Genomic DNA, 243793 nt, shown 5'->3' with positions numbered 1-243793 from the left:
GGCATTCAATTTGCCAACAAATAGCCATGAATGAATAATCAATTTTGTCATGGAAATTATTGGCCAGGTCACCAGGAGAAACACCCTTATCTTTTGAATAGTGCCATGGAATCTTTAACATCAATCTGAACAGGCAGATAGCGTCTCGGTTCAATGTTTCATCCGAAGGCCAGCACCTCTGACAATGCAGTGCTCCCCCAACTTTAGAATCATAGAATTATACAGCACAGAAGGAGGCCATTCGGTCCATTGTGTCTGTGCCGGCTCTTTGAAAAGAGGTATCCAATTCAATCCCACACCCCTGTTCTCTCTCGATAGCCCTGCAAACTTTTCCTCTCCAAATAATTATCTACTTTTTTCTTGTTGTACAAGTTATTATCAAATTGGCTTCCACCACCCTTTCAGCCAATGCATTCCAGATCCGAACAACTCGCGTGTGAAAAATTTCTCCTCACCTCCCCTCTGTTTCTTTTAATAAATATTTTTAATCAGTGTCCTCGGGTTACCGACCCACCCGTAAATGGAATTGGAGTGCAGTGGCAGAGCCAGGATTTGCAACTGGGAGAGAAGGGGGAGGGGCGGGGGCGGGCAATAGGCTATTAGTGACACCACATTCCTGTTGCCCTCTGCACTGCCTCATACCTCACACGCCGCCTCTCTTGCCATTGCTCTCCGAGCTGCCTATTGCCTCGTATAACCTTGTGAGAGGCAATGCGGAGAGTGACAGGAAGCGAGGTGGAGCGGGAGGTATGAGGTGCATAAAGGCCGCCAGGGTGGGGAAGTCAAGCCCCTGCCCCGTTACCTCCACCACTGTTGGAGTGTCAGCCTAGACTATGAGCTCAAAATCCCAATGTAGGGCTTGAAAAAAATACTGACTAAAACAAGACGTCAGTGTGTCACATAAGAACTTTGCTTTTTATTACCACATGACAGATTATTTGCAGTAACTAGGAATAAACGTATCCCTTCAAGCCAATTTGAACCAATTTTATGTTTTTTCTGTTGTATGCAAATGCAGTTCTAAATAGTCCTGGTGAATGTGCAGAGAATTTTGATAAATCTTTCAGAAGTTTGAAGGTAAAATCTGTGGAATTATTCACTGAAATCTTCACAACAATCTTCCCAAACCTAAGTGTGCTTTCTCTTAAATAAAACCCTGCATCTTGCTAGGAGTTAAAAGCACAATATGCAACATTAAACAATCCACAACTAATGAACCATCAGTTTCACTTATTTATCCAGTGAAGCAATCCAACGTAAACATAATGTTTTCTTTATCATATTGCTTATTTGTAGCACAATTAAGTGATACATTTGTACCATTTTCCTTGCAGCACATCAAAGAGAAAGGAGTTTCTCCCTATGTCCTAGCCAACAATTTCCCCAAATAATATAATCGGTCACCCAATTCTTGGTTGTTGTGAGATATCGTTATATGCAAATTGGCTACCGCATTTTTGCTGACATTTTCAGTCACTACACTCAACAATCCTATGAAATGCTTTGAGATGTTTAGACAGTATGATAAGGTGCTATAATAATATGCAAGGACTATTATTTATAATTATTAAGGTCTCTGTATAAAAATCAGCATTCTGACTGTGTTTGTCTACAAAGTGCAAAGTCATTACACATTACAGTAAGTCCTGAGATGTGCTGTGAGACATTATTATTATCAATCACATTAAGGAATCCACTAATTAGAAGCCATATTTCTAAAACAAGAGCTCACTTTATCTTCCAGGATACCATTAGGGGCAAAGTCTGCTTCACATCCATTTACACCCACCGCGAGTTGACTATGCAGAATTTAATGTTGCACTGAGAGCACATTGAACAGATTGAAGTCGACAGTCCAGTTGGAGTGATGGTGGATCATTTGCCCACCTGATCACCAGAGAGCCTCAAATACAGCTTTGACTTCATTCCAAGCTGCCTGATCTCACTGGCGAGATCTTATTTGTTCTCATGTAGGCTTCTGGTCATGTTGAAATGGCCCCATTTAAAGAATATGAAACTAGCAGGAATAGTCACAGCTTATAACTCTATTTTAGTCTTCCATTGCGGTTATAAATCTCACTACAGTATAAAGAGCTAAAAATGCAAAAAAAACCTTTTTTTTATTAGTGAGCAAATGCTGTTCTACTTATTGCTGTATTAGAACATTACACAAGATCACCAACTACCCCTCCACACCCACAAAGATTCACAGATTCCATTTAATATAGATTTGGACATTAGGCGGCCCACCATAACACTTTGTAGACAATACATAAAAAGACAGCATGTCATCCTAAATAATTAAACTTCACCTTTCCATTGCAAGACTAGCCACTGTGATATTAGTTATAGGATAAGCACAGTGTTTTGTAATGGGGGCAAGCTATCAAGATAAGAGATACCAATGCTGAACGTTCTTTTCATTTTTTCAATCAAGTCTTGGCATTGACCATTCCCAGTTGTAGCAGCCCATCTGAACATTTGCATGAGTCAAGGTACGTCCAATACAGCAATATGCAGCACAGCATTCACTCACTATTTAAAAAAAATTTATGGCATAAATCAAAGAAATATTCAATCAAGAAACTTTATTTTGTTGGCCGACCACTGATTTAACATGTTGCCCATTCATCTGCCAGTGCTAGGTTTGAATCCAGTCAGGATTGATTGGATGAAAGTGTGTGAATTATAAATGTGAATTGTAAAGTGAGCATAAAACAAAACTGACTATATCATATTTCCCATAGGTTAACACAAAATGTAAATCTCTTTCAGAAAGTCCAAATGGCTGGTATAGGAAATGAAAACAAATCAAACAGGGGTTGCTTTTCTCAGTCTGGAAGGTATATTGTGGGCACAAGAGGGAGCTTTGCCTGGAGGGCTCAACGTTGACTTTGGGTGCCAAAAAAAAGTGTTCCATTCCCAGCAAGAAGTACTGACTGCCTAACCTTGACAAACAACAAAAAAAATAAATGCTGGATATCTGCAGGTGCTCTGGCATGCAGAGCAGAATGCAAGAATGATATGAAATTAAGAGAAATGTGAAAGCACTATTTACATTTAAAGGAATTTGTTGGTAATCTAAATTCACTGCAAATCATTTTCTGATACACAAAGAATTTCATAGAATACTATGGCATGGAAACAAGCCCAATTAGTCCTTGATGATGTTTATACTTCACACAAGCCTCCACCCCTTCTATTTCTCTCTCTTATACCCCTTTATTCCCTTCACCTTCAAATATTCTTCAAGTTTTCTTTTAAATACAATGATGTACCAGCAGCACTGACAGAAGCACCTTGTATTTTAATTCAGGCTGTTCATTTATAACTAACTGGCAAACCGAGGAAGAAAACCTGGTGAACACTTAAAACAATTTTTGTATCATAAAAGTTACGGTATGTGTTCAAACTTCTGATAAAACTAACTATAGAATTGCTTTTATTGCACTCATTTTTATCGATGTCTCCAGAATCCTGGAGTCCTGTAGCTCAGTGGTTAGAGCACTCGCTTTGCAAGTGAGAGACCTGAGTTCAATTCCAGGCAGGGCGAAACCTTGGGCAAGTTTCCTTACTCCACACAGAGCCTAATAATAATCCCTCCAAAACAAAAACAATAATAAATTGGTCATTTTCAATCTACGACTGTTTGTGGGACATTGCTGTGCGCAATTGGCTGCCGCGTTCGCCCACAAATATACAGTCAATTCACTTTACAGTCTATTCTGTGAAGCGCTTTGGGACGTCCTCCCGACGTGAAAAGCGCTATATCAAATGCAAGGATTATTATTATTATTATTATTATAATCCAACGAAACACATTGAAGGTTGGGAATGACTGAAGACTTGGGCTTTGAAATTGGCAGGTTGATGAAATGTGTAAAAAAAAATGCCAGTCTTATTTCTTCCCTCAGGGAGCGATATCCATTTTTCTTGTTATAGTCTTCCTATTATTTCATTTCAATTACTGTGTGTCTGAGATTTCCACATTTGTTGATGAGTGGAATGCACCATTTAACCAGCAGTTCAGGTGTCAGACTGTTTCAGTTGGTACACAATTATCCTCTGCGTCAAAAGGTTGTGGGTTCAAGCCCCACATTGGGAGACGGTGAGTTCAGTCCAGAGACTGACGCAGTGTTGGGGGTTCTTTGCATTGCCCTCAAGATGTTAAACCGAGGGACCTTCTCCCTGTTCAGGTGAACTTAAAAGATCCTATAGCAGTATTTAAAAAGAGAAAGGAGTTTCTCCCAATGTCCTGAAAGTTAAAAAAAAATGGGTCATTCACTCCACGGACTGTTTGCAGAACATTGCTGTGCACAAATCGGTTGCGGTGTTCCACTGCGGGACGGGTGCACAGTTACTACACTTTACGCCGTAAATACGGGGAAGCGCTTGGTGACAATGAGAGGGAGTCATTTCAAATGCAAGGATTATTTCCCATGACAGTGCTTTCTATTACTCCTGGAGGGCTTTTTTGTTTGGAGCAAATAAAATACGTGCGCCCCGTGTGGGAAAAAAAAAGGGGTGAATTACTATCATTGAAATAAGCAGCGCGTGGAACTCGCTCTGGAGAGAGAGAGTGTGTGTGTGTGTGTGTGAGAGAGAGAGAGAGCAGATGGTCAGTCAGTAGTCAGTCAGAGTCAGGCAGTCAGACTTGGCACATGTTGGCTGTCACTTTAGTCTCTCCCCGTCTCCCCGCCTCCCCTCTGCTCACGCAGCTCTGGGCCAAGTCACTTTCCACCCAGAACCCCCCCCCACCCCTCCTCCTCCTCCTCCTCCAGCCGCCGGGGCTGGTGGAAGGCAGGACAAGCCCTCCCCCCCCCCTCCCCTCCCCTCCTCACTCCGCTCGGGACAGGCAAACAACACGCCGACAGCACAGCCACAGCAGAGCAGAGAGGAGCCAAACCCGGCGGAGCCCTCCCCTCCCCTCCCCTCCCCGGGGGGTAACTACACCCACAGCTCCACACACTCACTCACACACACACACACACACACAGACGGACGGACATGGGCTGAGACAGCTCACAGCAGCTGCACAGAGAGGGGGAGAGAGAGGGAGAGGGGAGAGGGGAGAGGGGAGCAGAGAGAAAGAGGGAGAGGAGAGAAAGAAAGAGGGAGAGAGGAGAGAAGGAGTGGAGAGAGAGAAAGAGGAGGGAGAGGGGGAGAGAGGAGGAGAGAGCAGAGGAGGAGGGAGAGAGAGAGGAGAGGGAGAGAGAGAGGAGAGGAGGAGGGAGAGAGAGGAGGTGGAGAGGAGAGGGAGAGGACGAGGGAGAGGGGAGGAGAGGAGCAGAGGGAGAGGAGGAGGAGAGGAGCAGAGGGAGAGGAGGAGGGAGAGAGAGGAGGAGGGAGAGAGGAGGAGGAGAGGAGAGGAGGAGAGGGGAGAGAGAGGAGGAGGAGTGGAGAGGAGCAGAGGGAGAGGAGGAGGGAGAGAGGAGAGGAGAGGAGGAGAGGGAGGAGGAGAGGAGAGGAGAGGGAGGAGGAGAGGAGAGGAGCAGAGGGAGAGGAGAGGAGAGAGGAGAGGAGCAGAGGGAGAGGAGAGAGGAGAGGAGCAGAGGGAGAGGAGGAGGGAGAGAGAGGAGGAGGGAGAGAGGAGAGGGGAGAGAGAGAGGAGGAGGAGTGGAGAGGAGCAGAGGGAGAGGAGCAGAGGGAGAGGAGAGGAGAGGAGGAGAGGGAGGAGGAGAGGAGGTGGAGAGGAGAGGAGGAGGGAGAGAGGAGGAGGTGGAGAGGAGAGGAGAGGAGGGAGAGAGAGGAGGTGGAGAGGAGAGGAGGAGGGAGAGAGAGGAGGAGGAGGGAGAGAGAGGAGGAGGAGGGAGAGGAGGAGGAGGAGGAGGGAGAGGAGGAGGAGGAGGAGAGAAGGAGGAGGGAGAGGAGGAGGGAGGAGAGGAGAGGAGGAGGGAGAGAGGAGGAGGGAGAGAGAGGAGGAGGAGAGGAGAGGAGGAGAGGGGAGAGAGAGGAGGAGGAGAGGAGAGGGAGGAGGAGAGGAGAGGAGGAGAGAGGAGGAGGAGTGGAGAGGAGGAGAGAGGAGGAGGAGGGAGAGAGAGGAGGAGGAGTGGAGAGGAGGAGAGAGGAGGAGGAGGGAGAGAGAGGCGGTGCGATAGGGTTTTGTGCGGCAGTTTCAGCGAAAGCCGAGGCCACGTTTGAGCCGCTGTGCCCGGGATCCCCTCTCACTGGGGGCTGTGCCCCCCCCCCCCCCCCCCCCCGGGGGAAGGGAAGAGGTTATTTTTCTCGCTATTGTTTTTTTGAGGGGGGGGGTTCTTAAAAAAAAGATAATATATCAATCGGTTCTCCCCCGAAAAAAAAAGAAGTGAACGCGAAACGGAAGCGGCGGCTGAACTGGAGCTGAGAGAGAGAGAGAGGGAGAGAGAGAGAGAGAGGAGAGGAGGAGAGAGAGAGAGAGAGAGGAGAGAGAAGGAGAGGAGAGAGAGAGAAGGAGAGGAAAGAGAGGAGAGAGAGAAGGAGAGAGAGGAGAGAGAGAGGAGAGAAGGAGAGAGGAGAGAGAGAAGGAGAGAGAGAGAGAGAGAGAGAGGAGAGAGAGGGGAGAGAGAGGAGAGAGAGAGAGAGAGGAAGAGAGAGAGAGAGGAGAGAGAGAGAGGAGAGAGAGAGAGAGGAGAGAGAGAGGAGGAGAGAGGGAGAGAGAGAGAGGAGGAGAGAGAGAGAGAGAGGAGAGAGAGAAGGAAAGAGAGAGAGAGGAGGAAAAGGCTGTGTTACAGTCAGTGGCTCCAGCGCTGTGTTGAAGGACACGAGGAGGACGAGCAGAGAGAGAGAGAGAGAGTGAGTGGGTGGGTGAGTGGGTGGGTGGGTGGGGCTGGTCAGGGGGGAGGTCAGGTCAGGTCAGGGGGTGGGGTGGGGGGGGGGGCGGCTCTCCCACCATCACTGGGTCGGGGGCGCGATCCCCCCCCCGAAGCCATGTGTTGATCCGTGCGGTTTGCGCGATGTCGGATCCCGGCGGCTGGAGGTGAAGGTGAAGCTGCGCGGACACCGACACACAGACCCCACACCCCCCCACACCAGGTGCCCCTGAGCTCAGCTCAGCTCTGTGCAAACCCCTGGACCAGGGCGGAGACGGGGTATTAGTGACAAGATCCCCCCCCCGCTCAACCACGTGTCAGGCTTTAGCTGCTGAAGCTCAGCCCGACCCAGAGCAGAGATAATAATAATAATAATAATAATACTGATAGTCTGCACGTTATTATCACCAGTCTGATCCTGACTAACAGCGGGGATGGAGGACGGCGGCGGCGGCGGCGGCAGCCAGCAACAACAGGATGAAAAGGGCAAACCCGAGAAAAGGTTCACGTTGTGGTACATGGGCTGGTCCACCTTGGACAGGAGGACCACCCTGCCCATGCTGCCCTGGTTGATGGCCGAGATCCGGAGACGCAATGAGAAGCAGGAGCCAGGATCCTCTTTGTCAGCCCGGGAGGTGGTGCTGATCCTCACGCCATCCCTCATCAGGTGTGTCCCCCACTCCACCAGCAGCAACATGAGCGTCTTCATTTTCGAACACAAGGCTCACTACATCACCAGGTTCATCCACAACAGTCAAGACCTTACCTACTTTGCCTATTTGATCAGGACCCAGCCTGACAACCCAGAGTCTGAGATGGCGTGCCATGTTTTCAGGGCCACTGATCCTAACCAGGTATGTGATCTGAATGGCAGAGCAAGAGAGGAAAGAGTTCAGGTTAAAGCCACATTGGGTCTGATTCCACATGTGTGTGGATTGGAGTGAGTTGACCAGGTCCCTGAGTTGGAACTCAAACTTAATACTAACCATAACCTTAACTTTATCCACACAGATCTACAAGATGCCCTCATTCATTGTGTTTTCCGTGTTGGTGATATAACTTTGAAGAAAGCATTTGATTGTAGTGACAAAACAAATATTTTAATTATATTGTGTAAGATAATGCAAAAAAAACGTGAACTGGAAGTACTGGTTGGTGTTCTGTCTAATAAAGCAGTATCAGAGGATGATCACTTCATCAAGCTGGGTCTGTTAATCATGTCAGAACTTCAGTTTCTTTTGTTAAGGCGCCCTGGGTGTCTTGTCAAAACTACCGAGCCAAACAGAAATGAGACGTCATATGTATGTCTGTTGAAGAAGTGCCTTCTTTATATGTGGAGCATTTTCTTTTTCATCAATGATGACAAGAAATGGTGTTTCTATGGCACAAGTTTTATTGTTTGGCAACTAAACATTCAGGTTTGCCAAGAACTTTAATAATAAAACAGCATTCTTTTAAAATTAGTAGATCACATATTGTTGACCAATAAAAGTGCCTGATAAAATCCACACTGTATATTTCTCTTGAAGAAGCCATACATAAAAATCACAGTAAGATTTCTTTGCTACTGTAACATCACTTTGTGAAAAATAACTGAATATATAAACATCTTGTGATATGTTTTTATGAGTTAACAGTGGGGAAAGCAGAAAGCATTCTGCAAAATAGTCAGACAGATGGTACTTTATAATCAACTGATTGTGGTAAAAGTTATTAGCATTTACTGAGGGAAAACTGTATAATAATATAATTTTCATATTGGAATTGTTTAATAATAATCCTTGCATTTGATATAGTGCTTTTCACGTCTTCTAGATGCCTCAAATCACTTCACAGAATATACTGAAAAGTGAATTGACTGTATATTTGTGGGCGAAAAGTGACAGCCAATTGCACAGCAGTGTCCCACAATCAGTTGTGGATTGGGTGATCAAATTATTATTTTTTTCTTGAAGGATTATGATCCCTGCAAAAGCGATCCGTCAATCGACTAACAACTGGGTTCCTACTTACTGCTAGGTAAACAGAGGCGTGTTGAGTGAGGAAACTTACCGGGAATCAAACCCAGGTCTCTTGGTTGCGAGGCGAGTGCTTTAACCACTGAGCTACGGGACTCCACAAACAAGGTCAAATGCAATTTGAGGGGTCCAGGTCATTATAAATCTCTGCAAAATTCTAGTGCTTATAAAGTTTATATTAGTCTTTCTATTAGTTTTGGTATTTTACATAGAAAGTACTTCTACTTGCAGCCCTGCAGTAAAAAATATCCAGGACTTTTTGATTATTTTACTGCAAATACAAATTGTGATTTAGGTATTTAGGTCTGAGGTATTTTTTTGCAAAAGGTGTGGTTGGTTCTGACTTCCCTTGTAGTTAACAGGTACAGTAGGTTATTGTGAAAACTCAAGAGTACATCCACATATGAATAGTAAATAGGCAGGTTTCTTTGTTGAACAAACAGTTGATTGATTATAAATAAGGGAGCGAATGTGTCCACACATTGGCAGGCAGTGCAGATGGGTGTAGTGCACAGAACTAGGAATGTGACATTGAGATGTTTATATGCAGTGTATACCTGGGCTTATTTTATTGCCTCTCCCCTTGTTTTGTCTGCACATATAAAATGGAGCAAGGGTTGCATTTGGATAAACACATTTTTATGAAATCTTAAATCTTTTATAAAAGAACATAATTTCTAGTTTGCAAGTGGCTAGCATTTGCTGCTCACATTCCCTTTACTTCCTTGTACAGGACTGTGGAAAGTTTGTAACATTTTAATGTAAAAGTACAACAGGAGGGGTCCTTGGCTTCGGATCTCCCAACATAGATGCCTCAATTTGTGTCTAAAATTAGGAGCAAGAGCTGTGATTGGAATTTCACGATGTTTTCAGTCTATATTTGGAATTGAATGCCATTTCTTCTGCATGGAGAACAATTGAAAAGCTTCCTGCACTTTTCTCTTGAAACCTATGTGTTATTTAACTCTATGTATGTGTGTTTGTGCTTAGTTTGTTCATGTGCCTCCATGTTACTAGAAATCCATTGTAACCCCGCTCCCCGGCCTTGTCTGGGCAATTTTAAGTGCAGTATTATTAGATAGAGACTTTATGGTGGTTCTTTGCTTATGTGATAGAGGTGCAGTGTTGAATACCACATCAGAAATTCACTGTTACTGGGAAGGTATTGTGGAAAGGTTGAAACTAACCCAATTAAATTAATTACATTAATTTCATCCACAGAATATACAGTAAATTCACATTACAGTATATTCTGTGAAGCGCTTTGAGTCATTTCAATGACGTGATAAAGCACTATGTCAAATGCAAGGATTATTATTATTATAAACCTGCTCACTAGGCCAAGGGTGCTAAGTGCTTTTGACAACTGATCAGTGATGATGTGGAGAATACCTAGTTTGATGGAATTTATTTTAATCCAACTGTATCTCAATGGACTGTGCCTGACACTCAGCTTCTTATTGCAAGCCTTTTTAACAAAGCATTTCTGAGAAACAGCTGGATTTATGAGACATTGAATGATTTTTTTTTGAAAAATGCTGGATTGCAGATAGGACCAAAGCTGCAGTCATATAGTACAATGAAGGTCAAACTATATTTTAATGTATGACAGTGATTTATAACATCATAGGATATATTTATATGATTCAGCAATTTCAGTAACAGTGTGCATGGCAAGACAGATAACACAGGTAACTATCTATATGCTATTGAGTGGACCCCTGCCCTTACATGTACAGACTTGAAACCATAATATTCATTACTTGTTAACTGAGCCATCCAAACATAGTGGAATAATCCATATGGTATGTGTTTGCATCCATACCTTTGGCCTGCCACAAGCAGAGAAAGAAGGTTAAGAAGAAGCATCAGCCAGGTATGAATAGGTGAGAGAACTCTGACTTGACATTTATGGAGAGCAATGATTTTCTCAAAATCTCCTTTACATTTTGAACAGTACATCAAGTCATTTCTGTCCTCCTGGATTCGTATCTTTGTTTGCCCTGGGAAATTATGCTGCAGATTGCAATAATTTCTTCAAATCACCTGGGAAATTCTGGATGAATTACTTGAGTAAAAAGGGGAAAGAAAACCAAGTCAGGGTACTTTCTGTTCTGTTCTTAGCGATAGATTGAAAATATTTGTTCTGAAATTATAATTGACCCATAGCAAAGATTCCTTGTTTTTCTACATTTGCTGGAAACATTTCTGTTAATGTTAGAAGCTGTTTGTAAAAACAATAATAATACTTCCTTTTGATATAGTGCCCATAATCTTGAAATGTCTCTCAGTGCTTCACAGGTAATTGAAGTGACTATGTTTTTTTGGCAAATACAGTGGTATGTACATTGTACGATCTCACAAACAGTTATGAAGTGATTATAATAATAATAATCCTTGCATTTGATATAGCGCTTTTCACGTCTTCTAGATGTCCCAAAGCGCTTCACAGAATATACTGTAAAGTGAATTGACTGTATATTTGGTTGTTGGCCAGGATAATGGGAGAAACTCCTTGCCCCCACCCTCTGAAACTCCATCCTGCAGTCACTCCCCCTCCCCCCTCCTTTGCCTCCTTCGAGACCCTCCTCCGTGCTTTAGATTCCCCCCCTTCACCCATTGCCCTCCACCCTCCCCGATCCTGACCCCAGCTCAGGTCCGAAACACTGATTGTCCAGCGCCCAGGTACGGCCCCCACGACGGGAAAGGCGCTATACAAATGTAATTTTGTTGTTGTTCAGTGACTGTTTTTATAGGCAAATTTGACAGCTATGTCAGCCAACAAGATCCCACAAACAGCTATGAAGTGAATGTCAAGTTTATCTATGGATTCTTGGCCAAGAAACTGGGAGAAACTCACTCTTTTCAAATAATCTTATAGGATCTTAAAAGTTCATGTGAAAACAGGCAGACTGGACCTTCACACAACATCTCAGCCATTAGTGCACTGGAGCGTCAGTTTAGATTACCAGTGGTGGCTAACCTTATGCCATGAATCTAGAAATCTACAGTCAAGAAAAACTGAAAGCACACTACCGCTCCAACAGAAACTTAACCAGACATATGCGAAGAAGGGTTCCTTTCTTGATGGCCCTGTGGGCCACAAGTGGCCACCATTGCATTGTACATTCCCAGTTATAGCAAAGGATGATTTAACATTGTTGTGGCCAAAATGTGGAACTCGCACCTTCACACTCCCCACCACCACCAGCTTAGGTACCAGCAGGAGTGCTTTGAGATGTCCTCCTGACTTGAAAGGCGCTATATAAATGTAAATTCTATTGTAAGATAGGGTTTGAACTATACTGTTCTTGACCTGGCCACTGGGAGATGTGTGTGAGTTGGTGACACTTCTTCTGATGTTCCTTTCTTCTCTGGTGAAGCTCCTGACCTCTACTTGGCACAGTGACGTGATTGGGATTGTGAAGTTAGTGTGGTCTGGAATCAGACATGGGGCACTACAGTTTATTATACAATACACTGAACCAGAACCACCATGGTGCCATTCTGCACGCTGTGGGGTAACAATGTTCACTATTACGTGCATTCTTTTGCTGCTGTCGACTTTTAATGGGATTTCCCATTTTAGTTGAGCAGCAACAAAGGCACTGCCTAAATGCCAAATGGATTTTTTACCCATTCACTTCTTAGTTGGAACCACAATTTCTGGAACATGAATAGTATAAATGTATAGATACCCCAGCGTTATTATTCAGTTTTAATGGTTTAAAAAACAAGTATAATTGAACGTTGTGATAGAGTGGTGAGGTTGCCTAAAACCCTGAGAAGGAAAGCCTCACATGTTGGCGCCACACAATTTTGTGCTGCAGCTGCTTGTTATGCATTCCCACAGTTGGGGTGAGAATCTGCTTCTCTGCAGTTACTCGCTCCCTGTGGCTTTCCACATTTATATTTTCACACCAATTTTCTATGATTTCCGCCCCCCCATCCGCACCCCCCATTTTACTTGTTCAAGTCTAATTCCCTGTCACCTTCTGTCACAGTTCATATATCACCTGCTCAACCTCCTCTTCCCCCAGGAGTACATCAGGACTTGTTCAGGAAGCTTTGAGTATCAGATAGTAATGATAATAATAATAATAATCCTTGCATTTGATATAGCGCTTTTCACGTCGGGAGAACGTCCCAAAGCGCTTCACAGAATGTACCGTAAAGTGAATTGACTGTATATTTGTGGGCGAATGTGGCAGCCAATTGCACATAGCAATGTCCCACAAACAGTTGTCGATTGAAAATGACCAATTTGTTATTGTTTTTGGTTTTGGAGGGATTATTATTAGGCATCTGGAGTAAGGAAACTTGCCCAAGGTTTCGCGCTGCCTGGAATTGAACTCAGGTCTCTCAGTTGCAAAGCGAGTGCTCTAACCACTGAGCTACAGGACTCCATGATGCGTGTGAGAAAGTGACAGAGAGCAAACCGGTTCCAATTAATTGATACATCTGTAGGTTCGTTCATCACTTGAAACTGTGCCTCCTTACCACTTCTTTAGAATAACTGCCAATAAAAGAAATCATGGTGTCAGGCTGGCTCAGTTGGTGCCATTCTTTCCTATGAGTCAGAAGGTGATAGTTTCATGACCCATGTTGGGACTTTGATCTCACAGTCTAGGCTGGGACTTCAATACTTTGAAACATCTCAAAGACGTGATAAGGCGCTATATCAAATGCAATGATTATTAATATTATTATAATACATTGCTGCGAGTGCACTGCATTTTTGGAAGAGAATTGTTGCAGATATTTTGTGTTTAGTATTGTCTAACAAAGAAATATGAAGTGAATGACTAATTTATCTGTTAGATTGATAGGCAGGACAAACTCCTCTTTTCATATAGTGCCATGGGATATTTAAGATCTACCTGAAAATGAACAGGGGTTTGTTGATTTATCAGAAACACAGCAGCCCCAACAATCCTGAGTATCTTGAGCACTACACTGAAGTCTCAGCCTAGATTAGAACCTCAAGGCCAACTGCTTGCACCAACAACTTTCTGAGGTGGAGGTGAGTGTGTCACTAACTGAGTATAGCTAATATATGATCTTGCATCTAAAGGTTTTATGAGAGTATGGCTTTCTGAGAAGGAAATGGTGGGTAACACATTACAGTAAAATAATCTTTGCATTTGATATAGAGCCTTAACACATCAGTGAGCATTGTCTCAGAGCTCTTCACAGGATGTAAAGCAGTGGCTCACTGAACATTCGCACTAGTCTCAGTAAATCTGTGAAATCAATAGTTTGTTTTCAGTAGCTACTGAGTAGTAATATTTATGACGTGGCCATAAATCAAGAAATATGCAATCAAGAAAAAGTGTATTTGGTTGGTCATTAAAGGTTGGCCAGCACTGATGTAAAGTATAATGTCTGTGTATTTATAGGTGAATAAATCTTCGAGTTGTGGGGCGCACATCAGTCCCTATGTCCTGCAGTAGCGTCTCAATAGTAAATTACCTTATATCAATTACAATTCTTACACCAGTAGCCCACATACAGACAGTTTGGTATGGTTTACATTTTGATTTGATTTTACATTTCAAATGTTGATCTGCTCCAAAATGATAGTTAAAATCCTTGCATTTGATATGGCATCTCATCACATCATTGAAACATCTCCAAACCCTTCACAGAATTTACTATAAACTTTATTGACTGTGTATCTGTAGGCAAAGGATGGATGGCATTGAAAGACTAGGAAGAAGTAGGAGAGAAAAGGAGTTTTTTTGTTGATATGGAAGTACAGGAATTTTGAAGGAGGGAATGCAGAAACAGAAGGCAAGCAAATCCAGATTGTAAGTGCTTGGTGCGTACTGTACTTTGAAGAAGGAACATTATAGTTTGAATTCCAATTCAATCGATGGCCAGCGTAGCCATCCTTCAGCCATCCTTCAGCCGTTTGAGTGAACAAACAGACATGAAACTGCGAGCATTGATAAAGTGACTGGGCTTCAATACCAGCAATCTGCAGGCTGATGATTGAAACAGAACTTATGTAATATTTATAGACGTGACAGTCGATAAACTGAGATACAAGTCTGAAGTTTATTAGTGCAGTAAATTTCAAATTCATTGAACCATTAGGTAGAAATTCCACCTGGATTTAGATTTACTCAATTTTCTTAGCATTTTAGGGCAGGCAGAATTCTAAAATACAGTATTAATTTAGAAGTTGGTTCAAAGCTCACAAATTTGGTTAACACCCTTAACAACCTTAAATCGTTATGTAAATACCTGTGGTATAAAAAGTATTGCGCAAACTGTGGAAATTAACAAGCCTAGTCTAGCCGTGTGTAGAGTGCTATTGCAGAACATGTACACAACAACTAGACTGTGCTTGTTAATTCCCACTGTTTGCAAAACAGCGGCTGAAACAAGTTAATTGAGTAATCTAAAACAAATTCACTGCTGAGTGCCCATTGTGCCAATGTGTTCAATTTAAAAGGTATTCTTATATAGAGATGCATTTTCCTCACAATTTATATAATAGAAATCACTACTCAGGGTTACTGAGGTCATGAAGAAAGCAATTCAAAATTTGGACCCATTCTCCTTTGAAGTTACAGAATATCTCGTACCTGTGTAACAACAACTACTTGGATTTATATAAGTCCCTCACTTAGGACAACGTCCCAGAGTGCTTATCGTGAAGGGTGCTCTATAAATGCAAGTTGTTGTATCTAGAAACAGTTGGATGGTCAGGTGAATTACGGACCTGGGCTAACATAATAAATAATAATCTTTGCAATTGGTAAAGTACTTTATCACCTTGTTGAGACATCTCAAAGCGCTTCATAGAATATATTATCAAGTGAATTGACTGTATATTTTGTGGGCGAAACTTGGTTTCAGGAACAAAATTAGCCCCTAACTGATGAGATTATCCATGTTGTGTGAGCCTGACTGTTGTCAGCAATAAAGAACCATAGCTTCATGACTGAACAAGTACAAAATGACAAGATCTCAAAGATATAAAATGGTAATTGAGTGACATATGTTAACTTTCCTGCCTTCTATTTTCCCAAAACCCCAAGTTGTACAATTACACTCCCCCAAAGACATCTCAAAGATGTAGAGCTTCAATGTTACAAATATCAATCCTGCTCCTTTGATTTGAAGCTAAATGCAATGTTCATTGTTCTCATGTGAACGCTGCGAGGTGTCAGGCAGGTCACCAGTTTGCATGTGATGTCATGCTGTTGGACGCATGTGGATTGAGATTAAAGATGAACTGGATTACCAACAGTAACATATTTAAATTGGATCAGCTATTAAATCATTATTTCTCTGGTGTGTTTCTGATACATTACTATTATACTATATTCAAATAGCAGCAAATTACTAGAATGCACACATAACTAATATACTCTGTATTACAAGAACACTATTGCTAGAATCTACACATTACTAAACACTGTATATTACGAGTGACAACAATAACGACAACGTCTTGCACCTAGGTGTCGGGCTGGTTCATTTGTAGCACTCTCGTCTCTAATTGAGAGGTTGATGGGTTCAAACATCACGTCAGGACTTTGAACTCATTCTAGGCTGACACTCTGATACAGTGCTAACAGAATGCTGTCATGCTGAAAGTGCAATCTTTTTGATGAAACATTAAACCAAGCTTCCTTTTGCTTGTTTACCCCAAATGCATCTGAAACACTCGTGCATGGGTTTGTCACCTCCCGCTTGGATTACTCAAGCGCACTCCTCGCCGGTCCAAACTCCGTACCCACATCTCACCAGTCCTGGCCAGGCTCTATTGGCTCCCCATCCCGAACGGATTGACTTCATGATCCTCACACTCGAGTTCAAATCCCTTCACTCTCTGGCAGCTCACAACCTCTCCAACCTCCTCACTCCACAATCCACCATCTGGTGCCTCCACTCGACTGGCACTGGCCTCCTGCTCGTCCCTCGCATCCTCCGCCCCACCATCGGAGGTCGCGCTTTCAGCCACTATGTTCTGAAACACTCTCCCTCAATCCCTCCGCCTTGCCCCCTCTCTCCCCTTTTTCAAGTCCTGCCTGAAAACCTTCCTCTTTGATCGTGCTTACGGCCATCTCTACCCCCAGGCTCGGAGTCAGGCTCCGCCACTGTTAAGAGCTCTGAGATGCTACGTGGCGGGCGCTATATAAGTGCAAGTTGTTGTTGTTGTTCAGAGAGATATTAAATATCCCATGATACTTCGTAAAGAGAAGGGAGTTACTCCCATTATTATGGACAACAATCATCCAGAACTAAAACTGGCTGTGCACTTTATGAGCTGTTTGTGGGACCTTGCTGTAGGAAAATTGTCTGCTGGATTTGCCCACAAATGGACAGACGCTACACTTTACAGAAAAATCAATGCTTTGAGATATATTGACGCAATGAGGTGCTGTATGAAATGCAAAGATTATTTATGTAGTGCCTTTCAGATTATATAAACATCTCAATATGCTTTACAAAATAAGAGATTAAGGATGTGAATGTTAGGTAGACAAATACTGGAGAATATACATTACAAGCCTACTTTATAAATTTTACCTGTATCTGCAGTTTACTACTGTAACATATACATTAGTATTCTCTGTAGAAATTACTAGCATATAGTATTGAATGTACTGTGTACAGTCTGGGTATATGTACATAGTACTAGTGAACCTTGAGGTTGTTATTACCAGAGTAATGTAGAGACATGCCAAGTGTATTGCATACACTGTCACTGTCAGTCGTACATATTGCCAGCAGTTTCTGTAGTGTCAATGCAATTAACATTGTAGACAAGGCCTTATAATTCTGCTGGATAATATCCACAAACAAAATTCTGCACTGAAGATTAGTTTCAGGGTACTGACCCTTCTCGATTGATTTAGATTGTCAGGGGAGCCTTGTGTGGGTAGCCAAAAAAGCTGTATATACACAGAATTGTTTAGAACTACTTTATCTGGCAGAACTACAAGCCCATTGTACATGACCTTTAACCAGGTATAACACCACCTCCCCCTCACCTCACACAACTCGAGATGGGCTTAGGAATTGAGAACACGACACCCCCCCCAGTGACTTGAATTACAGGCCTACTCTTTTTTTCAGTGATATTGCAATAAAAAAAAATCCTTGCATTTGATATAGCGCTTTATCACATCATTGAGACATCTCAAAGCGCTTCACAGAATATACTGTAAAGTGAATTGGCTGTGTATTATGTGGGCAAAATGGAACAGCCAATTGTGCACCGCAGTTGTATCCTGTATGCATTTGTTAAAAAAAATCCTAGATGCATTGTGGCTTTTTTTTAAAAGCAAAAACTCTTTAAGGTGCTGAAATATCTATTTTAAATAATTTCCCCATTTTATAGGATGTGGATCCTTACCTACCCTTTCTCTTTGTTGGAATGAGCTATTTTTCAGGAGTGTTTGGAAAGAAAGTATCAAAAATTGAGACTGGTGATGTTTTAATTGACTGATGATAATTAGCACATTGACTGGTCCATATGTGTGACAACCCACCCAACCCAAGCCGCCTCCTGTCAAAAGTAGTCACAGTAGTCCGTGGTATTGGATTAATTCAATAAAACAAATCAGAGCTGGTAACCCCATTGGGCAGTATAGGTCAGTTTCAGGCCCTATTATTTTGCTGTGTTTTTTTGGAGGGGGGGATAGAGTATCCCTACAGTGTCTCCCTACAGGTGGGAGAGAGAAGCTGCGGGTAATTGTAGTTTGCAATTTTAGTAACTGACTGTTGGCCACATTTTTTATTGATGGGATTATTAACATAAATAGCACATCACAGGTTGCAATTTTCACCTAGTTTCTTGATTCAATTGATGGGTTTGATTTCTATTAAAGTAAAGTCAAAATGAATTAATTCTATTAAAGTGGAGAATTAAGATTTATTTTGTGGGGTGGGGGACGACGATGGTAAAAGCAGACAGTATTCTGTGTCTCAATAAGGAACCTATTCAACACCACCCTTCCCAGCATGGGTCACTGGATAGCGATCAGGATCAAACCAAACCAAATGTGTTTGTTCTGAAGTGTGATGCACTGAGGCCTTTTATGGGTTCACTGTTACTTGATTGAGATCAGCTGTCTCAGCACAGGTGGGAGTGAGAAGCTGCGGGTGATCGCAGTTCGCATGATTCAGTTCCTTCTCAGCAGTGACTTTATCAACTGATCTTCCGGGGGGAAGCTCACGCTTCATTTATCAACCTTGTCATCCATCACCACTAAGCTAAGCGCTTCAATTATGTTTCTTAAAAAAATGGAGTCCTTCCCCCAAGTAATCGTAAAGATTTTTCCTCTCATGCAGCAGTCAGAGAGAACTCTGTCACAATGTTATTGCTTCATCAGAGGTGATGTGGTTGTGGCAATCTGTTGTGGGTTTATCTCATAAGTGAACTGATTTCCATTGGAGCTTACCATTTCTGTGGTGGGCAGATTGACTGAATAGCGAGTCATGACTCTTGTTTTTGCAGCAAGGCATTGAAGGGACAGCAGAAAACAGCATTTTAAGTATCCTGTGAAGCATCCTGCTTCAGCACTCTGTTATAATCAAGTGATCAAAAAACAACACAGAAATGAACCATTCTGTAATGTGTCCTCTACCATACTTTGAGGTGCAGTAATGAGGCATGGAAGAAATAAAATACCATTTTTAATGCTGTCCAGGTGTAGTTTGTTGTTAATGAAAGTTGGTGCTCAATTAATCATTTGGAAAGAGAATGAAACTGATGATGAAACAAAATTAAAAAGGTTAATGTGCAATCGATTGTAAGCATAATATCATTTGATTCTTAAATTCCAAGATCAGCTTCTTTATAAATTTTTTTCATGTATCTGGTCTCTTTGTCTCTCTGTTTATTTTCCCTCTTTTTTCTCTCTCTTTCTATTGTTCAGTCATTTCCTATTCCTCAGTCTGTTTTTCTCTCTCCCTGTTTCTCTCTCTGCTTTCCACACTCTCTGTATTTCTCTCTGATTCTGCTATTCTTTGAACAATTGAAAGGTATCTGGAAAATGAGTAATTTCAGTGATCAAAACACTACCTATTTAAAAAATAATTATTTTGTTCTGTGTTGCTGTTCAGCAAACTGATATTTCCAAGATCAATAAATAGAACGTGAATTCAGCCAATACAGCATGTAACATGTATTGTACGCAAGACTTTTACTTAAAGTCCTGTAACTCAGTGGAGTCCTGTAGCTCAGTCGTTAGAGCACTCGCTTTGCAAGCGAGAGACCTGAGTTCAATTCCAGGCAGGTCAGGGCGAAACCTTGTGCAAATTTCCTTACTCCACACTCCTAATAATAATCCCTCCAAAAACCCAAAACAATAATAAATTGGTCATTTTCAATCTGCGACTGTTTGTGGGACATTGCTGTGCGCAATTGGCTGCCCCGTTCGCCCACAAATATACAGTCAATTCACTTTACAGTGTGTTCTGTGAAGCGCTTTGGGACGTCCTCCTGATGTGAAAAGTGCTATATCAAATGCAAGGATTATTATTATTATTATTATTAAGGTTTGTTTCTTGGGGCAGCTCTGCTGGTATAGCAAATAGATCTGCAGCTTACTGCTCAAGAGCTCACTGATTCAAATACTGGCTTGAATCCTGGTCTGTCTTAACTGGGGCTGCATGGAGAGGTTCAATTGCCTTTGGCCTTCCTAGGAGTATTAGGGGGAAAACCAGCTACGATTCCTGCTCCTGATCCCTATAAAGCCTGTTTATTGGTAGTGCACGTGTGTGATAGCCGGGTAAGGCGATGGGTCCCTCAGTAGTGAACAGGAGTAAGAATATTGTTAGATTTTTCTTCTCTCTACTACAGGGATAAATTGTAGAATACTTCCATTTCTCTCCCCTCCTTGAGGCCAATTACAGTACCTGCTGTACAGAGGAGTTTGGTTCCTAGTGCATATTTAAGGCTGAACCTAGCCTGTATGGCATAGTTTTGCACTGAGCGGTGCCTTTACAAAGTGAGCTATTAGTGAAGCTAGAATTTAAATCTATTTTCCTATATAGTGGACCATGTACGTGACTGGGATCATGGTGCATCAGGCCTGTCCACCTCATCATCCTGGGATATGGTGCATGGTCTGAGGAGAAAGTAAGTGTGGAAAGTCATATAAAGATATTTATCTGATAACTAGGATAACAGTTTTTATCAGGCTTTATTCTGCTCTGTTCAGCAGACCATATATTGCACAGATGTATCATTTTGCAAGATACAGATTCATAGATTTTGCTTGTGCGTCATAGTTAATTTTGTGAATAGTTAATTTTTCTATGCACCAGTGAATTGACTTGGACCTCAATTCCCAAATAAACTACAAGCTGTCAGGCAGCTGCCTCAGAGGTGCACCTGGAAGCTCCGATCAAAATTAAATTTTAACTCCATCTGGTACAGCTATCAAGCTACTGGCCCATCTCCAACCTCCCCTTCCTGTCCAAGGTCCTTGAAAGAGTTGTCGCCTCCCAGCTGCGCTCCCACCTGCATTTCCGATAAGTCTACACTACTTACATCTCTCTGCCTCTGCTCTGATCGCCTCATCATCCTGGGCGACTTCAACTTGCACTTCACCCCCTCCTGCTCCATCTCCTCGGACTTCTCTTCTCTGCTCTCCTCGCTCAACCTCTCCCTCCACATCAACTCTGCCACTCACAGTCACGGCCACCCACTCGATTTGGTGATCACCCAGGGCCTCAGTGTCTCGGATGTCACCATTACCGACAAGGCCGTCTCCGATCACCACTTCATCTCCTTCACCACCTCCACCCCCCTCCCCATCTCCACCAGACCCACCACCATCTTCTACCGCCCCTGGAAGAAGTTACCCCCACAATCCCTAACCGCTGCCTTGGAGTCCTCTGAACTCCTCTTCCTCTGGCCTTCAACCCTCACTGACCCCTCTTCTCCTCTCACCCTCCTCCACAACACCCTCTCCTCTACACTCGACACTCTTGCCCCCATCACCTCACGTACTGTCTCCTACTCTCGCTCCTCCCCCTGGTTCACCACCCACCTCCGCTCACTGAAGAGCCAGGTGCGGGCCACTGAAAGCACCTGCCTCAAATCTGGCCTAACGGTCCACAGACAAATCTGGCTGGACCTCCTCAAAATCTACCGCTCCACTCTAGCCTCGGCCAAGTCGTCCTTCTACTCCAGGATAATCCTGGAGGCGAAGAACAACCTCAGGCTTCTGTTTTCTACCACATCCCGACTCCTCCGTCCCCCCCGCCACCCTGCGCAGGTCATCTCCTCCAACCTTCATTGCGAGGAGATGCTGGATTTCCTTGACTCCAAAATCAAGGGAATCGGCTCCGCGGTCACTCCCCCTCCAACTTCCACCCACCCCCCACCCCTTCCCTCCCCCACTCCGACTCCTACCCATCCTCCCCTACACACCTTCGTACCCGTTTCCCCACCCCCTGTCACCAAACTCATCCTGTCCCTGAAACCCACCACCTGCTCTCTTGACCCCATCCCCACTCCACTCCTTATCTCTCAGCTCCACCTCCTTGCCCCACATATCACAGACATCATCAACCTGTCCCTCTCCTCTGGCTCTATTCCCATTCCCCTAAAAACTGCCATCATCACTCCCACTTTGAAAAAACCCTCCCTTGACGTGTCGCCGCTATCAATAATAATAATAATCCTTGCATTTGATATAGCGCTTTTCACGTCGGGAGGACGTCCCAAACGCTTCACAGAACATACTGCAAAGTGAATTGACTGTATATTTGTGGGCGAACGCGGCAGCCAATTGCGCACAGCAATGTCCCACAAACAGTCGTAGATTGAAAATGACCAATTAATTATTGTTTTTGGTTTTTGAAGGGATTATTATTAGGCGTGTGGAGTAAGGAAACTTGCCCAAGGTTTCGCCCTGCCTGGAATTGAACTCAGGTCTCTCACTTGCAAAGCGAGTGCTCTAACCACTGAGCTACAGGACTCCACAAGCTACCAAGCTACCAAGCTGGTCAAGCTACCAGCCCATCTCCAACCTCCCCTTCCTGTCCAAGGTCCTTGAAAGAGTTGTCGCCTCCCAGCTGTGCTCTTTCCTCTCCACCCGTGCATTTTTTGAACCCCTTCATTCGGGTTTCCGTGCTGCCCATAGCACAGAAACTGCCCTGGTCAAGGTCACCAATGACAACTTGACCATCTGCAACCAGGACTCCCTCTGCCTCCTCGTCCTCCTCGACCTATCGGCAGCATTCGATACGGTCGACCACGCTATCCTCCTCCGCTTGTCCTCCCACCTCAACCTTCAAGGCCCTGTCCTTGAGTGGTTTAGGTCGTACCTCTCCCACCGTCTTCATTTTGTTTCCACAAACGTTTTTTCCTCCAGCCCCCGCACTGTCTCGTGCGGTGTCCCTCAGGGCTCTGTCCTCGGTCCCCTCCTCTTCACCCTCTATATGTTCCCCCTTGGTGACATCATCCGCAGACATGGGGTGACACCCAACTCTACCTTTCCTCCTCTACCCTCAACTCCACGACCACCGATGTCCTGACAGCTGCCTGTCCGACATCGAGTCCTGGACGAGAGACAACTTTCTTCAGCTCAACGTACGCAAAACTGAGGTCCTCCTGATTGGCTCACGTCAGCGCCTCCACACCTCAGGCGCTGACAGCATCAGCATCCAAGGCTGCACTCTCCACCTCTCAAAGTCAGTCAGGAACCTCGGTGTTCTGTTCGACCCTGAGCTGTCCTTTCTCCCTCATATCCGCACCACAACTGGCACCGCCTTCCATCACCTCCGGAATATCGCCAGACTACGGCACTACCTCTCCCCTCACGCTGCTGAAACTCTGGTCCACGCCTTTATCACCTCAAGGCTGGACTATGGGAACTCTCTCCTCGCCGGCCTTCCCGGCACCTCCCTCCACACGCTGCAGGTCATTCAGAACTCTGCAGCTCGTGTACTGTCCCGCACCAGGCTTCGCGACCACATCACTCCCACCCTCGCTCGCCTCCACTGGCTCCCCATCCCCCAGAGGATCGAATTCAAGATCCTCATCCTCACCTACAAGGCCATTCACGGCCTTGCTCCCTCCTACCTCTCCGACCTACTATCCCCCTACTTACCTGCCCGTACCCTCCGTTCCTCTGGCTCCGGTCTGCTCCACGTCCCCCGCCCCAACCGCCCTACCATCGGTGGCCGGGCCTTCAGCCTCTCAGCCCCTAGGCTCTGGAACTCTATCCCCCAGTGCCTTCGCCTTGCTTCCTCCCTTTCCTCCTTCAAGGCCGGTCTCAAGACCTTTCTCTTTGACCGTGCCTTCAGCTCCCCTCTCGACTCTCTACCCCCTCCTCGCTCCCTCCCTTCCCTCCCCTCACCCTCACTATTCCCTCCCTGCTCGGGTCCTGACCCAACTGTCCAGCGCCTTGGGACGTCCTCCCGACGTGAAAGGCGCTCTATAAATGGAATCTTGTTGTTGTTGTTGTACAGATGCTTTTATTAGTGCTGCCCTCTAATTGATTTAATTAAGAGTAAGGCTATTTGGAAAAATTGTTTGCAGCTCACAATTCATTCTGGAGCTGTGGTTGCAGTGATTGGCCTTACTGCATGGCTGGCTGTGGTCTGATTTTTCTCTAACCTTACAATGCAGTACATTATACAAGTTAAACAGCTGACCGCTCTCACAGCACTGTCACGTACTGCATAAGATTGTGTAGGTCCCTGTGTCTATTTCTGTACTTGCACTGCTTAAATTTAATGCCAACTGTGCCAAGTATTTTCATCGTTCTTCATATAGTGTTCGGAGAGCTACATGGATTGAGCCATAATTGGGACTTCCCTAACAATCATTGTTATGTTACATTGTTGTGTAACACTTGCTATTTTAGACCTACTGATAATTGCTGAGAGCTTTATTTGAAGATCTCTGTCTGCTTCAAATAAATGTCTCCAGCATTGACCCTCCACAGCTTGATGTCATTCAGAAGATAGCGTTGGATTAAGGTTGATGTACGGTCCTGTCAGTCACTTCCCACCTTCTTTGTGATTCCATGGCAATCACTTTGTCAAATTAACATCGCTCAATGTGTTTTGGTTTGATTTATAAAAATGTAAATTATGTCCCATCTGTCTTCTCAGGAGTGTTACAGTTACTGTTCATTGTCCTTCATTGGGGTTCTAGTTTGCAGTACAGTCAAACCTGTTAAAGCAACCACCTCTACTCAGCAATCACCTGTTGTCAACAACCACGCTGGAACACTCTCGACTGATGTTCGATAATAAACCAACTGTATTCATCAACCACCTGTCTTAACGCAACCAGTCTAACGCAACTATGTGAATTTAGTTGTACTTACCGGTAACGCATTACCAATTTCCAAGGGTCTGTGTGCAGACCACATGAGGAAAATTTAAAATAAATAACAACAACAAGATTACATTTGTAAATAAATAAACAAAAAATTCAGTCCTGGTCAACAATCCAATGAACCCTTGTACATAGGTCACCCTTACATAAAGACCACTTTGGTCCAGGTCCCTTCATGGTTGCTGAAATCAGGTTTGACTGTATTTCTGAACTGGATATCTTTATCAAGTACAAAATTAAATCATGTGAAGTGCTTTGAGACTTCCGAATGATAAGGCGTTATACCAAATGTACTGTATTATTATTTTAAGTTTTATTTTATCATTTCTAACTTTTACGTATAATGATTACATTTTAAACTGCCATTGTTTGTTCCATTTTCTAAAATCTATTTTGAAATTTTTCGAGCTTTTTTTAAATATAGGCCATTAGCCAGTTAAACATCAGAATGCAAAATCTGATTAATGTAGTTGTATTTATTATTAATATGATCCATTGAATTATTGACGTATAATAATAATAATCCTTGCATTTGATATAGCGCTTTTTACGTCGGAAGGACGTCCCAAAGCGCTTCACAGAACACACTGTAAAGTGAATTGACTGTAAATTTGTGGGCGAACGCGGCAGCCAATTGCGCACAGCAATGTCCCACAAACAGTCGTAGATTGAAAATGATGAATTTATTATTGTTTTTGTTTTTTTGGAAGGATTATTATTAGGCATGTGGAGTAAGGAAACTTGCCCAAGGTTTCGCCCTGCCTGGAATTGAACTCGGGTCTCTCACTTGCAAAGCGAGTGCTCTAACCACTGAGCTACAGGTCTCCGAATGGCTCTATATTAATACAAGTTGCTGTTGTAGTCTAATATATAATAACCCTTGTAATTGATACAACCTAAAACCAAAAAGTCTTAAAGCCATTCACTGGTAATTGCTGCTCAGTGACATGACTGCATTTGTAGGGAATATGCGCGCAATAATTTCCTACAAATAGCAATACAATGAATATATGTTCTAGGATCCTTGATTCAACAAGCAAAGGTTATATTTGCATCCATTTAATTTGTTTAAACAAAGGGGTTACTGAGTAATCAGTGAGGTTATTTACTTGATCAATCAACATTTTAGAATTGATTTGTACTCTTGTGAAAGGCATCAGAAATGTTTTTTCTCTTTTGAAATATATTGCCGCTTCACCAAGAGTGTAGAACTGTGCAATACCATAGTCATATAATGCCAGGAACAATTAAAGAGGCATTGATTTAACATAACCAAAGGATGCAGATGTTTGAAACCTTCTCATCATGACTGAAAATCTCAGGGGACGAGAAACCTTCAGTCGAAACCTGAGATTCTTGCAGCTCAGAAGTTATAGTTTAGAAACACGTTCAATTATTGCTTCCAGTTAGCACCAGTGTTGCATTGAGCAATGTGGCTTGTGCCCTGCATTGTGCAATTTTAAATTTGTACAATTTCTAACTAGCCTCCAAGCACTCACTACTCCTTTCAGTCTGGATTGCCACAAAGAAATGATTGCACCAGCTAATTAGGTGGCATTTCTTTCAAAATAATCATGAGCACGTAGCAAGATTTCACAACTTGCAGACCCTCCACCTACTCAGAAACATGATTAAAACGATAATGATGGAAAAGGGTGCCCAATTACCTACTGCATGACATATTAAGGTGATTCTATTGATGCTATTAGACTGAATCCCACACTTATTATACCATGTGCACCAGCAACTAGCCTCTACTCCACCTCCCCGGACCTCTCATACTCGGCTTACACCAGAATTGCCTCTTGCTCTTTAGCCTGCCCACCCTCTGGGATGCTTGTGGTAACAGTGTCTGAACCTCAGTTTAACAGGAAGATGTCTCGAGTGAAGATATCAATGGTTTATATATGCACCTTGGAATGCTGCTGTTCTTTTTGCAGAACTTTTTTTAAAATGTTTTATATAAGCCTGATATTGTGCTGTTTGAGCACTGTCAGGTTCCTTGGGTATTGGCAAGTCAGCACAACAATTCCCATTTGTGGTGTATTAGAAAATTTACTTTGCTGCATGTGGGGTCCTGTAGCTCAGTGGTTAGAGCACTCGCTTTGCAAGTGAGAGACCTGAGTTCAATTCCAGGCAGAGGGCGAAACCTTGGGCAAGTTTCCTTACTCCACACGCCTAATAATAATCCTTCCAAAAAAACAAAAACAATAATAAATTGGTCATTTTCAATCTACGACTGTTTGTGGGACATTGCTGTGCGCAATTGGCTGCCGCATTTGCCCACAAATGTACAGTCAATTCACTTTACAGTGTGTTCTGTGAAGCGCTTTGGGACGTCCTCCCGACGTAAAAAGCGCTATATCAAATGCAAGGATTATTATTATTATTATTATTCACTTCTAATAATGTCTTGGAGAGCTATATAGAGGCTGTGATAGACAGAGTAGGGTTGAGGGAGGGAAGCAGAGGTGGGGTGGGGAGGGGTGGTGAGGAGGAAGGTGGAGGATGCTGAAGGCACAGTCGAAGAGGTAGGTCCTGCCAATGCTAATTGTAGTATTTGTTGGTGCAAACTCTACGGAGTTGTGTTTATTCAGCGAGGACAAGATCAAGGGCGGGTGATACTAATCCCTTTTTCATTACAAGAGGAGAATTTTTTCTCTACATCAGAAAAAAATCCAGTTGCTTGAAAGGAAGCTCTTTCGGCTGGATGGGGACTAATGATAACAATAATCCTTGTATTTATAAAAGCTTCTTATGTTGTTGAAATGTCTCAGAGTGTTTCACATGATATATGTGTAGTGACTGTTTATTTGTAGGTGAATTTGTCATCCAGTTTATGCACAGCAATGACCCACAAATAACCATGCAGCGAAGGACTAATTTACCTGAGGATTACTGGCTAGAAAAAGTGTCATGGGATCTTCAAAGTCCAAATGAACAGGCAGGACAGACCTCAAATTATCATTTCATCCAAGTATTCATCTTATAACTTTTTTGATCTCAGAAGATTTGACTTCTGGCTAGTATCTTCTGGCAGGGTAATTAACTCAAATATTTCTCCTGAACACTTTGTAAATCAATTTTTTTTATCCTGCCTGTGCCATTCCAAGTATATTTGCGATCACTCTGTGCCTGACCCAGAACGTGTATTGGGCATGCTTGGTGGCACAACTAATTGTCCTGCATTTCAGTAGTGTTTGCAGTAATGCACAGTGATTGGGACACCAGCGGTGATTAATTAGATAAGCTTATTATGGTATTTTACCATTAGACGCTCAGACCATCAAGGTTGCTAAAATGTATCGACTAGCAGTTAATTAGAAAGGTTGCTTGCTCATCCACCAAGATCAGTGAATTAAATATCCAGCAGAGAATCACCCCTCCTGATTTACAAATACAGAGACAAGTTTACTTTGCGATAAGATGGTCAGATAATACCTTTCAGTAAAGAAATCAGAGTTTATAGAGAAGTATACAAGGGATAAATGATCAGAATAAAGGGATATTAGTTTTGAAGCCAAGCCCGACATTTCTACCCATGTATAAAGTAATCTTGAAGCTAGACTATCATAATACCATCTATGTGAGTCTAGTAATGTAGAACAATCTTGCAGGCAGGTTAAATGATGGGGTCCTGTACAAGATTCTCACTTTCCATGGCAAACATACAGTTCCATATTTGAATAGAATACCTGCTGTTTCAAGACACTTGCAGTCTCCAGGAAATATTCATTTATTATATATCCAGTGTGAAGGCAATGTAATGTGAGATGAGTATTGCAATCTATCTCATTTTGTTGGTGTTATCGATCTGGTTGTGGAACATGACAAGATGAATTAGAGCCGTCTTTTATGTTCTTCCCAGGCATCATGGAAGCAACCTCTCAGTCATCGCTCAGGCCTTTTGAAAATAATTGTAAATATATAAAGTGATGGATCACATTGGCGGCCAGTGGCACCATCATGGCCAACCTCTGCTGCATGCCAAATGATAGTAATAAGATATGGGTTCTTTTCATAGTTCTGCAAATGTTGATTTCCTGATCTTTGCCACAAATGTTTCACCTCAGATCATGTGGGAGTGTCTAACGGCAGATCAAGTCATGGTGACAATAGTAAGGTTATTACTGTGGCATGTAGTACTGTAGTTCTAAGGAGGTGAAGGAACACCTTACACATAAAGATAAAGATTTTCATTGCTGTTTTAACAATTACATTCAACAATACTTTACATATTAATGTACAGATGAATCTCGGCTACCTTTTATGGTGGAATGGTCCTCCGGATTTTGAGCTTTCACTCTGTGTGCTTGCTGATTCTGCACCAAAATGCTACCCACAGCCTGGTAATGTGGGAATGACAAATGCTAACTTTAAAAACTTCATTGTACAATATTGGACTTCTACTTGTGAGAGCACAAAAGCCCAGGAGGACCTGCGTGCTGAGCAGGGAGCAGAGCTGAAGAGGCAAATGGAACAGGAGCTGAGTATGGCCAGGCAGTGAGAGACTGAAATATTGTATAGTTGAAGTTGCAATATGATATACAACATAAATTTACATTTTATAGTGCTTTCACGTCGGGAGGATGTCCCAAAGAGCTTAAAGTTCAATCTAAGCTTCTTGAGAGCTACAAAGGATGGGAAATACAAGCGTTGTTCACATTCTAAGAATGCGTTTAAAAACAAAGTTCAAGTTCACCTCAGATAAGAATGGAATTATCACACCCTCTAACCGACTGTGAGAAGAAAACTGCATTTTTTTCCTAAGATGTGAGACTTGGGCGACATTGTCTTCTTGGCAACGCCCAGTTTGTGTCAAACATGTACTGTATGTGGGACAGACTGTATTCGATATCTCCTTGCTGGTGAGCTCATACTTATTTTGACAGGTGGTTTTCTAGATTGCATAGGAGTTATCAGAGATTGGGTTTCACCACCAATAGTCTGAAGCTCTGCAATAGCTTTCAATTGATTGCAGATTCCCGAGAGCCACAAAGATTCGAATGACATCATGTTTAAAAGCTACAAATCAATTCAAGGTATTTGCAGCTCACTGACCTCAATCCAGTGAGTCTCTTCAGCTTTATCTATGGGAATATTCCAAACCTGCTCATATTAATATAGTACGGCACATGCTAGACTGACTTAGTTCTGAGTGCTTTTTTTAATTACATCTACAATTTACAATAATTATCAACTGTCTGGTAACCAGAGACCATGGATTGGTGTAGCACTGGATTGAAAGGTTTGAAATTAAGGCCACAGAATTGCTACGCATTAGCTGTCAGAACTGACTGGCCTTTTAGTATAAAAGGGTCCAATTATAAACTTGTAGAAATTCCCCCTGGATCTATACATTTACTCTTTTAACATAACGCTTTAGAGCGCCCAGAACTTGGCAAATTGTTGAATTCAATTTGTATTAACTGTGAAGTTGGGTTTTTGTAAAATAAACCTACGAAAACTGGCTTCAAGATTTAAACTACATTTGCAAATTTGCCAAAATGCTGGACACTCTAAAGTACTATAGAAATAGAGTAAATCTAGATCCAGGTAAAATTTCTCCTTAGAGCTACCTTACAAACATGAGTTTATTGGAGCAAGATTATAAAATGCCTACACTTGAAGACTTGCTTCCTCTACAACCATTCTGTTTAGCTGGACAAATTCTTCTCCCAGCCATCCTAGGCCTGTTGTGAAACCTACCGTTCTCAGTCCCATAGAGTTGTGTGAGAAGGGCATTGTCACCCTGCAAAGTTATTTGGAAAGCATTTTAATACATTCATTGGAAGAAATCACAGGATGAAATTTGTGTCACAGACAACACTTCAAAATGTTAGAAAGTTATCTTGTCAAAATAACTTGTGTTGCTTGCGCAAGATGTGCATACAACTCTCCTAAAACATTGACCAATGTGATTTTAATATGGATTCTTTACAGAGGATAATAGTTATTACAGGCACGTTTTTTTAAAAAGTATCTTTTCCTTCCACAAGGGTATGCTATTTAGATCCTCATCCTGCATTCACTCCTTCCTCTATATCAAAATGTCAACCTGACTTAGTTGGTAGCATTCTCGCCACTGGGGCAGAAAGTTATGTTATTCAACCTTTCAATTATATTAGGATCTGAGCTTGCAATCTTGGCTGGCATGTGAATGCAGTACTTAGGAAGTCCTCCATTGTTCGAGGTACCATCCTTCGGATGAGATGTTACACCAGACTTATGTTGGATGTTAAAGATCCTATGACATTATATGATAGAGATGCAAGATTCTCTTGGTATAGTCATTAGTCAATCAATTTAAGGCTGCTTGTGGGACCTGCTGCTAATTGGCTGCTCCATTTATGTACAAATAGACAGTCACTGCACTTGCCATTAGTTACGTATGAAGTGCTTTTAGATATTTTAATATGCTATATCAAAGGTAAGGATTATAAGCTATTTGTTGAGTCATTGATCACTGAGTTCAGTAAGGTTGAAGAAGGTGGTGCAGCTTCCTAACAGATTATTTGAATTTACTCACAGTAGAGGCACTGCTACATTCGAGGTGAAAATTAGAATGATGTGGAGGAGGAATGCTGGATGTCTGTTCATATGTGTGATGATTATGCTCAACGTTAGGTTAGGATCCTTTCTCTGAGCGAGCAATGAGTGTGAGCAGAATGCTAATGGCTAAAGAGGAGGTTGATCATTCATTTACCATTGACGTGTGATGATGCCATTCTCACTAAAGGGTGTCAGAGGCAAATTCACTGAGATTTGTTTGCTTCTGGGAAATTCAAGGTTACAAGAGAGTTGTGCTTTAGAAGAGTAAGCATATTCTGCTATTTGTCCAAAGAGGTAGTATACATTATAATAACAATAATAATCCTTGCATTTGATACAGCACCTTTCACGTCACTGAAACATGTCGCAGAACTTCACAGGACATACTGTAAAGTGGATTAACTGTATTTTGTGAATGAAATGCGGCAGCCAGTTGAACACGGCAATGTCCCAAAAATAGCCATGAAGTAAGTGACAAATTTTATTTGGGGGATTGTTGGGCACCAGGAGAAATTCCCTTCTCTTTTTGAATAGTGTCATGGGATCTTTAACGTCCACCTGAACAGGCAGAATGGACCTCGGTTTTTAATGTCTCACCTGAATGTCAGCATCTTTGACAATGCAACACACCCCCAGCACTGCATTGGAGTGTCAGCTCTTAGACTATGTGATCCCAAGTCTTGACATGGGCCTTGAACCCGCAACCTTCCAAGAAATGTGGGTTTCAGAAGCGGGAGTGCCACCACTGAGCCAGGCTGTGTACAAATATTTTAAAGATGTCTAGAAATTGCAAGAAAGTATACCAATAATGCAGTAATAATGCTCTAATTTCTCCAGTTTTAAAATAATGTATTGTGTCAATCCACATCAGGGACTGAAATCTCTTGTCTTAAAACCATTATCTTTAAATTTAAGGCTAATTATAATAATTGCATTTGATATAGTACCTTATCTATTATCAAGGCGTCTCAAAGTGATATACTGTAAAGCGATGTGACTGTGTATTTTGTGGGTGAACACGGCAGCCAATTTATGCACAGTAATGTCCCACAAACAGCCATAAAGTTAATGACCAATTTTATTTGGGGGATTGTTGACCAGGGCACAGGAAGAAACTCCCTTTCGCTTTTCTAATAATGCTATTGGATCTTTAATGTCCATCTGGACAGGCAGCAGGAGCTTGGTTTAATGTCTTGTCTGAAGGATAACAAATGGCCACTACCCTTCAAAGTAACTCATTGTGTGAAGCACTTAGTGATAAGGCGCTGTGTCAAATAAAAGTAGCAGGAGTATGCTTGCCACAGGATATGTGGCAATGACTTACCATTGTGCTGTTTGCAAACAAAGCTTCTGATTATAATGTCGTGCTTTGAAAATTCTCTAGCTTCTTGATAATCTCTTCTCATCAGGACTCACTCAGCTGTTGCAGACCAGAAAAATAAAACTGCTGTGGGAACGCCCTTCACTTGCACTGAGTCAAAGTGAAACAGCAGAATAAGAGCCCCTTCACTATGCGGAAATTATACAAACCCTGCTGAAAGAACATTTTAACTATATAAAGGAAAAAACCAACACAAGCGATAGTTCGGAAAAACAGAAGCTGCCAGGCCCCCAACTGGCTATTATTCATCTGAGTTGTGAATGTTGTCAGAGTACTCCAGCATGGGAGTGTTCTAGTGGAGCTGGATCCTGTTCTTGTCTGATCTATGCTTTCTCTATCAGAAAATCACTGAATAGTGATCAGGAGCAGAAGGAATTCTGGATAACTTTTTTTCTTGCCTAACTCAGAGGCATTGAGGCCAGTTGTTCATTTCTTCCTTGGCTTAGATCGGCTAACTGGGCACAGCCATGGGTTGAATATGGAATCTTTCAAGTCTATAAGCAACCAATTTGAAGCCACATGCTGAGATGGCTTGTATAGGTAGCTGTGCAGCAGAATCTGCAGCTGGAACTGCAAGAAATGTTGTGTTGTGAGGGTGGTCACTGGTCATTGCGAGCTCACACTGGTGTCTTGTGATTCTCCAAGTGGTCAGAATCACGAGTGCAGGTTGCATCTCAGAATGAAAAGTGATTTTAATGTATAAGCCGGAAGTCTACTTATTTCAAACAATTGACAGTTCGTCAGTAGTGCCAAGAATCTCAAACATATTAGGAATTTCACAGCACATGCATACGGTTGAGAAGGTAAAGGTTTGTGACAGTGATTTTTATTCCACGCATGATCATAAATAGAATCTGTAGTGTTGACCGCAAATGCCAAGGTTACTAAATGTGCCATGTGTTTCCTGTCTTGTACTCAAGGAGCACACCACTTGTCTCTTTACTGTAGGAACTAAATTGGACAGTAGTATACTAATAACCTTTTCTCCACAAAGCCATTATTCATATGAAACTTGTTCAAATTTTTCAGTTTGTCAGAAAAATAGATTTGTAAAATCCGTGACAAATTTGTCAGCTGCCTGCATAATATGAAGAAGATCAATTCTCACAATTTGCCTCTCGGAACTCTTCATGGATGTGCATGTTTTTCCCAGCTGGAATGGTGTGGGATATAAGTTGTTTAATAATAATAATTCTAAGGAGCACTCACACTTTTGAAATCTGATGGATCGCATCTGACATCTGGTTGATTCCTTATAAGGCTTGCAGACCTAGCATCTTCTGCCCTACAATGAACTCGTGCAAGTGTAGACTCCTCCCTCGATTACAGTATTGACTGTCCTGCATTATAGATCTATCAGTAGACAGTTTTTCTCAGCACTACAATAGACAGGGTGGTTCAGAAGGAGGTTTCTTTCGCATCTAGAAGTGCATCATATATCACGTCCGGTTATTTTTTCCACCCTTGTAGCAAACTGAATGAATTACATCATTTGTCATTATATATAAATACAGAACTTCAAACAACTCGTCGAGGCAGAGAAGAGGGAGAGTTATTCTGCACCTGGCAGTGCTCCTCACATGACTTGGGAATGCCTGATGTGCTAAAAAGAGAGGGCAATAGGAAGCATCCTCCACGCCAAGCTTTAATGCGCTCAAAAATCATAAATAATAAAAGAAAGTGGTAGCGTTTGGCTATCAGTGAAGAAGTAAGTATTGAAAGTTGATTTGATTAGCTATTGGATGCTTCTACTGTAAACTAACAAATAGGATAAAATTTGCAGTATATTTGTAACAGTTCATGTGTGATTTAATGAACATTCAATCATTACCAATAGCACATCTCTCTAGGTCAATGGAATTAACTTCTTCCAGTTTGCCCGATGCCATTTTTTTTGCTCCACATTATATTTTAATTGTCATTTCTAGTCTCTGATTCGACTTCTAACAGTTTTGTTCAATATACATTTTTTCTGGACATTATCAGCCAAAGAGGGGAGAAATCCATGACAGAAAAAAACTGCAGAATGTAAAATGCACCCGAGAACATTATGTCATGAGTCTGTATATAACTCAATCTAGGCAAGGAGGAATTATAGTGTCAAAGCACTATTTAGGCTACTCTTTTCCCAACAGGAGCTGTTTCAGCTCCAAAACTCATTGACTGATGAACACAAGAATTATAAGCAAAAAATAATTAAAAGAAACCTACACGCTATTATTGAGATAAGGCAAATTGGGTAAAATCCTAATATACTGGAAACAAATACATTTATTAAACATACTGGTCACTTTAAATAACTGTAGTTATCTCTTCACTGTGATTATAGTGGAATTTCCTCTTCTTTTTAGTTTAATGTAATAATACCAGATAAATAAGCTGTATGTGGAAAATTACTGTTTAACAGGAGGCTTCACTTAACATGTTGGCCCTTAGATGTTGGAGATTCAGTTGGGCTGAGTGCTATGCACTGTGTAAAAGTGAGATTATTTCTTTGTTTACTCGCTTACTTGACTAAGAGTGCTGACTCATGCCTTAGATACCAGCAGTACTTTATCAAGTGATAATATTTCATTGTGAGACTAATTGTATCAGCAGGTTATTTGACTGGGCAGGAATCACAGCCAAGTTTGATTCTGCTCTTGTCAGGTGTCCACATACATATGCTTTCCAGTAGGAAAGGGAACTGACTTTCCTCTCTCCAGCCAAGGAACAGAGATGCCAATTGTACAGCCTTCACAAAGATCAGCACAGACTGGAGATTGAATCTGGCACCTTCCAGAATTTGCATTGAACGGTATCACATCAGCTATTGATCATTGAATGAGAATATCTAGTCTTATTTCAGCACTCTATTTCCATAGTGGTGTACTGCATAACTCAACGGTGCTGATTCTCAAGCTACTACTTTACTGTATCACAGGATTAAGTTGTTCTCTGTAGTGAGCTAACTGATGCCATCTGGGGTAGCTGTTGGGAGGCTATGATTGGACTCATTGTGTGATGGGGCTATAGATGGGAATATAAGACAAGGTTCCTATTCCTGATAACTAGCTAAAGACCCCTATGGTGGGGAGCTGGTGGCTGCTGTATTTGGAGGTTTCATTAATTTCGACAGGAGTATTTATTTTCCTGCCAACTTTCCTGCTAATCCATTTATGACATTTTTTTTATGGTGCATTTTCACACGTGCCAGGCGTTTGTTGGGACCTTGTCCAAATGATTATTATTCATGTGTGAGTCTTGACAGTAAGTGTTGCAGCTATTTCACTATGTGCATTGAAGAGCGGGTGGGGCGGGGGGAAGGAAGGTAGCGACTCTGACCTCATTGACATACTTGCAGCTTTCAGGAGGGCTTTGTGGACAGTGATCAGGAGCAGGATACCTGGCTGATTTTTTCCCATCCTTAACCCACTGGTGTTGAGCGTACTTGTACCATCCCAACTGCTACACCAGCAGAGACCAGGATTCCAATTGACGACCTTCTGGTTTGTGAGTCTTTACCCACCTAGCCATCAGAAGAGTTTGGTCACAGATTATAAAGAACACATTAGATTTTAAAATGTTTGGTAAAGCTTTGCTGATGAAATATTTGTACATTCGGACAATTCCGCAGGAAAGTTCCATCAGGAAACACGTTCATCGGCAGGGACTGATCATGGTGAGTGTGATGTGTGACTGGCAGAGCTTTGTCCGTCCTCATTGTGAGAAAGCCAGTGCCAGTTTTGAAGACAGTTGGATTGTGGCACTGTTTGTATGAGCAGTGAAATCCACAATCTTTCTTGATACACCAGTGCCTTGGACAGTTATGGTTATGTGCTGTGATGTTAAGGGTGAAAGTGATAATTGATGACTTTGGAACCTCGGTGGGATTCATAACCACTTAGCAGCACATTAAGCAAAAAGGATTAATCTGATGGTGTGGCTCTTTTGCTTAATGTGTTGCCAAGTGGTGCCGTGGTGTTTTGAACCTACTTAACAATTGGAACCTCGCTTGCAGTGCTGGGTGGGTTATCGGGCGAATGAAGCTTGTTACTAGAATTTTGTGCCTTCCAGGTGGTGTCTTGGGAAAGAGAGAAGCTGTTAACAAGACTGACACTGATGGTGACTAAAGGCATTGTGAAAACAGAGAGTGTGTCCTTGCTTCAAATTGCTTTGCTGTCACAAGTAATACTAACTGATGATTTCCAAGTACAGAATCCTGATATTACTTGAAAGGCCTTGCAATTAGGTTAAGAATCAGACAGCTGGTGGGCAGGGGAAGCATTTCCAAATATTGGGGTCTGAGGACTGTTCTTAAAGAATGCAAGCGGATGATTCATTGGGGCTGAGGTGGATCGTGGAGCCAAACCGTAGGGTTGGTCAGTTTGAAGGGAAATAATTTAGATTTCTGGGTTCCCATCTGTAACCCAGTCACACAATGACTCCAATCATAGCATTCCAACATTATTTATTATTATTAATAATAATAAATAATAATAATAGGTGTCAGCCTGGTTCAGTTGGGTAGCTCTCGTGTCTGAGTCCAGAGGTTGTGCATTCAAGCCCCACTTTGGGATTTTGAACTTGGAGCTGAGGCTGTACATACAATACTCAGGGAGCGCAATATACAATCTTACTTCACCTGGGGGTTATAATTACCTGTAGCGCTACATATTTTCCATTTTTTTGATGGTCTAAAAATAATTAACAATCCTTGCATTTGATATAGCGCCTCATCATGTCTTCAAGGCGTGTCGAAACGCTTCGCAGAATATACTGTAACGTGAATTGACCGTATATTTTGCAGGTCTGAATGTTTGTCTCACTAGCTTTAAGACAACAACAAAGAATATTTTATTATCCTGTGTGTAATGATGAGTTTTGTTGAGAATATTTTGCCCTAGAGAACGGATATTGTTCATGAGTCCAGTGAAAGAATTCACTGCTGTTAGCTCTGTGTACTGGTAGTGCTGAACAGTGTGCTATGCACCAGAAAACCGTGCTTTCCTTTGAAGGTAACTTTAATTTGGTTTTAATCTTTAATCTCCAAAAAATGGGTGTCTATTTTACAAGGATGTGTATTATACACAGAGTAATATGGGGTAATACAAATTATACCACTTAAAACCATCTTGAGCCTCAATGGAGTAAACTTTGTGATCTGATTAACTGATATGAGCTCCAAGCCATGCCTAGGACTTGCACATATGGCTGGCTGCTGTTCTGCAGAAAGGTTGCTTCATGACATCTCTCAGATTCCAGTAGAACCCTGACAGTCATAGGTAATTGATTTTTACCTAAACAGTGGGTCGCTAATTTGGCAAATACTGTACTGCCTATGTCCTGCTCTCTACATATATCTATCAAAGTAGGAGTGCAGCTGGCAGCCTGTGCACAAAATCTTGTCACTGGATGAGATATTATACAGTGAATGACTGGAGGGGTGGGTGGGGGGGGGAGGAGGGGTGGCAGACGTCTTAATAATTTGCCAAGTTAGATCTATTTTCTGAATTTGTGTGTCTAGTTTTCCCTATTCACCTGAGAGCAATAATAATGCTAATTATTAAATAATAATAATTCTTATCCACATTTGGTATAGCACCTTTCATTTCAGGTGGCATTCCCAAAGCTCTTCACATGATGTTCTGTAAAGCACAATGACTGTATGTTTTTGTAGGCGAACGAGGCAGCAGCCAATTTTCACACAGCAATGTCCCACAAACAGCCAAGAGGTAAATGACCAATTTTATCCAGAGGATTGTTGGCCTGGACACCGGGAGAATCTCTTGAATAGTGCCATGTGATTTTTACATCTACCTGAACAGGCAGATGGGATCTTGGTTTAATGTTTCATCTGAAGGACACCAACTCTTGACAATGCAGCACATCCCCAGAATTGCGTTAGAGTATCAGTTAGACTATATGAGTTCAAAGTTCTGGCTTGAACCCACAACCTTCTGACTTGGAGGTGAGAGTGCTACCAACTGAGCTAGGCTTATAACAGGACAGTATATAACACATCCCTTCTGCATCGAGAAAATGGGACAATTGTAGCTTGCCCGGGGCTTCCTGACCGGCAAAGACACACTCGTATAGCAACTGTTTTCAGTGCAAAAAGAAATCACTGGGAGCACCCATCATTTACCTCATGACTGAGTTCATAGAAAGCATTCTTGCTTTAGAAATACGAAGAACCAATAGATATTCACAATTGAGTAAATCAATTACTCTGTAAAAAGGCAAGGAGCAGGAGGCAGAACTCTGTTTGCACTGTGTTCCCTAGAGTCTTTAGTGTATGCCATTCCTGAATGAATATTCATTTGATGGTTTGCTTTTCTTTCTAACACACTTTTTTGTCTGTACGACAACATTGTGGGAAGCCATTGGCTTTGTTCAGCATGATACAACGTATTGAGTATTGTAGATTTGAAACTGGACCACCTGTGTTTAAAATATATATTAAATGAGGTTATTATTTATCATATTTCTTCACTAAATATCATTAAAATGACAGACAGCTCAAGAGAAGCCATTTAGCCTGGAGCTTTCGAGTCTTAACTCTAATTCGTTGCTCTTTCCACATACCCTTTTTATGTTCTGCCTCTTCAAATGCTTAACCAATTTCATTTGGGACATCTTCCCGACGTGAAAGGCGCAAAACAAATGTAATTTTGTTGTTGTTTTATGTTTCTGGTCACAGCCACAATAGACAATTTGGCAAATTATTCCATGTACTAATAACTGCATGTCATTGTTTTGGCTGATCTCCCCCTATAATCTTCTGGTCACTGATTTATCACCACTTGTGTCTGATGTACCAACTAACAGGAATAAATGGAATAATCTGTCACAAAATATGTGCCAGCAACAGATACTAATACAATTCTGTTCTTAAAACCTTCATGCGATGTACAGTAAATATAGTGTTAATATCCTGCACCAGTCTTTGATGGACCTTGCTTGCCCTACCATTGGCAGTCAGGCCTCTAGCCTCTCTGGAATTCCATCCCACATTCCCTCTGCCTCGCCCCCTCCCTGCCGCCTTCAAGACCTGTCTCAAGACCCTCTTCTTTGACAGTGCCTTTGGTCACCCTCCTGCCCCTACCCTCCCCGCTGTCCACCCCTCCTGATCCCAACCACCAGCTCAGGTGTAGACCCCTGACTGTCCAGCGCCTTGGGACGTCCACTTGACATGAAAGGTGCTGTATAAATGTAACTTATTGCTGTTGTTCAAATTAATATTTTTTGTGATTTCTTTGTGCTGATCCTATGTTTTGTGACTATGTTGAAACATTTTTTTTCAGCTTTGTGTACAATATTGAACACTCAGATCAGGAACAAAAAAAAGGCATTCATGTCATGGCTGTTGGTTGGTTATTGCTGTGTGAAGATTAGCTGCTCCATTGGACTATAAATACCATCACCACCTATGCGAAGCCCCTTGAGATGTTTTGACATGATATGGCTCTATGTCAAATGTTGGGATTATTATTTTATTTTGACACAACCAGATGCTGAAGATGCCAGTTAATGATTAATGATAGTTAATTTACTGTATACGTAGTGCAGTATGACTGCTAGAATCAGTATGTGTTTGTAGGCTGTCTAGAAACTGAACTCACATGAGACCCAAGATACCAGCAGAGTTAATAGATTTTTGTCTCATCAATCCGGGCTGGATTCAATCCCAGCTGCCAAGGCTGAAAAGAGCTTGTACAAGGCAGTCCCAGCAGGCAGACGATCCTGAACAATCATGGCTGACTCTTTACAATTAGCAAATAATTATAGCGGTTTGTGGTTCTTCCATTGAGAGATTGCCTGATTATCATTAGTGTCCAGAGGCGGACTATGTGGAATTTATAGGAAACGGGAAATTTCCTGAGTGCCCCTGTGAATAGTTCCCGAACGCCCCTGTATTGTTCCCGATACTTACTGCCAATGCAGCCGAGTTCAGCAATTCTACTTAAGCCCCAACAAAGTTTTTAAACACATGGAGGTGTTTTGCCGATTCAGTACGCATCCCGCATGATTTGGCATCCTCCCAGACAATTTAGCACTCCCCCAATGAATCTGCGCACCCCCACAAATTGGTACCCCCATTTTATCTGTCAATCCTGAGTCCTTTCTGGGAGCTAGTGTTAGTGTCAGTTATCATGATAAATAAGACGAGCAGTGTATTATGACATTATTACCTTGTTCCCATGAACCACCGGTTCAAATATTGGAAGCTGTATGAATGGGGTATTGAATACTGTTAACTAATAGTTGTACTTATATATGTTTCCTTGACAGCAGTAAAATTACTAATGTGAGTTTTATATTGTACATTACATTGATTAACACAATAAGCTATTGCATGTCTGTTCTCTTGTCAACTCTTTTTTAGGCTAAATTGCCAGATTTCTGTTGATTCTTACATAGACTATGATAATAATAATCCTTGCATTTGATATAGCTCTTTTAACGTCTTCTAGATGTCTCAAAGCGCTTCACAGAATACACTGTAAAGTGAATTGACTGTATTTGTGCACAGCAGTGTCCCACAAACAGTCGTGAATTGAAGTGACCGAATTATCATTGTTTTTTTTTCTTGAGGGATTATTATCAGGGGTGTGGAGTAAGGAAACTTGACTAAGGCTTCGACCTGCCGGAAATAGAACCAGACTCCACATAGAACTATTTCACTGTATGATATATTTTAGCCCTTATCTTTGCTGAATTAGCAGAATCCTGGGGTTCTTCGCTTCAATGCTTGATCAAATACTTTGTAGCAACAGCTACTTTGATGCTTGATTTCCCTCTGAAAATGGAAAGTGATGGAAGAGAGATCAGCCATGGATTTAACTAGACTTCAGACACGTTTAAGTTTAGAAAATACATTTCCAATTAAAGTGTAACCTTGAGCAGGATTGATTGAAAGAAATTCTTATTCCTGATGACATTGACTGCTGTTCTATTTCAGTGCTAACTCAAAGAGAAATTCAAATTGCAATGTAAATCTTATTGTAAAGTGTTAAACAATTCTAACTAGTTAATTAGTTAAGAGACCTGGGTTCAATTCCAGATAGGGCGAAATGTTGGGCAAGTTTCCTTCCTCCACATGCCTCTGTTTACCTAGCAGTATTTAAGAACCTGGTGGTTAGTCGATTGGTGGATCGCTTTCCGGGGGTAATAATTACTTTTTTTAAAAAAAGTTTTTTTTAAATCAACTGAGTCACTTCAATCATGGGCCACTGCTGTGTGCAATTGGGTGCTGCATTTAGTCCACAAAATGCAGTCAATTCACTTTACAGTATATTCTATGAAGCGCTTTGCCATCTCAAAGATGTAATAAAGCCTATATCAAATGCAAGGATTATTATTATAGTTTGCTAAATTCTTGTGTGAAATTTTTAAAAAGAAGAGTTAATTTTCCAGCGTTCATCACCAGATGCTTGAAGAGGCAGTTTCATAAAAAATTCTGCATGAATGTAACACTGAAACAGTGCAGTTCTTCATTCTCAACAGAACCACTCAGTCAGAAGTATCAATCAGCAGGTGGGAAAGGCATGAAGGTGCCTGCAAGTAAAATGCATCCTTTCATCATTACACTACACATTTGTGCTGTAGAGTTAAGTTTATACAGAAAGTCTACAGTATTTATTTGAAAAAAAAGTTATTCGGTTCTGCACATTGAATAACTGGGATTAGCAGAAAAAAAATCTTGTTTTTCCTGCATTATAAGGTGAAGATAAAGGAACACAGTTGAAAAGCTGAAAGTGGTCATTGTGGGAGGGTTAAGCGGTTTCTTTGGCCGGTATTGGAACTGTGCCAAGTGTTGATTTGAGGGCTGAATTGCGCTGTTGGAGACCAGCCTTGTGTAGCGTACACTGTACGTTTATGATCTACAGGATACACTGATTTAATGCATTGCATTGTGAATCTCCTGCTTACAGCTGTTCATACAGTAAATAATTCTTCTGAAGTGCGACAGAAAGGGCAAACCGCAATTGCCCACCATTACTCTACTAAGCAGAGTTGACTTTTAAACAAAATACTTTTAAAACTGAAGCTGAATGGCAATTTTGTTCTGACTGGGCAAGGAATCCAACTAGCAAAATTGGCCTAGTACAAATAAAATCCTTTCCAAACTTCAACAGAACTACAGCATGTGAGTTTCTAACTTTCATGGATCACAGGTTATTTTAATGTAACAGTTTTGTGGCAACCAACCAGATGTTTAGGAGCACCACATGGTTAAAATTGAAGATTTTATGTAATTTTAGAAAATACTTATATCCTGTATTAATTTAGAAGCTGATTTTACCGGTTCCTAGAAGGAACTGGCTTTGAAATGAAAACTGAATTTATTATTTTTCCAAAATTCAGTGTGATCTTAAAAATTAAGATAATGAGAAATTTTATGCATCTTCATTGTGTAGCATGAATAATTATTAAAAAAACTTTCAATGGTTGCCAAGCCAGGTCTGTCAAGTGCCTTGTCCTCTGGATGTGAAAGGCACTATAAATATGTAAATTTGTATTGCATTGTAACATCTTTTAAATTTATGCACCACAGTAACTGAACGTTGAACTGAAACTGTCTGCATCACAACTAGGCAGGTGATCTGAACTAAAGAGACGACCAAACCACCTAAGTATTAATGCAGAATAGGATTGGTGGCAACCTTGCAAACAGTACCAACAGATGAAGACTAACATACACACAAGTTGATCAATTGACACCCTCATCATCCGTCAGTATTTCAGCACCACGCCTTTTCTCCAGCTTTTCGTGCCCTCGTTCATTCTGATTCAATGATAACATTTTAAGAGCCATTTTGTTGCAATGAGCAAGCATACAAGTGGGATAGCGAAAAAAATACTAACAACGAGAAGTACTGTAGTCTGCAGAGCCATTTCAGATGAAGGAGTAAAGGATGGAACTAGACTGCCGGAAAGGTCACTTAAAGGACGTATTGATTATTTATGATGTAAATAATGTCAGAATATTCAGTCTGAGCACTTTTAGTGTCTTGTCAGCTTCAATCCAGCCTAGTCTTTCCTGACTTAATTTACAGAAGTGATGTTCTTGTGTGATTGACTAACAAATGTTAATTGTTATAAGAAATATTACAGTAACTGAAAGTTGAACTGAAGCAGTCTGTACCACAATTAGGCAGATGATATAAACTAAAGAGACAAGACTCAGCTAGATATGGGGGCAGTGAAGGAAAAAATTCGGCATTGAGACCTTTCCAGTTGCTTTGGCTCACAGAATATATCAAGCATTCCACTGTGAAGGTCACATAATTAATGTTTAAACATGTTTGGCATTTGATGAAATTTTCCTGTAAGATTACATTGGAAACCAGTAGAAACTCCCTTCAGCACAGGAGCACACAACCTTATCTGTAGTATAACTGAATAAAACTATGCTATGGAGGGCACTAATTTAGTTTACATGTAGGTGTGATTTAGTACTGGGGTAATGGGAACTAAAAATATGCACTGCTAGATTATACAGAAACAGATTTTAAATTAAGTCTACGTTTTCATAATTTTTTAATATATATATATTAAATCCTACTCAGGACAGGATCTGGCTCAACAACCCAGTGGAAAATAAAATAATATAAAATAAAATCTAAGAATGCAAAGTCCTTGGGTTTATTTCCAGACAATTAAGAGTATAAAAGTAGGAAAATAGTGTTATGTCTATATAAAACCTTGGCTGGACCACATTTGGAGTTCTGGTCATTATACAACAGGATTGCGATCATAGAATTGGAGAGAGTGCTGCGAAGGCTATTGTATAGTGTCTTTCATGTCCTCCTGTCATGAAAGGTGTTATACAAATGTAATTTGTTGTTGTTGCTAATCCAATTTTTAGTGAATCTAACACAAGGAGGCATAAATATAAAATATCCAGTAGCAGACCTAAAAAAGGAGATTATAAGGAACTTATTTATGCAGAGGGTGGTGAGAATGAAACTCACTGCTGGAAGCTGTGGTTGATTAAAAAATCATTGACATATTTAAGAGGAAACTTCAATCGTTCCTAAGGGAGAAGGGAATTTGGCTTGCAGAATTAACAGAAACTGAATGGAAGACCCCTGGCCTCAGTGATTAGATGCCCTCTAAGTTCTGTTGACAAGCCAGGCTGTCTGGTCTGTCATCAGCAGTCCCTTGGAGTACTGCGGACGTGGAAATTGACTACTGAGACAGGACCAGAGGATTGACTGAATTTTGACATTGCTAAGCACGTAGCAACTCAGCTCCAATGAAGCCCTGCTTACCTCCCCTTCTTGTTCCCTGTCCCCACCCTCAATCAAGGAGGGTATCATGTCTCAAGGCATACCTCTTTAACCATGTTTTTGATCATCTTTTCCCTCCCAACTCTCTTTGGCTCCCACTCAGAAGTGTCAAGCACTTGGAGAATTTCTCCTGCTTTGAAAGGCACTACGTAAATTAAATTGTATTATTTTGTATTGTATTTGTAGGAGAGAACTTTACACTCCCACTACTCTCCGTGTGAAAAAGGTTTTCCTAATCTCCTTCTGGACATCCTCGTTCTGATTCTAAAACTATGCCCTCTATTTCTGGACCCTCTGCCCACAGAAATAATCTTTCCCTGTCCATCCCATCTTAGCCTCCCATCATCGTATATACTTCTAGCCTATCCTCTCCCATCTTCTCAGTTCCAAACAACAAAAGTCACGTGTATCTAGCTTTTCCCTATAACAGTATTTCCTCGTTTCAGGGGGCAACATGGTGAATCTTTGCTGTGGTTAATATCCTTGTCAAAAATAAGAATTTATAATTTGTCTAAACATGGTTTGAATGAAAGGTTGTTTTACTAAAGTGGATCCAATGAACTCATTGAGTTGGTTAACACAGAGCAAAGGTAAACTGATATATAAACGGTGTGGTCAAGAAGTAAATCTGTTGCAGTACATCTAAAATTATAGTCAGCAGTAATGAATGACTGACATCATGTCAGTCTGGGGTCGTGGTAGCACTCTTGCCTCTAAGTCAGAGGTTGTAGGTTCAAGGGACTTGGAATCACGTAATCTAAGATGACATTCCCATGCAGTGCTGGGGGGTGTTGCATTGTTGGAGATGATGCCTTTTGGATGAGATGTTAAACTGAGGTCCTGTCTACCTCTTCAGGTGGTCGTTAAAGATTCCGTTGCACTATTTGNAAAAAGGGAGTTTCTCATGGTCATTAATCCCCCCCCAAAATAAAATTGGTCACTCACTCCATGGCTGTTTGTGGGACATTGCTGTGCACAACTGGCTGCTGAATTGGCTGCTGAATATTGCTCACAAAATACACACTCAATCCACTTTGCAGAATATCCTATGAAGTGCTTTCAGTTGTCTTAACGACATGAAAGGCGTGATATCAAATGCAAGGATTATGGGGTTAGAAATAAAGCAATCATTTGAATCCTATTTCGCTTTAGCTATTTAATATCAAGTTACACTAGGGAGAAGATTACTGTCTAAGGATATGAAACAAGATATCTGTATTCTGCAACCAGATGGTCCCCTAAAATAGTAACTATGTAACATTCATCGGTTAGTTTATTTGGTCTGAGCAGTGTTTTTTTGTGTAATGTAGAATTGAATCATGGTGAATGTGCTATGTTTTATTCTGGCTCAGTAGAGATGGGGAGAGAGATGACACAAAATAGTTCAGGAACCAAGGGTCAGAAGAGTTTGCTATATTATACTCTTGCTAATGTTCATCCTGGAACACTCTCCCACATTTCATTGGAGCTAATTATATAGTGTCGCTGGTACAGGCTTTGTGTTAACGTTCTAGCCCCTATCCTCTTGGATAGGAATTGTGGAGGAGAGTGCATTAACGGAAAATAAATACATATCAAACTTTTGCATTCTGTGGTGTTTTCCCACTATAATTTCAAGGTGAGAAGTTAGTCCTTGCTGTGGGAATTCACAGGAGCACTGGAACTTTGTCTGAAGGGACAGAATTATAACAGGCTTGTCAGAGCCAATGATTTATACTTTCGGATTAGAACCCATCACCAACCAGCTCCTCTGCCCTCTCACGCCTCGCCCATCCTCACCTCCAATGCCAATTGCGAGGTGATGCTGGACTTCCTCAAATCCAAAGTCGAGGGGATCTGGTCAGCTGCCTCTGCCCTTCTGTCTACTACCCCTTCCCCATCTCCCCCTTTCACCCTGGCCCCTACCCTTCCCGCCCTCAACACCTTCGAACCTGTCTCCCACTCTCTCATCACCACTACAACCCGCATGAAACCGACCACCTGCTCCCTTGACCCCATCCCTACACCTCTCCTCACCTCCCAGCTTTACCTCCTTGCCCCTCTACTCACATACATCATAAACCACTCCCTGTCCTCTGGTACTGTTCCCACCCCATTAAAAACGGCTGTATCACTCCTATCCTTAAAAATCCCTCCCTGCATCCATTCCTGCTCTCAAACTACCGCCCCATCTCCAACCTCCCTTTCCTCTCCAAGGTCCTGGAACAAGTCATTGCTTCGCTCCTTTCTCTTCCACCCCTGCCTTCATGATCCCCTCTTATCGGGATTCCATGCCGCTCACAGCACAGAAACAACAACAACATTACATTTGTATAGCGCCTTTCACGTCGGGAGGACGTACCAACAGCCCTGGTCAAAGTGACAAATGACATTCTGACCATCTGCGACCAGGGCTCGCTCTGCCTCCTCATGCTCCTTGACCTCTCTGCTGCCTTTGACACTGTTGATCACTCTCTCCTCATCCACTCCCTGTCCTCTCACCTCAACTTTCATGGTTTTGTCCTTGAATGGTTCAGATTGTACCTCTCACAACGCTTCCACTTCATCTCCACAAACACTTTCTCCTCTAGCCCCCGCAACATCTCGTGCAGCGTTCCTAAGGGCTCTGTCCTTGGTCCCCTCCTCTTCAACATCTATACATTCCCTCTTGGTGACATCATCCTCAGACATGGGGTCAACTTCCATATGTATGCGGATGACACCCAACTGTACCTCTCTGCCTCCACCCTTGACTCCAGGACCACTGCTGTGCTGACAGAATGTCTATCAGACATCAAGTCCTGGATGAGAGCTAACTTTCTTCAATTGAACTACAACAAAACCGAGGCTCTCCTGATTGGCTCCCGTCAGCACCTCCACACCTCAGGCGCTGACAGTATCACCATCCATGGATGCATACTCCATCTTACTAAGCCAGTCCGGAACCTTGACGTCTTGTTTGACCTTCAACTATCCTTTCTACCATGCATCCATGCCATGACCTGCTCTGCCTTCCCCCATCTCTGCAACATCGCCCGGCTCCGCCACTGTCTCACACTGCAGGCCACCTAAACCCTCATACACACATTCATAACATCCAGGCTTGACTATGCAAACTCCTTGCTTGTCGGCCTCCCCAAATCCTCCCTCCATAGGCTGCAGATTATCCAGAACTCTGCAGCTTGTATCTTCTCCCATACCAGGCTCTGTGACCCTATCACCCCCATCCTCGCTCGACTCCACTGGCTTCCCATCACACAGAGGATACAGTTCAAGGTCCTGGTCCTCACCTTCAAAGCCCTCCGTGGCCTTGCTCCCCCCTACCTCTGCGAGCTCCTAACCCCCTATCATCCTGCCCGCTCCCTCTGCTCAGCGGGCTCTAGCCTGATTCAAGTCCCCCGCCTCACCTGCCCCATCATTGGCGGGTGGGTCTTCTGCCACTCTGCCCCCATCTTCTGGAACTCCATCCCGCAGTTCCTCTGCCTTGCCCCCCTCAAGACCCATCTCAAGACCCTCCTCTTTGACCATGCTTTCGATCACCCTGCTTTTCCCTCTGACCTCCACCCTCCCCAATCCTGACCCTCAGCTCGGGTGCGAAACACTGACTGTCAAACGCCTTGGGATGTCCTCCCGAGATGAAAGGCGCTATACGCTATGTAATTTTGTTCTGTTTAAAGTTAAAATGAAATATGGGATCTGCTTATTGCATTTTGATGTTTGAATTAGTAATGGAGATCCGATCTTATAAAATTTTATGTGGTCTTTAATATCAATAAATATTAATATTAATTTACACCTCACCATTTAAAACTGCTCTACATTTACCCTTAGCTGGATGCTGTTTATATAAATTGTTCAGAGTGTTTTGATGATCCAACATTGAATGCTGGACCTGTTTTTTGCGCTCGACTGTCTGCAGAGCTGTCATGGTGACTTCCCCTCCTTAGATTGTTTGAGGGTGTGTGCGACTTCAACACTAGAATCATACTGTCCTCCCTGTATCTTCAAGAATCACTGGAGGTTAAATGAATGCTGCTAGAATCCTAACACTTTTTAGGGTGTGGGGTGCCTATCGTGGGTGGAAAGATAGAACTTGAGTATTAGAGAGGCTTATCGTGTCAAAATGTCTCAATCCATTTTACCCTAATTACTGTCAAAGTGTAGTGATTGATTTTTGTAAGCAAACATATAACAAAAAAAACTCTCCCTGGGATACAGTGAAGGAGAGTAGGAAACTGGAAGGGCCTTGACACCCCCATCTTCAGGAACAAAAATGATTAATAATGAGCAAGAAATCATTGATCCCACCTACAAACATATCCTATAGTATAACACATGTAGCGAGAAAATCCCACCTGGAACTAACTAGCCCTATTTTGTTAGCCTTTCGGAGCTGAAGAATTAAATTCAGGCTTAATTTTGAAGCTGATTTAGTCCTTAAAAGAATGTACAGAGATTGGCTTGAAGGCTGAATTGAAGAATTTATCAAATTCTGCATGGCTGTGAAATGCTAACAAAATAGGACACATTTAATGTTAATGTGACATCCGTAAACTTACAAATGTTGTCCTCTGGTTTATGACTTTATCTCAGACTCCCACTCCGTGGGATGGGCTGTTCACTTACTACACATTGCAGGGAAAGCTATCCCAGCTGGATGTTTAAGATGTGTGAGTTTGGGAACCAGATACTGGAATTGGATGTTAAGTACAAACAGATGTGCAATTTGGAAAGAATGGATGTGAATTTGGCACCTGAAATACAGAATCTGTGGGAAAAGAGAAAAGTTGCTTGAAGATGTTTGGAGCAGAAGCAAAAAAAACACATACAGTAGTAACAGTACTGCAGAGGATCCTATATTGGTTGCATGTAATGCGCAAGCAATGTTTTTGTGTTGCTACATCAGGTTGTGTAAACAAGTTGCATGAATCAGGTATCACTGTACATCATGATGTATTTTGCTGCAGATATGCTTTGCGTGTGAGCATAATGGCTTTATACCAATTACTGTCAGGTGTAGCGACTGTTTTTGTAGGCAAACCTGGCAGCTATATTGTCCCACAAACAAGTCCCACAAACAGCATTGAGGTGAATGACTAATGCCTTTGGAGGATTGTTGGCTACAACAACATCAGTTTGCATTTATATAGCACCTTTCACATTGGATTAAAGTCTCAGAGCGCTTTACAAATATGAGTTTGGACGCTGAGTAAGGGAGATTGAAGGGGGAGGTGAACATAGGAGTAGTTGCAAGGTAGGTTTTAAATCTAAACTTAAAAACATATAAAGAGAGACAGAGGGAGATTTAAGACTAAACTAAAGAATATATCGAGAGAGGTAGAGGAAGGGAGTTCCAGAGCGTAGGAGTGTAAAATCTGAAGGCTCAGGTAGCGATAGTGGCATGGAAAGAGCGGAGTCAGGCAACAAGCCTGAATGAATTAGCCAAATGGAGGGGTGAGCAGAGGAGTGGAGAAGGAAAAGGTCAGTGAGATGGGGAGGTGCTGGAGATTGAAGGGATATATAAGTGATGGTAAAGGCTTTCAAATCAGGGAGGCTAGGATATAGGGAGAAACTGAAATGCTGTCTGCCTGTTAAGGTGGACATCAAAGATCCTATTGCACTATTTTGATGTAAAGTCAGTTTCTCTTGGTGTTTTGATCAAGAATCCTCCAGATAAAATGGATGATTCACTTCATAGCTGTTACAGGACATTGCTGTGTGCAAATTGGCTGCTGCATTTGTCTACAAGTATAGTCACCACCATTTACAATAAATCTTGTGAAGCACTTTGAAACATATTGGTGATGTAATAAGGTACTATATTAAATGCAATGATGAATATTTTATTATTTTTGGTGATGGTGTTGCAAAATGTAATGATTTGCAAGGTTTACCTCAGTTAACTAGAAGAATTTTTCTCTGGTTTGGACTACCAGAAAATTGTGGGTGTAAAGATTGCAGTTTTAAATAGTTAAGACATTGAGGCCCCAGACTCCCATTTCTGCTGAAAGCCAAACACCTGACACTGAAAAACTGGTTGAAATGAGAAGGGAGTACATCAGTATACATTTTTGAAGTGAAGTAACCCAAGCAGCAGGAGATAGATAGATTATATCTGCTCTAGTTTGAATCTACAGGACAACACTTTTATAAAGCGGATTTGCTTATATATGATGGGACTGTGGTTTCCAACATTTTGTTGGCTGGAAATCCAAATCCCATCATCATGCTTCAGATGCCATCGCTGTGCTTCAAATCCCAATGTGGTGCTTTACATTCAATGGAACACTGTGAGAGTACGTGTATGCACAGTGATGTCTATTAGCTTTAAACCAAAAAAGATTTAACTGGTACACATCTTTTGGTAAGTACTGAACATTCAGCCCTGATCTTTCAACGATCTGAGAAGCCCCATCAGTGATGTGAGGGATGCTATATAAATGCAGATTGTTGTTGATCTTCTTTTTCATAGATTTAGGATCTTTGATTGTGGGAAAAATATTTTTTTTGAAAAAAATGTCTAATCTAATTCCCTAACAACTACAACTTGGGTGTTCGTCATCCTCCAGCTTTCTGTTTTTTTTTGCTTATCTTATCACGTGCACCTTCAGGGAATTTCTTAACTCTGCCAATTCTGCTGTTTCACCAGGGTAAAGTTGTTGATCCCAAAATACACTGGGCCTCACAGACATGGAGTTATGTATAGTTTGATTTATTAGTTTACTTGTAAGAGCTGTCAGTCAGTCAGCCAAAGGCAGAGACTAGGAGTACAGGCTGGGGTTCTGCTCCAGTTACTCTCCATGTGGTTCATTAACACTGACAACATGTACACATATGTACATAGAGTTGTGGAAGAGAATAAGCGCAGTTGGAAAATATAAAATGATGTATTTTTACTAAATTGGCTGTGCACTTCCTCTTGAAACACACAAGTCCTAACAAAGGATGCACCTTAAAATAATGAAATCTGATCTGGATTGAACTGGGTTAGAAGGGAAGGATCCTTCTTTTGATGTTGGTGTGGAGAGGTCACTTTAAGATTTAAGGACAATTAGTGAACAATCAATAAGAGGAAGCCAAGAAGTAGAAGAGGACACTGGGAAATGAGCTAAGGGTAGTGATATAGCTGTAGGGTTGGATTTCTTTGAGTTGAGACCCAATAAACTGAATGACATACCTGTGCTTTGGAGTACATCTTATTATATGGTGTCAGAAGAAACCAAAACTAGCCTGGAAAAGACTTTGAAATTAGAAATGGACATTGAAATGATCAAATTGAGTTCTGGAACAATGGAGTCAGATTACATGTCGAGATATGTGCAAATACCATGACCACATGCTAATGGGAAACCTGAGCCATATTAGCACTGGCTTGAGCGAGGTTTCTGGGTCTTTGTGATAAGCTATGAATTTGCTACTACAGCCGCAAATACAACAAAATACTACTTTGTTGAATGTAGCAGGAGAAGAAGCAAGGAAATATTTTGAGACACTAAAGAGAGATATCAAAGCACCATTAGAAGACATTGTGTGGTGTTATGGACAAAACAATGTGACTATTGACTGATACAAATTTGACACCAGAAAATAAGGGCCAATGGAACTGTTCATACAAAATTTTGCGGTGTTATGGTTGTTAAGCAAGTCATGTAACTGGAGTATTGTGAGAAGAAATTATTAAGGAACAAATACTGATTGGAATTAGAGATAACAAAATATGCAATATGCTATTAAAACAGAAATAATTGACTTTGGAGACAGCAATACAAATAGTTAATGTGGAAGAAATGTCAAATACTTATATGCAGGAAATCGAGAAAGAAGATGATCAAGATATGGAAATAGACAAACTGGCTCAAAGAAGGAGTTAGATGCCAAGATGGAGGCCAAGTTGAGCTGAAACATGTGAGAAATGTGGATTAGAACATCCTTTCAGGTGATGTCCAGTGGAATGGAAGGGATGCTATTTGTAATGGGTATGGGTGTTATGCAAGGGAATACAGAAATACACAGCAAGGACCAGAGATGAAAACTGGATGGATACCAAAGGAGAGGTGGTGTCTTGGTCTGGCATTAATAGTCAAATAGAAGACTACATTGAAAAATGCAAAACCTGCAACACATACCAAAATAAGGAGAGACAAGATCCTATCATGTTGCATGAGAGACCAATTCAAGCAACAAATTTATTCTATTACAAAATCATCTGTGGTTGATTTGGTTGATTACAAAGCACAATATTTTGAATATGTGGAATTAAAGGACACAACTGCAGAAACAGTAATAAATAATACCAAAAACATGTTTGCAAGGTATGGAATACCCAAGACTATAATCAGTATTTTCAACCAATTCAACTAATACGGATGATTCACAAGGAGTTGGGATTGGGCACTGAACAGCCTCCCCAGGATACCCACAGAGCAATGGGATGGTGGAGAGAACAATCCAGACAATAAAGAAAATTTGGTACAAAGCCAAAGATGCAAAAGAGGGAAATAATTCACAATCCTTTTTTTTGTCAACTGGGTGTCTGACATGTCCATCATCATGTTTAAGAGTATCCAAACCAAATTGAGAAGTACAGAAGAACATCCAGGGAAATAGGGTAAAGTGTAAAGAAAAAAGAGGCGAAAAGACAGAAAGAGAAGGAACAGAGAGTTGAAGAAAAAGGAGAAACATCAAGAAAACCAGAGGCAGAAATAGAGGAAAGAGAAGGAGCAAACATCCGATCGGGAAGGAAATGGAAGACCAGAAAGGTTAATCGAGCAAAAGTGAAGAAGAAAAAAAAGTCTGGAGAAGGGAAGATTTGAAGAGATCACTTTAAGATTTAAGGACAATTAATGAACAAATACTAAGAGGAAGACAAGAAGAGGAAGACAAGAAGAAGAAAAGGATGCTGTAAAAGAGGAAAGTTTGTAGGATTGGCATGCTTTGATTGAGACATAAACTAAATAATAGAATGGCACAGAATGTTGGAGCATTGGGGGAGGAGAATTGGACAGGTTCTTGTTCCTATCACTATTTTAGCATTTCTTATGTTCTTATGGTTGAAGGAAGAAATGTTGATTTTTTTCAAACACAGATTAGATAGTTTTAGGAAATATAATGTGGGATTTAGTACATAGGTAGCTCGGGACGTATGTTCATGCGACCACCTGGAAGGTGAAGTAGATGGACCTTGGCCTTTTTTCTGCCTTGCATTTCTTTTGTTGTTATGTTCTTATTCAGGGACCCTTATTGAAAAAGTGAATGTCTGTGTCAATGTTGTGTAAGAATAGAATCAAGCTGTGTGTCAGAGCATTAGAATCATCCCACTCTCCCGCTCTCTCCCCATAGCCCTGCAGATTTGTCCTCCCTAAATAATTATCTGCTTCTCTCTTAAAAGTTGTTACCAAATTGACTTCCACCACCCTTTCAGGCAATGCATTCCAGATCCAAACAACTTGCTGTGTGAAAAAATATTTCCTCATCTCCCCTCTGTTTCTTTTAACAACTATTAATCACCCCGACCCTCAGCTTGGGTCTGTAACTCTGTCTGTCCTTGAGACGTCCTCCCGACGTGAAAGGCGCTATATAAATGTAATTTTGTTGTTGTTATTTTAAATCGGTGTCCTCGGGTTACCAACCCACCCACCAGTGGAAATAGTTTCTCCTTGTTCACCCTATCGAATCCCCTCGTAATTTTTAAAACTTCTATTTAGTCTCCTCTTAACCTTCTCTGCTCCAAGGAGAATAATCCTAGCTTCACTAGCCTCTCCTGATAAGTAAAGTCCTTCATTCCTGGTACCATCCTGATAAATCTTCTTTGCACCTTCTCCAATGCCTTGACATTCTTCCTAAAGTGTGGTGCCCAGAACTGAACACAGTACTCGAGCTGTGGCCTAACCAGTGTTTTATAAAGGTTCATCATAACTTCCTGACTTTTGTATTCTATGCCCCTATTTATAAAGCCTAATTTCCTGTATGCATTTTTAACAGCTTTATCTACCTGTCCTGCCACCTTCAAAGATTTACTTATATGAACCCCAGGTCTCTCTGTTCCTTCACCCCCTTTAAGATTGTACCATCAGCTGATGTTGTCTCTCCTCATCCTTCCTCCCAAATTGCATCACTTTGCATTTCTCCACATTAAACTTCATCTGCCACGTGTTTGCCCATTTTACCAGTCTGTCTATGTCCTCTTGCAGTCGGCTGCTATCCTCTTCACTGTTTACTACTTTTCCTAGCTTAGTATCATCTGCAAACTTGGAAATTGTACTCCCTATACCCAAGTCCAGGTCATTTATGTAAATCAAAAAGAGCAGTGGTCCCAACACCGACCACTGGGGGATACCACTGCACATTTTCCTCCAGTCAGAAAAACAACCGTTCACCAGCACTCTCTGCTTTCTGTCTCCCAGCCAATTTCTGTATTCATGCTACCCCTGCCCCTCTAATACCATGGGCTTCTATTTTGCTTACAAGTCTCTTATGTGACACTTTATCAAATGCCTTTTGAAAATCCATATAAACTACATCAACTGCACTACCTTCATCCACCCTCTCCATTACTTCATCAAGAAACAGTATCAGGTTTTTTAGACATGATTTGCCTTTAACAAATCCGTGTTAGCTGTCCTTTATTAACCAAATTTTTTCTGAATTAAAATTTATTTTGTCCCGGATTATAGTCTCTCGAAGTTTCCCCACCACTTATGTTAGGCTGACTGGCCTGTAGTTTCCGGGTTTATCCTTCTATCCCTTTTTGTACATAGGTACAATGTATGGTATGATATTGAGCCATGTACGCCTGGAGGGTCTCAGATTTGATCCCTTGAGTTGAGTTAGCTGATATCAACCAGAGCTAATAAAATAATCCTTGCATTTGATATAGCATCTTATAACATCATCAAAAGAGCACTTCACAGGATCAATGTGAATTCAAAGTCCCAACATGGCACTCAAACCCATGACCTTCAGACTTAAGAGTGAGGCCAACCTAGCCTGGCTGACACCTATTGTGGCAGAGGGGTTCTACTGTTAGCTCAAATGACAAGGGAGTAGACAAGAAAATCAATCAACCAGCACTCAGCAAGTTATCCCACTTGCAAGGCATGTATATAAGGCAGTTATGTGAGGACATCTAATCCTGTCCTCACACAATCGCCATATATACATAGTGGCTGAGTGCTGCTTTGTTAATCTCTGCCACCCCCCCCCCCCCCGCCACCGCCCCCCCACACACACACTAAGATAAACATTCAAGACAACACATGGCCTTTAATTATGAAGGCAACCAGCCCAGTGTATCCTACAAAGAAACTTGAGTTATATTCCATCAGTCATTCCTGGAAACTCGAGTGTTCATTAACTGAGGCTTCTAAAAGTGTACATAGTGTTTTTAACACCTGCTGTAGTCCTTTCTGAAAGTACTCTAAAGGCAGCATTAATATTTCACTAATTATTGTGCAGAGAGTTTACTAATGTTTGATCTAGTGTATCTGTCAATTGCTAGCTATATTACCTCTTATTCTGTACACTCTGTGACTGATCACCTTAGTTCAATGGGTATCATGGTGATTCAGTTTCAGACGCATTAATGTATATTCAACGAAGGAGACTTAAGTAACAGAATTAAATGTACTTTGGACTTAACTTGCATGAGCTTTTTTTTTAAAAAAATGGGAAAAATAGTGCATTCCAGTGCATGACTAGTTAAGTTAATTTCCTTTGATCGTGCTGGATTGGAATTTGAATGGAGTTTGACTTTCTAACATGTTTACTGTAATATGTTAGCTAGTTTGTTCATAGAGACAGTCTTGGCTGAAGTGAAGAGTTCAAAGGTCCTGAAATGTAATATGATTTAAAAAGTTGCTTCAGACTTGATGGCTCTTATTTAGTTCATGTTTATGTTTACTTGTCACTGTGCTGCAGTGGGAGTATACAGTATCTGGCTTGGCAGTTCTTGATGCTGACACAGGCAGTGCAAGTGTTTCATTCCCCAGTGTCTTTGAATGAACAGAATATTATAGCTTCAATTTAGTTGTGAAGTAGTCTATTTTAATAAATAATGTAGTATATCTTAATAATGTGATAATATTAATAATGTAGTATATTTTAATAAATAATGTGGTATAATTGGGAAAATTATTGATATAATTTGTTTTCAATATTTCTGTCATAAAATTATTCTTGATATCTGAGACAATCTGAAAGCCATATTGTTAAGAAGTGCAATATATTGCAAATCTATCAACTGATATATGTATCTGAGCTCCCTGAAAAATGGAATTTTCGAAATGGATCATTATTAATCAGCAATATGCTATCTAAATGTCAGCATTTAAAACATTTTTTTGCTGTGTTTTCAGTCATCAAGAAAATACCAAACCAAAAGATAGAGCAGAATTTGGTAGCTCAAATTGCGCATCTTTAGCAGTTTTTAATGAAATCTCTAAAGGCTAAAACATGAATGTTTTTGCTACCCTTTCTAGCCCTAATCATATCCTTTCTGTTTCGTTGTGATACCATTGTCCTTAATAGCATAAATTGTTCCTAAAAACATGTTTCTGCAACTGGACAAAACACTTCATTGTTTCATTATATCTTCTGAAGCGCTTTAAGACGAAAGAGTGTGTCTTTCATAATTTAATGAACCCAACAAGAATTGGAATGGGCCAATGTACTCAAAGAGTCTGAGTGTAATCTAGAAACAGTGAGTGCTGCTGATTTGGAGCCCAGATGTGTTATAATATTGCCATTGTGAACTAACACCATTTTTCATGTTTATATGTGTTTGTGTATACACAATGAAAGAGGTACTGAGACAAACCAAATACACTGTAATATTTTCAAAATAGACATGTTTGTTTTTCAATATCTGTTGTGCAGCATACTGTATACTTAGAATACTTTTCCCATTGACATTAAGCACACATGATGGTGAATATTTGGTTACGTTAACCTCCAGTTTTTCTTCCCTAATCTCTTAACTCATGTTGGAGTACAGTTTTATAGCTGTTAACTGAGTTATGGTACTTTGGCGGCCGCTCACCCACAAAACACAGAAGTTCCTCCAGCTTTATTATATCTTGTGAAGCTTGTTATTATTTCTTATTATTATTGCAACCCCTTGTCCCTTCCTAATGAATGAACCTCGGCAGTGAGTGGTGACAAGCTATTCACTGGTAGAAGGCTGCATAGCTTGAACCTTGTCTTGTTTTACCTAATCATATATGTATTGACCACGTGGGGGCCTTTGAATAGTGATCAGAAGCAGGACTCTGCAGAGTTTTCTGCTTTCCCTAATCTGGCAGAGTATATAGTGCCTGTGTTTTTCTTCCCAGTCTTCCTCTGATACGACATGCAGAATGTACAAATAGCATATGCTGCGAGAAAGGAATTATACTTTGTAATAGGAAAAGTGCAATGTAGAAAGAGCTTGAGTTGTGAGACAGGAAATGATAAAAAAAAACTGAGGATCCTCCTCCAGGCTACGAGTCCAAAGTAAGTGTACAGGAAAAATGCTAACAATGCAACTGTGTTGAAATACTGCTTAGACATAAAGGATGTGCTATTGTACTATCATTGGTGTATCTGTTTGGAAGACAAAGTTAGTAATCATGGTCATGTTTTGCGATGAGATCAAAACCTATCAATAAATCTGGCATTATTCTGCAGCTGAAACGATTCTGTTAGAATGTACATTATTTTAATATATACCAGGTAATATTTACGCTTTTCAGCGACCTCTCTAATCAGAAGTGAAGTTGCATCGGCAATTGGAATATACTGTAGCTTTTGTTATGAATTAACAAAACACATTTGCTCTTTAACCATTTTGAAGTTCTTGGAGGCCTGATGCTTGCCACAACCTCAGGCTCGTCGGTATCTTGGCACAAATTGAATGTTCTGTGATGCCTGTGATAGATACTGATCACACTGGCATGAGGTGTGTCAGGTTTCACAGCTGAACTTCATGGAAGCACTGAGAAGTATGAGGGAGCTGTGTGGAACTTCTGTGAATTTAGCTGTTTGCATCTAACCTCAGTTGGAGGCTGGGAAAGCTAATCTGAGCCCATTTGTTTTTACTTTGGCTAGGCAGTGTTCTCAGAAAGGTTTATATTTGAAGCAAATTGCAAAATACATCTACCCTCCCAGGCAGGGATGGGAAAGCACCACGATCATTTTGTGCGTCAGCCTGACTCTGCTTGAACATAACATAAATAATTACAGTGCAGCCCCCTTGCATTTCATGTCTATTTCTCATCACAATACTCTCTCATCTATGCCTCGCTTGTTATTTACTTTCTTTTTCATTTCTCTGTCAACCAAATACTCTCTTCAACACACTGAGTTTAAGCATATCATTTAAATTATCTAGCTTGCCACTCTTGAGGAACCTAAGCTCTGAGCTCCATCCTGGTATCAGTAGAGTCGTGAAAGAATGTTGTTGCACCACCCAGTCCTGGACCTGTGGCCCAAGTGGAGGGATAACACCAAAATCAGTGGGAAGAACAGCAATCTTGTGCATTTATATAGAGCCCTCTACATAGGATGATGTCTCCGAGCTCTGTTCAGTGACAGGGTTGGGAGCCAAGCAAGGAGGGGCGGGAAGGCGATTGTAAGCACAGTCGAAGAGATAGGTTTCCAAGTGAGATTTGAATATAGAATTAAAAGGGGGTGAGGTGAAGCGATTGAAGCAGGGAATTACAAAGACGAGGAATGTAGGACATGCAGCAGACCTGTGTTGGCTGAAAGATTCTCTTCTTTGGGTAAAATACATTATTTAATTTCTGTTCAACACAGGTATGTATTCCTAAAACGTTCGCTTGGTTACAAATGATGTGTAAGTTTTGTTTGAGTGAGTATGTATGTTGTGTTTAAACATGACAATTGTACCTTAAACAATAGAAACATAACTTACTCTGAAGAGGGTTGTGATTCTTAGCCTCCTCCTGTGTTTGTCATTCCCTCCAAAACAAAAAACAATAATAAATTGGTCATTTTCAATCTACGACTGTTTGTGGGACATTGCTGTGCGCAATTGGCTGCTGCGTTCGCCCACAAATATACAGTCAATTCACTTTACAGTATATTCTGTGAAGCGCTTTGGGACGTCTAGAAGATGTGAAAAGCGCTATTTCAAATGCAAGGATTATTATTATTCACAGAGTAGCAATTTCAGGGTGGGTCACAAAAGCACCACAAAAGTACTCACAGTATATCACAAATTGTCACTTTCACTTTGAGAGATTATACAGACAGCCGTCATGGAAAGTGCAGTTGTCAGAGTGCACTTCACAGAATAGAACTAATGATCATGGATAGAGTACTTTGCTTTGCTCTGTATCTAATATGACATATCCCTGACCTGGTAATGCTTGATGGTAATATTAGGTTTCAAAGAAAATATCTTTTTTCAACACTGACATGAGGACAACAAATATTGCTGCAATTACCATTTTAAGAAAAAAACAGAAATGCATAATACTGATTGTTTTTACCGCTGCTGTCTCTAATACAAGTAGTAATAATAATAGTAATCGTCACATTTGATATAGTGCCTTTCACTTCGAGAGGAGGTTGTAAGATGCTTCACACAATGTTCCATTAATTTGTAGGGGCTGTGTGTTTTGTAGAAAACTTGAGTGAGGCAAAGAGTGTAGGGCATTATAAGGATTGAAAAGTAGGAGGGGAGAATAATAAATCTTTGGATTTTAAAAAATCGTAGATTGTAAGAAGGTAAGATTGGGGAAGATAAGGAATTCAACTAATTTGAAGTCCTGGAAAAATAATAAATTAGAGGAGGTTCTATGCTTGGTTTTGATTTAACCAAAGTGTTTGCTAGCAGCATCTCAGACTAACAACAAGCTACTTCTGAAGCTATCCACTGGCTCACCAATCTGGACTTAGCTATTTGAACATTGCTAATTACCTCTCTTGCTGTACGAAGGTAGTAGTATTTAAACAAAGTGAAAAAGCACGTAGAAAGACGAATGAAGGGAATATTTGATACTTGGGAGAAACACGGAGAAAAACTCAGAGGAGAAATTACAAAAAAAATTGATAAATCATGAAGGATTGTGATAGAGAGAGACTGTGGTTTGGAAGCTATAGGTGGAAAAAAACGTTTGTACTTTTGATGCTAAGTGCCCATTGGGCGAATCTAAGATAAAACAGGCATGATAAATACCTTTCCTATGTTGTAATTTCTAGATAAACATTTCTTTGCATCTTGTCCAGGAACGTAAAAGTGTTAAAAAGCTTCTCCAAATATAGGAGCAGTGTTTGTGTCTTGGACTTTTTCCTTGCCTCACCTCTACTAATATATGCTGATTATCCATGGAACTTATCACCATACACTAACTTTCCTATATTAAGACCTTTTATCACACAGTACTGCAGAAGGCTGGAAAGGGGATTTAATTTGTGCGTGTGTGGTGTGTGCAAGAGAGAATTTAATCAGTGTCAAATTTAATCATTGTTGTAACAGCTGCCAAGAACCTTGAGTGAATTTGAGTTGGTCAGTGTTTTAGAGGTTTCAGGAGCCCCCAGCACAAATATCTTCTCAAATTTTATGAAATTGCCACTAATTTGGCAGTCTCATTTAGAAAGGCCTCAAGGGTTACCTGTAGGAAAAGGAAAACGTCACACAGTGACTTTTGAAGCTTTTCCGAAGCTTGGGTTTAGATATTAAATTTTCTTTGAGAAAATCTGCAGAATGCCACATGTGCTGAAATGGAATATGAACAAACAAGGCAAAACCTTGCCTTGCAAGCGAGACACCTGGGTTCAATTCCAGACAGGGCGAAACCTTGGGCAAGTTTCCTTACTCTACACACTTAATAATAATCCCTCCAAAACAAAACAATAATAAATTGGTCATTTTCAACCCACGACTATTTGTGGGACACTGCTGTGCGCAATTGGCTGCCGCGTTTCGCCCAAAAATATACGGTCAATTCACTTTACAGTCTATTCTGTGAAGCGCTTTGAGACATCGAGAAGACGTGAAAAGCGCAATATCAAATGCAAGGATTATTATTATTTTATAATACGTGTGAACGATGTCAGTGAGGATATTTATAAACATATGGTTTGTTCAGGAAGAGTCACATTAGTATTTACAGTATAAATAACATTTTATTTATTAAGTTCAATAGTTTTATTCACAACAATAAATAAATAAATTTCCAGACAGTGCTATCAATGTCAAGCTTTGTGGTTTTAGCACACTCTGGAGTTCCCAATCTTGGCTCCTGCCAACCTGCACCTAATACTTTCCGAAATTAGGTAAGCAGGATACATCCCTCCAGGGAGAGAGTGCGGATTTCATTCCAACAATCTATTTCTAAAAGTTCCATGTGTAGGTGGGATGCATGGAATTCGCAGGTTGGTTTAGATACTCTCAAGCAATAGTGAAGGGGTTGCCGCATGTGTCAGACACCTGGCTGACCGAAAGAAAATATTCACAAGTTAATTTGATTCATAAGAGCTATTTATGCCAGACATTTTTTCACATGCTTTTGAAGGTCATAGTGTGTTCCCCTTTTCCAGGTAACCTTGCACTAGTGAGTCATCTGATGAAATTCCTAGATGGTTTTACCCTTAAGACCAAATAACATAAAATTTAAGATTGTGCAAAATTTTGGAAAATTCTTAAATTCAGTCTTGATTTGGAAGTCATTTTTCCACAGTTTTAATATTTTATCCATTTTTACAATTGAACAAGTTGGATCACGTCTTCCTTAAATCTTATTTTCTCCAATTAAAACAAGTTCCGTTCTGTAAGTCTCGCTTCATAATCTGAGTTCAAAACCATCCTTCTTGCTCTTCTCTCCAACACATCAATTTCCTTCCGAAGGTGGGTCATCAAAATTGTACACAGTGTGGTCTTATCCATGATATATAAATGATTGGAATAGGTGCTCAAATGCTTTGGGATGCAATCCAAAATTTGATGACCTTGTAGATAACAGCATCATATTGAATAGATCTTTTGAATAAATAGTCCAGTTTCCAGTTTTATTACCCCACACACTTCAGTATGTTTACATACTTCACATTTCATGTTTCAACATTCATCATGTTTTTCTGCATTTCAATCTATCTGCCTTAGTTTATTAATTTAAACTGATCCCAAGTTATTTTTGAATGCTTGTCTTATGCTTGTCATTTAGTCAAGTAGCTGGTGACATCAATAATGCACAACAAGTGCTCTAATTTATTTATTCAGCAATTGTGTGAATAACAATTATCAGATCAGACCCCAGATCTGGCAATTGTGGGTCTCGAGCAGTCACTGCCCTAGAGCCTTTTCCATTTATTATTACTCTTTTTACTTGACCTTGATTACCTCGCTATCTCTCCAATGTTCTACTTCACTCATCTGCTCACTCCCTCCACTCCACTAACTCAGGCTGACCCTACCTGTGCCACCGTTGGTGGCTGAGCTCTCTGATTCTTCGCCCATAACCTTTGGAACTCACTCCCTCTATCCCTCAGTTTTGCCCTGTCTTGATCTGTCTTCCAGTCCTGCTTCAAAACCTACCTCTTCAACGGTGCCTTATAGTCATCACCTTTTCTCCTCTCCTCCGGTGCTTCCACTGTTAAATTACCCTGAGACTTCATTCTATGTGAAGACTGCTACGTGACTGCAAGTTGTTTTTAATTTTATAAGCATTAATCAAATGCTGTCAGGAAGCACGTCCTTGAGGGCAGTTACAAGTTAATAGAGGCTGGTGCCACTGTAATTCAGTGGAGAACACTTGACCTATGACCTACGATGGACCAAACTTTGGAGTGATGGGTGTTGATATTGAGTGCACAAGTTCTGATCATCATCTAAATAGAACTCATCTCAACAAATTCTTTAAAACAAATAGCTGTGTTTGTAAAGAGTGCTTGAAATGCACCAGGCTGCTTCTCAGTAAATTGTCAGAGAGTACTTTGTTGACTTTTCAATCTTTTCAATAATTGCCAAGAAAAGTTTGGACATTCTGCCAAAATGTCTTAGTGTTGTAAAAGCGTGCTCCCTCGTGTGTAGGGTGGGTGGGAGGATTTCACTCAGGCCCCTTCTCTTAAAGCTGTGATGTATTTTTAAAAATAAAGCAGCATTGCACGCTAAATGTTTTATCTTCAGGAACCATATTTTTGCAAAACTAATGTTTTACTGGTAAAAACATGTTTTTTTTTACCTTTCAGAACCTCTGAAGACTGAAATGTTGGCATGCGGTGTGATGTTTGTGGTGTAATGGCGCAGAATATGCTGATAAATCAGTTTACGTGGCTTCCGTGCCTTGGTGCACATCTCAGAATAGATTAATAGAACTCAGGGGAGGAAATACACTTCTGAAACTTCCCCCCCTTCTCTCTCTCTCTGTCTATATAAGACAGACTCATCCTCAGAAATGTAGAACCAGAAATTTTTACTTAGTGATTATTGATTAATTGATTGCATTCATAAGCGTTTGGTGGATTATTGTGTGGTAGCACAGATGAGAATAAACCATCAGACGAGAATTCAGAATTCTGCTTCACCTTTGAGTCGATGACACTGCTGTTTAAGTCCATCTGGAATGATGGCGGGCAGGGTAAAACATTGGGCAAGTTTCCTTACTCCACATGCCTCTGTTTACCTAGCAGTAAGTAGGAACCTGGTTGTTAGTTGTTTGGGGATCGCTTTTCCGGGGGTAATAATCCCTTCAAAAAAAAATAATAATAATTTGGTCACGCCATCCACGACTGTTTGTGGGACACTGCTGTGTGCATTTGGCTAATGCATTTTGCCCACAATATATACAGTCAATTCACTTTACAGTATATTCTGTGAAGCGCTTTGAGCTGTCTTGAAGAAGTGATAAGGAGCTATATCAAATGCAAATAAAAAGATTGTTCTATGTGAAGGGCGCTATATAAACTCAAACTGTAGTTAGTGAACGCTGGTCCGCTGACCACGCTCCGCAGCAGTCTTGCAGTGCACACTAGGTGAAGCAGTGCCTCACCTGACAAGATGCCACCGAAGATACTGTATAAAGACCAAACTCAGTGCCAATGTGCAATGTAAAAGGACTGGCCGAGACAAAAATACCCTATAAATAAGTGCATGAATAATTCTTGGCTGCATGTTCAATACTTTATCAAATATGATTTCAGTTACAGTGCACAAATCTGCAAAATCACTGGAGTTGGTGTCGAAGCACAAGATTATTTTGTCTGGATTGTCTAATATTTGTGCTTCAAAAATGCTAAATCTGGAGAGTTCTCCAGGCAGTTGTGATGTTATGCTTTCAAACCAAGAATTCTGTGACTGTATAAGCTACATTAACATTGGAGGGTTTTAGAAAAACACTAGTTTATTGTATGATTGAGAGGACTTAGATTCAATGATTTCAGCCACAGAACTAATAGCAATTGTCCCTTGTTGCTTTATAAGTCCAATTAGTCAGCATGCTGACTACACTATATCGTCTGAGCGTGGAATTGTGTATGAGCTACACATCATAATAATCACTCACATAACCCTGCTGCCGCATGAATCACTGAAGAGGCCCATAACAGTAAATTCCTTCCATTAATAAACAAATAGCCTTATAGATCCCAGCCCAGCGATTCCAGTTGTTGGAAGTAACCATTGGGACAAGATGAACTCACATCTTATATGAACTCTGAAAATGAATACCTAAAAGAATTAACCAACAGTTTTAGTTTAAACACAGACACAATTGCTATTCTAGTTCATTGATCTTATTATCCTGTCACCAATTATATTATGATTGACTTTTTAATTGCCGCGTTTCGCCCACAAAATATACAGTTAATTCAGTTTACAATTTATTCTGTGAAGCGCTTTGAGACGTCTTGAATACTTGATAAGGCCTATATCAAATGCAAGGATTATTATTATTGTAAGACATTGTTTAAATCAATTACCAAGATACTAAGCAGATTATTACAATTCCTCAATTCTGAATATTCACTGAAGACTTTTCCCTTGTTATTCCTGCAGTGTGATTCTGATGCTGTGTTGGATGGACGTTTTCCTAATGAAAGTGCAGTTTGGACTGTAACTTCAAAATAGATCAAATGTGAATGATTGGAAAAGTAAAGCACTGAGGTGTCCTCGCTTGAGAAATAGCATAGTGCAAAGTCTCATTGCACATTAACTAAGAGACTTTGCTGTGGTTTTGATGAGGTACAGCAAATCCAATTACCTAGTTGTGGATTAAAGATGAATTTGAAGTTACAGTGTTGTTCAGTAGTTATAGATAAATGTCTGTTACTTATCAACCTACCTTGGATTTATTTACAAATCTGAGTGAAAGATTAAGGTGAACAATTGATGTAAGATACAGACAAAACCACTGAAAATGAGGCTCTCAATGGTATTAAGTGAGTTTACCTGTAATACAACAACAAAATTAAATTAGTATAGCGTCTTTCATGTTAGGAGGATGTCCCAAGGCGCTGGACAGTCAGTGTTTCGGACCCAATGATGGTCAGGACTGGGGAGGGTGGAGGGCTGGTGGGGGAAGGAGGGGGATCGAAAGCAAGGTCGAAGAGGAGGGTCTTGAGATGGGTCTTAAAGCGTGAAAAGGGCTTTACAAATATAATTTTGTTGTTGTTGAAGGAAGCAAGGGAAGGGCGAGGTGGAGGGACTGCGGGATGGAGTTCCAGAAGGTGGGGGTAGAGCGGCAGAATATTAATAGAGAAAGTCTAGGGTAGGTTTTGCATGTTCTTTGGTAGGAGTGGACTGGATTGGTAAAATAACCTTATTTTATTCAATTTTTTGTATGCTCCTACATTAGATTGGAAATGTGTGGCATTAATCCATTTTGGGAGATCCATGAGCATTTGAGCTGTACATGAGGACTGGAGGATAGCAAATGTTATTAATTTTTCAAAAAAGGAGTGGGGGGCATAAGGCTGAAAACTATAGATTAGTCCAACATTTGTAGTGCTAAAGTGCTTTAACATTAAGTGACATGATATTCGTGCAGTTCTATAGACCACAAAGACCAAAAGATTATTTACTGGTTTGAGCAAAATTTTTAGTGATTACATCACATGGTTGTATTTTTTACCCGACTACAGATATAATATTAGCCAAAATACTGCAGATGCTGGAAATCTGACATAAAAACAGAAATCGCTGGGAATATACAGCAGGTCAGACAGCATCTTTGGAGATAGGAAAGTGAATTAACGATGACCTTTCATCAGAACTTGAAAGGTCATCGACCTGAAATGTTAACTTACTAACCTCTCTCCATAGATGCTGCTTGACCTGCTGCGCGTTCTCAGCAACTTCTTTTTATTATAGGGTATAATGTTTGCTGATTACACCATGCTTTGTGAGCATTTGACTAATATGAGTAGGATAAATAGCATTGAACAAAATCATAGTAAATTACAATAATAATCTTTGGATTTTTTATAGCACCTATAACATTGAAATATTGCAAAGCATTCCAGAGATAACTGATGTCAAGTATAGTGACTGTGTGCGCATAGAAAAGACAACAGCTAATTTGTACGCAGCAAGATTCTACACATCATGAGGTGAATGATTAATTTATTTGGATGATTTTTGGCCAGAGCCCTGGGAGAAACTTTTCTCGTATTGAAGAGTGCTGTATGATCTTTAATGTCCACCTGAACAAACAAATGACACTTCAGGTTAATATCTCATCCAAAGGATGACCTCTGACAATGCAGCACTCCCCTTGGACTGCAATTGGAGTGTCAACCTAAACTGTGAGATCAAAGTCAGATACACATTTAAGCTGTTCCAGTGAATGTGTGCTCAGTGAAAGGGGTAAAGAAGAAAAACAATTTAGGTGTGAAAATCAATCATTGGTTCCGGGCAATGCAAAGCTGCTATCAGCTATGTTAATGAAATCCTAAACTGTATCTCGAGCATTTCATGATACGTCAAAAGAAATTATTCTAACCTTGTACAGCCCATCAGTGAAACCGCATTTGGAACACAGTGTACAGGGTCCAACCTTCCAAAGGATATTGATGCATTGGTGAGAGTTAGGAGAAAAAATAAAGTTAGAAAAACTGTGGCTCCAGGTTAGGAGGGCAGGGTTACAAATGTGGACTTGTTTTCGCCTGAGGGAAAAAATAAGTAGGGGCACAGTTGATTTCGATGTAAACAAACTATGAACGTAGAATTGGATGACTTGGTTTAAAATGAGCATTTCTACAGCAGGATCTTCTTTTGACTTTGCAGAAAAATCGATATAAAGATATGCAAAAAAAAAAGGGCATGGTGACCCTGTTAGAATGCGCCCCAATTGAGTGCATGTTCTCTTGGATTTTGGATCAATATTTCCCTAATGAATCTTGTTTGGACTGAGCACTGATTTGGATCATATTAAGAACTCATGGCCAATTCCTGTTGAGATAGGTTTCATCAAATGCAGTAATAACATACCCTGGCTGCGCAGTGGGAGTAACTAGTTTTCACTCGTATGAGCAGTGCGCAACTCAAGCCACAATTCTCGTAAATCATTTTATCAGCAGGATTTACTATAATAAAAAAACTATTACAATCATAAATATTACAATAGGTTTAATACACTGATATGCGTAATGGTGTGTGTTTCTTCCACTACTTATTTGTCAATGAACAGAAAATCACTTAGTTTAAAGCTTGCTTAGTTTAAAGCTTGCTTGCTTCAACGCCTTGGGACGTCCTCCCGACGTGAAAGGCGCTCTATAAATGGAATCTTGTTGTTGTTGTTGCTTACTAGCAGTTGGTGGGAAGGCACAGTCGAGCAAATGGAAAACCATTTGCAAACTTATCAATATTTTTGACCAAGTTTACTCGTGGCTTTAGCCCAAGATTTGACATTAGCAACAGGTAAAAGGGTTAAAGACCCTTTATCATTTAATCTGAAGGGAATCCAAATAAAAACAGTGCTGAATGAGAACCATGTTTGATGTTTTAGATGTGAGATAAATTACGTACAATTAAATCGGCATCTTTTCGGTCAAACAAGTCCATACCAGTGTTCATATTCCCCATGAGCATCCACCCCTTCTAGTCCTCTCTCCTACACCCCTTTATTTTGATAGCGAGTTGAAGTTAGCATGTACAAATCTAACCTACCAATTAGATTTGAATTAATCACTGGACATGTACAGTACTTTGAGTATGTCACTGATGCAGGAAATGTATAATGATTGCAGCTGTGCAATAACTGGCCATATGAATACATACCTTGAACAGATTTTATGAATTCAAATTTGGTTTGAATCAGACTACTCTACTTTTCCTCTTGTGTCCATTATTGGACACAAGAGGAAATAATGTCCAATAATGTCCATTATTAGCAAATGTACATATCCTCTCCAGATGTTTCAGTAAAAAATTCAGAAAATAAGTGCATTCAGATTTGTGTAAATCTTTGGCCCTGTTCCTATTTTATTGCTATCTCTCATGAGTAAGCAGCGTATGCCTTGTTTTCCTGCCTGCCTCCTTGTCTAGCTAACAATTCATGCCCAACAGAAGCTGAATAATTCTCAGGAATGACTTTCCAGCGCCTTGGGACGTCCTCCCGACGTGAAAGGCGCTCTATAAATGAAATCTTGTTGTTGTTGTTTTCACTAAATGGCTTAGTCAGAGCTTTCTGGACGATGATCCTTTCTTTCTGAACGTTTTGGAGGTGGGGTGGAATTCTAAGCAAAGGAGAAGGGGGAAGTTACCATTTGTGGTATTCAAAGTGGTACGTTTTAAGGTGGGATTTAAAGACAGACAGCAAGGTGGAGGGATAGATGCAGTGGGTTTGAGAGGGAAGGGGCATAGTGACTGCTAAAAACTGCCATCATCACTCCCACTTTGAAAAAATCCTTCCTTGATGCGTCGCAGCTATCAAGCTACCGGCCCATCTCCAACCTCCCCTTCCTGTCCACGGTCCTTGAAAGAGTTGTCGCCTCCCAGCTGCGCTCTTTCCTCTCCACCTATTCATTATTCGAACCCCTTCAGTCGGGTTTCCGTGCTGCTCAGAGCACAGAAACCGCCCTGGTCAAGGACACCAATGACATCTTGACCATCTGTGACCAGGGCTCTCTCTGCCTCCTCGTCCTCCTCGACCTATCGGCAGCATTCGATACGGTCGACCACGCTATCCTCCTCCACCGCTTGTCCTCCCACCTCAACCTTCAAGGCACTGTCCTTGAGTGGTTTTGGTCGTACCTCTCCCACCGTCTTCACTTTGTTTCCACGAATGGCTTTTTCTCCAGCCCCTGCACTGTCTCGTGCGGTGTCCCTCAGGGCTCTGCCCTCGGTCCCCTCCTCTTCACCCTCTATATGCGCCCCCTTGGTGACATCATCCGCAGACATGGGGTTAACTTCCACATGTATGCGGATGACACCCAACTCTACCTTTCCTCCTCTACCCTCAACTCCACGACCACCGATGTCCTGACAGCTGCCTGTCCGACATCGAGTTCTGGACGAGAGACAACTGTCTTCAGCTCAACGTGCGCTAAACTGAGGCCCTCCTGATTGGCTCACGTCAGCGCCTCCGCACCTCAGACGCTGACAGCATCAGCATCCAAGGCTGCACTCTCCACCTCTCAAAGCCAGTCAGGAACCTCGGGGTTCGGTTCTACCCTGAGCTGTCCTTTCTTCCTCATATCCGCGCCACAACTGGCACCGCCTTCCATCTCCTCCGAAACATCGCCAGACTACGGCACTACCTCACCCCTCACGCTGCTGAAACTCTGGTCCACGCCTTTATCACCTCAAGGCTGGACTATGGGAACTCTCTCCTCGCCGGCCTTCCCGCACCTCCCTCCACAAGCTGCAGGTCATTCAGAACTCTGCAGCTCGTGTACTGTCCCGCACCAGGCTTCGGGACCACATCACTCCCACCCTCGCTCACCTCCACTGGCTCCCCATCCCCCAGAGGATCGAATTCAAGATCCTCATCCTCACCTACAAGGCCATTCACGGCCTTGCTCCCTCCGACCTACTATCCCCCTACCTACCTGCCCGTACCCTCCGTTCCTCTGGCTCCGGTCTGCTCCACATCCCCCGCCCCAACCGCCCTACTATCGGTGGTTGGGCCTTCAGCCTCTCAGCCCCTAGGCTCTGGAACTCCATCCCCCAGTGCCTTCGCCTTGCTTCCTCCCTTTCCTCCTTCAAGGCCGATCTCAAGACCTTTCTCTTTGACCGTGCCTTCAGCTCCCCTCTCGACTCTCTACCCCCTCCTCGCTCCCTCCCTTCCCTCCCCTCACCCTGACCATTTCCCCCCTGCTCGGGTCCTGACCCAACTGTCCAGCGCCTTGGGACGTCCTCCCGACGTGAAAGGCGCTCTATAAATGGAATCTTGTTGTTGTTGCTGCCACCGAAGTGCTACCTGGAAAGTAGGAACAGGAATTTGGGGGAGAGAGGGAGTTAGAGGTGACATGGCTGACAGTATCAAATGCATAACCCACTACGATGAAGACTAGTGTTAGTCTTGTCTTGGTCTTGTTTTGGTTGTAGAACACTCAGCAGTGCAGCGGAGAGTATCGTTCACTAATATTGGCTGAAAACAGGAAACATTAGTTATTTATCACCCTCAGCAATAAGTGGAGGTATTGGAGCAAAGCCTGATCGTGCCCTCACCAATGTTCACATGTGTGAGTGTACATTTGTCAGGGTTGGTTACTGGATAGTGATCAGCAGCGGGAACCATGGTTGACTTTCCTCTTGCCTAACTTCAGATGCTGAGGCCAATTACAATGTCCATAATGCTTTCCAGCTGAAATCAACTAACTGTGAAGACTGAACATACATTGTACCTGTGACCTTCTCAACCTCTGAAGCTCACTAATAAACATGTTGAGCCATTAGAGCAGTGAGGAGGGTGAGCGCTCTGAATGACCTAGAATACGGTTCTTCCCTCTGTCCCCCATGTTTTCGTAGCAGCTCCCACATTTCAGCCTTCTATTTTTATTTTTAGTGATTCTGTTTTTCTTCCAAACTTTGCCTGGCCACATCATTCTTAAATTAACACTAGAGAAAGAAATATTTTACCAGTAGCTTAAAATCCATATAATTAAATACCTTTAGCCAGGAGGCCCAGGTCTTCATTCTATTGGAAAATGCCTTTTGTCGCTTTTAATTGAAAACAAACTGTTGATTTTTCCATCATTTCAGTGCATCACGTAAGCTGCCTTTTGCAGCTGCAAACATGGCCTCATTCCATTATCTTGAATTCTAATGCCTGCTTATGATGGAAATTGCACCGATACAAGAATCACAGGAATAACCAGCTGGGAGGCCAAGGTCGGCATCTGTTTAATGAAAGGACAGAAAGTTTGTTCCAAGTTTTCTTACATTTTGTTCATTTNAAAAAATATTAGAAATACTCCCCTCGCCGGCATTTAATGAGGCTTGTATTTCAGGCTCAGCTGACTTTGCGTAAAAAAAAATTTGGTCTGTTTCATAGCCATCTACGTGAGTGACATTGAAACAAAATAAAGAAGTTGTGTCAATAGTGACGCAGAGAGCCAGAGGCAGAAAGGATCTGAGGATGCATGGGTTGAATTTTTATCACAAGTCTTTCAGTCAGAAACACACAGAGTTTACTGTAATCATTATCACCCTAATGTATCTTGACCTGCAGTATGTTTACCATGTTTTTGATCAATATGGGGAACGAATATTAAGCTCTCCCTATGAAATCAACATGCTACGTGATTGCAGCATTCCTGAAGTTTTACTTGAAGATTATAGCAACAACTTGCATTTATATAGCGCCCCTCACACAGGGTAGTGTCCCAGAAAGCTTGAATTATCTTACTTTATTTCACATTTGCATGTGTTGAAATATTTTGCATAGTTTATCAATAGTTCCTTTTTTGCTAATTGTTCAACTCTGAAATTTACATAAAAGATTTTGTTAATATTTTAGCATTTATATTTTTCCACATTCAAGATTAGTTTTAAGTGTTTGTGGAAAAACTTTGCTTGACTTCAATGAAACTGACAACAGCTCCCCCTACAGGAGACGATTTTTGACACACGGCTACAAGTAAACCCAGTTCCCTTTATTGACAGGTTAGTCTCAGGATTAGCAATGCTTTCAATAGTTCAAATATCAGAGGTTAGAAAGCAGGGCAGTGTGGTATTTCTATATCACTGCATGTTGCCCTAAAAATGGACAGACAACCACCCTTGGTGCATTCTTTGTATTGTGCCAACAGCACAGAGAAATAAAAATAAAATCTCTGACTGTAGAGTTGAGATGTCCACTTTATCACTCTAGAGTTTAGTTGAATACACTTCCACCTCCTCTGCTCCTCTTCCCCAGAGCTCAGTGTGTCTAAAATTAAAATAACGCAGGGTTTTGAAAAGCTTTACCAAAAAAGAGTATTAATGCCAAGCCCCTCATCAGAATGCAGAGAATGCAACATTGAATGGTGCAAACAGCAGACACAGCTCCAGGCTCCCTGCCAGTCACATGAAACAATCTCCTAGGTGATTGTCTGGTGGGGGTAGAGGGCTGCAACTCCTGTGTATTTTGATGATAAACTGCAACTCCAAGACTGCCCACATGATTGAGGAATAAGCAAGTTGCTATGCACAAACTGGTACACATGGAAAGACCTTCCCCCCCCTCAGAACTTTACAGGCCCTGTTTTTAATGATCCACCATGAAAGCCATACTGCAGGGTCTGAAGGAGAAATGGATGACACAGGAGTGTGTGGAGGTACCAGACTCTGATATTGTGTAGTGTGTAGCTTGGATTAATAATGAGATACTGTAACAGTATGCATGACGAGCCAGCATTAAATATTTCTTGGTCTTTCTAACAAAAGCTTTGAAATGTAAACTGAGACATTAGTACAATACAGGCATTGCGTGATTTTAGCATTCCACCAACGGACAATCCCAGAGGTTGCACAGAAGAATGAACTGAACCAAACTCAGTCACTCGTTCAAGTCTTGTTTTTTTTAATGCTAGAGTAGTAATTTTACTGAAGAAAACATGAGTGTGTTGCTAAGTGCACAGTAAGGTTCAGTACTGTGTGAAATATTGCAAAGGAGCTGAAATAACACAGGATAGTCAGATTGTAGAGTGGCCTTGATTAGCACTCTGCTGATAGGCGAGGGGTTACTCAGCAAGTACCCGCATGAAAGAACATCCTACACCTAACTGTCTGATTGTTGTAACTGATTCTCTCTGGATTTAAATTCACCGAGACTCTACCCTGTGTGAAGGGAATTATATAAATGCGAATTGTTGCTGATTCAGCCCTGAAGCTACACAGTTATAAAATGATTGGATAATCTGCCAACCTGGACTCGCTGTGGTTCACGATAACCTGAAAACTTCAGCTCTGAGTTATCAGTCAGTTAAAGGTGGTAAGAGGGCATGAAAAGTTTAGATTAATGAATACCTGCCAATGTTTGGAAGACAGGGAAGCATACACACAATGTTAACCTTGCAGTGACTGAGCCTGAGGACAATGGGACAAACCTATTTGAGGAAAGCAGGGGATTACTGTTGGGTTCAGATTGGTGCCCAAACAACAACGTTTATAGGGCGTTTTTGATTTTGATGATGGTCCCAGTGACGCCTGCAGTATAATAATAATAACAACTTGCAGTTACATAGCACCCCTCACACAGGGCATCGTCCCAGAGCGCTTGATACGACCAGTTGGGGCCTGATTTTTAAACCCACTGTGAAGTGACACTTGAGAATGGATTTTCTTTGTGTCAACAGAATGACTGTGGTTGGCCTAACACCTATGTGGTATTTACTTATTAAAAAGTTAGTTGCCCTTCTCCATTGGCATTATTGAAAAGAGCTAATTGCCTTTCATCCAAATCTGGGTTTTAACCACTGATCTCTGACTACTTCCTGCTTTTTGACTTTCTCTTACTCTTTTTACTCTTATTGTCCTACATTATGGGTGACCTCTCACCGATATTTCTCAGTCAAAACAAGACATGGCTAGTCCAGAATTTCTAAATCATCCTGATCTTTTAGCAAAACATATTCAGCATAACAAGAAACAGACGTTTAACAATCCTTGGCATTATTCTTTGCAATAAGAACTGAATAGGTCTGAATAGGAATAGAATTTTCTGAATCCGTTGGCTGCAGCTACAGTACACCCAAAGCAGACTGATAACTGGTATGTTTCTGGTTAAAGTTAAATGACCGAATCAGCTGTTATTCAAACTTGAGCAACACAATAAGGGATGAATGATCTCAGATGTCTGTGATATAGTCTTAATTAATTTCATACATCCGAATACCAACTAGCTCCGGTAAGCTCTTGGGTGAGATGGGTATATAAAAAACCTCAATGAAAGAAATGAAATGCAATGAACTATGAGCAGATCAATAAGTATCATAGATCGTAAGAGTACAGAGCAGGCAATGGGCCCGGGGAAACCAAAGCTTTCAGAGTAATTTCATTGGAATGTTGGCACAGGAGAATGGTGTTTTAGTTTATTGTGCTGCATTTGTTAAAGCTCGTCATTTGTTACATTCATTTGATGTGTTAAAGGCTGTGGAAGTCGCAGCACTGGCTCCCAAGCTGGATGGGTGCTATAATAAAATAATAATCTTAATTCTTGCATTTGATATATTTCCTTATCATAGCGTTGAGACATCTCACTGGCTTGAGTTGGATTGAAGAAAGTCAGTTGTCCTTCTATTTATCTGACTGTTTTTTTTACTGGATTTTCACCAAAAGATTGTCTGCATGGGTTGACAAATCTGCAAATAATAATTTGTTCAGATAATTACCATACTTTTTGGTGCACATAAACCCAATAAATCTAATAACTATAGTATGCCATTACAAAACACACTGATCAGTTCAGAATCTGGCTCCTGTGATTCATCACCACTGGAAAAAAAATCAGTCAAATGCAAATTGACTGGATAATTGGTTTGTTTTCAACTTTCACTTGCCAAGGGCTCGATGATTAGAGTAAAGAGCAGGTGAGACAGAGGGCATCCTGATCAAGTCCTTCTATAAAGAAGTACAGAGTGTGGGGAGGTGCTCTCATTGGATCAAACTGTACCCGTGGGATTTGAGTACAGATTTCATCTTGGAAAGCCATTCTATATAGCCCAGGGCTAAATTTGATTTTTAAGAGCTAAGGCGTAAATCACAAACAGTGGATTAGAAGTGAACAAGTATTCTAATAGCAAGACCTGACTGACTCTCAGCATATCATTGGAAACTGCAGTTTCCCTACAAACACACTGAACCACAGAAAGATGGCTACAGTATGGCAGGCTTCAAAATCTCAAAATTGTTTGGACAAAACTTAATCAATAAGGGCTAGAAAAGAGCAGGTGATCATACATTCAGATTGTCACACCTTCCTTAGCATCTTTTCATTGAATGCAAGCCCATTACCCAAGATGTACCGTGGGCTCTTTCTGGCTGCCTCACATTTCAATCACTATAACCACCCATTACTGTATTTCACTGTCAGAAATAATCCCCTACTTTTACCACAGCAGTTTGTTATTTTGACAAGTACCTGTACAGCCATGTGACATAAACTGATTGACATATGTTAACATTTTAGCCTGGTGTCATAGCTGTTCCCCTACTTTTCGAATGTACTCTTCTTTCCTGTGCAAGAGGTGCACACGTGGACACGCTGCAGAGTGTAAGAACTGTCTAATTTATTATAACATTTTAATTAATATATTATTTTAAATAATTGAATAAATCAAATAATAATTTGGTCACTTAATCCACTGGTGTTTGTGGGACTCTGCTATGAGCAATTGGCTATTGTGTTTTGCCCACAAAATGTACAGTCAATTCAAATAGTCACTACACTTTAAAGTATATTCTGTGAAGTGCTTTAAGACATCTCAAAGATGTGATAAGGCACTATATGAAATACAAAGATTAAAATTATTGTTATTATTTGCTGGCTCAAGCAGACAGTTCTGCCTAACATATCTAAGATGACCTATTTGTTCTACAGAATTTAAAAGAAATACCTCACATTTTGCTACGCCTCACTAAGTCGGTGACTTCACAGTAATCAGAGCTAAATTGGGGATGACCTATCCAGATGTATTTTGCCTTCAGGATAAGTGCAACACATTTTTGACCCTGAGATCATCATTATTCAGCTCCCATCCACCAGTAGCACATGTGATGAAACTTGTGTCTGAGCTCACAGGAAACGAGCAGCGTTAAGGGAAATGGTGGGAGTGCTGGGTTGTGATTTCCTTCTGACTGAAAACTACAAACAGCTGTGCATTCCGAAGTGGTACTATTGGTGCAAATTTGTTTTATCTTAGTTTTTAAAAAACAAAACCTATTTTTCTATATCTGTACCTGTAAGGTATAGAAAAATATTGAATCAGCTTCCACCACCCTTTCAAGCAATACATTCCATATCCGAACAACTCATTCTGTTTCTTTTAACAACTATTTTAATTCTGTGTCCTTGGGTTACGACCCACCGGGCAGTGGAAATAGTTTCTCCTTGTTCACCCTATCGAATCCCCTCATAATTTTGAAAGCTTCTATTAAATCTCCTCTTAATCTTCTCTGCTCCAAGGAGAATAATCCTAACTTCGCTAGCTTCTCCTGATAACTAAAATCTCTCATTCCTGGTGCCATCTCCTTTGCACCCTCTCCAATGCCTTGACATTTTATTGTAACAATAAAATACTGCCTAAATTGAATCACATTGAGACCTCAAAGCCACATTTGTGGAACACAGTAACATGTCTGTGCTGTTATGTAAAATAAGACAAAAGTGATTTTTGTACATAGTTGTTTTCCTGCCTTGTGTGATTCTGAAAATATTTTTGGTTTAGCTGTGCATGTTATTTGAACAGTCTGCAAGAGTTAGGTGTAATGTGGTCTTACAGTCAGTGTTTTGGCACAAGATGAAGCCAAGAGACTAAATGTCTTTCCAGTATAAACATTCTGGTCCTTAAAAAGTTTTCTTAATTTGAAAACTAATTTCAGTTTAGGATTATTGTAAACTGTTAAGTCACAAATGTGGAGCTGCTGTTTTGAATGGATGCCAGTGAATGACTAAGTAGTGGGTGAGACTTCCAGACGTGCAGAGGTCTGTTATTTTGTATCATTGTTAGGAAGTCCAGTTGAATTACATCATAAATAGTCTGATAACATCTGGGCTGTTGCTTCCTTTCTTTTTTAAATTTGAAACCGTCAAACCCCCCGAGTGCAGCTGTATTTCAGTTAAAATCAGTTCATTTCAGAGCTGGACATTTTATATCGAGTGCGTTTTGCAATACTACAGTTTTGCATGTGGCTTTTAAGAATGGCTCCACTTTTATACTGGATAAAAAAGGTATTATTCATTTGAGAAATAAATGTTGTAAATGTTTGCACTCTTGTGCCTTTTTTATTGTTTTTAAATGAAGAATTATTTTTGAATTAGCAAGCTATACTTGTATTGGGTAATTTGGGGTTTGAACAAAAATGGGAGTTTCCACAGAAGTAACTTCTTCTAGTTAGGAATTAACATGCACAGCAGTAAGATGGTTCAATGTGCTGTATTGCAGGCAGTCTCATGCAGTGTTGCTGTACAAATTCAAGTTAATCTTGTATTTCAAGAACTAGTGTCCTGTAGCTCAGTGGTTAGAGCATTTGCCTCACAAACGAGAGACCTGGGTTTGTTTCCTGGCAGGGTGAAATTTTGCGCAAGTTTCCTTACACCACACGTTTACCTAGCAGTAAGTAGGAACCCGGTTGTTAGTCGATTGGCGGATTGCTTTTCCAGGGGGTAACAATTCCTTTAAAAAAAATAATAATAATAAATTGGTCAATCCACGACTGTTTGTGGGACACTGCTGAGCGCAATTGGCTGCCGCATTTCGCCCACAAAATATACAGTCAATTTACTTTACAGTATATTCTGTGAAGCGCTTTGAGACGTCTCGAAGACGCGATAAGGCGCTATATCAATGCAAGGATTATTATTATTATCTTAAGAAAGGCAACCAGCATAGATGCCCTCTTATTCATAAAGTGTGTTGTGTCGTTAAAGAACCTCAGCAGTTTTACATGAGCGTTTCTCTTGTTGTTTCAGGTTCCTGATGTCATTAGCAGTATCCGTCAAGTTTCCAAAGCGGTCTTGAAGGGGGACGCAAAATCCCGGCAAGATGGCGAAGATGCTTTTTACAACTCACAAAAGTATGAGGTGCTCTATTGTGGTAAAGTGGTGGTGACCCACAAGAAGGCTCCGTCCACCCTCATCGACGACTGCATAGAGAAGTTTACCCAGCACGAACTGGAGCGGCAGCGACTCAAGTTGCTGAACGAGCAGGCTCCTTCAGATGCAGATGTTGGCCAGGGTGAAGCAGATGCTGTAGGGGATTCCAATTCCGAGAATATATTTGGTGACCCGACCTGCGAAGCTGCTGTGAATACTAACCTACTCTCAGCCAGCCAAAGCCAGAGCAGCTTGTCAGCTTCTCGCCTGGCTATGGCCCAGTCCATTCTGGAGGACACGGCATTTGATGACCAGCAAGCGGAGTTCCGGTCCAGGTGTAACAGTGTTGCCAGTATTATGCCAAAGAAGGTGCCTGATCTCAGCAACAAAGTGCAAGCACGTAGACGTCATGCAAGTGCTCCAAGCCATGTGCAGCCCTCTGACTCAGAGAAAAATAGGACAATGTTATTTCAGGTATGTCATCTGTTTCACTTCATGAACATAAAGGAGCAGGAAGTTGGTGATCTATATTGGTATTCTATTGTTTTGGTTAAACCAGAACAAATGCTGGGTACCCAAGTCAGGAAATACTTTACATCTGCCAAAATGGGGTTGGAGTAGGACCAAGACTTAGGTATTTTAGCATATCCAGCAGTGCATGAGAGAAAAGAGGAACATAGGAACAGGAGAAGGCCATTCAGCCCTTTGAGCCTGTTCTGCCATTCAATTGGCTGATCTGTACCTCAACTAATCCTGTCAATTCCAATTTCCTGCTTTCTCCCCATATCCCTTAATACCCTGAACTACCAAATATCTATCAATCTTGAAGGTGTGGATGGATCTAGCATCCACGGCCTTTTGGGGGAGAGAATTCCAGATTACTACCACCCTTTGAGTGAAAAAATGCTTCCTGATTTCACTCTTAAATGGCCTGGTTCTAATTTTAGGACTATGCCCCCTTGTTTTGGATTCCCCCACCAGAGGAAATAGCTTCTCTATATCTACCTTATCGAATCCCTTCATCATCTTAAATACCTCAAGCTTCTAAACTCACAGGAATACAATCTACGTTTTTGCAGCCTTTTCTCGTACTTAACCCTTTTAGGCCTGATAACCTTCTAGTGAACCTGTGCTGCACCTCCTCCAGGGCCAATATATCTTGTTTGTGGTGTGGTGTCCAAAACTGAGCACATTATTCCAGATGGGGTCTGACTAACGCTCTATACAGCTGAAGCATCATTTCTTCCCCTTTATATTCCAGACCCCTTGAGATAAAGGCCAACATTCAATTCACCTTTTTGACTACTTTTTGCACCTGGGAATTAGTTTTTAGTGATTTGTTGATATGGACATTCAAAATCCCTTTGTTCCTCCACAGTTCTAAGTCTCTCCCCATTAAGAAAATATTCTGCTTTATCTTTTTTTGATCCACAGTGGATGACCTCACACTTCCCAACATTGAACTCCATCTGCCAAACTTTTGCCCACTCCCTTAATCTGTCTAAATCCCTTTGTAACTTCCTACTCCCATCTACACAATTTACTGAGCCTTCTAGCTTAGTGTTGTCTGCAAACTTGACTCTCTTTGACTAGCTCATACCTGTCCCAAGTATTGAGTCACTCTGCCCTGATGATGGATTCTAGTAATTTCCCTACAACTGACTTAAGATGACAGGTGTGTAGTTTCCTGGTTTCTCCCTCCCTCCCTTCTTAAATAAAGGGTTGACATTCACAATTTTCCAATCTAAGGGCACAATTCCCGAATCTAGTGAGCTTTGAAAAATGATGATGAATGCATTTGCAGTTTCCTTTCCTATTTCCTTTAACACCTGGGGTGGAAACTATCGGGTCCTGGAGATTTGTCTATCCTGAGGCTTATTATTTTCTCTTATCACTTTTTATTTACATTAATTTTATTCAGCATTTCACTTTGACTTATTTTTAGGTTCCCCTGTTTGGCTTGTATTTTGTCCTCATCGTCTACTGTAAAAACGGTAGCAAAGTATTTATTTGACAAGTCAGCCATTTCCTTATTTTCTGTTATAGTCTCACCTACATTTGTCTTTAACTGGCCCACATTCCCCTTGACCATTCTATTTCTCTTAAAAGAGGAAGAGTTTGAGTATTTTAGATTGATGGATGTCAGTGGATATAAATGGAGATTGAGCTCATTTTAATGATGGCAGCAATGTGGAGGTCACCCAATTACCAACACCTTTCACATCTGGGCATCCAAGACTCTCAAATTGATGTATTAAAGTGTCTGAACCAGTGTGGAAATAAGTTGGTGACTGAAATCAGGGAATACTGACCTCTGCTGGTGCAAGAATTGAATACTGAAATTGGGAATAATGTCATATCTCCTACAATGGGGATCAAGTTTTGGCAAACCAAAGTGAGACATTTTAATATTCTTTGATGGAGAGAAAAGCATGATTTATGTGAAAGGAAAAAATTGCACAAAGTGATGATCCCTAATGTGTGGGTTAGCGTAAAACAGGATTTTCTAAATAAAATGTAATAAAATCTTTTTGATAAAATAACCCTTTTTAGTATTAATCCAAAGATTTGTTACTGGTAGAATTTGAAGCTATCCTGTACATCATTGTGAGGCACTGCACACGTTTGCAGGGCGTTTGGATAGAGTTTTGCTACTGTAGTTTACTTGGGAATATATTACCTTCCTAATAAAGTCTGTCTTTACCAGTGAAATCCAGAGACAAGCAGCAATGAACCCTCTGTTTTGTCTGCCCCAATCTCTGCTCCTATTATTTTAATACTTGCATTTGATATGGTGTCTTATCCTGCCAAATTCCTCAAAGCTTTCTGTGAAGTGACTCTGCATTTGTAAGCAAACATGCTAGCCAATTTGCATATAGCAGTGTACCACAAACAGCCAAGAGGTGAAAAACATTTATTTTATCTGGGGAAATGTTGGCCTGGACACTGGGAGAAACTCTCTTCTCTTTTTGAATGGTGCCGCAGGGTTAAAGTTCACCTGAACAGGCAGATGGGACGTTGTTTTAATGTCTTATCCAAATGCTTCCCTGGAACCACTTTGAGTATCAAAGTCATTACCTGGGGCTTGAACCTACAGAGGCAAGAGTGTTGCCAACTGAGCAGGATGATTGGCACAGTCTAGGTTATTTTCCCTACATCAGCACATAACATATTACAGGAGAAAGGATGGGTTTGCAATCCTCTGGCATAGCTGTTGCAGATTCAACTCATTCTCAACTTTTCCTTCTTTCCTTGCAGAAATTGCTGGATGCATAGAGACAATTGGGACAATTTTAAATATATCATTTCAAACAGTACAAATTCTCTCCACATCATGTATCTCTGGAAGTGTTAAGTGTATAATACTTGGCTTAATACTGGCAATGTACTTTATGTAATTCAGATGTTCAGACTGCTTAAACAGCAGCTAATGTGCCCTACATTTATAAATGCTAATCTGTCATTTGCAGACTGCTTAGAATCTAGTAAAACCTAGCCAGTTTAAAAGTCATGTTTTGGTTCTTTTAATTGTTCAGCTCTCTTAAAGTGCTTTGTGCAAATGTGTTTGTAAAATATCTAGTGTTTGTCAATGTGACAATGCAAATGATATTGAGAGGAGTTGCTGCTGCATGAAAATATCACTGTTGCTACAAAACTAACACACAGGCTGTTGTTTTACTTCCAGTGAACTTGAGACAATGCCTCTTTAACTTACCTAAGCTATCCTGCACTTAAACTATCGTATAACACTCGCATTTGATAAAGCACATAATCATGTATGAAGACCTCTAATAATCTTGCACATTGAATTACTTTAAAGTGTAGTGACTGCTGTGCAAGCAAATTTGGCAGTTAAACTGCATGAGCAAATCCCCAGCAACAGAAGTAAAATTAATCTGTTTTAGTGAATTTGGATATAAATATAAACAGGAGTTTTCATGTTTATACTACCTATACATTAATTTAATATTAACTTCCTAATTTACATTATTAATGGCAAATTATTTCAAGTAATCAATCCTTTTTCCCGGTGGAACAAGTATTTGATCCAGCAAAAACTCATGACGTGGGGAATCATTTAATCTGGAGGATTGTTGATACCTAGAGAAACTTCCTTCTCTTTTCAAATAGCACCACCTCCCCTCCCACGAGCACTTCAGCTCATAGTCAGCTGCGTGAAGTGCTTTGAGACATCCTTCCGATTTGAAAGACTATAAATATTTATTCGAGAAAACACAGACTGATGCTTGGTTTAATGTCTCATCTGATAGGCTAACCACAAGGCCAAACTAGAAGGTCAGTTTGAACTATGAGTTTACATCTTGACATGCGGTTTCAACTCACAACCTTTAAATCTAATCTAAGGCAAATATTCTGCCAACTCAGTCAAATTGACTCCTGATAGCAGTCGAATAGCCATTCAACTGTAGTCACATCAAGGCTGTTTTGTGCTCTGAACAACAACAACACACATGTACTTCCCAACAAGTCCACTGGATAACAATGAGTGGGGAGGAGGGGAAAGGAGAGACAGGGTCAGACTCTGAACCTGACACTTCTACTTTCCAACATCAGGACATAGAATCCTTAATACTGTAATCCGTGACCAGTCTGGCTATGATCAGCTAATTGGGGATTAAATGTGCAGCAGAAATAACAATATGAAAGACAGTGACTCAATGTGGAAAGGCACAAGTTTATCAAAGGGGTTCATACCGAGCCTTCTGTGTGTTCTATTCTATAATCAGAAGCACATTACATTATAAACACAAGGAGAATTAAAGGAAGCATAGCCTACTCTTGATAGTGCATCAAATTGTGGAGTCCTGTAGCTCAGTGGTTAGAGCACTCGCTTTGCAAGCGAGAGACCTGGGTTTGATTACCTTCAGGGTGAAACCTTGGGCAAGTTTCCTTACTCCACATGCCTGATAATAATCCCTCAAAAAAAAATGATAAATGGGTCATTTCAATCCAGGACTTTGTAGGACACTGCTGTGCGTAATTGGCTGCTGCATTTCGCCCACAAATATACAGTCAATTCACTTTACAGTCTATTCTGTGAAGCGCTTTGAGACGTCTAGAAGATGTGAAAAGCGCTATATCAAATGCAAGGATTATTATTATTATTAGTGTGCTGGGCACAATTCAGAGACAACCCCGTGTTTTCCAGCTTCCAGCTGACAGTTTTACTGTGCAGTTTAAAAATAAATATTCAGGATAGCTTTGAGCAGCATAAATGGTCAATTTTATCTTCTTGAATTGTTGATATGGAATATAAGGTAAATGCTTTCAAACAGGAAGGATAAAATGGGACATATTTTGTAAGGTTATGAGGTTGTGTAAACCACCAACTGTAACTTTAAAGCAGAAATTGCTGGCCAAAGTGTCAGGACTGTCTCTCTGATTTCCTTTTCTGTCTCCCAATGTAGAAGTGCCTGGCAATCCCAACACAGTGACTCAGTTCAATGTTTGGAAAACTAACCATTTGGGAAATATTTGGTTGTGAACCTGTGCCCCACTCCTCTGTGCAACAGCCTTGTGAAACTGCAGCACAACCATGCCGCCAGCACCTATTTCCCTGAAGATTTTCATTTAGAACATTGTCTTGTTTAAAAGTTGTTTACATTTCTGTTGTGCACTGACACTCGCGTTCCTCTGTTGCACACTTCAAACTCTACATTGCCGAGTATTCTGTACTCTGTGCATGGCAGAGAATTTCAGAGTCTCGAGGCGTAATGGCATGCCCACTGATGGTGGAGCAGAGGATATGCAGGAGGCCAGAGCTAGCTGAGTGAAGGTGGCGGATAGAGAAGTGGGGTGTAAGTAGGAAGGTGCCAGGGCATGATTACCATTCTCATTAGTATTGGAATATGAGGATCTTGATATTGATCTGTTCTGCATTAGTAAGCCAATGGACTGGGATGATGGGGGTGCCGAGTTTAATTCTGGTGAAGATATGGCTGGTGGTTTGAATTAATTAGAATTATGAATAATGGAGCTTGGAGACTGGTGAGGAGGGCATTGGAAAAATTGAGGCAGGACTTGACAAATGTATGGATAATGGTTTCACCTACGGTGGGTGTGAGATTTGATCGGAGGCGGGCAATGTGGTGGAGTGGAGGAAAGAGGTTCTGATAGGAAGGACACCTAGGTTGCACACAGATTCAATATACCTGAGTGATAGGGCAGGGAGATTAAGGAGATTGGAGCTACAGGCGAGAAGACATTGACAGGAGCCAAGTAGGTGGCTTCCATCTGGTTAACATTCAGCTGCGGAAAGTTTGCGTTTATACAAGCCTTGATGTCTGACGGCCATCTTAATATTTGCAGAAATTGTTGACACTTTTTGTTTTCATTTCAGGGAAAATAATTTGTGCATTCTTTATCTATAGATTGGACGGTTTGAAATTAACCTCATCAGCCCCGACAGCAAAACAGTTGTACTGGAAAAGAATTTCAAAAATATTTCCTCATGTTCTCAGGTTTGTACCTATCTGCCGTATTGTATGATTTGCACCTGTAAGGGTTAAGTTCATCAAGACTCATCCTATTCTCATGCACTTTTAGCCTGAGGTTTTAGATAGTGATCAGTCAATGGAATCATATTCTGGGTATTCATCTTCTGAACCCAGGAATGCTGAATCCAGTTGTAGCATCCAAACCCCAAATCCGACACCTTCACTCAGCGAGATCAGCGAACTCAGCACAGACCAGCATTCAATTTATAACATCTTGATCTTTATTAACGTGTGTTCACTAGGTGGTCGCTTTATCTAAGGACATTGAAGAGATAAACTGATACATTTTAAAAGTTCAGAATTCCATGTAAACTGAATACAATGAATCAGATAAAATGTTATTGAAATGTTTGTATTTCTCTGTTTGTGGTCTTTGTGTGCCTTTGTTATAATTGAAGATCTAATGGTCATTAGTGCTAATGGAGCTGATAAATCTGCCAGGTTTAATAGTAAATGCTGTCTATGGACTGTTTTAGACTCTGGATCTCTTTATTCTTAGGTTTCCCTTGTGAGACTATTGATATTCAATACAATAAAATCCCTTGACATGCAAGTTCTAAATAAATTATTGTTGATTTTAGATTAACACGTACATATTCCTGCAACGACGGACACTGCAAAATGTGATCTATTGATCCATTAGACAAAATTATATTTCTGTATCCACTCATCATTTTGTGTCGTGGAGTATGGAATATACTGGTACTGCTCTTCTTTGTTTATATATTTATACATGGAGTTCTGTAGCTCAGTGGTTAGAGCACTCGCCTCGCAAGCGAGAGACCTGGGTTCAGTTCCTGGTAGGGTGAAATGTTGGGCAAGTTTCCTTACTCCACATGCTTTTATTTATCCAGCAGTAAGTAGGAACCTGGTTGTTAGTCGATTGGTCGATTGCTTTTCCAGCGGTAATAATTCCTTCAAAAAAAATAATAAATTGGTCACTTCAGTCCATGACTTTTTATTGGACACTGCTGTGCACAATTGGCTGCCGCGTTTCGCCCACAAAATATATGGTCAATTCACTTGATAGACGTCTCGAAGATGTGATAAAGCTCTATATCAAAGGTAAAGATTATTAATATTATTAAGTACAAACAATGGGGTGTATCTGAAGTCAATGGTTTATATTCTCTTGCATTGATTACTTCACTTGCAGCTTAATAATTGTGTTTTTTTTATTGTATTTTCCCAGGGTATAAAACATGTAGACCATTTTGGCTTCATTTGTCGTGAATGTGTGGAACCGGGATTAAATCAGTATGTGTGCTACGTATTCCAGTGTGCCAGTGAATCACTGGTAAGTGCCTTAGTGTGGGAGCAAATTTGAGTTTCCAAACATCCAAAGAAAATCTCCTGTCAGTAATGCCTTTATACTTGTGACGTCGAAGGTGCCCTGTCAGAAGTTATTAACCATCCACATCATAGTTACCATGTGGTAGCATTTACTAATGGGACTTGGGACGTCCTCCTGACGTGAAAGGCGCTATACAAATGTAATCTTTTTGTTGTTGTTCTTAAAGGAACTGCAGTGCTCAGTCAATTGATGAAAATTTATTTTAAGAATAACTTGTGATGTTGCTCAGTGGTTTGTGTGCAGTATATTGACATCTATAATTGTCGTAGTGGTCTTCAGAGGTCAAAAAATATGACCAGAAGTTCTGATTTAAATCTCAGATGATAATTTGTTTATTCCTGCATGAAGGAGCTGGGTGATACAACACATGTGATCAGATTAATGTTGCTCTGAAGCATATTCAGTTGCTGCTCAGATCTTGTTTTTCTTTTCTCCAATTTTTATCATTTGTTCTCCTCTTAAGGTGTTTTTTCTCTTCTATTGTGGTACAATACCAATATCTTGGTCCAAGTGGCCATTATTCATTTGCAAATCTTGATGGTGAGTGTTTACAGATCATTCAAGAATACGGAGCTGCCCTCGCCCAACACTCACATGCAAACAAAAGTTATTTATTAGCCATAAGTGGTCAATACTCTATTTAATTTCGTCTCCTGCCTAACCTGGTTTGTTGAGGTCAATTGTTGTTCCCTTAGTGACTCCCCGACAGATCGGTTAGGACAGCATAGACCAGAGAACAAACCTGCTGTGTTGTAGTCTGTCTAGCTCAACCACTGACTGTATACATTGGCTGAGTCATTTGAGGAGCACTTTCATTTGTTTTTTGTTTTCCACTTCAACAGTGTGTTTATTAAACATAGCTTCCTAACACCTCAGTTACACCTCAGTAACGCTTCCCAGTATTAGCTCCAATAAATGCTTCCCAGTATTAGCTCCAATAATGGATATCTATACTTATTCAAATATTTGAAGAAATGATCACATAAGCAGAAGAAAAACAAGAGTATTTTCTAGTTTATGACATTTTTATTTTCATCACATATCTCATTGTCGTACCTTAGGTCATCTTTCTCCTCTTGGCCCCCAACCCCAACTTGGGTGCCCAATCAGCAGTGTCAAAGCACTTTGGGATGCTCTCCCGACATATAAAATGCTGTATTAATGTAAATTTATATTATGTGTATTTCTTTGTATTTGGTTAGTTTTTTTTACATAGAGGACAATGTTGAGCCCACCTTCAAAAACTGGTGCAACTTTGGAGCAGGTTGGGGTCTGATCCATTTGAACTCTCTGTCTTGACAGGTGGATGAAGTCATGCTGACTCTAAAACAGGCCTTCAGCACTGCTGCTGCCCTTCAGAACGCTAAGACTCAGGTCAAACTGTGTGAAGCCTGTCCTATGCATTATTTACACAAACTGTGTGAAAGGATTGAAGGTAAGTAGAAAAAAAATTGAGTGTGCTGTTTTTAAAAACTTTCTCCTCGCTGCTCTATGCCTCTTTGCTCCTGGTTTGTCTGCCTGAACCTGAGTGAAGCTCTATGGGCACTGATTTCCCTTGAGTAGCCCATCCAAGTGGGTATTGTTCACATGTGAGGCTTGGCAGTGAGTGTCGGCAGACTATTTGCCTGTAGGGGGCATCACAGCTGAGCCTGATCTCTCCCCTCATAGTTACCACCAATAGGGGATACTGAAGATGGACAAAAAGTCGGACGGAACCTTGCTTGGGTTTATCCTCCCTCACCTAGGGAAGGCTGGGGCTAATTCAGCCCCGGCTGAGACCTGCAAACTCAGCATTGACTGGGATTCAAACCAGAGTTTCTTGTCTGTAAGTTGCAGTTTTAGCACTAGACAATTGAGGCTGTCCCCAGCAGATGTCTCTCAACGCTGAAGAGCCTCATCTTATCTAATCATTGTTCATAACTTATCTCCCAAACCCTGCGGATCATCCTTAATGCTCTCCACACAACTCTGATAATGATTCTCACATACACATACACTGCAAAATTGAGAACTCATTCAAATTGGCAGCTATGTGATAGGACAAGTCAAAGGTGAACAAGATAATTGCAGTGCTTTTCTGCAGTTTTAGTGTTTACACCACAGATGTGGACCAGCATGAAACCTGGAATGGAGAGCTTTTTAATGCCAGTTTAGTACAGTTACTATTATGTTGCAATGTTCACACCACTGTTGTATTATAGAGAAATGGTAATAGGAGAAAACAGTGCCAGTGTGCACCTAGAAACAATTCTAAAAAGGGCAGTAGTTTCACCATAACTTTGGTTAACAGTAGAAGACTGGTGATGTAAATGATGTTGCTGTGAATTCTTAAAGTATTGTAATACTTAAATTGTTGTAATCGAGACCAACAAAATAACAGCAGTCTCTTTACAACATTTGAAACGAATGACTAGTGCATTGTTGATGCTTATCTATTTACCCCATTGTGTGTTCTAGGTCTATACCCACCAAGAGCCAAACTTGTCATACAGAGACAGCTCTCCTTGTTGAGTGACAATGAGCAAGCAGATATTTTCGAGCGTGTTCAGGTATAGGTTTCAGCATTATTTTCGTGAAGTTAGTCCCCTTTAAGTATCAGGTTTCATAGGGTTCAGTCAGTGGTTTTTTGGCTCTTTTTATTTTTGTAAGAGTTTCCTGACCATTGCAGCTCTCTCATTCAGTTGGGAGCCCAAGAGAACAAGCTGCTGACTCTGTACACAGCTTGACTAGAAGCTCAGGGCCACTTCATGCCTTAACAGACAGAGTTGTGCCTGACTGTGAGTCAAGCGTCGAGCTTTTTCGTCACCCTATGGTAGGTTGCTTTATACCTCACTGTGCAAACCTTACCTATTTATCCATTCCAACGCATTGATCTGTTGAAGGTCGACCTCAGTCTCATTGAACTGACAGTTAACTTGATTGATCTGTATTGTGATGGGAATATGAGAGTGATGTTTGCCAATATATTAGTTTCAGGCTTCTTATTAAATGGCAATTTACTTTCCATCTACACTGTTCAAATCTTGATTAGAATTTAATTGTACATCAAGTCCCAGATTAATTTTCCCTTCTAGTATCACAATGAGAATAACAGAAATGCTTTCAAGTGACAACAGTCCAGTCATTCAAAATTAAATAGCTTACAATACAGAATATTTAGTATGATTAAAAACATTTCCAACAAGTACCCATTTCTTGAAAGATTTCTGGGTCTCTGATGGTAAATATTGATGAATTGTCTTCACAGAAAATGAAGCCAACTGACGACCAAGATGAGAATGAACTGGTGATTCTTATGTTGAGACAGATATGTGAGACCAAACAGAAAACCCACATGCACCTCGGAGAAACTCCTGTGGTATTGTTCTTCTCTTTACATCTTTACATTCTCTGGACTTTCTGTGTTAGAGTCTGAAACAATGGGAAGTGGGGTTGNAAAAACGCTTGAACCACAGGGTAAATAGTACAAGTATCAGGGAAAGTACTATGGGATGTGCCCTGTACAGAAACATCATGGAGGGTCCATTGACTTGCGAGAACTCTACTCTGAAACCAAATTGCGCTGAAGCAGAGTTTGTGCAATTCAATCCATATTGATGGGTTCCCTGTGCGAGATGCCAATGCCAGGCCAAGACATTCTGGAATTCAGTTTACTCTCCCCTTTTTTCCCTCTATAATGAATAAAAATAACGCTTTACAACAACAACAAACGTCAACAAATTACAACAATCTTCACTTACATTTATATAGGGCTCTCCCCGGCAAGCGGCGTCCCAGAGCGCTTAACAATGGTGGAGCCCGATGCCAATCCAGGGGGAGGAGGGCGTTTGAGTAGTTCAGCCAAGAGGTGACGAAGGCGTGGACAAGGGTTTTGGCAGCTTGTGGAGTGAGGTGTTGTCAGACATGGGCAATGTGGTGGAGGTGGAGGAAGGTGGTCCTGGTCAGAGACCGGATGTGAGGGAGGAAGGATAACTGGGGATCGAATCTGACGCCGTTGCGCACGGGTTCAGAGAGTTTTAAGGTCAGATTGGGTAGGTTGAGGAGGTCTGAATTGCAGGCAGAAGACGTCGACGGGAGCAAAGAGTATGGCTTCTGTCTTGTTGATGTTTAACTGCAAGAAATTTGCACTCATCCAGGCCTTGATGTGTGTCAGACAAGCTGACAGAACATCAGAGGACTGGGGGTCGCAGCTGCAGGAGGAAAAATAGAGTTGAGTGTCATCAACATGCATCTGGAGGTTAACCCGTGTCTGTGGATGACAGCACCGAGAGGGAGCATATAGATGAGGAAGGGAAGGAGGCCAAGGATGGGGTCTTGCGGTACCCCGCAGGTGACCGGTTGGTGAGAAGGAAAACCATTTATGGAAATGTAGTGCTGGCAGTGGAGGAGGATGGCGTGATTGACTGTCGAACCCGGTGGAGAGGTCCAGGAGGAGGAGGAGGCAGAAGGAGCCTTGGTCACAGAGAGAGGACATCGTTTGTGATGATCATGAGTGCTGTATCTATACTGTGGGCAGGGTGGAAACCAGACTGGAGGGTTTCTAGTAGGGAGTGGAGGGAGAGGTGTGCCCAAAGTTGGTTGGCAACAATGCATTCCAAAGCTTCGGATAGGAAGGTCAGGTTTGAGATAGGGTGGTAATGGTCGAGGTTGGAGGGGTCGAGGGTAAGTTTTTTGAGGAGGGGCTGATGATGGAGGTTTTGATGGGTCGTGGGACTGATCCTGAGGACAGGGACTGATTAATGATGTCTGCAGCAGTGGGCAGAGGATGGGGAGCTGGGTGATCAGCAGCTGGGTGGGGAGGGGGTCGAGGCAGCCGGTGGTGGGTTTCATCAGGGTGATGGAGGATGCGAGGGAGGAAGGAGAGATGGGGGCAAAGTAATGTAGGATGAGGGACCTGGTAGGAGCTGAGGGGGCTGGTTTTTTTTAAAAAGCATTTTTAACAAACTTGCCTACTGGAGGGATGAGGTTAGGTTTATAGGCTCAGTTTAAAAAAAAATACCATTACTATAACCCTTAGATTTCTAGCAGGTCTGCAGAGTAACTGTTGTCTCAGTGAACATTGGACAGTTATGTACATTTTCAGCACGCAAACTAGGACACCAAGAAAAATACTAACATTAGAGTGTTACAGCTACTCAAATATCCAGAATAAATAATAGACATTATCTTTGCCCATCATCCTGTCACTTTCCTCTTATTTACTTCTCTATTCTCTCTCTGCCCTTTTTCAGTGTAACTTTATTCCTTTTACTATTTTCTTCCTATTTTAATTGTTGTTCTGATTATTTTTAGCTATAATTGTCGTTGCTGATTATTGTTGTCTTTATGTTTCAAGTTCTTACAAATGCGTGCTGCAAAACATTAAGAATTATTCTACTCCAGCCAAAATGACTTTAAATTTGTTTGTAGAGGGAAGCAGTCGAGGTTGGATAGTGCAGATTGTCTGTGTGGCTGAGTATACCACAGGTTTTGTTTGTGGGTTCCAGGACTCTATACTGATGCAAATGAGTGGAGTGAAGGTCATAATAGGCTTAGTTTTCAGGGCTTGACGATCCAAATGGTCTTTTCTTTATCCGTGTTTTCTTTGTTCTTCTTAATTGAAATGAGTCTGTACAATGTGATCATCACCATAAAAAGTCAGAAACCATGTCACCTTCTGGATGGAAAGAATAACAGCCCTACTGCCAAAAATTAAATATGAATATATATCAAAACTCCACTGAAGTTATGAACAGAATCTTGGCAACTACCAAAGTGTTCCTCCAGGGCCAATTGCAGACTTAAAAAAAATAGTCAAATGTGTGACCCGACCTTCATAATTCACATGGGTCTATGGGTCGTGCTTGTCTTGTTCAGGCTTCATTCCTTTCAGTGCTTTGAAACACTTTTTACAACAACAACAAAATTGCATTTGTATAGAGCCTTTCACGTCGGGAGCACGTCCCAAGGCGCTGGACAGACAGAGTTTCAGACCCGGGCTGGGGGTCAGGGAGGATGGAGGGCAGGGGGGAAGCAGAGCGATCGAAAGCATGGTTGAAGAGGAGGGTCAAAAGCATTTTAATTCTGCTTGGCCTGTCATCCTTTTTTCTCCTCCTATTCTATCACCTCTTCTATTTTCTGTCCTACATTTCAACATTAATTGACCAGTTTGTTTTATCTGCATTATCACATCTATTCCAAACTTTAATATTAGTTGAAAATGTTTCCCATTCCTCTTGGTCCACTTGATTTGGTAATAGGAGTGAGAACTTTTTTTTTAAAAAAAGAAAGGTATTCAGTATTAGTAGTGTTATATGTTGGTGAGCAAACTCATCTGTGATCTGTGATCCAAGAGTATTTTGCCACATGGTTTGTGTATACGTGGGGAGGGCAGAGCAACCATTCATAGCTCCGAAGAGCAGTGTTTTAGCTCTGGGAAAGCCTTTTCTCCCACCCCCCATCTGAATCTTATCTGTGGCAGAGATGTTGCCTGTCACATGGAGAGAAATGGAAGGTTAAGGACTCAAATATACAGCGTAAATCAAACTGGTGGCAAGTAGGGGTTTCAGCGTGAAATTTACAAAGGGTCACGAGAAGTTAAATAGAGAAGAACTATTTCATTTAGTTGGAGAAATCAGTGGGGGCACAGTCTCAGGAATTTTAGCACAAATGAAGGAATTTGTTCATTCTGAGGATTTTTGGAACTTGTGGGTGTGAAATTCATTACCACAAATAGCTATTGAGACAATGTCAGTAGAATAATTTAGAAAGGAGCCGAATAACCCCCAGCATTGTAATATACTGAGGGTTTGGGGGAAATAGCTGAGGAGTGGGATTAATAAAGGGGGACTTAAAACAATCAATCATTGTTGATAAAGGAACAGACATCAAAAGCATCAGCACCCTGAGATACATTTTTGCTGTGACTTAACACTGAGTAATGAACTTTATATATTATGCTTCATATTGTGGAAGGTGAGGTCAGATCACTGGTTGAATAATCTTTGCTCTTGAGGATGACATAGTTCAACATCCTTGGTCCTTGCGGTCCAGCGAGTGTGCACCCTGAGTTCACGTATATCTACTAATAGAAAGGGCAATTTTGAAATTCAGATTGAGTAGAAACTGCAGGTTCTGTCCCCCCACCCACCTCAAAAAAAAAGTGGAACTACACAGATTAATTGGCATCTAAGAGAAAAAGATTGTTAGTAATAATAATCCTTGCATTTGATATATCACAGCGTTGAGACGTCTCAAAGTGCTTCACAGAATTATATTGTAAAGTGGATTGACTGTATTCTGTGGGCAAAAGCGGCAGCCAATTGATTGACATAAGATCTTTCGTTGGTTCAGGGATGTAATGGGGTGTTCTCTGTTCAAACTTGATTTTACCTGGGTTGCATGGCTGAGTGGATTTGTTCACAATCTGATTCTTTCTGGTCTCAGCTACGTAACTCTGTTTTGCTTTTTCTCAGAATGTACCAAACAGCATGATCCCAGAGCACTCGGCAAGCACAGGCAGGTTCAAACTCGATGTTCTGAAAAACAAGGCGAGGAAATCCTTAACCACCTCCCTGGAAAATATCTTCTCACGGGTAAGAATGGAGTGGAGATGGTACTGGCTTGTTTTATGGAGGAGGTGGAAGGAATAGAGAAAAGGGGCGTCTTCTGTTTTACAGAATGTTAAAGCTACATTGAATGACTCCTTTCGAGGCAGCAATAATCATTTGGTGTCAGCTAATATTAAAGATCTATTATTATATCGCCATGATGTGCCAACTGTCAATCAGATCTACCATGTATTACAGTGTTCTAAGTACCAATGTGCAGTACGAGGTGGAGAGTTAAGAGCATTGGATAAACCAGCACCTCCTTTGCTCTGAAGCACCAATACTGGAGGAGGTCACAGTTAATCATAAAGAAAAAAAATTAAATGAGCATTGTTGATGAGGTCTTAAAAGTACGGGTATTGTGCCTTGCCCTCAGCCCTAGTGATAATATTAACAACAATTTGCATTTATACAGTGGCCTTCACTCGGGATAGCGTCTCAGAGCGCTTAACAGTGGCTTAGCCTGACGCTGTGGAGGGGGGAGGTCACTGTAAGCATGGTGGAAGAAGAAATTCTTCAGCCTTGATATGAAAATGGGGACGGAGGGTGGAAGGAGGAGGGATTGTGGCAGAGAGTTCAGTCACACTAAAAATAAAGCTAGATGGAAATAACATCCTTGATGTGATTGGAATCAACATCTAGCTTTATTATTATTTTTACTATTAATAATAATTGTTCATCTAAGTCTTGTTTCAATTGTTGAAGAAATGGTGATTGGTTACAATTCTGTGGTGCAGCCAGCCTGAAACAAATCTACATTCTAAACTAAATTTTAAATGTGTTCTACATTTTAATACATATTGTATTTACCTCAAAATGATTTGCTCAAAAATCTGTCTGCTTTGTTTGATAAAGCAAGGGCAAAGGAAACCTTTCTACTTGACGAGCATGTGTCAGATAAGTTAAATCCAATAACATTTGACACTCGCACTAATTTTAATACTGTTTTTCACCTTTTAGGTAAGGAAGTCTTAAAAAAAGGAGAAATGTTATTACAAAGATATTTACATCAATAAATATCTTATTTACATCAGATGTGCTGCTGACCATCAAGCGCTCTGAGACGCTACCCCACATAAATGCAAGTTGTTGTTGTAGTTGATAATGCAAATGAATGGAACTGCATGAAAGTGGATAAGGCTGTTTGATTAAAAGTAGTGCATGGGTTAATATCGAGCAGAATAGCGTGTCACTGACTGATCCTTGCTTAATATTTACGGTATTGTTCTATTGAAGAAAAGCTTTTGGAATATCGGGGAGGGATTCTCTGATCATTGCTTTGCTGCAGTTCAGTGTAGTGATCTGTGTGATGAGTAGAAGCGCTTGTTTTGCTGATCAGTTGAGAATTGGGCATGCTCGACTATCAATGTGCCAGTTGGTAGCATTCTCCCTTCTGAGTAAGAAGGTTATAGGTTTAAGCCCCTTGTCTTGACTTTGAGCTCAGATGTTTTGGCTGACATTCCAATGCAGTGCGAGGGAAGCATTATATTGTCAGAGGAACCATATTTCAGGTGAGAAGCTAAACTGAAGTCCTGTCTTCCTGTTCGGATTGATGATAAAGATCTCATGGCTCTATTCGAAAAGAGAAAGGAATTTCTCCCAGTGTCATGGTCAACGATCGCAGTAATAAAATTGGTGATTCACTTCATGGCTTTCTTTGAGACATTGCTGTGCACAAATTGGTTGCTGAATTTGCTTACAAAATTCACAGTTTCTGCATTCTACAATGAGTCCTGTGAGATTCTTTGAGAAGTCTTGACAACGTGATAAGATGCTACATCAAATTTAAGAATTCTAATGTTGATAAATGTACTTAAGGTCAGTGAAATATGCCTCTGGAGTAGACATTGGTTGCAGTTCCCATCCCCAATTTAATGGATGACACTGTTAATAGAAACTCAGGGTTTGATTTTCATTCTTGTGTTAATACAAAATATTAAATGTCTACTTTTTTTGCAGGAGAGAACGGGAATTTACTGTGTTAAAAATCATCACATCACACAGAAAACAGATCTAGTTAAATGTTATGAAGTGAAATATTAGCTCTTGCATTTGATTAGATAAGATTCCTTAAATAAATTTATATTTTTTGAAACAACATTGAAATATCACAGTTTTAGAGTAGGGAGAGCTTTCTTTTTATCACATTGCACACAAGATCTTAATATCATGGTTTGAAATCTGATCTTTAAGAACAAATTAGTCACCACTTACTCATTTGGCTGCCCATTGCACTGAATGAATCATTAGTGGAGCAAGCACAAAGTACTATTTTCTGTGTTTTTGTACTGTTGCCATCTATTGCCCTTGCACATACCATCAACATAGCTCATTCAGGTAAATGCTTCACTTTGCCAGTCTCAGCAAGTGAGCATTTGATGTTCAATTCATGTTTGCTTGTAGATTATAGTAGTTATCCATTCTAATGAATTGGTATTAAGGCATAGATTTTAACAACATGGCAATGATCATCTCCCAGAATCAGAGTCATTGAGAAGAGAATAGTGATTAGTGGGTAGAGACTCCGAAAACTTCCCCATTCACCTCACTATAACATCCGGCTCACACGCATTTGGATGGAATTAGGGGGAAAAACAGTGCCAATTTGTAGGAAATACCTTGCGCTTTTGAGCGACAAAGCTATGCAAGTCTACAACATGGAAAGAATAATTTTGTTTAGTGACCCTTAGGAGGATTTATGATTGGATAGGATGATAATCCTTACATTCGTTATTACATCTTATCACACCATTGAGTGTGATAAGATGTAATAACGAGTCCTGTAGCTCAGTGGTTAGAGCACTCGCTTTGCAAGTGAGAGACCTGAGTTCAATTCCAGGCAGGGCGACACCTTGGGCAAGTTTCCTTACTCCACACAGAGCCTAATAATAATCCCTCCAAAAACCAAAAACAATAAGAAATTGGTCATTTTCAATCTACGACTGTTTGTGGAACATTGCTGTGCGCAATTGGCTGCCGCGTTCGCCCACAAACATACAGTCAATTCACTTTACAGTGTGTTCTGTGAGGCGCTTTGGGACGTCCGCCCGACGTGAAAAGCGCTATATCAAACGCAAGGATTATTATTATTATTATTATTGATACATCTCAAAGTGCTTCACAGGATATACTGTAAAGTGGTATGATTATGCATTTTGTGGGTAGACAATGTGGTGAGGGGCAAGGAAGGTAGACAATTGAGAGTGCAGATGTGTGCAATATTTTGGGGGGGTAAAGCTCTGACTACTATCCAATCTGTTGACTTGAAGTGGTGCATTGTGCCACAGAATAAAACATTCGGCTGATGGATTCAACAAGCATCCATTGTACTCGCATTATTGCACTGAAATAGCAGATGGCGTCTGTAAAATAAAGGCTTGTGGGATACAGTAGATCAATATTTTCTCAAAGGGGATCTAAAACATTAGATAATAATATATTAAGATATTCAGGATGTAGTAACCTGTATGTGTATTCCAATCCTCCGAGCAGCTTTTCGTTTCCTGTTCACAAGCTGTTGTTGACTGAAGAGAACCAGTGTACTATACTTCTTCTTTTAGCTTCTCTGTTTTACTATTCTTTATAGATTTAATAAGACTGGGGCAGAATCAGATCATGCACGAACACTATTCAATATGATTTTCCTTTTAATCAGAGCAATCAAATGGAATTCGACACTGGGTTAGATAATCCCACAATTGATTTTGAGGAGGAAGGCCCTCCTGCCCATTTGATCCCTTTCTTCCAGCATATCCCCTACCATCCTCCTATTAAAATGTTAAGCTGCTTATTTAAATAAATCCAACATCTTAGCCTCAACACTCTTTCTGGTAGCACTCTCACCACTGAGTCAAAAGATTCAAGCTCTATGTTAGGATTTTGAATTTAGGGTCTAGGGACTGACATTCCAGTGCAGTGCTGTGAGTGTACTAAATTGTTGAAGGTGTCCTTCGTATGAAATTTCAAACTAAAGTCCTGTTTACCTATTCAGGTAACATTAAAGATTCCATGTCACTGTTTGAAAACAATCGCCCAAATAAAAATAGTTGGAAGCCGACAAAAGTACACAGTCACTATATATTACAGTATATCCTGTGAAGCGCTTTGTGATGTCCTTCTAAACTGAAAGACATCTCAAATTTAAGAATTATTTATCATTATTAAATAGATTTTCAAGCTAAGGCTGTGTGAGATTGCCACACACACACACACACACACGCCCACAGATAACCAAGCAAAAGTCCACAATATTGGTTCAGTTATCAAGCCACTGACTAGTTTTAGTCCACCACTGACTCATCCAACAAATGGACCGTTGTTTTTTTGTACTTTATTTGATCACCTTCCTGTAAACATTGTTATCACCCATAAATCTAGTTCTTGAACAGATATTTGTCTAACTTTGTCTTAAAGAAGTTAAACACTGCAGTGTTAACTGCTTTTGTTGCAGAAACGTTTCTACATATTTACTTTTTCTTTACTGAATAGCAATCAAGTTTGAGTTGGTGTTTTTTACTCCACGCATGTCTCCACCCATTCCTTACTCCATCTCTTACCTTTCTATTCCCCTCTCTCATGTGAAGGTATAGCTTACTCTTGAATGCATCTATGCTATTTAATTTCACAACCACTTCAGGCAGTGAGTTCCACAATCGCACTACCCTCTGCATGAAGTAGTTCATTCTAAATTCTCTTTTCGTTGCTATCTCCTTTTTTAAGGAAGAAAATTCTCCTAGTCGCTATCTTATATTTGTGTCCCTGGTTACAGACTCTTCAGTCAGTGGAAACAGTCTAATTAACCGTATTAAACTATTCATAATTTTAAACACTTCTATTAGATTCCCCCCTTAAACGTCTCTTCCCTCGCGAAACCCCCCCCCCCCCCCCAGCCTGTCCAGTCTATCCTGATGGCAGACTTGGTATCATCCTCATAAACCTACACTATACTCTTTCGATCCTTATATTGTGGAAACCAGAATTGGACACAATAATATAAATGTGTTCTAGCCAAGGTTTTGTATAAATTCAACATCACCTCCTCACTGTTAGATTATATCCCTCTGGATATGACTCGTATTGTCTATGCTGACAATCTAATGCTCTACTGGAGGTGCAATGTGTTGTTGGAGGTGCTGTCCTTCGGATGAGACATTACATTGAAATCCTGTCTAACGTTAAGAATCCCATGGTACTGTTCGATAAATAAAAGTTTCTTCCAGTAGCCAGCAATTCACCAGATAAAATTGGTCATTCACTTCATGGCTATTTGTGACATTGCCATGCACAGATTTTCTGCCATCTTGACCCACAAATTGTACAGTCACTACACTTTGAAGCACTTTGAGGTTGGTCCTCACTACATTGAATGTGCGATATCAAATGCAAGCATTATTGTTCAAGGAAGAAAATTCTGCCAGTGTTGCACTCTTGCTTCTAGTTCTGTGGTCACATCGATATATGATTCTAATTTGAGCTGAAAATAAATATAGTAGAGAGGAGAGGTTAATTGGAATTGTTTTGATATTGGAAAGTTCCTGGTTTTACGCCATTCTTTTTTACTGACATTGATCTGTTCTTTTAAATCAGCCCAATGGTCAACTGGCTCCAGAGTTGCACACATATTCTTAGGTGCACGTTGAAAAAAATATGCTGGTAGTTTAATATATCAGTGTTGCAGTTGCTCTCCTTCAGGGTTTATTGTTGTTGGAACAGCCCCAGTCAGTATTTCTCATTCATTCAAAGTGCAATATTACATTGTATTTAATCGACCAACTAACTACTATCCACTTTTGAGATTAAAACTCAGCCCCTTTATCCCTGTAAGACCAAACCCTAATGGGTAAAGTGGTCCTAGCTGGAAAAAACAGTAGAAAAGGTTGGCAGGTAGTGCTTTTAATGGCAAATTGAGTGGTTTTAGGTGGTTAAACTCCAGCAGCACCCCAACGCACACTCTGGGGTCCCCAAGACTTAGCTTTAGCCAACCTAATACTCTCTGAAATTCCATAAGCAGGATGCATCCCTCCAGGGAGAGAGTGGGCATTTAATTCAAAAAAACAAGAATTTCTATGTGTAGGTAGGATGTATGACATTGTTTGCTCTGGATACCCTTAAGCATGGTGATAGGTTTCTGCATGTATCAGACACCTGGCTAACCCCCCAAAAATTAAATTGATTTAATCTTTGCCTTTGCTTTTGCTCAGATCGTAGAATCATAGAATTATACAGCACAGAAGGAGGCCATTCAGCCATCGTGTTTGTGCCAGCTCTTTGAAAAGAGCTACCCAAATCAATCCCACTCCCCCACTCTCTCCCCTGTCCCTGAAAACTTGTCCTCCCCAAATAATTATCTGCTTCTCTCTTAAAAGTTGTTATCGAATTGGCTTCCACAACTCTTTTCAGGCAATGCTTTCCAAATCTGAACAACTCTCTGTGTGAAAAAATGTTTCCTCACCTCTCCTCTGTTTCTTTTAACAACTATTTTAAATCGGTGTCCTCAGGTCACCAACCCACCTCCCAGTGGAAATAGTTTCTCCTTGTTCACCCTATCGAATCCCCTCATAATTTTGAAAACTTCTATTAAGTCTCCTCTTAACTTTCTCTTCTCCAAGGAGAATAATCCTAGCTTCTCTAACCTCTTCTGATAACTGATGTCCCTCATTCCTGGTACCATCCTGGTAAATCTCCTCTGCACCCTCTCCAATGCCTTGACATCCTTCCGAAAGTGCGGTGCACAGAACTGAATACAGCTGAGGCCTAACCAATGTTTTGTAAAGGTTCATCATAACTTCCTGACTTTTATATTCTATGCCCCTTTTTATAAACAACAACAAAATTACATATATAACAATAATAATTCTTGCATTTGACATAGCGCTTTTCACGTCTTCTAGATGTCTCAAAGCGTTTCACAGAATATACTGTAAAGTGAATTGACTGTATATTTGTGGGCAAAACGCACCTTTTTTTTAATAGAACGTCTTTCACATCAGGCGGACGTCCCAAAGCGCTGAACAGTCAGGTGTCGGGGCCTGAGCATGGGGGAGGGGTGGTGTAGGGGTGAGGGAAGGCAGAGAGGTGGAAGAGCAACTGAAGGCACGATCGAAGAGAAGGGTCTTGAGACCGGCCTTGAAGTAGGCAAGGGAGAAAACGAGGTGAAGGGACCGTGGGATGGAGTTTCAGAGTGTAGGGGCAGAGAGGCTGAAAGCTTGGCCACCGATGGTAGGGGGGGATCGGGCGGGAGACATGGAGCAGACTGGAGCCCGCTGCACGGAGGGAGCGGGCAGGTTGGTAGGGAGTCCTCAGGTCAGAGAGGTAGGAGGGGACAAGGCCATGGATGGCCTTGAAAGTGAGGATGATGATCTTGAATTCGATCCTCTGGGAGATTGGGAGCCAGTGGAGTTGGGCGAGGGTGGGAGTGTCTGGTGTGCAAGAGTACACGAGCTGCAGAGTTTTGGATGATCTGCAGCTTGTGAAGGGAAGAGTTGGGAAGGCCGATAAAGAGGGAGTTCCCGTAGTCGAGTCCTGATGTGACGAATACATGGGTGAGGGTTTCGACAGCCTGAGGGTTGAGGCAGTGGCGGAGTCTGGCCATGTTGTGGAGGTGGTGGTAGGCAGTGCCGGTCGTGCGGATGTGGGGGAGAAAGGACAGTTCAGGGTCGAACAAGAAACCCAGGTTCCTGACTGGCTTAGTGAAAGCTAAAGCCTAGTATCTCGGATGCTTTTTTTATCCGCTTTATCTACCTGTCCTGCCGCCTTCAAAGATTTGATTATGTGAACCCCCAGGTCTCCCTGTTCCTTCACCCCCTTTAAGATTCTACCATCAGCTTATATTGCCTCTCCTCATTCTTCCTCCCAAAATCCATCACTTCACATTTCTCCACATTAAACTTCATCTGCCACGTGGCTGCCCATTTTACCAGTCTGTCTATGTCCTCTTGCAGTCTGCTACTATCCTCCTCACTGTTTACTACTTTTCCTAGCTTATTGATGTTGATAGGGAAGGACACGGTGTCACTGGAAACTCTTTGTATTTGGTGGTTTTGTGTCTGTGATAAGATTCAACTTATTCATATATTTTACCACAATTGCAAAGGCCAACAATTGGCCTAACTTTCAAAAATTAATTGTAAAATATTAGTTCTAAATAGTTTACGTATCATATTGCATTGAAGGCATTTTCCACTAGCTGTTGGGAAAACTTTCTGTTTACAAACACCCGACAATATCGTCATTCACCTTCGCAGACATCATTTGTACTGCAGAATGAGAACAAACAATGATGTCTAACTATTATCTGCGTTCACCTCCACAAATACACACTGGCTGCACTTTACAGTATATCTTTTGAAGCACTTTGAGATGCCCTCCCTACGTGAAAGATGATATATCAAATGTAAGGATTATTATTATTGTATTATCCTATTCATTCATTTACGTTTCCATTACCTTAAGGGTGCCAAGATGCGTGGCCGGCTGGGAAGCATAGACAGCTTTGAACGTTCTAACAGCCTGACATCTGATGCATCCAGGGTAAGTTCCCAGCATCAACAACGTCTACATTACTCTTGTCACCTAGAGCTTCCTAATAAAGTTGAACAATGATACTTTCAAATAATGAGTTGTTTTGATCGGGTATTTTTCACAGCACAGGAAGTCAGCTGTTATGATCAAGAGGAAGTGCTTGTGAAAGCAGTTCCAACTTTTGAGGATTGCTTTCATGAGACTGAATGTCATTTACACCAACAAAAGAAAGCTGAAAGGTGCACTTTTTAAGCCTGTCCCTTGAGCACATTCTGAAAAGCTGGGTAGTTAACTTACTTATCAGCACAGCGCAGCTACATTCTGAAATCTTCACTGGATAAAGAACAACAGGATATGGGAGTTAGTGGGATAGGACAAATTAGCTTACAATAGATGTCAAGGAGTATGTTGACAGATTTGCAGGACTTCTGGTTTGAAAGCGAGCAGTGTCATTGTTTCTTCTTGCGGTGATTCATGTGCAGGACGGCTCGCCAGGGGACTCCCCTCCAGCCACTCCACCAGTTAGTCCACGGGCTTCTCCCATCTCTTCGCTGGGCCATCCGTTTGCAGAGGAAGAGTCCAAGTCGCCTCAGTTCCGGAGACGGGCTCACACTTTCAGCCACCCACCATCGAGCAGCAAGCGGCGGATTAGTTTCCCTGACGAAAGGCCGCACCATAATAGGTCTCCAATCGCACGTCAGCAATCAGAGATAATTCGGAGCAGGTAAGAGAGCCCAGTTGTGCGTCTGTGTGTGTTTGTGTGTGTGTGAATATACGCACATGTTTCTCCAAGTTTTCACATGCACAAATACGTACATGTGTGTACCTTCGTTTATATCACATGTATGTACATGTGCAACGTATGCATGTGCTCATGTGTGGATCACTTGCATGTGTTTGTGTGTAAGCGAGTTACTGTCTGGAATCAAAAGGACAGTTGAATATTTTCTTCAGATGAATTCTTTAGCTACATCCGATGGTGGACCAATGTTTTAAAGTTGGGAATCACTGGAACGGTTCAGTTCTGCTAGCCTTGCTAGTTTTGTACCGTCAAAACTGTTAATAGAAGCAACACCAGAGAACTGCAGGACTTGTATTTCATGTGCTGCCTTCATAGCATCATCAGACCCTATTGCATTTTAAATTAATCTTTTTCTTCCCATCAACCTAATCATTCAGCAAGGGAACAATTTCAATAAGAAAGAAGCATTTAAGCAGCAATGGATTCTTAATTTGATTTATTCACTTACCAACTCTCCCCTCCCTACAAATGATCCAGTATATAGTTTTCAGTTTAATTTTAGATACTATTCATTCCACAGCCAATTCAAGGACAGACTTTCACCACATCTCATTCAGTTTCTCTCTCTGTTTAGACTTCCATGAAGTGTATTGATGTTTGAAAGTTGCATTATTCTAGTAGATTTTCACCAGATTCCCTCAACTTTTCAATGTGGTGGTAAAGGGTATTTTAACCACAAATTTATTCACAAATTCTATTTGTTGAGCAGTCCTTCAGGAGATAATGGTAAATGCATGTGTGCCTTGGTAATTGTTAGGATATAACAATCAGTCTTCCAGGACAATATTTTTTTCCATCCAAAAAAATGCCACAATTTACTGCCTTCCTCTTTTGAAGGTGCTGACTTTTCCTGTGGGATTGTTCCTATGATACTGGCTGCACTCCAATACCTGATTCCAGTGACTATTCTTTATGTGTGAACTCACATAGCATGTTTCAACAGGCAACTCGACCATTCCGGGGAGGAAAGGAAGAATGATAGTCAAGCAGGACTCTATCTTTACTCAGTGTCGCATACACACTTTCGGTCAGGATAGAGAACTCTGACCGATTAGGCCCTTCTTAACCCGAGGGTGTTGAGGCCAATTGCATAATCTTGACTACTCCACTACTGAGAACAGCTAACTCAACACAGACTGGGATTTGAACCTGGAATATCTCCTGTCAGTAGAATTTATGAAATTTTTGCCATTGCATATGAAATTTCTATATTCGTCTTTAAGAAACTATTGTAACGTTACTCGGGTTTCCTCTTTACAAACAATGGTTGGGAAATATCCCAAAACATTAGAAATATTAATACATCGCAGATTTGTTGATACTTATTTATTGAAAAATCATCTGAGCAATAAACATCGACCTTAAAGTTAAACAGGCTAAACTCACAAAAATGTACCTAATTTGCACACATCTAAGCACTGTTGAACTGACATAAACAGAGCATTGTACAGAAATCCTGATTCCAGCATAACTCTGATCCAAACATAACACTTGCATGGAAACTCCTCACTCAGACATAAACTGATTCCTGATGAGCTGGCAGCCAATACTTAGTGCACTGAATCCTCTCAGTTCACAACCAGATTTACCCGGAGGTGGCAGCACACTTCAGCCACCTAATCAGTGCTATGCTGTGCTTCCTGTTCAGAGTGATTTAATTGCAAGGGAAATTCACTGAACAGCAGTGCATTGATTTACAGGTTGTCAGTTTTTATCAAGTGTTTGTAGAAATCCTGAGCCAAGCATGTTTCCAATTTAAAAGTAACAGTTCTTGTGAATTGTGTATGATTTTTCTTTTTTTCCTCAAAGCAAAGAATAATTCTGATTGCTCTTACCTGGAGCAGTAGTTGGGATACTCTAATTGCCCTCAGCATCACTAAGCTAGGGAGGGGAAGATCTGTCCTGGTTCCACTCTGATTGATATCCAATGATCCTTGTTGACAAGTGTATGTTTTGTGGTTGTCAAATGAGAACTGGGTAGTTTGGCTGTGACATAAACTCACATAACCCCATGGTAAAATAGCATACTAGCACTCGCTATATAGGTTCACACATGGAGAATGGCCACTTGACGATATACTAGAGGGTAGTTGGTGCCCATGGAACTGTGGCAGATTCAGCGACTTCATAAGAGAAGGATGAAATTGGAGATTTATTGCTGAAGGAGCAATGAAGCATTGTCTTCAGGAGAACGTTTTTGGCAAAACTTTCCTAGTGCATAATCCCAGTCCTATCGATGCTCTGACTACATGCTTGTCTAACATGAAGGCCTGGATGAGCACCAACTATCTGCAGTTCAGTATGGACAAGATGGAAACCATTCTCCTTGGCTCCTGTCAACGTCTCCTCACCTGCAGTTCTGAACTCCTTAACCTTAAGTTTGTAGGAGGCACTCCTTAACCTTCCCTGTCTGTCCCTCAGACTCACCAAACCTGTACCAACCTTGGCATAAGGTTTGATCTCCAGTTATCCTACCCCACATACAGTCCATAACCAGGACTACCTTCATTCACCTCTGCACCATCACTTACCGTCGCCCCATTTTACTTCAAATGCTGTTAAAACTCTCATTCATGCTTTCATCATATCTCTCCTCAGTTTTTCCCATGTGCTCCTCGCCAGTCTCCGCATCTCCACTATTCACAAGATCCAAATGATTTAAAATTCTGCTGCCTTTATCCTCACCCATAACAGGTCCACCACTATTCCCACAGTTCTTGCCACTGGATTCCTTTTGCAGAATGGATCGATTTTCAAGATCTTCATTATTTCTTTCAAATCAATTCACATGCTGGCATCTTCCTACCTCTCCAATCTGCTCACACCCCAGTCCTCTACCTGCCACCTTCATTCAGCTGGCTTGGGTTTCTGCATCTCCCTTGTACCCTCTGCTCCACACTTGGTGGCCATACTTTCAGCCACTATGCCCCAAATCTCTGGAACTTCTTGCCTCAATTCTCCTGTCTTGCTCCCTCTTTGCCTGTCTTCAAATTATACCTAGAGATTCCTTTTTGGCCATACCTTTGGTAACCCTCCCCTCCCCTTTCAGGCTCGGCATTAAGCCGAACTTAACTCGCAATTGTTAAGCATTCTGAGACACTATTGCCTGAAGGATGCTATAACCGCAAGTTGTTGTAGGTGCATTTATAGTCAAATGACTTGATGAAGCAAGTCACACAGTGATTTTTATGATTAAATTGAGGTGCTGCTTCTCTGCTTCATTGAACGTGTGTGCATGAAGACCTGCCCTTAAGGATAACTTAGGAATTAATTCAAATAGGGATTGTTCAGATCTCCTTTCTGAACAATTAGTTCAATCTGGGAAAGCTCCCTGAAGGAACATCATGACTGTTGTGAATATGGTATTTATCAAGCTTTCTGCTTCTCATATACTGCCATAGGCAAATAAGGCCATTTCAACAAGGCCCATCAAGAGGGTTTTGGTTGTCAATTCAGATAGTAATTGAAGACTCTTCCAGCAAGTGCTTTTCTAAGAATCATCCTGTCTAAAATTATCTTGTTGATTCATCCCTCGCCAGTTTGTAGGAGGCTCATTATAGTGATGTAGGCAGGCCTTCACTTGGTGAAACACTTGAAACTAATAAATGTTTGTAATTTCGGGAGGTGTCCAGAGTTAATGGAATTTGCTTTTTATAAGTTCAGCATATGAGACATGCAGAAATTCTTTCCTTACTTAAGAACCTCCAGTTACTGAAAACTTCTTCTGTCCATTGGACACTTCCTCTGACACTGGTACTCTCCAATATGCCTGATTTGATAGACTGTTCTTTATGTGTGACCTCAGATAGCGTGTTTCAACAAAAATCTTGACCATGCCTGGGTGGGAAGTGACAATCAAACAGGATTCTATCTTTACAATAACAACAACAAAATTACATTTGTATAGCACCTTTCACGTCAGGAGGACATCCCAAGGTGCTGGACAGACAGAGTTACGGACCCGAACTGGGGGTCGGGGGGGAGGAGAGTGGAGAGCAGGGGAGGGAGAGATCAAAAGCACAGTTGAAGAGGAGGGTGTTGAGATGGGTCTCGAAGGTGGCAAGGGAGGGGGTGAGGCGGAGGGACTGTGGGATGGAGGTCCAGAGGGTGGGGGCAGAGTGGCGGAAGTGGAGCGAGCGAGTCAGGATACGCGAAGCAGGCCGGAGCTCGCTGAATGGAGGGATTGAACAAGATGGTAGGGGGTTAGGAGGTTGCAGAGGTAGGGGAAGCAAGACTGTGGAGGGCTTTGAATGTGAGGACCAGGATCTTGAACTGTATCCTCTGTGTGATGGGAAGCCAGTGGAGATGGGTGAGGATGGGGGTGATAGGGTCACGGAGCCTAGTGCAGGAGAGGACATGGGCTGGATGATCTGCAGCTTGTGGAGGGAGTTTGCATAGTCGAGCCTCAATGTAATGAAAGCATGTATGAGGATTTCGGTGGTGTGAATCTTTAACTGACATCTCATACACTTTCAATGAGGACAGGGAACCCTGATTGATTATGCCCTGTGTTTTACAGTTTTACAGGTGTTTTACAGCACACATTTTTTGAGGCCTGAACTTTCACTGAGTCTTAAACTGTAAGAACATTTTGCCTTAAAATTTAAGATAGGGCAGAATTGTACAAACTTCTTAAATTCAGTATTAATTTGGAATCTGGTTTCTTTTTAAGAACTGAGGCTAACTGGCTCCCAAATTAAGGCTTTTAAGAATTCTTCACTATTATGTGGAATCCTACATTTTAGACAGAAGATGGTTAAATTATACAAATGTTCAGATCACCAAAGGTTACAACATCTTTCACCCATCTTCATTTCCTCCATTTCTAGTAGCAAATCTAAGGTGCCAAGAGAGCACTTACAAATGCTACCTAGAGTATTCAAGTCTAATTTACGGTTGTGCTATGTGCAAATGCTTTTGTACCAAGAGAATTAAAGGTGCCCCAAATTATATCATTAAGAGGAATAAAAAGAGGCACCTAAAGGTAACTAAAATTTCCTTGTTTACACATGAGTTTACACATGATTAGCATAAACCACAAATTTGATGGTATAAATAAATCCGCAATGTCTCTCCTCACTGCCATTGATTTTTATTTTTGTTACCCTTGCTCAGCCCCGACAGTGTCATAAGATGTAACTCAGCGACTGAATCCAATTTGGGCAGCATCCCCTCATCCTTCTCCACCCCTTCTTTCCTGAAATCCATTTACTCAAGCTCTGGCAGGCTGCTCCAGCAGTCGGAGATCGGGACCGCCAGGAGGTGAGAGTGGCCTGCAGGCTGTTTTGTAAATGTCGCCCTAACATTGCACATGTCCCTCGATGCTGGTGACTAACACACTGTAGCTATGTCAGTTGCTCAGCACTGTGTTTAATTCATGTCATACTTGCCCAGAGCGAATGAATATTTTGGAATTGCGTCACCCAGCTTACACCGTAAAACCATTTTTAATTTCATTCTAAATGAACTGGTATATAAGTACAGGAATAAGGAATGAATTTAATGAGGTTTGCTGTCCGAAAATATAAGAAGACAAGTTATAAAGAACCACAATTATCTCTTTATCCATTTATGTTATATAGTTTGTAAAAAATATATTTATTTAAACTGCAAATGCTGATAATGTTGTTTGTACCTACCAAGGATACCTACCACCTTGAAAAAAGCTAAATCTTATTTCTGCAATTTTTGTACAAAAAATGATCTAGACTAGAAAAATTACTTGTTGCTGCTACTTTGAAACCTTGGTCCAACCGCGCAATCATGCAAAACATATAATGCACTGTATAATACATTACATTACTAACAAAACATTGTGCCAAACAATACATACTATGCAAACCATACAATACATACCATACCGTGCACGCTGCATACCAAACTATACATACTATCGACCGTGTAATAATATATTGTCTTCCAGGAGTCCCTGCTCCATAAAATGGCTTCATTCTGGATCCATGCTAAATTCTTTTTCTCTTGTAGCAGTTGATTCTGTGGTTACTCATCAGACTGAGGTCCTTTTTTGTTTAATTCAGTTAAAATCCTGCAAGAGAATCTAGAATCTTATTGCCGTTTCTTTTCCACATGCAGTTATCAAAGCTGGTCATGTTGAGTAACGAAGAACACTGGGGAGGTTAATTTGCACTCTCCTGTTCATAATTGTTTGAGCTTTAAAGGCATGACTTTCTCAGGACATTTAGAGTGTGAATCTGCCAAGAAACATCTGGCATAAAAAAACAGACTGTCTTGTTTTTCCAAGCAATGGATAAGGTTGACTTGGGGGTGGGGAGGAGAGAGATGTCAGAGTTCTAAATATTTTGGTAACACTAAAAGAGAAAGTGAGACTATCTGAAGTAAAAGTTCAGGAGGAAACATTATCATATACTACAGATTGATCAACAGTCGCGGGCAATTCTTGCTGCTCTATTTATGCTGCACTGCGTTCCTGCGAATTTAAAGTGTTTAAAATATCATGTTTATTTCATTAAGGAAATGGAGCAGTGTCTGTAGCACTAACAAGTCTGTACCCCGAGTAAAGATAAAAATGTAGTGATGCATAGATAAAATCCATTTTAACATTAACATGACACTTTGAGGAATAACTCATGCCTGTACAAGGATATGGAGGCTTCCACATTAGGATGAGAGACTTGCCCAGAACATGTTTGAAATGCAATGTAGGAAGAGCTTATTCGTGTAAAGTTTTAAAAAATAATAATAATCCTTGCATTTGAAATAGCACCTTTCACATCAGGAGGACATCTCAAAGTGCTTCACAGAATATACTGAAAATTGCAGTAACAGTGTATTATAGGCAACCATGGCAGTCAATTTGCGCACGGTAATGTCCCACAGACAGCCATGAAGTGAATGACCAGTTTTATTTTTTGCAACAATCAAAGTAAAATTTGTGCAGTGGTCCAGAGATACTGTTAGTTTTGTTAAGATGTCTGTCAGTGAGCATGCAGCTAACCCTCACAGTGGCTGACTCCCTGGTGTGGCTGTTGAGTAGTGTCAGGTGAGTGGTTGAGTGGGGGGGTTCAACCAGGGAACAGTTAATGTGTTAAATATCACACCGTCGCTAAATTCAGTGTATATGTTAATTAGCAGGTAGATGATAATTAACACATCAAAACATGGCAGTCTATAGATTTGTGTGTTTTAATTGGCAAATGTAACTGCAAGGTGATGATTTGAGCGTGGTGACTGGCTCACAAGATACCTGGTGCAATCACCCTGACACTGAATGGATGGTTTCAAGCCATTTGTGCATATTACCAGCACCAAGGAGGTGTAACAGCTTTTTTCAGTAAGACCTGGCAGGCCCCCAACTGGAGCTGGCATCAGACCAAGCAAGGCGTATGTGCTGCACGAATGGCCTAAGGGAATACCTATGATTTGGGAAGGGAATGTGAATTACTGTAGAGGGAGCATCCTGATTTCCTTCCCGAGCCTCGTTGCTGCGTAAACACCATATGGATAATTAGTGGGACCTGAGAGGTCGAGCAAGTCGTTCTTGAACCATCTGCCTGTAAATGGTTGGTTGTATTTCTTTATGAAGTGCAGCTTTAAGCACAGCATTTATGCCGATTGACCCGACTGATACTGGATCATCTCAGACACATCATGTCAGCAGCTGCTTTGACGTGTTGTGGCAAGGTGTTGCTTCTGGTATCACTCTGCTTGTTATGACATGGAGCTTCCCTTGCTGTAGAAAGTCCACACTGTCAGAGCAAGAGCTCTCCATTGGAAAATTTGGTCAGCTCTTGTCTTAACAGTTTCAATGTTCCCAGTTACTTTTTATCAGTGTTTTGAAGGAGAGTGCACAAACTAGATTTGTTATTTGTATAATTGCTATCAGATTATGATCTGCTTTCCCTGGTTCGCTCATGGTGTGGGAGAGTGGGAGGGGAGTTCACTGTAGGTTTTATATCTTCTACTGTGTCCGCCTGTCCTTGAATGGTAACACTGGGAACGTCGTGCTGTGTAAGGCACTTTTAGCAGTAAGTAACCATAGTACATAAAAATAGGTGATGTTTAATTTAGCTTATGTTGGTATTACCCGTTTCAAACATGGTTCTTTACCAGAGGATCTTTCCGGTGATCAGGAGCAAAATATTGGATCTTCAATAGCTGGGAGAAATGTCAAAATAGGCCAACAAAAGGTCCTCCATGAACAGGGATGTAGAACAGTGTAAAAATGTATTTGGTTGCTTAAGAAGATAGTTCAACTGAAGGTGTCACACAGTGACATACAACACAGTGACACGCAACAATCTCAGTGACTGAAGGGAAGATATTCATCACATTCAATAATCTGTGGAAGAGGCCCAAAAGGATAGCTTCTGTGTCTGGTAAGTACATTTATACTGCATATATTTTGTGGTATCATTCATTTTATTCAGTGATCAGACTTATGTAATTAAGTTAACTTGATATCAACAACATTATGAATGTTTGCCACCTTTGTAATATTCATCGTCCTCTTCGTATTTGCAATCTCAAAACCTGAATAGAAAATTGTTTGTCAAAACTAGTGCAGTGTTTTTTCAGAACAATGGGTTCACAGATAGTGCTTTTTCAAAAGTTTAGAGCATTTATCCATACTTAAGGATAAATAAGTATGGATGTCCTGAGACAAGGAAGCTCTCAAAGTGCTGAACGGGGGGTTGGGGGGGGACTTTGATGGAATGAAGAGGGAAAAAACACTGAAATTGAAAGATCTCTGGAGATGATGACAACAACTTGCATTCTCGGAGCTGGGGGTGGGGTGTGGGGGTGGCTGGTGACCGTAAGCACGATCAAAAAGGAAGGTCTTTAGGCGGGATTTTAAGGTGGGGAGGGAAGGGGCAAGGCAGAAAGATTGAGGGAGAGAGAGTTCCAGAGTTTTGGGGCATGCTGGCTGAACGCACGGCCACCGATGGTAGAATGGAGGGCATAAGAGACAAACAGGAGGCAGGAGCCAGCCAAGCGGAGGCAGCGGGTGGTGAAGCGGGGATAAGCAGGTCAGATAGATAGGGAGGTGCGAGGGCATGAAAGGATTTGAAAACGAGTAAGGGGAGTCCTGTAGCTCAGTGGTTAGAGCACTCGCCTTGCAAGCGAGACACTTGGGTTCATTTCCAGGCAGGGCGAAACCTTTCCTTATTCCACACGCCTAATAATAATCCCTCCAAAACACAACAATAATAAATTGGTCATTTTCAATCCACGGCTGTTGTGGGACATTGCTGTGCGCAATTGGCTGCCGCGTTTCACCCACAAATATACAGTCAATTCACTTTACAACATATTCTGTGTAGTGCTTTGAGATGTCGAGAAGATGTAAAAAGCGCTATATCAAATGCAAGAATTATTGTTATTATTATCTTGAAATAGATCCGTTCGGTAATAGGGAGCCAGTGGAGCCTGGCAAGGACTGGTGTGATGGGGGTACAGGGTTTCATGCGGGTGAGTATCCTGGCGGTGGAGTTTTGGATTAATTGAATTTTGAGTATGGTGGAGCTGGGAATACTAGTGAGGAGAGCATTGGAATAGTCCAACCGGGAAATGACGAAGGCGTGGACGAGGGTTTCAGCTGCTTTCGTTGTGAGATATGGATGGAGGTGGACAATGTGGCAGAGGTGGAAAAAAGCGATCCTGGTCGGGGAACGGATGTGTGGTAGAAAGCAAATCTGGGGATCGAACCTGACGCCTAAGTTGCGCACGGATTTGGAGAGTCTGAGGGAGAGCCCGGGTAGATTGAGGAGTTCAGACCTGCAGGAGAGAAGACGTTGACGGGAGCCAAAGAGCATGGCTTCTGTCTTGCCAACAATTCAGCTGCAGGAAATTTGGGCTCATCCAGGCCTTGATTTCGTCCATCAAGCTGACAGGACATCAGTGGGCTGGGAGTGCAACTGGAGGAGGTGATGTAGATTTGGGTGTCATTCGCATATATGTGGAAGTTGACCCATGTCTGCGGATGACATCACCGAGAAAGAGCATGCAGATGAAAAAAACAAGTGTGTCAAGTATGGAGCCTTGGGGTACCCCATGGATGACCAGGCAGGGGTAAGAGGAAAAACCATTGTCCGAGATGAAGTGCTAGCGGTTGGTTAAGTAGGACCTGAACTATATGAGTGGGATCCCACTAAGTTGGGAGGAGAGGCAGTGGAGGACAATGGCATGGTCGACTGTCGAACACAACAGAGAGGTTCAGAAGGAAGATGAGGCAGAGGGAACCCTGGTCACAAAGAGAGAGGATGTGGTTTGTTACTTTGATGAGCGCTGTTTCTGAGCTGTGGGATGCACGGAAACCGGACTGGACGGGTTCCAGCAGGGAGTGGAGGGAGAGGTCTGGGTGATGTTGGTTTGGAACAACGCGTTCCAGAGCTTTGGCCAGGAAGGGCAGGTTTTAAATGGTATGGTAATGCCCGAGGTTGAAGGGATTGACAGTAGGTTTTTTAAGGAGGGGAGTGATGACAGCTGTTTTGAGGGGGCGTGAGACTGATCCTGAGCAGAAGGACTGAATTATGGTGTCTGCCAGCAGTGGGCAAAGGAGGGGGAGTTGAGCGATCAGCAGCTAGGTCAGGAGGGGGTCGAAGCAGCAGGTGGTGGGTTTCATCTCGGTGATGGAGGATGAGAGAAAGGAAGGAGAGATAGGGGTAAAGGAGTGTAGGATGGGACCCGTGGGAGGAGGAGTGGGTGATGGAGAAATGGGGTGAGTGGGGTGGGGAGACATGGGGCAGGGGGAGGTGGTGGTCAGGCGGATGTTACCTATCTTGGATAGAAAGAAATCCAAGACCTCTTCGTACTTGCATTAGATGTTAGGATCAAGGGTGCTTGATGGGGCGGGTGGAGGAGGTGGTGGGTGGTGCCACCACTGACAATTTGCTTTCAGGCTCTTTGTTGGCTGAAAAAATGGTGATAAAGTACAACAAAGGGTCAGAAAGCAAAATGTCAGGGGTGCGGGAAAACCCTTCGGGATTGCACATTTTTCACACTTTGTTAGCAAACTTTGCATATTATTGTTGTAGTGAATCTCACAGTTTCAGTCGCACACCAATATCCCTATTTATATTTATCTTCACTTTGTTAATACTTCATTTGGCCATTAGTGGGATGTTGCTGTGCCACCAAATGGCTGGCGAGTTTGCCTACAAACAAACAATCACTACACAAGACAGCAAGTCCCAGCCGAGTGCTTTGAGATGCTCTATGTGATAAGCTCTATATCAAATGGAAAGATTATTATTTTCAACACTATTGTGTATTTTGGGGCTGACCCTGCAGAAGTCCTACAACAGAATCTGGTTAAAATGTTATTCAAGCTGTATGTTGTTTAGTAACGTTTATTGCATCTGTTTGGTAATGAAGAAAGCTTATTTTATATGTTGTTGCAGTAAAAAATATCAGATTTTGATTTATTTATCGTGTAAAGTAAACCTTGATTCTTATTATTTTTGCGATCGATTATTTTTCTATCTTTTAATGTAATATGCACCACAGACGCGTTACCTCTCGCCCGCTGTGCATTGCTTCACAGTCTGCAGTCCTCTGGCTCTTGTGGTGCCTTTGTCCTCTGAGCTCTCATTTTGCAAAGTTATACACCTAGAGCAAAGCTTTGAGTCTACCAGGTTAGTATGGCCAGAGTTCAAAGTAAAAATGCAAATCATGCTAATATTATGGTGCCCATTCAAATGCACTTTGAAATCATTTATTTTTGTAAGAAAAGAAAATAGGGGACGATATTGAAGCCCAACATGTAACAGTAAAATATTGTCCAGGGGACGAGAGGGGAGAAAGAGGAATAGTACGCAGGCATCATCAGAGTAAGTAAAAATTGCAAATGAATCCATTGGTTGATGCTGTTTACTTAAAGCTGTGTTTAACACTGGAGATGAAAATGCCAGATTTGCGAACTAGAATGTTTGATCATTTCCAGTTTTCTGCTTTACAGACTGAAAAATTCCTCGGCTGAAAAAAACTCAGAACTCTCAGCCACTGCGGATTTCTGATGCCATCATTGTTTTCTAGTTATCNTTTTTAATCGCATTTTATTCAAATAACCCATTAACCATCTAAGCTTGATGGCTTCCAGTGTACCAAAGTCATATTTTTAACCCCACTGTGTAGATATTGTGAAGTGTGGTCACTATAGTAGGAACAAGCAGCATGAATCAGAGGTGGATGAGCTACTTAAATAGTCGCTGATTGCAGTGGCATACCCAAATGACCAACAGTGGGTCATGAGGAGGGATTATACAGGGCAGTGACCTCGCCCAGAGCAAGGACGAATAGCGACCTCTGGCCCCAGAGCGAAGTAGTGACCAGGAGAAACACTCCTCAGATAGGGGCCACTCCACTGGGCCATACCACAAACAGAAGGTTTGAGGGTCTGTGGATGGAGCATTGTCACTTCATAATATGAGCCAGTTTCACATTTAAGGTGAGTCTGGTGAGGTGCAGCTAAGAGCACTGATGTCCCCAGCATTTGGGGCTGCTCCACACTTGTTAGTTTGTAAAGAAAACATCTTTGATTATTTTTAACAGAAGACAGCAGCCAGCAACACTTAGTGGCAAGAGTAATCTCATCTAAATGACTAGAACCTTGTTGGCCTTGAAGAAAAAGAGCATATTAAGAATACTTATAATTTAAATACGTTTCCAAAGGCTGAATGATTTGGCTAGTTGTGTTCTTGTGTTTCAGTATGTAAGCAATTTAAAAACTATATTTTGGGTCTTAAAGTATCTAGGGGTAGGACTAGTTTCATATAATGCAAATGTTACTTGACAGATTTCCAAATAAAACCTAAATAGTATAACACAGCAGTTGCTCTCAGAGCGTGCTACATTCAGACATTGTGTGCCATTTTCAACCATTACTTTATCATCAATGCCAGATCAGTTGTATTGTAATTGAACATTGAAAACACTGCTTATTTTACTAGTGTTTTGCCAGCTAGGGCTGATATATTTACTTGTTATAACATTGCCATTAAACAGGAAGAATATTTCTGTTATGATTATCAGTTATTGAACATGTGGAGTCCTGTAGCTCAGTGGTTAGTGCACTCGCTTTGCAAGTGAGAGACCTGAGTTCAATTCCAGGCAGAGGGTGAAACCTTGGGCAAGTTTCCTTACTCCACACAGAGCCTAATAATAATCCCTCCAAAACAAAACAATAATAAATTGGTCATCTTTAATCTACGACTGTTTGTGGGACATTGCTGTGCGCAATTGGCTGCCTCGTTCGCCCACAAATATACAGTCAATTCACTTTACAGTGTGTGTTCTGTGAAGCGCTTTGGGACGTCCTCCCGACTTGAAAAGCGCTATATCAAATGCAAGGATTATTATTATTATTATTATTATGCTGTAGCTATGCTGTGTCACTCTGAAAGTATTAATATGCACAACCGAACCTGAATGTCAAAGCAAATCCTAGTCCATTTTTATAATACTTTGGTGTCCTGCAGAAGCCATAGATGGAAGCATATTGCTGAATTTCTACCTGTGACAATATTTTTGTGGAATTCACATAAAGGCGGAAGCACTAATTAGGTGTTGATCACTTAATAAACTCCCTGAACAACACAGTGTTCCCTCCACGGAGCCGCCACAGGTGCCAGTGTGGCTCAGCTGACACCTCTCACTTCGACTCTGAAGGTTGACAGTTAAAGCCCCTTATTGGGATTTGAAGCTTAAGTCCAGGCTGACACTACATTGCAGTGCCGAGGGACACTGGACTGTCAGACTCATTTCACCGTTCAAATGTACAGTAAATAATGGGAAGCGCTTTGAGACGTTTCAACAATGTGATTAAATGTTACATCAAACGCGAGGTTTATTATAACACAGCCAATGTGCCCTGCATTGAGCTCCCTCGTGTAATGCAGCCAATTCTCCCTTCACTACATAATAACATTGCAGTAAACATTTTGGTAAAGAGTTAAGGGGGGAGGGAAGGTGTCCCAAAGAGCAGCTGACAAGATAGCCTTAAGGCAGATTTTGAAGTGGAACGAGAGAAAGGGCAAAACGCAGGATGGTGTTCCAGAGATCAGGGGTAAAAAGGCTGGCAAATTTACTCCTGCTCTCATATTTTGATATAATTTATCCTGTTTATTGCCATTTTAGAGCCTCTTTGAGATTAGGTTTTTGTCAAGGTTGAAGCAGTTCCAACAAAACAGCATACAAAGTAAGTAAACAAAGTGAAACATGTTCACGCTTTCCCGTAATAAATCACTTGCTCTGATTTCTGAACGAGTCGTTTAACCTTCGCTCATAAATTTTGCAACAATTTAACAATTCCCATGCTTGAGTTTATTTCCTTTCAGGAAATTCTATTTTCATTGTTATTTGCCAGTAATTTCATTTTNAAAAAATAAAGTTAGCTTTGTAAAATCGCTTACTATTCTGCATTTTGACCTGGAAATAAATTCACTGACTTCTGATTCTGAACTTAATATGGATATTTCCTCAGCAGTGACCGAGGACTGAACATTCTGTCTTTTTAGCACATAGTGATTAAGTCTGTAAGTGACCATAGACAATGTAGACAGACAGCAGGAATAACCAACCAGGTGTCGTCTACATGGGCGTTTCATTAGATTTACATCCTGTCTGGATGTGATATAAGGCTGTGTTTGTAACTGCTCAGGGCAAATCTTATTTCCCCTGCTCCTTTAAATCTCAGTGGACATTGTCCTGTATCCCATTTTAGTCATCTTTTATGCCAAGCAGATTCTGTAAGTTTAAAGGAAGATTTAATAGTCTGTGACTGGAGAGTGATTGCTTATTCTCAGAGTTCAGATCCATTTGAGGGAAGGCGCAGCAGAAGGTACAGCAAAGACAACATAACATAGCAAGTCTCAGCTTGATTTGCATTGTAGGTGGAAAGATTTCAGGTCCTTGCTCGGAAGGGTGGATGATTACAACACTAACACGCGCTGGAAACCTGCGTGGTGATTGTAGCGATCTTTCATTGCTGCTATCAGTGAGCTTGACCAGACACATTCTGTGGAATGCATTTCTAATGCTAATAAAGCAGAGCTGAAGTGGCTGATTTAATGGAAATTGTACGGATTCAGCTAGATCCAGTAAATGTGGAGATAATGGGGTGGTTTGGCTTTTGACAGCATGGCCAATCCACATTTCTCAACATGGACAGCAATGCACTGATGTTTATGTAAAGGTAATTTTTTTGCATTGTTATAAGCACTGTGAGTCATTGTAGCAGGTTTATGTTTTCCTATATGTAACCTAAGCAGGACAATTCCATTGCTGATATAACAAGTGTTCTTATCAGCGATTGTTGTATTGCCGTCTTTTAATTTATTTCGCAATTCCCCCTTCTTCTGTCTCTTTCTGTCACTGTGATTCTTTAGCAGGAGAGTGCGTCAACTGGAACTACAGATTCTTGCAACAACTGCAGGTGTATCAAATACTAGGCATGTCTCTGCAGATATGGGAATGGGAAACGTGCTTCCCATCCCCCATCCCATCTGTTGTGTGTTGATATGAAATGAGCCCTTGTGTTGGTCTGGCTGAAAGTAATGAGATTTATGATTCATAAGGAAGGAAGAGTAAGCAAGGACTTGTAGTCTCTGCAAGGAGGGATCTCAAAACATAAACTTTGCTCACCTTGCTGTATGCCGTACCAATAGAGCTTTTTTGTAAACACAGGAAAGGATCTGAAATTGAAGCGCAGTTTGTCTGAGCTTGGCTGCACTCCAGATGTGTTCCACTGGCTTTTGGCAGAGTGCTTGTTTTTTTGGGAAGATGGGAAAAAACAATAGAAGTCTACCCATCCTCCCAAAATATACTCATTCCTTGTGAATGCACAGTTACATTCAGAACTCTGCAGTTCGTGTACTGTCCCGCACCAGGCTTCGCGACCACATCACTCCCACCCTCGCTCACCTCCACTGGCTCCCCATCCCCCAGAGGATTGATTTCAAGATCCTCATCCTCACCTACAAGGCCATTCACGGCCTTGCTCCCTCCTACCTCTCCAACCTACTATCCCCCTACCTACCTGCCCGTACCCTCCGTTCCTCTGGCTCCGGTCTGCTCCACGTCCCCCGCCCCAACCGCCCTACCATCGGTGGTCGGGCCTTCAGCCTCTCAGCCCCAGGCTCTGGAACTCCACCCCCCAGTGCCTTCGCCGCCTCCTCCCTCTCCTCCTTCAAGGCCGGTCTCAAAACCTTTCTCTTTGACCGAGCCTTCAGCTCCCCTCTCGACTCTCTTCCCCCTCCTCGCTCCCTCCCTTCCCTCCCCTCACCCTGACCATCTCCCCCTCCTTGCTCCCTCCCTTCCCTCCCCTCACCCTGACCATTTCCCCCCTCCTCGCTCCCTCCCTTTCCTCCCCTCACCCTGACCATTTTCCCCTGCTCGGGTCATGACCCAACTGTGCAGCGCCTTGGGACGTCCTCCTGACGTGAAAGGCGCTTTATAAATGAAATCTTGTTGTTGTTGTTGTTGTACATTGGTGAACTATGTTGTTTTCATATGACTCAAAAAAATGCCGAAAGATGCAGATATGACTGGATGATAAGTACCTCTTTAGAAAAGGAATTACTTACAAGTGAATCAAGAGTTACCTGATATATTTACAAGTGCAAATGGATTGTAAAAATCACCTTTCAATTTAGCCGTTTGTGTACAGAGGCCTTCTGAGAAAGCATCAACTGTGAATATTGTCATCTGTGCAGGTCTGTACAGTTAGTTCAACTCTGAGAGATGAAATCTACATTGATTATTTCCGCGAGGAATTTCCAGCAGTTTTGCTTGTACAACAGATATTAAGCTTCAGCTCCAAGAACTGCCTTATGGTTTCTCCCTTAGGACGTAAATGGGTGTCAAAGAGATTATCGTTGCAAATGGCTTTGTTGTCTCAATCTAACCGAATCGCAGAAGTCACTAATTCTGGGTCAGATTTTCACTTGGTACATAGAGGAGGTTAGTTGCAATGCAATTGGTGTTAATAGTTAATCCAACCACTGCTTCAAGGCGAGTATACCCATCTGTGCTCTTTCAACTCCACTGTTGACTTCACGTGGTTTAGCATCTCCAGAAACAGAGAAAAACATATGGTTTAAAGCTGCAGAAATTCAATGAAGAAAAGGAACTGGTGCAAAAGGGATGAGATCAAGCTTATAGACTGAGGAAAGACAGAGGAAAACTTAGGAGATGTAACATTACCCTCCAAGGGGTGATACCTAGACATGGATTTGGTCACTGATATTCTTGTAGAGCAGTTCCTGCATGTGGATCTGTTTCCTTCACTCAGTTCAATCTATTCTGTTCCAAAAGAGAGCAGAAAGTGTATATTACACACAGCAGTAGTAATAATAGCTCAATTTGTAAGGTTTCAGCACAGCTTTCTCCAATTACTACAGGTCCCCAAGATCATTCTAAAGAACATAAAGATGTGAGTTGGTGAAATACTCTGTGATGTACTAGCTATAAACATTAAGGTGTTTTAGCCACTCGAGTCCTGGAATATGGAGTAAAGTTATTGAACGGAACACTTTGACAGAAACATGGGAGGTTGTGTCAATAGCCTGTCAATTGAACAGGATAGGCTGACAAACCTGAGCTCCTGAAGACCTTTCTTAAGTGGTTTAAAAACAGAACTAGAAATTATGTACAAAGGTTTGGAATATAATGCTAGAAAATGGCAGAGGAGATCAAACTCCATTATGTAAATCAGACTTGCTATAAATGTATATTCTTGGTTTGATCTGAACCTGTTTCCTCAAACATTACACACCCCATTGGAGCCCATAACCTCTGTTAGTCTGAAACTTTTACATTTAAGTTTGTGTTACTTTTGGCTCTATCCAATGCTTCCTTCACTCAATGTCAATAAACTAATAATTCAATAATCCCTAGCGTTCAAATATAGCTATGAATTTAAGGCTTTGTTTAACATGTATGTAAAACACTTATTCTCTTTTTTATTTACATTTCAGTGATGGTGAAGGCATGAGGAGGACCCTCTCTGGCTGCAGTACAGAATCTTTGATTGGAGGTGGGATTCTTCTCACCCCTCGTCGGGTCTCGTGGCGTCAGCGTATCTTCCTACGAGTTGCTTCACCAATGAACAAATCTTCTGCAGCCATGCAGCAGAAAGGTAGTCTGGAAGGTATGGAACACAGTTGTTGCAGAAATTGTATAATTATCCTGCAGTGGTATTTTGGTATGAGAAACAACTTGGAACGAACACAGCACGGATATGTCACCAAGACCTGCGGTGGTCCTCATGAAATATGGTAAAGTATGAATGCTCAGTTGTAACTTTTTTTGGTCCTGACGGATGTCTGGCACATGCAGAAACCCTTCATTCTGCTTAGTGGTGGTGGGTGGGGGGTTGGTAGTCGCACAGGTCAGACACCAGAGTGACTTCCAAAAAATGATGGTACCTGAAGACTATTGTTAACTCTGTAAAGAGGATTGAAGGTTATAAGGATGAGTATACACAAATCATTCCAGCTACAAGAAAGAATTGTTGCTCAATGGATAGGAATGTTTGTCCCAGCTATGGGCAGGAGGATGATGCCTATCCTCTCATGCATTTCATGCTGAGCTGTATTGCTCACTTAGAGCCCTAAAGGAGCCTGCTTGTCAGCTATTGAGGGCATAAACCTGTGCTGACGGTGTCAAATGACCTGCTAGTGACTTTACTCCTTGTTTGGGCAAGGAGGAAGGTCAGTGAAGTGTCCTTGGGCTTGAGATGGCTGAAGAGTGATATGCTTGGGAAAGGATTCTAAGAGGTGATGGCAGACCAGCCAGCCTACCTATCAGCAAGACTATGGGTGCAAACAGTTCACTGGGGGCAGGGATTCTTCCTGCTCAACTTCATTAACCCAGCACCCTAAATGCTAATGGATAGGTTGGTCCTAGCTGGCCAAGAATGTTACATTCAATAACAGACTATGTGGTTTTAGCAGGTTAAAATGCAGCAATAGACCAACACACATTCTGGGATCCCCAAGTCTTGGCCCCTGGCCAACCTATGTCTAATACTTTTGTTTTAGATAAATGGGGTAAATTATATGTATATATGGTATATATTGTTATATATGGTAAATTATATCGGTATGTACATTACAGTATATATTGTTATATATATGGTAGATAATATTGGTATGTATATATGGTATATATTGTTATATATGTGCTAGATAATATTGGTATGTATATATGGTATATATTGTTATATATATGGTAGATAATATTGAGGTACAAACACTTGTTTTTGCAGATCATTTTGACGGCATTGATCTGCCACCTCTTTCTCCTCTTGCACCTGCCGTGCAGGAGGACCCCCTGGCAACTCTGCTGGCAGAGGATGACTTGCTGGTTGGAGATAGGAAGAAGCGCTCCTCTGATCAGCTCCGCATCATGTGGAGGAAAGCCATTTGCCAACAGATCCTCTTACTTCGGATGGAGAAGGAGAATCAAAGGCTGGAAGGTTAGTTATGTCAAAAACATATGTGTCAAGGATTGCCATTAAATATCTCTCGTGGACGTTAAACAAGTCAGCTTCAAAATGTGATTTAGGGAAATTGTTTCCCCATCACAGTTCTGCCTTCTTTTATTGAATGACTAAACTTCAATGGGTTGATGAAGAAAGCCATGTCATTGGCAGTGTTTTAAGTAAGTTGCAGCATGAACTTTAAGAGCAATGTCGAGATTCCTCAAAAGTGTCATTTTTCTTACAGAAGTACAAGTTGTTCTACCTCTCCCTCTTTGATATATCACATGATCTGAATTATGGAGAAATTATAGTTGTGGAATGCCCTTTAGAGGTGCAGTATTTAAATATAAACCTGAATGAGGTCAGCACAAATGTCTCCAAACTTTACTCAAAATAACAAAAGATCTTTATTTTTTTGTTCACAGATGACAGGTCATTTTTTCAATATAAATTTAATGTGTTAAATTTTTTTCTATGTTTCTCCCCACTCTGCTCCTGGTTCCCACATTCTTCTTGCTGGGGTGTGGTTCCAAAGGTGCTGGTTGGCCCCCTCCCTTAGTGCCCCGTGTTCATGTATGAACATTGGCAGTGACTATCAGCGGGATCGCTCTGTTGAGGCATTGCACTTGAGCCTGACCTACCCCCACATGGCTACCACACACTCACACAGCTAGTAGTGGGTCCTGTACGGACATCAGGTGCAGAACCCCTGGCATGTTTTCTCCTCGCACAACACTGGTAAGGGCGAGGACAGTTTAGCCTCTCCAGCTGAGTCCAGCAAACTCAGCACAGAATGGGATTCAAATCAACAAGTTCCTGGTCAGTATGCTGCGACTCTTAGCAACTAAACATCAGGGCATAATTCTTAAGAAGTCTAATGAATGTGATCCTCAATTAATCTGTCAGACACTGTTTAATGATACATCTTGATATAAAGCAAAAGCCCTATGTTTCTTCCTCAGAGTGTTACTGATTTCAGCAATGACCTGTTGTGGTAAAATCCTTACAATCTCCTGGTCAGGACAGTGATCTTAAAAGTCAATTGCTGGGATATTGGGACAGTGAAGCTTGGCGAGCATGGGAGTAATGAGTGTGCAGAGCCAAGTGTGGGAGAAAAAATAGGCTGCAAAGTTTGGGTGAATCAGGGATTGTGGGGGCCGGGCAGTTGGCATGAAGAGCACTGAAGAAGTCTGTCCTTGAAATGGATATCTACATCCGAGAGGGTAAGGGTATAAACTGGAGGGGTGGTGGGGGGGGGGAGGGGGGGGGGGGAGAAATCAACAGAACGAATGTGGAGTTTGACAGCTGGAGGAGGGGGAACGAGGTCAGGCTGTGGATTACTTGATCTACCGGGACTATGAGAGTGAGACTGTTGGACCTGGCATCATACCACGTGTTGCCGGGAAACAAGGTCAGGCTACACGTTAGCAGGAATGCCAAGATGCCATCTGCTCAACTTGCTCATGAGGTTGATTGTGACTGGCAGTGAGGCAGCATATTAGCTCGCTAAATCATACAGGCTTTAGTATTTTGGATGAGTTGGGGCTTGTGGAGGGAGATGGAAAGTTGATTGGGCTGGAAAGCCAACCTGTAACAACAAAATATTAAAATTATATTTATATACTGAGGCCATTGATAGTTTTATACCTCCTTAGTGTGTGGCTCAGCTATGTATATCGATCAACTTGATGAGCCATCAGCTAAAGCCACAGTACATAGTTTCATTTAATTGAATACACTCATTAGCTTTGGGATTTTCCTTAATAATAGAAATATGTGTGAACCTGGAATCGATATTGAACATACAGAGGGTGCCATCTAGTGGCAGAGATCTGTCAACACCATTATGTGGTGGATAATCCTTCATTTCATGTTAAATCTAGCAGTGTTGTTTTATAAAACATCTTTAAATATAATCTGTGAGTTTGTTGATTTCAGGGCTTGAAGTAATTTTTTTTTTTCAGTGGCATTTTGGCATATTGTTTAAATAAAGCATGCACCACTCTGTATAACTAAAGTATGTAAGATGATGTGGTGTACTTTATATGCCACTCTGAAATGCAGGTCAACTCCCACTGTTTTAGCACAGCCTAACACACATACTTGACACCATTTTCAAACATACATTTCTGGATTTTTTTACAATCATACAAAGATTGTCATTTTCTCCCTTTGGCCATAGGATATACAGAATAGAAACAGGCCATTCAGCCCAACTAGTCTGTGCTGGTGCTTATACTCCACATAAGCTTCTTTCTTTTCTCCTTACTTAACCCAGAAGCACCAAGGCTCATTGGAGGATCTGTACTGCTCCTTTGTCTGAGATCTGGTTATTCCACCACATACTAGGAGTTAAACCTAGAACTTTTAGCTCTATGTGGCTTAGCTTCACACGGGAGACCACTATATACTATCTAGGAAGGGCTCTGCAGATGGCTTTCCAATTGTCATGAAGTTCATAGAATTATACAGCACAGAAGGAGACCATTCGGCCCATCTTGTCTGTACCAGCTCTTTGAAAAGAGCTATCCAATTCAATCCCACTCCCCCGCTTTCTCCCCTGCAAACTTGTCCTCCCCAAATCATTTTCTACAAAGTTACTGTTTTAGAATGAAAATGTACCAGTGGTGTGTCTTGTATTCCATTTTACTATACACTGCACTGAGTTGCTGGGAGCCGGGGAGAGGAACTGTTGTCTTGCAGGCCATTTGAGGCCTGTGAATAGTAATATACAGGGACTACAGACATTTCCTGTTGGCATTACTAAACACAGTCTATAGACTATTGTTATGTGAGTGGAAGCTGTTCCTACTTTCAGTGAACCCAACATTAAATAAGCAGTTCTGTCATATTTCCACATCTAGTCCACTTCCAGATTCAGGCATTAATTAAAAGTAGAGCTGTTATTGATAGAGTGATATTTTTTGATTGGTTTCACATTTCTTATGGTTTTAGCCTTAACACTTAACAAGTTAAGATTGTGCAGCAGTTTGGAAAGTTCTTCAGTTCAGTCTTAGTTTGCTTTTATCTAACAGAAAGCACTATGGAAAACCAGCTTCCAAAGGAAGACCAAATCTAAGAATTATTCAAAAGGCTGCAGAGTTTTAAGTTTTAAGACCATGTTGAATTTTAGGCCGTTAACATAGCTGATGAGGATAGAGTGACATAGTGTGCAAGGTATATTAATTAGAGAATCTCTCCTGTGATATCAAATTGGAATGTTCAACCTTTCTGGACTCCATGAAACTTATTCCAACATAAATACTGCAACCTAATACTAACTTTTTTTTATTAGGAAATGAAATTATGTCTCATATGTAGCCAATATATACTGTTTCGTTAAAGTCATGTTTTGTTGCACTAACATTTGCTAATTCGATTTGTAATTGGTGACTATCATATTTTTAATGCTGTCGAGGAGATTCCAATTCTTTTCAAATATTGTGCCTTTGCTAGAAGGTAAGAACAGTTCCATTGTCATTCATTGCTAATAGTGAATATCTATAAACTGTTGTCCATAATAAAGAATCGAAAATGAAATTGTGGTGGAGTAGAAGAGGTTGAATTCACCTGAATTAAAACAATGAGAGATTTTTAATCTAATTTCCACCCACACTTTGAAACTTACTCTGTGTGTCAGTCTCAGTGAGTCATCTCTATTCCAATTCCTGATTAACTGTGTCCAGATGAGCAGCACCCATTCGCTCTAGAATTGGCTGCTCAGAGCTGCATAAAAGCAAAATGAACTTCATGTACCTTTTCCCTCTCTCTCCAAAGGAAGTTTCTTGCCTGTGCTGAGTGTCTTGCCTGTACTGTGCTCAGCCCCTTGTCTGTGCTGTGCTCAGCCCCTTGTCTGTACTGTGCTCAGCCCCTTGCTTGTTCTTGCAGAATCTGACTCTGTTGATCAGTTGAGGGTGATCTAAAAACAGAAAGAGGAAGAACAAATAAACAACATTAAGTGAAACATTTCTGTGGGTCCAATCCTGGAGTGCAACTTCAAAGGCTTAAAGTAATCTTCAATTGGTTTGGACTTTGATGCCCTTTGTTATTTTTAAAATTCAAATCTTTGAAAGTCCATAGGGGAAAGGATTTTTGTAGAGCCACAGAGCAGCCTTGTGAATTTATAACAAAGCGAAGCCTAAACACAGGCGCTGATAACATCTCCACAAGAATAAATCATGTTTTCACCACAGCCTTTGATTTTTTTTATTTAAAAAAAATGTAAGAATGCACAAGTGACCTGGAAGTAACCTTTCATACAAAAAGATTTTTAGGTTAAATAGATGATAATGATTGCTTGGGAGCACATGATCTGTTCAATGAAGGGCCACACTTGGAACGCTCACCTGTCTTTCTTAGCTGACGATTAACATGTCTTTAAAAGCCTCCTGAAAAGCTACCTCTTTAAGCATGTCTTCCAGTCACTTTCCTCCTCCCCTACACCAGTCTCCCTGGCTTGTGTGCGCCACCTTCTCTGCATAGCGCTTGGAGATGTTACCCTGCATGAAAGGTGGTGTATAAATGCAATTTATTATTGTCATTGGCTTACTGATATTTCAAGCCTTTTCTGGGCTTATAAAATTTCAAGCTTCCATGTTTTGTTTCATACTGTTTCACTGTTTCCGCATTTTTTTTGAGGGACCGGTGAAAAAGTCTTATTTTAAAATTATGTTTGTTTTGAGAAATTGTTTAATTTCTCTGGATTGTCCTCATACATTACCATTGCTGGTCACAAGACGGCATTGGGAATCCTGCTGTTCATCTGTAGCTCAGTGGTTAGAGCACTCGCTTTGCAAGTGAGAGACCTGAGTTCAATTCCAGGCAGGGCGAAACCTTGGGCAAGTTTCCTTACTCCACACACCTAATAATAATCCCTCCAAAACAAAAAACAATAATAAATTGGTCATTTTCAATCTACGACTGTTTGTGGGACATTGCCGTGCTCAATTGGCTGCCGCGTTCGCCCACAAATATACAGTCAATTCACTTTACAGTGTGTTCTGTGAAGCGCTTTGGGACGTCCTCCCGACGTGAAAAGCGCTATATCAAATGCAAGGATTATTATTATTATTATTATTATTATTATTATTATTATCTTGTACCAGCACTGTTCAGAAGCTAGCGCTTGAAGATCTGCCTGGGATGCAGCCTTCACTCCCAGCTGCCCTCTCTGTTGTGGAGAACTGCAGCTTTTTGCCCAATGTCTCCCACATTATCACAGACAAGACTAGAACAGGTTTTGAAGGTCTGAGAACCTGCATTCTGAACCTCGTTCTTAACCTGCCTGTTATTCTCCACTCTGTGCTGCATTTGGGTGTGTGTCTATCGCTTTTGGGTGTTTGTCTATTGCATATGTGTGTCTCCTGAAACATGTACTTGATAAACAGCTACCCATCTTTAGTGTTGATTTCTCACTGATGATAAATGAGAGCAATATTATTGCCAGGAACAGCAGGATTTCTAGCTGGCAATAGTGACAAATCAGGCCACTACAGACAGGATTTTTACCCCCCACTTGAGTTAGTAACAGGGAGAGAGAGAGGGACATCACTGGTCTTGGGTTGGTCAGCAAAGCAGCCATCCTGACACCTGATTAATAAAAGTGGGAATCCTGGAAAATTACTACAAAATGATCGTCTGCAAAATACAATCACTACAATATATAGTAAATTCTGTGAAGTACTTTGAGATATGTTCCTGATGCGAAAAGGCACTATATCAAATGCAAGGATTAATGCAGGATTCACTGTAAACCGTAGTGACTGTGTATTTGAAGGGAATTAAAAAGGGAGATTAAAAAACATGGGTAGCTGTAGCATGGATGAGCAGGCCAAAGGCTTGCTTTTTGTGCAGAAAAACTATGATTCTCTCCTTGTGTGATCAGTGCTGCTAAGAATCTGGATGGTGGCCATGCAGAATAATTGGAATACAGGACATCTGTAAGACACCTTGAAATAGCAAGGAATCCTTTTCTTTGGGATAGGAATCCACCTATAGCCTTGATGTTGTGGAAAACAATTGTGTATCAAAAGTATTCTCGGTGCTTTGGTAGGTAAGTGCACCTCAACGTGTACTGAGCCCTACAGATTAGAAAGGCCCTGCCCAATTAAAGATAGGGGAACAGTGGAAACTTTGCAATTGACCTCAATTTTCATATCCAGGGAGTAGGAAAGATCAGATACATTTTCCACTCCTAACCACTATCAAGAGATTTCTATATAAATAAATATTTTATGTTGTATGTTCTAAACTTGCTTTCACAAACCAGAAACTGAGCCCTCTTGTCCTCCTGTGTTAACTCATCAGAAATCCATAGATATGGTTAATAAATGGGACCTAAAACTGATCAGTCTGCCTTGAGCTGTGCACATACTGCCTATTGGGCTATAGTAATTGTATGAGCCACAGCAGAGAAATGTACTTCTTGTGAAATGATTTTATTGCTCAGTCTCTCTTGTGCTAATCTGAAAGTTTTCCCGTCCTCTCTTTGAATAGCAAGCAGAGATGAGCTGCAGACCAGGAAGTGCAAACTGGACTACAAAGAGTTTGCTCCCTGTCAGAAAGAGGTTTCTGCTGTTTGGGATAAGATGCTGACCACTCCAGGACGAGCGAAGGTTAAGATTGACATGGAAAAGGTTCAGATTGTTCTTAGTCAAGGTTAGTTTCCTTTTTCGATTTCATTATCTCGTCCCACACCTCAGGCGCTGACAGCATCACCATCCAAGGATGCACACTCCACCTTACTAAGCCAGTCCAAAACATTGGTATCTTGTTTGGCCCTCAACTATCTTTTCTACTCCACATCTGTGCCATGACCCGCTCTGCCTTCCTCCACCTCCGTAACATTGTCCGGCTCTGCCACTGTCATACACCGCAGGCCGACGAAACCCTCATACACGCTTTCATAATGCCCAGGCTTGACTGTGCAAACTCCCTGCTTGTCGACCTCCCCCAACTCCTCATAGGCTGCAGATCATCCAGAACTCTGCAGCCCATGTCCTCTCCCGCACAATGCTCCATGACCCTATCACCCCCATCCCTTCTGACTCCACTGGCTTCCCGTCACACAGAGGATATAGTTCCAGATCCTGGTCCCCACCTTCAAAGCCCTCCATGGCCTTGCTCCCAATTAAAAGCAACATAATTACAAACAAGATACTGAGCACACTTTTCAGGATTTTACTTTACAAAAACTTCTGTGTTTTCTATCCTGTATTGCACGGCGTTGTCTGATTGTCACCTGGATTAAATCCATTTGATCAACAGGAATAAATGGCCCACTTTTATGCGGTTAGTGTTTTATTAATAGTTTATAAGAGATTTACTAAAATATTGCAGTATTCACTGATGTAGAACTCCCAAAGTCTAACTAAAGTGCTTGCAAGGCCAGAAATTGTCATATTGACCAATAGTGATAGTGGCTATCCGCTTGGGGAGAAGCAAGCAATTTCAGCAAAGCAGGATCTCCTTGGAGTAAACTGGCTCCAACGTAACGTGTTTGGTAAAGGAATTTTGGAATGGGTCAATGCTCTATGACAGCTTTGGTAATGCATTTCCTGAGCCAGTCAGGTCCACAATAATGCAGGGCACTGCTGATGACAGCCCAGCCAGTCTGGCTTGTCGATAGGACTTGGACAATGGATTCTTCCCACGCAGCTCCTGTTAACCCTACAAGCCAAACCCTAACGGGTATGGTGGTCCTAGCTAGTCAAACAGCAGGAAAGCTTACCAGAGAGTGCTTTCAATGGCAGACTATGCTGATATTTATACAGTCAATTCATTTTACAGTCTATTCTGTGAAGCTCTTTGAGACACCTCGAAGGCATGATAAGGCGCGATATCAAATACAAGGATTATTATTTGACATGTGATTCATTTAGTATTTGGGCAGTGATTTGTTGTCACCAAGTAAACTAAACAGCTGTTTCTGTAGGTTTATTAGCTATTTTTCCTAAGTCTGCCAGTAGACTCCTCAGCTAACAGTAAATAGTGATTAACCTGTGAAATTGCATCACAGAGTGTATGTTAACTTGATTTTTAATGTCACCTTTTTACTGCTGGAGTAAAGTGAAAAGGAGAGGAGGCAGATTTTTTAATATTTCCTGCTCCAAAATTTAATTTGTCTGGGCAGATGGGTAACTCTGTACATAGGAATGGCTCCGATCATTGGGACTGACTGATAATAATTTAAATGGTCCCTAAGGACATCTGAGAAGAGTGGTTAAGTATCTCAATAGAGATTGGCCACACAGTCTCAACTTGATCTCACTGTGGTAATCAGTGCAACTTTTACATCACTTTGACCTGCACATTATGGAAATAGGGCAATACACAGCAAAAGTAAAATCAACAAACCAGTCAACAGTGACTCTTGAGTGAGACTGTGTTTCCTTTTGGGTCACATTAAAAAAAAATTTTAAAACTTCCAACAATCTCTTTGTGACAATGTTTTTGAAAGTTGTCCATTTGCTTGTAATTTCTGCTGCGAAGTTCCTAATTTGTCCCAGTTACTTTTTGGAAATGCTGACAAGATTGCTGCTGGAAGAACCATTCTGATTGTGTTTTATTCTGGATCAGACCTCAGTTAGGAGGTATGTGTGCGGGGGAAAGGTATCTGACAATCGTACATTCTTCAGTGACACCATTGAGAACCATGGTCTGAAATTGCACACATAATGAGTACTATGGTTTAAATCTTCTCAGGATAGGGGTACCTACTTATGAATTACACTGGAATGCTATGTAAACTCACGTGGTGTGAACATGGTACACGTTAGATCTATATTTACACATGGTTTATATATAGTGCCTAATGGACCCCAAATGATCTATGTATATATACAATGAGCGGCGCGCTTACTCTATTCTATTAACTGGTGAGAAATGAGTCATGACATGTACATAGCTAGTGTGTGACTGTTTGCTGCACTTTGCTGTTTGTTCCAGGTGTACCAAAGAGTCGCCGAGGGGAGATCTGGCAGTTTTTGGCTGAACAGTATCGTTTGAGGCACAGATTACCAGATAAATACCAGCCAGGTGACATTTCATACAAAGAACTCTTGAAACAATTAACGACACAGCAACATGCCATCTTGGTAGACCTTGGTAAGAGGTTTTTTTAAAAAAAATTTAATTGAACACAAAAAATGGCAACAAAACGTTGTCTTGTGTTGGGTTAGATTGTATGAACCTATTTGTTCATTGATAATGAGAAAAAAGGTGGATTTGCCCCTCTTTAAGGGATTGCACCCTTTTTGTTTTTGCCTACAAGTTCACGGTTGAGTACACTTTACAAAATAACTGTGAAGCGCTTTGAGACGTTTTGATATGATAATACATCATTGTACGACATCCAAGGATTATTATTATTTGGAATACTTATTTCTGAGTTCTAAAGTAGAAACTTTTCCATGCAGTATGGTTTCTTTGCCAGCAGGTGGTGATTCTCCCTAACAACACCTCATCACAACTATTGGCAGCCATGTCCTTATCTTCCTGAAGGAGAGAGAAAACCCAGCTCCTTTTCCAGTTGTCTTAGAAACTTTTTAAGGCAATCTTGCTAACAAATTGGAAATCAGCTCCTTAACGTTTTATGCCTGTTTTCAGAAAGTTTAGTTTCAGGGTCAAAATTAGCCAGCAATACTGTTGATTCAGGAGCAGGCATTTGTTAGACATAAATACTACTGTTGGTTTTATAAGAGTGTCTCCTGGCTACAGATCTAGGAATTGCCAGTTATGCACTGGATGTTACAGGCCCACTGTGAACTGCGATAGAAATGCTAAGTGGATAGTGTTGATTTTACTTGCAGAAAGCAGACCCTATAAAGGGAGAGTCAAATTCAGTATTGAATAAGTCATGTGTGCTACACTCAGTGATTTAGCCATATGGTCTTGTTTCTCACCAATGTGAAATCCCAGTGCTTTTAAATCCTTTAGGCTTTTATAACAGCCCACTTCTAAAAGCTATTTGTCATTCCTAATGATGATTGAAAAACATTTACAATATGGCAGGAGATAAGGACTCAAATGCATCCTGCTAGGTTTCTGTGGCACACATCCAGGACTCGAGGGCATTGTGACATCCACAACTGTTAAGCTTTTTATCACTGCAGAACCAAGTTTTGACCACTAGTGGACACACACTGCATTAATAATAATCCTTGCATTTGATATAGTGCCTTATCACGCCTTTGAGATGTCCCAAAGTGCTTTATAAAGCATTTACATAAAGTATATAATGAAGCTATCTCAACAATACCAAATACTGTAGATGCTGCATTATTTCATCTTACAGAGCTGATAAGAAAGGGAAGGAAGAATGGGCAACATGCTGGCAAAATCTGAGAGTGGATCCTTTTGAAAGTTGTGTGCTTGCTTTCGTTGGTGCGAGGAGCACAGAACTAAAATAGTTCAGATTTTTAAATTTAAGAAAACTTGCCAGGAGAGAAATTGCAGACTGAGTTGAGAAGGGAGGGTAGAGTTTGATCATTTTGGGCAAACTTATTAAAAAATTGTTTTTAGCCGTTGAAAATGTCAAAATATGAACTTTTTTATTTTTACCTGATTTCAAGTTTGATAACATGACTGACATAAGGTGACTGCTTTTCTTCCTATTTTAGTGGCAAACATTATTTTTCAAATATTATTCATGTGGTTATAAGCTACCACCTGAGCCAAAAAGCCTGTTAGAATAGCCTATTCGGAGAGAAGGGAGTTTCTCCCGCGAACATTCCCCCAAATAAAATTGGTCATTCACTTTATTGCTGTTTGAACAACATTGCTGGGTGCAAACTGGCCTCTGTATTCACCTACAAAATAGTCACTACTTAACTGCTTAAAGTGTTTTTAACCTTGTTGCCTGCAATGAATTGCTCTTCCATTACAAGTAATAATGCTGCTTCCTCTATAGGACGAACATTTCCAACCCATCCGTACTTCTCTGCACAGTTGGGAGCTGGGCAGCTGTCACTGTTTAACCTGCTGAAGGCCTACTCGTTGCTGGACAAGGAGGTTGGCTACTGTCAGGGCATCAGTTTCGTTGCCGGGGTGCTCCTCCTGCACACCAGTGAAGAGCAAGCTTTTCAGATGCTAAAGTACCTTATGTATGACCTAGGCTTCCGTAAACAATACAGACCCGACATGATGTCATTACAGGTACAGTGTGTACTCTGAATATGTTTAATATATGTCTGCAGGTAATGTTTTTACATCCAATATCCTATATTACAATTGGACTCAGTACCCAACTGGTTGAGTTTAGATTGCTGAAATCGACTGAGACATTGTCTTGAGGATCTTGTCTACAACTTTCCTGGGTTGCAAATCTTCATCTTACGATTTAAACTTTAGATCTGTTTGCAATTATTTGATACTTTATGGTGGAGCTGTGAGTTAGTTCTCTAGGGCTCTTTCTAAGGAAGGTTAGTTTCCTCAGTGCTGGCAGATATTGTTAGGTGGACCCATGCGGAGAGAAGGATATCACCAGGTGAGCGAGTCCAGGCTGCTCCTGTGTATCTCCAGGCAATCAGTTGCAGAATACCAGGAGCAGACTGCTTTCCTGCAACTTTTAAGCAGAGAGAAGGGGGAAGGAGCGAAGAAAATAAATTAATTAAATATGTGGCAGTAAAAAGTAAAATTAGTCTAATTGTCATCCGAATACTATTCTCTCACAGAGCATCTCGTATACTAGTATCCTTAGGAGTTATTATTATTATTATTATGAGTTGTTTAACCAGTAAACCAGTGTCTTATCCACCTGTTCTGGTGGTTCAGGTGGACATTAATAGGGCCTTTCATGTCGGAAGGAAGTTCTAAGGCATTATATATTTACAATGATCCCACGATAATATATTAAGGACAAGTAGGGATTTCTCCTGTTGTCCTGGCTGAGATTTCTCCTTCAGTCAAATTCAGCAAAAAAAAACAGACCAAACAATCATGTCATTGCTGTGGTATGTGGCTGGGTCAGATTAGCTCTTATGTTTGTCTACAAAGGAAGTCACCACATTTCAGAGTAAGTCAGCACACTTTGAAATTTACTTTGAGTACAACTGCAAAGGAAGCACCTTGAGATGTTTCGATGAGATAAGGCACTGTATTAAATGCAAGTACTAAGATGGAATTTAAACCAGAGCAAACTATTTCTGTTTGTCCACTTCACTTGGTTTCAAAAGGTAGTTCCCACATGATGATTTGTACAAATTAATCTGAATTATTGCTTGATATAAAACCTCTGTCACACTCCTATCCCTCCCCTCCCTGCCTTCCATCCCTCCTGATCCCAACCTCCAACTGCGGTGCAAATCCCTGAATGTCCAGCTCCTTGGATCATCCTCCCGATGTGAAAGGCGCTATACAAATGTAATTTGTTGTTATTGTTGTGTACTGACATATTTGACATAAAAGGGAGGAGAGACAGTGTGAAAGAGATTGTCATTTGTAGAGCTTCTGAAAGGATTCTAAATCTCTGCGATTTCTCTCATGTGGGCAATAATAATATTTGATAAACCACCATATCACATTGTCAAAAAGCTTCACTGGATAGAAATTACAGCAGAAGAAGGTCATTCACCCCATTGTGTTGAACATTTTACTGTAAATTGTAATGAATATTTGTAGTGACTGCAGCAGCCAATTTATTCACAGCTTAGTTCCAAAAACAGCCATCAAATGAATGACCAATTTTATCTGGTTAGATTGTTGGCCAGGACATCCGGAAAAACTCTCTCTATATTCAAATATAGCCACAGAATCATTACTGTCCATCAGAACAGATAGATGGGATCTCAGTTTAATGTATATAATCCAGTGTTTGATACCAGGTTCGATAATATTGAATTTTTTCATCTATTCCACTGCTGTGATCTCCTCTCACCCTCCACGTCTGAAGTCAGTTCTGAAGTTATCTCGGTGTTAACCCCTACTTGAGATTATGGTTCCTATCCCTGGGGATTGAATTCAGTGCCAGATACTCATGGTATCTTTTTAAAAATGTAGGTAAACAGTTGTAATTTGTCCTGAGTGAGTTGAGCTGCCAGGTCTGTTTTCCTTGTACATGGGAACCTTATTTTATCATTTAAATTTATATATATATATAATTCTAAAAAAAATACACATTTGGCCTATACTCTGTGCTCAGATGTGTAATTGCTTTCACTGCTCTAAACACATAGAGTGGAGAGACAGGAGAGTCAGGACAATGACCATTGCCATTGAATCTGAATATTTATTTTTATGGAGTGTAGTCCAGGCAGACTTGTGACTTGTGCTCTCAAAAGCAAAGGCTTCCCACATTTTGAAGGGGAGATAGGCTCCCTGTGGTTTTTAGGGAGGGGGTGGAGCATCAAATTGCTCTGTTATCATTTTATGATGTTTTGTATGGAATTTGATTGATGAGGGAAGTGGCATGTTATTGAAGCGTGGGTTCATGCCACATGGTGAAATCTTGATCTCAGCTGTTCATTCTGTACAGGGTTTTGATATCTGAGATGCTGAATAATCGCCTGCAGTTTATCAGTCACAACACTGGGGTCTGCTTTCACCAGCGTATGTTAACTTCCCATTGTGTCTGCTAAGAAAATTTCTATGAAGGGGATAACATATTTCCAGAGCTTCATCAACACTTGTGTGGAATTCAGACTTGGTCAAATCACTTTAGATGGAAAATTGGAAATGTCAAAATGTTTAAAAACAGAAACAAAAACATCTTTAATTTAAAGTGCATCAGCACAGCAAAGTATCTCAGTGTATGACAAGCAATTCTTGTCAAGTGCAATGACTGTTTTTGTAGGCAAAACTACTATACATCTAACAAAATAGTATATTTCCTGAGTGTGATCCCTTTGTTTCTGAAAATCAATGTCTTAAAAAGACATCAGATATAGCACATGCTGTTAGAAATCAAAATGTTACAGAAATACTGCACTCCTATAGTCTGTTTATTAGACCCAAAGATGGTTTCTTCCCGCAACCCCACCACCAACTCCTCCACGAAACCTGTACAATAATAATAATAATCCTTGCATTTGATATAGCGCTTTTCACGTCTTCTAGATGTCTCAAAGCGCTTCACAGAATATATTGTTAAATTAATTGACTGTATATTTGTGGGCGAAACGCGGCAGCCAATTACGCACAACAGTGTCCCACAAAGAGTCGTGGATTGAGTCACCAAATTATTATTGTGTTTTTTTTTCTGATTATTATCAGACGGGTGGAGTAAGTTAAAAGTAAGTAAAAGTAAGGAAACTTGCCCAAGAACGTCACCGACCAACAGATGTGACTTGTGGCTTACTATTAGGATCTAAAGTTGATCCTCCATGTTTCCACGGCAGTCAGGGTGTAACAACAGATTGGAGTACTGACACTTTGATTGAAGAAGGATTTATTTGCCACATACCATGAAATGGGCACAGGGTGGTTTAACCGTAATCTAAACAGGAATATTGAGAAATTAGTCACTGGATTCAGAAAACAAATTGATAAGCTCATCAGCAAACTTGCTTGCTAGACATAACAGTTGCTGGTGCTTTAATAATAATAATCCTTGCATTTGACATAGCGCTTTTCACGTCTTCTCGACGGTTCAAAGCGCTTCACAGAATAGACTGAAAAGTGAATTGACCTTATATTTGTGGGCGAAACACGGTAGCCAATTGCGCACAGCAGTTAACACAGTGTTGACAAATTAGAGAAGCTTACCACTGGGGTATGACAGATTTTGTTTGTGGAAGACATTCATAGCTAGGGTATCTGGTGTAGCACCAGAAGTTAGGAACTTGTAATCTTCATTCCCAGCTTTCCCAAATAATACAAACATGAAAGAAATGAAACCAGAGCACCAAACCACAGAGTTTCTAATGCTTTCTTGTGACCAAATTGTATACAAAAGAACATTTTCATGAGATAAAATGTGTATCAGCCTGGCTCAGTTGTTAGCACTCTCATCTCTGAGTCAGCAGGTTGTGGGTTCAGGCCCCGCATCAAGACTTTGCAGTAAGTCTGGGTTAATATGCCACTGTCGGGGATATGCTGCATTATTGGAGTTCACATACTTTGGATGAGACGTCAAACCAAGGTACTGCTTGCCTGTTCAGATGGAAGTTAAAGATCCATGGCATTGTTCAAAAAGAGAAGAAAGTTTTCCCCCAGTGTACTGGCCAACAATTCCCTAAATAAAACTAGTAGGATTGCTTCATGGCTGTTTGTGGGACATTCCTATGCTCAAATTAGCTCCGTTGTTCACCTACAAAAATACAGTTACTACACTTTACAGTGAATCCTGTGAAATACTTTCAGATATCCTCATGATGTGAAAGATGCTATTTCAAATGAAAGGATATATTTTTAAAATGTATTTAACATTCTTAAACAGGGTTATGAAAATACAGTTGGAAGAACATTTCATAGGATTAAATGGTGCATTAAAAACGCGAAGCGATAGGATAACCTTGTTTTAGATCTGGTGTGGGATTAAAATGGGAGCGATTGGGAGCTGGGTGTTTTATTTACACATGATCAAATGTGTGTACCTAAATAATTTCACAGTCACTCAGTAATCTTTTTAAGATTTGATCATTGCTTGCGGTATTAGCTCAGCTCTTCCATCACTCTCTCCTGACGTGTTTGCAGCTCTACAGGCTACAGGAAAACCCTGCAGAAGCAATTTTCTCAGCCAGCATGTTTTCTGATTGCATTAGAGCACCCGGCTGTTATTTTTAATATGATAGATTTTGTTTATGATTATTTTCAAGTCTTCCCTGAGGAGCGCTGTCATCCCATATCATCGAGGTTAAAGCTGTGCATTTCGAATGCCCCCCACAGCTTATCGGCCAGTTAACGTACGGCTGGCTGTGCTTTTATGTTTTCAAGAGCACTGCCAGCCAGACAGCTGCCATATCAGGATTTATCGAGGTGATGTGATAACTTGTCAGAAACCAATTTCTTGAAAATTCAAAGGCTTTCAGCAAATCCCATTTGAGTAGTGTGGAAGCGATTCATCTTAAAGTCAGGCCATTTAGGAACCTTGTTTTTCTCTCCGTGGTTGCTTTCCTGCTCAGGATATTTTTCCATTGAGTTCTATACGGAACTTATTTTTCTAATTAAATAACACGTAAGTTAAATGCACATGAATAATTGTACTGAATGATGGAGAAATAACCCCTATGATTCTTTGATAGCTATTTGACACAGAATTTAGTTGAGAGGGTCAGAGAGGTAGAATACAAATTTTTCAAATTTTTATTTTGCTTTGGGTTCAGTCGGAGAGGTGGACTACAATGGAACACTCGATAGTCCTATGTAATGTGAACAATGTCTTCAACCACGTTTTACCATTGGACACAAAGCTTTCCTCACCTGTATCTGCAGCAATCCCTGTGTCCAGATATGGGAAAGAGAATAAGAACTCCTTGATGGGGATGGTAAGCAGGAGAATTACTGCGATCAAAACAAGCCAGGAGGCATTTTTAACTTAACCCTGCATGTGATTTCAGAACGTTTGGGGTAAATATGTCGACAAAAGTATCTGTACTGCACACTGCAACAGAATTTCACATTGAAAGCCTTTGTTGTTTGAGTAGGTTCAGATGTACCAGCTGTCCAGACTTCTGCACGACTACCACAGGGACCTGTACAGCCATCTGGAAGACAACGAGGTCAGCCCCAGCCTCTATGCAGCACCGTGGTTCCTCACCTTCTTTGCGTCCCAGTTTCCATTAGGATTCGTAGCCAGAATCTTTGGTAAGTGATCACTGCTCCAATTCACAATCACAAGGACTTAAGGCAGAAGGAGACTTTCTTGCTGACGGCTCACAGTATTACTATTGTCTGATTTGCGCTCGCCGGACTCCCCAACTCCTCCTGCCACATGCTGCAGACTATTCAGAGCTTTCCAGCACTAGGCCCCAGGAACCAATCAACCCCATCCTCGCCAAGTTTCACTGGTTCCCATGTTCCCCACCCCGCCTGCTCCACCATTGGCAGTTGGGCCTTCGGCCTTTCTAACCCCATCCTCTGGAACTCCATTATTTGGACTCCTGTAGCATCTTGGTTAGAGCACTCGCCTCACAAGTGAGAGGACCTGGGTTTGATTCCCAGGTGGGGCGAAAGGTTTCATTGCTCCACACTCAATCCACCAATCAATTAACAACCGGGTTCCTACTAATTTACCTATAACTAGGAACCCAGTTGTTAGTCAATTGGTGGATTGCTTTTTCCAGGGTAATAATCCCTACATCGTTGCCTCATCCCTCACCTTCTCCAAGGTAGTCTCAAGACACCAATAAATTACATTTGTAAAACGCCTTTCACGTCGGGAGGACGTCTCAAGGTGCTGGACAGTTAGGGATTTGGACATGAGCAGGGGGTTGAAAATTAACATCTCTCATCTTGGTAAACACAAGAATTCAACAAATGAAGTAATAAAATCAGATGTATTTACTTGTAATATCCTGTTTAATTTGCTATTATTCTTGTGCCAGGATCCTTTGACTTAATTCAGCTCTCTTCTGAGAGGCAATTTCAACTCATTTGAACCTGTACTACTTGTGAGTTAGTCCTCTTTGGATGAAGTACCACATTCTTGAGGAGAAATTCCACCTAGGTCTAGATTTAGTCTATTCCTGTAGTATTTTAGAGTGTCTAGAACTTGGTTCTTTGTTAAATTCACCCTTGACTTTGAGTACATTTTCACCCAGTATAAGCTCTTTTAAGATTTAGAATAGCTTTAACTCCCCTCTTTTAAGAACTTACAAAAAAACGGTTTCGAAATTAAGGCTGAATTGAAGAATTTTCTAAATTCTGGATGCTCTAAATGCTATACAAATAGGGTAAATCAAGACCATGGTGTTATGTCACTCTACCCTCTAAAAATACAATGCACGTTATTGAAATATATTAGCGTTAACCATTGGCATTTATTACTGTTGCTTCAGGTGGTGGATTTCACTCTGTACATAAATCCTTGTAAATAGTTGCACTGACAAACAACATTGCATGTCTATTTATAATAAACTTGGAAACTTTACACATCATAATGTTCTCACTGGTAGTTTGTAGATACATCCTGTGAGGCTATGCTCTTATTTGTGATGCCTAAAGTCACAACTTTTAAGTAAATCTTAAATGTAAACTGTATCGATGATTAACATATTTTAAAACAAATAACAAATGAGCAATTTTACTTAGTGTTCATTTATGCTAAATGCTGTTACTATTGTTCAGATTTTAGGTAGCTTTAACTCCTCTCCTGCTGTTTGGTAATTCTTTATCTTCTTTTAAACAGACATTATGTTTCTTCAGGGGACTGAAGTGATATTTAAAGCAGCATTAAGCCTGCTAAGCAGTCACAAGGAATTAATCATGCAGTGTGATAGCTTTGAAAGTATTGTAGATTTTATAAAGTCCACCATTCCCAACCTGAGCCATACACAGATGGAGAAAACAATCGTCCAGGTACAAATTCATAATTTTTCTCTCTCTAAGCCAATGTATCTTTGCCTGACATTAATCGCCATTCCCATCTTCAGTTCTCATCAAGTTTATACTCCCAGGCACCACCATTTTTATTTTAAAACTCACAGACACACACACAAAACCAACTATTTAGTTGATTCATAATCTCGGGTTTCAGACCTTTGTTCTTTTTGAACTAAAGAGAAAAACAGAAACAATTCTTAAGATGTAATGAAGTAAGTGATCTCCGCAGGACGAGCAAGTCGGGACAGTGCTGTGGTTGTCCGGTCACTTGAGGCTGAGAGACAATGAATAAAACAGGCTAGGGTACTAATCGTGATCTCTGCCAGAATGAAATTGTCTAGTTAATGGTTGAGGTAAGCTTATTATTTAGGGTTGCCAGCTTTCTAGTTAAATTGCTGACATGTTTCAACACAGGATTTTCAAACTTTACTTCCCCTCCCCCCAAGCTAATGTAGCAATAGAAGTTCTTTATCCACTCCTAGATCACTGGATGTATCAGCTGAGTGGATTCAGAGTCACTGAACCACAAGAGAAAATAGAGGGAATTTCCTCTTATGCAAACAGGCACATTCAGCTGCTAATGCAGTCAGCAGCTGTGGTAACTCATCCCAAACTATCAAAGCTGGGTTCAACCAGTTTCCCCACCTCTCCAGTTATACACAATTTTTTTTAGGAGTTAGATAAGTTCAGAATTTGCCTCAGAGCTCATCTACATTACACACTTCTGGGATGCCACAAGCCTACATTTAGGTTAGTAATATTATCTTTGTTTGAGTGCAGAAATCAGTTTCATAATGTGAATGTCCCTTTCTTTTCATCACTCGGTTTCCTTGGTTTAATCCTTTTAGATGTGCCACAGTTCTCATGGTGTGTGTGTGTCTGTCATGGAATTTGGTCAGTGTATGGAACCAACACTGATTGTATTTTATCTGGAGTAAATCAACCGTGTGGAGAAAGACAGGCCCCTGTTTAGGCTACAGCACTGTGTGGCACACCTAACTCCTGTAGTGTAATTCTAAAAGAGAGCTCCCCACTACCTTTCACCCCACCCCCAAAACAAATCTGTCTGCAGGGAATCTGTTCTTTTGGATTACCTAAAAAAAATTGATACACATCCGTTCTTATCGTGAAACAATTGGTGTGATAAGACGGTATAAAAATACCCATTTCTCCTCTTCTGTATTGCAGGTGTTTGAGATGGACATTTCCAAGCAGCTCCATGCCTATGAGGTGGAGTATCATGTGCTGCAGGATGAGATGCTGGAGGCCTCGTCACCCTGTGAAGAAGGGGATCGTCTGGAGAAATTGGAGAGGGCGAATAATCAGCTCAAGAGACAAAACATGGAGCTTCTGGAAAAACTCCAGGTCAGAGATTCACATAGTTCTGAACAAGTACTTTAACAGTAAATTTGTCAAAGCAGAGACATTCAGTAATAATAGTATCTTTGCAATCCCATTAACTCAGCTGGTTTCGCATGGGACCTGAGCCTGGATGATTCTGGGTTTAAATGAATACCTGGCTTAACTTGGTTGACCCCCTGAGTCAGAAGGTGTGGGTTCGAGTTCCATTTTAGGACTTTGAACTCATTGTCTAGGCCAGAGTTGTCCAACCTTTTAGCTACTGAGGGCTGGGTGCCAGATTTGAGAAATGTCCTTGGGCCATATAAGCAATATTTTTGTGTTTCTCTGTAGCTACCCTGTCAAATTTATTATTTTAAAAACCTCAATTAGATCACCGCACAACCTTCTAAACTCAACAGAAATGTCCTCCTGATATGAAAGGCATTATATCAAATGTAAGGATTAATATTATAAAATCAATCATTTGTTAGGCGCGGAAGAAGGTAATGTAAACCCTGTGGATTAACTGGCTCTGAAGATACCGATCTAACAAAGCCAAAATGACCTTTTATATGTAGGACCCCACTAAACCCTGAGAACCAAATGGATTGGGTGGTCCCAGCAAGATACTACCTTTTTAGTAAGCAAAAAAAGCGTATCTCACTATCTGTCAATTACAGTCTGTGAGCTGGTAGTCTTGTGCTGCAGATCCGATTTCTCTGACTTCAGCACCAATGAACATAGTGTCAGAGAATCTACTGTCCGGTTCAATAGCATACCGACTGGAAATTTGACCCCATGGACAAATGATTACATATTGTGAATTAAAAACTATGCTCAGTGAGAAAATAACTGTAAAATGGTACAATGGGATGCAACATGAGTCTAAGGACTCTCCCAGGTACCGACTACTAGTCCTTAACTGTAAAAAGATCTTGGGTCGATTGAGGGATCGAAGTGGGATGATGTCAGTGAGGCCATTTACAAGATGCCAATTACAATGTTGTTTCCCTACTGAGCACATTTTCAGGTCCAACGTAATGTAGAGATTACTGGCAGCAATTGAAAAAATCTGCTATTGCAAGGTCCAGGCTCCCTCTTCCCCAACTAATCTGGGTAACTGGATTGAACGATGGTTAAAATAATTCAAAGTTGGAATGTCTTTACACTATAAAAAAAATTCCTTTATAAATTGTCAGGGTCACTGCAATTAGTTACAGGTAAGTGTAATCTAATACAGCAACTCCAACAAACCCCAATATTGTGCCACTAAATCCTTTGTGCAGGAAAAACTTGCACTGCTACTTTCACTGGTATAGAAATTCTTGCTATACATGCAGTTGTAATAAACTATTAAACTGCATGGTCTCCCTTCATTCTACAGGCTGCCCGCTTCAAAATACAGAACCTGGAGACCAGCATTGAAAGCATTTTGACAAGAGAAAATAAAATGAAGCACTTGATCCGTACCTTGGAACAAGAAAAGCAGACACACTTAAAAACTATAGAATACTTGAGGAAATATTTACCAGCAGAAGAGTTTTCCGATGGAGAACTTCTAGTGAGGAAAAACTCAGGGCTTTTCTTCGCGAGAAAACCAGAACTGATGGATGAAGATGCAGACAGTAGCCCAAATAGCAAAGTTAAAGAAGGAAATAGTAAGCCATGAAAGAACAGATGCAGAGTGTGTAGCAGTAAGAGTCTATTAGCTGTGAGAGGATGTAAAAAGTGCATGCTTTACTAGGCCTTTGTATCTGAGACTGTTTCATCACACAGTACATGGCTCAGAGAAATTGTTAAGGCCTGTGTAAATGTAAGAATTTGGCATATAGAAACTGATAGTCATTTCTGCAGTTTTTTAAGAAGTTTTTTTTAAAAAAGATTTTGAACACTTCTACAACTGATTTATTCAGCGTTTAGTGCATCTAAACATTGTGATGAGAGGCTCAATTTCCATTTCACAATCAATAGTTTTTAATCTTGTTTCTTTTTGTTACACTTCAGCTGAAGCTGCTTGATCATTTAACAAACAAAAAAAACTCAAGGTGATGGTTCTGTGACAATTCACTTGAATCCTCTGACTGCCATATTTAGTTACTGAACTGAGGATAATAGATTTATTGAAAATCATGTGGTAAATGTTGAAAAACTTGATTTGAACAAAAAAGAATGTATTTTCCCTCCAAAGAACAGTACATTTTTATTACCTCAGAGTAAACTTATCTTACTGTGGGATAATGATAAAAAGCAAAGTAATTTCTTCATGCCTGCAGTTTTAACTGTAATTGAGGATTGGATGGGGCTGTGGTTCATTCTCTCCAAACTATAGGACTTGCAAAAGTGCCAAATTTTACAGCTTTCACACTGAGTGAGAACCTGTTCCCTTATGCAATGAAACTCGGTAAAATCTAATGGCTCGAAGGGAGGTGAGTATTGGAAAAGAGAATCAAAGAATAGAACCACTGCTGCCATCTCTTTTTTTCCCTCCGATGTTGCGTGTGATAAATGTAACCAAATCATATAGGTTGATGTCTGTATACAATATACTGGTACAGGGTCTGTAAAACAAACCTATTTCTTTTTGGAGTCCGTTGGTGTTAGAAATTCCAATAAAATCAAATGGAAAATGGTGTTTTGTTTAGCAGTGAGTCCAGTGTAAAATTGCTAATGGGAAGCATGAGTGAAGAAGATCAAAAACTCAGCCACACATTGAATTATTTAGGCCTACCTTGAACTGGCTTTTACTTTCCCCATTGTTTCTTTGTGTGAAATCCTTATCCATTATTTTATTAAATGAAATAGAATTAAGAGAAGGGTCAGTCAGCATTCAATACTGCACAATACGCTTGGTAATTATCCATATTGCCTCTGTACTTTACTGATATCTTCCTCGCTAAGGGTTAAAAATAGCCATCATCACCCTATCCTCAAAAAACCTTCCCTGGTCCCTGCTCTCAATTTACCGTCCCATCTCCTGTAGCTCAGTGGTTAGAGCATTCGCTTTGCAAGCGAGAGACCTGAGTTCAATTCCAGGCAGGGCGAAACCTTGGGCAAGTTTCCTTACTCCACACGCCTAATAATAATCCCTCCAAAACAATAATAAATTGGTCATTTTCAATCTACGACTGTTTGTGGGACATTGCTGTGCGCAATTGGCTGCCGCGCTCGCCCACAAATATACAGTCAATTCACTTTACAGTATATTCTGTGAAGCGCTTTGGGACGTCTAGAAGACATGAAAAGCGCTATATCAAATGCAAGGATTATTATTATTATCTCCAACTTTCCTTTCTAAGTTCCTTGAACGGGTCGTTGTTTCGCTGCTTCCCCTCCTGCCACTTCCTATACAAACCCCTTCAATCAAATTTCCGTGCTGCCCTGGTCAAGGTGACAAATGACATTCTGTCCATCTATGATCAAAGCTCCCTCTGTCTCCTCGACCTCTCTGTTGTCTTTGACACTTTTGACCACTCTATCCTCCTCCACCGCCTCTTACCTCAACCTACATGGTTCTGTCCTTTGACACCGTCTCCACTTCATCTCCAAAAAACGTTTTCTCCTCCAGCCTCCGCACTGTCTTGTGTGGCGTTTATCAGGACGCTGTCCTTGGTTCCCTCCTCTTCAACATGTACATGCTTCCTCTTGGTGACATCATCTGCAGACATGGGGTTCACATGTATGCAAATGACACCCAACTCTATCTCTGCCTCCACCCTCGACTCCAGGACCACTGCTGTCCTAACAGAATGTCTGTCAGACATCAAGTCCTGGACGAGAGCTAACTTTCTACAGTTAAATGTCAAGAAGACCGAGGATCTCCTGATTGGCTCCCGTCAGGACCTCCACACCTCAGGCACTGACAGCATCACCATCCATGGATGTATACTCCTCCTCACCAAGCCAGTCAGGAACCTTGGCATCTTGTTTGACCCTGAACTACCCTTTCTACCCCACATCCGTGCCATGACCCGCTCTGCCTTCCCCCACCTCCACAATATCACCTGGCTCTACTACTGCCTCACCACTCAGGCTGGCGAAACTCTTATTCATGCATTCATCACAGCTGGCTTGACAACTCGCTGCTTGTGGGCCTTTCCAACTCTTCCCTCCACAAGCTGTAGATCATCCAGAACTCTGCAGCTTGTGTCCTCTCCCGCACCAGGCTCCGTGACCCCATCACCCCCACCTTAGCCAGGTTCCACTGGCTCCCCATCCTTCAGAGGATAGAATTCAAAATCCTCGACCTCACCTTGAGTCCTCCTATCTCTCCGACCTGCTAACTCTCTTACCAACCTGTCCACTCCCTCTGCTCAGCAGGCTCCTGCCTGCTCTAGGTCCCCCGCCCGGCCCACCCCACCATCAGTGGTCAGGCCTTACGCCTCTCTGCCCCACCCTTTGGAACTCCATCCCACATCCCTTCGCCTCGCTCCCTCCCTTTTCTCCTTCAAGTCACGTCTCAAGATCCTTCTTTGGCTGTGCCTTCGGCTGCCCTCTGCCCTCCCTGATCCCAATCCCCCCTCCCGCCCCACACGAGTCCAAATCCATGACTGTCCAGCGCCTTGGGACATCCTCCAGACATGAAAGGATAGAATATTGTAATAATAAATAGATATCTTTTAATTCTGTTAGGGAATTTAGAATTTTTTGCAGATTTTTTCCTTCAGGGAAAAGGGGCAGAATCCATTTTGTGAAAATCAAATACTCACTGCATATGTTTTGTATTAAAGATATGTTGTTTTACAGAAAGATATCCATGACAGATGTCTTCTAAATCAACCTTGGTATCTCACATGTAAAGTTTGTAAGGGATATGTGTTTTTAATCAGCTGTAAAATATATATCCTTCACCTTCACTTATAACACTTGTAAATAGGAACTAGGAGCAGGAGTAGGCCATTTGGCCCCTTAAGTCTGCCCCGCCATTCAATAAGATCATGGCTGATCTTCTAACCTAACTCCACCTGCCCTCCATATCTCTTAATCCCTCTATCCTTTAGAAATCTATCAATCTCAGTCTTGAGTACGTTCAAGGACTTCTGGGGTAGAGAATTCCATAAATTCACTACCCTCCAAGTGAAGAAGTGTTTCCTCAACTCTGTTCGAAAGGGCTGTCCCTTAATCTTAAGACTGTGACCCCTAGTTATAGATTCTCTTACTGGGGAAACAGTCTCACACTGTCTACTCTGTCAAGCCCCATAAGAATCTTATATGTTTCTATAAAATCACCCCTAATTCTTCTATATTCTAGAGAATATAAGCCTAGTTTACTCAACCTATCCTCATAGGTCAACCCCCTCATCTCAGGAACTAACCTAGTGAATCTAAGCTGCAATAGGTTAGTTGCTCAGCTAGGTTAGTTGCACTAAGGCGAGTATGTCCTTTCTTAAATAAGGAGACCAAAACTGCACACAGTATTCTAAAGGCCCTATACAGTTGCAGCAAGACTTCCCTACTCTTGTATTCTAACCCTTTTGCAATAAACGCCAACATACTATTAGCCTTCCTAATTGCTTGTTGTACCTGCATACTAATTTTTTGTAACTGGTGTACAAGGACTCCCAAATCCCTCTGAACACCAACACTATCTAGTCTCTCCCCCTCTAGAAAATAATCTGCTTTTCTGTTTTTATTAGCTCGATGAATAACTTCACACTTCCCCACATTATATTCCATCTGCCACCTTCTTGCCCACACACCTAGCCTATCTATAACCCTTTGCAATCTTTTTGCGTCATCCTCAGAGCTTACTCTCCCACCTCGCTTACTATCATCCCCGAATTTAGATATTTTATGTTCTATGTTCTCGTCTAGATCATTAATATAGATTGTAAATAGTTGAGGCCCAAGCACTGATCCTTGTAGCACTTCACTTGTCACATCTTGCCAATCTGAGAAGGACCAGTTTATCTCTACTCTCTGTTTTCTTTCCATTAGCCACTCTTTGATCCATGTTAATATATTGCCTTTAATTCCACGGGCCCTAATCTTGTGTAGCAGCCTTTTAGGTGGCACTTTGTTGAATGCCTTCTGAAAATCTACATCTACTGGTTCCCCCCTATCTAACCTGCTCATTACCTCCTCAAAGAACTCCAAAGGATTTGTTAAGCATGACTTCCCTTTTGTAAAGTCATGTTGACTCGCCTAATCATGTTATGGTCTTCTAAGTACCCCACTACGACTTCATTAATCAAGGATTCTAGAATTTTCCCTACCACCCACACTAACTGGTCTATAATTCTCCATCTTCTCTCTCCCACCCTTCTTAAATAGTGGTGTTACGTTTGCAATCTTCCAATCAATGGCAACCGTTCCAGAATCCAGAGAATTTTGGAAGATCAAAAACAAGGCATCCACTATCTCAGCAGCCACCTCTTTTAAACCCTAGAAAGGCGCTATACAAATGCAATCTTGTTGTTGTCCTACCCAGTCAGGAACCTGGGTGTCTTGTTTGACCCTGAACTGTCCCTTCTCACCCACATCCGCGCCATGACTGGTACTGCCTACCACCACCTCCGCAACATTGTTAGACTCCCTACTGCCTCACCCCTCAGGCTGCCGAAACCCTCACCCATGTATTCGTTAAATCAAGGCTCAATTATTGGAACCTCCCTCCTCATCGGCCTTCCCAACTCTTCCCTTCACAAGCTGCAGATCATCCAAAACTCTGCAGCTTGTGTACTCTTGCGCACCAGACTCTGTGACCCTATCACTCCCACCCTCACGCGACTCCACTGGCTCCCCATCCCTCAGAGAATCGAATTCAAGATCCTCATCCTCACTTTCAAAGCCATCCATGGCCTTACCCCCTCCTACCTCTCTGACCTGCTGACTCCCTATCAACCTGCCCACTCCCTCCATTCAGCGGGCTCCGGCCTGCTCCATGTCTTCCACCCGACCCGCTCTACCATCGGTCGCCAAGCATTCAGCCTCTCTGCTCCCACACTCTGGAACTCCATCCCACAGTCCCTTCGCCTCGCTTCCTCCCTTGCCTCCTTCAAGGCTGGTCTCAAGACCCTCCTCTTCGATTGTGCCTTTGATTGCCCACCCACCTCTCTGCCTTCCCTCACCCCTACTCCACACCTCCCCCATGCTTGGGTCCTGACCCCTGACTGTCCAGCGCCTTGAGATGTCCTCCCAACGTGAAAAGCACTCTATAAATATAATTTAGTTGTTATGGGTGATAAGTTAATTAACAGCGACTTAACACTTATGGTGTTAATATCAACTGGGTCCCAAATTCATCCTACTCTTAGCCATTCAGACCATTTTGTCTTAATATTTAAAACTACACAGAATTTAGCTTCAACTTAAGTTGGAAACTTGTCTTTTTAGGAACTGCAGAAATTAATACTGAATTTATTATATTATTGTTATATATATGTATAAAAAAATTAGGAATGTTCTTCAGTCTGGCACAATTTAATATATTAAGACAAAATAGCATTTCAGCCTGAACCAGATTGAAATTTGGATCTCAGTGGACCAGGTAATAATAATAATAATAATCCTTGCATTTGATATAGCGCTTTTCACGTCGGGAGGACGTCCCAAAGTGCTTCACAGAACACACTGTAAAGTGAATTGACTGTATATTTGTGGGCGAACGCGGCAGCCAATTGCGCACAGCAATGTCCCACAAACAGTCGTAGATTAAAAATGACCAATTTATTATTGTTTTTGGTTTTGGAGGGATTATTATTAGGCTCTGTGTGGAGTAAGGAAACTTGCCCAAGGTTTCGCCCTGCCTGGAATTGAACTCAGGTCTCTCGCTTGCAAAGCGAGTGCTCTAACCACTGAGCTACAGGACTCCACTTGTGTTAATTATCAACAGGTTGCTTCTTTCAATGTATGAATAAACACCATCAATGTTAATTGGTACATTTTTAAGCCCCAAAATGTTGTCTTACTGCTTGCATAGTAGTTGACCTTGAATGACTGATACCTTATATTAGATTGGGAATGAGTTTAAAATATAAGGCTTTTCTCATAAAGGGGCCATTGGATGACATTTTGCTAACCACAAATTAATGATTAAATTCAAAGTATTGCAGTCACAATACTTTACAGTAAATCCTGTGAGGTGATTTGAGACGTCTTCCAGATGGGAAAGGCACTATATCAGATGCAAGGATTATTATTATCAGTGCGCTGATTAAATTGTGACATGTCTACATCAAATTTAATCCCAATTTGATAGATGTATTGTTTGATGTACAAAAATTGTACCATCTTGTCAGGTGTTCAAAATAGTTGGGTCCTAGCCATGGGATGATGAAGCCTTACTGTTTGAGCACAATCAATTTACAGTGCATCTTGTTAACATGAAACAAAAATTCAATAGAATGAATGGAGCAACTACATGGATATAAAACATATGCAGTCACTGTGTTCCCTGTCATCATACATTTTGTTAATGTATTTCTTAATGGCAGTCATAAAAAGCAATGACAAGGATAGACAGCTCTTTCAACTCTCTTCCCAAGGGACTAACTGTTCATCAAGACAGTTGTCATAAGAGATTAGTAAAATTCTCCTTATCCATTGATATCACTAAATGAAATTGTTCAATCATGTAGAAAAGACATTTCTCCCTCATCCAACGAAATGTTTCAGCATCCTGTCACCGATAAACTTTCCATTACACAGCAGATGTGTCACACAGAATTCCCCACAGTATTCATTCAGCTGGGGGAAATCCTGGCTTCCTAGTGACACTCCGTGCAATTTTTCCAAATCTTTCTGCACCATCATCAAACCACATCGTCATGTTTTCTAAAATATTTTCATTGCGTTTTTGGGTTCAGCTGGGTGTCTGACACATGCGAAAACCCAACACCGTGCTTAAGAGTATCCAAACCAAACGGAGAATTCCATGCCTCCCATCTACACATGGAAATTCTAGAAATAGATTGGTTGGAAAGCAATGTGCACTCCTTGGAGGGATGTATCCTGCTTACCTAATTCTGGAAAGTATTAGGTGCAGGTTAGCAAAGCCAAGGCTTGGGGACCCCAGAATGTCCATTGGTGTACTACTGGAGTCATAAAACCACATAGCTTGCCATTAACATTACTGTCTGGCAAGCTTTCCCGCTGCTTGTCCAGGTTTGACCAATTATGTTTGCATGTGGCTGCAGCATTCTAATGGCACATTAATACATGTAACAAAATGTAATAATGTCAAAGATACAGTCTTGATGCATTGCATGTTGACAAGGAGTCCTGTAGCTCAGTGGTTAGAGCACTCGCCTTGCAAGCGAGACACTTGGGTTCATTTCCAGGCAGGGCGAAATCTTGGGCAAATTTCCTTATTCCACACGCCTAATAATAATCCCTCCAAAACAAAACAATAATAAATTGGTCATTTTCAATCCACGGCTGTTGTGGGTCATTGCTGTGCGCAATTGGCTGCCGCGTTCGCCCACAAATATACAGTCAATTCACTTCACAGTGTGTTCTGTGAAGCGCTTTGGGACGTCCTCCCGATGTGAAAAGCGCTATATCAAATGCAAGGATTATTATTATTATAAGGGAGAGGCTCTCCTGCTTGGCTCCAATCAACAACAACAACTTGAATTTACATAGCGCCCTTCATAAAGGGTAGTGTTTCGGAGTGCTTAACAGTATCGGAGCCTGACCCTGAGCTGCGGGGAGGGGGGAGATGACCGCAGGCATGTTCATAGAGGAAGGTATTCTGGCATGATCTGAAAATGGTGAAGGAGGGAGGAAAGGTGGAGGGATGGGAGAGAACTCCAAAGTTGTGGGGCATAGTGGCTGAAAGCGTGGCCTTCAATGGTAGAATGGAGATAATAAGGGACAAACAGAATGCCAGAGCCAGCCGAGCAGAGGTGGCAGGTGGTGGAGTAGAGAGTAAGCAAGTCAGAGAGGTAGGGAGGTGCCAGAACATGAAGAGTTACGTAGATGAGTGTTAGAATCTTGGAATTGATCAGTTCTGTGATAGGGCACTACTTGAGTCTGGCAAGGATTGGTGTGATGGGGGTACAGAGTTTAGTGCAGGTGAGTGGTGTGCTGAATAAGCTGGATTTTGTGGATAGTCGAGCTGTGGAGACCGGAAAGGAGGGCATTGGAATAGTCGAGGCGTAAGGTGACGAAAGCGTGAATGAGGGTTTTGGCTGCGTTGGGCGTAAGGTATGGTCAGGTAATGTGATAGAGGTGGTCCTGGTTAGGGACTGGATGTGGGGTAGGAAGCACAGCTTGGGATTGAACCTATCGCCTAAATTACTACAGGTTCGGTAAGTCTTAGGGAAAGGTCAGAGAGGTCGAGGAAGTCAGAACCACGTGAGAAGACGTTGACGGGAGCCAAATAGTGTGGCTTCTGTCTTGTCACCATTCAACTGCAGGAAGTTTGCGCTCATCCAGACCTTGATGTTTGACAAGCAAGCTGACAGAATATCAACAGACCTAGAGTCGCAGCTGAAGGACCAAGAAGTAGACTTTGGTGTCATCCACTTAAATGTGGAAGCTTACACCATGTCTGTGGATGTCATTGCCGAGAGGGAGCATGTTAAAATGGAAAAGAACAGGTGGAAGGAAAAATTGTTTGTGGAGAAAACAGGAGTCAGCTGTTTTTCAACTCAGGCTCTGACAGTATCAACTTGTGTGGATGCGCACACCATCTTGTGAAGCTAGTATGGAACTTTGGTGTCTTGTTTGACTCCCAACACGCCTTCAGTAAATCCTGTGAAGTGTTTAGGCATTTCTATGGCATAAGACACTATTAAAGGCAAGGATTATTATTTATTATTCTCTCGCTATCTTTTTATTCTGCTCTTCTAGCTTTTGGTCTCTTTCTGTTCCCAATTCAATCTTTTTTCACATTCATAATTGTTTCAAACTCTTTTTAAACCCCTCACCCCCACCCTCTCCCTCTCTCTGAATGCCTGTTGAACTCATTGTTTTCTTCCTAGCTCAGTTTTATAATAATCCTCTTTTGACCCTGTGCTTGTCCTGTAGTTTAGAGCGCTCACCGTGCAAGCAAGAGGACCTGGGTTTGATTTCCAGGCAACATGTTAAGGCGCTACACCAAATGCAAGGATTATTATTAAGGGGAAATTATTAATAATAGTAATAGTCCTTGCATTTGATATAACCCCTTATCACATATTCTAGACGTCTCAAAGCGCTACACAGAATATACTGTAAAGTGAACTGACCGTATATTTTGTGGGCGAAATGTGGCAGCCAATTGTACATGCCAGTATCCCACAAACAGTCGTGAATTGAAGGGACCAATTAATAATTTTTTTTGAAGGAATTATTACCCCCGGAAAAGCAATCTGCCAATCAACTAACAACCAGGTTCCTACTTACTGCTTGGTAAACAGAGGCATGTCGAGTAAGTTAACTTGCCCAACATTTCGCCCTTCCGGGAATTGAACCCAGGTCTCTCCCTTGTGAGGCAAGTGCTCTAACCACTGAGCTACTCCACAATTAAGATAGCTATCAGGCAAAGACATCGAATTGAGGGGTACCGGATATGCTTTGGATTTATTTTAACACTGGCCAGATGGACAGCAGTGGTCTTTTCCCTTCCTGTGTTGCTCCATGAGACCAAAGTAAACGAAGCCCAGTTCGCGTCCACCTCTCCATTTGCAACTTTTAATTTCTGTTGCAAAAGCAAACGGTTGAAGTATTAACACAGCAACAGACCATTTGTTCCTGCAAAAGATACGCGGAAAGCAAGTGGGGAGTTCAACCTGTCTTATGCAGTACAATAACAGTTACTCATGCATTTTTACAAATTCCTTTTGGCGGGGTTGGGGGCTCGTAGAGAAGACATCTTACGTGTTATTGCATTGGCCATGAGGTGAAACACAGAGGAGCACTTTATCTGTGTTTTTAATGCGAGTAGTACAGTGTCCTCCAGCACAGTCCTCTGCCACTCACAGATCATGCAAAACAGCTGAGCACGACTTGCGGGAACTGTCACTTGGCATTACAGAGAGAGACGACTATTACCCAACAGCAACAACAACAAAATTACATTTGTAGAGCGCCTTTCACATCGGGAGGACTTCCCAAGGTGCTGGGCAGTCAGAGTTTCGGACCTTAGCTGGGGGTTGTGATTGGGGGGGGGGGGGTGGGGGTGGAGAGAAGCAGGGTGATCAAAAACATGGTCAAAGAGGAGGGTTTTGAGATGGGTCTTATAGCTGCAGGAAGGCATCAAGCAATTTGACCTATTTGGCCAACCATGCATGACATTGATTTGATGTGCAATGAATACACTGCAGCTATGTTTAATGTTAGAGGGAAATTCCTTGCTTTTGGAAGGATTTGGAGCTGTTTAGATGATGTGTAAAGGATTTTTTTAATGTACATTTCAGCACTTGCATGGATTGTAAATGTAATCCTTTTAGCAGATTTGCTGCTGGTTGGACAGTGCCTAGTGGAATCTGTACTTTTGTTTATGTACATGACAGCAACAACAACAATTACATTTGTGTAGCGCCTTTCACGTCGGAAAGACAGCCCAGGGAGCTGGACAGAAAGGGGTTTTTGGACTGTGCTGTACAAGATGAATGAACAAGATATAGATAGAGTAGATGTGTTGGGGGGTGCATTTCATCTTGTGTTCTCCTTCCCTAATAATAAGCGAGCAGGGGAGAGATTCTCCAGCTGATTCCTGGTCCTGTGTAGAGAGGGAAAATGCTCCACAGTGGACTAGGGGAAATAAAAAAAATGAACTTTTTTTCCCTCCCTGGTTAACAAGATTTGGAAGGACACCTGTGAACACAACCACACTCTCCCTCCAATCATTTTGACTATTGGAAACAAACCCCAGCGTTTTTTTTCCGAATTTAAAAATCACTTCAATTGGCGGATCTCAGCTCCCCCAAAGCGAGGGAGGGGGAGTTGGTTCTCATCCAGGTCCGACTTTGGAGACATTGTAACGTTGCAATTGGTGGTTATATTTAGTGTATAAAAAAAATTCCACTTTCCTTATGAAAAACCACACCTGTGACAGGAAAAAGAAAATATGCAGAAACGCTTCAATCCCATTACAATCTGAAATAGCCCTATCCTCTGTTTTTTTCCAAGCAAATATATTAATTATTGTATAAAAAATATATTCCATTTGTTTCATGGAAAAAAAAAAGCAACTGTTTCAAACTCATTACACATAGTCCTCATTTTCTTGCAGGAGCCTCTATTGTCTCACACTCTCCTTGAGTGGAGAGATCAGGGCCTCCTTGTTCCTGTCTTCTGCTGTCTTTAACTACAAGGAGCAATTACACGTTTGGGCTATTCCCAGCTCTGCCACCATCCACTTACTGATGACTCAACTTGAACCCCTCACTGAGTAGGTGACCTGTCATGCAGCGAGGTGGCACCAATGTGAGGGCACCTAGCATGGACCCGCTTCAGCTGGGGTCAGGCTCCATCTGGCCTTTGCCTCGGCCGAACCAAGCTTTAGTACGTCCCTCATCACATCACATAGCGTCTCTTGCATGCGTAAGTCTGCAGCAGGTCTTTACCAACACTTTGTCACACCAGACGACCATCAGATTTGGGGATTCCCCAAGGGCCTCCTTCATCTAGTTGATGTCCTTCCAAGCACATTTGATGTGGGTCTCTCCATGAATCTCCGGGAAGAGGCCGTACAGCATGGAGTGCTGTGACAGCAGATCTCCCAGGACAAACCACAAGAACAGCCATTCTATCCTCCAGACTGCCTTGGACCAGACCACACTACAGGAAGAGGTGATCCACACTCTCCTCTCCTCCACAACCCTCCCAAGGGCAGCATAGAGACTGAGCCAAGCCTTTACAGGAGCGAGATGTCCCCGGTTTGCACTTGGCCACTGCTTTATCTCATCCTGACATGGTGATCTGTTCCTGATTTTCTTCTCTCCCAAAAGTATTTGATCCGCTTCAAACTTATTGCTCTAACAAGGCCCCACACTTGGCATTTAAGGTGCATCAGGTGTATTGGATGAATTCCTATTAAGTTGTCATGGAAAGATATCTTTAAAGCATGTGGATTGAACAAACTGCCCAGATGACAAAGCTGTTTTGGGAGGAGGGTTGGCTTCTGAGAGTTTGCATTGTTTTGGTATCAGAGTCAGTGAGAGACTCATCTCTGCCTGGAGGGTTTTGAAAACTTCATTCAACCATGTGCAGAGGATCTTCCTTCAGTACAGTTGTACTGTTTGCTGACTTGATGTGGTGCAGTGTATCAACAAGTCAGGCAAATTGTACATTGGCAGCAGGTAATGATAACTCCATTGCCAATTGGCAGTAAATGCAGCAATGTTCTGATGTTCAGATGACTTTAAGGTTCCAGTTAAAATATTTTAGAAATCTCTGAGCTGCACCTATATATGGTTAAATATTTATTTTAAACAGACAAAGTGCAATTTCAGAAGTGCTTGTTACATTAGAATGGTAGAGCTGCTGTAAAGAGGGAACTTAAAAGGGAATAGGAAATATATTGTTGGTTACTTTTTGCATTGTTTGTTGGTTGGCTTTGCATTGTCTGTTGGTTGGTCTTATTTTGTGATTCCAGAGGACAATGAGAGAAAAGATGATACTTCACAATTACTGTAGAATGGAACACAGGAACAGGCTCGAGGGGTTGAATGGCCTACAGGAAAAGGAATAGGCCATTCAACCCCTTGAGCCTGTTCCGCCATTCTATACGATCATGGCTGATCTGTAACTCAACTCCAATTGTATGTGGGGAGTTTCCAAATATTCCAAAGAAACCCTTTTAAGATGTTCTTTGAGAATGCAGGTGAAATTTGTAATTTAGAAATCGAAGACTTTGCGTTGAGCCATTCCCTTCTAGGTCGGTTCCCTGTTTTGCCTGCCTGCCATATATCCCCTTCTTTTTATATGTTGACTCTTTTGCCTGTAATTTGAGTTACTTAAAACAATAAATGTAGCTCAATTTTGATTGAGTCACAAGCTTCACATCAACATTTAATGAATTATGACATTTCATCATGAAAATCAATTTGATTTAATCAATTATACTTATCAGTTTGCTTTTGAAATAACTACTTAATTCAGTTTATTTTGAAAGATTTAACATTGTGAATTCTAATTTAATGGTTAGCTAAGACAATAATCTTTGCAAGTGGTCATTATTGAATTTGTGTATTGCATATAGACTACTGCACCAACACAGGCCATTTGAACAAATAGTCTGTTCTAGTTATTATACTTCACATGAGTCTCCGTCCCTCCTAACCTAATCTCCTTATCCTCCTTCCAAACCATTGTATTCCCTTCTCCCTCATAGATGCATTCACTTTCCTCTTAAATTCATTGATGTTTTTTGCTTCAACCACAGCTTCTTAATAATAATAAATAATCCTTGCATTTCGTGTAGCGTCTTTCACATCAGAAGGAGGTCCCAAAACACTGGAGTGTCTGTATTTGTGGGTGAATGCAGCAGCCAATGTGCACACAGCAATGTCCCACAAATAGCCATGAAGTGAATGACCATTTTTTTTAATTGGAGAGATTGTTGGCGGTCACCAGGAGATACTTCCTTTTCTTTTTAAATAGTGTCATGGGATCTTCAACATCCATCTGAACAGGCAGACGGGACCTTGATTTAACTTCTCATCTGAAGGATGGGACCTCCAACAATGCAACACACCCTCAGCACCTCATTGGAGTGTCATCTTAGATGATAAATCCAATTCCTGACGTGGAGCTTGAACCCACACCTTCTGACTCAGAGGCGAGAGTGCTACTGTGGGAATGTAAAAGGACTAAATCACGTAAAGTGTCTAGACTATAAGATTAGAGTTGTTTTTTAAGCAACAGTGTAGATAATTAGAGCAGAACCCGTGTCCTTGTACTGTCTGCAAATATATAATCAAGCTTGTGATGACTGAATGTTGCTTGTCAATCAACAGCAAGAATTGTTTTGAGACATGAGGGGATCGCAAATAATCATGTCTATAAACTAATGGGACTGCCCCATTGGTAGAGGGAGAATACGTATGTACTTCTGAGAGACGTGCTATTGTATTGCCTCTCGCTTTCCCTCTCCTTGCTGCAAGTATTTGAATAAACTATATTTCTGAGCTAACTCTGTTTGTGAGTGTTCGTTTAATCCTAGATATAGTGACTACATCCTAGGTTCGACACTACCACTGAGCCAGGTTCACGCAATGAGTGCCACATTTTCATCACCTCTATATAAAGAAGTTCCTCCTAACTCTGATTTAGATCTACTAGTCGTATTTGTTATGGAATCACCAACAAATGAAATGAGTTAGTTTTTAAGAATAGAAACTCTAATCTATCCATTCTTTCTTAATAACTGCACTCTCCAATTTTACAACATCCTTCTGTAATATAGGAAACAGAACTGTGCACAGTACTTGAAATGTAGTTCAACCAAGGTTTTATGTGAATGTAACAGTATGTCTCATCTTTAGTACTCTATTCACCCTTGCTGCTTGCTTGCAGTTCCTCCCTTGCCTCTGCTAAATCATCCTTCTACTACAAGATAATCTTGCAGGCCAAAGACAACCCCAGGCTCCTCTTCTCCACCACCAACCAGTTTTTTTCACCCACCCTCTCATGCCTTGCCCATCCTCTTCTCCAACTGCGAGGAGATGCTGGACTTCCTCGAGACCAAAATCAAGGGGACCCGCTCAGCTGCCTCTGCCCTCCCAACCTCTAGCCCCTCGCCCTCACATTCCAGCCTCCTCCTATCCTTGCATCCACACCTTCAAACTTTTCTCCCCTCCTCTGTCACCAGCATTAAAATCTACATGAAACCCACCACCTGCTCCCTCAGCCCCATCCCTACCCCTCTCCTTACCGGTCAACTCCACCTTCTTGCCCATCTACTCACAGATGTCATCAACCCCTCCCTTTCGCTCACTGAAAAGCCAGGTGCGGGCTGCTGAACGCACCTGCGTCAAATCTGGCCTAACGGTCCACCGACAAATCTGGCTGGACCTCCTCAAAATTTACCGCTCCACTCTAGCCTCGGCCAAGTCGTCCTTCTACTCCAGGATAATCCTGGAGGCGAAGAACAACCCCAGGCTACTGTTTTCCACCACAACCCGACTCCTCCGTCCCCCCCGCCACCCCGCGCAGGTCATCTCCTCCAACCTTCACTGCGAGGAGATGCTGGATTTCCTTGAATCCAAGATCAAGGGAATCCGCTCCGCGGTCACTTCCCCTCCAACTTCCACCCACCACCCACCCCTTCCCTCCCACACTCCGACTCCTACCCATCCTCCCCTACACACCTTCGTACCCGTTTCCCCACCCTCTGTCACTGAACTCATCCTATCCCTAAAACCAACCACCTGCTCCCTTGACCCCATCCCCACTCCACTCCTTATCTCCCAGCTCCACTTTCTTGCCCCACATATCACTGACATCATCAACCTGTCCCTCTCCTCTGGCTCTGTCCCCATTCCATTAAAAACTGCCATCATCACGCCCACCCTGAAAAAACCCTCCCTTGATGCGTCGCAGCTATCAAGCTACCGGCCCATCTCCAACCTCCCCTTTCTCTCCAAGGTCTTGGAAAGAGTTGTCGCCTCCCAACTGCGCTCTTTCCTTTCCACCCATTCTCTTTTCGAACCCCTTCAGTCAGGTTTCCGTGCTGCCCATAGCACAGAAACTGCCCTGGTCAAGGTCACCAATGATATCCTGACCATCTGTGACCAGGGCTCCCTCTGTCTCCTCGTCCTCCTCGACCTATCGGCAGCATTCGATACGGTCGACCACGCTATCCTACTCCACCGCTTGTCCTCCCACCTCAACCTTCAAGGCACTGTCCTTGAATGGTTTAGGTCGTACCTTTCTCACCGTCTTCATTTTGTCTCGACGAATGGCTTCTCCTCCACCCCCCGCACTGTCTCATGTGGTGTCCCTCAGGGCTCTGTCCTCGGTCCCCTCCTCTTCACCCTCTATATGCTCCCCCTCGGTGACATCATCCGCAGACATGGGTTAACTTCCACATGTATGCGGATGACACCCAACTCTACCTTTCCTCCTCTACTCTCAACTCCACGACCACCGATGTCCTGACAGCCTGCCTGTCCGACATCGAGTCCTGGACGAGAGACAACTTTCTTCAGCTCAACGTGCGAAAAACCGAGGCCCTCCTGATTGGCTCACGTCAGCGCCTCCGCACCTCAGGCGCTGACACCATCAGCATCCAAGGCTGCACTCTCCACCTCTCAAAGCCAGTCAGGAACCTCGGCGTTTTGTTCGACCCTGAGCTGTCCTTTCTCCCTCACATCCGCACCACAACTGGCACCGCCTTCCATCACCTCCGGAATATCGCCAGACTACGGCACTACCTCACCCCTCACGCTGCTGAAACCCTGGTTCACGCCTTTGTCACCTCAAGGCTGGACTATGGGAACTCTCTCCTCGCCGGCCTTCCCGGCACCTCCCTCCACAAGCTGCAGGTCATTCAGAACTCTGCAGCTCGTGTACTGTCCCGCACCAGGCTTCGGGACCACATCACTCCCACCCTCGCTCGCCTCCACTGGCTCCCCATCCCCCAGAGGATTGATTTCAAGATCCTCATCCTCACCTACAAGGCCATTCACGGCCTTGCTCCCTCCTACCTCTCCAACCTACTATCCCCCTACCTACCTGCCCGTACCCTCCGTTCCTCTGGCTCCGGTCTGCTCCACGTCCCCCGCCCCAACCGCCCTACCATCGGTGGTCGGGCCTTCAGCCTCTCAGCCCCCAGGCTCTGGAACTCCATCCCCCAGTGCCTTCGCCGCTTCCTCCCTTTCCTCCTTCAAGGCCGGTCTCAAAACCTTTCTCTTTGACCGAGCCTTCAGCTCCCCTCTCGACTCTCTTCCCCCTCCTCGCTCCCTCCCTTCCCTCCCTTCACCCTGACCATTTCCCCCCTCCTCGCTCTCTCCCCTCCCCTGACCATTTCCCCCCTGCTCGGGTCATGACCCAACTGTGCAGCGCCTTGGGACGTCCTCCTGACGTGAAAGGCGCTTTATAAATGGAATCTTGTTGTTGTTGTTTCTACTGGCACCATTCAAACCCACTTAAAAGTAATTATCATCACCCCTCAATTTAACTTCTCATCTGAAGGATGGGACCTCCAACAATGCAACACACCTTCAGCACCTCATTGGAGTATCATCTTAGATTATGTAAATCCAAGTCTTGAAGTGGTGCTTGAACCCACACCTTCTGACTCAGAGTGACAAATGACATTCTGTCCACCTGTGTCCAGGGCTCCCTCTGTCTCCTCATCCTCCTTGAATGGTTCAGATCCTACCTCTCACATTGTCTTCAGAAACGGCTTCTCCTCCAGCCACCGCACCATCTTGTGCAATGTTCCTCAGGGCTCCCACCTTGGTCCTCTCCTCTTCAACTTATTCATGCTCTCTCTTCGTGACATCCACAGACATGGGGTCAATTTTCACATCTATGCAGATGACACCCAACTCCATCTCTCTGACTCCACCCTCGACTCCAGGACCACTGCTGTCCTGACAGAATGTCTATCAGACATCAGGTCCTGGATGAGAGCCAACTTTTTCCAGTTGAATGTCAACAAGACTGAGGCTCTCCTGATTGGCTCAGGCGCTGACAGCATCACCATCCAAGGATGTATACTCCTCCTTACCAAATCAGTCAGGAACCTAGGTGTCTTGTTCAACCCTCAATTGTCCTTGCTCCCCAATATCCATGCCATTACCCGCTCTGCTTCCCCCACCCATAACATCACCCCGCTCCGCCTCTACCTCAGGCCGGCGAAAACCTTATTCACACGTTCATCACATCTAGGCTTGACTACACCAACTCCCTGCTTGTGGGCCTTCCCAAATCTTCCCACTACACGTTGCAGATCATCCAGAACTCTGCAGCCCGTGTCCTCTTCCGCACCAGGCTCCATGATCCCATCATCCCCACCCTCACCCAGCTCCACCGACTTCCCATCCCTCAGAGGATAGAATTCAAAATCCTTGTCCTCACCTTCAAGGCCTGCCAAAACCTTGCCGCCTCCAATCTCTGTGACCTGCTAACCCCTTATCAACTTGTCTGGTCCCTATGTTCAGCAGATTCTGGCCTGCTCCACGTCCTCTGCCCAACCCACCATCGGCGGTTGGGCCTTCATGTTCTCTTTGGAACTCCATCCCACATTCCCTTCACCTCACTCCCTCCCTTGCCTCCTTGAAGGCACGTCTCAAGAACCCCCCTCTTCAGCCATGCCTTTGGACATCCTTCCTGCCCTCCACCTCCCTGATCTCAACCCACCCCCCACCCTTGGCTCGTGTCCAAATCCCTGACCTTCCAGCGCCTTGGAATGTCGTCCCGACGTGAAAGGCAGAATACAAATGTAATTTTATATTGCATTTTCCTTTAGACATCAAAATACACACCATTGCAACACTTTACAGTATATCCTGTGAAGCGCTTTGAGATGCCTCAACAATGTGATTAAGGCTCTATGTCAAATGCAAGGATTATTACAAAACCAAGGACTCTATTTACCTTGTTCAAGTTGATTTGATACAAAATTATAAATCGCTGTTTGTTCATTTCCATTTTTTTAATCACAATAAATGTTCAGCCTATTACATGCCACATTATGTGCATTGATTGAGATCACAAACATGGATATGTTTTAACTTGGGGTTGAAAGTGTAACTTCATATTTTTCCACCTATTCAAAACAAAAAAAACAGGCACTACACTTGCATTTATATAGCGCCCTTCATGCATGGTAGTGTCCCGGAGCACTACTGGGATGCTAACTTCTCAAAGTAAAATGCTTTTTGATGTTTTGACATGATAATGTACTGAAAAAAATCCACATTCTGTCTTTAGCCATATACATCGATTGCACACATAAAATGTATAGCATGTGATCCCTACATGTACATAAAATGTCAAAGGTGCACTTGTGTCAGGGAAGCTTATTAGGTTGTGCTCACAGGGGAAATAGATCAGAATCTGACCATTTGTCCATAATTTAAAATTGATCTGTCATGTCTTGTCACTTAACTGACTTTACCTTCAACTGAGATGGCTTGTCCGCTTAATATTTATAATTCCTGCAACTGCTTAGTTAAATTAGTTTAACAAGTTCAGGTTAATAAGACTCTAAAGGATGCAGCTATTCAGTATGCGTAATACAAGGTTGGAACTGGCAACCATTTGCTAGGCTAAGTTCTCAATGTCTCCCTCGTGACAGCCTTTGTTAGGAGGATTGCATTGGAATATCTTAAAAATGGCAACGAATGACGGGTGACTTTTTTTTCAGCCATCCTTTGCCCTTTTTGCTACTGGTTAACGTTTTGTCAAAATAAAAAGATTCCTCTGACCTTCTACCCAAGCAATGTTCTATGGTGAAGTTGAGCCAATCTGCTTGAAGTACCAATGCCTGCATTCTATGTCACATGATTTTCAGAATTCTTGCAATACTTTGTTGAGATGTTAGATCCTATTTGTTATATGCAATTGTATAAAGGAAAGCAAGTTTAAATCATGTAATGTGAATCGGGTTTTTTCCATATACTGTATTTATACAAGAACATAAGAATTTGCTAGGCGAAAGAAGACCAAGATCCATCTAGTTCGCCTTCCACTATCCTTGCTTGTTGTGTCCCAAACTATATACTGTATCCTGAGATTATTTTCTAGCAAAAATGTATAATTTATTCTTGAAACAAACAACATTTTCTGCTTCTACGGTCTCCCTAGGAAGCCTGTTCCATAAGTTTATTACTTGCTCACTGAAGTAGCATTTATGCAGATTTGTTCTGAATTACCCCTCTTCAATCACAGACTGCTGGTTCTACTGTTCAGTACAAGATGAAACAGCTTATCACGGCATTATCTATTTTCAGAAGCTTAAAGACCACAATCATATCACCCCTCAACCTTCTCTTCTCCAGTGTGAATATGCCCAGTTTATCTAATTGCTCCTCGTAGTCTCCCTATCCTTTCAATCATTTTGGTTCCCCTCCTCTGTATCCTCTCAATTGCTGCAATATCCTTTTTATAGTGTGGTTATAGTTTGGGACACAACATGCAAGAATAGTGGAAGGCGAACTAGATGGATCTTGGTCTTCTTTCGCCTAGCAAATTCTTATGTTCTTGTATAAATACAGTATTTATAGACATTCATGTTATACTTCTTTGTGTGAGAGAAAATTAGTTTATTAAGGCAATGTGACATTGTAACACAGCAAAAATTTGTGTAGTAACGCTATACAAATGCTATAGAACTCCAAAATACTATCCTGCGTAAAGGACTCTATATAAATGCAAGTTGTTTATCCTTTGCTTTCCCATTGCCAGACTCAGGCCAGAGTGCAGCCAAGTGATCTACTCTCCACCAAATGCTGATAGCACTCTGAAGCTCTCCATGAAGAGGTGGTTGTTGTAATATAGTTTTGTCCCAATTCACAGTGATGTGGCCAAGGCCAAAATGCTATAACAAACCACTGACCTCTTGTCATTAAATGATTGAGTTGAAAAATTCAATGTTTTCAATTGTTGCATTTTGCCGGTTAATTGATGGCAACAGAGAAAGCACAACATTTCATGTGGTTCTTCACAGGAGATTAAAAATTAGAACTGGGAGTTGACAGGATTACGATGAGATCCAGCACTGTTAATACTTAATCATTGTTTGAATGGAAGCAGCCCTCTGTGGCAGTCTCAGTAATTCGCTTCCTGAGCCTTTTAGCTGGTTAGACTCCAGCGGTCCCCTTAACACACACTCTGGGGTCCCCAAGCCTTGGGACTTGCCAACCTGCACCTAATACTTTCCGAAATTAGGTAAGCAGGATACATCCCTCCAGGGAGAGAGTGCGGATTCCGTTCCAACAATCTGTCTCTAGAATCTGCATGTGAGGGGGAATGCATGGATATCTCAGCTTGGTTTGGATACTCTTAAGCATGGTGATGGTTTCCACATGTGTCAAGACACCTGGCTGATCAGATCACATTCATACTGATTTAAGTGGTGGTGTAACATCTACTTTGGGCCAGGAGATGGCCACCTGTTCACATAGACCCACATTACACCATGCCTAGCCCTCTCCACTCTTGTTTGTTCAAAATGCATTATATGTGGAGTATACCAAGCCAAGAACCAAATCAAATATTTTTTTTAACTGATGTCTTTGCTACTAAATCCAGGCTCACTTATTGAGTTGTGTTATTCCTGATTTCGCTGCTACAACCTTTTATTCTCCTAATCTGAAGAACCCATCTCCCCAGAAGATGCAGGCGTGGTTCCCTTATAGGAACAATTTATGTCTAATGGAGCCTACAAATCCTTTAATATGAAAGTAACATTTTGTTTTCAGTAGGAAGTACACTGTGAAATAATTCACTAACAACAGTCTTGCCTGATGCATGAAATTCTCTCACTGATGAAGGAAGCTTAAATGAGAAATAAAACTTCTCTGCAGTGAACAAATGACAAAAAATTGAAGCTGCTACATTCTCCAGCTAAATCCCCAAATAATAAATTCTAGATGCTGGCAGATACCAGCTTTGCATTTAAAATGGAGCATTTTCATTAGAATGGAAAGGAGCAGATCTTTTCATACATTTACAGTGTGCATTCTATTTTACAGCTGCTTGAGAGCTGCTGCTGATGACGACTATTTAGTTAATAAAGTGAACTGAAGGTTTAATCTGATTTTTGCTCTCTGAGGCTGAGTTTATACATTCCTTTTAGTTGGTTACATCTCATCCTCCAATGAAGTTGGGAAAAGTGAATTTGCCAGTTTAGAAGGGACTATGTATGGAAACAGAAAAGACCTTTTCAATATCTCTCCTTTTCTCCCAGTGGTCAGAAGCCGGTTGCCAAGGGTACGCTGACTTCATGCAGTTAATGGAGGGATGTTTGTAGCTTTCATAACCTAGGACTGTCTGGGTGTAATGTGCCACAGAGGCATGCGGGTGTGGTGGCAAACTGGCATGCTGTGTTACAAGGGAGGCGAGCAGAATTGATATGTTGATTATTTTAATGCACATATCAGTGTTTAGCTGCTGTTGTAATGAGAACACCAAGCAATCAAGAAGAAATCGCTTTACAAGGAATTTTATGTTATTAACTTGCTACTTTCCTCTGGTTACAGAAGCTGCTTTTTATTATCCACTCCATTAACCCGGATATCATTGTGCCTCAGCTGAGCACCTTTTGCTACAATAACCAATGACCTTTTGTCCTAGATGAAAATTTACAATTATCATTTTGGTTGAAAGATAACCTTAATTGACCAAAGAGACAAGAATTTTGTCAAGCAGAGAGGCTTCCACTCTGGTATGGAAATAAATAAGGCTCTTAGAAGAGACAAAACAGTTTCCTGTCTTTTTAAAAACTCAGGCCACTGAAGCAGGGAGTCGGCACTCTCCAAGAACCCATTTCCTCAGCTATTAAACATGCCCCAGTGAAAGGACACTACACATAATGTAGTGTTACATGATGTGGGTGTGAAACATAAAAAGCTTGGAATCAAATTCTCCCAGTTCTTGTGCAGCATTTATCTTGACTTTTGGCTCTACTATTCAAGAAACAAATTACCGTGTTGCTACCTACGCCGGTTTTGACTGCTGAAATACAGGGCTCTAATAGTTCTGAAAACATGGAACAATGTGTTTTTAAACATGAAAAATCAAGGTTTAATTTTTTATTACAACTGTAGAGCGATTGCAACATTTTGTTTTTATTTCTTTTATATCCCTAATTTATAAGCAATTTTCTTCTACTTAGATACATCCCAACCCATTCCTTGAGCGTAGGTGGGTGTGTGTGTGTGCGGTGGGGGGGTGGGGGGGTATATAACTGGGAACCTTTATATCATGAAGTGGAGACCTGTAGCTCAGTGGTTAGAGCACTTGCCTAGCAAGCAAGAGACCTGGCTTTGATTCGCAGCAGGGCTAAATGTTGGGCAAGTTTCCTTACTCCACACGCTTCTGTTTACCTAGCAGTAAGTAGGAACTTGGTTATTAGTCAATTGGCAGATCTCTTTTCTAGGGATAATAATTCTTTCAAAAAAAATTGCTCACTCAATCCACGGCTGTTTGTGGGACTGTCGTGCGCAATTGGCAGCCATGTTTTGCCCACAAAATATACAGTCAATTTACTTTACAGTATATTCTGTGAAGTGCTTTGAGACGTCTCAAAGATGTGCTAAGACACTATAAAATGCTTTCTTTCCATATCATGTAAGGAGTGTATAATTTGTGGTATCTTTATTGATGTATTCAGTTTCATCTGATCCAACAGTAAACAGCTGCACAATAGAAGAAGAAAAGTACAATTGAGTTCAAATATATTTACGTTGGATGAGTTCATACTTCCTTTCTCAATTTTGTTCTAGGCCTGTATTACAGGGGTCCAGAGTCTGTTCTCCCTCACCTAATGTGGGCTTGGGGCTAGCACCTTTGTATTTACACGGAGCACACAGTTCAAGATCCTGGTCTTCACCTTCAAGGCTCTCCATGGTCTTACTCGCCCCTACCTCTGCGACCTCCTAAGCCTCTTCCATTCTGCTCGCTCCCACCACTCAGCAGGCTCTGGCCTGCTTCACGTCCCCGCCTCGCTTGCCCACTATTGCCGGGCGGACCTTCTGCCCTCTGGCCCCACCCTCTGGAACTCCATCCAGCAATTCCTTCACCTCTCCCTCTCCCTGCCACCTTCAAGACCCATCTCAAGACCCTACTCTTCGATCGTGCTTTTGATCTCCCTGCTTCCTTCCCTCTGCCCTCCACCCTCCCCAATCCCCAGCTCGGGTCTGTAACTATCTGTCCAGCGCCTTGGAACGTCCTCATGACATGAAAGGCGCTTTACAAGTTTAATTTTGTTGTTGCCTGGTACAGCACACTTTAAACTCCAGGCACCTCTCTGGTTTAACTTACTTTATATTTTCTCAGCCCAGAACTTCACAGGACTCTGGGTTTAAGCAATCGGTATTTTTGCTGCTCACCTCACCCTCACAATCCAAATCCTTGGGTACTACAACCATAGGGGGTTAAGATCTTCAGTTACCATGATAGAATCTGCAATCATCTTAAAAGTGTCTATGATCAGTATAACACCCAAAAATGCAACGAGTTTCATTTGGGACTAAAGAAGATGGGAGAGGGTTATGCAGGGAGCACTGCCTTCTGAGTCTGGGGGAGTAGAGCTACATCTTCCTTTGGCAGGAGAAGACTCCTCAGATTTACTGCTTTCTCCAATCACGATCTGCCTAAGACCTCAGACCCACTGTTGTGGACCTTATGATATGGTGAAGATATTTGTAATGCCTCTTTCCTTTAGCCCTTTAAATTAAAGGTGAACAACATGCATTTATATAGCACCCATCATGTGGAGTAGCATCTCAAAATGCTGAACAATAGAGGAGTTTGATGCTTGGGATGGGGGTTGACCACAGGCACGGTCAAAGAGGAAAGTCTTCAGGTGCAATTTGAAGATGAGTAAAAAGGGGGCAAGGTAGTGTGATGAGGCATGTGTTCCATAAATGATTAAGAATAAAGCAGTCAATTATAAACAAACTGTTTAAAACAAATTAAAATCATTGTGTAAGGGTTAGATGGTCCCTACAAAAAGTATATTAATAACCTGTTCACTGGTCTCCTTGTAAACCTTAAACTGCATAATGGAAGATAGATAAGTGAACTATCAACAGCAAAATTACATTTGTAAAAAGTCAAGATATGAAAAATAATGAACCAAGGTGCAATTTGAGGGTTTCATTGATGGTTTTACACAGTTATAAGGTTGCAATACGATAGACCATTCTTCTCCCTCTTCTCTTTGTTTCTAAGATCCTTTCTTTGAATTATTCCATGTTTCAAGATTCCCACCCGTGCTTTATTTCTGTATTGTCTGCTTCCCCTTTCATGTTTCTAAACCTTCCCTGCCTTTTCTGTGGCTCTTTGAGATTTCCCTCTCACTGTCAGGCCTCTGAGATCCCCTTGATAGTCTGTATGGCTGACCGGCTGTGTGTGGGAGGATTGGAATTCAGGGAGTGCGAGAGTGAAAAAAGGAAAATAAAGTAATTAAAGAGAAGAAAAGATCCAAGAGATAAAGGACAGATAAATAACAGCAGTGGAAAATATCAAAAGGAAAGAATCCCAAAAGAGAATAGGACTGAATGGCAGCAAAATAGGAAAAAAGTCTGTAATTTTTAAATGTTGCAACCTCAATCTAAGCATACTCTTTCCTTATTAGAAATGAGAGATCCACAAATACCCTATACAAATAGAAAACAAGCTCTAAAACATTTTTAAATTATGGAATGGAAGCACTAAACCAGGACTCTAGTATTTTAAATTAAATGAATATTTTCAGATTTGTTTGGCCCACAAATAAAAAATTCCCACAAATATCTAATAGATTTAAATAGTTTGAGTATTTTGAAATTAAGCCATGGATTATTTAATTGGAGCTCACTCTATTTGAGTTCAATAATTGCTCTTGACCTTGGGCAAGAGCTCATGTCATCTTCAATACTGTCTGGAATTGGCAGTTATACAATATTAAGTTCTGTTTTGTTCATTTGGCAATAGGAAGTGTTACCCACTAGCCACCTGAATGTTAAGTTGGAAACTTGTACTTGCTGTGCTTTATCATTAATGAACAATATTGCTGAGGAGCTAATATTGAATGGCAGCTACAATTAAAACATTAATGGACCATATGAAATAATTGGTCAAAAAGTGTCAGATGGATTTTAATGCAGATAAATGCAATGTAAGGCATATTGGAACAAGAAACTGCAAAAGTGTGTATAAGATGAAGGGATGTCCATTGGCTGAGGCAGAGAAGGACAAGATTATGTTGTGGTTATTGATCATTCACTGAAGACTAGAAATCAATGCAAAGCTATAAATTGAAAGGTGATATTCTAATCCTCCATCAATCACTGGTGCAGTCACATCTGGAATACTGTGTGCAGTTTTAGAAATCCTGCCTATTATCTAGTCATATTGTGGTAATGGTGAAGGTTCAGGGGAAAAGAATGATTCTTCGACATAGAGCTCTTGCTTATGAGAAACAGGTTTTTACCTGCATGACCCAGGTACCTTTCTGATGCAGTTTTGGCCAAGGACTACACTTGACTGTCAGTCTACATTGTGGCCTTAAAGTCACTATATGAGCCTTGAAACCTAAAGGAGGTAGTGTTACCAACTGAGTCACCCTGACACAGTAATTTGATCTGACGCAGACAAAGTGTCACCCTGGCCCAGTTAGTTGTACACTTGCTTCAGAGTTGGAGGGTTGTGGGTTCATGCTACAAGTCAGGACTTTGAGCTCATGGTCTAGACTCGCACTCCAGTACTAGGGAAGCACTGTATTGTCAGAGGTACCAACCTTCGGATGAGATGTTAAAGTCCTGCCTGTGCCTTTCCAGAAGGTCTTTAAAAATCCCATGTTCCTATTTGAGAAGGAGTTTCTTCTGGTATCTTTGATAAATCCTAACTAAAATTGAGTGGAGTCCTGTAGCTCAGTGGTTAGAGCACTTGCTTTGCAAGCGAGAGACCCGAGTTCAATTCCAGGCAGGGCGAAACCTTGGGCAAGTTTCCTTACTCCACACGCCTAATAATAATCCCTCCAAAACCAAAAACAATAATAAATTGGCTCAAAACAGTTTTGCCTCTAAGTCAGTAGGTTGTTCAAATCCCACATCGAAACTTGAACTTGCACAGTTTAAGGTGATGCTCCAATGCCGAACTGGGGGGGTGTTGCATTGTCGGAGGTGCTGTCCTTCACATGAGACATTTAACTGAACGTGAGACGTTTCATGGCTGTTTATGGGAAACTGCTGGGTGCAATTGTACTGCTGCATTTCACCCACACAACAGTCACTTAATTTCACAGTAATTCCTGTGAAGCACTTTGAGATGTCCTTCTGACATGACAAGTTGCTATACTGAATACAAGGATTATTATTATTATTCACTACATGCCTATGTGCATTCAAGGCTGCACACTCCACCTCTCAAAGCCAATCAGGAACCTCGGTGTTCTGTTCGACCCTGAGCTGTCCTTTCTCCCTCATATCCGCGCCACAACTGGCACCGCCTTCCATCACCTCCAGAATATCGCCAGACTACGGCACTACCTCACCCCTCACGCTGCTGAAACTCTGGTCCACGCATTTATCACCTCAAGGCTGGACTATGGGAACTCTCTCCTCGCCGGCCTTCCCGGCACCTCCCTCCACAAGCTGCAGGTCATTCAGAACTCTGCAGCTCGTGTACTGTCCCGCACCAGACTTCGCGACCACATCACTCCCACCCTCGCTCACCTCCACTGGCTCCCCATCCCCCAGAGGATTGAATTCAAGATCCTCATCCTCACCTACAAGGCCATTCACGGCCTTGCTCCCTCCTACCTCTCTGATCTACTATCCCCCTACCTACCTGCCTGTACCCTCCGTTCCTCTGGCTCCGGTCTGCTCCACATCCCCCGCCCCAACCGCCCTACCATCAGTGGCTGGGCCTCCAGCCTCTCAGCCCCTAGGCTCTGTAACTCCATGCCCCAGTGCCTTCGCCGCCTCCTCCCTTTCCTCCTTCAAGGCCGGTCTCAAGACCTTTCTCTTTGACCGTGCCTTCAGCTCCCCTCTCGACTCTCTACCCCCTCCCTTCCCTCCCCTCACCTGACCATTTCCCCACTCCTCGCTCCCTCCCTTCCCTCCCCTCACCCTGACCATTTCCCCCTGCTCGGGTCCTGACCCAACTGTACAGCTCCTTGGGACGTCCTCCCGATGTGAAAGGCGCTCTATAAATGGAATCTTGTTGTTGTTTATGCATAAATTGGCTGCTACGTTTACCTACAAAATACACAACATCTTACAATGAATCCCATGAAACATTTTGAGATGTTCAATGACTTGATAAGGCACTACTTCAAATACAAGAATTGTTATTATTATTATCATAATTTGCTTGTTCTTAACCTTTCAACTGAGACATGGTCTGAAAATCCTGCATCACCACAAAATATCACACTGTCTTTCAATAGATTGATATCCACTATTCAGGAGTAGTGTAGCTGCTGTACAGTTTTACCCAGGATAATTTATTTTTTGACATTGATTTTTAGTATTATTTTGAGAGTGTGTCACACCAATTCAGGAATTAGGTTACACCACCACACTTAGAGGTGGCACTAAGTGTGGTACATGGTAGAAAGGAAGGCAATGAATGACTGAACACGTAGAAGAAAAAGAGATCGATTACGGCATTTTTTTTTAGGAGAGACAAATGTCTCCAGAGGAAATGATTAATACTGTTCGCAGCAAAACCATCTCCAATGTTTCCTTTTCCATTTTTCTGTATCACGTGCCTTCTTCCTCCTGTGTGGAGGATGGGAAGGAGCTTGATGTAACTCCTGGGATTCCTGCTGGTGATTTCCATCCAGTGGCTTTTGCTGTAAAATGTATTTGTTTTACATATTAACTGGAGATCTAGCTAGAGCAATAGTTTCTACTTTTATTGGGGGGAGAAAAGTCACGATGCTTAGCAGTCACAAATACTTTCTTGTGAAAATCTGATGTTTTGCTGTGAAGAAGTGCCCCAAGAATATAAGTTCTTCTGTAGAAACTGCTTGCAGCACACAACAGTGTTCAAAAATATCCATCTCTCTGATTCTACCTCTCTCACTCACAATTGGAACGTGCCTTAGCCCGGAATAACACAGTTGAGATTAGGAACTACACAAGGGGGAAAATTATGGAGTAATTGCGAGTGCAATGTGAACCAATGAGTTAGATCCAGATCATCTTTGAAGTCACATAGCAACAAGAGTAAGCCATCCCATCAAGCTTGCTCCGCCATTCTTTTAGATCTTGGCTGATCTTTTAGTCCTATTTCATATAGTGTTATTAAATTCTTGGTATATTCCTAGCAGATTCAATAAAACAAAATATTCTGAGATTATGATTTTGTGATTGTTTTAGTATTCTCTTTGTTAATTAAGACCTGTTTGATGGACTGTCATTACCTGGTGCTCCCTCTCCAGGTAAGCACTCTGAAATGCTTCATGCGGGGCACTATGTAAGTGCAAGTGGTGGTGGTTGTTGTTGGTATTGCTTGCTTCCTGCTCACTTGACTGCCAATTTTTTAAATCAACAATTGTTTCTAATGATTTTTTAAAAAATCTAGTTTTGGGGGGGACATCCAACTATTTCATATTTATTTTCTGAGTTTGCTCAGCCAACCAAAGATAATATCTGTGTTCTCCCCAATCCAGAAAGAACTATTAAGCGAGCTCCAGGTTTAGGCTAGACCTTGGCATCCCAATAGCTTAAATACTTGATAATTATCATGAACTTGACCTCTTCCTAGATTGTGACACACAGGCCAATTTACAGACCGACTGACTAGAGATCAAACAGAATCTTTCTTGGCTTTTGTGGGCATAGTTTTACATTTAGTTGTCAGCCTCAGTTGGTAACACTCTTAGCTCTTGGTCAGAATGTTGGTTTCCAGCCTTACATTGGAACTTGAGCTCCTGGTCTTAACCAACACTCCAATGCAATGGTGGGGGAAGGGAGACTGATGTGTTGTCAGGGGTGCTGTCCTTCAGATTAGATATTAATCCCAGGCCCCAGTAAATGCTAACATGGCACTATTCAAGAAGAGAAATGTTTCTACTACTATTCCAGAAAAAGATCGTCCATGTAAAATTGGTTATTCACTTCATGGCTGCTGTGGGACCTTGTTGCATGAAAATTAGTTGCTATATTTGCTTAACAATAGTCACTCGACTAGATAACAATTACCTGTGAAGTGCTTTGAGACATTTCAATGTTACAGTTGTTGTATTGATTCCAAGGCTTATTTACTGGGCAATGCATTTTCAACCTAATCATTGCTATTCCTGGGGATTCCCTTGTTGATATAGATTGTGTATAAAGATGCATGATAGAAAGCAGACTGAGGCACAGTGTTAGCGCGTGTCCCATTATAAAACACAATATAACTCATTCACTTCTCAATCTACTGTACATTCAATGTAAATTTTACTTGTGGAATAGGGTAATAAAGTTTGTAAAATATGATTTGTTTTCATTTTCATGTCTACATGAGGTATTCATTTTCTTGTATGCTTGAAAACCTAGGTAAAACATGCTTTCCCACAAAGTTTTAAGTGACAAAGTTCAAGCATTTATAGCCAATAAAATCTAATAGAAAGTAAAGGGTTTGATTATTCTCTCAAGAGGACCCAGCGCTGAATAGCTCATGACTTGCATGTTTTATATTAAACCAATGTTTCTGTGTCATGGTAATATACTTACTCTGAATTCTTTGGGGAAATATGAATACGAAGGCCATCAGAATTTAAAATTTATTAACAAGCACTTGCAATGAATCATGAAAAGTATGGTCAAAAGTTAAAGTATGAACTTGTGCTGAAGAAATTATGAATGTGCTTCAAAAGATTTGTGTTCTGTACTTCAGAGAGTGTATTCTTAGTCCCAGACTCCACACATGAACAATGATTTGGACTGAAATAAAACTTCTGTGATAATCTGTTCTTTTTGTATCCACAGATAAATCTGAAACATCTGTGAGCAATTCCACTCCAACTGCTACTCCAGAAAACAGCTCGAGTATAAAGCCATTCTCACCTCCAGAAGTCAGTAAATCATTGGTACTAATTACTGAGTTTGATAGATAAAGGGTTAAAATGCAATATTTTACAGAATATTTAATATTCCTAAATATGTAATTTATTTTTCAACAAAAAGCAATGAGATGCATGATCAATTTATCTGGTTTTGGAGAATTTCGATGAGGGAGAAATATTAAACAGGACACTAGGACCAGTTCCTGATTTTCTTTAAAATAATACCATGATGTTTTTAAATATCCAACTCTATCACCATTATAAGCAGATGAGACAATGGTTTAAAATCTGAAGAATAACCTCTTCACCAATACAACTGTAGTTCAGTACTGCACTATATTGTAATAAATAATACTTACATTTGATAGAGCATCGATCGCATCAGAAGGATGTTTCAAAGTGCTTCACACCTTATGCTGTAAAGTGTAGTGCCTGTGTAATTTTTTTGTGTGGGAGAATCTGGCAGCCAATTTTGCACACAGCAATACCTCACAAACAGCCATGAAGCGAATAACCAATTTTATCTGGGGGATTGTTGGCCAGCACACCGTAAAAAAAAAACTCTCTTCTGTTTTCGAATAGTGCCATGGAATCTTTAGAGTCCATTTGAACAGGCAGATGGGCCTCGGTTTAATGTCTCATCTGAAAGACAAGCAAATTGTATTGTTCAGAAAACTGGAAATGTTATGTTGCGTCATCAATACCTTGCACTTATGTTGTGTTAAATTTTCAGATCCCTCATACCACAGAGGTGCTAAAAGGCTGACTATGTGAAATCCCAATTTTCAGTTTTCTGAAAAACTGAAATTTTGTTGTATACCAACATGTAACTATTTTATTTAGTGAAGATGTATAATTCTCAGCTCTTCTGTTTTCCCTTAAAAGGGGCATACAGAAAGGTTTTAATGATCAGAATGACTCTTGCTCAGAAAGGTAACCAGTCCCTTTAATTGTCATGACAAATCCTTTTTTGTGTTGTAACAGTGCCATGTTTTTTTTGGAATGTTTTGAGTTACAACAATAAAATACAAACACCTTCAAAATCCTGATACTGTTAACAAGCATATTTCTTCCAAATATAAGAGCTATTTCTTGCCAATTGTATCAAAACATAAAATCATCAATGGGAATATCCTTGGAATCATTTGACAAGATGAAAGTGTTTAAGTGTTTCTGAAATTAATTGATCAAAGTGAATTTACTTGGAGATCAAAGATTCCTTTATTGCCTTGTTTCAGATTCAGTGTGGAGGAAAGCCAAAACACCGTTGGAATTTTTTTTCAGTGTTGATGCAAGGTGATAATGGAAATCAAGAGTGCTTTGTGAAGCGGTGCATTAATGGTCTATTGGAGTGTGAAGGAAATTAGAAGTTAATGAATGCAGTGCATTGATGATGAAGGAATAGAATTCAANTTTTTTTACTATATTATTCATGCATGCTGAGGATTGGCATCAGTTTATTTTGTCCACACAGTTCAAAGCTTGAAGCATCTCTGCACTTGTATTGTACTCAGTGTAGTCTGGCAAATTGAAAACAATCCTTGCAGCATTCAAAACATAAATTCATATTTATAAACATTTTTCAACACAAATAACTATGTACTAGGTTATCGGAGACCTTTTACATAAAATCCAATACATAACAGCGGGATCTAAAATTCCATATTCACAAATCAGATTCAAGGCACTATTTATGGTTTCCTGTTTGCAAATATTAGGTTACAAATCCCAAGCTGGCAAAGACTGAAAAAATGACCATTGCTCACTGATGTGTTTGCTCATTTTCAGACGGATAATTTGGGATTTTCTGCCGTTTTGTCAATTTTGCGACTAGAAATTTGCAAACCAGAACTCACGATTTGATGTTGCAAGGAGGCAAAGATGCCGAAAATGTTTAGTAACTGAACACCCAGAGTCAGTTCACGTCTTTTCCAAGAATTTCCTTTCAAAATCTAATCCTAAGCAATAAAGGTTGTTTCTCTCTGCAGTAAATCTGAACTACTTCATAAGAAAGGAATGAGGTGGTTCAGAAAAAAACTGTTAATTGCAGTAGGATAGTCAGGGAGGAACTAACTACAAGTGACATTCCAGACTACTCTGGTCAATTGTAAAGTTTCTCTGGGTCACATTTCAAAATTACAATTTAAATTACTCCACAGTTTATCTGGAAGTGGCTAGAAGCTCTGAAATACAGTAACAGTTGGAGGGAAATAATATGTGATATACATAGACTGTACAGCACTGAAACAGGACATTTGACTCAACTAGTCAGTGTTTATACTCTACATGAACCTCTGCCCATCCTATTTCACCGTCTCTAGCCTCCTCCATATTTTTCTAGGACAATCCAGGTTTGTATGTCACATTAGAAGACTAGACAATTTCTAAGACATCAAAGGAACTAAGAATAATGAATTTCCAGGTCTACAATATTTTGAGTATCTTCGGACTTCCCTGATGATTTCCATACTTCAATCATGTGTTACCCATAGATCCTATTATAATTGTTAATATTTTCATCTTCACATATGTATTGTTTTCTCTATCTATCATTGTTCCTCAGGGATCTGTCCTCAGTCCTCTCCAACCTGTATACGCTCCTCCTGGTGACATCATCGCAAACATGGGGTCAACTTCCACATTTAAGTGTATGCCTCCATCCTGAATCCCAGGATCTGATGTCCTGAAAGACTGCCCGCCTTCCACCCTCCCTGATTTCCCCCACCCCCACCCCCCTCAGCTTGGGTCCTAATTCTGTTATAATAATAATAATAATAATAATCCTTGCATTTGATATAGCGCTTTTCACGTCGGGAGGACGTCCCAAAGTGCTTCACAGAACACACTGTAAAGTGAATTGACTGTATATATGTAGGCGAACGCGGCAGCCAATTGCGCACAGCAGTGTCCCACAAACAGTTGTAGATTGAAAATGACCAATTTATTATTGTTTTTGGTTTTTTTGGAGGGATTATTATTAGGTGTGGAGTAAGGAAATTTGCCCAAGGTTTCGCCCTGCCTGGAATTGAACTCGGGTCTCTCGCTTGCAAAACGAGTGCTCTAACCATTGAGCTACAGGACTCCAATGGCTTTTGATGCCCAAATTACTCACTGATGCATCCGGAAAGAAATGTGCACTAAATTATCTGTGTTGTTAGAAATGCCTTGAAGGCAAATAAGGCATTTCTGTTTAACACAATTCAGGATGATGGGATGTTGCTGTATTCCAAGAGGCTTACTTAGTAATATTAAAAAGTGGAGACAGATGCATTGAAACTAACACAATTTGTAAAATAATTAAGTTTGCACCAGCTGAAGAGTAGAAAACATAATTACAAAATGACACAGGCACAAAATAACTGGTTGAGGAAGTGATTACTCCACCCAGAAATAAAATTGTAAGCAGCGCTGATATGAATGCGACACTGAAATTGCCAATTTATGTGAGCTGAAAATGTTAGTTTCTATATTTGCTGCCTCTTTATGGCATAATTTTAGTACTGAAATTTTAATAATTTCCACAACTAGTGTTGTTTGGGATTGATAGGATGAATGGTAGTAGTTAGGTTGTTGGGTGTTTTGAGACAGTTATTTTTCAGGGACAGGAATACTTCAAAGCTGGGTATATTAGGGATGGGTTCATTCAGCTATTGATAATTCCTTGATGATTTTCTGCCAAGTATAAGTTTTCTTTTTTGAAAATAAATCAGGATTTTGGGCTAAAGTTCTGCCATTCTGAATTGGCAAACTATGTTCATTGAAGAGTTATTTTCCTACAGTCCTGAAATAAACAATTATTAGGGATGGATTAAATCAAAGCAAATTCAATGAACCTATCAAAGAAAATCAACAACTGCATTAGTGAGTGGTGAAGGTATAACAGTTGTTGATACTATCACATGATTTTGTGAAAGAACATTCTGCAAATGTACTTATGAAAATGTATACTTATCACAAATGTCTGAACTGATGCAATCTAAAGAGATTACATTAATACATAAAGACAACATCCATTCGATGAACATGATCAGATGAGATATTTCATTTGATGTTAATGATAGAAACTTTTATAAATAGATCTGCCAGGTGGATGGCAGCCACTTGAAGCAAATGTTGACTCACCTGCCTCCCCACACACTTGAGTTGTGATGGTGTTAGATGCATAATTTATTTCTGTCTTAACTACTTTGTGGTTGTATCAGGGACAATTCCCGTTGGCATTGTATTTGTGCCAGTACATGACCCCATCAACTATTTTTCCCATTCAGTTACACTTTCTGAACTGATTCAGGTCAGGCCTGATTAATCAATAACTCAGTATATAAACCACAAATTTGTGGAGTCTGTAGCTCAGTGGTTAGAGCACTCGCTTTGCAAGCGAGAGACCGGAGTTCAATTCCACCCAGGGCGAAACCTTGGGCAAGTTTCCTTACTCCACACGCCTAATAATAATCCCTCCAAAACAAAAAACAATAATAAATTGGTCATTTTCAATCTACGACTGTTTGTGGGACACTGTTGTGCGCAATTGGCTGCCGTGTTTGCCCACAAATATATAGTCAATTCACTTTACAGTATATTCTGTGAAGCGGTTTGGGACGTCTAGAAGATGTGAAAAGCGCAATATCAAATGCAAGGATTATTATTAATACTGTATCTGCAAAATGAATTATTTTAAATACATTTGAGGACACATGTTTGTAATCCATATACTGTTGGAAGGTTCCTGGTCAGATGTTTTGCAAAGGTCATTGGAAGTAGGCAGAAGAAGATTATCATAAACCAGAAGTGTGGTTGTAGACATCAGTGCAGAAATCCAGTTAAGTTAAAATTACTCTCTGATGGATTTTATGCACCAAAACAGGAAGAGGCTGAGAATAAATTAAAACGTTCAACAGTGGCCAACAGGAGAAAGGTGGATGCCCAGGTTAGTAAACTTCCCTATGTGTCAATGATAAATCTTTACTCCAAAAATAAATAATGTAATTTACCAAATAGTACATTAATCATCAGACGTTTGTGGCATGAAATTTACAACGATGTTTTGGTTTGAAATTTGCTTTTTTTTCTGTTCAACACAAAACCCAGGAAATGATGTAGCATAGATATTAATGTCATTTACACATAGAATATATACATGTTTGTGGCCTAGAGGCAACAATTGAGTGTTTTTAAGATACTGTTTGGCTTAAACTGGTATTGTATTTTTAGCACACATATTGTATTCTCCAGAACATGTGAGCCTGGTGCTCTTTGGGCCCAATAATTGTGACAAGGGCAGAGGGATATCCCAAATTTTGAAAGCTGAGTTAAGTCAGTATTCTGCAAATCAATGCTAAAATGCCCTAAACCCCCTAGTATTTTAAATACAAGTTGTTGTCCATTTGTACCTGCATGCAGCTGAATGGCTGCTACAAGTGGCTTCAGATACAATTGTTTCCCTAAAGTCAGGGTGGGAGGTTCAACCCAGCCAAGTATGGATTGGGACATTTGAAACGGAAAGAAATTCCAATGGTGTGATATCACCACCGGTGATAATTATCACATCAAATGTCACATTTTCACCTCCCAGAATTGCTCTCTACTTTGCAACACCATAAATGGTGCAGTATGTTTCTCCGCTTTCTCTCAGCAGCACACTGTGTACATATGTTGAATGGCCTTTGGCCCGACATTAAAACATAGAGAAACCACTCTGTCTGGCCTGGTTGGGAAGCATACAGTGCTGTCATCCTCAAAGTATTTTCAAGAATCTCCTTTAGAGACTCCAGCTGTGAAGAGCAACTGCTTTCTTNAAAAAAAGTTAGGAAAATAATGTGAGTGAGTATTAAAAAATGCAGAACTACAGAAACTATAATGCAGTTGTGAATACAGGGGTTTGTGAAACTATGGTTTTGGTAGATAATTAAATGTTGCCTTTCTTCTCTGTCGAAATCATCTTATACAAGGTATGGTGCTTGACAATAATAACATTTGCTTCATCCTGAATTTGAATGGGTTTTCATGTTTATTGTTTCAATGGGTGGTGTCAAATTTGCAATATTTCTTAATGCATTTATTAAATTAATAATTCTTGACATCTGTGACGCTTACTGCGAGAACGCTGCTCCAATTCAATCTGTTGTTGTAGTGAGCTTCCCTTCCAGTCACCAGCAGGGATCCATGCACTGATTTATTAATTAAGAAATCTGTTATGAAATCCTATAAAATCAACTCTTAGAATTTATGGAGTGTGAGATGAACAGCATAAGGATCAATCCACCCTTTCAATCTGTTTGAATCTTCCCCTTGTTTAGCAATATGATTCTTTATGCAGATTTAAAATGCATCTATAAAACTAAGAAAATATTTGGATTATCTACCATGTCATCAAAACAAGATTTCTTAATGTTCTGTTATCATTTTTCACTAAGTTTAATTAGAGGAATATTGAATCATTACAGATTATACTTTCACTGTCATTTTCAGGTCCAGTGATATTTATTGGTCCCGTGTTTCCATTCAGGTTGATGTTAAGCATCCCACGGTACAATTCAAAACTGGTGTCCTGGCCAACAGTTCCCCCAGATCAAATTGGTCATTCACAACATGACTTGTTGTGGGACATGACAAATTTGCTGCTGCAAATATTACTCAGCGAATGGCTCCAATTTGAATTAATCACTTCCAAATTTTGTGAGATTATTTTTAAAATAAACTGGAGCTAACAAAGTCATTTGGAGGGACAGTTGAACCTTGAGGCTCAATGTAAGGAAGGATCCTTATTAATTGGCAGTTCACTAGGAGCAAAAATTATTAGAGGCCACCATAAAATTTCAAGTTTACTTTTGCCCATAACTCTGTATGGCACTGAGCTGCATTCCGACATGGAGCAGGCACAAAATGCAGACTTTGACCCCTAACATAAATTTTCATTCTAAAATACTTCATCATCACTCCTTCCCTCCCTAATTTCAAAATTCTACCCGTTAATCCTTCTATCATTTCACTCCTATCCCCATTCCTAACATGTGGCAGTTTCTACAGTTTCATTGAAGTGCTTTAAGATATTATCTGTGTGACAGCCATTTTATAAGTGCAAGTTGTTGGTGTTTGTTGGGAGCAATTCTCAATGCAATAGCAGAAACAATCTATTAATAAATTCTGAGCACCTTTTAAGGGCAGCAAAGGAAATATAAAAGACAAATTGATTTTCATTTTTGAAAGTTCATTTATCATCTTTACATTAGTGCTATTGGACAAACTAGAATGTCCTTTAACATCTATTAGATGGCATTAGTGCCATCTAATATACGTTAGAGGACATTCTAGTTTGTCCAACAAGCTATAGTAGATCATTGTACCCTGAGATTGAAGTCATGGCATCTCTAGGCATTTTGGATAATATTTTTTATCCATACACAGATTAACAAAATAACTGGCCTGAGTCAACAATAAATGATTTAACTCCTTTGTAAAAGAAATGAATAAGTATCTGCTTCAGAACAGTATTAGAGGATATTAAGGAAATGGGTAATCTGAGATAAAGAAATGTTCGACAATGATTTCTGTGCTGCTGGGAGGAAGGTGACCTGAAAAGATACAAAATTCCATCAAGTCTTAGTCCGCAAGATTTCTTTAAAATTTAGGATTGCACAGGAGTGTAAAACTCTTAAATCTAGCCTTAGCAACCATAGAAGCCAAAGAAAAATACACAAATACTTTCATTGTCTGTTCATTCTGCACAGGTTACTTTGTGATGATTATCTGCTCACTGCTGTGATTCTCTGAAGAAAGCTCAAGGTTCAAGATGATTTTATCCATCTTGATTTCTTTGCCTTTTTCTTCTAAATCTTATCCCATCTGTAGTTGCTGCTCATTTAATGTCTTTCTGGGTTCATTTGCACTCATCCTGGCAATTATGACAAAATTAAAATGGTGATCCTGTATGTCAATTATGACTTTCCCAGAGCAAGACCTGACCCTCTTCTCATTATTACATTTGGCTCAAGTAATATACAAAGCTAGAAAAACAAAAGCAGTCAGTTCAGTCAAGCCACAAGTGATAGTGGAAGCAGTCACTGCAATACATGCAATTGGGCTAGTTTCTGCACTTGGTGTGCCAAAGAGTAATTCATTTTTCTGTTCTGGCACAGCAGTGAAGTGATAAACTCCATGGAAACTGCTAAAAAATGAAAACAAAATAGATGTTCGATCGTACTATAGTTGGTATCAGAACAAAAATGTTCCATTAAAAGCAAAAGTTCAGTACATCTTATTAATTGACTTTTTTTACAATACATTACTCTTCCTATTGATTACAAACAAGTTTCTGGTTATCTTGCTCAGACAGTTGATGTTGCATTGCAAGGAGATGAACAGTAAGCACAGAACCAAAAATGTTGCAAATTCTCTCCTTTAGTACAGTAGTTTATATTAATATTGATTAATATTAATATATTAATATTCACGTTGGGAGGATGTATCAAAGTGCTCAAACCAAAGCTATATGCTGCATAATTATGAAGGATTGTGTCAATTTCAGTGAAGATGATGTATAATTCATTCAATTTTCATGGCCCATTTAATTTTGCGCAAAAATTTCCAAGTACAAATACAGGGGCTGTGAAAAGGGACAGAAAAGCTTACGTGATCTCAATGATGGACAAAATATTTTAAGCAAACAGTGATTCATTTAAAGAGATAAAAACTCACTAACCAAGCTGTCTGAAATAATATTCCAAAACAAAGACCACATTTTCATGAATTTCTTCTGATTAATGCAAATAAAAATTATAATTCATTTGACAGTGCAGTCCATTGGATCCAGGCCACCCATGATGGCTGAACAGCCTGATGCCAAAGGGCAACATAAAGATTAACGTATCTTCTCAAGGAGAAGGAAACTTTGGCGAACAACAATATGCAGTGATTTGATTTCAGGTCAAATATTATGTCCGTAACCACTTTGATCCCCTTGTGACTCAGTGCTGCTCAAGCATAGAGAAGGACCAAAATAATGTGGCTAACCATTTTGCTTTCTTCATGTCCAACCCCAACACCAAAGATATGCTTTGTTTTTGGCGATTTTAAAAATTAGAGTGTGATAAAGTAGTGTCTTAAAAAGAAGAGTGTGAACTATCTCACCCTGTACCTATTGCCAATAAAGACAGAAAAAACAGCAGAGTAGATATCCTCACTTTCCATTTCGTACATACTATTACCCTCCTACACCTAATAATCTTTGCTGAAGTTCACTGGTTCCTAGATAAAAGAGCATCATAGAAACAGACAAATGTAACATCTGCAATCCTTATGCATATGAGTTTCTCTAGTGTAGTCAATGGTCAATCTTTAAGAACTGCCAAAAGTATTTCAAAAAGTTGACTCTTTCCAGCAGGAATTCCTACTAAAGAGGTAGATACGATTGAACAGAAACCCTATCAAATATCTTACAAGACATATTCAAGCCTTTATCATGCCAAGAACTGAACACCTCCCACACTGCTGGAGGAGGTCAATATTCTGACATAAAAGGAAAATTAGTAGAAAGACCCAACAAGAAAGGAGAATTTTGGTGGATGTCTAATTTATATCCTCAACATGCTGCGAATCAAAGGGTCCAACTTAAGTATGAAAAGCAGAAATGTGTTATAGAGGATAGAAGAGTGAAGACAGGAACAGGGCGAGTGCACTCCTGTCCATATCCACCAATGGATTGCTGGAAATTGCTGGAAAATGTATCCTCCCAAGAGTGAATCTAATTTGAGAAGTCAGAGAGTAATATGACAGGTTTAATATGACATCTATGTTTATGCTGGAACAAACATTGTGACTTATTATAGTGAGTGACTTATTATAACGTCAAAGTGATGGTGGTAACCATTGATTTTTTAAAAAAAATCCCTACTTTTGATATAGTTCCTTTCACATCAGGAATATGCCTCAAATCAATTCACAGAACTTTGTGATTGTCCATTCAGTAAACAAATTCAGCAGCAATGCCAGCCCTATGGCAGCAGCAAAATCCAAAAAAGTGCTTTCTTGGTATATTTAGGAATCTATTCCAAAACAAAGACCACATTTTCATGATTGAGAAAGGAAATAGTAAGTTCTGCATCTCTGAACTCTATCTGTGTTCATGAGTCATTTGAGTCCTGTAGCTCAGTGGTTAGAGCATTCGCCTCTCAAGCGAGAGACCTGGGTTCAATTCCCAGGCGGGTCAGGGGCGAAACCTTAGGCAAGTTTCCTTACTCCACACACATGCCTCTGTTTACCTAGCAGTAAATATGAACCCGCTTGCTAGTTGATTGGCAGATCACTTTCCATGGGGGGAATAATACCTCTTTTTAAAAAAAATTGGTCACTTCAATCTACGACTGTTTGTGGGATGTCATTGTGTGCAACTGTCTGCCACGTTTAGCCCACCAAACATAGTCACTACACTTTACAATATATCCTGTGAAGCATTTTGAGCCTTCTTGAAGACGTGATAAGGCGTTATATCAAATGCAAGGATTATTATTATTATCATCAAGTACACACCGAGTCTAGACTCTCTTAAGGTGATGCAAGTTTTGCAAGTTTTCAAATAGACATTTAAAACTCTTTGTAAGAAAACGTTGGGCAAGTTTCCTTACTCCACACGTCTCTGTTTACCTAGCAGTATGTAGGAACCCAGTTGTTAGTAGACTGGCGGATTGCTTTTCTGGGGTTTAATATTTCCTTCNAAAAAAATCCATGACTGTTTGTGGGACACTGCTGTTCGCAATTGGCTGCTGCGTTTTGCCCACAAAATATAGTCAATTCACTTTACAGTATATTCTGTGAAGCGCTTTGAGACATCTCGAAGACGTGACAAGGCGCTATATCAGATGCAAAATATGTATATTATAACTAAAATTGTTAACTATATAATAGTATTTAGCTTCAGCCTGAAGAACTATAAGTTCTTTAGTCTTTAAAGTGTTAATCTGGCAGTAATTGGAAAGAATCATGAACCTGACCTCAGAATCACAATTACACTCTGTGATATTGAATTTCAAGAAACCTGGACAAATCCTCTGGGAAAGTAAAGTCATAAAATCCTCCACATTTTAGATTTACAGAAATGTCCCTTTTGACTCAAGCTCAGACTGAAACATCAGGAAACTGGCATTCCCAAGCATCATTCTCTGATTATTAATTGTGAGGCAAAAGGCATCAGTGATACACTAATAAAACATCTTTTGTGTATTTTACCTTATCAATCCTCTGAATGCCATGATTACATGTGGTTACCATTTATAACATAACATTTCAGCTGGCCAAGTACTACAGTTACAATCCCAGAGGGTTGGACCTTCAATTTGTGGTAACGGTTTTAATTACTATATGGCCTTTGAAATTTCCCTCCTCGTATGATATATGAATGGGAGAGAGGAATGATTGTCATGTGGGGTATAGATAATCATTTCTCTTTACCAAGTAAGTATTCCTTTTGACCGATCGATCCATCAAGTAGTTCTATTGACAGCTTCTGTGCAGGCTGTCCTATCTTGAAAGCAACAGGAAAGTAGGTTTAGAGGGATTAAGAAAAGTAATAATAATAATCCTTGCATTTGATATAGCGCTTTTCACGTCGGGAGGACGTCCCAAAGCGCTTCACAGAACACACTGTAAAGTGAATTGACTGTATATATTTGTGGGCGAACGCGGCGGCCAATTGCACACAGCAATGTCCCACAAACAGTCGTAGATTGAAAATGACCAATTTATTATTGTTTTTGGTTTTTTGGAGGGATTATTATTAGGCTCTGTGTGGAGTAAGGAAACTTGCCCAAGGTGTCGCCCTGCCTGGAATTGAACTCAGGTCTCTCACTTGCAAAGCGAGTGCTCTAACCACTGAGCTACAGGACTCCTCCAAGTAATTATGAAAACATAGTTATAATATACAACTAATATTTGGTCTACACATAATCCACGGCTAAAGTTATAAATAGTAATCCTTGCACTTAATATGTCTCAAAGAAGCCCTATGACGTCTTTGAAAGGTCATAAGGTGCTACATCAAATGCAATTATTATTATTTAAATAATAATTTATTGTAAAGTGAGGGCAACAGGCGGCAGCCAATTGCACACGGTAGTGTCCCACAAACAGTCGTGGAGTGGGTAACCAATTTTTGTTTTGAGGGATTACCACCCCCGGAACACGAACTTCCAGCCAACTAACAACTAGGTTCCTACTTATTGCTAGGCAAACAGAGGCTCGTACGGTAAGAAAACTTGGCTAAGGTTGTGCCCCGTCCAGGAATTGAACACAGGTTCTCTCGCTGGCGAGTTGAGTAAGCACTGAGCCTCGGGACCCCATAAGCTCAATACCATGTGTAGTGTTTGTCAGCTGATACATTCTTTCACTTTTTACTTTCTATCTCCATTGTGCTTTGCATATCAATGAAGGGAAGCATGAAAATGTTTGAATACTGTTGAGAACATGTTATTTACAGCAGTAATATTGAATTTAAGGCTGCAATTCAGTCTTACAGAGTCCTGTAGCTCAGTGGTTAGAGCACTCGCTTTGCAAGCGAGAGACCTGAGTTCAATTCCAGGCAGAGGGCGAAACCTTGGGCCAGTTTCCTTACTCCACACAAAGCCTAATAATAATCCCTCCAAAAACAATAATAAATTGGTCATTTTCAATCTACGACTGTTTGTGGGACATTGCTGTGTGCAATTGGCCGCCGTGTTCACCCACAAATATACAGTCAATTCACTTTACAGTGTGTTCTGTGAAGCGCTTTGGGACGTCCTCTCGACGTGAAAAGCTCTATATCAAATGCAAGGATTATTATTATTATGGTTGTTCTGATGTTCAGATACTGTAGCTTGAAATTTATTCTGATTTGTTATGATATCAGAATCTAGGCACCTGTTAGCTATCCTATTTCATGTTCCATATTATCTTTTGCCTGTAATATTCTACACATTTCTGGAAAAGACAATTTGCCAAACTCATCAGTAGGTTACTCTCCTACAGCTGGTAAATTTACTAAACTTTAGCAGCGAGAGTGTATTTGTCTATGCTTCTCAATTAATGTACCATTCACATGGAAATCCCACAAAAGCACACACCTTTAAAGGTTGTGAGCTGAAAAGCAAAAAAACTCATCCATTTTACCTAAATGTAGAAATGTAATTTAAGCTGTTCATATAAAGTGCTGCTGTTTTAGAGCTGAAACAGCTCATATAATGGAATCCAGTCCCTATGATGTGAATCATTAAAGGAAATTGGGTATTCTGCTCAATCCACCGTCTGGATTGCGATTCAAGTTACTTGGAGTCAATAAGTATAGCCTTTGGTTATATAACCTAGGGAGTGTCCAACCAGTATTCTTAACCACCCTTCCTGTTTCTAGCCTATAATTTTGTTGACATTGAACAGTGTTGAATTGACTGTTCAGTAGATGCAACGTCACCTTAATAACAGTCATAATCTTTGCTGATTTTACAGTATGACGATATAAATCAAAATCTCAAGTTGTGAAATAATTAAAGGAGCTTTTTGTAGGCCAGAATACGTAGGTTGCAAACATCCATTTCTTACATCTGTGTCAGAATTGTGTTTTGTTTGTATGCTGTAAAACTCACACACCTCTTTATAAATTGTATAATCACCAAAGTTGTATATTCACCCAAGGTGCCCAGCTAGGTGTGTTAACTGCTTCAAGATGTCCTCAGGCGCTGACAGCATCAGCATCCAAGGCTGCACTCTCCACCTCTCAAAGCCAGTCAGGAACCTCGGGGTTCTGTTCGACCCTGAGCTGTCCTTTCTTCCTCATATCCGCGCCACAACTGGCACCGCCTTCCATCACCTCCGGAATGTCGCCAGACTACGGCACTACCTCACCCCTCACGCTGCTGAAACTCTGGTCCACGCCTTTATCACCTCAAGGTTGGACTATGGGAACTCTCTCCTCGCCGGCCTTCCCGCCACCTCCCTCCACAAGCTGCAGGTCATTCAGAACTCTGCAGCTCGTGTACTGTCCCGCACCAGGCTTCGTGACCACATCACTCCCACCCTCGCTCGCCTCCACTGGCTCCCCATCCCCCAGAGGATTGAATTCAAGATCCTCACCCTCACCTACAAGGCCATTCATAGCCTTGCTCCCTCCTACCTCTCCGACCTACTATCCCCCTACCTACCTGCCCGTACCCTCCGTTCCTCTGGCTCCGGTTTGCTCCACATCCCCCGCCCCAACCACCCTACCATCAGTGGACGAGCCTTCAGCCTCTCAGCCCCTAGGCTCTGGAACTCTATCCCCCAGTGCCTTCGCCTTGCTTCCTCCCTTTCCTCCTTCAAGGCCGGTCTCAAGACCTTTCTCTTTGACCGTGCCTTCAGCTCTCCTCTCGACTCTCTACCCCCTCCTCGCTCCCTCCCTTCCCTCCCCTCAACCTGACCATTCTCCCCCTTGCTCGGGTCCTGACCTAACTGTACAGCGCCTTGGGACGTCCTCCCGACGTAAAAGGCGCTCAATAAATGGAATCTTGTTGTTGTTGTTGTTGTTGTAAATGCTCATTTTCAATTCAATAATTGACCCAATATACAAGGCTATGTGTGTGTTTTTTGAGGGAATTGATCCATCTGTATTTGAGCGCTATACTATTCTGCTTCAGTGCATACTGGCCTAACGCTGACTAAATTATCCCATGGACTGAAGAAGTCTGCTCCATCTTCTGACACCACATCGGTGTCAGCAATAGGAAGTGGTGGGTCTCTGTACTCAAAAATAACTGACAATTAAAGACTCAATTGAACCCAATTTTCGGGCAATGTGATTTTTTTTCCGTCAGCAAAAGTATCCAAGCCACAGAGTGTTGCACAAATACACCTGATCAAAATTTCTGTGTGTCTGGAATGGAATGCACACTCTTACCCTGAAGAGACACATACTGCTTACATAAATGCTGAGAGTATTAGGCACAGGTTGGCGGGAGCCAAGGCTTGGGGGCTTCAGGGTTCTGTTGGGGTACCACTGGAGTCTAACCAGCTAAAATAACATAGCTTGCTTTCGAGAGCAATGCCTGACAAGTTTCCTACTGCCTGTCCAGCTAATATAACACTAGGCATTAGGGCTTTAGCTTGCAAGGTTAATGGGAGCAGAGAGGGAAGAATCCCTGTCCCAGTGAATGTGATTACATGTTTCATATTTTACCCACGGTGGGACTACCGGCTTGATTAAACTGGAATTAAATGTTAGTGATGATCAAAATAAGAATTATGTTTAACCACTCAATATTACAAAGGTATAATTTACATAGGACTATCGATGCAAGTAACCACTTGCTATAAAATATTCCATACCTTAGGTCAGATTTTGAAAAATGGTGTTGAGTGCTCCGTTCCACTGTTCTCCTAATATTACTGTTTCTCCTGTTGCTTTAGTCCCTTTCTGCTCCAAACCTCTCAAGATCTAACATTTTGCTACTACAGTGGATGTTTATTTAATTGCTTTTTATTGTATGGCAAAGAGCTGAATTGCAGTTTTTCACCTCTTGAAGAAGTGGGACTGTTGTGCATTGTATGTAAGAATCTTTTCAATGGGGCAAAATTGCAATATTCTTTATTGTGTGCCTTGTGCTAATTAAAGGAAGATGATAAAAAGCATCCACAAATTTTGCCCCAATCTGTTTTGAAGCATTTATCCACAACTGCACCATAAAGGAGAAATGTCACCTGTAATTCCTGTATCAAAGTTATATCGTCAACTACAAGCCTTCAGTTCATGTTCTTAACCAATATCAGGGAGAAATTCTATTTATTTATGTAACAATGTAGAATGTCTAGCATTTGACAAATTCTGGCCACTCTATCACTCTGGTGATAGAGTAAATCTAGATCCAAGTGGAATTTTTCTCCAATCTTTTATTCTTCTTAAAATTAAAATAAATTAAGTAATTAATTTATTGATTAGTTGCCTGATCAAGCAATTCAATTTTCAATACTAAATCTATTGCAGTTTCATTTTCCGCTCTTTTTTTGCCTGCCAGTTTTATCCCAACCCTCCTTTTCTCCAAGAGGCATTTGATTAATTTCTCCTTTAACACAACTCTTTAGATGTGGTTTCATGGGCAATTGCGAGGAGGGCTTGTAGGGAGTTAGTGGGCTTCAAAACCAATCCCAACCTTGTTCTCATTCACCATCCACATTCAAATTCTTTCCAAGAAACGTGTCTAGAGAATGATGAGGAACGGGAACATTGACCGATTTTCTACTCCAGACGATTGCTTCAGTTGAATCAGCTAATTTAGTATAGATTGGTGTTCTTATCTATGACTTTCTGTTCTCCAGGTGCTAGTCTTGAAACGGACGACTTCTTTACCCACTAAGCTGTCTTTGCAGTTTTGGATTGTGAGATTCCTTGTGCTTGAGCTATGAAACACGACAATGGAGTAATCATTATTTGCAGTGGGTTTTGGTGAGCATCTTTGTGTACCATTATGTGCACAGCAATTTCATAAAAGATAATACGAGGAATGTCAGCCTAAACTGTGAACTCAAAGTCCCAACATAGGTTTAAACCCACAATCTTCTGACTCAGTGGTGAGAGTGCTCCTAACTGAGCCAGGCTGACACCTTTGTCCACAATATACAACAACAACAACTTGCACTTGTATAGCGCCCTCCATGCAGGGCAGTGACTCAATGCTCTTAACAGTGACGGAGCCTGACTCCGAGCCGGGGGGGTGGGGCGGGGAGAAGGGGCAAGACGGAGGGATTGAGGGAGGGTTCCAGAGTTTCGGGGCGTAGTCCATTCTGTTCAGGAATGGACACATGATTCAGATACCTGAACCCATTCCCCGACCCCTTGAAGGTTTTTCCATCAATCATAGCAAGGAATTGTCTAGAAAGGATGGATTCATAAATTTCACTATCATCTATGGTAAAAGGCAGTTTACTAACACACTGTTCTAGTCTGAGATACAAACTGAGTGACAAAGAGAAAATTCTAATCAGAAATCTTATTTTTTTCTTCTTGCAATAAAGAATCCATATGTAGAAACAGCGAACTGCAATTCCAATGAGCAATGGCTCACAATTCCCAGTGAAAACATGATCTACTTCCCCAAAATAGCATCTTGATGATATTAATAATTCATGAAAGGATAAATTAAATATTGTGTACCAAAATGTTGCAAAAGGCATAACAATGCTGGGTGGGGTGGGAGGGAAAGAGACAGGTACCTGATATTATATTATCCTGACTCTTTACGAAGGAACTATGCACACAGTATTGCCCTTGGTGTACCATCATTTTAAAGTTGCTTTCGTCTAATTCTATTTCGGTTGGTAGTTTTCCAATGCTTATCTTTTGAGCGAATTAAAAATATCCAACAACTTTAAACAACAGTGAGAATTAACCTCTAGTTTTGGTATGTGGAGAATGCAGAAAAAGAGAATAAAGAGAAAACGTGTAGGGATAGTGGTGAATTACAGAAAAAGAACCACTTTTAACGCCAAAGAAATCCGAAATGATACAGATGTATGTTTTTGGTAGTAAAAGTGGTTCTTTTTCTGCAATTCACTGCCGTCTCTACATGTTTTCTCTTTATATCACAGCCTCTGGTTTCTTAACATCCTGAATATTTTCTTTTTTATTTAACTTTTTCCATGATATCCTTTGCTGTGTAGAGGAGGGGAGTTTGCCAGTTTGATATTATCCGTTGCAATCCGTTGAAAAGCAATATTATTGGCAACTCAATCTAAGTTTATGGGTTCCTGTGTTCATATCAGCAGCCTCATGAAAGATAAAGCAGAACAGCTCAAGAGAGGCCGGGAGGAGGGAGCAGCCAGGATGAGAGGAGACAGAAAAACACAAACAACTGGGAGACGGACAACATTAGAGAAAAGTGACTAACTGTTGGCAAGCAAGAAAGTAAGATAAGCTGGTAAATGAGTAATCCTAGCACTAATCTTTATTTACAATCCAATTTCTTAATTTATTATTTTGTTATATGCTTATGTTTCCCTCTCTTTAAGAGTTGGTTCTTAGGTTGAAAAAAAACTGCTGTGCAATTTATATTTTTCACTACATTCAATACATATCTTATTTTTCTAGAACACACAGAGGTGACAGTAGTACCCCGAGTTTATTAACATAATAATATAATAATCTTTGCATTTGATGCAGCATCATGTCTTTGAGACATCTCAAAGCGATTGCTAAGCATTTAGCAAGCTCCCATCATTACAAAAAACTGTGCATTGTACATTCTATCTACTAAATTAAAAAAATAAAAGTAAGAGTTTTAACAAGTCAAACCAATTTTAACCATGAGAGCTATGACAGTGTGAAGGGCTCTCTTAATGCTTCCCTGACATTATGTAACTTTTATATTTGATTCGGGAAAGTACACAGTATTACTCAATCCCTAAAAGTAATACATTTATTTTTATTAATGCCTTTTACGTCGGGAGGACAACTCAAGGCGCTGGACAATCAGTGTTTCAGACCTGAGCTGGGGGTCGGTATTGGGAGGGTGGAGGGCAGGGGGAGAAGGAGGGTGACAGAAGGCACGGTCGAAGATGAGGGTCTTGATACGGGTCTTGAAGGAGGCGAGGCAGAGGGACTGTGGAATGGAGTTCCAGAGGATGTGGGTAGAGTGGCAGAAGGCCCCCCTGCCAATGGTGGGACAGGCAAGGCGGGGGACATGAAGCAGGCCGGAGCCCACTGAGCAAACCGAGCGGGCAGGTTGGTAGGGGGTTAGAAGGTCGCAGGGGGAGCAAGGTCAAGGAGGGCTTTGAAGGTGATGACCAGGATCTTAATCTGTATCATCCGTGTGATGCGAAGCCAATGGAGTCGGGTGAGGATAGGAGTGATAGGATCACGGAGCCTAGTGTGGGAGAGGACATGGGCTGCAGAGTTCTGGATGAGTTGGGAGGAGTTGGGAAGGACGACAAGCAGTGAGTTTGTGTAGTTGAGCCTGGAGGTTATGAATGTGTGAATGATAGTTGAAGGTCAAACAAGACTCTGGACTGGCTTAGTAAGGTAGAGTGTGCATCCATGGATGGTGACGCTGTCAGCGCCAATCAGGAGGGCCTCGGTCTTGTTGATGTTCAACTGTAGAAAGTTAGCTCTCATCCAGGACTTGATGTCTGACAGACATTCTGTCAGGACAGCAGTGGTCCTGGAGTCGAGGGTGGAGGCAGAGAGATAGAGTTGGGTGTCATCCGCATACATGTGGAAATTTATCCCATTTCTGCGCATGATGTCACTAAGAGGGAGCATATGATATTGATAAGGAGGGGACCAAGGATAGAGCTCTGACAAACTCCGCATGAGATTGTGCAGAGACTAGAGGAGAAGCTGTTTGTGGAGATAAAGTGGAGACTGTGTGAGAGGTAGGATCTGAACCATTCAAGGACTATTATTCCACACATAAGGATGTATGCAGAACTAAAAATTGTTGACACTCCTTGGGGAGATGAGAACATACTCCCACAGGAAAAACTTTTCAGCTCGCATTTTCCTGTATTTCAGAAAGTTGAGTAGATGGTCAAATGTACAGCAGTACTGAAGGTGCATATTATAGCAGATTTATGTCACGCGATCATTAGGGCCAAGCCGGCCGAGGCTGTGGATGACTGGCTCCCATGCAAGGAGCGTAACAATCCCTTAACTGTCCAGTGCCTGGGAACGTCTTCTGATGCAAAAGGCGCTATATGAATGCAATTTGTTGTTGTTGAACACTTTTCACGTCTTCTAGATGTCTCAAAGCGCTTCACAGAATATATTGTAAGGTGAGTCACTATATTTGTGAGTGAAACACAGCAGTCAATTGTGCACAGCAATGTCCCATAAGCAGTTGTGGATTGAGTGACCAATTTGCTATTTTATTTATTTCCTTGAGGGATTATTAGCAGGTGTGTGGCGTAAGGAAACTTGCCCAAGGTTTTGCCCTGCCGGGAATCAAACACAGGTCTCTCGCTTGTGAGGTGAGTGCTCTAACCACTGAGCTACAGGACTCCGAGGATCAAGGGAGGGGGGGTCAGATAGAGGTGAGTTTCAGAGGTTAAGGGGCATAGGATCGGAAAAGTCGGCTACCAATGATAGCGTAGAGCCGTTGGGGGATGCACAGCAAGACCAAGTTAGCCAATCAGAGAAGGTGAACAGAGCAGTAGGGTACGAAAATATTTTCAGATAGAACAAGATGGTAGAACAAGATTTAGAGTTGCAAAGGGAAATTTCATAGATCTACATTGACAGACAATACAAAGTCCTTATGTATCCGAAGGGCAACGATTGGAGCAGGTTACCTGAAAGGGTGCTTCAGGTCAGGATGAATGCTGGACTCATTTTAAAATAAAACAGCTTGATGCTGTGATGGGAAAACTGTAGGGTGGAGGTATTTTTGAAGGTGAGCTCAAATGGGGCAAAGAGTCGTCTTCATCCAAACTAATTTTGTGATGTATGTAGGCCAGAGTTTCTTCTGAATTAAGTTTCCATAAAGCTAATTGTTCTCTTTCCTGTAAGTTACCTTTCAGCTATTTCAGGAGGTTTTCTGATCTCTTATACCTCTGTTAAAATGCTGCTATGAAGCTGGTTTCATGTCTTTCTATTGTTCCGTTCTGAACTTACTGAAGTTTTTCTCATTTTAATTTCTTTGATTTATTCTACGTTTTCATAGGGGTAGAGGATCAATTTGATGAACTCGCCTCTAGCTAACAGTCAGAACAAGTTTAGCTTAGCATTAATGGGAATATCACACTGTTAAGAAAGTCAATCAAGAAAATAGCCCCTGTTATTTCTCAGCAGGCAGAAAGGAAGCATTAGTCCTATTGGATGGTGTATTCAGGCTAAAGCAATTCTTATAAAATTCTTGTCACTTTATTCTAATTTTCTTCACTCATGCTTAAATCTCAAATACCTTTTCCTAGATACCAGCCACCTCCTGTATTATTCTTTGTGTCTTGCTATAGTCCCATTAATTTATAATCTTAGTTTGGGTTTAGAATTTTTCACCAGACATTGTTTCATTTACTCTGCCATATGTCAGATGTTTCAGCAATGTATTATAATAATAATAATCCTTGCATGTGATATAGGGCTGTATCATGTCATCGAAACATCTCAAAGTGCTTTACAGGATTTTCTGTAGAGTTTAGTGACTGAATATTTTGTAAGTCAGCCAGTGCGGCAGCCAGTTTGAGTAATAGCAATGTCCCACAAACAGCCTTGAAGTGAATGACTTCACTCTAGATCTTCTAATATCCGACTTTAACTCAGCTGTCAATATAGCTTCATATAATCAGTTATACTGATTCCTCCCATCAACATTTGTGGAGTATACAGTACCACCAACTGAGTCTTATCTAGATATTTCATGAACAAGCATATTAGTTAGTACACTGGTATATTTTGCACATAGTATGCATTGATACATTTTGTTAGAAGCACTAAAATACTGCTTGCTTAGATAATGACATAGCTAAAGAAAAACAACATAAACCAGTAACCTGTACTGAGAGCTTGAAGTCTTATTTGTCTGCTTCTTGTTATTGTAATTGAGAAGGTTGTCAGGGAGTGGGGTGGGGAGGGGGCTGTGTCTGCCACACACAAGGAACAGTCATTGTATTAATTATTCTATCTCTGGAACTCCTTGACTCAATCCCTCCGTCTTGCACCCTCTTTGCCCATCTTCAAATCACACCTGAAAACTTTCCTCTTTGACTGCGTCTTTGATCAACCACACCTCTCTTAAGCGCTCCAAAATGCTACTTGTGTGAAGGGTACTATAGAGTTACAATTTTGTTTTATTGTTATCATAAGGTTGCTAAATTCAGTGCATGTGTTAATTATACATCACCATCATATGTTAATTAGTATCACAATTACCACTCTTCCATTTCAATTACAATATTTGAATATTTCAATTATCTAAAGGTATTTTGATAAAAAAAACTAATTGAATTTTTGTTTACATGAAAATACCTTGTAAATTTAACACTTATAAACCACCATGTTGGTGGTTTATAACAGGAAGAGTAAATTTTAACAATTATGTAAATTTTTGCTAAAAGTTTGCTTTCCCATTTTCATCTATCATCGTTTTACGACATTAACAAAATGAGCTTTCTCTGGTAGATCAAAGAAAGTGTTGATATCATCAGCTATCTCCTGGGATTAGAGACTTCATATTTACCAGTAATCTAGATACAAGAATAACTATTCAGGTGTTGAGTAGGAACTAATTGTACAATTGATTATATGTCAAAATCAAATTAAAAGCCTTAGTCTGGCCCTTGTATCTATTCATTCAATTGAAACCAATAAACCACCACGATCTGCTCTGATTTATTTTTGAAAATAGTCAATCAAAGGCTGTCATTTGTAAATGTAACGGATTTCCCCTGTGATCAAACTAGGATTATCTCACAATTGGCTGGTTCAAGTGCTAGCAAAATCCATTGTTTTAGAAGTAATATATTGTGTCCTATTTATTATCTTAGCAACAGACCTTTCATAACTGAGCAATATAGGAATGGTATAAAGGTTAGCATGCCCTTTTGATATGTTAGGGTTATTCTCTCCTTATCAGTATGTGCACCAACCTTTGGCATTGAGAGCAATACTTGTAACAGAAAATACCATGTAAGGTACACTCTGCTAAAAGTCACAATATTTATTGATAAGTGAATAAAAAATGCAATGCTGCCAAAAGTTGGTAAATTTACCAATAAGGAAAGAATAATCAATGATTTCCTTTTTTTAGATTTCCCATGACAATCCAAGTGAAATAATAATAAATAATTTAAGAAATATATTAAATAACTATCAATACAGATGGCAGAACAAGCATCTATAAGGAGCTTTAAAAAGAAACAAACCAAGTTCTTAGAAATGTAAAGGATTCAAGGTTGTTAAGTAATGAGATAGATAATAATAGTAATAATAATCCTTGCATTTGATATTTATATATTTGATATATATTTGATATAGAGCTTTTCACATCTTCTTGTAGTTGAATGAATCTTTTGGAAAGCTAAATGGATAGGTTTGTTGGTCCAGTAATCTAATCCTGACAGTAACTATTATATGCTGTATAAAAATAAGATTCTATACAAAACATTGTGAGTGACAGAGATGTGATAAATACTAAGCTACATTTCCAAAACAATGGCTGTCATTAATAGAGAAGATGAGGCAAACAAGAATTTATATTCAAGATTTGAACAATTCTATAACATATTAAGGTGTCAGCCTAACTCATTAGTAACACTCTCACCTTTGACTCCAGTCCTGGATGAGAGCTAACTTTCTTCAGTTGAACATCAATGAGACCGAGGCTCTCCTGATTGGCTCCCGTGAGAATCTCCACACCTCAGACGCTGACAGCATCACCATCCATGGCTGCACACTCCACCTTACTAAGGCAGTCTGGAACGTCGACGTCTTGTTTGACCCTCAACTATCCTTTCTACCCCAAATCTATGTCATGACCCGCTCTACCTTCCCCTACCTCCGCAACATCGCCTGGCTCTGCCACTGTCTCACACCACAGGCCACCGAGACCCTCATATATGCATTCATAACATCGTGGCTTGACTATGCAAACTCCTTGTTTGTTGGCCTCCCCAAATCCTCCCTCCATAGGCTGCAGATCACCCAGACTTCTGCATCTCGTGTTCTAGCCCGCACCAGGCTTCGTGACCCTATCAATCCCATCATCCTCGCCTGACCATTGACTATCATCATTCAGAGGATACAGTTCAAGATCCTGGTCCTCACCTTCAAAGTCCTCCATGGCCTTACACCCCACTACCTCTGCGACCTCCTAACGCCATACCATCCTGCCCGCTCCCTCTGCTCAGCGGGCTCTGGCCTGCTTCACGTCCCCCACCTTGCTCACCCTACCATTGGTGGGTGGACCTTTTGCCACTTTGCCCCTACCCTCTGGAACTGCATCCTGCAGTCCCTCTGCCTCGCTCCCTCCCTTGCCACCTTCAAGACCCATCTCAAGACCCTACTCTTTGGCCGTGCTGTTGATCTCTCTGCTTCCCTCCTGCCCTGCACCCGACCCGACCCCCAGCTCGGGTCCATAACTCTCAGTCCAGCGGCTTGGGACTCCTCCCAATGTGAAAGGTGCTTTGCAAATGTAATTTTGTTGTTGTTGTTGACTCAGGAGGTTAAATCCTAAAACAGGATTTTGAACTCTGTCTAGGTTGTCACTGGGAAGCATTGCATTGTCAAAGGTGGTGACTTCAGATGAGATGTTAAACCATCTCGTCAGCCTGTTCACATTAACGTTAAAGATCCCATGACACTATTTGATAAGTGAAGGAAATTTCTTGTAGTGTCTTGGCCATCAATCCCTAAGGTGAAATTGATTATGCACTTTGTGGTTGTAGAACACTCCTGTGCAAAAATTGGCTGATGCTTTTGCCTTCAAAATACAGTTATTACTGTTTGCACTAAATCCTGGGTGCTTTGAGATGTCTTGAAGCATGATAGGTGCCATTTCAAATGCAAGAATAATTATATGTTTGAATAGACCAGATTATCCTTTTACTTCCTGAACACTATTTCCAGTGTTTCTCTCAACAGTAGGGCAGGTGTTCAGTATATTTGTGAGTTATATTAAATGGTATTGATCTGATGCATGATTCCCTTGCTGAATGAATGAGATCCCAAGGAGCCTGTTCACTGCTCCGAGGTTAATTAAATGCCAGAATCATTCTCTCAGATTGAATCCACTCCAAATAGTCACTTGGGGCTGTCTTATGGCTGTTTGAATATCAGTTTTCTTGGAAAGCAATTCAAATAGAGTGAAAGAAGGTTTGCATGGTCCAGATAATCATGTTTCAGCTTCAATGAGAGAAACTAATAAACAAAAGTTAGTTTTCCAGATTTAGTTGTTTAAAATATTTGAAGGTGTTGGCTCATTTCTGAAAAATAAATGCCTTCTCCATCTAACAGTTGTTGTTCAAAATGAACAGTTGTGAAGACAGATGTTGGGAGGATATCCCAAAACACTTAACAGTACTGTTTGGGCACCTGAGCAAGGGGTGGGAGCTGAGAGGGGTTTGAAAGCATGGTCAAAGAGGTCAATCTCTATGTGGAATTTGAACGAGGTGAGGGAGAGAGCAAGACACAGAAACTCCAGGCTGCTGTTCCAGAGAGTGAAGGCAAAAAGGCTGAAAGCTCGCTTGACCATGCTGGGGTAGTGGGAGTGGGGGCACGAAGCAGACTGGTGCTTGATGAATGAATGGTGTGGCTGGGTCAGTATGGATTGAGGAAGTAGCAAAGGTAGGGTGCAAAGGTACTATGGAAAGATTTAAAGGTGAGAATGAAAATTTTGAACTTGTTCTGCTGGGAGATAGGGAGCTAAATGGAGCTGTGCAAGAACAGGGTGTGATAGGCTCAGAGAGCCTAGTGAGGGGAAGGACATAGGCTGTGGAGTTCTGGATAATCTGCAGCTTGTGTAGAGAAGAGCTGGGGAGTTAGGTGAGCATAGCGTTGGTGAAGTCAAGCCTGGACATGCTAAATGCATAGATGAGTGTCCTGGTGACCTAAGCAGAGAGTTGGCTGGGGAGGTGGCCAATCTTTTGGAGGTGGGGGAAAGCTGAGCAGGTCAGAGCACAGTTGGGAATCGAACAATACACTGAGGTTCAGCACCAGTTCTGCAAGGTGGAGCGTGCATTCATGCATATAAATGTTGTCAGCACTTGAGGAGAGAATGCACGGATGGGAGCAACCATGATAACCTCTGTCTTGTTGATATTCAGCTGGAGAAACTTAGAGCTTATTCAGGACTTGATGTCTGACAGGCAATCAGTTAGGACAGCAGTAGTCCTGGAATCAAGGGTGGAGGCAGAGAGAGTTGGTGTCATCTGTGTACATGTAGAATTTAACCCCAGTCTGTGATGACATTGGCAAGTGGGAGCATATGGACACTTTTCCTTTATACTGTTTATTCCTGTAGCTCAGTGGTTAGAGCACTCACCTCGCAAGTGAAAGACCTGGGTTCGATTCCCCGCAGGGCGAAACGTTGGGCAGGTTTCCTTACTCTACATGCATCTGTTTACCTAGCAGTAAGTAGGAACCCGGTCATTAATCAGATAGCGGATCACTTTCTGGGGATAACAACTCCTTAAAAAAATAATAAATTGGTCACTCAATACATGACAGTTTGTGGGACACTGTTGTGCACAATTGGCTGCTGAGTATCTCCCACAAAATATACAGTCAATTCACTTTACAGTATCTTCTGTGAAGCACTTCGAGATGTCTAGAAGACGTGATAAGGCACTATATCAAATTCAAGGATTATTATTATTCAGTGAAACTATAGATGGAAACTGATTTACCTTTAAGATTTTTTAAATGTGAAAGTTACCCTGTGAAAATATAATCAGTGAAGATATTGTTCCACTGATCATATGTTCATACCGTTTGCCTACAAGTACACAGCTACTAACTACACTTTGTCAAACATCTGCTTCACAGGATTTTACTATGTGACAAAGCGTTATGCCAAATGCAAGTATCATTATATATTATACCAATTCCCCAAAGCCAACAGATAACAGATCGGAAAACACTTTAAATGTTTCTGTTTACCTTTAAGGTCAAATATGAACATTTTCTGCTTTTTACAATTAGTTAATTACAAATGGAAAAATTAGCTGCTTTTTAGAAGGAACTTTAATGGGACATACTGCAGCTTCCATTTGAAGCAATTGCCTTCTATTTCTCCAGAAAGGCCTGACAGAGAAGGTCAGATGGAAGCACAGATTCATTCTCACCTCACTTCAACACCACACTCAAGTCTAATCAATGAAACATTGCATTGAAAAAATAGGCATCAGCATCCTTTCGGTCTCTGGATGCCAATTTTAAGCTGTCAGTCATTAAATTACCCTGCAATGCCTAAGGATGCAGTACCCAATTGGTACTAAGTTACAAAATGTTTCAGCTGGTCATTCAGGAATGAAAAGGTTAGGGGTCTTCCATTCTTTCAGTGAACATGCTTACTGTCATGCCATCTGTAGATGAAACAATCTCTACCTGACCTAATATGTGTACTCAGGAGCATTGTCATTAAAATTGTTGCTGTTATATCAGTTTGCTTTTTGGTGGGGAAAGGGAAGTTCAACAATTCACAATTGACAGGCATTGGAATTGAACCTGAACCTCTCCTCAAACAACAACTACAGGGGTCACTCGACAGTGCTAAGGAACAGGAACCCAGACTCATTTATTCATGAATAGCCCTGGGAGACTGCTGCCAATTTTAGCTATCGTATTATTCTACAAACCAGCACTCAAATGTGACCAATAATTCCAATGGCTATTGCCCAACAACTTTAGGCTCAACCATTGTGCCAAATTCATTGCGGCGGGAGGGAAGTGGCTAGATTAATATGGCATCCCCACATCGATTGACAATGTAATAACTACCAGTGATAATTAGCACATCAATGCCACTTTTTCATCTCACAGTATTCTACTTCTATTAAGAAACATAGAAACCTTAATAACAAGTCGAGGCCCACTAAAATGTAAAACTGTGAATTAAGGTGAGAGATAAACAAGATAAATCAAAAAAGTAGGGATTACATAGACCCTTCAATGAGGCCTAGCTAACACTTAAAACTAAGTTGACTCCAGGAAAACCTATAATAAATAATAATACTCCTTGCATTTGATATAGAACCTTTCATATTGAGAAGACATCTCAAAGAGTTTCACAAGATTTACTGTAATGTGTAGGCAAACATGGCAGCCAATTTGTGCACAGCAATGTCCCACAAACAGCCATGAAGAGACAGATCAATTTTAGTTGGATGATTTGTTGGTCTGAATACCAGGAGAAGTTCCCTTTTCTTTCTGAAAAGTGCCAAGGAATCATTAACGTCCACTGAAGAGGCAGGCATGACATATAAAGTACTTATGTGTTCCATTGGTAAATTGTGGGGTTTTAGATTCTATTTCATCATTACCATATTGCAGACCCTAAAGTATTGGCTTCTGCCAATAGGATTTTCCCTTCCCTGAACTAGCAAAAAGAACTGCAGTGTAGGTTTATCATTGGCTGAAACTGGAGACTCAAACATTGCAAGGGATTCTGTCATGTTAAATACACCTAACTAACCTAACAATAATTCAGGTATTTTAAAATTTAATCTTGACTGCACAGTGAAATTCAACCTGAGTACAGACAGCTCTGCTTCTGATTCCCCTTGTCCGAAATCAGCGGGCTCCGGTCTGCTCCGTGTCTCACGCCCGACCCGCCCTACCATCGGTGGCCGGGTTTTCAGCCTCTTTGACCCCACATTCTGGAACTCCATCCCACGGTTCCTTTGTCTCGCTTCATCCCTTGCCTCCTTCAAGGCCGGTCTCAAGACCCTTCTCTTCGATCTTGCCTTTGATCTCCCTCCCACCTCTCCCTTCCTTCACCCCTACACAACCCCTCCCCCATGCTCGGGCCCCAACACCTCACTGTTCAGCACTTTGGGACGTTCTCCCAACATGAAAGGTGCTCTATAAATGTAATTTTGTTGTTGCAGTTGCTGTCCAGATTCAGTGGTGAAGAATGTCCCTTTGGGGCAAAAGGACAAGAGGGCAGCTGGGGCCTGGGTGCCATATCCAGCACCAAGCAGTGCTTTTCAAAGAGGGGGGAGAAAATTGGGAAAAAATAATGTGAAGTTTTAAAATATGCATTCAGTATTCAGTTGGTCATAAATCAGCATTATAATGAAACATTAACGTAGGCTCTAAATCTGGTACAAAGTTGTATACTATCAAATTTTTGGCAGACTTTGGCAGCCCTTTTCTGCTGGATGGCACAGCCGCTTTGAAGCTGGAGAATTTATCTTGCACCAGTGGGCAATTTCAGCCTTCTTTACTTGAGTCAGAATGAAATGATCTGTGTCCTTGGGTTGATTGGAAAGTGAAACTGTTAGTAAGCAGATTACCACAATAAGATCTAAACTTTATCTTTCCTTCTCAGCAAGCTTGGAAATAGCTGTTACCAGCAGTCGGTTCCAGTAGCCACTAAATAGAGAAATTTCAAAAGTACTGTGACTCCCTTAGGACAGGAACAAGAATCTAACATTTCCACAAACTCAGCTTCTAGAGGATTTCCACTTAATATATTTTTCAGGCAGGGAACTGTAACATAATCCTAACAGGCGTGGGTAAATTTATGCAGAACTATATTTCTCGTCTACATCTATGTGGCTGCTTTTCTACTGCTGTGTCCATTTTCTTCCTTTTTTTGAAAATATATATTTATTCATAAATATAATATTTGGTACAACAGAAATCAAAAAAACACATATCTTCTATTACAATTTTTTTCCTTTTCTCCCAATACAAAAAACATTCTGTTGTTCATGGTACATTCCTTCCCAACATATAGATTGTGCACATGATTTTGGGACGTTCCCTTTAACACATTTGGGAGTTGCTCCTGTGTACACCCCATCCATGTAGGCGCCCGCACACACCCTGATAAGGCGCACTTGCTGCTTTCAGAAGGTGGAAATGTTTACATACATTTTCAGGACTCTCTTTGGTTACATCTCGAGCATCCTTCTGTACCCTTATGTTTATTTCAGTCAGTTTATGGTGTGCTCGTGGACTCTCTGGTGGGTGCGCCCTGAGAGTGTTGTGCCGGGGTCAAGCCCCCCATCTGGCCTTTGCTGTGGTTGAGCCGAACTTCATCTTGTCCCTCAGTATATAATCCCTGATCCTAGTGTGCGTGAACCTGAGGCAGGCCCTCACCATCCCCTTGTTCTGCCACAGTTGGAGCATGCCAAACCACCTATCCTATGTTGGGAGATTCCTGAAGGACACCATCCCAGACTCCCGCACAATCACTGAGTGGTCTGCTAAACAGGTAGTTGAAACAGTTCAAAAGGGGGAGAGGGCAGACCCGATTGGGAGGTACCCTGCGGTGACAGCCAGCTACGTCTGGCAAAATGCCTCGTCACCGGCCCTGACCAACAACCATCAGGACATGGCCTGGCTAGGGATAAAAGGGGACGCCCTCTCAGGGCATTAATGCACGATCGAGGTCATGCCAGTCAGCACATTGCCCTCGGGCCGGCTGCAGAGGCCAGGAGACCGTGGACCATCTCTTCCTGGAGTGTTGTTTGCAAAGGCAGCTTGGAAAAAGATGGAATGGATTCTCTCAAGGTTCATCCCTGTGGACTTGCTGTCATGGCACTCGGTGCTGTACGGCTTGTTCCAGAGCACTCACAGCGAAACCCACATCAAGCATGACTGGAGGATCATAAACTTGGAAAAGGAGGCCCTTTGACACGCGGGAAACCAGGTGTTACTCTGTCCGTTTTCTTCCTCATTGCAAGTTTCAGTTTCTTTTTTTGATCTAAATCACAGATTTCCATTATAGTGACTCAGCAGCAATCATCACCTGCACTCACACATGCATCTGAAAACCATTTACTTGCTAGTTTGTGAAACTGTGCTGTTAATAACATGTTTTATCAGTTCCCATAAATGTACAATGTAAAGAAAGCTAAAATAGCTGCAGGCTAGGGATGACTGTTAAAGTGAGGCATGTGGAGGTGCAGAGGGGGAGGAAGTGCATGAGATTTGAAACCAGAGCCATGACTGTCAACCACTCTCCATTTATCCTTGAATTGGGTTATAGATCAACCTACAGCAATTTCCACAGATGCCCCCAGAGGCAGTAAAGGCATTTTAATCATTGCTGGCAGAGACGCACTGTCAAAGTATTCTTTTCTGGCTACCGGCAGGCTACGTAGTATAGATCACTGGTGTATATTTTCATTCACTATTCTGTATGCACATAAGCTTTGTTTATCTGATATGAAATTCAATAAAATATGGGTCATTTAGCTAATAGTGTAAAATTATGTTTTGAATTAGTTCTGTAATAGAAATATCCTACAAGACAGCAGACATTTGTACATAATAGTGAACTCAAATAAATATAGCGAAATTCATTTATCACATTCTGAAATGAATCCTTATAGGGAAACATACATGAATCTAACACGGAAAATCTAACACGTAAAATGGGCAAAACAGTACAGAGATTAACCATTCTAAAGACTAAAACGCCATCTAATTTTCCTCACAACACCACTGTCTTGAAATTTAACATTTGGAAAATTCTTAACTTCTATGATAAGGACCTTTTTTTTTATATTTTTGCATGTTGGCCTCCAGATGCCATATGCTAGGAATGGCGACATTACAATTTTAATGGTAATCTTATTATTTTTTTTGGTCACTGGTTGTCTTGACAGATGCAGAAACTCATCACCGTGCTAAAGAGCATCCACCAAGACAAAGTTTCACACATTGATGGCACTTTACACATGGAAGTGTCCCTGTGTCTGGAATTGGACGTATACTCTCGGAGATGAACGTCCTAAACCAATGTGAGGGCACTAAAGCTCATATTGTTTCTCCAACATCTCAAAATACTTGAGTGGCAAACACATCCATGATAAAATGCTCGCTGTTAGGTAATAGTTGTATATTGATAAAATGACAGACTCTCCTTTAACTTAGATGTACGTATTCTAATTAAACTCTATTGGGTATATGTGTATTTTTAATAGAATTCACAAGAGATTGGGGGAAGACAGAACTGGTAAAGAAAGCATGTCTTTTTCCTTACTAATGGGAATAGTGATGTTTGGAAACTGATATACTGATGTGTGCTCCCAAGCAAAGCAGCAGTGACATGAGAAATGACTGACTGACTGACTGACAGAGTGATGGGCAGACTGACTGTCCGACTGACTGACTGATGCCCATGCTTGCACTGAAGGGATTTCAAAGTTGCCTGGCAGCATGGAAAGTAAGCGCAGCTGTCACTTTCACCGAAGGGCACCGTGTGAGCTTCAATGCTACAAATTCTTTCTTAAACCATCAAGTAGGTCACACAGCCTTTGCTTATTAAATGCAAATCCCCCAAATAATGTGTAGAAGAATAATCGATCAAAACAACGTGACATCTGCAAATCCTGAGGGACATCTCTATTTGCTGAATTATTGTATGTACATCAATAGCCACCATCCAATTTAAAGTCTGCAACTTTATTTTCCATCATTGAATACAGTTAAGACTGGCACAGAAATTTGAATTTTCAGAATCCACTGTTATTCATAAAATCACAAACACATGGTTCATTTTCAAATGTCCAGTTGCACAAAGAAAATGCTAAATTTGCAAACATTAAACAGTGGCACACTACACAGACCTCCTTTAAAAATAGAAACTAATTAATAATCCTTGCATTTGATATAAATTCTTTCACATCAGAAGAATGGCTTGAAACACTACACAGGATTTAAAGTAAAGCATAACGACTATTTTGACTATAATTGACATCCAATTTGTACATAGCACTGCCCCTCAAATAGCCATGATGTAAATGACCAATTTTATTTGGGGGATTTTTGGCGAAGACTTTTCAAATTGCATCTCATTCAAAGGACAGTACATCCCCAGCACTGCTTTGGAGTGTCAGTCTAGATTACAGAACCTCAACGATCTGACATGGGGCTTGAACCCATAATCTTCTGAGATAAAGGCGAGAGTGCTCCCAACTGAGCCAGGCTGACACCTGAAGCCAGGTAAATGTGTGCCAACTGTGAAAAACAAAGTGATGTGACTTATTCAATGCAATTTACTTGCTACTCCTCTCATTTAATTCATTAATTTTATCCCCAACCCCTCTGCCAGCAACTGAAATGAATCTGCAAGCAGCAGCTTGTGGGTGTTTAAATTTAAATTTTGCAAATACATTGCACGCCAATTTTATATACATGTGTGTGGGAAGTAGGGAAAATCCCAGCGCCATCCCTAGCCTTTGACTTAAAGAATTTATTACCACCCAATAATACATAGATTTGATCTGTCTGACATCAAGAGACTTGCTGCTGCGTGGGTGTGGTTTGAGTAGGCAAGATTCAGGAACAGCTGAACTCAGCACACTTTTCTAGTTCATAAAGATGGTTTTAGTTTTGAAAAGAATATAAAATATTAACTGTGAAAGGACTACAAATACTTAAAAACTCACAAGGACTTGTTTAAAGTTTGTCTCTGATAAAAGCTGGTTTCAGTAAAAATAACAAAGGATATTAGTGCTTAATAACCCATTTAGCAGGTTATATTGACAACATACAAGTCCTTTAGCCAGAAATGTGGAACTAAAATGATTCTTAGATTCATTATTGGTAACACCTTTGAGAGTAGTAGGCTGCAAAACTCTTGTGCCTTCCATTACCTGCTAATAGGGACGTCTAGAAGACGAGAAAAGCACTATATCAAATGCAAGGATTATTATTATAGTAATGAATCAAAGATCAGAGAATTACAGAAATTACAAAGTAGGATGAAACCATTTGGCCATTGAGCCGATGCTACAACAACAACAACAAGATTCCATTTATAGAGCGCCTTTCACGTCGGGAAGACGTCCCAAGGCGCTGGACAGTTGGGTCAGGACCCGAGCCGGGGGGAAATGGTCAGGGTGAGGGGAGGGAAGGGAGGGAGCGAGGAGAGGGTAGGGAGTCGAGAGGGGAGCTGAAGGCACGGTCAAAGAGAAAGGTCTTGAGACCGGCCTTGAAGGAGGAAAGGGAGGAGGCGGCGAAGGTACTGGGAGGTGGAGTTCCAGAGCCTAGGGGCTGAGAGGCTGAAGGCCCGGCCATCGATGGTAGGGCGGTTGGGGCGGGGGATGTGGAGCAGACCGGAGCCAGAGGAACGGAGGGTACGGGCAGGTAGGTAGGGGGATAGTAGGTTGGAGAGGTAGGAGGGAGCAAGGCCGTGAATGGCCTTGTAGGTGAGGATGAGGATCTTGAATTCGATCCTCTGGGGGATGGGGAGCCAGTGGAGGTGAGTGAGGGTGGGAGTGATGTGGTTGCGAAGCCTGGTGCGGGACAGTACACGAGCTGCAGAGTTCTGAATGACCTGCAGCTTGTGGAGGGAGGTGCCGGGAAGGCCGACGAGGAGAGAGTTCCCATAGTCCAGCCTTGAGGTGATAAAGGCGTGGACCAGAGTTTCAGCAGCGTGAGGGGTGAGGTAGTGCCGTAGTCCGGCGATGTTCCGGAGGTGATGGAAGGCGGTGCCAGTTGTGGTGCGGATGTGAGGGAGAAAGGACAGCTCAGGGTCGAACAGAACCCCGAGGTTCCTGATTGGCTTTGAGAGGTGGAGAGTGCAGCCTTGGATGCTGATGCTCTCAGCGCCTGAGGTGCGGAGGCGCTGACGTGAGCCAATCAGGAGGGCCTCAGTTTTACGCACGTTGAGCTGAAGAAAGTTGTCTCTCGTCCAGGACTCGATGTCGGACAGGCAGGCTGTCAGGACATCGGTGGTCGTGGAGTTGAGGGTAGAGGAGGAAAGGTAGAGTTGGGTGTCATCCGCATACATGTGGAAGTTAACTCCATGTCTGCGGATGATGTCACCAAGGGGGAGCATATAGAGGGTGAAGGGGAGGGGACCGAGGACAGAGCCCTGAAGGACACCGCACGAGACAGTGCGGGGGCTGGAGAAAAAGCCATTCGTGGAAACAAAGTGAAGACGTTGGGAGAGGTACGACCTAAATCACTCAAGGACAGGGCCTTGAAGGTTGAGGTGGGAGGACAAGTGGTGGAGGAGGATAGCGTGGTCGACCGTATCGAATGCTGCTGATAACTATGCTACTGATAACTCCTCACCTGATATAACTGCCCTTCATGTCCTGGCACCTCCCTACCTATCCAACCTGCTCACTCACCAGCTCACTACCCGCTGCCTCCTGCTTGTTCCTCATGCCCTCTGTTCCACCATCTGTGGCCGCACTTGCAGCCACTAGCCCGAAACTCTGGAACACCCTCTGCTTTGCCCCCTCTTTCCCTATCTTCAGGTCGTGCCTGAAGAAATTTCTCTTCGACCGTGTCTAGTCACCTCCCCTGGCTCGGCATCGTGCTCTGCCACTGTCAAATGCTCAGGGTGAGGGGTGCTGTATAAATGGAACTTTTTGTTATTGGCCTCCAATTCTATGCCCCCTCCCTATTTCTCTTCATATAATCGTCCCCATTCCATGTTCCTTCAATTCAGCTGCAAATTCTGCCAAAGGATCAGCTTCAATACCTGTGCTAAATCATTCCATCCTCTAACAAAGCTCTGTGTGAAATTATTTATCTAATTGCCTGAGCCCAGTTGTTAGCACTCTTGGCTCTGAGTCAAAAGGTTTTGGTTCAAGCCCCAAGTCAGGTTCTTGAACTATAAACATAGTCTAAACTAACAATCCAATGCAGTGCTAGGGGAGCGCTGCATTGTTGGAGGTGCCATCATTTGGATGAGACATTAAACCGATGTCCCATCTGCCTGCTGGTGAATGTTAAAGTTCCTATGGCATTATTCAAAAAGAGAAGGGAGTTTCTTTTGGTACTCTGGTCAACAAACTCCACATAAAAGTTTGCTTTTTATTCCGTGGCTGTTGTGAGACATTGCTGCATTCAAGTTGGCCGCCAAACTCCCCTATAAAATACACAGTCACTACTGCCATTTCTACTGCTGTGGGGAGAGACTGCCTCTCTGAATTTGTTCACATGGTTTTCTCCAGAAGCAATATATTAATAATATACTGAACCAATCACTAGTGATAACTTCCCATCACATACCACATTCTATGCTCTGTAGGTTTTATAACATATAGTTTGCCTGCCAGTAAATTGAGATCTTATTATCCAAAAAAAAAGTTTTTTCCTACTTAATTGAAGTTGCCCTGCTTACTTGTATGCAGACTAAAGGCTCTTGGTACTGACCTGGCTAAGTATGCTGGAAGTTGCTTCTGCATGGCATGTTACCTGGCTTGCTGTATTAACTGATCAATCATCTTACTTGCTCTCTAACAGAATAGTTTTTTTTTACTCAACTGCATCCGATATTTAAATTGAATTAGTCCAATGGGTGTGACGACAATCATTGCACTTACACAATTACTGCTGCACACATTATTTACGCTCTACAGATGTCTTATAACTTAATAAAATGGTAAATTTTGTAGGAACTTTAAGGCAGTCTTTTCTAAGCCAGTCAAAGAAATTTTTCACAGACCAAAGCTGATTCAGTTTATGACAATTTAGTATGGAAATAGTACTTAGTCCTTGGAGTCACTCAAGTAAATCCATTGAATAACTTAACAGTCTGGGCAATTACTCTGATCAAACATAATTTGGAGTATTCTGTGTAGCTTGGGGCACCAAATCTTAGGAAGGATATATTGACCTTAGAGAGTATGCAACATTGATTTACTGGAATGATTTCTGGGTTCGAGGGCCTGAATTATGATGAAAGGATGGAAAAACTTAGATTGTATTCTCTCGAGTTCAGGAGGTTGAGTGGTGATCTGATCGAGGTGTTTAAAACTAAAGAAGGATTTGACAGGCTGATTAGTGAAAACTGTTTCCTCTGTTTAAAAGTGAAACGAGGAAGAATTTCTTCACAAAGATGGTGTTGGGAGTGTGGAATTCACTCTCCCGGAAGGCAGTGAAGACGTTTGTAGAGCTTAAATAATATGTGCAATTGAAAAATTTAAAAGACAAATAGATAAATACTTGATAGACAGGGATATGAAGGGATATGGAGAGAGGTGGGGAAATGGAATTGAGTTGAAGATTGGCTCGATTAGCTGAATGCTTTCTCCTGTTCGTACATGCTTAGTTTCCCATTCTGAAACTGTACCAGAGTTAATTTCTACTGAAGTGAACATGGCTGGCCTTTATTCTACACATGTGCCAAGATTAATTATTCACCTTGATTATGAAAAGCCACAAATTACATCCTATAGTGGAAAGAAGCAACACACCTTTGATGCAGAGGTAAGTGGTGTAATGGAGAAACCAAGTGCTGATCTTTTGACTGCTCCACTTCCATATGCTGGAATCAAATATAGCGATGTCATTCAGGCACCTATTTGCTCGTCTTTGAAATAAATTTTGTAGGCTATAATTTCATGTGAAAAACATGCTAAACCAACTGTCATTTACAATTCAACTATAAGAACAAGTGCGCCTGATGTGTATTTTATTAATTGGTTCTTAATCTGAATTGTAAACATTGCTTTAAATGTAATTCATTTGCATGAAATGCTATTATGCAGCATTAATAATCCATTAGATTTGACTACAATTTGAATAATGTCTCTATTGACCAATTGTGTTCAACTTTGAGGAATGAAAAAGCACTTAATTTTAAAGATGGTTACTCTAGCTGAAAAATATCATAAATAGGGTTATTTTTTGGCGAGGTACACAATTCTCCAATTACACAGCATCCTTTTACAACAAGAACAACAAGATTGCATTTATAGAGCACCTTTCACGTCGGGAGGACGTCCCAAGGCGCTGGACAGTTGGGTCAGGACCCGAGCAGGGGGGAAATGGTCAGGGTGAGGGGAGGGAAGGGAAGGAGCAAGGAGGGGGTAGAGAGTCGAGAGGGGAGCTGAAGGCACGGTTGAAGAGAAAGGTCTTGAGACGTGCTTTGAAGGAGGAAAGGGAGGAAGCAAGGCGAAGGCACTGGGGGATGGAGTTCCAGAGCCTAGGGGCTGAGAGGCTGAAAGCCCGGCCACCGATGGTAGGGCGGTTAGGGCGGGGGATGTGGAGCAGACCGGAGCCAGAGGAACGGAGGGTACGGGCAGGTACATGGGGGGATAGTAGGTCGGAGAGGTAGGAGGGTGTAAGGTTGTGAATGGCCTTGTAGGTGAGAATGAGGATCTTGAATTCCATCCTCTGGGGGATGGGGAGCCAGTGGAGGCGAGCGAGGGTGGGAGTGATGTGGTCCCGAAGCCTGGTGCGGGACAGTACACGAGCTGCAGAGTTCTGAATGACCTGCAGGTTGTGGAGGGAGGTACCGGGAAGGCCGACGAGGAGAGTTCCCATAGTCCAGCCTTGACGTGATAAAGGCAAATGAAGGTGGTTTCACGTCCTCTCGAGGTAATTGGAGGTGTAATTTTAGAAATGAACATAAACAATTTTGAAGCTGTATATGTGTGTATTCTGAAAGGCACAAATTTTACAAGTCTGTATGTTTTATTTTTCAGGTGGCTTCTCTCTTGGCTCTGAGTCAGAGGGTTGTGAATTCAAGCCTCATTTCAGAACTTGAACTCACAGTCCAGGCTGACTCAATAATGCAGTGCTGGGAGAGCACTGAAGGGTTTCAGGTGCATCCTTCCGATCATCCTTCGGATAAGATGTTAAACCGAGGTCCCATCTATCTGTTCAGGTGGACGTTAAAGATTCTATGCCACTATTTAAAAAGTGACCAACAGATCACTTTGAGATATCCTTTGAAAGGTGCTGGAACAATTGGAAATATTATTATTGCAAATATTCCATAAATTCCTGATTTCAATTGGAGGATTTATTTAAAGGGTCCTTACCAATTCAGGATAAACATTGTGCAGCTTCAAGTAAACATCTTTAAAGCAAAAGTCTTGACTTGGGAGATAATTTCTACAGTTCTCTTCTCCAGAAGTGAGTCACTGTGATGGGTATTACACTACCAATGGCCACTTTGTATCATGGACATTTTGACTTTGTACTACATTATCATTAAGCCGCTTCTGGCAGCCTTCACAGTCTTTGTGACCTGGGAGGCTGCCTTTATTTTTACAGCTCTTTCCTTACAGGTATTTTCTTCTCTGTGGGATTCCAGCTATTATTGCCATTGAAATCCAATATAATTTTTCAGGGCTTGCTCAATCAGCAAATCCATTTTCCCAAGCTGCATACACACTACTTAGCGAACGACCCAGAGGCTTCAGATGCAGCCTGTTCGATTGATAAAAGCCATTTCGTTGGCCATGGTGAGAGTGGTTTTGGCAAGAACTAAATATTTAACAAAAATAGAACTTAAGGGCCAAAGTTTATGAAAGCAAATAACCCAACTCAGCTCAATACACACTGGGCACTGGGATTTGAAAAGTAAGAGACCATTTATCTGGAGGGCTGAGCTGTCATTGGGTGCTCTACCTGGTATTACTTTACACCAGTATTAGTAATGGTGCAAATTTTACACCCATTGCATTTTTCACACTTATATTCCAAAATACATTGGAAAAGTTCATTGAGGTTTTTTTTAATATAATGATGGGATTGAGAAACTCGGGAATGGGGTGGGGGGATATTAAAGGTTTTTCCATATGTGAGAACACTGAATCTAAAGAGGAGTAGCCCTTTACTGTGGGTACCTTCTAAACATAGTTGGGTTGTTTATAATAAGAAAAAATAATCTTTGTATTTGATATAGCATCTTCTCACATTGTCAAAACATTTGAAAGTGCTTCCCAGGATTTATTATAAAGTGTAGTATTATTTGTATGTCAATGTGATAACCAATTTGCACACAGAAATGTCCCATTAACAGACATTAAATGAATGACCAATTTTAGCTGGGGGATTGTTGGTCAGGACATCAGAAGAAATTCTCTTCTAGAATAGTGTCATGATTGAAAAAAGTTGATTGTTCTTTCTCCAACTATGGCTGGCGTTGACTGCTTGTACTCAGAAACTCTTGTGCCTTCCACAATATATTGTAGTGCTGTACACCCTATTAATATTAAACTACTGTTCTGTGGATAACTCTTCTAGGGTTTCCTGCTGAATTGTTCTCCAGAGATATTGAACAATGTATTTTTAAAATGTGTTACATGAGTTTGATTTATTTTAATAACATATTCAAACAAAACCCTATTTAAATATTTTAAACAAATATTAAAGTTCCATTGCCGTTCTTTGCATTGATTCTAAGTGAAAGTGGATCATTTGAGATTTGACACATTTTTGAATAATTGAAACCTATACCGTACTCACTTCTTTCTACTACTGGGTAGATCTTAAATCAACTTAAATGAAACGTCTGAATTAATTTTGGTGAGTAGCGATGTTTTGGAAGTGGAATGATGGAGTGGAATTGAAAGAATGTTGAATCTGATCAAAAGTATATTTTTCAAATAAAATCATAGAATTATAGTGCATAGAAGGAGGCCATTCGGCCCATCATGTCTGTGCCGGCTCTTTGAAAAGAGCTATCCAAATCAATCCCACTTCCCTGCTCCCTCCCCATAGCCCTACAAACTTGTCCTCCCCAATGCTTTCCATGAAAATTAAATTAAGATTAAATGGAAGATTTCATTGCAAAATTGTTCAGGCATTATCCTCTCTATCACGTATTCTATGAACAAACTATAAAACAGTGTTAGTTTTCTGGCAGCACAACACTAAATTCATGTGTTTTTCTGATACTGGGCTGCATACCTCTGAGAGGATTTAAAGGTGAATGTGAGTGTATGCTTGAAGAACTATGTTTTGACTTCTATCCCCTGTGAATCCTCTGGTAATTTTATATATGTACATCACTACAAATATCTAGAAATGAAATAACTATTATCTAACTGTCAAAAACTTCAGAAATTTTGGTGCCAAATAGAATTTCCTCACATATGTCAAGAATTTACTTCATACAGTATATAAGTGCAATTACCTGTAACTTCATTTGGACCATTGCTTTGGTATTTGAAGATTTGGCATTGAGATAGCACAGAGGGCACAAGGCAGTCATGTTAACTGGTTTTATTATAATCAAATGTAAGACAGCAAGCTACTGTGCTCTTAAGAGTGTAATTCATTTAGATCAAATAACCATTAAAGAAAGATACATTTAATAACTATAAATCCAAGTGATATATAATGTATAATGACATGATGCAGTGTTTTAATTGAGCTTTTGCTGGAAGATAATCAGAAGCATAAATGGTTATTTGCAGATGATTAACTGTACATTTATGAATGTTCTACACATTTTAATTTCATGCTCATCTCCTATTAAATCTGATCCATAAATTTAAGTGAGCAATTGTAAAATAGCAATGAATCTTTGTTGATAAATGTGTGGAGACAGAGGTCTAGACTTTAAATTATGTTCTAATTGACTATAAGTTACTATAGAGCTGCAGGCAACTCCACAGTTACGTTAATAAACTGTGTGGGAGGTCACATTGACATTTGTCATAATTTCTTTCCTTCTGTAGGACTAAACTTTGGATCTTGGTTTATTTAGCATCATCATGGAGACAGGACGCCTACCTGTTTCTAGAGACCAATTTGAACAATGGGTGAACAACAATAATCTATTCACAAAAGGTATTATTTAATCATTGGGAACTACAGTCAATCAAATGACCATGTTGGTTGATGTGTTAGATTAAGTCCATATCACAATTTACATTCTAAATTGAAACTGTCATTGTATCAAACAAAAACAATTATGTGCAAATCCATGGTTAAATTATTCTTATGTAAATATTATTTCAACAATGATGTTTTGTTACTTAGTGTTGAAACATGATTGCATCATATGATTCCTAGTTGGTGATCTCCATAATCTTTGTAAGGCATTTTGAGAAATAAACTGTATAAGTACACGTCATTGTGGAGTGGAGTCCTGTAGCTCAGTGGTTAGAGCACTCGCTTTGCAAGTGAGAGACCTGAGTTCAATTCCAGGCAGAGGGCGAAACCTTGGGCAAGTTTCCTTACTCCACACAGAGCCTAATAATAATCCCTCCAAAACCAAAAACAATAATAAATTGGTCATTTTCAACCCATGACTGTTTGTGGGACATTGCTGTGCGCAATTGGCTGCCGCGTTCGCCCACAAATATACAGTCAATTCACTTTACAGTGTCTTCTGTGAAGCGCTTTGGGACGTCCTCCCGACGTGAAAAGCGCTATATCAAATGCAAGGATTATTATTATTGTACATCATTTTCTGTTCTTTATTAGCTATAGTAAGACTTAATGCATATTTGGTGAGAATGGTTCTATGTTTTTATTCTGTGTCTATGCTGCTGGGAGCTACAAGTTAATTCTCTGATTAGGCAGAATGGAGTCCTGTAGCTCAGTGGTTAGAGCACTTGCCTCACAAGCGAGAGACCTGGGTTTGCTTCCTGGCAGGGCGAAACGTTGGGCAAGTTTCCTTACGCCACACGCCTCTTTTTACCTAGCAGTAAGTAGGAACCTAGTTGTTAGTCGATTGGTGGATGGCTTTTCCGGGGGTAATAATTCCTTCCAAAAATAATAATAATAAATTGGTCACTTCAATCCACGACTATTTGTGGGACACTGCCGTGCACAATTGGCTGCCACGTTTCGTCCACAAAATATACAATCGATTCACTTTAGATTATTCTGTGAAACGCTTTGAGACATCTCAAAGACGTGATAAGGTGCTATATTAAAATGCAAGTATTATTATTATTAACTTCTGTTGGTGGATTGACTTTGTTGTAGGGTATATCATTTATATTCATACTCCTTGTTGTAATCTTTTTACTATCAGATTTTCTTTGCAGTTGCTCCCTTGGAAAAATGTTTTGACCAATAAAAAATCAAAGTTAGAAAGAAAGTTGGAATAGTAACCAATTACAATCAGCACTGTAAATTGATTAAAAATGAGCCATGGTGAACATAAAAATTTGCTGGACGGAAGAAGACCTAGAAAGCAATATTACTGAAAATCAGATTCAAAGCTTGCATTTTTATCCATTGGAGTCAATTTAGCAATGCATTCGATATTTATTATGTTGAATTTATTTGGCTGTGTCAGAGGCAGATCCCCCAACAGATGCTCAATGATAATGTGAGTGAAACTGCATGATCTGGCTTTCAGATAGTAATAATAATAATCCTTGCATTTGATATAGTGCTTTTCACATCTTCTAGACGTCTCAAAGCACTTCACAGAATATACTGTAAAGTAAATTGACCGTATATTTGTGGGCGAAGCGCGGCAGCCACTGCAGACAGCAGTGTCCCACAAACAGTTGTGGATTGAAAATTACCAATTTATTATTGTTCTCATCAGATCTCATCGTTCAACTGTTCAGCTACTAACCCTCCAACCTCTAGAACACCCCACCCCTCCACTCCCCCCATCTTACCTTTTCTCGATCTGTCTTTAAATCCCACTTTATAACCTTCTTTTCAACAGCGCCTATTATCAATTTCCACCACACTCACCCCCCACCCCACCCTGCTCGGTATCCGATCCCATCATTGCAAAGCACTCTGAGATGTTATCTTACATGTATAATAAACGCAAGTTGTTGCTGTTGATTAGCTGGACACTAGTTATTTTAATAAACCAAAAACTCAAAGTAATGAATACTGCTAATTAGCAGTTAAAAAGGAGCTGGTTGTCTGCAGACCGAGTTTCACGGATGTCGCCATTGAGGATGCTGTCAATGGGGTCTACTCACACACAGATACATAATGACATTAATTTTCAATAACAATCTTGTCATTTGATTATAGCACCTTATCTTGTTGAAACATCTCAAAGTGCTTCACGGTAATTACTGTTAAATGTAGTAACTGTATTTCTCAGTAAATTCCTACAGGTAATTTATGCACAGCAGAATCCGCCACACAGTCAGGATACCAATGATCAATTTAAGCGAAGTTTCTTATCCAGAACACTGAGAAAAACTCCCTTCTCTTTGTTATTAGTGCAATGGGATCTTTAACATCTTCCTGTGTCAGCACGTGGGATCACGTTTTAATGTTTCATCTGAAGGATGCATCCCCAACAATGCAGCACTCTGCCAACATTGCACTGGAATGTCAAACTTAGACTATGAACCCGAGGTACCCAACATGGGACATTCATTGTAATAGAATGAATCATTAAATTAATTCAATGTGTAACTACCTTAAAACATTTACTTCATTATTGTCTCAAACAACTGAACAATTTCTGGCTGAATATACAGTTGATGTTGTCTGTAGTAGTATTGCTAGTATTGGCCACTGGTGGGATTTCCCCACTTATAATTGTACATTGCCAATCTTGCAACATCTGACACCAACTGGAATTTCAGCTCATTAGTTCCCATTGCACTGCATTGTTAGAGGTGCCATCCTTCAGATCAGACTTTAATCTGAGGTTCCATCCGCCTGTTCAGGTGGATATTAAAGATCTCGTACCATTATACAAAAGAAAACTGAGTTTTGCCTAGTGATTTGGGCATTCACTTCCTGGCTGTTTTGTAGGACAATGCTGTGCGCAAATTGACTGCTGCATTTGCTTACAAAATGCACAGTCACCATATGTTACAATAAATCATATGAAGCGATAGTGCCCATCAGCCCCCCAGGTTTTGGAAGAGTCACCCTTCCTCTGGGCTAATTCCCCCCCACCCCACCTAGTGCACTAGTGTCTAATCTAGGAAATCATTGATCAGGGTGCAGGTGTGGCAATATATACATGTGTGTTTAGCAAAACTTAGGCGGGCAACTGCTCTCCCTTAGTGATGTGTTTGTAAATGATGTAAATAAAATAACAAAATGTGTTTCCCTCTAAGAGCTTATGAAAGAGTTACTATTCCTTCTGCATTTTGAGACATCTTCCTAATGTGCATAATTAATAATTATTAATTGACTAATAATTAAAATGCAAGAATTATTTTTAATCAAACTTCTCTCTCCTCAAATTGCTGGGGGGGTTTTAGCACTTTTTTTAAAGCATTTTTTAGCACAGTGTCCATTAATATCCATTAAAGCTGCTTCAGCAGTATTTCCAACAAAATAATTTCCTTTTCTCATCACAATTACAGTGAAATTGTAAAGGAAATCCTTCTCTTTATAAGCATGTATCATTGGGTAATAATTTAACCCCACACTTGTCTCAAGCTACATTTGCTGCATAAGATGGCTGTAAAATTGAAAAAAAAAGTAATCAATGATTTTAATCATTTATGATTAAAATCATTGATTCCAGTGCCTCTCAGGAAAACTTTGGTATATGTTCCTGTCTTCAAATCCTGTCTTTAACTCCTAATATTACTTCATTTATCTTCTTATGACAGCTATTTGAAAATATCTCTATGAGAGTTAAACTATAAGTAAAATATTAAAAAATATAAATTCTTTTGGCCCTTGGGGGAAGTTATCCATATCCTAATAACTGTAGGGTGCTTGATTATGTACAAAATAGCCAATAGTCTTTGGTAGCAGAAATATTAAACCAGACGTGGCACGAAATAACCAATTCACAGCAGACTAAATGTTATACAGTTTGAAAGAATAACCCCATTAGCATAAATATGTAAAAATACGATTTTTAATTATTTCCTAATTCATTTAACATAACATGTAGGAGCAAGAGTAGGCCATTCGGGCCTTCGAGTCTGCCCCGCCATTCAATCGTGGCTGATCTTCTAATCTAACTTCAGCTAATACCATAACCTGCCTTATCCCCATATCCCTTAATCCCTTTTGCAATAAGAAACATATCTATCTCAGTCTTGAGTCTCTATAAAACAGGAACATGTGATACCTCAACTCTTTTGATCACATAATTTTTTTCTTTCAAATAATCACAATTTCTCAGCCGTCAGTCCACAAACATATACTGAAAGGTATCACCCCAGCCAAGGAGTAAATTGCATTCTGAATAGCTCACTAAATAGTCTTCTAAGATATTAACATATGAATAGAGCTATAATTAGCAATCTCAAAAGGTTCCCGAATTATTAGTGCTCACTTTTCACTCTTCTCAAGGTAACTGCAAAGGGAAGAGAGGTATTAGGTGAAAGAAGATCTTTAAAGCTGTACTGAAAGTCTCCTTGAAGCAATCTAGGACTGTTGAAAAGGCAGAATATGATTAAGCACGGCATGAGGCTAATAGGGTCATTAGGGAGATAAAGCAGGAACAGAAGGTTGCATGATTTTGTAAGGGATCAACACCACACAAGAACAGTCCCAAATCTTTTTCCACCTACTGAAATCTGTCATCAGTCATGGCCAGAAGGGCCTGTCTGGGCTGGTGCAAATATATACCAGTTCTGTAACAGACTCAGAGTGGACTCCGCACTGCATCATCTTGTTAATGGTAAGGCAATAGGTACATAGGTGGCATTAATGTAAATTCCTAAACATTTCTCTAGAAGAGGAGGTTGGAATGGCAACGATCTTACAATCAATACCAGGAATTGCTAAGTTGTCTTAGAGCTGTCCTTCTGAAGTTAATTGGAAGGTACAAGAGACATCCATCCTAATAGTTAATTTGTATCAGAATCTGGCTTATGGTTGGCACCAACTTTTGCTTGGACACTGTCCTTCAAGACTTCACTGAGAAGGCATGAAGAGCATTCTGGTCATTGTCTTTGATGATAGAAAAGTCTCAAATTAAGTTAAGTGGAATCCTGTAGCTCAGTGGTAAGAGCACTTACCTCACAAGCGAGAGACCTGGGTTCGATTCCTGGCATGGCAAAATGTTGGGCAAATTTCTTTACTCCACAAGCCTCTGCTTACCTAGCAGTAAGCAGGAACCTGGTTGTTACTCGATTGGCAGATTGTTTTCTTGGGAATAATAACTCCCCCCCCCAAAATAATAATAATAAATTATTCACTTGAATCCATGACTGTTTGTGGGACATTGCTGTGCGCAATTGGCTGTTGCATTTCACCCACAAAATATACAGTAAATTCACTTTACCGTATATTCTATGAAACGCTTTGAGACATCTCGATAAGGCGCCGTAACAAATGTAAGTATTATATTATAAGCTTGTGGCATTCAAAATGTGTTCGAAGCAATTCTTCATGGTTTGGAGCTACTCGTAATGCAATAAAAAGGTTTCCTTCAGCCTATTTGCGAAGTCCTGGACCAAGTTATGAGATCAATTTATGATTAAAAAATAAGAAGTAGCTTCAGGGAGGGGGGGTGCTCTGACCTGCAGCAACCTGTCACTCGGCTCCCTAAAGGCAGAGTTGGCTTCGCCACGGGTACATCTCTTTCGCAAAACTCTATCCAGCTGAAAGCTGGAATCCAGGTTTGTGAACACAGACGCATATATCCAAGGCTTAGTACCTACCCTGAATAGTATGCAGGGAGCTAAGCATAGGATTGTTGTACTAAATTTGCATCCAGTGAGCAAGCTTCACCTAAAAAGTTTCCTTTCTTTGTAAGTCCCAAAATCATGAGAAGTAGGGATGAAGACCCATTTGATCTAAACCTTCCAGAGCCCCCACTCTTCCTATTACAACCTCAATCTGTTTCTTAACTGAATTCAGGTTGTGGAATTCAACCACCCTCACTGTTAACCTGTTCCAAGCACTAATTACCTTCTTTGAAAAGAAATGCTTTCAGCTGGTGTCTGCCTCTCACGACCCTGAACCTGTGCCCTCTTGTCCTGCTGCTCAGGCATATCTGAAAGTATTGTTCTAGGTTTATTTTCTCAACTCATTTAGCACCTTATATACCTCCATAAGATACCTTCTGAGAACTTACTTTTTAAGGTTAAAGAACCTTATCATATTTATTCGTTCCGTGCAGTTCATCCCTCTAGTCCTCGGGATCATTGCTGTCCTCTGCACAGTGGTTGGAATGTACCCAAAAATAAGGTTGGTGAAAACCCGAAACTTCAATTTCAACAGTTTACATATAGCAATTCCTAATTACACAGCCAATTGATTACACAGCATGTGGCAAATAAACCTCCTCCATTATATTTAAGATGCAGATTACAATCTAAATTGCTAGTTGTTTGAGAGCTGATTCAGCAACAAAAAATTAAAATGTAATAGCAGAGATAATCATAGTACTGCCCAATGCTTGTCTTTTTGTCACATTCCACTACATGTATCGTAAATGTATCTGGCAAACTGAAAGCTGTGGGGTCTACTCATGGTTTAAATTTAGAAATTCCTTAAGCCATTTATAATTTCATGGAGGCAGTGTGCAATCTTGGCACTTTGTTTGGTCCTTGACCGAGTGCTCTTTTTTCTATCTCCAATATTGCCTGCCTTTTTCCCTACCACAGCTGAACCTCACAACTTTATGATCTTCACACTTCATTCCCCCAATGCCTTCCTTGTTCGGCTTAACCCTCCACAAGATACAAATCATCCAAAACATTGTTGCCCATCCTTTCCCTTACCAGGCTCCACAAGCCCATCACTCACATCTTCACTGGCTCCCTGTTCCCCAGGGGATTGACTTTGCAATACTCGTTCAAACTTTCAAATGCCTCCACCCTACTTGTGATCTCCTGCAGACCTTGTTACTTATTAATGAAACTCCACCACCCCCTTTCTCTTCAAGTTGCACTCTCCCTTTCCCCCTCTACTTTCAATACCCTGATTATTCTTTTGGTCATCTCCCTGCTAACCTGATCCTACTAATCAACAGTCAAAACCATGATCTGGAAGATAAATGTGATCTTCCTATAAGACTGAATTGAGAGTTGAGTTGCCATATCACAAAATACTTAAGGAATTTATAAATTGGGACCATTAGTTATATCACCCCTCCACCCTAACAGTATTAACTATTAGCATATTTGTATCAAGATAATAAGCAAAATAAAAATCTTTATTGTCAGGAGGATGTCTCAAAGTGATTCACAGGATGTAATGTAAAGTGTAATGACTGTGTGTTTTGAAGGTGAACCCAGCAGCCAATTTGTGCACAGCAATGTCCCACAAACAGTCCTGAAATTAATGATCACTTGTATCTGGGGGATAGTTGACCAGGACACTGGAAGAAGCTCCCTTCTCTTTTTGAAAAGTACAATGGGATATTTAACATGTGCCTGAACAGGCAAACAGAACCTCAATTTAACATCTGAAGGATGGCACCTCCAACCTTGCATTGGGCTGTGAGTTCAAAGACTTGACGTGGGATGTCTTAAGCTTTCCATGTTTTGGTAAAGATCAGGTTCATTGATTTGGGCTTATTATGGAAAAAAGAACCAGTCAACATGCTTTTATTTCTAAAAGTAGAATGAAGTGCTTTTTAATTTATTTTTACATCGTACTGCTTATGGGGCACTGTCATGCGCAATTGGGTGCCATGTTTCGCCCAGACAATTCACTTTACAGTATATTCTGTGAAGCACTTTGAGACTCTCTAAGACATGATAAGACACTATATCAAGTGCAAGGATGCTTATTATTAGTAGTATTATGAATGGGCGCATTGCATGTTTACCCAGTTCATCTGATTTAAGAATGCCTCAAAACAGAATAAGCAATTGCTCTTTGCACTCAATTGCATAAAAAAGTGGAATGTGAAATGCACATAAAAGGCATGTTTTGATGACCTGCAGTATTTCCATTCCCTGTGACTTTAATGTGTGCAAAATATTGCTGCAATTGTGTGTTTTTAACATTTTGAGCACCACTGGTGAGTAAGCTCCCTTTGATGATGTCTACACTGTTCTGCACTGCTGATGAAGTTCTGGGGTTCCCAACAACATGGTAGAGTTGACCTAATTGTTTGAATAACATAACCCTGTCAAAATTCAGTTTCCTCAGTCTTCGTTGGCTGTAAAATAATCTTTGAAGCTGGATTTCTACCAAACAATATTTAATGGTATGGATCCCAGCTCCAAAACATAACAACCCTGGAGGTTGTTTGCACTCATACAATACCTTTCACGTTGGGATAATAATCCTTGCATTTGGTATAGCACCTTTCACATTGGGACAATGTTTTACAGGATTTTTAGTATGAAGTGGGGTGACTGTGTATTTGTGGAGGATATGTTTATTGTGTATTTCATGTTACGAGAACATCCCAAAGTGCTTTATAAACGGTGAGCTGGAGTCTGATCTGGGAGGGAGCTGACAGGTGGGTGGCCAATGGCATAGTCAAAGAGTTTAGGTGGGATTTGAAACAACAAGGGAAGGGGCAAATGGAGAGATTTTGGAAGGGTATTCCAAAGAGTGGGGGTAAAGCGGCTGAAGGTGAGGTAGAGCAGGCAGGGAGTATGAAGTAGACTGGAGTTGATGGAGCAGAGGGAGTGGTCAGGGGAGTAGGGTTGCAGGAAGTAACAGAGATAGGGTGGGGCAAGGCCTTGGAAACGTTTAGTATAGAAATAAAATTTATTTTTTGAAAAAGAAAAACAAGCAAATGAGAAGCAAGAAAGTCTCACGGTGCTTAATACTGTTGGTGGCACCTGAGCTGGAGGTGGAAGTGAAAGGGGTGGTGAGGGGAGAGATGACCAAAACCATAATCAAATAACTATGTCATGAAACAGACACTGAATGGATGAGGGAAGGAGGGAATCAGAGCTTGCCTGCTGATGGTGGAGGAGGTAGGATGAGGGACATAAAGCGGGCTGGTGTCTGCCGAGCGAAGGGGCTAGCTGGGTTGTTTGAGTTCAAGAAGGTTACAGAGATGGGGTGTTAACATTAATTAATAATTAATAAACAGCATCAGTGATATTTCTCACATCACATAACACATTTTTCCCTAGAATTAGATGATCCACTCCTTCATGAATTGCATGTTACCATTTCTAATATTTCTATGGGGCAGTATTTAAAGGAAGCTCGCTGGCCACGGGGCATGACATTCCCAGAGCTTTTGACAGTCTAAGCATAAATGTATTTTAATACTTTGTAAATGAATACAAATAGCTCAAATTACACATTAAAGAGCGGAAAATAAAGTACAGTTCTGTTTGCCAACTGCATGCAGCAAACACAGACTTCTGCTGATATCTGAAAACAGCTGGCTGGCAACCAAGCAGGCAGCAGGCTCTGGGGGTTTATTCAGCTGCACTCACTGATACCCAATTTTATATTGCTTCCAGCAGTAGACCAATGTAGAGCAGGAATCCTGATTTATACTTCTGTTCCGAATAGTATAGGCCAAGGGCTGACAAGAATCACCCATTTGCCAATTTACACTAAAGGATTCTTGTTTTCTAATGTTATTAAAGAGCGGGCCTTGCAAACAGCTCTTTATTAAAATAAAAAAAATTATCTATTCAAAATTCCTTAGTAGTTCAATGATTGCCTAAGAATATTTTTTAAAAGGCCATTTCTGAATAAAGCCTAAGTTATTCGCACCACCTACATTTATACTGCAGAACGCTAATCAATATGCTGCTGAATCCACTGTCTGAAAGGCAGATTTCAAACCTGCTCTTATCACTGAAGACCATCTTGTGACTCTGCTTCTGGAGTGATGATAATAATAATAACAATAATCCTTGGTTTTGATTTAAAACCTTACACATTGGGAGGGCGTCTCAAAGAGCTTCACAGCCATTGTTGAAAAGTGTAGTGACTGTGTATATTACGGGCAAAGGAAACTGCCACAAGTGAATGACCAATTTGTGGAGGGAATTGTTGCCGAGGACACTTTTGCAGAGTCACAGTCAGGGGGTATTGGAATCCTCTTCACTGTTGGGAGAAGTTGGAGTGATCCTCAGAGTCGGGAGGACTTTGCCTCTGGATATCCCGCTCTCTGATAAAGTGAGCACAGTAATTTAATAATAATAATAATTCTTGCATTTGATATAGCGCCTTATTACGTCTTTGAGATGTCTCAAAACACTTCACAGGATATACTGTAAAGTGTAGTGACTGCCTGTTGTGTGGGCGAAATATAGCAGCCAATTGTGCACAGCAGTCATGGATTGAGTGACCAAATTATTATTAGTGTGAAACACACACACATTTACTAATGTAAGTAAATCTGTAGAAAGGTCATGAAATTTGCATCTAAGAAGTATGAATAACTTCTATCTATTCTACTACCATCTAGTCAGTTAATGTCACTGAAGTCTTAATTATTAATGCACTGTGTACAGAACAGAAAGCTATCCAAAGACTTTTGAAATGTTTGTGTCTTGTATACCTGTGCATTGTTTGACAGAAGCTGTCAACTTCCGAATGAAGAATGAGTTTCCATATTGCTGAGTTTCTATGTACTGTTGACAATTTCCGAAACATCCTGAAATCCTTATTTAACAAAAGCAATTAAACCACTTTTATGGTCTTGTTAAAAGTAAAATCAAAATGAGTTGCTGATGTACATTTCTGTAATGAAACAGCCACATTAAGATGAGTTCTAAATTGTATTATTTTGCTTTCTCTGTTCCTCGGTGAGTGTTTATGCTATTAAATAGAGAATCTTACGCACCTTTCTGTGTTCCAGAATTTACACAAGACATTTTTCTATTCATAGGCTGTTTAAAAAAATGCTGATATGCTGACACCTTGATCTGCTCTTTAACTATGTTGATCAGGCATATAATAGATCATCTATAAAATAAGGAAACTGCATTCTATCTCAGCTTTATAGTTGTTGACATTTAAACCTACAATATACGCTGTTTTAAAATTCCCAGCTCCTAACTTATTGATTATAAGCACAGGCCTAGGGAATCCTGCAGCACCAAGTTACATACTTATCAATTATTAACTGCACCATCTCAATCTGCAACCACTGGCCACGTGCTGGGATCACTTCCAAATCCAAGTTGTAATTTGCTAATGTTGCTCAGATCTAAAGTCAGGTGTGGGTGAACCCACTTCAACCACCTGGCTGTAAACAACAAGGGCAAAGAGCAGCAACCTACTCCCAACTGACTGGGAATTAAAACTTTTTGATGCAATTTCCTCTCTGAGATAATTTTGCTTCTGGAAAAAAACAGGGACAGATGAACCTGATCGACTCAGTTGTGCATTGTAATGACTCGGCCAGAACGCAGTGACAAACTGGAATCCGATCTCATTCTTCAGCAAAACATTCTGTTAAAGGGCCACTATCTTCATGAAAAAAACCTTTGTCAAAACGGCTTTGAAACACATCATTGCGTCACATGCAAGTGACAGGAATCGGGTAGAGCTCCCAAACAAAACAAAGGTTTGACAATTATTTTCATTAAGAATACAATGCCCCATCCAGTGGGATACCGAGGCCTGAAATTCCACCTAGTTTTAGCCTGTGCAACTATTTTCTCATGCATTTTAAGTTTGATGTAAGTGTAGAGAAATCTTAAATTCAATTTTTTTTAGAACCGCAGAAAACTAGTCTCCAAATTAAGGCTGAATTTTACAATTTTCCACTATAAGGAGCAACCTCAAATTTTAAGACTAAATATTTTTTTCAGCTAATAACTAGGAGGAATTTCAAGCTTCTGATCTTAGTAAACAGATATACTATTTCAGATGAGTCATTAAAATATACAGAAGTTGTGGAGGAATAATGTACAGAATTTATTTTAGAACAATGGAGCAGGGAATAGTGTCCTCAGTAAATGTGCATTGAATAACATGATAAATATACATTCAATTATACCTTCATGTGGTGCTAGGAACACACTAGTGATAATAGTGATAAAGTGCCAAACAGCAAGTAAAATATTGATAGAAAATGTGTTTCATGATGCTTGTTAAATATAATATGAGTGGGACCAGGCTGATAATTTGCCTAGAGTCTTATTAGCACAATCTGACCATTAGTCACAGATTCTGATGTGCCAGGAAGGAGCACCAGAGATGGCTGGAGATACTGTGCACTGTAACAGGACCTCTGCAAATACACATCAGCAAAGCAATGCAAGGTGGGTCAAAAATGAAACCTAGTAAAAGTGATCCCACTAAATACACAATCAAATTAAAACCTCTTCTTATGTTGAATGAACAGTCAATAGTTAGACATTTATTAGATCAGATTTAGGCATTCCAGTGCTTCCTTAATAGTCTTTGCATTTTATATACAGTAGTGCCTTTCACAAATGGAGAAGTCTCAAAGTTCTATATATTGTAAAGTATAGTGACTATATTTTTGTAGGCAAACATGGCAGTCAATTTGTACACAGCAATATCCCAGAAAGACCCATGAAGTGAATGAACAATTCCCTTCTCTTTTCAAAAAATGCAATGGAATCTTTAGCACCACCTGAACAGGTAAACGGGACCTTGGTTTCAGGATGGAGGTAAGTTATTAACCCCTCAGGGATAATACACTGTGATCTGTCACATTTTTAGTTTTCACTATCCATCCTAACAATAAATTAATATGTCTGTTGCCAATGCAAAACATCTTTTGAAATATGAGCATGTTGATGACTACAGTTCAAAGGGCAGATGTTGCTTAACTGCACGTCACTACAACCAGAGCAATTTGTATTTGTATAATGGTTTTTATGTTAAATGGCATTTTAAAGCACTTGACAAAATGTATAGTGCACAGCAAACGGGAAAAGAAATTTAAAGAAGTTAACCAATGACACAATTAATGAAATATGTTTATGAGAATTTTGAAATTAACTTTCAGCGATTGGGTGGGCTGGGTCTGGAGCCTCCCAGTTGATTTTTTTTGGCCTGAGGGCAATGATTTCAGCCTCCTAGGCACATCATTCCGAGGAAAACAATATTGATTAAGCCAAAAATTTAGAGTCTGATGTACAACCTACAATTTACAAGACAGATAACAAAATTGGTTTGAATGAATGCCCATCTCATCTCAACCCTTCAGTACACCCACTGACCAACCTCCCAAGGATCAAGCTGCTTTCTAATGAGTGCAGTGTCCTGGTCTCAACCATCCTTCATGGCAACCTGTGCCAGTTTTTAATTACTCTCAGGGTATCATAGAATCATAGAATGTTACGGCACAGAAGGAGGCCATTCGGCCCATCGAGTCTGTGCCGACTCTTTGACAGAGTAACTGACTTTTATTAACCCCACTCACCAGCTTTCTCCCCATAACCCTGCAAACCTGTCTTCTCCAGATACCTATCCGTTCTCTCTTAAAAGCTGTTATCGAATCGGACTTCACTACCCTTTCAGGCAGATCATTCCAAATTCTAACAACTCGCTGAGTGAAAAAATTTCTTCTAACCTCCCCTCTGCTTCTTTTGGTAGATATCTTAAGACTGTGACCACGGGTCACAGAGACACCTACCAGCGGAAACAGCTTTTCCTTATCTAGCCTGTCGAAACCTTTCATGATCTTGAAGACCTCTATCAGGTCCCCGCATAACCTTCTCTGCTCTAATGGGAAAAGTTCTAACTTTTCCAGCCTGTCCTCATAGGTAAGCTTCCCCATTCCTGGTATCATTCTCGTGAATCTCCTCTGCACTCTTTCCAGTGCCTTAATATCCTTCCTGAGGTAAGGTGCCCAGAACTGGACACAATACTCCAGCTGAAGCCTAATCAATGTTTTGTACAGATTAAGCATAACCTCCCTACTCTTATACTCTATGCCCCTACTAATGAAGCTCAGTACACCAAATTCGCTTTTTACTGCCCTATCTACCTGCTCTGCCACCTTCAATGAATCGCTTACCTGAACGCCCAGGTCTCTCTGTACATTCACCCCCTTAAGATTGAGCTACCAAGTTTATATTGCCTCCTATCATTTTTCCTACCTAAGTGTATCACATCGCATTTATCTCCATTGACATCCATCTGCCACATGTCAGCCCATTCCACCATTCTGTGTATGTCTGCCTGCAATCCGTCACAATCTTCTTCACTATTTACTACCCTACCTAACTTGGTATCATCTGCAAACTTGGAAATTGTGCTCCCTATGCCCAAGTTCAGATCATTAATATATATTAGAAAGAGCAGTGGTCCCAATACCGATCCCTGGGGGACACCGCTGCACACCTCCTTCCATTGCGAGAAACACCCATTAACCACCACCCTCTGCATTCTGTCACTCAGCCAGTTCCTAATCCAAACGGCTACTGTCCCCTTAATATCGTGGGCCTCCAGTTTTTTTATTAACCTCTTATGAGGTACTGTGTCAAAAGCCTTTTTAAAAACCATGTAAATAATGTCCACCGCTTTTCCCTCATCAACCCTCGCAGTCACCTCTTCAAAAAATTCTATTAGATTTGTTAGGCAAGATTTGCCTTTAACAAATCCATGTTGGCTGTCTCTAATTACCTCATGTAGAGATTTATTTTGTCCCGGATTAAGGTCTCCAGTAGCTTTCCTATTACCGAAGTTAGGCTGACTGGCCTGTAATTTCCGGGCTTGTCTTTCTGCCCCTTTTTGTAGAGTGGGGTAACATTAGCTACTCTCCAGTTTCTTGGCACCACTCCTGTGTCCAATGACGATTGAAATATAATGGCCAAAGCCTCCGCTATTTGAACCCGTATTTCCCACAGCAACCTTGGGTGAAACCCATCTGGTCCGGGTGACTTATCAATTTTGAGCCCAGTCAATCTTTTCAGAACTTCCTCTCTATCTATAGTAATCTGATCTATGTCCTCTACCCTGTCATCCAATACTGTGGCATTTGGGGCATCCGTTTCCGTTGTGAAGACAGATGCAAAGTACTCGTTTAGTACATCAGCCATGCCCTCTGCCTCCACAACAAGATTGCCGTCACAGGGTAAATGAAGACTTCTTGGTATCTCTCCTGAAATTGCACTTCACAACTCTATTCCTATGTTCTCTTGTTCTACTGTCTTTCTGCATCCTAAAGTATTGTTCTGGGTTACCTTTTTCAATTCTATTTAATATTTTATCAATTGCATTTCCCTCAGGGTCAGGAAATGGTGGTACAAGCGGCTTGAGAGAAACAAACCACTTACCTGGAGAGGGGTGCCATCTACTGCTGAATCTGCAAGTGTTTCTTAATTAAATTAAGGGACACTGTAACAAACACTGCACATTTTATACTATAGGACTAGAGGAGATTATATCATGTTGGGAAACAAACATGAATGCATTTGATGAACAGGAGACGATAGCTTTACAAAGTCTCAGCCTTAAATAAGCACTGAAAGATATTATGAGATAATCAAACATTCCACCATTCATTCAAACATTCAAAATATCGTTTCAAACAGATAACATCAACAATAGGCGTATGTTAGACCAGCTTTTAATAAGGAATTCAATTCACGATTATATTACAAGCCTCAGAGTAAATTTACATATTTTCTTCATAACTAAAAGAATAAAAACATCCTGTAAAGAATCTTTTATTTTCTAATGGTAACAGAAGACTTTTTTAATGTAACCTTGTCCTGAGAATTTCATTTTCTTTAAAAACACCAGGGGTTGGAAGTTGTTCTAATTTACTTTCCTATTGATCAATGAAGCTCCAGAGAATTAATTTCACACTTAAATAATCATCCACAAATGCAGATATTGATTGAGTGCAGAGCAACTGTTTTTGTGGGTTTTGTTTAATTGTTTTGGGATTTTGATCCTAACTTGCTATCATAACAATTGTGCATTTTTGCTATTAACATTTCTTTTAGCAGAGTTAATGTTGTTCTACTGTAAAGATTGTCTGTAAGTGAATTAAACTATTGAGCCATTTATTGTGGATGGATCCAATCCAGTTCAATCAGTATTCTAGTGCAGATAATATTTAACCACAAAGTGAAGGTTCTAAAACATTGCTGGTCCACCACCAGAACTGCAGAGAAAAAGCATAACATGTATATGGGGTAGGAGAACTGGGTCTCTGACTGAAAAGATAGCATGGATAGATCAAGCCAAACAAAAACTGCTTATAAGAATCTCACTAACAATTTGATGACCTGGATGATTTTAAACATAAATAAGAAAACTTACAATGAAGTTAAAATACACCGAAAATAATCTGACATTAGTTATGCCATAACCCTCTATTCCCTTCTCCCTCATGTACGCAAGTGAATTAAATGAAAGTACATTGAATATCTATTATCTACACGTATTTCCCAAATCAAATAGTAAAACATATAATTGCATCAGTGTGACACCATTTCATAAAAGATAACTAAATACATTATTCACATGAATGTACTATTTATACCAGGATGAAAAACTGAAGTTAGCTTCATCTACTTTTTGTTATATATTATATATATATATACACAGTTATATACATTTGAATGTCAACAAGACCGAGGCCCTCCTGATTGGCTCCTGTCAGCGCCTCCACACCTCAGGCACTGGCGGCATCACCATCCATGGTTGCACACTCCACCTTGCTAAGCCAGTCCAGAACCTTGGCATCTTGTTTGACCCTCAACTGTCCTTTCTACCCCACATCTGTGCCATGATCTGCTCTGCCTTCCACCACCTCCGCAACAGCGTCTGGCTCCACCGTGCAGAAACCCTCATCCACACATTCATCACATTTAGGCTCAACTATGCCAACTGCCTGCTTGTCGGCCTCCCCAGCTGGACAATGGTCAAGCTGTTGTAGATGAGGGATGGGAACCAGGGCATCCTGTCACCTTCACAACAGTGAATTTTCCAATATAAATTTAAGATTGTAGTCCTGCCAAAAGAAAGCAATATTTCTTTTTTATTCTACATTGTCTTGTAAAGGCCAAATTTGGGTGGATGATTATACATTGATAGATTGAATGTAATTTAACAAATGAGATTATTCTGTACAGTATAGAGAGGCAATACTTTCCTTCCATATCTATATGCTTAACTATCTCCAGATCATCCACCTGAATCAGTTGCATTCAAGTACAGACCAATCTCTAGACGCTCAGGAGTATTATTACTGGAGACTGTATTTTTTTCACGAAGATCAAACCAATGCTTCAGGGTGTGTTTAATCTTTTCCAGCTCTGCTGTGAACCATAGCGGTAAGCTGTAAACTGAATCAGCAATGGCAGTGTTGGCAGATTTGAGAGAGGTCGATAATAAGGAATGAGGTGATATAGCACTTGGACGTGGATATGTATTAACAAAGGTCCTTTAATGCGTAGTTTAATATTGGTGGAAATGGTGCGACATGACTTGTACCAGCAGTGCATTTCAGAGCAGCCTACAGTATTTATATGTCTTAATCCAAGTTACTCTTCCTGGGATCTGCAGAAAGCTCGGACCATTTGGATCTGCTCCTTGTCGTTCTGTGATAACTGGTGTTTGTTTATTAATGTTACTAAAGAGCAGTAGCACAATTCTCTCTTTTATAACATTAAAAATAGGCCTTTTAAAAACTTTAAGGACAACTCAGAGTAGAATCTGAATGGAAATGTATCAGCTATATACTGTATATGCATTTCACCTTCAATCACTACACTTTATTATCCTTGAGAGATAATGATCCTGTTTGTGGGACACTGCTATGTGCAATTGGCTTCCGCGTTTCATCCACAAATATAAAGTCAATTTACTTTACATTCTGTGAAACGCTTTGAGACGTCTCGAAGACTTGAAAAGCGCTATATCAAATGCGAAGATTATTATTATTTGGCGTTTTATTTACTTACAGAAAAAAATCTATTTTCTGAAAGAATGATATGTTTAAAGCAGTACAATTTTTTTTCTCTAGAATTTTTAAAAACTGTCTATAATATAAATTTGTTGCTGGGATTCTAGGAATATAAACAATTACAATACAATATACAATACAATTTACATTTATATAATGCAATTATACAAACAATACCATTATACAAACAATGTGATTACAGTTATAATTTATATAATGCCTTTCATGTCGGGAGGACATCCCAAGCTCCTTGAATTATAATTAGAAGAACCGACCATTAATGAGCCACAGATCCAGGCAACCTGTCAATTGTATGACTAATTAGCCAATAAATTACTTCAGTTCAACTTTTCCTTTGTTCATATGACAAAAGCTTCTACCTTAAACTGGCTTTTGCCCATATCTTGCATTCCCTCGTCCAAGATTGTTTCAACCAACATCGAGGAAAGCTGATAGATGGAACTCCAAAATAGTGGCAGGCACCAGAGACCTTTTTTTTAGTAAATAACAAATTGATAAACCTTAAAATAATTAATCATAACACATTTATTTTTCCACAATTACCGAAACAAATAGACAAATTATCAGGTCTTGATAAATACTCCCAACTGGGTCTAGATTTTTCTTTGAAAAACTACGGAAAACCGGCTTCAAAGTTAAGACCAAATTCAAGAAATATGCCAAATTCTGGACGTTCTAAAATGCCACATTAATAGAAAGAATCTCGACCCAGATGGAATTTCTATTAACATAATTCTAAAACTGTTTACTGATAACCACTTTATCTCGTTAAAGCTGTTTTGCACAGTAATGAATTAATAATCCAGTTATATCTGTTATGGTTGAATCCTGGAGCATTTGCAAACTGATTGTTTAACAACATTGTTTACTTACTGTATTTATGAAATATACACTGGTGGATACGCCACATATGAGCAATGTGTTTGAACAATTTGTTCAAAAATCAAATACAAGTATTGTTTTAAATGATTTTAGGAAATACATTTTGAATCAATAAGGAATTTACTGATCCTATAGTAAAGGAAGAGCTTCAAGTTGATTTCAAAGTCAAAATCAATTCTCATTCATTTGATTCACATGAATTTGGAAAAATTTGAATTTTAGCTGATTCCAGATCTTTTGAACTCGAGGAAGCTTTTCAAATTAACACAAAGCTTAAGGGAATATCCTCAGAATAATGAAAGCAATTGTTATCCAAAGTTGAAGTGAACATAAGACATCAGCCTCACTGCTTAATTATTTAAATTTACAAGTATTATGTTTCAAACATACAATTTAATGAATAAACAGGAACTGGGAGGTATATTAGATATTGTCTTTCAGTGGTCTTGCATATGATGTTACAGATGATCTCCATTCTACCATTTTGGGATTCCTGGTTAACTGTATTCAGTCCTGCCTAACAATTCTTCACATGACTGTTTGTGGAACCCTGCTTTGTGCAAACTGACTCTCATGTTTGTCGACAAAAGAATAGTTACTTCAATTGACAATATTTACTATAAAGTGCTTTGAAAGTGTTGACACTATAACAATGCAAGTTCAATCAAGCTGTTCCTTACTATGCAATAACTATTTTTTCTGGTAATCTTCTGGAGTGCATGAATCACTTTGTTATGACCTAGTCTTTATTGTCCCACTTGTCCGTGAATCAGCAGTGGGTTCCAAGCCTTTGCCAATGCCATGATAAGACGCTAATAGGATTTAATGGTATTGACACAGGAATAACTCTCCTCTTGATTTTCTCTTCAGAATCTCTTTCCTCTTCTAAACATCTCTCCACAGCAGTCTGCTGATATCATGAACTCAAGATCACACTTCCAGAATTCCCCATCCTCCCCCGATTGTGCAGCCAGACCTGCCTAGGCTGCTTGCTGCAAAGCACATGTGTGCTGATGGCCACTTCCAAAGTCTGGTTTTATATAGTTTATATAATATATAGGAGTCCTGTAGCTCAGTGGTTAGAGTACTCAACTTACAAGCGAGATACCTAGTTTCAATTCCAGACAGGGCAAGTTTCCTTACTCCACATGCCTAATAATAATCCCTCCAAAACAAAAGCAGTAATAAATTGATCATTTTCAATCCTTGACTGTTTGTGGGACGCTGCTGTGTGCAATTGGCTGCCGTGTTTCGCCCACAAATATACGGTCAATTCACTTTACAGCATATTCTGTGAAGTGCTTTGAGACGTCTAGAAGATGTGAAAAGCGCTACATCAAATGCAAGGATTATTATTATAATCAATAGTGTCATTTACAGCTAGCACATTTTTAAAATATGCAAATATAAATGTTTCCATAGCATTTACATCAACAACAACAACAACAACAAGATTCCATTTATAGAGCGCCTTTCACGTCAGGAGGACGTCCCAAGGCGCTGCACAGTTGGGTCATGATCATAGAAATGTTAGCAGAATAGGATACCATTCAGCTCATTGTGCCTGTTCTTTGATAGCTACTCACTAGAGGTGTCTTTTTTAATTTCATTTCTCTGCTCTTTTCCTATCCTCCTTCATAGGTTTGTTCTTCAATTTCATATATAATTCCTCATTAAATTATGTAATTGACTCAGCTTCAATACCTATTGTGATAATGCATTACATAGCTTTACAAATTCTTCTAACTTCCACTATATGCTTATGGTCATAATAGTGAAGTTATGCCTCTTTGTTGTCGATTCGCTCAGCGGTGGAAAGAAAAATCTTTTATCTTTTAACCCTCTTAAACCCACAGTTTTGACACATCTGTCAGACTGCTTTTTAAATTACTCTGCTCCAGTGAATATAGCCCTTGTTTGTTTTAGTACTTTCATCATATACTCTCATTCCTGATACTATCCCAACATTTGAGAATTAAAAAAGCGCACTTCAAAAAATCATTAGTGATACCCTTTAGCCAATGGCCGGAGCAAGTGCTTCACATTAGAAACTCCATTTCAAGAAAATCCAAGGACATCACCTCAGCCAACTCACAAGACTATGGATTTGAAATGATGTTAAGTCACAGCCAAGCACTTGCAAATTGCAAGTGGAGTCCTGTAGCTCAGTGGTTAGAGCACTATCTTGCAAGCGGGAGGACCTAGATTTGAAGCACAGTTGAACATAACAACATCATCAGATCAATGTCAAGCATCCCGTGACACCATTCAAATTGAGAGGGGAATGTATTCCAGTGACCTGGCCAACGAGCCGCCAGATAAATTGATTGTTCACTTCATGGTTGTTTGTGGAACTTTGCTAGCCTGCAAATAAAAGTCTCTGTTTGACAGCAAATTATCTGTGACGTGCTTCTATTCCATAGTTGCAGTATCAAATGCAGGGTTTATTGGTGTATTATCATGCACAATTGGTAGCACTGCACAAACTGTGTTGCATGATCACAGCACTACATCACCCCCTGAGTGTTCCATGCTGCCCAGAACTAGCTAAAGCGCAAGAACTGGTGATCTGAATTCAACTGATTTGGAAATGTAGCGCAGCAGCCTTCCCTTGTTTTTCTTTGACGCTCCTGGGACATGATGAGTGAACAGTCAACCAGCACCATTAAGTCTTTTTCAACTTGTTAATCAATTCCCCTTTTTTGATGAATCCCAACACTTCCATACAGTATGGGTTATATGGCAGGTTTATGTGCACAGTCCAGGGGATTTGAGTCCTACTGAAAATGAACTAAGACCACAGATATGCTTATGACTGAAACAGGTGATGCAAAATGGTTACCGACCTTGTTTTGTCTGATCTAATGTTTTCGCCCACAAAACACCCAGTCACTTTACAGTATATCCTGTAAAGCACTTTAAGATGTCAACTAGACATAAAAAGCTCTATAACAAATTAAGAAATATTATTATCTTAACCTCACCTATTGCTTGCATTGCTGCTCTCCAATAGCTGCAATTACGTATACTCCTAAAGCGGATGTTATGCACAAAATCTAAGTTCTTCTAAGAAGTAATAGAACACAAACAATAGAAAAAGTTCCTACCGCACACAGCACAATTCCAGCTTTGAGATTTTACACGTGGTATTAAGCTCCTTGAAAAGCACTTGCCATTTTCATCTCTATAATCTCTTTGAATCATATATATCTTTCAGCACAGAATATCTTGCTTTCCCATATAATTTGATACCATCAGTTAATTTTTGTGTTTAATGACCTCATCAAGGTCACTCACGAGCATTAGTTTCATTATTGATCCCATGGGACTCAGTTGGCTTTTACAGCCCAGTTATAACTAAATCTCTTCAGCTTCTTGCTACCAAGCCTATTCATTTCCCAGTATACAGCTTGTTTCATGACCTTAAAAATATTCACTTTAGTCCTAAGAATTTTATGAGAAACCTTACTCCATTGCATCCTCAAAGGTTTTCAATACTATTTGTATAGCACTGCGATGTGTTCGATTTGTTACCTTTGTGCTTGTTAGATGCTGTTAACCTATTTCCTTTATAATAATTTTTAGTAGTTCCTCCACTCTCCTATGAAGATTTAGAGGACCATCAGGTAAAAGATGTGAAATTGTGGCAATGGTCAAAAAAAATGTGATTAGAAGTAGTCTCCAGTTATTTACTGCTGTAGAGTTGATCTCTTCCCTCGCCAACCCCACCCCACCCCCCCCGACATTGGCACAAGGATTCCTTGTGGAGTCCTGTAGCTCAGTGGTTAGAGCACTCACCTCGCAAGCGAGAGACCTGGGTTCAATTCCAGATAGGGCAAAACGTTGGGCAAGTTTCCTTACTCCACATGCCTCTGTTTACCCAGCAGTAAGTAGGAACCTGGTTGTTAGTCGATTGGTGGATCGCTTTTCCAGGGATAGTAATCCTACAAAAAAAATTGTTTGGTCACTCAATCCACCACTGTTTGTGGGACACTGCTTTGTGCAATTGGCTGCCGCGTTTCACCCACAAATATACAGTCAATTCACTTTACAGTATATTCTGTGAAGCCTTGTGAGATGTGTAGAAGACATGAAAAGCGCTATATCAAATGCAAGGATTATTTTATTTTTAAGGATTGGATCTGAAGGCAGCTCAGAAATTAATCATAGAATTCTTTGTGTTCACTCAGAAACTCTGTATTGTGAGTGAGCTGTCTGGAAATATTATAACATGTCAAGCGGATGTAGTCCTGTTAATGCACTTTGACAAAAACAACAAATTGCACTTATATTAGTGTCTCAGAGTGCTTAACAGTGGTGGAGCCTGATTTTGAGCCAGGGCGCGGGTGGGGGAGGTGGAAGAGGAAAGTTTTCAGGCAGGACTTAAAAGAGGGGAGAGAGGCCAAGGCAGAGGGATTGAGGGAGAGTGTTCCAGAGTTTTGGGGTGTAGTGGCTGAAAGCACAAACTCCAATGGTGGGGCAGAGGGTGTGAGGGACGAGCAGGAGACCGGTGCCAGTGGAGCACCGGTCCACTCTTTTGGTGGTGGATTGGGGAGTGAGGAGGTTGGAGAGGTAGGGAGGTACCAGGGAGTGAATGGATTTGAACACAAGTGTGAGGATCTTGAAGTCGATCCGATCGGTGATGGGGAGCCAGTGGAGCCTGGCCAGAACTGGTGAGATGTGGATACGTAGTACGGGTCAGTATGTGGGCGGTAGAGTTTTGAATGAGCTGGATCTTTTGAATGATGGAGTTGGGGAGACCGGTGAGGTGTGCTTTGGAGTAATCCAAGCGAGAGGTGACAAACGCATGCACGAGGGTTTCAGCTGCATTTGGGGTAAGGTATGGTTGGAGACAGGCAATGTGGTGGAGGTGGAGGAAGGCGGTCCTGGTCAGGGACTGGATGTGGTGGAGGAAGGAAAGTTGGGGGTCGAACCGGACACCTTGGTTGCGCACTGGTTTGGTGAGTCTGAGGGAGAGCCTAGGGAGGTTGAGGAGTTTAGATCCACAGGAGTGAAGATGTTGACGGGAGCCAAGGAGTATGGCTTCCGTCTTGTCCATATTCAGCTACAGGAAGTTTACACTCATCCAGCTCTTAATGTCTCCCAGACAAGCTGATAGAACATCGGCACACCTGGAGTTGGTACTGGAGGAGGTAAAGTAAGCCATACTCTTTGGCACTCATCAACGTCTTCTCTCCTGCAGGTCTGAACTCCTCAACCTCCCCGGGATCTCCCTCAGACTCACCGAACCCATGAGCAACTTAGGCATCAGGTTCAATCCCCAGTTACCCCACATCGGTTCCCTGACCAGGACTGCTTTTTTCCACCTCCCTCGCACTTCCTGCCTCCATTCTGTACCTCACACCCAAAGCTCATCCATGACTTCATCACTTCTTGGCTGGACTACTCCAATGCCCTCCTTGCTGGTCTCCACCATACAAAAAACTCAAATAATTCAAAACTCCCGTCGCATAAAACCTCATCTGCACAAAACTCCGGAATCCCAGCACACCAGTCCTTGCCAGGCTCCACTGGATCCCTATTACCAAACTGATCGATTTCAAGATCCTCTCACTTCTTTTCAAATCTATTCATGCCTTCGCACTTCCCTACTTATCCGACTTGCTTAAACCCCACTCCACCACCCGCTGCCTCTGCTCGGGTGGCTAAGGCCTCCTGTTTGTCCCTCGTCTCCTTCGTTCCACTATTGTGTGCTTTCAGCCACTATGCCCTGAAACTCTGGAATCTCTCCCTCAATCCCTCTACCTCTCCACTTTGAAATCCTGCCTAAAGATTTTCCTTTTTGATCGTGAGTACAGTCCTCTTCCCTTTCCTTGGGGTCAGACTCTGCCACTATGAAGTGCTCTGGGACACTACCCCGAGTGAAGGACACTATATAAATGCAAGTTATTGTTGTTATTAAGGATTAAAAAATTGTTTTACATTAAGAGAACATCAAGCTGCAGTCCATTCAATGCAATAACAATAACTTTTATACAATAACATTTATATAGCACCCTTCAGGCAGGATAGCGACTTGGAATGCTGCCCAATGGCTGTGTTGGACACAGGATGAGGGAGAAGAAGGTGACCATAGGTGTGGTCGAAGAAGTAAGTCTTCAAGAGAGATTTAAAGACAGATAAATATGGGACAAGGTGGAGGGATGGAGGTAGAGAGTTCCAGAGGTCCATTCATACCCCTATCCTGCCTCTTGTCTGGTTTTGAAAATGGTGATAACCTTAACAATCGTTAGATTTGGTGTAGCCCTTTTTATGTCGGAGGACATCTCAAACCACTTCACAGAGTGTACTGTGAAAGTGGAGTGACTGTGTGTTATGTGGATGAACATGGCAGATAATCATAACATCACTCAACTGTTAGAAGGTTACATGGTTTCCTTTGAGGTGAAGTCCTGAGCTATTAATGCTTTGCACAGATTACTGAGAAAATGCAGACAGGTGTTAACAACTGTTATTAACACTGGTGCATAATTGTTAAATGTTCCCACACTTGTCATTTATTATATTATGTTAACATATTAATGGATAGGTTACTAATTGCATAAACACAAGCTCCCATCCCTGAAAAATATTGTGCACAAGTGATTTACGTGTTAAAAGTAAATAGCACTTATAAACGTTGCAGTAGCTCTAATAAACATTGCAATATAAATCCATTTACACAAAGTTCGCTGAGCTGAATTTAAAGTGATTACTTTCATATTTCCACACTGCTCACCCATTATGGGCCATTTATTGCATTACCATCAAGGACAGAAACACCCTCCATTATATAAAAAGGTTTATTTACACAAGTTGCACATTTTATTTGCAGTTCCATTACCTCCAAATATCCTGTGCTATGATTACATTATTGAACTTTCATACCACATAAAAGGTTAGTCCAAAAGATAAGGCCCATGGAATTGGGGGGAGCATATTAACGTGGATTGGGGAATGGTTAACGGGTAGGAAACAAAGAGTAGGGATAAATGGGTCCTTTTCAGATTGACGGGATGTGACTAGTGGAGTGCCACAAGGATCAGTCCTTGGGCCTCAGCCATTTACCATCTACATCAACGATCTAGATGAGGACATCGAAGTTAATATATCTAAATTTGCGGATGACACAAAACTAGGAGGAAGTGTCAACACAGAGGACGACATTAAAAAAATGCAGCGAGACATAGATAGGTTAGGTGATTGGGCAGGTAGGTGGCAGATGAAGTATAATGTAGGGAAGTGTGAAGTCATCCACCTCGGTAGCAAAAACAGTAGAGCGGGTTATTTTTTAGAAGGGGAGAGATTGGAATGTGTTAGTGTCCAGAGGGACTCGGGTGTCCTTGTACACCAATCACAGAAAGTTAGTCTGCAGGTGCAGCAGCAATTAGGAAGGCGAACGGTATGTTAGCATTCATTATGAAAGGATTAGAGTATAAGAGTAGGGAAGTCTTGCTGCAACTGTATAGGGCCCTGGTGAGACCACACCTGGAATACTGTGTGCAGTTTTGGTCTCCTTATTTAAGGAAGGATGTACTTGCCTTGGAGGGGGTGCAGCGTAGATTTATTAGGTTAGTACCAGGGATGAAGGGGATGAGTTACGAGGATAGGCTGACCAATTTGGGCCTATATTCTCTAGAATATAGAAGAATTAGAGGGGATCTTATAGAAACCTATAAGATCATCAAAGGGCATGATAGAGTAGATAGTGGGAGATTGTTTCCCCGGCAGGGGTCACA

At 41.0% G+C, this 243793-nt stretch overlaps 1 protein-coding gene and 1 non-coding gene across 7 annotated transcripts; both read left to right on the top strand.

Moving 5' to 3' along the window:
• Window positions 1-6199: 6199 nt before the first annotated feature.
• tbc1d4 (TBC1 domain family, member 4) lies at window positions 6200-146191 on the top strand. 6 transcript variants are annotated; one of them, XM_042334375.1, is made up of 21 exons: window positions 6200-6215; window positions 7200-7642; window positions 79376-79972; window positions 85891-85980; window positions 87209-87313; window positions 88673-88805; window positions 89828-89919; window positions 90618-90728; window positions 94825-94944; window positions 103411-103488; window positions 103962-104203; window positions 109397-109543; window positions 122236-122408; window positions 123528-123737; window positions 130239-130400; window positions 132690-132848; window positions 134653-134897; window positions 140324-140483; window positions 142027-142196; window positions 143409-143585; window positions 144946-146191. In XM_042334375.1, exons 2-21 carry the CDS (start codon window positions 7223-7225, stop codon window positions 145228-145230), a joined length of 3876 nt encoding a protein of 1291 aa, XP_042190309.1. In that variant the 5' UTR covers window positions 6200-6215; window positions 7200-7222; the 3' UTR covers window positions 145231-146191. The 6 variants fall into 6 exon arrangements, with proteins under 6 accessions (XP_042190309.1, XP_042190308.1, XP_042190310.1 ...); XM_042334374.1 differs by lacking the exon at window positions 6200-6215 and adding an exon at window positions 6651-6771; XM_042334376.1 differs by lacking the exons at window positions 6200-6215; window positions 109397-109543 and adding an exon at window positions 6651-6771.
• Window positions 146192-186281: 40090 nt separating this feature from the next.
• Window positions 186282-186356, top strand: trnae-cuc. Its single transcript has one exon. It is a non-coding gene; the product is annotated as a tRNA-Glu (tRNA).
• The last annotated feature ends 57437 nt before the right edge of the window (window positions 186357-243793 follow it).

This window comes from Callorhinchus milii, unplaced genomic scaffold (genome assembly GCF_018977255.1).
Source record: "Callorhinchus milii isolate IMCB2004 unplaced genomic scaffold, IMCB_Cmil_1.0 Scaffold4, whole genome shotgun sequence".
Taxonomy (NCBI): domain Eukaryota; kingdom Metazoa; phylum Chordata; class Chondrichthyes; order Chimaeriformes; family Callorhinchidae; genus Callorhinchus; species Callorhinchus milii.
Note: the sequence above shows the minus strand (reverse complement) of the source record. Positions and strands in the feature narration are given on the sequence as shown.

What these genes read in the sequence shown, in the direction of transcription:
- tbc1d4 (XM_042334375.1), top strand. Translation starts at nt 7,223, where the DNA reads ATGGAGGACGGCGGCGGCGGCGGCGGCAGCCAGCAACAACAGGATGAA. An exon ending in TGACATCTGATGCATCCAGG is followed by an intron (nt 103,489 to 103,961) that starts GTAAGTTCCCAG and finishes ATTCATGTGCAG; the next exon opens with GACGGCTCGCCAGGGGACTC. An exon ending in GAGATCGGGACCGCCAGGAG is followed by an intron (nt 109,544 to 122,235) that starts GTGAGAGTGGCC and finishes TTTACATTTCAG; the next exon opens with TGATGGTGAAGGCATGAGGA.